Source organism: Notamacropus eugenii, chromosome 3 (assembly GCF_028372415.1).
Source record: "Notamacropus eugenii isolate mMacEug1 chromosome 3, mMacEug1.pri_v2, whole genome shotgun sequence".
In the NCBI taxonomy this organism is placed as follows: Eukaryota; Metazoa; Chordata; class Mammalia; order Diprotodontia; family Macropodidae; genus Notamacropus; species Notamacropus eugenii.
Genome location: NC_092874.1, coordinates 191,342,227 through 191,630,584, shown reverse-complemented (window position 1 = coordinate 191,630,584; position 288,358 = coordinate 191,342,227). Strand labels below are relative to the sequence as shown.

The window sequence follows — 288,358 nt, the reverse complement described above, 5'->3', positions numbered from 1 at the left end:
CACTGATAAATTGGATGGCATCCAAAAGTAGGCAACTAGGTTGTTGAACAGCCTCAAATTTCTTGCCATATAAGAATCATTTGAAGAAACTAAGGCTATTTACACTGGAGAAGGGACAATTCTGTCCCTGTTTCCAAACGTTTGAAAAGCTGTTATAGAAAGGTTTTGAGCTTTATATTTGGCCCTAGAGGACAGAACTAAAAAAAATGGGAGCAAGTTGTTAAGAGGCAAATTTAGGCTTGATATAACGGAAAATTTCCTAACAATTAGCATTGTTTCTGTGTAAAATGGGCTGTCTCTAAGGGTGTGGGCCCCCATCTCTCTTGAAGACATTTAAGGAAAAGCAGGATGAATGATTATTCTTTGAGTATGCTGTAAAGAATATTCTTATTCAGGTAAGGGTATTCAGGTATTCTAGACTGGGGCCTTGGAGGTCCTTTCCAACTCTGAGAATATGATTCTAAGATCCAAAAAAAGGCAGTTAAAAATGATCTCCATTTACTATTATTTTCTGAGGTGGGTCTTGTATAACATACCTTATCATTCTTAAAAATAATCACTACTACTTGATAATGAACATAAACCATCAAAAGGGTGGTTGGAGATGGGACACAGAATACCCAAAGGAGCTGAAGGTCTTCGCTAAAAGAAGGGTACCTTCTCACACAGGCAAAAGGCCTGGATTTTAGTTTTGACTCGCTACTAATTCAGTGTGTGACCCTAGAAAACTCTCTGGCCTTCAGTTTCCCCCTCTGCAAAAATAAGAGGGGAGAGGTCTGCAACAGATGACCTCCAAGATCCCTCCTAGCTCTAGGATTCTAAGTCATTGGATGATAAGCAAAGCAATGGATTTTGACAACTATGGGAGACGACTCCCAGATCAGATGACATGGTTCCTAGTGTCCCCCCTGTCATTTCCTTGCTCATGGCCCAACTGAGAAGGCCACCTTTCCTTCTTTCCTTTCCTGGAGGTCCTCCTTCTCAGCTCCCTAACCCTAACTCACCACAAATCCCTGGACCCTGACCTTGTCTTCTGGGATCATCTGGTAAGAGCTCTGAGGGGGTGAGTCCTCTTTGGAGGCCACTTAGGGCAGCAGGAGGAGGTAGGATGGGGTGGGGTCAAGCTCACTGGACAGGGGATTGATTCTGGAGGTGGAATTCTGCTCCACGTTGAGCTACTCATAAGCAAGGTGACCTTGAACGGGTCCTTTCAGCTTGAAGGTGGAATCACCAGGGGTGGGGAAGTGTGTGCGTGTGGGACCCTCTTTCCTTGCCCTGGAGCCGGGCACTAGCTAGCTGCCAACCCCGAGAAACCACAGCGAGCCCGGACCAGCAGTCGTACGGTCCTTTCAGCCCGTGGCTCTGTCGCTCCAAGCCGGGCGGAACCTAGTTCGAATTATCCATGATCTTGGTTCCTTTTGAATTTTATCCGTTCACCTGCTCGCCCCCAGGTGCAGAGCTACCTCTAACATGACCACCCAGCTCCATCTCTGTCCCCAGCCCCAGCCCCAGCCCCAGCCCCTCCCCATCCCTACTCCTATCGGATCAGCTTCAGCCCCGCCCTGTAGCATCCTCCTGGCCCCCGCCCCGCCCGGCCCCCGCAGCATCCTCCCGGCCCCCGCCCCGCCCGGCCCCCGCAGCATCCTCCCGGCCCCCGCCCCGCCCGGCCCCCGCAGCATCCTCCCGGTCCTCCCCAGCTCCAGCCCCGCCCGGCCCCCGCAGCATCCTCCCGGTCCTCCCCAGCTCCAGCCCCGCCCCGTCCCTCGGTCACTTACTCAGCCCGGGGCTGGCCTCCCTAGCTCTCCTAGCCGCAGTTTCCCCTCCAGGCTCAGCCTCGGGCGACGCTGGGCGGGTCAGCCTTCTCCGTGCTCGCCCTCCGGGTGAGGCTGTCCTCCCATTTCCCTTTCTAGAGCTGCCCGCCCGGCTCCCAGAGAGGTCCCTCCCGCCCCCCCGCCCCTGGGTCGCTGGGACAGCCTCTGGGGAGGAAGAGGATTGGGAGGACTTGGAGAAGGAGGAGAGCCGGGGCCGCCCCCGCTCCTCTGCGCGCCGCCCGGGAGGCCAACGGCTTTTTCCCCTCGGGCCCCTGGAAAAGGCCCGCTCGAGCCTTCGAGTGTCCACCCCCACACCGCTCCCCCGCCTCAGTGGTGTGGTCCTTAAGTGGGGCTTCTTCAGGCCGGAGCCAAACTGCGGCTGACTTCGGGCTCTGGGAGTTTTGTTTTATTTCTTCAGCACAGCCTTGAACAGTTTGGCCAGAAGGATCCCAGGAGCATACCTAGCACCTGGGTTTGAATTGGGGTTGGAAGGCTCCATCCTCCCTAGGGGCTTAGTTAGGAGCAGACCCAAACCCCTCCTTTGTTAAAGACGAAGAAATGTCTGTGGAGGCTGGGAGAGAGCTCGAGGGTCTTGCCGAGGGTTCCCACAGGTGGTCCTCATTTGAGGAGGGTTTGGAACCCAAGACTTCACAGCCAGTGTGCTTCTAACATCATGGGATCTTGGCCTGGAAGGGACATTATTAGTTGTCTAATAATAACAACTTGCACTTACATAGCACTTTTAAAATATAGTTTAAAAACAGCAAAATCTTGTAACACAATTATTTTGTAACCTAAGTCTACCACCTCTCTGTCAGGAGGTGGGTAGCATACTTCAACAAGGGTGGTCCGTGAAAAATTGTGCCTTTCAAAATCATTTGTCTTTTCACTGTTGTTAAGACATCACTTCATTCACTTCTCTCTACGATCAGTTCAATGCAGTCTTCCTAGGTTTTTCGGAAACAGTCCCTTTCAGGTCACTTCCTGCAGCAAAATTACATTCACATGCTCTCAGTTTTCAGCATTCTCTAACTGACAAGCAACCCCTTAAGTTGCCAGCTGTTTGCCAATACAAAAAGCTGCTATCAATGTTTTTGGATTCTCCCTTCTCTCTTTTTTTATCTCTTTGGGGTAAAGGTCTAGTAGTGGTATTACTGAGTCCAAAAAAGTGTTAGGGATCAAGAAAGGATTCGTGCAGAAGGTGGTGCATGAGTGAGCTTTGAAGGGAAACAAGCATTCTAAGAAGTCTAAGTGAGGAGTGAGTACATTTCAGGCTGTGGAAAAGGCACAGAGACTGGATTGTTGGACACCAATTGCCAAAGAAGGCTATTGCAATGGTTCAGGGAAGATGTTGGTTAGGAGAGCCTGAATGAGGGTAGTTGTTATGTGAGTGATGAGAAAGAGAGAGATTCTATGGGGATGAATGGACAAATAAAAAACTACCACCAAACCCTTCCCCCTTTCAGAAACAAACAAACGCGACCACTGATTTTATATTCAGGGTAAGTGTGAATAGGGAGCTGAAGACCGAGGTGGTGCATCTGGGAGACTGGAAAGATGGTGGTATTCTCAACAGAAATGGGGGAATTCAGAAGACTGATAGAGTTTTGGGAAAAGATAATGATTTCCATTTTGGATATGGAAGATCAGAGTCTAATGAGGGAGACAATATATAAACAACAATGTACAAACAAGATATATACAGCATAAATTGGCAGTAATTTCAGAGGGAAGGAATTAAAATTAAGGGGGATTGGAAAGGCTTCTTATGGAAGGTAGAATTTTAGCTGGAAGCCAGGAGATGGAGATGAGGAGACAGAAAATTCCATGCATGGAGGAAAGAGAATGAAAATGTCCAGAGTAAGGAGATGGAGTATCATTTCTGAGAATAGCAAGTATGTAAAGTTTAAAGTAGAAAAGTAGGAGGGGGACTTTGAAAGGGCTTTGAATGCCAAATCAGATTTCTAATTTGAAATGTCCAATAGGGAACTGGAGATACTTTACTGGAGCTCTGGAGAGAAGCTAGAGCTAGATTTATATGGAACTGGAAATCATCTCCATAGAGATGTTAACTAAACATGGGATTTGATGGAATCACCAAAAGAAAGCCTGCAGAGAAATAGAAGAAGGCCTAGGCCTTGGGGTTTATCCTCAGAGGGGAGGTTATCACTACTATGCCTATACCCCAAAAGATGACAGAAAGCAGAAAAGTTTAATATTTACACAAAACTATTTATAGAAGCTCCTTTTGTGGAATCAAAGAATTGAAAACTAAAGGAGTTCCATCAACTGGGGTAAGTCTGAATAAATTATGGTGTATGAATGTAATAAAATTATGTTGTAAGAAATGATGAAAAGGGACAGTTATTCTCCCAAAGAGAAATATAAGAAGACATTAATGAACTTGTATAGAGTGCAGTGAGCAGAAGCAATCCAACAATTTATAACAACATTGTAAAAATGAACAATTTACAAGACTTAACTGATTAATACAATGATCAACCATGACTGCGGAGGACTGATGATGAAGAATGCTACCTACCTCCTGATAGACAGTGGATGGACTATTAAATATACATTATGAAATGTACATTTTTGGACATGGCCAATATGAGAATTTATTTTGTTTGCCTATGAATATTTATTACAAAAGTTTTTTTCTTTTTCTTCAGTGGGGGTGGAGAAGGTAAGAGGAACAGAAAATAAACATTTATTCCTTTAAAAATAAAATTTAATTTTAAAAAATATGGGGAGATCTATCAAAGGAGCCTAAGGAGAGATTGGGCAAGCAGAAAGAGAACCAAGAGAGCAATATCACTAAAATGTTGAGAAAAAATATTCAGGGAGAGATTGTTGTACAGAGAAGTGAAGAAGGGAGAAGAGCCTGCTGGATTTGGCAATTAAGAACTCATTAAATCATTCTAATTTGAAAATTATAAGTCTTGTTTTTCTTCTAAAAAATCATTAGTAACTTTAGAGAGAGTGATTTCAGTACGTTGATCAGGTGGGAAGCCAGTTTGAAAGCAGTGAAATGAGAGAAGAGGAAGTAGAATCCATGGGTATAGGTGGCTTTGTATGGCTAGGAAAGAGAGGAGAAATATGGGACAATATGAGAGATGCAGTGTCTAGTGAAAGATTGGCTGCTGTTTTTGCTGATTGTGGGGTGGGGCAGGGCAAATCTGTTGGAGGGTACTGGAGGGAATGGGATCACGAGGATATGTAAAGGGATAGGTTTTGTCAGTGGAGGACCACTTTATCAGAGACTGAGTGAAGGAAGAAAGGATGGAGGATGATGCAAAAGGCTTTTCACATTTAGAAAGGGAGGAGCTCACAGTGAATGGCCTCATTTCTCCATAAATTCACCACCTCCAGGTTGTTCATGAACTCTGAAACTGCTGATCACAATTTATTGACTTTTCGCCTCTCTCTGCCTTCCAATACCAAATCCTGTTCTTTGTCTATGCCATGACCCTCCAACTCTCAAGTTCTCTCCTAGCCTTAGTCCCTGCACTAACTGCACTCTTTACCTTTCCTTATATTGATCCCTTGGTGAACCAGTTAAACTGTCCTCTTGAGTCCTTTGCCCTTTTATCATATCAGCATGTGCCCTGCCACACCTCAGTCTTGGAGCACTCTTACCATCCACTGCCTTCACTCATATACATGCTGTTGAACAACAGTGGAGAAAATCATGCAATCATTTTGACCAGGTCCACCATAAATTTATATTATATAACCTCAACTGGGCCCTCACTGCTGATAGACAATCCTTCTATACCTCCCTTATTAACTCACTATTCCACTGTCCCCAGTGGATCTTCCAAGTCTTTCCTTCCTTCCTCAAATTTCCCATGACTCCTTCCACCCTATCCTCTCAGCTAAGAACCTTTCCTCCTAATGTACTGAAAAACTGAGACCATTGATCAAGAACTCCCTCTTCTGTCTTCCTTCTCATCTCATATCACTCAAATGGCTTCTACTACTATTTCCTCCACACAAAAATCTCCTCCCACAGGCAAGTGATCCCATTTCATCTCAACTCCTCCAGCAGACTGTCCCTTCTGTCATCCCTACTGTCTCATTTATTTTTAACCTCTTCCTGTCTACTGGCTCGTTCCCTGCTGCATACCAATATTCCCATATCTCCCCCATTCTCAAAAAACAAAAACAAAAACAAAAACCTTACTCCATCCTCCCATCCCTGCTATTATCCCATTTCTGTTCTGCTGTTTGTGAACAAACTCCTTTAAATAGCTGTCTACATTAGGTACATCTACTTCCTTTCCACTTACTCCCTTTTTAACTCTGTAAAATCTGGCTTCTCACTTTATTATTCAACCAAAACTGTTGTCTTTAAATTTACTAATTATCTCTTTAATTGCCAAATCCAATGGGTTTTTCTCAATCCTCTTCCTTGACCTCTCTGCAGCTTTTGACACTCCTTTATACTCCCTTCTCTCTAGGTTTTCAGGATACCATTTCCTCCTGGTACTCCTGCTTCTCAGTCTCCTTTGTGGGATCATCATCCAGGTCACACCCACTTAAAATGGGTGTCCCGTAGACCTCTATCCTCTTTTCCCTTTATACTACTTCACTTAGAGATCTCATCACAGCTCCTAAGGATTTGATTATTATATCTAGTCTGATGATTCACAGATCTATTTATTTAGTAGTAACCTCTCCGCTGACCTCACTAACCTACTGTATATCTCTCACTGGAGGTCCTCTAGCCATCTGAAACTCAGTATGTCCAAAATGGAATTTATTATGTCTCTCCCCAAATCCTTCTCCCTTCCAAACTTTCCTACTACTATTGAGGGCACCACCATCCTTCAGTCTCTCAGGCTCACAACCTAGGGTGTAATCCTCAACTCCTTACTATCTCTCATCCCTCATATCCAATCTGTTGCCAACATCTCTCAAATACTCTTCTAATATTTCTACCACCTCATGTTTGCTGGTGGGTTTGTCTGCCTCATCTATCCCCAATCCAATCTAGCCTCTATTTAGCCACCAAAGTGATTTTCCTAAAGTACAACAGATCAATCCCCTAGTCAATAAACTCCAGTGGTTCCCTATCACCATCAGGATCAAAGTAAAAATCTCATTTGGAGTTCAAAGCCCTTTATAATCTAACCTCTCTTCCTCAACACATACTCTCAATCCAGGGAAACTGGCCTCCCCATTGTTTCACAAACAAGACTTGCTATCTCTCAGATTTGGACATTTTCTCTGAACCTTCCCAATCTTGGAATGTTCTCCCTTTTTATCTACCTCCTGCTTTATTAAATTCCATGCTAAAATCCTATCTTCCTTTTAAAATATTTTATTTTTTTAACTTTTAGTTTACAATACTCAGTTCCACAAGCTTTTGAGTTGCAAATTTTTCCCCCTCTCCCTTCCCCAAGACAGAGTGCAATCTGATATAGTCTCTACATATACATTCACATTAAACATATTTTCACATTAGTCATGTTGCAAAGAAGAATTAGAACCAATGGAATAAGCCACAAGAAAGAAGAAACAAAACAAAACATAAAAGAGAGAGAGAGCAAATAGTACGCTTCCATCTGCATTCAGACTCCATATTTCTTTCTCTGGATGTGGATAGCATTTTCCATCATGAGCCTTTTGGAGTTGTTTTAGAACCTTGCATTGCTGAGAAAAGTCAAATCTATCGAAGTTAGTCATGTTGCTGTAACTGTGTACAATGTTCTCCTGGTTCTGCTCCCCTCACTCAGCATCAATTCATATAAGTCTTTCCAGGTGTTTCTGAAGTCTGCCTGCTCATTATTTCTTATAGCACAATAATATTTCATTAAATTCATATACTACTTGTTTAGCCATTCCCCAATTGATGGGCATCCCCTCAATTTCCAGTTCTTTGTCACAATAAAAAGAGCTGCTATAAATATAAAATCCTGTCTTCTACAGTAAGCCTTTCCCAACTCTTCTTAATTCTAATACCTTCACTCTTTTAATCATTTCTTATTTATCCTGTATACAACTTGTTTGATGTATTTGTTTGATTATTGTCTCATCCATTTGATTGTGTGCTGATAGCAGATTGTCTTTTGCCTCTTTTTATATCCCCAGAGCTTAACTCAGTGCCTAGCATCTAATAGACATTTAATAAATGTTTATTGATTGATTGACGGATAGGTTATGGTTGGATAAAAAAATTTCAGGGCTCCCAATCATGGAATAAGAGTACCTTGTGGATGATGGTAAGATCAGGGCTGTATGAGGGTCCCTGTGTGTGGCTGTGGTGGAGTGAAAGAGTAAGCTATGGGAGTTGAGATTAAGGAACAAGGAAGCCAAAGTCAAAGTGTTTGCTGATAATGCATATGTTATATTATAAACATATATGATGAAATTTCCTAGTAAATGGATAGAATTTGGGGTGGGGAAGAACACCAGAGGGAGAATAACTTGGTGTCTAATAATCAATTGCCACAAAGATCTGAACTGGGTGATATATTTGAGTAAAGTGAATCTCAAAGGAGGAGAAGTTGTGGAAAAATAGTGGCAGAGAGTCTAGAAGTGGCAGTATGAAGCAAGGAGTTCACCAATTCCCATCTAGGACCAGCATATATTGAAAGAGATGGAGGAAAATATGGAACCAATAGTGGTCAGACAGTGTCTTCTGAGTATAACTGGGCCTCCTTGTGTACCAGAAGGTAGAAATAGCTTGAGAGGACACGTTCTAAAATGAAGGGAAATACCATAAAGATAAAATGAGAGTTCCAGAGGGCTCAATGGAAGGGTTGGGCAGAGCTGGACTGGGACACAGGAGAGATAGGGTTGATGTGAATAGGGGAGAAGGAATGTGAAGTAGGGATAGGAGGTAGCTAGAAGGACAATACCCATTTTGCAGATTAGCAGTTAAGAAGAAAAGTGCCAAGTCAAAGGACCCAGACTCAAACCCAGGTCTTTTGATTTCAAGTTCAGTGCCCTTTCTGTCTTAAGCTGTATCGTAAGAGATAACATACAAAGCAAAGCATACATAGGCATTTATTGAATTTTTTGTCAACAGTTTTCATATTTGATAATATGTCCATTTCAACAATTTCCTGCTCTCTAGCCATCACCATACTGCTGTTTCTGGTTCAGAAACCATTGATTTGAAAGGATATAGAGGAAGGAGAATCCATGGGAATATAGAAATACACTGATTATGCAAAAAATAAGATGCTCCAAGACTGTTTGCTCCAAGGCCTTTCATTCCCTTTGCCCTGATATTCTCTCTTTTCCATAAATGCCAAATGTAATCTGGTTCTTTCTAAGATGTTGTATTTACCTGCTGAGGCTTCCAGAGAAAAGAACTCTATGATTATCCTTGTTTTGCTAGGGGAAAGTTAGCTTAGCTTCAGGACATGTGGGTCCCATACCGTAAGCTGTACAATCTGACTAACTGACCTATTATTATTATTATCACTAACAAACATTAAACATCTCCTATATTCCAGGCACAGAGTTAGGCAAAGGGTATAAAATGATACAAAGATAAAACTGAGATATCCCTTGCTTCAAGGAGAATACTACTGGAGAATACATGATCACAAATAAGTAAATTAAATATCTACAAAATAAATACACAGTGATTTTATTAGTAGACACTAACAATTGGGAGAATCAGAAAAATTCTCTTACAGGACCTGGTAGCATTTAAGCTGAGCTTTGAAGGTAAGTAGAGAAGGGAATTCCACTAGACAGAGATGGATAGTAAGGTCATTCCAGAAGTTTGGGCATAATCTGCACATAGGCTCCAGAGAGGAGACAGAATGTCCTGTACTAGAGAATAACAAGTAGATCAGTTTGGCTAGAGTATAGTACCTAAAAGGGATAATGTGTAACCAGCCTAGAAAAATAGGCTTGAGTCAGATTGTAAAGGGTTTTAAAATGCCAAATAAAGAAGTCTGTATTTTATTGTACTCCCTTCACCTCCTCTTAAGTAAAAGCACCCTGAAAACAAACTTTTAGACCTGTGGCTCGGCTTTGGAATTTTCTAAGGACAATCAACGCTACTTCCCCCGAGCTGGAAGATTTTCTAGTTTTGTTAGGGTAAGGTGGAGAAGGGGTGTAGGGTAGGGTTCAGACACCCTGTTAGCAAAAGCATAGGAATAAATGACTCAAATATAATGCATGTTAATGTAATTTCCTTATTTGTTTGTGTGCTTTAATATTAACATAAACAAAAAATCTGCTCTTGTTCCATTAATTAAATGCAGTATCCCTAAAATTTCTAACCATTTTTTCCTTCTTCTCTCTGCACCTTATGGCCCAGTGAGGCAGAATAGTATAATGGAAATAGTGCTAGATTTGTAGTCAGAAGACTTAGCTTCACATCCTGATTCATATGCCTTAGCTTCAGTTTTCTTATCTGTAAAATAGGGATAATAGCACATAACACAGGACTGATATGAAGATCAAATGAAATAATACATATAAAGTTATATAAATATGAGCGACAGTCTTACAGTTTTAGCCTAGAAGTGGCAATATGTAAGTTACCTTGTCTCCCTGCTTTCTTCTGTACTTTATTATGCTATAGCCATAATGATGATGAAAGGTCAGAAGAGGAGTCTCACTATCATCAGTCATTCATGGACTGTTCTCAACCCTAGACCAATCCTCTTGGTCTTCCATCCTGGAAGATCCAAATAAAAGGTCCTTTTGGCTAAACAAAAGGTGTCCATAGAAAAATTTAATCTTGGGATGGGCAAGAGTAGGATATTACTGTGAGAAAGGGATTTCATTGTTCTGTTTCCATAGCACTATGGGGAGGAAACACCAGGACTTTGGCCTTCCCCTTACTCAATTTATGGATAGGGTTGGTTGGTTGGTTGTTGTCCTTTGACCGAAATGACGACACCATTATAAAGCGAAATTTCAGAGTGTCCAACTGTGGCTGATCAAACCAATATGAGCTCAGAATGCTCTACCAAAATTTGGGCACAGATAGTCTGTGTGAATATTTGGGGTGGATATCCCAAATTTGTGCATCCTGCATTTACTTTGTGCTGTCTCACTTCTGCTTTGCTCAAAGAGTACAGCATCTTTTCTTATATGGGCATGCCATGCTGATTGGTCCTGTGCTAGTGTCTCCCATGTTGCACAGTCAAATCCAAAGTTCTTGAGAGAGACCTTGAGAATGTCCTTGTATTGTTTCTTCTGGCCACCATGTGATCGCCTGCCCCATGCAAGTTCTTCATAAAATAGTCTTTTTGGCAAGCATACATTTTGCATTCGAACAAAGTGGCCGGCCCATCGGAGTTGCACTCTCTGAAGCATAATTTGAATATTGGCAGTTCAGCTCGAGCAAGAACTTCAGTGTCTGGTACCTTATCCTGCCAGGTGATCTTCAGAATTTTCCTAAGACAGTTCAAATGGAAGTGATTCAGTTTCTTGGCATGGTGCTGGTAGACTGTCCATGTTTCACAAGCATATAACAATGAGGTCAGCACAATGGCTCTGTAGACCTTCAGTTTGGTAGTCAGTCTAATACCTCTTCTCTCCGAAACCTTTCTTTGGAGCCTCCCAAACACTGAGCTAGCTCTGGCAATGCATGCATCAACCTCATTGTCAATGTGTCCATCCCTGGAAAGTATACTACCAAGGTAAGTGAACTTATCCACAGCATTCAAAACTTCTCCATTTGTTGTAACTGATGGTTCCACGTATGGATGGTGTGGTGGTGGCTGATGGAGTACCTGTGTTTTCTTGGTGTTAATTATTAGGCTAAAATTAGCACACGCAGCAGAGAATTGATCTATACTTTGTTGCATCTCAGCTTCAGAGGGTGCATTGAGTGCACAAACATCTGCAAACAGAAAACCATGCACCAACACTCCCTCTACTTTGGTTTTGGCTTGTAACCTTTTCAAATACTTATGGTGCATCACAAATACTCAGTGCTGATGGAGCCACATTGATTAGTGATAAGGACATGATCCTAGAGACATGGACTGAACATTTCCATAGTGTTCTCAACAGACCATCATCAATCAATGCTGAGGCCATTGACCATTTATCTTGGGTTGAAGTCAATCCCTCCTTATCTGAACTTCCAACTGAAGAAGAAGTTTTGAGGGTCATTAGGCTCCTTTCATGCAGCAAAACACCTGGTGTTGATTCTATTCCAGCTGAGGTAGGGGGTCCATTGCTCATACAAAAACTGACTGAAATTCTCCAGATTATATGGCAAGAGGAGGTTATCCCCCAAGAGTTCAAGGATGCCTCCATTGTCCATGTCTATAAGGGTAAAGGGAATAGATTGACCTGTGACAATCACAGGGGGATCTCTCTCTTTGTCATTGTTGGCAAAATTTTTGCTAGAGTCCTCCTTAATAAGTTGATCCTTCACCTGGAAGATGGGCATATACCTGAGAGCCAGTGTGGCTTCAGAAAGGGCCAGGAACAGTCGATATGGTGTTTGCTGCCCGATAACTCCAGGAGAAATGCCAGGATCAGAACAGAGGTCTGTACACAATGTCTGTGGATCTACCAATGCCTTTGACACTGTTAGTCATGAGGGTTTATGGAAAATTATGTCAAAATTTGGTTGCCTGGAGAAGTTCATCAATATTGTATGTCAATTTCATGATGGCATGTTTGCCTGGGTTTTGGATAATGGACAAAGTTCTTGTGCCTTCCCAGTCACCAATGGAGTGAAACAGGGCTGTGTGCTTGCTCCCATGCTTTTTAGCATGATGTTTTCAGCCATGTTGACAAATGCTTTCAATGAGGATGAACACGGCATCAAGGTCAATTACCGTAATGATGGTAAGTTCTTCAATTTGAAATATAGATAGGGTACATCCTGTCTGAAACAGGGGCTAGAAGCTGGGACAGGACAACCCCTCAAAACCTGAGAGTTCAAACAAAAGGCAGAATTCTCTTGCATCTGCACATGCCTAATAACTTTCATTCATATTAACTTATACACTCATGCATACATTATCCTTCTGTTTTCTGATTATGGGATCTATGTTGACATATGATCTAGGAGGGGAAAACTGCATATAATGGGAGTGTCAGGAAGATTGTAACCCTGAGAAGTCTGGACCAATCTTGAATGTGAGGGAGGGATGACCACCCTAACAGTATTTAAACTTGTTCATGCTTTTGTACTGTGTTCATTGTGAGCAGCACCCACATCCCAGGATGTGCAAATAAACATCTTCCTCTGTCCACTCTGTTTTGAGTTCTTTTCGTGAGAATGGTGTATTTATTACACTACCAACACTAATTTAGAATTTTCTGAGATCTCACATCACACTAGAATTAGAAAAAATAGGTAGGAATTTCTGCTGTCTGGCCATATATGGCCTAATTCAAAAGGCCAGTTTATAATCTTCATAAACTTGTAAGAAGGAACACATTCCACAATTGGTGGCTTATATGATCTTCTAACAGGTGCATGAAAGTTCATATTATTTGATTTCAACTCTTGCTGCAAATCACTTTTCATGTTTTCTTGTTCAGTGTACAAAAAAAAAAAAAAGCTGGTCAACATCCACATTCATGCTTTCTATCTTCTTCTGGAGAAAGATGAAAGAAAATTCTCCCCAACATTTATAGAAAGGCCATAGGCAAAGACTGCAATACAAGTACAGTATTGGGGACCAGTTTAATTAGATTCAGAGATTACATCACCAGATTAGTTGCAGGCTGATAGATTTTTTGGCCACAATAACTCCTGAAAACCATTTCATAGTCATAGAGAAGTTGAAATTTTACATTACTGGCGCCACTATCCAAATTGATAAAACCTCGGGTCCTAGTATCAAAGGATCCCCCATCATAATTTTGTGTATGTGCTTTTATCTGTTTATTAAACTAAACTTGTAAAACATCTTATTTAAATATTGTATCCCTCTCACTTTCAAAGTACAATGTTCTATACCCAATAGATACTTAATAAATGTTTGACTTAAAATTTTTTTTCTCCAATTACATAAAAACAATTTTTAATTTTTTAAAAAATTTTGAACTTTGCCCAACTATATACCCATAAATTTGACAATCTAAATGAGATGGATGATTATTTGAAAAAATATGAATTGCCCAGATTAACAGAAGAGAAAGTTGAGTACTTAAATAACCCCATCTCAGAAAAGGAAATTGAACAAGCCATTAATGAACTCCCTAGGAAAAAATCTGCAGGGCCAGATGGATTTACAAGTGAATTCTGTCAAACACTTAAAGAACAATACTATATAGACTATTTGGGAAAATTACTGAAGAAAGAGTCCTATCAAATTCTTTTTATGATACAAATATGGTTCTGATACCTAAACCAGGAAGAACCAAAACAGAAAATGAAAATTATAGACCAATTTCTCTAATGAATATAGATGCAAAAATTATAAATAAGATATCAGCAAAAAGAATACAGCAACTTATCACAAGAATAATACATTATGATCAGGTAGGATTTATACCAGGAATACAAGGCTGGTTCAATATTAGAAAAACTATTAGCATTATTGATCATATCAACAGAAACCACATGATTATCTCAATAGATGCAGAAAAAGCTTTTGACAAAATACAACACCCATTCCTGTTGAAAACACTGGAAAGCATAGGAATAAATGGAACTTTCCATAAAATAATAAACAGTATCTACCTAAAACTATCAGCAAGCATTATATGCAATGGGGAGAAGTCAGATGCATTTCCAATAAGATCAGGGGTGAAACAAGGATGTCTATTATCACCACTGTTATTCAATATGGTATTAGAAATGTTAGCTGTAGCAATAAGAGAAGAAAAAGAAATTGAAGGAATTAGAACAGGCAAAGAAGAAACTAAGTTATCACTCTTTGTAGATTATATGATGGTATACTTAGAGAATCACAGAGAATCAAGTAAAAAACTGCTTGAAATAATAAACAACTTTGGCAGAGTTGCAGGTTACAAAATAAACCCATATAAATCATCTGCATGTCTATATATTACTAACAAAGCCCAACAGCAAGAGATAGAAAAAGAAATCTTGTTTAAAGCTATGGTAGACACCATAAAATATCTGGGAGTCTACTTGCCAAAACAAACCCAGGCACTATATGAACACAATTACAAAATACTTTTCACACATATAAAGCCATATCTAAGTAAGTGGAAAAACATCAGTTGTTCGTGGGTAGGCCAAGCTAATGTAATAAAAATGATAACTCTACCTAAATTAATTTATTCAATGCCATACCAATTAAACTACCAGATAATTATTTTCTAGAGCAAAGAAAAATAACATCAAAACTCATCTGGAAGAACTAAAGGTCCAGAATATCAAGGGAACTAATGAAAAGAAAAGCTAGGGAAGGTGGCCTATCCCTACCAGATCTCAAATTGTATTATAAAGCAGCAATCATCAAAACCGCTAGGTACTGGGTAAGAAACAGAGGGGTAGAACAATGGAATATGTTAAGTACTCAAGATACAGTAGTTAATGAATATAGCAATCTACTATTTGATAAACCCAAGGGCCCAACTTCTGGGATAAGAACTCACTGTTTCACAAAAATTGCTGGGAAAACTGGATAACAGTGTGGCAGAAACTGGGCAGAGACAAATGCCTGAAAGTGTACACAAGAATAAAGGCCAAATGGATACATGATCTAGGTATAAAGATTGATGCTATAAACAAATTAGGGGAGCAAGGACTAGTGTATTTGTCAGATTTATGGAGAATGGAGAAATTTATGATCCAACAAAAGATAGAGAACATTATGAAGTGCAAAATGGATGATTTTGATTACATTAAATTGAAAAGTGTTTGCACAAACAAACCCAATGCAACCAAGATTAGAAGGGAAGCAGAAAACTGGCAAAGAATTTTTGCAAGTAATGTCTGTGATAAAGACCTCATTTCTAAAATATATAGTGAACTGAGTGAAATGTACAAGAATACAAGTCATTCCCCCACTGATAAATGGTCAAAGGATATGAACAGGGAATTCTCAGAGGAAGAAATTAAAGCTATCTATAATCACATGAAAAATTGCTCTAAATCACTATTGACTGGAGAGATGCAAATCAAAACAGCTCTGAGGTACCACATCACACCTATCAGATTGGTTAACATGACAAAACAGGAAGATGATAAATGTTGGAGATGTGGGAGAGTTGGAACACTAATTCATTGTTGGTGGAGCTGTAAGCTCATCCAACCATTCTGGAGAGCAATTTGGAACTATGGCCAAAGGGCTACAAAAATGTGCATACCCTTTGAGTCAGCAATATCGCTTCTGGGACTCTATCCCAAAGAGATCATAAAAATCGGAAACAGTCCCACATGTACAAAAATATTTATAGCAGCTCTCTTTGTGGTGACCAAAAATTGGAATTCAAGGGGATACCCATCAATTGGGAAATGGCTGAACAAGTTGTGGTGTATGAATGTAATGGAATACTATTGGGCTATGAGAAATTAAAGACTTCAGAGAAGCCTGGAAAGACTTACATGAACTGATGCTGAGTGAAAGGAGCAGAACTAGGAGAACTTTGTACACAGCAACAACCACAGTGTGTGAGGTATTTTTTGGTAGACTTAGTACTTTATTGAAATGCATGGACTTAAAAATTTCCAATGGACTCTTGAGGCAAAACAGCTTCCACATCCAGAGAAAGAACTATGGGATTGTATTACAGATAGAAACAGACCATTTTCTTTTGTATTATGCTTTGTTTTGTTTTATAGTTTCTCCCATTCATTTTAATTCTTCTACACAACATACATTTAATAGGAATGTACAACCTATATAATATTGAATGCTATCTCAGGGAGGGAGTGGAGAGGGAAGGGAGAATAAGGGGGAGGAAGTGGAAAAAATAAGATAAATGGAAACGAATGTCGAACACTGAAAATAAATAAAATAATTCGATTTAAAAAAATTTTGAGTTCCAAGTCATTTCTCTCACTCCTCCTCCTCACTACTCATTGAGAAGGCAGGCAATTTGATACAGGTTATACATTTGTAGTCATGCAAAACACTTCTATATTTTCATGTTGTGAGAAAGAACAGACCACTCTCCAAAAAAACAAAACACAACAAACCACAAGCAAAATAAAGTAAAAGTTGCATACTTTAATCTATATCCAGATTCCATTAGTTCTTTCTCTGGAGGTGGATAGCATTTTTCATCATAAGTCCTTTAGAATCACCTTGGATCTTTGTATTTCTGAGAATAGCTAAATCATTCACAATTGATCATCTTTACAATATTGCTCTCACTGTGTGAAATGTTCTCCTGGTTCTGCTCACTTCCCTTTGCATCAGTTCATGTAAGTTTTTCCAGGTTTTTCTGAAATCATCCTGCTCATCATTTCTTCCTTTTTCTTTTTTAAAAAAATATATAATTTATTAATTTTTTAGTTCTTAACATTCACTTCCACAAGAATTTGAATTCAAAATTTTCTCCCCATCTCTCCCCACCACCCCTACCCCAGGACAGCATGCACCTCATCCACCCCTTCCTCCAGTCTGTCCTCCCTTGTATTACCCACCCTTCTTCCATCCCCCTTCCCCTCTATTTTCCTGTAGGGTAAAATAGATATCTATACTCCATTGCCTGTATATACAGCAAGCAATCTAATATATATGTGCAATCATGTTAAACATATTTCCACATTAATCATGTGAAAGAAGAATCAGAACAAAAGGCAAAAATCATAAGAAAGAAAAACAACAAAAAAAGTGAAAATAGTAATGCTTCAATCTGCATTCAGATTCCATAGTTCTTTTTCTGGATGCAGATAGCATTTTCTGTTATGAGTATATTGGAACTGTCTTGGATCATTTTATTGCTGAGAAGAGTTAAGTGTATCATACTCCATCATCCCATAATGTTGCTGTTACTATGAACAATGTTCTCCTACTCATTTCTGCTCAGTTCACTCAGCATCAGTTCATGTAAATCCTTCTAGGTTTTTCTGAAAGTTGCCTGCTCATCATTTCTTATAACACAATAGTTATTCCATTACATTCATATACTAAAACTTGGTCAGCCATTCCCCACCTGATGGGCATTTCACAAAAAGAACTGTGATAAATATTGTTGTACATATAGCCCCCTCTTTTATCTCCAACATTTATCATTTTCCTTTTCTGTCATATTAGACAATTGGATGGATGTGATGTGTTACTTCAGAGTTGGTTTAAATTGCATTTTGCTAATCACTAATGATTGAAAGTGTTTTTTTATATGACCGCAGATAGTTTTGATTTCTTTATCTGAAAACTGCCTCTTCTTATCCTTTGACTATCAATTAGAGACTGACTTGAGTTCTTATAAATTTGACTCAGTTTCTCTTGAGAAATGAGGCCCTTATCAAAGAAACTTGTGGTAAAAGTGCTCCCCCAGTTTTCTGCTTTCCTTCAATCTTGGGTGCATTGGTTTTGTTTGTGCAAAAACTCTTGAAGTAATCACAATTATCCATTTTACTTCTCATAATGTTCTTTTTCTCTTGTTTTGTCATGAATTCTTCTCCTGTCCATAGATCTGACAGGTAAACTATTCCATGCTCCCCTAATTTGCTTATGGTATCACTCTTTATATCTAAATCATGTACCCATTTTGACCTTATCTTGGTATATGGTATGAGATGTTATTTTGTACTTAGTTTCTATCAAACGGCTTTCAAGTTTTCCCAGCAATTTTTGTCAAATAATGAGTTCTTGTTTCAAATAAAACACTATTTTTTTTTTTATATATAATGATCAAACACTATGGTCAATTACCTATTTTGTATCGTGTACCTAATCTATTTCATTGAATCCACCACTCTATCTCATAGCCAGTAACAGATTGTTTTGATGATTACCACTTTGTAATACAGTTTGAGATCTTGTACAGCTAGTATGCTTTCCTTCATATTTTTCCATTAATTCCCTTGATATTTTTGACTTCTATTCTCCCAAATTTGTTATTATTTTTTCCAGCTCTATAAAATCATTTTTGATAGTTTGATTGGTATGACACTAATTAATTAATTTAGGTAGAATTATCATTTTATTATATTGGGTTGGCCTACCCATGAGGATTAATATTTTCTCAATTTTTCGGATCTGACTTTATGTGAAAAGTGTTTTGTAATTATGTCCATATAGTTCCTTGATTTGTCTTGGCAGGTAGACTCTAAAGTATTTTTATATTGTCTACAATTATTCTAAATGGAATTTCTCTTTCTATCTCTTGCTGTTAGACTTTGTTGGCAATATATAGAAATGCTAATGATTTATATGAGTTTATTTTATATTCTGTAACTTTACCAAATTTGTTAATTTTTTCAACTAGTTTTTTAATTGATTCTTTAGCTCCAAGTATCCTAGTCCTATCACCTGCAAAGAGTGCAAGTTTTAATACCTCATTGACTATTTTAATTCTTTCAATTTTTCCTCTTCTTTTATTGCTACAGCTAGCATTTCTAATACAATATTGAATTATAATGGTGATAATGGGCATCCTTATTTCAATCCTAATCTGGATTGGCTTCTAACTTTTCCCCATTACAGATAATGTTTGCTGATGGTTTTTAGATAAATATTACTTATTATTTTGGAAAGCTCCATTTATTCCTATGTTTTCTAGTGTTTTTTTTTTTTTTAGTAAGACTGTGTTGTACTTTGTCAAAAGGTTTTTTCTGCATCTCTTGAGATAATTTGAATTTTTTTTGTTTTTGTTAACAATATGGCTGATTATGCTGAAGTTTTCCTAATATTGAACCAGCCCCACATTCCTGATATAAATCCCACCTGGTCATAGTGTATTATCTTGGTAATATCTTGCTGTAAAATCTTTGCTAGTACTTTCTTAATTTTTTTTTGTATCAATATTAGGGAAACTGGTCTATAGTTTTCGTGCTCTATTTTCACTCTTCCGGGTTTAGGTATTAGCACCATATTTGGTAAAAATCTTATTTTGCCTTTTTTTCCAAATAGTTTATATAGTATTGGAATTAATTGTTCTTTAAATGTTTGGTAGAATTCACTTGTGAATCAATCTGGTCTTGGGGATTATTTCTCAGGAAGCTCATTAATAGTTTGTTCAGTTTCTTTTTTAAAGATGGACTTATTTAGATATTCTATTTCCTTTTTTTGTTAATCTGAGCAATTTATATTTTTGTAAATATTCATCCACTTCACTTAGATGGTCAGACTTATTGGCATATAATTAGGCAAACTAGCTCTTAGTAACTACTTTAATTTCCTCTTCATTGGTGCTGAATTCACTATTTTCATTTTTGATATTGGTAACTTGGTTTTCTTTTTTTTTAAATCACCTTAACCTATGACTTATTTTATTGATTTTTTTCTTCATAAAACCAGTTCCTAGTTTTATTTGTTAGTTCAAAGGTTTTCTTACTTTTACTTTTGTTAATCTCTCCTTTGATTTTCAGGATTTCCTATTTGATATTTAATTGGGGATTTTTAATTTGTTCTTTTCTATTTTTTTACCTGCATGCCCAATTTCATTGATCTGCTTTTTCTCTATTTTATTGATATAAGTGTTTAGAGATATAAATTTTCCTGTAAGTACTGCTTTGGCTCCATCTCATAAATTTTGGTATATTGTCTCATTGTCATTCTTTTTAATGAATTTATTGTTTCTATGATTTATTCTTTGACCCCCTTAATTTTTTAGGATTAGTTTCCAATTGTAATTTTTATCTATCTTTCCATAGCCTTTCGTTGAATGTAATTTTTATTGGTTTATGATCTTAAAAGGGTGCATGTTTACTATCTCACCTTTTCTGCATTTGGTTGTGAGGTTTTTATGCCCTAATACATGGTCAATTTTTGTTTAGGTGCCATATACCACTGAGGAAAAGATATATTCATTCTTTTTTCCCCATTCAGTTTTCCCCAGACGTCTATCATATCTAAATTTTCTAAAATTCTATTTACCTCCTTAATTTCTTTCTTATTTTGTGATTAGATTTATCTAGTTCTGAGAGGGGAAAGTTGAAGTTTCCTACTAGGATAGTTTTGCTTTCTATTTCCTCCTGTAACTCATTTAACTTTTCCTTTAAGAATTTGGATGCTATACCATTTGGAGCATATGTTTAGTATTGTCTCCTTTTAGCAGGATATAATTTCCTTGCTTATCTCTTTTAATAAGATTTTTGTTTTTGTTTCATCTGAGATAAGGATTTCTACCTCAGCTCTTCCTACTTCTACTCTAGTCTACTCCCTTACTGTGTTTCCCTGTTTCAAGTGTGTTTCTTGTAAACAGATTGTTGCATTGTTTTATAATCCACTCTGCAATCTGCTTGTTTTATGGGTGAGTTCATCCCATTCACATTTGCAGTTATGATTACTGTGTATTTCCCTCCATCCTTCTTTCCCTGTTTATCTCTCTCTCTCCTTTCACCCTGTTCTTCCTCAAAAGTGTTTTGCTTCTGACCACTCCCTCCCCCAATCTGCCCTCCCTTCTATATCTGCCCAACCCCCTTTTCTTCTCCCTCTCTCTACTTCCCTGTAGGGTAAGATAAATTTCTATGCCCAACCAAGTGTATATATAATTTCCTCTTTCAGCCAGTTCTGATGAGAATAAGGTTCAAAAATTGCCGACCAACCTCTCCATCTTCCCCTTTATTGTAAAAACTCTTTAGAACCCTTTTTATGTGAGATAATTGACCCATTCTACCTTCCTCCTTCTCCCAGTGCATCCCTCTTTCTTACCTCTTAAATTTTTTGCATATCATTCCATCATAGTCAATTCACATCCCATGCCCTCTGTCTTTGCATACTCTTTTAAACTGTCCTAATCAATAGATAAAGGTATTAAAGTTACAAGTATCATCTTCCTGTGTAGGAATGTAAACAGTTTAACTTTATTGAATCCTTTATGATTTTTTTTTCCTGTCTACCTTTTTATGCTTCTCTTGAATCTCGCATTTGAAAATAAAATTTTCTGTTCATTTCTGGTCTTTTCATCAAGAATGTTTGAAAAATCCTCTCTCATTAAATATTGATTTTTTCCCCCTGAAGGATTATACTCAATTTTGCTGCATAGATGATTTTTGATTGTAATCCTAGCGCCTTTGCCCATCAGAATATCATATTCTAAGCCTTCCAATCTTTAATGTAGAAGCTGCTGAATGCTGTGTCATTCTGACTGTGGCTTCACAATATTTGATTTTTTTTTTCTTTCTGGCTGCTTGCAATATTTTCTCTTTGATCTGACAGCTTTGAAATTTGGCTATAATGTTCCTGGGAGTTTTCATTTCAGGATCAATTTTAGGAGGTGAATAGTGGATTCTTTAAATTTCTATTTCACTCTCTGGTTTTAGGACATTAGAGTAGTTTTTCTGAATAATTTTATTTGAAGATGATAACTAGGCTCTTTTTTATTATGATGGCTTTCAGTTAGTACAATAATTCTTAAATAATCTCTCCTCCATCTATTTTCCAGGTCAGTTGTTTTTCCAGTGAGATAGTTCACATTTTCTTCAATTTTTTTCATTCTTTTGATTTTGTTTGTTTCTTGATGTCTTATGAAATCATTAGTTTCCACTTGCCCAATTAAATTAAATTAAATTTTAATTTTTAAGGAATTATTTTCTTCAGCAAACTTTTGTATCTCCTTTTCCATTTGTCCAATTCTACTTTTTAAGTTGTTTCTTCAGTGAATTTTTGTACATATTTTTCTATTTTATTTTGCTTTCTTTACCAAGCTGTTGACTTTTTTCATGATTCTTTTGTATCATTTCTTTCCCCAAATTTTCCTCTACCTATATTTTTTTATTTTTAAAATCCTTTTTGAGCTCTTCTAGGAATTCTTTTTTTGGGAGGGACTGACACCAATTCACCTTTTTCTTTGAAGCTTTGTATGTAGCCATTTTGACATTTTTGTTCTGAATTTGTATATTGATCTTCCCTGTCACCATACTAATTTTCTATGGTCAGGTTCTTTTTATGTTGTTTGCTCATTTTCCCAGCCTATGTCTTGTCTTTTCACTCTATGTTAAAGTAGGACTCTGTTCCTTGGGTGGAGTGAGCATTGTTCCAACCTTTACATTTTTTGTGCTGCTGATTTTAGAGTTGCTTCTGCAGACCTGTAAGTTTTCAGTTATTTCAAGGTGGTATGATCTAAGGAGAGATTTGGTCACTGCTCTCTTGGCCTGTGCTTTGGTCTGTGAGTGACCACAAGCACTCTTTTGTGCCCTGGAACTCTGATCAGTGTCCCATTCCCCTGTGGTTTTGAGCTGTAGTGTGCTAGTGCCGATCCTCAACCTGGAACTACAAACTGGGTCTGCAACCTGGATCTTCATATGGGCAATAGAACAGAGTCCTGCACTTAGCGTAGTGTCACTTAGTGTAGTGCACTTAGTGCAGCAAAGTGTTCCTTTTAATTTCCTTCTGATGAGTTGTCCAGCCCCCTTACCATGGCTGGGTTAAGAATTCTTGGAAGTCATTGCTATTCATTCAGTGTGCTGGCTTTTCAGGGACCAGTTTGCTAATGGCTTGCTGCCTTTGCTGGACTTTGCTCAACTCTCACCCAAGTGAGACAGACCTTTTTTGTAGACCTTATAAGTTGTCTTGGGCTGGATAATTGTTTCATTCTTTCCTTTTGTCGGTTCTGTCACTCCAGAATTCATTTGGAAGCATTAAAGTGGTTTGGAGGGGAATTTGGAAAAGCTTAGGTGAGTCCCTGTCTTTACTCCACCATCTTGATTCTGCCTTAACAAACTGTTGAGTTGAACTATTAGAGACTGAGACTGCTAGTAAAGGGAGGACAGCTATCTATTTGTCTGCAAAGCTGCAATGGGGTGTATATCTGCACAATCTGTTATCCTACCACACCCATATTTGCTAAGTCTTCTCAGAAATACACTACTTATATTACACACAAAGTTGGGCTACCCCAAATTGAAATTCACATAATTTGACATTTATCATCTGTTATGAGCAGGGCAAACTGCAAGGCACTGGGAATACAAGTTTAGGTAAAACATAGGTCTTGCCATGGTGTAGTTTCTAATTTGGTAGAGTGATATAATACTACAATACAACAAAATGCAATAACTACAATTTAAGAAATAAAATACTAGACTTAAGAGTTGGAAGTGCTCTTATATAAATGCACCAGAAAAATATTAAACAAATTGTTGAGAGGTACATAAGAAGAAAAGGACATCAGGGAAGGCAATCAGGTAAACTTTTGCCACAGGTGGAAAGGTTTAGATTTGAAAACCTATCCAAGGGTTTGGCTTATTTGTTGTTTTTTTTTTGTAGACCTCCTGATGCCACATGCTAGCTCCCCACCTTCCTTCCACTCCATCTCCTACATGTAAAAGGGATGGGAAAACCACCTGGAAACCTACATTGGGCAGGATGGTGCTACGTGAGCCAGGGACCAGTCCTTGAGCTTTGCTATGCCTCAGTCTTCCGTCATCTCCAGGGACAGACGTGTGTTCTCCTTCCCTGCCTCCCTCCTTCTGTCCCTTTTAAGAGGCATGAGGTCATGTGTTAACAGGTGTGTCGGGAACAGAAGAGACGCAGAAGCAAGTGTCGCTTCTATTCCCGGTCACTAGGAAGTGTGCTGACTTTAATGGGTTAACAACGCACACACGAGACGCTGACTTTGGGTGAGAGTGGTACCCTGCTGAGCCCCACTAATTAATTACACTTTCTATCTTCTCATAAGCCCATCTTTTCCTATTTCCGGGTTCTCTTTCCCTTCCGTTCTTCGGTAAAATAATTGGGCTCTCCCCGTCCCGCCTCCAAACCTACAGCTAACCCGGCGAGAAGTGGGAAACCAATGGGAGCCTCATCCCTACTGCGTTTTGTTTATGCTTTTCCTTACGTCATTTCCAACGTTAACCAATCAGTAGGCTAAGGAGGCGGGGCCAATTTTTTTACCATTTCCTGCCCATGCAGTCACCTCTCTTTGCTAGTCTCCGACCTCATGACAGACTGTTAAATTAGCCAATTGAAAAGCTTGTTTGTGCCAAACCTACTCAGACTCTAACCCATCAGAGAGAGACAAAGAGCACCAGGGGAGGGGAATAGAAGCTTGACCCTTCTTTTGGAATGGGTTTGAGGAAGATTACAATTGGTTGAACTTCCAGTTAAAGCTGGGTGGTCGCAGCGTGGCATTTACTTCGAGGGTCGCAGCTTTCCTCTTCTTCCTCCACCCCATGCCAAGTTGTGCCCTGTACCCCACCTCCCTACCCCCTGATCGTTTCCAGCTTCCAGGAAAGAGGCCAGCCTTTGAGTGCTATGCTCTCACTCCCCTTCTCAGGCCACCCAGCCCTAGGTGCTCTTTTCGATTCCCCGCCCCCCAGCTCTGGTGTCAATCTCCCCTTTCTGCGCGTCTCTTTCTGCGACTCTCCTCCCATACACAGGTTCCTGAGTCCAAGCTGCAGGGGTGGAGGGGGGGACGAGGGAGGAGCTGGTTGCTGGGGAGTGACAGAACCATCTTAAGGTGGAGCGGGACAGTTGGGAGTGTCTGGATCTCAAAAGCGAGGCGAATGCCACTTTCTCTACAGTCTCTGCTTTTCCAATGTTGTGCTTTGCCCAGTACTGATTAAAGTAATCTCCCAATCCTGTAGGCCCCCGTGATGCCCCCCATGATCCTCCTGCCTCATCTCCAGACCAGTCTTTGCCCCCAAACTTTAGGTAGTCCCCCCAGAGATGACTTAAAGGACCCACAATGGTATTTAGAGGGTAAGTAGAAGAGGAGAGAAAAGGATTTTATTAGCCAGGGATAAATTTATAACCTTGCAATATGGCTTATCTGCCTCTTAGGGCTTCAATCAATCAACAAAACATGATCAAGCCCCTGCTTTGTGCCCTAAGCGCCGGCTTTACAAAGAAAAGTAACACAATTCCTACCCTCAAGTGGCTCACAATCAAATGAGAGACACAGCATACAAATATATTCAAACAAGCGATATGTAGGCTGAATCGACTCATATACATCATGGCTAGTGTTTTATTATCCTTGCTGGAGGAGGCGTTAGGGAGAGGAGAGAGAGCCAGGCTAGAGGGTAGATAGGAGATGTCCAAGGAGAGTGTAAGCTTGTGCAGTGGCGACCTGCATGAAGCGATGCTGAATAAACTGAGAACAGTTTATACTGTTACAACGTGACAAAGAAAAAAACAACTTTGAAAGAGTTGGGAACTCTGATCAGTTTCATGACCAACCATGACTTCAGAGGAATAATGCGAGGAAACCTTCTGAGAGGGAAGAATAAGAGACATTTTTGGACACAGTTGTTTTAACTATCCATATTTGTTACAAGGGCTTTATTAATCTTTTTCTAACGGGGAAGAAGGTTGAAGGGGGAGTAGGAATAGAGAAGCCAAAAAAAAAGGGGGAAAAAAGATTGTACAGTGGTGTTAATATTATCTAGGGGGAAAACAGGTTCTGAAGAGGGAGCTGAAGCTTGTCCTGTAAAGGGTCAGGAAGTTGTGAAGTTGTTAAAGGGATTGTAAAGTGAGTTGCAGGAGAGTTCTTAGTACCTTGCTTTTCTGTGGTGTGAAGAATCCCACCTTCTGCAAGAAGGTTTTTCTTATCCCTTTTAATGCGAGTGGCTTCCTTCTGGGATTACTCTGTTTATCTGGTATCCAGCGTGTTTGTACACCGTTATTTGCATGGAGGTCCGCCCCATTAGACTGTGAGCTCCTTGAGGTCTGGATACTTTTTGTCTTTATTTGTATCCCAGCGCTTCGAATAATAACAAAAGATAAAGGACAGGCGCTCAATAAAAGCTTGTTGACTTCATTTTAACAGTCCACAAGGGACTTTGGGATGCATATATATACATATATACACACATACATAGACATACATCCATATGTATAGATGCCAACTCCCTTGAGCCTGACAGGTCTGGTGGGGGTAGCCTCTCACTTTACAGACGAGGCTTAGAGGCTGCGATCTGCCCAAGGTCACAAGCTACAGGACCCCCAGGTTTCCGACACTTAGGCTCCGCGCCTCCAGCCCGAAGTGGACGGAGCATCTGGGACCATCCCGGGGCTGCTCGTCCCTCCGGGATGGGTGGGCGGAGGGGGTGACTATCTAGCCGGAGGGAAAGAGCCCGGGGCGGCCGCCCGGGCCAGCGGGAGGTGGGAGCCTGCGCACCTCCCCAAGCCTCCTTAACCTGGGCGGGGAGACGCCGGCCGTGACTGCCGGGCTGGGCCGGGGGGCGGGGACACGAGGGGAGGGGGGCGAGGAACCGCGCGGAGGCCGGGGAGGAGCCGGGGCCTGCAGCGGAGCGCAGCCGGAGCCCGAGCCGAGCCCGGGGACCGCGCGTATGTTCGCCAGCTGCCCCACTCTCGCGGAGTCCGGGTAGCGTGGCGTCCGGGGTGGCGGCGCGGGCAGCCCCGCGGGCCCCGGGGGACGAGGCGGCCGGCTTGCCGCCGCTGCTCCCCCGCGCCGAGCCCGCAGCCGCGGCCTCCGTGCCGGGCCAGCCGGGCAGCCCCCGCGGAGCGCCGAGGGAGGCGAGACGCCGCGCCCGGGGCGCTCGGCCGGCCTCTGTTGGACCGGAGACCCCTAGAGCCCGGGCCGTGCCCCGGGGGAGCGCGTCCCCCCCCGGGAAGCAGGGGCACCCTCCTTCCTCACCTCCTGCGTAGACACACTCACTTCTTAGTTCCAGACTTTCTGGGCAAAGGGGGAAAGGAGAAAGGCGCCCTCCTCCTCTCGTGCCCGCGCTCCTTTGGCGAGAGCCGAGAAGAGTGCCAGGACCAGGGCTGCGAGGGCACCGCAGGGATCCCTCCCGTACTCAGGAAAGGGCAGCGACATCCCCACCCCAAGTCCGCGGGCTTCTTCCTAGGACCTAAAAAGTGGAACCGGGCAGCGCCTCTCCCCCTCCTTCTCCAGCCCGCAGAAGTCCCTCGCCCCCGAAGGACTCCGTTTTGAGGGGAAGGGGACTCTCCCAAGGGGGAGGAGACAACCCCGGGTTGGGTGAGGCTCCTCCCCTTCTCCCCAGGATTACTGCCAAGGCGTGGGGGGTCTACCACCTCCCGCAGGTAGGACCTCCTTCCCCTCCTGCGGCTGCTCCACCTTCTCGGGGCACTCACCTCCCCACCCCAGCCTGGGGAACTCGGCAGAGCCCACGAAGAGCTACTGAGGATGGGGCCCTCGGTCTGCCCCTAAAGAGAAATACCCCTTCAGCCTCACACTCCGGTGCCAGGTGGTTCCCCTCCTTTGCCAGGAGAACCTCGGAGGCAGGTGAGTAATGCCTGTGGTCAACCTCTCCCTCCTCCCTCCCTTTCCTTCTCTGACTCCTTTTATGAACTAAGTGGATCAAAAGAGGGTGGAGGTCCAGAATTTGGTTTTGACATCTAGGAAGTGGATCTTTTTGGGCCAGGGAGTTGCAGAGGGATCAGAGTAATGAATACTTGGAGAATGGATCTTCTAGAGATGACAAATGGATCCTGGGAGGTGGAACTTCCGAAGCTTGTGGAGTATGGATCTTGTTGCCAAGACTCTGGAAAATGGGTTCTCTAGAGTTTGGGGAGAGGTGGGATTTCCTCCTCCTCCCCAAGGAAATCTTGCTGAGCATGCTGAGAAGCAAGGGGATGGGAGGCATCAGAAAAGTGTGCCAGCACCTTCTGATCTTTATATTTGTCATCCTCAGCCCACCTTGCTCCCAGGCCAGTGCAACTCTGGAATTGGCTTTCATTCACCAAGCACTTCTTAAGTGCCTTTCATATGCCAAATTCTGTGCTAGGCCCTGTGGCCTGACAGGGCAAGGGCTGGCACACTTGGACAGATCCTAGGACTCTGTGTCTGCTTCCTGATGTCTAGATCATAGACCAAAGAGTAGGTGGCCCCAAGCTTGAAAGGCTTGTAGTCACATGAAGTTTTAACTTTCCCTCTAGCCCCTTGTGTGTTTGGAGATTTTCTTTAGTGTAACAGAATCATGGAATGATCATCATGGGGTGTAGAATTAGAGAAGACCTCAGACATCATCTTATTCAACCTCTTCATTTTACAAATGAGGAAACAGAGGTCCAATGAGTGAAGAGATTTGCCTGGGATCTCACAGGTTTTAGAGGGGAGTTGGGATTTTAACTCAAGTCTTCAGATTCCAAACCCAGTCTTATCTTTGCACCTCATGCTGCCAGTTGCTTTAAGATTTGACACCATTGTCTAGGAGTCCTGTCAGAGTTACATCATGTCACAGCCAGCGCCTCCCTACCTATGTTAAGGAGGTTTGGCACCTGCAGGGACTCCCACCTACCCCTGGCCTGGGCAAGGGATGAGCAACCCCAGGATCAATCAAGATGCTGTATTCATGTATCCAAAGATATGTGTGTATCTCTCTGTAGTCATGAAGGTGGGGTCAGTGTCACAGAAAGCCCTCTTCCTCTGCATCTCTATCATGGGGTCATGGATGGTGTCATTTTGCTCTCATAGCTCATAGAAACTATTTGGAGTTGAGGTCTTAGATGCCATCTAGGCCAATTCCCTGATTTTGCAGATGAGGAGTCAGGACAAGAGAGGTTTTGTGACTTGCCTAAAGACACAAAGTTGATAGGGGGCTGGGTCTCCATTAAGCCCTAAAGAAGTATGGGAGAACTAGAATTTAGTAGACTGCACGACTTTGGGAGGACCAAAGCTGAAGCCTCTCCCTACAGAAAGATCTATACCACTGTGCTGTAGGGCTTCAGTTCTATTATGATTATACTTCAGGTGAGAGCAAGTGTGATTTAACCGGAAAGGGATGTGTGTAGTCAGCAGTAAGTCTTCTCAAAAGAATCTTTCCATCAAGGAGATCATGACATCTAAGAAATGTCTTAGATTATGGTTCGATTCCAGAAAAGCCTCGAATAGTTTCTTTCTAGTTCATGGCCTGGGGTGAATGCTCCCCAGCTTGTATATAAGCCTTTCTTAAGAGTGTTGAGGGAAGTCAAGGTTGCAGTAGAGAAGATACTGCTCCAAAATAGTGGGATACTGGGGACTCCCTCCTGTTAACCCTTAGACTGCCTCCAGGAGAACTATCCCTTCTGGAGATCTGTTAACCTCTCTCCTTTTTTTTTTTCCTTTTAACCTCAGGGGCAATGAGTTAGCTGTATGACTCCAAGCTTGTTAGACACCTTATCTTTTTCTGAACTATTCTAGCCTTTGCCCTCTACTTTATCCATTCCTACCCATCCCACAGCATAGCTGGGTGTGGAACTATGCTTGGGTTCTTACTTTTTCCTCCTGCTTCTCCAGCCTAACCCCAGGATGGGCTACCTAAGCTGCTGAAATTGCTTCCTGACTCAAAAGTAGCAGTCCATAGCATATATTTGGTGAGAGACAGGATCAGATCTGATGAATTGGAGCCTCTAGGCCAAGGGGCAGGATCTTCTCCAAAGGGGAATAGGATATTATGGAGTAGATTTAAGTATAAATACTCCTGAGGAGGCATGTTAGTACATTATATGACTGAATGATAATTCAAGTGTATGTCTCTACGTTTCTATGTTTGGAGTATCTATGTCTGGGTGTGATTGACTGCAAAGCTGAGAATACCAGGGTACCTAAAATCATGTTTCTGGTGCAGTCTGTACATGGGATGGACCCTTATGAGTCCTGGTGAAGTATAGACATACACAGAGTAAGGTGGGGGTAGGGAATACTTTTTGAAGCCTGACATCCTTGAATGATTATACAGCAATAATCATAAATATCAGAGTAGTCCAGGTTGGGTTCGACACCCTTGGAACTTTGGGAGTGATAGAAGATTCTCTAGGTTTGGAGGTTATCCAGAGATATTTGAGCCTTCACCCCAAGAACTTTTCATTCTGGCAAGATCCAGTTTTGCTATGACAGCTTCTCTCTTCTCCCAAAGCAGCTGACCATCTGGTCAGGAATAAAAATTATTCCAGCACCCCAGTTACATTGGGGAGCTTGATCACAGCCTAACCTAAAATGCTACCTTTCTGTCTGACCCCTAAGTGGGGTCAGGTGGAATGATGAGTTTGGTAAAGGACTATGGATTTAAAGATTGATCGATCTAATGTAGTCCCCTTATTTTACAAATGAGCAAACTGACTTCAAGTGGTTAAGTCCATTGCCTAAGGTCACATAGGTAGTAAGTGGAAATTCTGGGATTTGAACATATGTGCTCTAGGCTCAAGTTCATGAGTCCCTACAACTATGAGCACCAGAGCTTATACTTATATAAGCTCCTAGACCTGATTCTGTCTCTGAAAAAAAACAACAGCCAAAAACTAGGATGAACCCTAAGGACTTGGTAACAAAGCTGAACCAAGCAAATTTTAGGTTTTATATTTTATTCTGTCCCTGTTTTCTTCCTTCCTATTCTTTCTTCTTTCCTTCCTTCCATCTATCTATCAATCCTTCCTTTCCAAATTGGTGCTGTCAATGGGTTAGCCCTATGATCTGATAGAAAATATTTCCAGTCTCCGAAAGAGGTTATTTGAAATTGAGTGGAAGAAAATCTTGTCCTCTGGGAACTTTTATGACCTATTCAGTGTCTACCTTGGTTCAGTGGAAAGATCACTAATTCTGGAGTCAGAGGACTTGGTTTCAAATTCTGCATTTTATGATCACTGCCTGTGTGACCTTAAGCAAATCATTTAAACTGCCTAGGCCTCAATTTCTCATCTGTAAAATTAGGGGTGGTGGTGGCGGCTTAGGTTAGATGGTCTTCCAACTCCATGTCTATGCTCTTATGACAAGGGAGAGGATAAGCATTTATATAGTACCTACTGTCTACCAAGCACTCTGCTAGGTACTTTTACAAGTATTATCTCATTTGATCCTCACAACAAGCTTGGGAGGTAGGTACTGTTATTATTTCCATTTTATAGTTGAGGAAACTGAGGCAAAGAGAGCCTGTAGTCACATAGATAGTAAGTGTCTGAGGTCAGATTTGAACTCAGGTCTTCCAGATTGCAGACCAGACAACATACATCTGCCTATCTAAGTATGAAAGTGAGAGACAGCTTGGTTGTAGTGTAAAGAGCTTTGGATGTGAAGTTGAGGCCTGAGTCTGAATCCTAGCTCTGGCATTTAAGAGCAAGTAGATCGAGGGCAAGTTCCAGTCCCTCTGAGTCTGTTTCTTCTGAAAAATCAGGATAATAAATGCACAGGAGTAGAAGCAGGAATCCAATTGCAGACCATAAAGGGGTACAGAAATGTGAGTGATTAGAAATGCCATTTTATTTGAAAAGCAGTATTAGGGGTAAAAAGGGTAAAGAACTGATCATGACTCAGAAAGAACTTTCTATGACTCAGGCAGTGACCCTGGGCAAGTCCCTTAACCCAAGAATGTTATTCGAAAGAAGGTACTGATTTGCACAGGTGTGTGGGAGAAGTTCCTCCCCGGGAGGAGCTGACTCTCTATCTCAGTGATATCATAGAACTGGGGAGAAAACATTTATAATCGGCCCAGAATGGTGGAAGGGGGCTGAGGGTAAGGGAACAAGCATTTATTAACCACCTACTGTGTGCTAAGAGCTTTACAAAGGAGAGAGAGAAAGCTCGCCTTGGAGTCCGGAAGACTTGGGTTTAAGACTGGTCTCTTTCACATTCAGGCTGAATGACTGATGTAGGTCACGTAACCTAGCAGTGCCTCAGGCAATACTCTTAAAACCGCCGTTGGTCCAATTGATCTGCATTGGTAAAAAGTTTGTGTACTTAGAGCTTCCTACACTTTGAAGTTAGAGGTCCAGGCAGAAAAGCCGTAGTAGTAAAAATATTATGAGTCAATCTAAGTGTTTGTTTATTTAGCAATCTATCTAGTATTTATGAAAGGGAGAAATCACTTCTTTACTACCCTCTGCTCTTATCACTCTCAGAAAGCATATTTATATAGAGAAACCTGTCCCTTTAAAAAAATCAGTTTGTTTCAAGAAACAAAAATACATTTTTCTCTCTGTACTTCCCCCATATGGAGAAAAAAAAAGAAAAACAAAACCCTTGTAACAAATATGCATAGTCAAGCAAAACTGATTCCTCTAATGGCATGTTCAACAGATCTATGTCTCATTTTGCTTCTTGAATCCATCACTTCTCTGTCAGAGGTAGGTATCATGACTCTCCCATGATGACCTTTTACCAGCTCTGGATAAGTATTACTTTTCGATCTCCCAGACCAAAGACAAGATGATGTGACCTTGTTTAGGTTCTGTGGCACTGTAGTAGCATGAATCTCCCCTGGAAGAAAGAAAGGGCTAGACTAGTAGTGGGGGTTGAGAGGAGAGTGGAGAATGATAAGATGGAAACACCTTCTATTTTTTCCTTCTAATAATAACCCGATGATTAGTCTCAAGCCATTTTTTGGGGAGCATGACAAATATGAGCACAATAAGACTTAATTACTTATCTCAGTGGGAGAAGGGGTGAATTATGGGTAGGGATTATAGTCTGTATCTTTTTAGTGATTGGATTGGAAGGGTTGGTTAGGTGTATTTAGGGAGTTGATGGCAGTATTGGGAGTAGAATTGAGGTGATATGTTTGGGAATCATTTTTATGAGAAATAGGAGGGGTGGTAAGGGAAATAGGATGAGTTAAAGGAGAATGGGGATGGAACATCTCTGAGCTGTAGCCAGATGTGGTTCCAAGGGTCATTGCTGTAGGCTAGGGAAGGGCCTGACTCAACCAGGAGCAGGGGGGACCTCTTCCTCCAGGGCAACTCACAATCACCCTATCCTTGCTATGATGTGCACATACATGCAATGCTGAAGGAAAAGTTCCCCAGCACTTTGAATTCACCCTAATGCTCCTGCTCAAGCATAGGACAGTTTTTTAATGTGATTCTCTAGGACTTTCCATGTGCCATTTCCTTGACTCCTCCACAGAGATCAGAAATTTTGGTAGCAAATATTCACCTCCTGTAGCACCCAGTCAGGAAAAGCTGGGAGCCTGACCTCTTGAGAAGGGAGTTAGTTCTCCATTCTCCTTCTCCTCCCACTCCTCCAAGTATGGGGTTTTGCTTTGGCTGGCCAGAGGCCTGGCTTGGGCTCTGTCTGTGATGGCTGTCACAGCTGCCCACTCCCTCCTAGACGTGGCAGCTTTCTAATTCGGTTTGGTTTGGTGAGGTGTTGGAAGACCTGTTGGTGTCTGAAAAGACAGGTGACTCACCCTGTACATTTCTATGGTGTAGATCAGGTCCAGAGACCAGAGCATACAGGAGAAATCTCTTCCTGGTGCTATTTATAAACATGGCATATTTTTTTGGCTTGTCATTCGTCTCTTGGGTTGCAGTTCCGTCCTGGCTGCTTAGACCCCTAAGGCACTAAGGTGTTTCCTCCAGCTCTGGGGAGCTGGGCTTTCACTTTGCGTTGCAGCATGGGTGTGTTTGTTCATGTGAATGTCACTACTGGGTGCATGTACATACATGCATGGAAAGCTCAGGTGGGATACACCCTTGGTGGAAAAGGGCAAGAAGTTCTGGGGATTCCTGGGCCCTGGGGGAAAAATGGGGGCATTTGTTACGGGGGAAGAATGGTCATTTTTTAATAGGTGACTTAGGTTTAAAGGTAGATTGGAATTGTTAACAGCAGTCTGTTGTAGGAATATGTGTTTGTGGATCAGGAGGAGAGATTGCATTCATGAATGTGGCTCAGCCCAGAGTGACCCTGGAGACATTCCAGCTTAGGCTTTTCCCCAGGAGTGACCGTGGCCTCTCAGCAGGGGTGCCACAGGGAAGAGATTATACCAGCCAGAATTTAGCAGGCATAAACCTGTTAGGTGGCAAATCTTGAGGGGAATGGATGCTCTCCTCACCTTGAGGGGCATGCCTCTGGGGGATTTCTATCAGCCCCATCCAGATACCACTTCACAGGTGTCACCCATCTTTCTTAATTTTCTATCACCAAGGCTTCACACTCCAGGAGCCACCTCCCTGCCCTTCAAGAGTGCCCAGGCTGTGTGGGTGGCAGGAGGGTTTACCATCCCAGGCATGGGTGGCCTGGCAGTGATAGGAGTCTGCATGAGGGTTTTAGGCAGGGTGCGTGCCTGGCTGGGAGAGAAAGATAGAGAGGGAGAAAAGGAGCTCAGCTCATCACTCCAGAGGGACTATTTTTAGCCAGCCTGTCTGATTGTTACCGGTGCACACGCAGCTGGGTGTCTCCCTGGCTCAGTGGAGCCATCATGCTGGAGTGGTGGGAGGTGCCTCCCTTGGTCTCTTCCTTGTGTGCGCATGTATGTGTGCGTGGGTGTGTTTGTTCTGGGGAAACTGCTGAAGGTGTGTGGGGTATCTGTGTGCTCATGATTTGTTACCTTTATATGTGATTGCTTTATGGGTAATTTGTGATGGTTGTAACCTCTGTGAGTGTGACATATGGTACACTGTGATTATGTGTGTGTGTGTGTGTGTGTGTGTGTGTGAGTGCTTTTGTACCTAGTATCTTTTATTTATGGGTGTGTAGTATGTTCTCTCTGTTTATGTATGGTGTGTACAGTAAGTCTCGGTGTACATGGGAGCTGGATTAGAAAGGTGGATCCTTGGAATACCTCTTAAAAGTGCCTGTGCACACTGAATATAACTGTAGGGTCTCAATCTATACGTATTTTTATATACATATATATCCAGACTGAGTCAGGGTGCCTATGTAATTAATTCTAAGCATTATGGATCTGGAATTTGAGTCCTCACTTTGCAATTTACCTTTGGGTAAGCCTTTCCAGGCCTCAGTTTCTTCATTTGTAAAACAAGGGCTTTTATATTCTAACCTTTCTTCCACATCTAAACCAAACGATTCTGGGGGCCCTCACTGTTGGCTGTATGTATGCAAGTTTTCAACTTTGCTATACTATAAAGCTCCTGTTCTAAAACAGTGGTCTCTGGACCCCTGAAGTTCCCCAAGCCAAGACCCTTACAGGGGATTTGTGAGATCAAAACCATTTTTATGATAAACTAAGACATTATTTATGCACTAAAATACTCCCTTTTTCCCAGCTACTTATCTGTGAGGCCAGATTTTCTTGATATATTTCAACCAAAAGGACATATCACAACAAGGCTTAGTACAGAAGACAGAACAATTCATCTTGTCTTCTATTAAGCTAAACATTAAAGAGATTTGCAGAAATATGTAAAGCAATCCCACTTTTCTCACTGATTTTTTTTTAGTTTTAGAAAGTACTGTTATTTTTCATAAAGATATTGTGTTAATATATTATAGCTTTATTATTGTTTTGAATGAATTAATATTTAAATATTTTTAAAATTAATCATTTTTAATTTCTAACATGGTAGATAGCAGTAGCTATAACCCACATAAATAAAAGTTCCTTGGGGTCCTCAGTAATTTTTAAGAGTGTAAAGGGATCTTGAGGCCTAAAAGTTTTAAGAACCTCTGGTGTGAAACCATAAATGGAGAGAGTCAAGGGACTGGGCAGTTGTTCTCAGTTTGGAGAACAGTATAGACTCTCATTTAGCTTTTGCCTATGGGAAGAATTCTATCTACCTTGTTTCAGGGTAGGATGGGGAATGAGGAAAAGTTGCCGTGATCCTTTTCAATCATGGTCAGATAGGTGGAATATTGGGTCTTATGGGAATGAGGTGAGATGAGTAGGAGTTGTTCATAAGAGAAATCATTTAAGAAAGTGACAGCAGAATGAAAACTCTTTAAAGGGTGGAATTAGAATGTGGTCCTCAGGAGCTAGACACTATTTCAATTAATCATTTAGTGAACATTTAACAACCTCTGATGTACCAGACACCATGTACATTGTTCTGTATACACTGCACTCATTCATTTCCATTCTGTCCCTGTGTGTCCTCTTCTGCAGAAGCTGGTGGCACCATGGCTTCTGACCTGGAGAGCAGCCTCACCTCCATAGACTGGCTTCCGCAGCTGACCCTTCGGGCTACCATTGAGAAGCTGGGGGGAGCTTCACAAGCTGGGCCCCCTGGAGGTAGCCGCAAATGCCCACCCGGTTCACCCACGGATCCCAACGCTACCCTCAGCAAGGATGAAGCAGCCGCCCACCAGGATGGCAAACCTCGATACAGCTACGCCACACTGATTACCTATGCCATCAACTCTTCCCCAGCCAAGAAGATGACCCTCAGTGAGATTTATCGCTGGATCTGTGATAATTTCCCTTACTACAAGAATGCTGGCATTGGCTGGAAGGTAGGACTGGTCCTATAACCGGCCACACTTGTGTTCTCAACAACCATGCCTTCTTCCTCATCTCTTTCTTGTCCAGCTTTGATTTATTCTATTCTAGCACAGGAAGATAGGGACTTTTGAAAAATATCTTTTACTCTTATCTTCTGCCTTATTTTTAGGTGACTTGATCATGGCAACATTACTTCTGCAAGGTATGCCAGGCAAATTCCTTCAGTGACGGAGGCCTAGATAGAGTTTCTGGGCTATTACTACTTTCTCTACTATTCTAATTTCCTCTCCCCCAATAGACCGTTTTTTTGGTCTTACCACGTCTTGGGACAGGAGGACCATCAAATTTCTGTGTTTGTGTTTTATATGGCCATCCTGCCTTTTTAAAAACACATTTTTATTGATACATTGTGTTGTTAAGTCATATGCATTTCCTATTATATCCCTCCATCCCTCCAGAACCCTTTCTTATAACAAAGCATAAAAGGAGTGGGGGGAAAATTCAGCAAAACTAACTAATCTATAAAGTTTGGCATTATTTGCAGTGTCCCATACCTGTAGTTCCCTACCTCTGCGAAGAAGCAGGGAGATACCTTCTCACTTTTGTTTGTTGGGGCCAAGCTTGGCCATTATAATAAGTTCATAGGCTTCAGCCTTGGTAATTTTATTGTTACTGTTTTTTCCATTTACATCATTGTAGTTGTGTATTGTTTTATGGGTCCTGTTTATGTCCCTTTGTGTGGCTTACTTTCCTTCTCTTTATTCATTATATTGATTGTTTCTTACAGTACATAATATTCCATTATATTCATGAACTTTTTGTCTCCTTTCTCAAGCTGAGATATCTAGTTTATTTCTAGTTTTTTGCTACTATAAAAAAGTGTTCCTATATACATTTTAGAATATAAGGTCTTTCTTTTTATCACAGACTACCTTAGGATGTTTGGGTCAAAGTTTATGGATATTTAAGTCACCTTTTACCATAATTCCAGATTGCTTTCTAGAATGTTCACATCAATTTACAGCTTGCCAACAGTGCTAGTGTTCCTATCTGTCTGTAATCTCTTCACCATTGAATATGCCTAGTCTTGTATTATATTTGCCGTATCTTGAGCATATGGAAGCATATCTTAAGAAATATATCAGTCAAAGAAAACTGACAGTAATGAAACTACCCCTAACTATAGTCGCTTATTTTTCAAACAAGTTAGAAGTTGGTAAATAGTTTAGTTAGAGGTGAGAAAAAATGGTTGGCCTACCTCTTCTGGCAAGGAGAGGACCCTTTGTCCTCGCTAATCTTTGAAAAAAATAACCCATTTGTCAGTTGTTGAATCGGAATTGAATAGATGTATGTATAGTTCCTTCATTTTTTAATTTCAAAAAGCTTTTATTTAACAGCTGTTCAGTATAAGGCCCTGGAGATACGAGGAAGAGATGGAAAACAATCTGCTCTCAAGAAGCTTCCATTTTAGTAGAAGAAGGAGGATATAGTATTTATTTGTTTTGAACTTAAACACCAAAAAAAGAGCATTTTCATAGATGCAGCAGAACATAAACAGAGGATTCTCTGTGAAACTGTTGGTTTCCATTTCATACTTCTTGTTTTAAAAAAAGTGAATTATATGTTCTACATGTTACTTATACAGTTATCCTGATTTTCTGTGCTTCTTTCTGTATTTTCTTGTGTGCATTTAAAAAATTGTTCTAATGGGCCCAAGAGGAAAAAAAAATCCCTTGCAGCAAATGAAAAAAATTAAAACAAATCTACACAGTGGCCATGGCCAAAAATGTCCCTTTCTACACCTTCATTTCTCAGGAAGTGGGTAACATTGATCCTGTGGAGATATGATTAGTCATTTTAATGATCATAGTTCTTCAGTTCTTTCAGATTTATTTTTCTTTATAATGTTGTGGTTCTTAAGTAAATTGTTCTCCTGGTTCTACTCAGTTCACTCTGCATTTGTCCGTAACTCTCTAGGATTTTCTGAAAATGTCGTGTCATTTCTTACTGGTTAGTAATGTTCCCTTACTTTCCTATATCTTGACTTACTCATCTGTTACCCATTTATTGAAGATGCAGTATAAGGTGCCCCCTTATATTATTTTTCTTTTCTAACCCTTTTACTTTTTTACTTTCACTTCAGAATCAGGGAATTTCTTTTGTTTATAGGTAATAATTCCTTGGTATTATCTTTCTTCTTAAAACTCCTCCACACTCGACACACACATCCCTGATTTTTTTCCTGCTGTTGAGTTTCATGTATCTGTGTGTGTTCAACCCTCTCTTGTATCTTTCACATAAAATGAGGGTCTGCTGATGCCCACTCCCCCCTTTCCCTTCCTTCATGTTTGAAAATTCTTCTCAATGATGAGAAATTGCAAATTCCACCCTATTTTTCCTCCTTTCTATACTATGGTATTTCTTTTATCTTTCCTTCTCTTTCCCCATTTTAAACAATCACAACAGATTCAATCCACTTCCACAACTTTTGGTTTTCTTATTTAACTTCATCGCAGCCTTTTGAAGACATTAAATTTCTAAAGTGACATGTTTCTTCTTCACCCTCTTATTAATGTCAGCCTTATCCCATTATATAGCTCCTTCTAATTACTCTAATAATTTACCTTTTGAAGTTTCTCTGGACTCTTGTCCATTTCATAGTTTCTGTTGAACAGTTGTTTTTTCATCAGGAATGTTTCAAAATCCTCTATTCCATTAAAGATCCATTTTTTTTTTTATCCTGTAGGATTGTACTCAGCTTTGTAGGGTAAGTTATTCTTGGTTGTAAGCCTGTCTCTTTCACCTTTTGGAATATCATATTCCAGTATCTCTTCATGTTTATAGTAGAAGCTGCTAGCTCTTATATGATCCTGACTCTTATATCGCACTGTTTCTGAGTATTTGCCATAGTTTTCTTTAGTGTGGGAGCTCTGGATTCAGGCCATGACATTCCTGGGACTTATTTGTGGATTCATTCTGTCTTTACTTTGCCCTTGTTTCTAAGAAATCTGGGCAATTTTTACTTATGATTTTCTGAACTGTAGTGTCCAGCCTTTTTTTTTTTTTTAAATTATGATCTTCAAGGAACTAATGATTTGTAAATTATTTTTTCTTGATCTGTTATTGACGTCAGTTTTTTTGATGTCAGATACGTTTTTCAGCCTTTTGATTATATTTAAATATTTCTCACTTTCTCATGGAATCATTTTTTCTTTCTTTTTATTAAAATTTTTTTCAGTTAACATTTTTTTTCCCTTTCCCACATTTCTACTAGGAAAAAGAAAAAGGAAAAGAAAAACATGAAAAGCAAGACCCATGGTCATAAATGCTCAGTCAGACAAAACAAATTCCTGCATTGGCCATGTCCAAAAATGTGTCTCATTCTGCACATTTAACCCATTCCTTCTCTTTCAGCAAATAAATAAAATTCTTCAAGCTACTGCTTTCTGTTTTGTCTGCTCTTGTTTTTAGGGAGTCCATTACTTGACTTAGATTTACCGCTTTCTTTTCTAAACTATTTATTTTTCCAACTCTTCCAGAGTTTTTACTTCATTAAAAAAATCTTCTAGATATTCATGTGAAAAATCCATTTTTTCCCTTTTGGATATCTGATTGCAGTTGTTCCAGAGTTTCTTCTTTTGGGGGATCTCTAGATAGGCAATAATTTTTTACTGGGTTGTATTTTCTTTGATTTACTTATCTTTCCAGCTTTAGTTCTTGAATTGGTGCTTGATGCCTAGGCTATTTGTCCCTTGTCCTGTTGCTCTTTTGGATAGGTATAGTGGACCCTGCTTAGTCTTGACCTGGGCTCATATACTGAACTCCTCCTCCTGGGTTAGGCTCCCCTGGGTCTCTGAGGTTCACATCTTCAGGCCCCTTCTTGTTCCTCAGGATACAGTCTCAGGGTGTCTTGCTCTGAGTGCTGCCACAGCACTGATCTCCTGCTCCCAAGGCTTCCAGCTTCCAAGTTCCCCACCTTGAGACTTTCTTAGGAGAGCTCTCTATTCAGAACCTTGCAGGCTACGTATGGTCCTAAGTCCATCACTGGTCATACAGGGTACCTCTTGAAACTACCTTTGTGGTGGCCTCATCTCCTGTTGCCAGTAGGCTGCTCTTTAATCTCTTGTGAAATTCTGGGGCAGAAGAGTTCTCTTACTGAAGTTTCTCTTTGAATTTCTTGATCATTATTCTGTCGAATGTGGACTTCAGGGGTTTGCTGTGTAGTATTCAGGGATGTGCTAGATCCAATTTTTGTTAAAATTTTGATGTGAACATTTGCTCCTTGGCAATTGGCAAATACTATGAATCAGGGCTTGACTTATTGGTTTGTTGATTGTCTAGGCTTAGGTGAATGATGGCAGAAATGTTAATAATGTGTTTTCACAGAGATGGTCTTAAACATTGACCAGCATTGCCCTGGTAATACTTGGAGGCTGGTGGGCTTTACCACTTAGTAAGACAGCCACCTTGTCTGAGAGTTCTTTCTTTATTTCCTAGTTAGCAGTTGTCTTCCGAAAATATAAGTCAAAAATTAGGCGTGGAACTTTCTTTTTCTTTGGACCTATACCCCAGAGACCAGTTTTTGGATTCATTATCTAAGCATCCTTTCAGTTGCTTTTGAGAGGAGAAAATAGATTGGTTCTTTGTCCCTCTTAATTAATCCTTCATTGTTGAGATGCTTTTCAAAAGTATTTAATCATGTTTCCTGTATATGTCCTCATGTTCATAAATTTAACTCTGATAGGAGTTCTCCTGGCCCAGTTGCTGCTGCCATCAGACAGATAACTTTTAATAACATAAGTAAATTGGTCCTAATCCTATCTTACGTCTTGACTTGGATCTTTGTTTGTTTTAAAAGTCTTTATTGATTCTTTTAAAAAATTGCTATACATTTTCCACTTCCTCTAACTCATAGAACACTTTCTTATAACTAATAAGGACAGTTAACCAAACCAAATGAACATAGCAATCATGTCTGACAGTCTATCCCTCCTTCTGAATATGCAAGAGGGTAGTATGCTTCCTCATCAAAAGTCTGAAGACCAGATGGCTTGGTGCATTCCTTAACTTACGTTCTGCTATTATGCATTCATTTATCTATGTGGTTTTATGGATTTTTTTTTTTAAAACAATTATCACTTTCCTCTGACTGTCTCACCTCCTCAGTGGAGTCTTCCTTTGTAACAAATAAGGACAGTCGAGGGAAACAAATCTGTTACCTTTCAGGGTTATTAGTCTTTTTTTTTTTTTTTTTACCTTATTCTGCTTTATTCTGTGTTTGAGCTCTTTAACTTATATCTCCTTGTATCTTAAGAAACAATCTCTTGGCTCATGGAACCCTGAAGCCTGATTTTTTTTCTGTTTCCCTAGAACTCGATTCGTCACAATCTTTCTCTCAATAAATGTTTCCGGAAGGTGCCGAGACCTCGGGATGACCCCGGGAAGGTGAGTTGTTGCTAAAACCTGTGAGGAGAGAGCAAAGAACTAGAAGATGGTTGGTAACCAGGACCTTCTGTATATTTTAATGTCCCATAAGAGGAAATAATGTCACTCAGACGAGCATCTTCTTATGAGGTTCCTTTGTAATGAGTGATTAATCTTTAAGAACAGTGCCAACATTGGTAGTCCTCTATTTGGACTGATTTAGCCTCAGTTTTTCTTGGATTCTTGATATTTAGAAGCCCTTTATGGCTTCTGTGATTCTGTGTTGAAAGCTTTCTAAAATGATAATTTTATAGAAGGAAGAGTATATTATTTTGCTCATTTTATAAATAAGGATTAACGAGGCCCCGAGAAAGGTAGGGATTTGCCTGAGGGAGAAGAATTAGGTAAAAAAAAAAAAGCTTTTTAGCCATTTGTACTATTTCCAACTTATTCTACTAGTACTTTTAATAGCCCACATTGAGCTTACAAATTGGACCACTGGAGTACACCATCCTGCCTCTAGCCCATACTTGACATACTTAATTTTCCCTTTCAAGTTCTTCAACTTAACATTAAATAGTACCTTGGAGAGATGACTTGGACCTTTCCTTGGCTATTTGCTTCACTTTGGTACCATCTACATTGGAAACATGTCCCCTTGCTACTCCTTCAGAATGAATTTGCCTACTCCAATCTAATAATTCTTTCATCTTTTTATATGGAATATGCTTTCAGGGCTCTTATTGGACAATTGACACCTGTCCTGACATCTCTCGTAAGAGGCGGCACCCTCCAGATGATGAAGTAAGTTCTAATCTCACAGTTTAAGACCATGACTTGTCTCTTCAACCATTTCTCGTCTTTTTTGTAACCTAAGTTGGACAGAGTCTGAATGTAGATAGACATGAAACCAAGGGTATTGGGGCCATATTTTCTCTGCACTTTTCTGATAGTTTTCCAACTTCTTGTTCATTCGTACAGCTGTCCCAAGACTCCCCAGAACAGGAAGCAAGTAAAAGTCCACGAGGAGGTGTCCCAGGGAGTGGAGAAGCCTCATTGTCTCCTGAAGGAAATACTCAGATGTCACTGCAGAGCACCACGCCCATCACCAGCTTCAATCAGGTAGGTAGGAGAGATGGAAGGGACAAGGTAGAGGGAGCAGGAAGAAAGGAAGTAGGCAGAGAGGTTAAGAAAAAGAAAAAATAAAAATGATGGGAAAGGAAGTAAAGGAAAGTAGGAGAAAAGATGATAGAGAAGAGAAGTCAGACCATAAAGGGAATGTAGAATTGCAGAACAGAGAGAAAGACAGAAAAGTTTGTGAGAAAGAAAGAAAAGGGTCTTAGGAGCATGATAATAGAGGGTCATAAAGGAAATCGAGTGAGGAAGGAGAGAACATAGGAGAAAGTAACCAAGGAGAAAGAAGAAAAATAAGGAATAACTGAGGGGGAGAAAGGCTAGAGAGGGCAGGCAGGGCCTCTCAGGGATTGACTGAGAAAGGCTATGCTGGTTTTTCAGCTAGGGTACTGACCTCTGGTTTCAGGGTTCAGGACCGGTGGATGGCGCTGTAGTTGTGGCTGGTGCTCCAGGACGAGATGGCGCTGACGGGCCACCTCCATTGTATAATACCAATCATGACTTCAAATTTTCCTACTCGGAGATAAACTTTCAGGATCTGAGCTGGTCCTTTCGAAACCTCTACAAGTCCATGCTAGAGAAATCTTCCTCTTCCTCTTCCCCACATGGTGAGTCATTGGTTGGAATGGGCGTCATGTACCTATTCTTTCTTTGAGATGAAAGGATATCGCTTCTCTTTCTTCTTTGCTTCTGGAGCAGGTAGAACCTTATCACAAGCTGAAGATGTTTAGCACAGGGTTCTAGCTTCATTCTGATTAGTAATTTTTTTAAAAATCATTTTATTGGGGACTTTTTAGAAACACCTCAAGCATTCTTTCCTTTCCTGTCCCTTGTAAACCAATCAAACCAAACCCATATATTTAAACAAAAGCAACCAACTACCAAGTCTGAAAATGTACGTGATATTCCACATCTGTGGTCTACTTCTACTGATTTTGCAATGTCATTGTTAGTATAGTATAGAAATTGTTCTTATTCTGTTTTCTTCTCTCTGCATTAGTTCTACCAAATCTTCCCATATTTCTCTGAAACCATCTTTTTCATTGTTTCTTGTGGCACAATAATATTTTGTTACAGTTATATAATATTTTTATTATATATTATAATTTGTTCAGTCATCCTCTAATCTGTCCCCTTAGTGTCTGTTGTTTTTTTGTCACTACAAAAAGACTGGCTATAAATATTTGGGGGCTAATGATTCCTTTTCCTCTTTCTTTGATTGTGGTATCTCTGGGTCTAAGAGTATGATTAGTTTTGTAACTTTCTAGGCATAGTTCCAAATTGCTTTCCAGAGTGGCTAGACCAATTCACAACTCCACCTACAGTGTATTAATAACAGTACACCACTCTACTGAGAATTCCTTTTCAGTTTTCCAGGACTGAGATTATCCAATACATGAATACTGACTTCTCTCAGGATATTGTCCTTAAGTATTGAGTTGGAGGTGAACATAATCTGGTCGGTCACAGGATGACTTCTGCCAGTCATTTAGGAGATGACCACTAGAGGACAGTGTTGTCACTGGTATAGTACAGCACCATCTCCCCAGGCTCTGATTCCTTCTGGTAACGGTTTAAATTTCAAATAAAGGGGCTTTGAGGCATCTTTGGATTCAGGCATAATTCTTTGTACATTTCCTTTTTTATAGGAGAGACTTGAAGGTGAAATTAAGTCACTCGAGTCAATAAAATTTAACAAGCACCTATTCCACATGCCAGGCATTGTGCTAAGTCTTGGGGATACAAAGAGAGGCAAAACATACACAGTCCCTGCCTTCAAGGATCTCTCAGTCTAATGAGTGTGAGAACATGCAGATAACTATGTACATACAAGCTATATGTTCAGGATAAATCAGAAATAACCAGCAGAGAGAAGGCACTAGATTCAAGAGGGATAGTGCAAGTCTTCCTGTGGAAGGCAGGATCTAAGCTGTTTCTTGAAGAAAACCAGGGAAGGGAGGAAGCTGGGATGAGAAGAGGGAGCATTCCAGGCATAGGGGACTGCTAGAGACAGAGCCTGGAGCTGAAAAGAAGCAGCAGAGAGGTTTGAAGAGTTACATGGTGAGGTGTAAGTTGTAAGAAGACTGGAAAGTTAACTGGGAGCGAGGTTAGAAAGAGCTTTGAACACCAAACAGAATTACTTACTTGGACCTGGAGATGATGGAGAACCACCATAGTTTATTGAGTAGGGCCGGGGTGACTTGGTCAGACCTGTGCTGTAGGAAAATCACTTTGGTGACTAAATGGAGAGAATCATGGCAGGCCATCCATGGCACCACCTATTGCAACAGTCCAGGCATGAGGTGATGAAGGCCTGCACCAGGTGGTGGTAGTGTGAGAAGAGAGAAGGGGGCAATGCCAGAGATGCTGCCAAAGTGACATTAACAAGCCTTGGCATTAGATTGGAGATGGGGGATGGGAGATGAGAGAGAGTGAGGAGTACAAGATTACATGTGGATTATGAGTCTGAGAGGACAGCAGGACCCTGAACAGGAATAGGGATGTTTGGAAGGGGGTAGAGTTTAGGGGAAAAGATAATGAGTTCGGTTATGGGAATGTTGAGTTTAAGATGTTTTCCAGGCATCTGAATAATGATGTTTGATACGTAGTTCAAGATATTAGGGCAGAGAGCTTAGGGCTGGTTAAGTAGATTTGAGAGTCATCAGCCTAAAGATGACAATTGAATCTGTAGGAGCAGATGAGGTTCACAAGTGAAATAATATAGAGAGAGGAGAAAGGACCCAGGACAGGGTCTTGTAGGATACTCATGGTAAGTGAGAACAACTTGGATGAAAACCCAGCAAAGGAGACTGATAGGAACAGGAGAGAGAACTAGGAGAGTGAAGTGTCACAAAAACCTAGGAAGAAGATAGTATTAAAGAGAAAGTCAAAGGCTACAGAAAGGACAAGAAGGATGAGGACTGAGAAAAGTCCATTGAATTTGGAAATTAAGAGATCATGGATAACTTTGGAGAGTTTCAGTTTAATAACGTTGTCATTAAGACTGACGGTAGAGAGTTGGAGTCAGAGGAGAAGATGTGGAGGCATCTTTTGTAGATGGCCTTCTCAAGGATCAAAGAGTTTTTGTGTCTATGGGTACTGATGGCATCTGCTGGAGAAATTTTACTTTCTCTTTGCACATGGGGTGATGACATGAGTAACACACAAAGGCATAGAACAGCTATATATGGAATCAAAATAGGCCAAGGTACCAACTGAATTATCTCATAGGATATTGATTCTGATTTAATTTTGATCAGATTGCAAAAATAATCCAAATTCCCCTTCCATATCCTTTAAGAGTATTCATGGTATGGCTCCCATGGCAGTTAGTAGAGGTACAGTTGTGGAAGGGACAGAATGATGAAGAAAGAAGGGCCAAGCATGGGACAGAAAACCCAGGTCCCATAGTGCTACTTTTTACTCATTACTTGATATATCTCCAGATTAGTCCCTTTTGAACTTTTGAGCCTGAACTGATTTGTGGATCTAGGTTGACATTCTCAAAGATGGTATGATAATGGTTTTGTCCTACATGGGACTTTGCTGATGCCTCTGGTTATACTGTTGTTTTTTTTTTTTAAGAAAGGAAGCTCCTTGAGAAAAGAAACTGTTTTATTATTGCCTTTGTGTTACAAGCACCTAGCACAGTGCCTGACATGTGGTGGATACTTAAGTGTTTGTAGAATTGAATTGATCATCAGGTTCATGCCCAGCCTTTGTTGGGTAAACTTTAGCTGTGGCCTCATTGGCTGTGCACCTTAGTCCAACTCTGAGCTCTACGTTGTACCGCAGGAGGCTGCAAGATCTCTTCTACGGATACTGGCTATCCCAGGGGATCTTTCCCTTCTTACTTTGGGGTTTCTGTAGGACTCTCCCATCCAAACCCCAAACAACTTTGCACAGGTTGCCTGAGTCATTTATTTCTTCCTACCCTGCAGGTTTCTCGACTCTGCTGGGTGATATGCAGCCTTCTAATCACAACTACTACATGTACCAGCAACCACCACAGCCACCCCAGCAGCAGCAGCAGCCACCCCAGCAATCTCAGCAGCAGCCACCAGCACAGGGCCCTTCATCTGTAGGGGGTACCCCTTCACTCCATACTCCCAGCCCAGAGGGCTGCCCCCCACCGGGAGGGAAGCAGCCTGGGGCTGACAGCTATGGAACACCCTCTGTGATGGCCATGCATCCGCCCCCACTGCAGCATGTGGGCTATCATCCCCATCAGCACCACTCCCACCCGCATCCACCCCAGCAGCCTCCACCTCCACCCCAACAACAGGCACAGTCCCAGGCTCCTCTCAACAATACTGGCTTTGGTGAGTAAGAACAATAGGGAAAGCCCAAGAGGAAAATGAGGTTGGGCAAAGGCATGTTAAAGTGACTTGACCTTCGGCTACTCCTAATCCATGGCACTGGGAGTAGCTGGCTACCTTACAGCAAATCACTTAGCCTCTGAACTTCAGTTAATTCATCTGTAAAATGGAGCTAATACCTTACTGCATGTACTTCATTGGATTGTTAGAATCAAATATGATATTGTATGTAAAGCACTTTATAAACCTTAAAGCCTTATATAAATGAACCATTATTAGAATATTGAATCTGGGTCTCTTTAAAATTGGGTTTTATGTCATGGACCTCTTTGGCAGTATGATGAAGCCTATAGGACCCCTTCTCAGAATAATATTTTGTTCATAAAAAAAGAAAATGCTATATTTCAGTTAGAGATTAGTGAAAATAAAGATATATTAGTTCAGAGATCCTCAGTAATCTGACCACAGATCCTTTCAGAGGGACTTATTTACCCCAGATTAAGAACTCTTGCTTTGTAAGAGTCTTTTGGTAGCCTCTTTTCTGTTGCCCACCAAATCCAAAATGCCATGAGATCTGTACGATGGAGGGGAAGATACTGCTTAGAGATTATTATTCAGCATTATAGAACACTTCTGATTTCAGGCTCAATGGTGCCTAAAGCCTTTTTTTAAAGATTTCCAGGGAAGGAGATTCCATGACGTCATTTATGGATATGCTTAATAACCTGTAAGTGACTCTGGAATCAGGATTGTAGTAATTAGTCCTCTTGAAGTTATGTGCTCTCTCACATCTGACCATTGTTCCTTCCATCCCCAGCATTTCCCCCTGACTGGTGCTCCAACATTGACTCCCTGAAAGAAAGCTTCAAGATGGTTAATCGGCTTAACTGGTCCAGCATTGAGCAGTCCCATTTTTCAGGTTCGTGGCCACAGGGAGAAACCTGAGGGGAGAAGACACCATCATCCTTCTAATCCTCCCTGTTTGGACTTCAGGGTCATCATCATTTATCCCAAATACCTAATCAGTTTCCAAATCTTGCCATGCCTTCTTCTACCACATCTCTTGTTCTCCTTTCCTTCTCTTTCTCCTCAAAAATATCACTCTACCTCAGGCCCTCATTAACTCTCCTGGACTGTTACATTCTTAGACTCTTAGTCACACTTCAAGACTCAGGTGTCATTTCCTACGTGAGAGCTTTCCTGTTTCCTCCGACTAATAGTCCTCCCCCTATCCCCACCCTCACCCTCACAAAGGCCTAGTATCATTTTGTCTATATTTTGTAATATGTGCACACACGTGCACACACGCACTCTGTCTATCCTAATAGAATTTAATATAGATGATGTTTCGGTATTTTCTTTGTAATCTCAGCACTAAGTATAGTGCCTGGTGCACAGTAGACTCTTAGTAAATGCCTGTAGTTACTCTAACATCAAAGCAATTTATCATCATCCCTGGTGTTTGGTAGAGTAGAATGGTCAGATTCCTTCTGATCAGTAGGCGGAGGACTTAGGTCCTAGTCTTAGGTTCTTTTCTGGCTCTATGAATGTACAATCATGGACAAGTCTCTTCACCTTGTCAGAGGACAAAGGAGCCTCCAGCATCTCTTCCAGTTCTGAATCCATGATCCCATGATCCTTGGACCTCTCTGGGCTTCATGTTCTCACCCATATAATTAAAGTAATACTAGGTATTTTGTATCACCTCACAGTACTGTTGTGAGGATAGATGGAGAGATCATGAATATGAATGCAAATGCAACATAACATTATTGCTGTTCATTACTTTTTTGATAATGATGAATATTGCACTTGCATTTAGCGTTTTATTTGTAGTGTAAAGAGGAAAAAACATGAGAGGTAATGAGTAGGGAGGTGTACCTGGGAATGAGGAAAGCCTAGGACAGGTCTGTAAAACAGAGAAATAATAGGGAGGACTGGGGTTATCTTCCTTGTTTTACAGAACTAATGGAGAGCCTCCGGCAGGCAGAAAGAAAAAACTGGAGCTTGGACCAGCATCACATTGCCAATCTCTGTGACTCCCTCAACCAATTCCTTACCCAGACTGGTCAGCTGCCCCACCCAGGGGGTCCCCACCAGCCAGCACCTCCCACTAGAATTGCTGACACCTGTGCCCTGGCCAGCGGCAAGCAGGAGTCTGCAATAAACCAAGGTAAAAACCCTGAGGGCTGGCAGAAGCTGGGTAGCTGAACAAGTTAGGGAGTGGGGAGGTGGATGAATGGGCAGCAGTAGTGAAAGGGGATAGAAGGGCACACTGGGAATCTCCTAGCGTCCAGACACTTGTGCCTATAGATGTGGTAGAGGGAAAGTAACAGAGAATTCCTGCTTGTGTGGTACAAAAAAGACTGGATTTGGAATCAGAACACTTGTGTTCAGGGCCTGGCACTGCTGCATACTGCTTGTGTGACCTTGGGAAATCATTTCATTTCCCCAGACTTCATTTTTTAAAAAATATTTATTCATTTATTTTTAGTTTTCAACATTCTCTTCCATAAGATTTGGAGTTCTAAATTTTCTCCCCTTCCTTCCTCTCCCACCTTCCCAAAACAGCATGCAATCTGATATAGGCTCTACATATACATTCATATTAAACATATTTTCATGTTAGTCATGTTGTAAAGAAGAATTAGAACCAATGGGAGGAGCCTCAAGAAAGGAGAAACAAACAAAAAAAAGAGAGCGAATAGTCTGCTTCCATCTACATTCAGACTCCAAAGTTCTTTCTCTGGATGTGGATGGCATTTTCCATCATGAGTCTTTTGGTGTTGTCTTAGATCCTTCCTTTGATGAGAAGAGCTAAGTCTGTCAAAGTCAATCATCACACTGTGTTGCTGTTACTGTGTACAATGTTTTCCTCCAAGGCTTCCTCTTTCTTGTAAGATGAAGGAAGTGAATCCATGCCCTCTGAGATCCCTGCTCTCTGTAAATCTGTCTGCTCTCAAAGGCCTCGGTCTAGTTTGCAGAACAAAATTATTTGAGGCAGAGGAGGAGATGACTCAGGGCATATCTCCATTTTTCCCTTTCCAGTCTTCCCAACCTGTTTTATGTTTCCTTTACCCCAAAGGGGTTCAAGTGGCTTGGCAGTCCTAAGTTATTCATGATTCTTAAATGAAGAAAACGAGACAGTGGGCTCTTAATGTGATTCCTATGTGTATCTTCGTCCCAGTACTTCATACTCCAAGAATTTAGGTCTCCTTTTTACCCTTCTCCAGTAAATGAGGACTGAGGGCTTCTGGAGAAGCTGCTTGTGCCGGTCTCTACCAAGCTCCTGTGCTGTCCTAATTGGTGAAAGCCTCACGCCCACAACCCATGCAGTTCGCCTGCCTTGCCACTGTGCTCCCATGTCCTACCCCCTACTCCCACATTCTGCCCCTGTCATTGCTGCTGGAAAGAGTCTATCCTATATATCTGTTGTTCACCATTCCTGTGACTCCTTGGCTCAGAACACCCTTTTCGTAGCTTTAATTTCCCATAGAATTCTTGGATTGACTAGGCTCATCCCACACTTCTGATCTCAGGCTAAATAATGCCTAAAGCCTGCTGTGTGGCTCTCCTATTCTTTTAAAGATTTCCAGGGAAGGAGATTCCATGATGTCATTTATGACATGCCTAATAACCTGTAAGTGACTGGAATCAGGATCATAATAATGCTTCCTCTTGAAGTTGCATGCTGTCCCACATCTGACTTCACCAAATGTTGCCTGTTGTTCCTTCCATCCTCAGCATTTCCCCCTGACTGGTTCTCCATCGTTGACTCCCTGTAGGCAAGCTTCGCTTCTCTCCCCATAGGGCAGGAACTGGTCTGTCTTTTGTATTTGTATCCACAGTGTCCAGTATACAGTAAGTGCTTAACAAGTGATTTTTCACTCATTCCTTCAAGAAAGGGAGACATTATGGCAGCATCGGTCCACTGAGGTCAGAAGCTCTGCTCAAGTATCAATATGATCTTATTTGTCTCCTTCAGTGAACTCTTATGGACACCCGCAAGCACCCCATCTCTACTCTGGCCCATCACCCATGTACCCAATCCCCACCCAGGACTCTCCAGGATATAACCGTCCAGGTAAGTTGCTATTAACTCACTTGGTCACCAGGCCCAAGGGGAATCTCATTCTTTGGCCGGTGTCTTCCTTTTCTTCTCTTTGCTTTCTCTAATAGCTTTCAGAGGTCCTTTCAGTACCTCACTTGCTGTGTTGCACGAGGGCTTTGTAATAGGCTTGTAGAGATCCAAGAATGTTGTCCAGGCATTTTTAGGAGGAGGGACCATTTGCCTACAAAAGAGAATTGTATGCTTGAGATGGCTTGAAAAAAACCAGACAGATTTCTTTTAGAGTTAGATCTCTTTTTAGTGACTGAAAAGGGGACAAAGAATAGATAAAATGAAAGCAACAGAGAAATCTAAAACAATTTATATTAGGCTTTAGAATGTATTCAGAGAATAATCAGAAATAAACGCTGGTACCTGTTGGCAATGCCTTTGTGCCAAGGTCTGCTCTCTCTTCCCCATTCCTTGTCTTCTTCCCCTCCTGGTCAGTTCAGCACTGCTTTCAGCAACTTCAAGACCAGTTGGTTGGTAGAGGAGAGAAAGCCCCATGTTGCCCTGAGTGCACATACATAGTGGTGGATAGCTGAGTTGACTGAATTTTACCACCTGAGAATATCCCAAAATAATAAAAATTAATTAATTAGTTAATTAAACTAGCAAGTGTAGCAGTTTGTACTAGTTACAAGGTCTTCTCTTCAGTGTTTATTAGGCTAGCTAGAGGGAAATAATGACTTCCCAGTTTCTTTAACCTCTTCCTTTCCTTCCTGACAGCACATCACCTGGTCCCTCGGCCACCTGTCCCACCTCCTGGTTCCAACGAGGAGATCCCTGATGATTTCGACTGGGACTTGATCACTTAGTATATCACAGACTGAAGAATCCAGGGCCAGTGGTGGTGAACCCTGGCAAAGAATCTAGAAATAACCCCAGTCCAGTTTCCCTTCCCCAAGCCTGTACATAGATATATAGATATATAGATATATATCTATTTCCTCTTTTTCTTTTTTTCTCTTTGCCAGAGAAGCCACTGCAAGATGCTGCCGATGATAACCCTGCCTTCCCTGTCTTTCGCCCCATTCTTTTATCATTATTGTTATTATATTATTGTTATTACTAATAATATTATTGATTACTTTGCTGGCCCCAACCTCCAGCCCCCGGTGCCATTGGACCATTGCCATCCCCAGGTTGGGCGGCAGGGCTGTAACAACCAGGAAGCAGCAGGGACTGAACCTTCCACATCTTAGAGATTCAGTGCTATCCCACTTGTTAGCTCTGGATTGGTTACTGCCCCTATCAAACCTCAGTTCAGGGCTAGAGAGAGTGAGTAGATGGGCCTAAAGGGCTATGCTGGCATCATTGATCCCAAAGGAGTCTATGAGGTGGTGCTATTTCCTCCCCCATTCTGAAATAGTTCTTGCTCTGCCCCCCTTCCCCCACCCCCCACCAGTGCCCAGTAAGGCCAGGGCTTAAAACCCTAGTGAATAAGAAGCAGGACAAGGAAAAGGTGAGGTAGGTGGGGATTGGTGACTGAAATAGGAAGGCAGGATCTCAGGAAATAAGTAGGGTTTTGATTAGGTAAGCGAAATCCAGAGTGTTGCGAGACTCTTGCAGAGAGGTGGCGATCTATGGGTGTGTCTGGAATTGGATTGCACTGCCTTTGAAGTCAACCACTATCATGGCCCCCAGGAATTGGGATTGATTTTAACTAATGAACTCAACCCCTGCTCTTGGGGGGAGTGAATATAATCAACCCTAACTCGATTTCTAGGAGAGTTTCTATTTTACCTTTTTTTTCCATTTTAAATCACCTCTTTAAATCCACATCTCATTTATATATGGAAATTGCCACCTCCATCTCCCACCCAACAAATTTAATATTTTTGTCCAAATCTTCCCTTTGGTCCAGTCATCCCTTTGACCTTCCCAAAAGGGAGAGGATCCCTGATAAATATCAGCTGAATCAAATAAATGGCATTGTAATACAAAGGTTTGGACTGAGAGGAAAGAAGGTATCATTGGAAGTACAAGTGGGGAATGCAGAAGCAAACATTCATCTCTTGGGGTTGGAGGTTTTCCCATTGGGTTTTTGAAGAGCATAGAGGCTTAAGAGAAGAATACAGTGAAGGCGGCAAAAGAGAATAGGGTTTAGTGATAACTTACGTCCTTTAACAATTGGAAGTCAACATTTATTGACTAGCTCGGTGCTCTCTTTATGCTCAGTGGAAAGTTCATGTTGAGTGTTTAATTCTGGACTCCAGAGAGAAGAGCAAATTCACTTACATCTCCACCCCATATATTTTTACTTTTAAGTAGGAATGGGTGGAAATAGGGTGAGGCCCTTTTCCACTTCCTGAAACTCCCATGTGAGAATTCCTGTTCCTAATTCTCAGGATTTCCAAGACATCTGTTTCAACTCTGCTTTTTCCCTCCTTCCCTAGAAAGGACTTCAGTTGGGGTGCATTGTTGCACAATAGAAATAAAATGAGATTGAAGTACAGGGACAGGAAGAACTAGTCTGTGGGAAGAAGCATTTGCCAGAGGGAAATGGGGTGGAGGATCAATCCATCGTGGGGCAAGGCAGGAAAGCTAAGGTGCCACTGGCACAAGGTTCCTCATTCTGGAGGGAGAGTTTTCTCCTACAAGTGGGACAGTGTCTGTCTTCTAACTCCACTTCAGGCATCCAAGGAAGGGAACCTCCTCTTTTTTTGTACTCAGCATCTCCTACACAGATCTCAGTGAGGAGTCCTTACTGCCCATCACAGCCGCTGTCACTGTCAATTCTTTTCCCTTTTAGATAAATGCAGCCTTTATAAGAGTGGAGCTATTTGCACAAGCAAATGTGCCACCTTGACAGCAAATCATCTTTCAGGAAATAGGTGTACGTCAGGACCCTGAGCAATGAGAGGGAGTGGGACCTACTGATCATGACAGGAATTTGGGTGTCAACTTTCCTGGGTTCCCAGATCTCGTCTGCCAATTTCAGCCCTATTCAGTTGCATAGGACAAGTCTCTTTCTGTACCTCAACCCCATCCTACCTTCCCTAGCCCCTAGTGAAATGTTGTTTCAAAACTCCAATGTGTGCTGAAGAGGACTGTTTGCTGAATGTGAAATGTAGTTGTCATTGTATTGAGTGATGTGTGATAGCAGGAACTCACAGGTGGCAGAAAAAGATAATGGAAGCGGGGACTGGAAAGTGGTAAGGAGGGAGCAGGGGAGCAAGTCATTGGTGTAGATCCACCCTTCCTTGCCTATCTCCCTTTAACCCCTATGTATCTGGTTAGGTGATTCCCTCAAGACCCTCATGATGCTTTGCATCAGTGTGGGCTGGAAAGGGGTGGGGGAGGAGTTTGGCCTCACAATTTTTTTTTTGCATGCTTTCTTAATAAAACAAACAAACAAACAAGAATGTTGACCCTTCTTGTGCCAGTGTCAGACTTTGTTTGGTGAAACATTTGCTTGAATTCATCTTCAATCCTTGGGGACAGTGTGAGGGAAAACAGGAGGGAGGGATTGAGATTGATTGGAGTGGAAGTTTCTTGTAGGCTTGATGGCCTACCAAAATGTCAGAACTGAATGGACATGCCCTCTATGTTTTCAGTGTTACATTAGCCACAATGAAATTTTGCTTAGGTAGTCCACCATCCCCTGGGTGAGTGGTACTGGGGACACCTGACTTCTATTCTGAGTCACATGGAAGTTTGAAATAAGATTGGAGCAGTTGAATTCCAGAAAAATAAAGATTTTCAAAGGTTCCTTGGGTAGAGTACTCCCTCAGAGGTTTCTTTCAAAAGAATACCTTCCTAAGACAATCAGAACTTTTAAGACTTCTGCATCATGTTCTGGGCTCCTAAGACTTGGTCAGTTCTAGAAAAGCCTCCTTAAATCTATCCCAAAGAATTCCTAAAGTTGCTACAAGACTCTGAAAGTGGAGGCTAAGGTTTCTCGGAACATCACCCATTTACAGCTCTCTGTGAGTCATTCTCAGCCATAGGAGAAACAAAAAATTGTTTATTCAGATCAATGTTAATACAAAAGACACCAAAAAAGATAGCCCTGCAGATGTTTTGTCATCTAAGAAAGTCCTAACAAAAATGCAACTGAGAAAGAACCACAGCTGGAATTCTGCACTGTCCCTATATGAAACTCAAATATGAGCCATTGATGGAATTGTCCAAGTCCCTTTGCCTTCGCTGTCCAAATGATAGTGGTGTCTTGAGGTTTCATAATATATAATTTTCTGTTATTTTCCTTCAGAAGAATGTAAGTGCTTAGAAGGCAAGGGCTTTTTTTTTTTTTTTGGTCTTTATTCCCTGTTCCTGGAACATAATAGGCACTCACTAAATGCTTATAAAATTCAAATGAATTCTTAGCTATCTGGCAACAGGATTGGACCTCATGTCTTAAGTATGTATGATTTTGGTCATTTCTCATTCATCCTTGCATCTCTGTGTCCTATTCATGGTGGGTACTCAAAGTTTCTTTTTTTTCCAGTTATGAAATAAATGACTAGAAGGAAGTAGAAAGTTGGTGAACGGTTAGATAATGGTGGAGTGCGATGGTAGAAAGCAGGGAGGTGGTGGTTTTGATTTTTGGATAGGAGAGTTCTGTGGTTGGTTGAAAAGTGGATAGAAATGGATTTCCTGAGGTCCGCAGTAGAAAGTTGTTGCTGTTGAGTTGTTTTAGCTGTGTCTGACTCTCTGTGACTGTGATGGTTTGGTTTTTTTTTTTTGGCAAAGATACTGGAGTGGTTTGTATTTCCTTCTCTAGCTTATTTTACAGATGGGGAACTGAGGCAAACAGGGTTAAGAGACTTGCCCAGGATCACACAGCTAATAAGTATTTGAGATTCAATTTGAACTCAGGTCTTTCTGACTCCAGGGTGGGTGCTCTATCCACACCACCATCTAGCTACCACACAGTAGCATACTGGGAGTTAGCACATTAATAAATACTTATTAGCATATTTGATTTGCTAGGCTTTGCATAAAACAAAAGTTATGGTCATTTATGTTAATGTTGGTATAGAAGACATGTATATTAATCATATCTATGGGAATCCTGACACTTAAAACACATGTACACTATTAAACTTTTGAAGGAAATCATTTTTTTAAAAGCTTAATAGTATGCCTAGGTGTGTTGATGAATTTTGAAGTGGATGGCAGAATTTTTGCTATTTCTCCCTCTTTCTCCATTTCAGATGAGTTTCTTGGGAGAAGCACATTTGATATATGGGCAGGAATGCCATGAGGGATGTGAAGTTTGAAACTACTATAGGCATATGAGTCAATATGGATGGTTTAGAAGCAGGGAACAAAGAATTTAAAGGATACCAACAGAAATATACTAATTGGTATACAAGTAAAAGGAGAAGGAGAAGGTGGATTATCCAAACCACCACTTATTTTTACCACTGGTTATATCTGCTTGCCACTCACCTGGTTCTATATATCACTAAGGACTTGTTGCAGGGGAAGTTTGCACTCCTGAAAATTATGGACATGAGCTCATGGGTGAAAGTGTTGAACTACATAGTTTTCAGAGTCAATAGCCTTCTAAGAGCTGCTTCTCTTTGGGACAACCTCAACTTAATATCTTGTTCAGTTGTGTCTGACTCTTTGTGACCTGTGGAGCCTAGCATGCCAGGCCCTCTGGTCTCCCAAAGTCTGTCCAAATTCATGTTCATTGAATGTGTTGGACACATTTCGACCCGAGGGACTCATCTTCTAATATTATATCTTAGCATTTCAGTACTGTCTGTGGGGTTTTCTTGGCAAAGATACTGGAATGGTTTGCCATCTTCTTCTTCAGTGGTTCACACTTTGTTAGAACTCTCCACTATGACCTGTCCATCTTGGGTAACTCTGCATAGCTTATAGTTTTAAGCCCCATTTTCATGACAAGGCACTGATCTAGGGAGGTATGCAAATTAGTGTTTTACTCAATCAGAAGTCAGCTTTCCTGCCTACATCTATGCTGAATTCAGTCTCCTTGAACTACATTTATCACAGGGAGTCTTAGTCATGTAACTTTAGCATAATGGAGTTGACTTCTCACTGAATCAGACAAACAAGCTCAACTGCATAAAGTGCTTTTGCTCTTGGCATAGAATTGATAAAGAAATTAGTCATACATAATAACAATGAAACATCTTCCAAGTGGTTTCACATCCATGGTCTTTTCCAGATTCTCAACTGTATCTAGAGAGTACATAGAATAAATAAAACTCCAGGAAATTCACTATTTGAATTTGTTTGGTGCCCTAGCAACTCCCCTTTGAGTGAGCAAAGGAGTTTTCAAAAGAATTGTAAACTATAAAGGACCACATGAAAACATGCTGAGGACCACTGTGAGAAAAAAGGCATCAATGTGGAAGTGTAGAAGACAAGTGACAAAACTATCCACAACCTTTGACCCAGAAGTCCTATACTGGGTACATACCTCCAAGGAAGTCAAAGACTGAAGAAAAATCCAATCTGTGCCAATATATTCATAGTAGACTCTTCTATGGTAGCAAACACACACACACACAAAACTGGAAATTGTACTTAACCAAAATTGGAGAATGACCAGAAAAACTGTGATATATGAATCTGATGGGCAGTCTATTTCCTTGGTGAATTTGCACCTCGCACTGTACTGGCACATAATAGTAATTTAACACATACTTATGATTGATTGATTCAGGAAAAAATAGGAAGATATGTACAGGGTGTCCCAAAGGTCTTAGTATAGTTTTAAGCTTTAGTGGCTTAATAGTCTATATAGTTTATAAAAATTTATAAAATTTAGCAGTTTATACAAGGTGTCCCAAAAGTCTTCTTATAGTTAAGAAGCTGTAGCATGCACAGTAGCCAAACCCTGATAAAACTCTCTGCAGACAGGCTAATCCAGGTTGAGAGTAATTGACAGACCTCAAACCCATCAGTAAGTTAGGGGAATGCCTACTCCAAGCACATGAAGACTTCCCCCGGTAGAATGGGCAGATGACAGTGCCATGGAGTATTTAGAGTTTGGTCAGACAGCAGAGGCCAAGGTCATTTACTGTATCCTGGGCCATCACCAGTCATCTTGGACTTTTGTCCTTAAATCCAATTTGCAAGTCATCAAGTCATCACCTCATGATGCCATTGGTCCTCTCCAAAAAATGAAGGACAAACAACAATACTTAAGCTTAGTATATTTGAGGTTTTATTAAAATTAATTAATTATTTTGTTTTCAGTTTTCTACAATTACTTCCATATATCTTAGATTTTCTTCCCTTCCCTCCCCCACCTTTCCATTTCCCTCACCTCTCCCTCCCTCCCTGAGATGGTGTGCAATCTTATATATGTTCTACACCATACCTTCTTATTAAATACATTTTCACCTTAGTCATGTTGCATAGAAAAACTAAAATGAATGGGAAAAACCATGAAAAAAAACCAAAAAACAAAAAACAAAAAAAAAAGAGAGAAAATGGTCTGCTTCATTCTGTAATCCAGTTCCATAGTTGTTTCTCTGGATATGAAAGGCATTTTTTCTCAAAAGTCCACTGGGAATTTTTTAGGTCCTTGCATTGCTGTGAAGGGCTAAGTCTACCAGAAAAATTCCTCATACACTGTGATTGTTGCTGTGTACAAAGTTCTCCTGGTTCTACCCCTTTCACTCAGCATCAGTTCATGTTAGTCTTTCCAGGCCTCTTTGAAGTCTTCCTATTCATCATTTTTTTTGTCAGAAAGTCAATTTATTCTTTTTTAAAAATTACTTTGTTTTTAGTGCTCTACAATCATTTCCATACATCTTACATTTTTTCCCTCTCCTTTCCCCCTCCCTTCCCATTCCCTCCCTGAGACAGTGTCCCATCTTATATAAGTTCTACACATACATTCCTATTAAAATACATTTTCACCTTAGTCATGTTGAATACAAGAATTAAAATAAATGGGAGAAACCATACAAAACAAAACATAATACAAAAGTAAATAGTCCACTTCATTCTGCATTCCAGTTAGATGTAGTTTTTTCTTTGAATGTGGAAGACATTTGCCTCAAAAGTCCATTGGGAATTTTTTAGGTCCTTGCTTTGCTATGAAGGACTAAGTCTACCAGAAAAATTTGTCACACACTGTGGTTGTTGCTGTGTACAAAGTTCTCCTGGTTCTGCTCCTTTCACTCAGCATCAGTTCGTACAAGTCCTTCCAGGCCTCCCTGAAGTGTTCCTGTTCATCATTTCTTATAGCACAATAGTATTCCATTACATTCACATACCACAACTTGTTCAGCCATTCCCCAATTGATGGGCATCCCCTTGATTTCCAGTTCTTGGCCACCACAAAAAGAGCTGTTATAAATGTTTTGGTACATGTGGGACCCTTTCCCATTTTTATGATCTCTTTGGGATACAGTTCTAGAAGCGATATTGCTGGGTCAAAGGTTTTTTTTAAAATTAATTAATTTATTTGTTTTCAGTTTCCTACAATCACTCCCATATATCTTAAATTTTTTTATACTTGAGTTTTAGTAGCTTAAAACTAAGACTTTGGGGATATCCTATATATATTGATGCAGATCAAAATAAGTAGAACCAGTAAAAGGAGATTGAATTTTGAATAGTTGAAAACCCAGTGAAAATCCTGGAGAACTGATAATTAAACATAACTCCCCTTCATCTAACTCCTTGAAATAGAAAGGCAGGGGACTATTGGACAGAATATTGTCAGAATCAGTCACTACATCAATTGTTTTTCTTTGACATAAAGGAATATTCAATTATAGGTGTGGGAATTTGAAATGACTTCAATATAAAGGTAAAAGGTATCAATAAAATTTCTAACTTAAATAATATTTAAAGAATATTATTCGGAGATATGTCAATACTCTATATACACAATAAGTACTCAATAAATATTTACCATTTTACTAATTGGCTAAACTCTAGATAGCCTCTCATAGGACATATACACTATTCGCTGCCCCCTTGTATTCCATACATCAATCTTTATCTTCAAGGACTTCCAAAATTTCTTTTTTCATATTCTTTTTATGTAAGATATGAATACATTGACTATTCATTTTTACTAGAGCAGAATAAATGATATTAAATTGTAGCAGGGAGAGGATTTAGTTTAGAATGAAGGACTTCAGAATGGCAAGAGATTGCAGCCCTCAGGAGTTTAGGAATTTTCCTCTAGGCCAGAACTTGCAGCCAGCCCAGTATCAGTGTTTGGAGGAACAAAGAGTAACCAACATTCCAGCCCTTTAGCATGACATTTTGGACCCAACCCAGCAGTAAATGGACTCATCTGGCCTCCTTTGGCCAAAGGAGCCATACCTTCTTTTGACGTAAACTTGGTGGGATTAATGTTATGTAGAAACTGCTTTAAAAAAAATCTGTGCCAAATTGATGCCCTCAGAGTGAAGTATTGTGGTGAGAATGTGTCCCCAAAGTGTTGGAGGAAAGGATGGTTGTACTTCTGTTCTTGCTATATCTTTGAAAGATAAAAAAAAAAAGCTTCTGTAAAAGCTAAAAAAAATGACAAAACATTAAAATAAGTTTTTAAAAATCTGATTCTCATCTGTTTCAATTGGCCTATAGATCTTATCCTTCATCATCTCTTGCCAATAAACCTTTAGTTCTTGTGCATTGAATAAACCTAAGTTTCACATATACCAGAATTTTAGAGTTCAAAGTGAAATCTTCCAGTACAACTCTTTTATAGATGAGGAACCTGGGAGCTTAATTGACTTGTCCAATGTCATGCAATCCTGTTCAAACATAAGAATTACTATAGATCAGGTCTGACCAGGTTGGTCAGGTATCTCAGGTTCAGAATTGGAAGTAGACAAGATACCTGTGGCTTACAGAAATTGCTGTAGCTAGGGAAGGACATTCAGAGGGAAGAGATGTTCATCCAGGATATAACCTATATTCATATGAGCATAGCTCTGCTATGTTGGTGTTAGTAATGTTGCTGGTCTTTGGGCAGAAATCTGAAAGAGAGACTCCAGGCCTTTATGTTCTGGATGTTTTTGTGCTCAAGAAATTCTTGAATACTTATTGAGGAAGCTCCCTCAATAGCTAAAACTTGAGTTTCCTAAGCCAATTAAATTAAATTAAATTTCTATTACATTATCCTCTATAGGTTGGATCCTTAGAATGTTATCCCTAGCACCTAGAATGATTTTTCATGGTTCCCTCTAACCATTCAATTATATTCCAAATCTCCTAGACAGTATGACATCTTCCATTTTGAAACATGCCCTAGGACACCCTTACTGGGACCATGGAGTGCCACTAGCACATCTTCTCACACAGCAGTACTGACAATGTCTTGAGTCAGTGAGGTTTTGTTCTGGGGACAACTAGAAGATTGAATGGTATCTTCACTGAAGGCAGCCTCCAGAATGCCCTGTATGGACTGTTTTGCTTTTTGCCTAAAATCCTTCCCCATGAAGGCATAGAGCAGGGGATTAAGGCAGCTATTGGCAGATGCCAGTGCAATGGAGAGGTTGTCCAATGCTATCACTGCCTTCTCAAGTGGGGTATATGGAGATGCAAGCAATGACAGGACCCCAATAATATGGTATGGAGTCCAGCAAACAAAAAAGGTAACTACTACCACTATAGCCACTCTCAGGGTTTTGCTCCTAGATTTAGCAAAGTGACCTCTGTTTAAACGAAAAATGATGAGGGTGTAACAGATCACCATGATGATGAAGGGCAGAAGGAAGCCTACCACCAGTCTTGTGACTGTGATTGCTATGAAGGTTTTTGACAGTTGGTTCTCAGTGAAATTATAGTTATAAAAGAAATCCAAATAATTTTCTGTCCCTTCAGGTACCTCTAAAGGATTGCTAGAAGCCCTGGGTAAAGCTTGTTCATTGTCATAGGATACGATATCAGAATTTCTCAGGATGTCAGTATTGGAATCATTGGTGCTAAACTCAGGTAAAACAATAGGAATCCTTGATGATTCAACATGAGAAAGTTTCTCTGGCAGTTGTGACAAATCAGAAAAGGGGTGATGACCATATAAGTTAAATGAATCCATAGTGGATGCATCTCCAGAGTGAGCTCCAGGGACTTTAGTAGAGAAGAAAACATTAGAAGTTCTAGTGGTATCAGTGGTGGCAGAAGGCAAGGGATAAGTATATTTCCTGGAAGATGAAGGATGTAAGATGCCTTCTAGTGTCACAGTCAACTCAGATGCAGAAGGGTTCCAAAGTGAACTTTCTTTTTCAAAGCTAGAGCTAGAGTAAATATCATCTTGTAAATTGTGCTCTTCAAAGTTGTAGGCACATTTAGTATAGTCGTTGTCTGTAAAGGTTTCCCGGTACAAAAACACAGGCATGCACATCGCAAAAGCCAGGACCCAGATGCCGGCACAAAAGGCCAGAGCCATCCTCACAGTACGGTGATTCTGGCACCATATTGGTTGGAGCACTACTGCACAACGGTCAAGGCTGATGGCTGTCAGTAGGAAAACACTGGCAAACATATTGAGTATGATGATAGAAGGGATGAGCTTGCATAAGAGCCAGCCATAGGGCCAATGCCCCTGGAGGACCATGTGAATAAGGGAGAAGGGCACAGAAAGGCAGCAGAGGAGGTCAGCCACTGTGAGATGGAGGAACCATACTGTATTCACTGAACGCTTCATCTTCAATCCAGTCACCCAGAATACCAACGCATTGCCTGGCAGTCCCAGCAAGAAAGTGAGGCTGAAGATGACTATGGAAATTATCACTTGAGGTTCCCTCAAGGGCTGGTGAATCAAATCAGAAGAACTGGTATTGGTTAGAGTTGGAGGCATTCTGCAGGTTCTACAAAGGAAGCATAGGATGTGCAAATTTTACTCCTATTTCCTCACAGATTTCTGGCTCTTATCTAGACTTCTTGTCCTTTACAAATCATTGGTGGACTATCTTATCTTTTTTATGCTTTCTCTCTTAATGAGTTCACCTGCTCCTAGAGGTTCAGTTATCATTTTCAAATCTATATATCCAGCCTTCACCTCCCATCTTTCAGAAGGAATACAGAAGGGATCCTCTCAATCCATTCCCTGTTACCTAATTTGCAACTCTCCTAAAGTTTCATGACAAACCATCCCTTGACATCATTAGGCTAATGACAACTCATTATCCCAAATTTTTCTATCTTCTTAATCAAGAACTCTGAAATTTTTCTGATTACATCCTCCTATTCTTCCTCTCTTAAACCTCTACATGCCCATCGTGATCTCTGATGCATCCAACCTTCTTGTTCTCCAATCCAATCCGTTTACCCATTCTGTGGTTTCTTTTCCTTCCCTTTATAGCCTTGACCCAGATATTGACTACTTCAACTACATACAATCAATCAGAACTGAATCCTTCCTCCCTGTCTTATTGCCACCTTTCTAGAATCCAACCATCCACCTTCCTACACATGAACTACTGACTTTTCCTGGAGAATAAGTAGGGTTCACTATAAATTTGTCATTTAATGCCATCTGGGTCCTCACTGCTACATGGTGAACTTTTTATCCTTTCCTGATTGACTATCATACTCCCCACACCAGCTATTGTAAAACTTGCCTCTTTTCAGACCTCCTAAACCACTTCCTCTTGACTCCCTCTTGGCCAAGACTTCACTTCCACTGTACTGGAGATCACACCTCAAAATGCTTCTTCCTTTTTCTCTGTTCTCTTCTCTTTTAATCAAGGTTCTAATGAAGCCTTTTCCTTACTAAGGTTGTTCCTTTCACTTATGACCTTGATTTCATCCTTCCCTTTTTCTGTTAGAAGTTTACCCCTTTAATCATTTTATTTTTTTCTCATCTTCAATCTGTACTTGACTACTAGTTCTTTCCTAATTTCACATCTCTTCCATCCTTAAAAAAATCTTCAGTTAACCCTGTCAACCCCTCAAACTATTGTCCTAGTTCTTTTCTCTCTTTCAAATCCAAATTTCTAAGGAGGCTTTGTCTATACTCATTGAGGTCATTTCCTTAATTCTCACTTCTCAGTTCACCACTAACTTCTCCTACATAGTCTCCTACTTTAGCTTCTATGACACTGCTTTCTTGGTTCTCATCCTACCTGTCGAACTGCTCCTTAGTGTCCTTTGCTACATCATCATCATCTTCCATCTCACTAAGTGTAGAAGTCCATCAAGGCTCTATTTTGGGTCCCTTTCTCTTTTTTTCTCTAGAGGCATGGTCTCCTTTTGTCATTTTATCAGCTCTCATGGGTTCAGTGCTCACTTCTGTGGAGATGACTCTGGCATCTATATGTCCAACCTCAATTGTGTTTCTGAATTTCAGTCCTGTATTATCAATTGCTTGTTAGACATCTCCAAGTGGGTATCTCATAGGCATTTCAAACTCAATACGTTCAAAATTGATTTTCCCAAACCCATTTCCCTTCCATGTTTGTTGACAGTACTGCCTTTCTTCCAATTACCCATATTTATAACTTTGAAGTTATCCTTGACCCTTCCCTTTCCTCAACACTCACATCTCATCAGTTGCCAAGTTTTATGTATTCTATATCTTTAACATGGCTCTCATCCATTACTTTCTCTCTACTTATACCACAACCATCTTAGTCCAGACTCTCATCACCTCTTCCTTTGTACAGCTGCAAAACTGATGTTTCTAAAACCTAGATTTGACCCTGTTGCTCTTTTACTCAAAATTTCTCAATGATCCCTCATTACCTTAGTGAAAATACAAATTACTCATGCTTGATATGTCATCTCTTTACTTTGTGCCTTTGCACAAATGATCTCCCTTGTCTGAAAGGCTCATCTTTCTTATTTCTGCCTCTTGGAATTCCCACCTACCCTTAAAGAACAATTCAGGTACCATCTCCTAATGAGGTGTTTCTGAATTCTCCAGTTACTACTCCCTTCTCAAAGTATATTGTACAGTGGAATGCAAATAACTTGAGATAAGCAATTTGAAGGGGGTTAGGGGGGGCAATTTTTATTTTAGGAAAAGGGAGCAAATCACACTCTTAAGAATCTTAAATCTTAAAATCATCTATTTATTATTCTACATAGGATGAGCTTAAAATTTTATTATAAATGAGGATTCAACAATGACCAAACAGCTCTTCTTTTACCACTGAAAATGTACCTTAGCAGAAGAATGGGGTAAACAATTTTGATGTGGTTTAATTTTGTGACATCAGTGGTCTTGTGTACATGCTTCTACTGATAATAAGCTGGCTCAGAATGTCTGATCCTGACCAGCTGAAATTGATCTGAGCTAGTTTCCTTACTTTTCATAACTTTTCTGTTAGTTAAGCAAGGGATTTTGTGCCACAGTGTTTCATTGTTCTTTTATTCTGGTTTTTTTTTATTCCATAATTTAAAGAATAGACATTACTCTTGGGAAACATGCAAAAGTTATAGCTAATAAAGAGCACATTTCACTGACTGTTAGGGGTTTGCAGTGGCTATTGGTGTAGAGAAGACAAGTGTTTCAAGTATCAATCAAGACTACAGTGGGAACGGATTATTTTAATTGAAACTCAACAGACAATGTGGTTGAAAATTCAGAACTATACCAGTTCTTGATCAACTATTGCTGCAAAAGTAACCAAATTAATCCTCAGAAAATAAGTAGAGACCTTTAGAGAGACTTAATAGACAGAAGAACTGTTACTAATTTTTCTATGGTGTGGCATAGGTTTGTTGAAGTTGTATGTTTGTCCTTTGTTGCCAAAGAAGACCATGCCATCAGAGAAATGATAACATGACTTGCACTTGACTTTGTTTTGAGTGAGGGAGGGCTGTGCAGGTCACCAGCCTCACTTCTCCTCCAGAGTCATCTGTATCCAGTGACCAGATATTCATCTGGACTGGACTTGCCCAAGGTCACACAGCTGGTGAGTGTCAAATGTCTGAGGTGAGATTTGAACTCAGGTCCTCCTGACTCCTGCTTTATCCACAGCACCACATAGCTGCCTATATTGAAGTTGTAAGAAGAGAGCAAAGACCAGTTTTTTAAGAAGCTGCTAACAAGTGCCATGAAGAAAAAAAACCCTTGTTATGGAGAAGACAATAAAAAACTGGATTATTGACAACTGGATAAAGGTAATTTTTACTAATGAAACTCATTTTTTTCATTTAAGATTATGCCCAAAACCATTGATATAATTAGTGCTGTTGAGCCTGTAAGATCTGAGTATCTTCTTCAGGTTCTAAAATATCCTCCCAAAATATTTTGGAGATTTAAAAAGTTTTCATTGGGCCTAGATATCATTTCTCCATTTAAGGAATGACGAACTCTGATAAATATATTGATATCCTGAGAAGCAGAATTATTCTGGATGGAATACTGCAACACAAATTTACGTTATGAAAAGTTAAGAAATTTATATATCTAATATATGGAGCTAACTGTGCTTCAGTGGCCTGAGAACTTACTTGGCCTTAACCCCACTGCAATGAGTTACTGCAATTCCAGAGAACTGGTAAAGAAGCAAGCTACACTATCTCCTGACAGAATGATGATGTATTCAAGGTATAGAATGGGACACACATTTTTTTTTTTTAAACATGATCAATGTGTAGATTTGTTTTGCTTGACTGCTATTTGTTGCAAGAACTTGTTTTTGTTTTTTTCAGTTGGGGATGAGGATTCATGGGGGGAGGCAAGAGGCTAGTGGTAGTGTTGTTAAAAGAAAAGAGGATATTTTAAGTATATAAAAAAGAAAATGCGTAGAAGAGTACAGAAAGATGTTCAGAAGAAAAAATGTAAGCAGGACAGCTTTGAAGGTAAAATGTTGACATTTGCATCCTTGATTGGAAATAGTTAAACAAATTGTGGTACATGAATGTTTTTGAATATTACTAGAGCATAAAAAGATGAAAATTTCAACAATGACCAAATAACTTTTCTTTTACCATTGAAAATGTACCTTAGCAGAAGAATGGGATAAATAATTTTGATGTGGTTTAATTTTGTGACACGATAAATACAGAGAAGCATGGAAAGGCTTACGTGAACTGATTCAAAGTTAAGTAAGCAGAGTCAGAAAACAATACACACAACAGCTACGATAGTATGAATGACAATCACAAAACAACAAAAAATGCACAAAATAATAACAATAAAAGATGAATATTGTAAAATTATAAAAAATAAATTTGACCTCAAAAACAAGATATAAGAAGACACTGTCCTCTATTTCTTGTCAAGATGGGGGGAGGTTCTCAAATGTGGACTGTTTCATATAGTATTAAATATTTCAATGTATTAATAAGCTTTTTTGTTTTTTATCTTCTTTATCTTTTTTCTTTTTAGAAATTCTTTATTATAAGAAATGGTTCTCTAGGAGGCAGAAGGGAAAACAGGAAATCTAAGCAATGTAAACAAAAGATATCAATAAAATTTATTGAGAAAGTAATATGTTGTATACTTAAAAAAAAGCAGCCTATGTAATAAACATTCACAGTTTCCTATTGTAATCTATTTTTCTGTTCTATTTTGTAGATGGAATGTTCCTTTTGTGTGTGTTTGTTAAATGAAGAATAAAAAAAGAAAAAAACATGCCGGTTATAATCAAGGCTAGAGTTTGAAAAGTGGACTGTTAATTAAAGGTATACTTAGTCTATAATTTTATATGTTGTTTTATGATAAAGATTTAACAGATAAGTGTCAAAATCCTGTGAACTCAAGGTCAAATTTTACAAAACAAGCAACTGCAGCAAAAGGAGGTGTTGTTGCATATTAAGTTTTTAAAGATGTAAAACTTTGTAAGGTTTGTTGTACAAGCCAATACATTTAATTATTTTACTTTGTCCCATTTAGTTTGCACACTACAGCATATGCTTCATATTTATTTACTTGTGTGCATGAGTAGAAAGTAAATTCCTTGGGGGCAGTTAGTATTCTTAGTGCCTTGCACTTAGTAGGGACAAATATTTCTTGGATTGTATCAAATTAGTGGATTAAATCTCCTGACTATAGTCATATTTCTCCACATGTCTGCTGGACATTCAATTCACTTCAATCCACCAAGCATTTAAGTGCTTCTTACAAGCTAGGTATTATACTGGGAGCTGGGGGTACAAAAAGAAAAAGAAAACTACCTGCTCTCGAGGAGCTTACATTATCTTGGAGAGAAATAACATATATACAAATTCAAAGTAATTTGCGTGGTTGGGGGTGGATAAGAATTATTAATAATTGAGGAACATAGGAAAGACCTCTTATAGGAGGTGAACTACGATTGAACTAGACCTTGATGAGAGGTACGAGTTTTAATACACAGAGATAAGGAAAGAGAACTTTCCAGGCATGGGGAAGCACTTGCACAAAGACATAAAGAGAGTGGATAAAATGTCCCATATGGGCAACAGGTGTTACCTAGCCCACAATGCATCAATGTCTTCTTTTTCCCATATCCCCTCCAACATTTGTCATTTACCTTTTCTGTACTATTAGCCAATCTAATAGGTATGAGGTAGTACCTCAGAATTGTTTTAATTTGCATTTCTCTAATCAATAGTGAGTTAGAGTATTTTTTCATATGGCTATAGATTTTTTCATACGGTTATATATATATTTGATTACTTCATCTGAAAACTGATCACATCTTTTGATCATTTATCAGTTGGGTAATGGTACTTATTTATTTTTATAAATTTGACTCAGCTCTCTATATGTTTGAGAAATGAGGCCTTTGTCAGAGAAACTTTTTTTCACAGTTACTATTGCTAACTGTATTTCCCTCCATCCTATTCCACCCCCCACTGTTTATTCTATTCTCTTTCTCTTTTCATCCTGCCCATATTCAAAAATGTTTTGCTTCTGACTACTCCCTCTCCCAATCTGCTCTGTCTTCTATCATACCCCTCTTCTCTTATCCCTTTCCCTTCCTCCTTTCCTGTAGGGTAAGATAGATTTCTATACCCAGTCAAGTGTGTATGTTATTCCCTTTTTGAGTCAATTCTGATGAGAATAAGGTTCACTTACTACCCCTCACCTCCCGCCTCTTCCCCTCCACTTTCTTATGAGCTACAAATATCATCTTCTCATATAGAAATCTAAACAGCTTAAACTGATCAAGTCCATTATGATTTCCCTTTCCTGTTTATCTTTTTTATGCTTCTCCTGAGTCTTGTATTTGAAAGTCAAATTTTCTATTCTGTTCTGGTCTTTTCATCAAGAATACTTGAAAGTCTTCTCTCTTTGAATATCCATTTTTCCCCTGAAGGAGTATACTCAGTTTTGATGAGTAGATGATTCTCGGTTATAATTCTACCTCCTTTGCTTTCTGGAATATCATATTTGAAGCCCTCTGATCCTTTAATGTAGAAGCTGCTGCATCTTGTGTTATCCTGACTGTGGCTCCACCATATGTGAACTTTCTTTCTGACTACTTGCAGTATTTTCTCCTTGACTTGACAATAATATTCCTGGGAGTTTTCATTTTGGTATCTCTTTCAGGAGGTGATTGGTGGATTCTTTCAATTTCTATTTTACCCTCTGGTTTTAGAATATCAGGGCAGTTTTCCTTGATGATTTCTTGAAAGACGATGTTTAGGTTCTTTTTTGATCATGGCTTTCAGGTTGTTCAATAATTTTTAAACTATCTCTCCTGGATCTACTTTCCAGGTCAGTTGTTTTTTCAATGAGATGTTTCACATTGTCTTCTATTTTTTCATTCTTTTGGTTTTGTTTTGTCGTTTTTTGATTTCTCACAAAGTCATTTGCTTCCATTTGCTCCATTCTAAATTTTTTAATTAAACATATTTTCACATCAGTCATGTTGTATAGAAGAATTAGAATGAATGAAAGGAACCATGAGAAAGAAAAAACCAAAACAAAACAAAACAAAAGAGCAAATAGTATGCTTCAGTCTGCATTCAGACTCCATATTTGTTTCTCTGGATGTGGATGGCATTTTCCATCATGGGTCTTTTGGATTATTTTAGGTTCTTGCCTTGCTGATAAGAGCTAAGTCTATCAAAGTCAGTCATTGTATACTGTGGCTGTTACTGTGTACAATGTTCTCCTGGTTCTTACTTCATTCAGCATCAGTTCATATAAGTCTTTCCAGGATTTTCTGAAGTCTACCTATTCATCATTTCTTATAGCACAATAGTATTACATTACATTCATATACCACAACTTGTTCAGCCATTCCCCAATTGATGGGCCTCCCTTCAATTTCCAGTTCTTGGACACTACAAAAAGAGCTGCTATAAATATTTTTGTACATGTGGGTTCCATTCTAATTTTCAAGGAATTGTTTTCTTCAGTGAGCTTTTAAACCTCCTTTTCCATTTGGCCAATTCTGCTTTTGAAGACATTCTTTTCCTCATTGACTTTTTGGACCTCTTTTACCATTTGGCCTAAGTATGTTTTTTAAGGTGTTATTTTCTTCATTTTTTTGTGTGTGTCTCCTTTACCAAACTGTTGACTCATTTTTCATGATTTTCTTGCATCACTCTCATTTCTCTTCCCAGTTTTTCCTGTACCTCCCTTACTTGATTTTCAAAATCACTTTTGAGTTCTTCCATGGCCTGAGATCAAACCATATTTTTATTGGAGGCTTTGGATGGAGGAACTTTGACTTCGTTATCTTTTGAGCGTGTTTTGGTCTTCTTGGTCACTATAATAACTTTCTACAGTCAGAGTTATTTTTCCTCATTGTTTGTTCATTTCCCCAGCTTATTAGTTGAGTATTAGCTCTTTGTTAAGGTAGGACTCTGCTTCCAGAGTGGGAACTGGAATGTCCCAAGTTTCAGGGGTTTTGGGCAGCTGTTTTCAGAGATACTTCTAGGGACATGTATGTTTTCAGTTCTTCCAAGGTGGTATGATCTAAGGGGAGGTATTTATTACTCTCCTGGCCTGTGCTCTGGTCTTTGAGAGATGACAAGCACTCTTTTCTGCCCTGGAACTGTGAGGACAGTCCCCACTCTGCAATAGCTGCCAGCTCTGCTTTGCTAGTGCTCCCCCTCATCCTGGGACAAAGCAAGAGAACTTCAGTGCTACAAAAAAACCCCTGTAATCTCCTTCTGATCAGTTTTTCCAACCATCTTTGGGCTGAGAGCTCTGGCAGCAGCTGCTGCCACTGCTGATTCAATCACTCCCAAGGCCTGCTCCTGGTTTGCTGGGGTGAGACTGTGCTGGTATGATCTGTACTGGACTGTGCTCCTGTGTCACCCTGGTGCAACAGACTTTTCCTGCCAATCTTCCAAGTTGTCTTGGTCTGGAAATGTTTCACTCCCTCTTTTTGTGGGTTCTGCTGCTCTAGAATTTGTTTATGGTCATTTTTTAAAAGGTATTTGAAGGGGTTTGGGGGAAAGCTCAGGCAAGTCCCTGCCTTTACTCCACCATCTTGGCCTTGCCTCCAACAAGCATATATGTTAAACACTTACTTGGGTGGGGGGCAGCTAGATGGCTCAGTGAACAGAGTGCTGGGCCTGGAGTTAGGAAGTCCTGAATTCAAATCCAGCCTTGGACGCTTACTAGCTGTATGACCCTAGACAAATCACTTAGCCTGTTTTTGCCTTAAGCCACTGGAGAAGGAAATGGCAAATCACTCCAGCATCTTTGCTAAGAAAATCTCATACACACTATGATCCACAGATCACAAAGAGTCAGACATGACTCAACAACAACAAAACACTTACTATGTACATGGCAATGAGGTTCACTTAGACTATTGCAATAGTCTTCTTACCAATCAGTCTCCTGGTTTCTTGTCTCTTTCCTTTCTAGTCCTTCTTATGTATTGCCAAAATACTCTATTCACAGATCTGATCATGTTACTCCCTATCCAGAGAATCTTCAGTGCCTCCCTATTGCTTTTAAAATAAAATAAGAACTCTTTGGCCTAGCACTTAATATGCTCCCTAGTATGGTTTCAACCTATTTTTCCAAACTAATTTCATGGTATTTGATTCATTCGTTTGACATTACAGCCACATTATACTACCAGTTATTTTTTGAACTCAACATGCCACTCACCATATTGATGCATTTGTGTAACGCCTATGCCTGGAACAGACCTCTCCCTTCACCTATGTTTCTCATAATTCTCATGGCCCTTAAAGGCTCAGCTCAGAGCCTTTGTCCAGCCTTGTCTGATTCCAGTAGTTAAAAGGGTTCTCTCACTCTTCATTCTGGATCCTTCTTCTGCCACCTCTCACTCCCTATCTTGTATCATACTTACCCATATGCAATACCAGAATCCTTCTTCCCACTCCCCCTTAAATTCACCTTCTCCCCTCCTCCCATTGCAAGTTCCTGGAGAGTAAGGACCATTGTTTCTGACTTTGTACTCCTAAGATTTAGTGCAGTGCCTTCCACATAGTAGGCATTTAGGGAATACTTATTGAATTTAATTGTTTGGTGAATTATTCTTATCTCACCACAAATAGAACCAGAGATCTGAAAGGATCTCAAAAGTTCATTTTGTACCTCTGTAGAATAGCACTTAAATAATCCCTCAGATTTAAAAAATTTATTTAAAAAATTCTCCATCAATTGAAATGCATTAACCTTCTTTGGAAGGCCCCCTCTCTCCTGCATCTGCAAGCTTTCCTCATTGTATTCTTTCTCTACTTTCTAAGTATTCTCCAAGGCCCACTATGTAAGAACATTTTTCTTCATATTGCTATACTTTCATGTCCTATCTCTTTCTTTACCAGCATCAGATTTCTCAAGAGTATTTTATCCTCCTGACATCTGCTTCTTTACCAACCATTCATGCTTTAACCCCTTAAAGTTCGGTTTCTTCCCTACTACTATATTGAAATTTCTCTCTCACAGGTCACTAATGACCTCCTAGTCAACAAATTCAATGATGTTTTTCCTCCATCCTTGTCATTTTAACAACATGTGATACTGTTGCCCATCCTGTCTAAACTCCAAAATTTGGCTTCTGTTACTTTAGAATGTCTTGGTTCTTCCCTTACCCCATTGTTGGGACATTCTCCAAGGTTCTACTTTCAGTCTATTTTTTCTCTTTCTATATCCATGATCTTTTTTTTTTAAATTAAATTTATTTATTTAACTTTTAACATTCATTTTCACAAAATTTTGGGTTACAAATTTTCTCCCCTTTTATCCCCCCCCCCCCAAACACCAAGCATTCTAATTGCCCCTATGACCAATCTGCTCTCTCTTCTATCATCCCTCTCTGCCCTTGTCTCCATCTTCTCTTTTGTCCTGTAGGGCCAGATAGCTTTCTATACCCCTTTACCTGTATTTCCTATTTTCTAGTGGCAAGAACATTACTCGACAGTTGTTCCTAAAACTTTGAGTTCCAACTTCTTTACCTCCCTCCCTCTCCACCCCTTCCCTTTGGAAGGCAAGCAATTCAATATAGGCCAAATCTGTGTAGTTTTGCAAATGACTTCCATAATAGTTGTGTTGTATAGGACTAACTATATTTCCCTCCATCCTATCCTGTCCCCCATTACTTCTATTCTCTTTTGATCCTATCCCTCCCCATGAGTGTCAACCTCAAATTGCACTCTCCTCCCCATGGCCTCCCTTCTATCATCCCCCCAACCCTGCTTATCCCCTTATCCCCCACTTTCCTGTATTGTAAGATAGGTTTTCCTACCAAAATGAGTGTGCATTTTATTCTTTCCTTTAGTGGAATGTGATGAGAGTAGACTTCATGTTTTTCTCTCACCTCCCCTCTTTATCCCTCCACTAATGAGTCTTTTGCTTGCTTCTTTTATAAGAGACAATCTGCCCCATTCAATTTCTCCCTTTCTCCTCCCAATATCTTTCTCTCTCACTGCTTGATTTCATTTTTTTTTAAGATATGATCCCATCCTCTTCAATTCACTCTGTGCACTCTGTCTCTATGTATGTGTGCGTGTGTGCATGTGTGTGTGTGTAATCCCACCCAGTAACCAGATACTGAAATGTTTCAAGAGTTACAAATGTTGTCTTTCCATGTAGGAATGTAAACAGTTCAACTTTAGTAAGTCCCTTATGACTTCTCTTTGCTGTTCACCTTTTCATGATTCTCTTCATTCTTGTGTTTGAAAGTCAGATTTTCTTTTCAGCTTTGATCTTTTCATCAAGAATGCTTGAAAGTCCTCTATTTCATTGAAAGACCAATTTTTCACCTGAATATTATACTCAGTTTTGCTGGGTAGGTGATTCTTGGTTTTAGTCCTAGTTCCTTTGACTTCTGGAATATCCTATTCCACACCCTTCGATCCCTTAACGTAGAGGCTGCTAGATCTTGTGTTATCCTGATTGTATTAACACAATACTTGAATTGTTTCTTTCTAGCTGCTTGCAATATTTTCTCCTTGACCTGGGAACTCTGGAATTTGGCCACAATGTTCCTAGGAGTTTCTCTTTTTGGATCTCTTTCAGGTGGTGTTCTGTGGATTCCTTGAATATTTATTTTGCCCTCTGGTTCTAGAATCTCAGGGCAGTTTTCCTTGATAATTTCATGAAAGATGATGCCTAGGCTCTTCTTTTGATCATGGCTTTCAGGTAGTCCCATAATTTTTAAATTGTCTCTCCTGGATCTATTTTCCAGGTCTGTTGTTTTTCCAATGAGATATTTCACATTATCTTCCATTTTTCCATTCTTCTGGCTTTGTTCTGTGATTTCTTGCTTTCTGATAAAGTCCTTAGCCTCTATCTGTGCCATTCTAATTTTGAAAGAACTATTTTCTTCAGTGAGCTTTTGAATCTCCTTTTCCATTTGGCTAATTCTGCTTTTGAAAGCATTCTTCTCCTCATTGGCTTTTTGAACCTCTTTTGCCAATTGAGTTAGGCTAGTTTTCAAGGTGTTAATTTCTTCAACACTTTTTTGGGTCTCCTTTAGCAGGGAGCTGATCTGCTGTTCATGCTTTGACTTCATCTCTCTCATTTCTCTTCCCAGCTTTTCCTCTACCTCTCTAACTTGATTTTCAAAATTCTTTTTGAGCTCTTCCATGGCCTGAGCCCATTGGGTGGGCTGGGATCCAGAAGCCTTGATTTCTGTGTCTTTGTCTGATGGTAAGCATTGTTCTTCCTCATCAGAAAGGGAGGGAGGAAATGCCTGTTCACCAAGAAAGTAGCCTTCTATAGTCTTATTTCTTTTCCCTTTTCTGGGCATTTTCCCAGCCAGTGACTTGATCTCTGAATATTCTCCTCACACCCACCTCGCCTCCTGATCCTCCCAGCCAGCGTTTGGGGTCTGAGATTCAAATGCTGCTTCCAGCCTTAGGGCTTTTGGTGGGGGCAGGGCTGCTATTCAGTATGAGATTAAGTTTCAGTGCTGAGGTCGGGGCAGGGCGGCCTCTCAGGCTCAGTTCCCTCAGGGGGTTTATGCACAGACCTTCCACAATGGATTCAGGCTCCAGCCCGCTTGGGGAGCCCTGGTCTGCAGCCGCCTCTCAGCTTCTACCTCCCCCGGGGGGGCCTGAATTATGGGGGCACCCCACTCCCGTCTTGACCAGCCAAAGAGACTCTCTCACTGACCCCCGTCACCTGTGGGTGGAGGGACTTGTGCGGCCGCCAGAGATCCCGCCCTGAAGCCTACCCGGATCTGTATCTCTCGGTGCCGCGTCCGGGGCAGGTCTGGGCTGCAGTGAGACGGACCTTTTGCGAGAGGTTTGCAGGTCCCTCTGTGGGTGGAGGGACCTGCGTGGCCGCTGGAGATCCCGTCCCTGAAGCCTGCTCGGATCTTTTCCTCTTGGTGCCGCGGCCTGCGGCAGGGCTGCACCCAGCTCCCAGTCTATATCCATGATCTTATGTGATCCCACATATTCGACATCATTATGCAATTGATTATTGAATAGATATCTTCAGTCCTGACCTCTGAACCATGGTTCAGTCTTGCCTTTATAACTACTTACTGAATTTTGCAACTTCTGTCTCTTGCTGGCACCTCAAACTCAGCACATTTAAAACAAACTCATATTCCATCTTAAATTGACTAATACTGCTGGTCTTCCATTTTTTCTTAACATTACTACCATTTTTCTAATCAGTCAGATTTTAGACTTTGAAATAACTTTTATGACTTTTTTTCCTTCATCAACAATCCATATCTAATCCCTTTCCAAGTCCCATTCATTTTCATTTGTCAAATTTTTTTTTGATTTCCAAGACTATCACCCTAGCTCAAGCCACAGCCACCATTACTTAATATCTGGATCATCTCAATAACCTTCTAACTATTCCTTGAGTATTGCCTCCCTCTCCTATAAACAGTGGTGTACTGGTAAATGTTTAACAATCAGATATCTGAAAAAAAAGTACAAACAATACACTAAGTTTAATCTGCAATATTAACATTTCTCCATCACTTTCTAAAGTCTAGACAACCAACAACACAACAAATTGATTCTAAATTTGTAATGTATGACTGTTTATGATGTGTAGATGCCCGCACATAAAATTTAACAGTCAGCTCTAACAAGATAATTGGAGCTGGCTCCAGCACACCCTTGTCTATTAAACTACCCTGAACACTAATACCAGATTGGTCTTCCCACAGTCTTTTTGATCACATCATTCTCTCACTCAGAAAAATTTTGGTAATTCCCCATTGCTTGTCAGATAAAGTTCAAGCTCCTTTGACATTTAAGACACACCACAATTTGACTACAACCTGCTTTTCCAGACTTTCTCTACTATCTGGACACACTAGATAAATCATTATTCATTGTGTGTGTGTGTGTGTGTGTGTGTGTGTGTGTGTGTGTATATGTATATATATGTATGTATATATAATACACACACATATATATCTGTGAATCTATCTATACCTATACCTATATCTACATATCCATTTATCTATGTTTATGAACTGTGTATATCTATATATACCCCTATACCCCTATCTCTATCTGTATATATCTCTGTCTATTATCTACATTTATATCTATAACTAGATCTCTTTTTCCGTCTTTATCTCTACTTGTATCTCTTTCTTGTGCTTTCTAGTTCTCTCCCTTATTCTTATTTGAAAGAGGCAGTTATGTTTTAGTGGAAAGAGTCCAGTGGGTGTTTAATCAGAAGGGCTAGGTTGGAGTCATGATTCTCATTGAATAGCTGTATAACTTTGGGCAAGTCACTCAATCTCTCTAAGTCTCAGTTATTCTATCTGTAGAATAGGCATAATAATACACAGATTATCTATCCCACAGAATTATCATGATGAACAAATGAAAATTTATGTGAAAAGTATTTTGAAAATATTAAAGAAAAATCAGCTATTATAATTATTACTCATTTTTCAAGTAATGCATCAAATGCCAACTCTTCCAAGAAGCTATCCTTTACCTAGAAGTGATTGTTACCTACTTCAGCCTCCTATATTTCTTTATGCCACTCATAGGATCATAGATTTTAAGGGAAAGGGAACTTCATGATCAATTAGCTCAACTCTTTTATTTTCCAGTTGAGGAAATTGAGGCCTAGAGAGATAAAATGATTTTCTCAAAGTCACACAGGCAGTAAAAAGCAGAGTTAAGATTTGATTCCAAATCCTTGGACCCTTAAACTACCATTCTTTCCCCTATTTTATACTGTCTCTCTGGCACCAATCACATATTACTTAGTATTGTAATTATTTGTGTAGCTTCCTCCTTACTCCTTGATTTTAAGTCCTTTTGGAGTAATAACTATACCATTTATCTTTGTATTTCCATAGTTCTGGCATGATGTTATAAATGCAGTAGTTCCCAGTAAGTATTTGTTGAATAAATGCTTCAATTTTTTTAAAATTAAAAGACTTTTTCTTTTTGGCTCCTCAAAGTTCATTTTCATAGCCTTCATGCTGCCTCATCAAATTTCAAGAGGCTGTGTTGTCAAGTTTCTCTTTGCTCCTTTCTTCCCTTTTTTTAAGTTCCTTATTTTAATCTAGTATGTCAACAGTTTTCCTTTTTGAGATGTTCCAAAGATATTTTCATAAATTGAAAATATTTCTGCTGTGTTGACAAATGCTGACACCAGGGCGTTTGACCATTAGTAAACTGGGTGGGCTATACTGAGTCAAGAAGTTCATGGACAAAGAAACACAGAAGATCCCTTTCATTTAAAATCTAGAATCCTATGAGTGGCATGAAGAAAGATCCTTTCCCAATTCTGAAGATCAGTGATTCTCTATTTCTGTCTCATTGTTCTGCTAACTCAACTCTGAGTCTCACCAGTGTTTCTTCCACCCTAAAATACATGCACTCATAGACCAACAAAAAATTAAGGAAACAGTAGAATAGAAACATAAGAGCAGAAACAATTTTAGGATTTAGGAACTGGAAGGGATCCTAGGAGATCTCTAGTTTTATTTCCCCTTATTTTATAGATGAGGGGCCAGGGCCATAGGAGCCCAGCGAACTAAAAAAAAGAGGATGAACCCTGTCAGTGAAGGGTTATTAATTCCTTCAGGGCCTCAGCTATTAAGATTTTTGTTTCAGATATGGGGAGACATAAAGCGACTTGTCCAGGAAGATCAGCAGGATTCACAGATAAGCAGGACAGCTCTGAAAGTAAGATGTTTAATTTATTATACCACTAAGGAAAGCAAGGGTTACATGATAGAGACTTGTAGATGCATGTATGACCTCTACTGTCTATATGGTAGCACACATTTTAATCTATGTTAAGTTCAGAATTTTGTGAATGATGGGGGTGGAGAGGAAAAGAAGGGAAAGCAATTACCTGACTTTAGTCAAAGTGGAATGATAAGGACTGGAGAAGAAGTCTCTGAGTGATATGGAATGCAAACTGTCTTAAATAATATATATCTTCATTCCAGAAAAGAAATTTTTTTTTTTATGGATTAGGATTAAAATGACAAGTCTTTAAACATCAGACCCAATTTATTTGTAAATATCTATATTTTATTTTGGTGGGTAGAGAGAAGAGGTTAGAAATTGCTCTTATGGTAAAGTCCCTTTGAAGAATTTAGTAATTTTGCACATTTAAATTTTATTTTTTAATCTCATAAGTTAAAAATAAACAAAAACCTAAAACCCAATTCCTTCATTGTTTGGAAGAAGCAGTGGTGAGAGAAAAATAGTGTAAGGTTGATTGTATAAGGGAGGAAATAGGCAATGGAGAAAAGAACAGAAGACAAAAAAGAGGGAGATCTAACAAGAGAGGGGCAATGTCTAAAGGAAGAGTACAGATTAAGGAGTTGGGAGAAGATAGCAGCAAGGAAAATTTGAACATGAGAGAGAAGTAGTCTTGCCGGAGAGAGGCAGAGACATAAGAGATTCAGAGTTCCTCAGGATAAACTGATTAAGGAAAAAATACACCGCGGGAGTTCACACAAGAAAGTGATTGGTGTGATGGGAATCAAGAAAACAAAGGAAAGGAGAGATGGAGATGGAAAGAGAGAGATAAGGAAATGGAAAGACCCAAACAGGTGAATCAGTTACTTACCGAAGGACAGTAGCTTGTGTGTGGCTGGGAGCAGGATTCAGTCTAAATCGAGAAGTCCTTGCCACATCCTTCTCTGGCTCTCACCAGAGAGTATGTATTTGGTATATTTAGGAAATTTGTTTTTTTTTTTCCCTAGCAAACAATAGGTTTTTTTTCTTTTTAAAGGAGCCATCTCTGGCCTTGGCTGTTGCTTTGTGGTGTAATCTAACAGGAAGGGTCAAAATGAGTCATCTTCAAATTTAGCAATTTTGCTTAGATAAGAGGGAGGAGAAGTTGATAGAGAAAGCTTTATGTGTGGTTGTCCAAAAAAAAAAAATAAAGAAGCATGTTTTCAGATATGAATTTTACATATGTGTGATGCCTATATTCCAGGGGGACTATATACTGAAGTACATATACATGTAATAAAATTTTTGTATACAAACACATGGAATCATTTTTGGTTAGACTGGAAGGAACTAAACATTACTGATCCCAACCTAGTTTGCTGAACACATTGTGTAAGTTCTTTGATGTACCTAAGTCATGTTTTTTGACTTGTTTAGTCCCAATGGAACATTGTGAAGATTGGCAAAATAATTGCCAGTCTTTTCCTTTGATTCTTTTGGGATACAGCACCTAAAGAAATGTAGCACTCCAACCCAAATGTGGAACCTCTCTAGACAAGCTACCCCAGGTTCAAAGTACTCTGTGACTCCATATCCACTCAAAACCATAGCTCCAAGGTACCAGTGCATTTATTTTTAAAACTAGTCAGTCAGAGGACACAATTGGCTCAAAACCGATGAAAAGGCCTAATAGAGAAGAATTTTGATATTGACAATATTTTCCTTTCCAAAAAGTGGGTGTTCTTTTGGAACCTGGAACAGCTACAACCCACTTGTGATTTCCTGAAAGAACTCCCAAATGAAAAATCCCAGGAACACTAAAACTGAAATCTAGATTTTCCAGGTCAAAGAAAAATTACTGTAGGCAGCTGGAAAGAAAGAATTCAAGTACTGAGGAACCGCAGTCAAGATCCCACATGATTTAGCAGTCACCTCTATAAAATAATGGGGAGCTTAGAATGTCATATTTCAGGATGCAAAGGATATAGGCTTGCAAACCAAGAATAACTTAACCAGCAAAACTGAGTGTAATTCTATGGAAAAAAAATTGACTTTTAATAAAATAAATGACTTGTAATCATTCTTGATGAAAAGACCAGAGATATGAAATGTTTAATTACAAACACAGGTATCAAGAAAAACATAAAAATGTTACATAAATAATCACAAGGGACTAAACAACTAAACAGTTTCTATGCTAATTTGGGAAATTAATGCATGCTTCCACTCAGAACCCTATTAACATCAAGAAATCTAATTAGAGACTGGTCCTGGGAGTGGTTTTGTTATGTTTGATGATCTTAAAAGAAGAATAGATAAGGAGGGGAAGAGAAATACACTGGGTGGAGAGGAAAAGGTAGGTTAAGGAAAATTGTCTCGCATAATAGGGCTCTGCAAATAGAAGTCTATACAAAAAAGGAGGAAGGAGTGAGGGGAGCAGGTGATACAAACCTCACTCTCACCTGAACTGGTCCTAGGAAGGAAGGACAGATACACAGGGCTGGGTATAAAAATACTAATTGGGGAAACAGGAGAGAAAGGGGAGGCTACCAAGTTACCAATGATCTCTTTGTTGTTAAATCCAATGCCTTTTCCCCAATCTTCTTTCTCCTTGACTTCTCTACAGCCTTTGGCATTATTGATTATGATCTCTTCCTTAGTAGTCTCTTCTCTCTAGGTTTTCAGATATCACTCTCTCCTGGTTCTCCTCCTATCTATCTGACTGCTCCTTCTCAGTCTCTTCATTCAGATCACATCCTCTATTCCTAAGTGTCCTTCAAAGTTCTGTCCTGGGCCCTCTTCTCACTTTATACTACTTCACTTGGTGATCTCATCAGCTCCCATAGATTTAATTACTACTCTAGGCTGATGATTCTTAAGTCTACCCATCCTCCTCCAACCTCTTTACTGTCCTCCAATCTCATATGCAATTGCCTTTCAGACATCTCATATTGAATGTCCAGTAGACCTCTTAAACTAAATGTGTACAAAACAGAACTCATTCTCTTCCCCCTAAATCCTTAACCCCCTTCCCTATTACTGTAGAGGGCAACACCATCCTCTCAGTCCTTCAGATTCACTTCCTCAACTCACTCTCACACACACCACAAATGTTGCCAAGGCCTGATTTCATCTTTGCAACATCTCTTGAATATGTCTCCTTTTCTCCTCTGACACTACCATCACTCTATCTCTCATCTCAGGCTCTTATCACTTCATGCCTGGAGTATTTCGATGACTTGCTGGTGGGTCTACCTGCTTCAAGTCTTTCCTCACTCCAATCCAGTCTCAAAGCTCAGGTCTAACCATGTCATTCCCTTCCAGCCTGCCCCGTATTCAATAAATTCCAGTGTCTCCTTATTGCTTCTGGGATCTAATACAAAATGCTTTATTTGGCATTCAAAGTCCTTCATATCCTAACCCCTTTCTACCTCTCCAGTGTTCTTATACCTTACTTCTTACCATGTACTCTGTGACACTGACATCTTGGTTGTTCTAGGAACAAGATACTCCATCTCTTGGCTCCTGGCAGTTTCTCTGGCTGTCTCCAATGCTTGGAACACTCTTCCTCCTCTACTCTGACTACTGACTTCCCAGGCTTCCTCTCCATCCCAACTAAACTCCCACCTTCTACAGGAAGCCTTTCCCAATCCCTCTTAATTCTAGTACCTTCTCTCTGCTAAAAATTTCCTATTTATTCTGTATATAAACTGTTTTGTATATACTTGTTTGCATTTGTCTCCCCCATTGGATCGTAACCTGCTTGTGGGATTACCTTTTGCCTCTTTTTGTATCCTGAGTGCTTAGCATAGTGCCTGGAACATAATAGATACTTAATAAATCTTGATTGCTCGATTGACAAGGAAAAGGGGAAAATTAGAGGAAAGGCAGGTTAAGGGAGGGAATAGTCTTAAGCAAATATACTCTTAAGATTGTACAAAAATATTTAGAGCAGCTCTTTTTTTGTGATGGCAAAGAACTGGAAACCGTATGAACACACAGGCACACACCTACGTGATGGAATACTATTCCTGCCACTGACTATTCTTCTACTGGTGTCTGCTGTACGTAAAATACTGGCAAGTTCCAGGCTTAACTGTATCCATAGGCACAAAGTGCTGAGCTCTTCTGAGGCCATCCAGGATGACTAATATCAGCCTACCACAAATTTTCAGGGTTCCACAGTGACTAGGGGCAGAGCCTCAGACAAAGGTATGGCTTGGCTACAAAGTCCCTCTGAAGGCCTAGAAGAGAGGAAACAAGAGATAGAAATGATATAAATGAAAGAGGAGAACCAAAGGAGAGAATTGGAAAGAGAATAAGCAGCTTAGTCTGGAGGCCATAAAATCTTACTTAATCATACACTCCCCGAAAAATAGAATAGACTAAATAGAAATCTGTGTAATTAGAATTAGAGGAAAATGTAAGGTAAAAAAAACAACTGACCTACAAACAGAAAAAAGACAGATAATCTAAGAATCTTCAGACTACTCAAAATCATGAATAATTTTTAAAAAGTAGATATTATGTTTCAAGAAATCCTAAATGAATACTGCCCAGACTTATTAGAATGAGAGAACAAAGTGAAAATACAAAGAATTCACTAGTCACTTCCTAAATGAAACCCAAACATGAAAACTTCCACAAATTTTCATTGCTTAAATCCAGATCTTCCAGGTTAAAAAGCCTGGTTAAATATCCAGAAAGAATTCAAGTACCAAAAATCACACAAAACGGAGCAGCTAAGTCTATAAAGTATGAAAGAACATGTATAATTAATATGATATTGCTTAGATTCTAAATGGGTGAGGGAAAGGTTAGAGGGAAGAGAATTTGGAACTCAAATTTAAAAAAATAAATGTCAAAAAAGAATAAATTTAAAAATGCAATTGGGAAATATTTAACAAAATAAAAACATAATAAAAAATTAAAATAAAATATTTGGAAGTCTAACTACCAAAACATATAAAACTTATGAATATAGCTATAAAGTACTCTTTACAGAAATAAAGACAGGTTTAAAAATTGGAAAAATACTCACTACTCATAATTAGGCCATGCCAGCATAATAAAAATGACAATGCCATCTAAATCAATTTACTTATTGAATACCATGCCAATCAAAATTCCAAAGGCTTACTTTTAGAGTTAGAAAAAAAAAGGCATCTGGAAAAAGAAAAGGTCAAGAATCTCAAGGAAAATAATGAAAAAAAGATTGGGAAGAAAGGCAACACCAGATCTCCAATTATACCACAATGCAGCAATAATTCAAATTTAGTACAATTTTAAAAAATAGATATTATTGATCAGTGGGACAAATTAGGTACTCAATGTACAGAAACAAATTAGCATAGTGGTATTGTTTTTAATGAACACAAAGGCCTTAGCTACTGAGGGCTCACTATTTGATAAAAACTATTGATAAAACTGGAAACCAGTCTGGCAGTCATAGGTTAAGATTAACACCTCAAACCCTATACCAAGATTGACTCTAAATGGATATATGACTTAGATATAAAAAACCATACCATTTAACAAATTGGAGGAATAGGGGAAGATATATTTTTTCAAAACAATGGATTGGGAAGAAATTCAAACAAGGGATAAAGAGAATCACAAAAAATAAATTGGACAATTTTGATTTAAACAATTAAAAAGTTTTTGTGTAAACAAAATCAAATTTGAATGGAAACAATTAACTTTAAAAATCTTTGCAGCATATTCCTCTTCTAAAGGACTGATGTCAAACATAAATCTAAAAAACAGATTCAAATATACAAGAATAAAAGCCATTCCTTAAAAGATAAATGATCAAGGAATATGATAAATAATCTGCAAAGGAAGAAATTAAAGCTATCAAAGCCACATGAAAAATTTTCCAAATCAAGAAAAAGAAAAGAATGTCATTGAAACATTATTTTCAAATATACAGACATGAACAGAAGGATGGAGACAGAGATGAGTAAGACTACTTTGAAGATATAGCGATGGTAGAAATCTCCTAAATTTGAAGGTCAAGTTTCTGAGTTGGGGGCAAGCTTCCTAGAAGATGGCGATTTCCAAAATGGTGCCACTACTCAGAGGTGAAGCAGCTATATATGAATATGCTATAGCTGAAAGGACTAAAAGCAGCTTGACCCATGCCCTGGCTGGTCAGGAGATTTGTACCTTATAAATTGCTCAGCCAAGGCAGGTCTGAGATGAAGTGATTAGTTATTTCAGCATTACCACAAAGTTACCTTTATTTTGAGGGGAGGAGTATAATGTGTGTGATGAGTTATGAGTTTATGTTTTGATATTGTTAATGAATACTTAATGAGTCTTTTGTGTTTAAAGCATTGTCCCTGATGGAGGTATAAACCGTTGTCTTTTAACTGACACTTAGGTTGGTCCTTGAGTACTTTACTAGAAGGTTATCACTCAATCTGTTTTGGGTAGCCTCCAGACATGAGCCAAACCTAAGATTGTTTTTAAGATTTCATTGAAGTTACTCTGAGGTAGAGGCAAGGAGCCAGAGAGGCAAAGAGAAGCACGACTCTGATTTTTTTTTAAAATTAATTAATTAATTTAACTTTTAACATTCATTTTCACAAAATTTTGGGTTACAAATTTTCTCCCATTTGTCCCCTCTGCCCACCCCAGAACACCAAGCATTCTAATTGCCCCTATCACCAATCTGCCCTCTCTTCTATCATCCCTCCCTTCCCTTGTCCCCATCTTCTCTTTTGTCCTGTAGGGCCAGGTAACTTTCTATACCCCATTGCCTGTATTTCTTATTTCCTAGTTGTATGCAAGAACAATACTCAACAGTTGTTCCTAAAACTTTGAGTTCCAACTTCTCTTCATCCCTCCCTCCCCACCCATTCCCTTTGGAAGGCAAGCAATTCAATATAGGCCATATCTGTGTAGTTTTGCAAATAACTTCCATAATAGTCGTGTTCTGTAAGACTAACTATATTTCCCTCCAACCTATCCTGCCCCCCATTGCTTCTATTCTCTCTTTGGATCCTGTCCCTCCCCAAGTGTTGACTCCAAATTGCTCCCTCCTCCCATTGCCCTCCCTTCCATCATCCCCCCCACCCTGCTTAAGCCCTCTCCCCCACTTTCCTGTATTGTAAGATAGGTTTTCATAACAAAATGAGTGTGCATTTTATTCCTTCCTTTAGTCGAATGTGATGAGAGTAAACTTCATGTTTTTCTCTCACCTCCCCTCTTTATCCCTCCACTAAAAAGTCTTATGCTTGCCTCTTTTATGAGAGATAATTTGCCCCATTCCATTTCTCCCTTTCTCCTCCCAATATATTTCTCTCTCACCGTTTAATTTCATTTTTTTAAGATATGATCTCATCCTATTCAATTCACTCTGTGCTGTGTGTGTGTGTGTGTGTGTGTGTGCGTGTGTGTGTGTGTGTAATCCCACCCACTACTCAGATACTGAAAAGTTTCAAGAGTTACAAATATTGTCTTTCCATGTAGGAATGTAAACAGTTCAATTTTAGTAAAGTCCCTTATGACTTCTCTTTGCTGTTTACCTTTTCATGCTTCTCTTCATTCTTGTGTTTGAAAGTCAAATTTTCTTTTCAGCTCTGGTCTTTTCATCAAGAATGCTTGAAAGTCCTCTATTTCATTGAAAGACCATTTTTTCCCCTGAAGTATTATACTCAGTTTTGCTGGGTAGGTGATTCTTGGTTTTAGTCCTAGTTCCTTTGACTTCTGGAATATCCTATTCCACACCCTTCGATCCCTTAATGTAGAAGCTGCTAGATCTTGTGTTATCCTGATTGTATTTCCACAATACTTGAATTGTTTCTTTCTAGCTGCTTGCAATATTTTCTCCTTGACCAGGGAACTCTGGAATTTGGCCACAATGTTCCTAGAAGTTTCTCTTTTTGGATCTCTTTAAGGTGGTGATCAGTGGATTCCTTGAATACTTATTTTGCCCTCTGGTTCTAGAATCTCAGGGCAGTTTTCCTTGATAATTTCATGAAAGATGATGCCTAGGCTCTTCTTTTGATCATGGCTTTCAGGTAGTCCCGTAATTTTTAAATTGTCTCTCCTGGACCTATTTTCCACGTCAGTTGTTTTTCCAGTGAGATATTTCACATTTTCTTCTATTTTTTCATTCTTTTGGTTTTGTTTTGTGATTTCTTGGTTTCTCATAAAGACATTAGCCTCCATCTGTTCCATTCTAATTTTGAAAGAACTATTTTCTTCAGTGAGCTTTTGAATCTCCTTTTCCATTTGGCTAATCCTGCTTTTGAAAGCATTCTTTTCCTCATTGGCTTTTTGAACCTCTTTTGCCAATTGAGTTAGGCTAGTTTTCAAGGTGTTATTTTCTTTAGCATTTTTTTGGGTCTCCTTTAGCAAGTTATTGACCTGCTTTTCACATTTTTTTTGCATCCCTCTCATTTCTCTTCCCAGCTTTTCCTCCACCTCTCTAACTTGATTTTCAAAATTCTTTTTGAGCTCTTCCATGGCCTGAGCCCATGGAATATTTCTTTTGGATGTTTGGGATACAGAAGCCTTGATTTCTACATCTTTCCCTGATAGTAAGCATTGTTCTTCCTCATCAGAAAGGAAGGGAGGAGATATCTGTTCACCAAGAAAGTAACCTTCTATGGTCTTACCTTTTTTCCCTTTTCTGGGCATTTTGCCAGCCAGTGACTTGACTTCTGAGCTTCCTCTTCACATCCACCTTGCCTCCAGATCTGCTCAGCCAGTGCTTGGGGTCTGAGATTCAAATGCTGCTTCCCAGCCTCAGGGCTTTGGGCGGGGGCAGGGCTGCTATTCAGTGTGAGATTAAGTTCAGGTGCTCAGGTGGGGGCAGGGCAGCCACATGGGGCTCAGTTTCCTCAGGGGGTTTATGTGAAGACCTTTAACAATGGATCCAAGCTCCTGCCTGCTTTGGGAGCCCCTGTCTGCTGCTGCCCCCACTGCTGTCTCCCGAGGGGGCCCAAGCCACGGGCACACCCCACTCCCCTCTCAGCCACCCAAAAAGACTCTCACCGACCCTTGTCACCTGTGGGTGGAGGGACCTGCACGGCTGCTGGAGATTCTGTCCCTGAAGCCTGCTGGGATCCGCTCCTCTTGGTGTGGTGCAGCCAAGGCAGGGCTGGGTTCTGCTCCAGGTCCAGGGCGTGACAGACCTTTCGTGTCAGGTTTTCAGGGCTCTCTGGAACAGTAATCTCCTCCACTCCGTTGTTCTGTGGCTTCTGCTGCTCCGGATTTTGTTGGGAGTTCTTCTTTACACGTAATTTATGGGCTGTGGGTTTGGAGCTAGCATATGTGCAGCTTTGTACTCCGCCATCTTGGCTCCTCCCCCCACGACTCTATCTGCTTTGGGATCATGTGCCTCCAGTTTAAATCTAGGCCATGTAAACCCACTGTCAAAGTCCCTTGTGAGAGGACCTCCTGGTCCTCAAGTCACAAATATCACTTGAGGAATCATGGGTAGAGGAAAAGTTCTATTCTCTCCTGGACACCCCATTATACTTAGTGACTAGAATTCAGAGGTGGGGAATCTGTGGTCTCCAAGACACATAATAGCCTTCTAGGTCATTGGGTGCGGTCTTTTGACTGAGTTCACATTTTACAGAATAAATCCTTTTATTAAGGGGATTTGTTCTGTGAAGTTTAGATTTCAGTTAAAAGGCCGCACTTAAGGACCTAGAGGGCCACATGTGGCCTTGAAGCTGCAGGCTCTCCACCCCTGGAGATTTATACTTTATAACTTGCTGCCTAGTTTATATGTCCGAGACCCAGTAATCTTTTGTGTATAGGATATAACTTAGATCTTATTCCATTATAATATATACCATGATTTACTCAGCCATTCTGCTTAGATTCTAATTTTTTGCTTTTGTTTTTAATCTTTTAATTCCATTTTCAATATCCAAGTAATTTGTTTTGGTTGTGGCTATTTTTCCTTGGTATTATTGTCTCTCTGAACCATCATTCCCTGCTACCTCAATGTCCCTACTCTGCTGCTTGTTTCTCTGATGAATTTGATATATTTCTATGCCAAAATCTCTTTCCGTGCATGTGTAGTCAAATTTACTTTAGTTCAGATAAGAGTGAGGTTCTTTTGAAGCCTATTTTCTCCACTCTACCCTTCCCTCAATTTTTGTCTACTCTTCCTCTCATTATCAATTATGATAAATAGTTCTATCCCTTCTTCCTCCTTTCTACACACTAATACATTACTTTTATGTTCCCTTCTCTTTCCCTTCTTAAAAACCTCAGAACTGAATCAACCTAGTTTTAGAAACTGTGTGTTTTTTTTTTTTTTAAACTCTATCAATACTCTTGGAAAACATTAAGGTTTTGAAGAGATTCTTGTTTCTTCTTTTTCTGCCACCATGCCATCATATAACCCTTTTCAGCTGCTCAAATAAACTTAGCTTTCTAGGATTCTTGTGTTTGCATTTCAAAGTTCCTACTTAGCTATGATCTTTTCATCAGAAAAACCTTTATTCTATTAAAGATCCATTTCCTTTTCTTGTAGGATTATGGTCAACTTTGCTGGGTAAAATATTTTTTGAGTAAGTCTATATCTTTTATTTTTGGACTCAAAACTCCTTTTGTTAATACTAGAAGCTGCCAGCTCTCTTTTGTTATACTCATGTCATTGTTTGGTCCTTGAACTCCTTTCTATATGTATGAGGTGTTCAGGGAGGACTAGCACCTTTGGTTTGAGTGTTTGCAAAGCCCTTTCCAGGGTTACTTATTCACCTTTGCCAACCAGCTCTTACCTGTGGCCCTAAGAAGCTGTAGCTGATGGAGTGGCCACATCCCAGTAAAACCATCTCAGGTAGATGGGCTAAACCAGGTTGAGGGTAATTGACAGGCCTCAAGACAATTGGTAAGTTAGGGGAAGACTATTGCAAGCATGTAAAGACTTCCCCTAGTGGAATGGGGTGGATGAGAACAATTTGTTCCAACAGCTATAAAGGTGGCTGAAGTAGGTTCTGAGGAGGGCTTAGAGCCTGGTCAAACATTAAAGATGGTAAGTCATGCATTGCATCGTGGGCAAGTACAGGTTACCTTGACTTTTGTGTTGCCACTGGACTTTGATGACTCTGGGAGAAAGGGTGAGGATAATAACTTTTTGCAACTCTGTCTCACAAATCCAGTTCTCATGCGAATCCAGACATTACTCTGTGATACCACTGGCTCTCTTCAAAAATGAAGGATGAACAACTATAGATGCTTGCAGTGTGTGTTCGTCCTTTGTTGCTGAAGAAGACCATGACATCAGAAAAATAATGACATGACTTGCACTTGACTTTGTTTTGAGTGAGGGAGGACTATACAGGTCACCAGCCTCACTTCTCCTCTGGAGCCATTTGAATCCAATGACCAGATGTTCATCAGGATGACTGGAGATGACCTAGGATGAGGCAGTTGGGGTTAAGTGACTTGCCCAAGGTCATACAGCTACTGAGTGTCAAGTGTCTGAGGTGAGATTTGAACTCAGGTCCTCTTGCACTGGTGCTCTACCCACTCCACTACCTAGCTGCCCTCGATGCAGTATTTTTTCCTTGGATGTGAAAACTCTGACATTTCTGAAACTTTTTCTTTGAGGATTTCTTTCAAGAGGAGATTGGTGAAATCTTTCTATCTTCTCTTTGCCCTTTGCTTCTAATAGATTTGTGCAGTTTTCATTTATGAATTTTTGAAATACTGTTCAGATTTTTAAAAAATCATAGTTTCAGAGTCCAGTGATTTTTTATCTCTCCATGACTTGTTTTGACTTACGTTTTCTTCTATTTTTTCAAATTTTCAATTTTGTTCTAAAATTTCTTATTGCCTCATGGAGTAATTGATTTCTATTTGGTCTAATCCTTTTTGGGGAGTCCGTTACTTGGGTTAGGTTTACTACTTTCTGTTCTAAGTTATTTATTCTACTTCCAATTCTTTTCTCCAGAGCTTTTATTTCATTGTTTATCTTATGCTTTATTTCTTCTAGGTATTCACACAGTCCTTATGAAAAAATACGTTTTTTTTTCCTTCAAGTCTCAACTTGAAAATTACTCTTTTTTAAATCTCTAGATTTTCAATAATTTTTGATACTGGCTGATGTTTTCTTTGACTTGCTTGTCTGTTCAGCTTTAGTTTGTGATCTGAAGTTTTGTGCTGCTGCACTTTTAGGTGAAGTGGTAGGCATTGCTTGGTTATGCCCTGGCTCTCCTGGTTTCTTATACTGTTCTCTACCTCTCCAGGTAGAGACCTCTTGGACTTTTCAAGTTCAAAGGACAAGATTTTCTATGTCCTCCCTGGTGTCTCAAGATAGAATAAAAAGGAACTCAAAGGCACTGTACCTGGGTTGTCCTTACTCAAGTTGTTATGCTATTGTGCTCCTTAGTGCTCCTTGGGGCATTGAAGATCAGCATCCTGGGTTTTTCTAATCTTCCTGCATCTTTCTCAGTGGTCCCTCTGCCTTTTTTTTCTTCTGGGCACAGAGATTTGCAGGTTATATTTTTGGCCTATCTGCCATTTTTGCCTGTGCTGGCACCGACTTTGCTGGCAGCCCCCTTTCTCCTTGCCTGTGGGAATCTGGCTGACTTGGTGCAATTCTTGGGTAGAAGAAGTGACTTATTGTAGTTTTTCATTGGATTTTTTTTTTTTATCATTATGAAGTATGGAGCAAATTTCAAGTATTTACCAGAATAATTTTGTGGGCATTAGATGGTGCATCTCTGTTTCCATCCTGGCCATCCTCACTGCCCTCATTCTGGTACATAGTTCCAGTGCTTCATTTCTTGGTACTAGAGGCAGATATCTTTTTGATTTTTCATGGATAGTTCTGCAGATCTACTTTGTTTCCCTTGTATTTTTTTATTCCAACCTCACATATTTGTTGTGAGGCTAAACTGTCATAATTTATGTAAGTAAACACAAGACTTTTGCTTTTATACAATAATGCAATAATATTGCATTACATCAATAACTATTCTCCACTTGATGGACGCTCACTTTGTTTCCTGTTTTTGCTACCACAAAAGTGCTACTATAAATATTTTGATATATATGGGACCTTTCTGTCTTTGCCCTTCTGCCAAAACTCCCAAGTATTATAGGGTTCTGAAAATGCCTAATAGCTAGCAGATGTACATTTATCTAAAAATGTACATCTCCTTCCCTCCTACCCCTACTCTACCTCCAATTCATCAGACCTTCTCTTGTATAACAAAGATTAAAAAACAAAACAAGAAATAGTTGGCTTTAGCAAAGCCATTCAACATGCTATGTCTGACTTTATATGTTACATTATATGCTGGGAGACCTCTATTTCATCAGTGATAGGAGAAAAGTGCATTTTCTCACTTCTTCAAGGCTAAGTTTGGACATTATAATCACACAATATTTATTTTCTTTTAATTGTTAGCTAGGTAGCTAGATAAGAGTAATGAAAAATTAATCACTTATGTGCCAGGCATAGTGTAAGCATTAGAGATGCAAATACAAGCAAGTGTGATGCTCTGTCTCCTTAAGAAGCTTATACTCTATTGGTTATAGACATAGACACCACACATAAAGGGGTGTTGAAAAGGGGGAAACACTTGAAGCAGCCTGGTGAACGAATGGTGTTTTAAGTAGATTGAATGTCAGGATCCTTACCAAGATAAGTGGAAAACTTACTTATCAAAGTCAGGGACTTCAAATACAGAATGTAAATTTCTAGTGAGAAGATGAGAATGATGGCCTCAAACCAGAAGGCATGGTACCTTCAGCTGGGAGATGGAGGGAAGTTTTATAGTTCTTTCTTCCATTTACATCATTGTAGTTGTTATGTATATTGTTTTCCTGATTCTACTAATTTTACTCTGTATCAGCTCATAGAAATATCTACATGTTTCTCTGAATTTCTAATATTTTTTGTTCCTTACAGTTCAATAATATTGCATTACATTCAATAGGTATTCCCCATTTGTTGGATGCTCATTTTGTTTCCATTTTTTTTTGCTACTACAAAAGTACTACTATAAATATTTTGGTGTATATGAGACATTTCTCTCTTTGCCTTTTGGTCAAAGCTTCCAAGTATTTTAAGGTTCTGAAAATGCTCAATAGCCCACAGGATTATATCTGGGTCAATATTTTGTAATCTTTTCCCAATAATTTCTTTTCCGGAATAATTTATATTATATAAAGCATTTTGTAAAACTTACATTTCTGCATAAATTTATTATTATAATTATAATAATTTATGAATATGCCCTCAGATGCAATAGAGGGATATACTCTAATATTCTAATGCTTCACTAGATCTGTGATTGGACTATCAGAGACTATTTCTCTAATGTAACTGAATATATGAACAAAAACATAATAATTATTGATATTTAAATAGTTTTATGGTTTTCAAAGTGCTTTATGCAACCCTTGAAGAAACATATGTATTTAGAATATTTCCTATAGATTCTCCAAAAGTCTTCCTTTGATGACTCATCATGACATGTAGGTTACTCCATTGTTTTCAATATCTCTGCTACTAGAATCTTACCCAGTAAATACAGGAATCTAAAGCTAGGAGAATGTCCCTTCTCCCTGCAATTATTTGATATAATTCTGGAAAGTGTAGCAGTAGCAATTAGAAGTTAGAAAGAAATCAAAGACATGAATACAAGTACAGAGGAGATAAATTTAACCCTATTTGATGATAACATGATGGTTTACTTAGAAAATTATAAGGAATTAGTAGAGATACTAATCAAAACCATTATCTTCAACAAAATTTAAGGCTAGAAAATAAACCCATGAAAATCAGAAGCATTTCTTTATAATAACAAAATTCAAGAGGCAATAATAGAAAATAAAATCCCATCCAAAATAACTATAAAATATATACGGTATCTAAGGATTGGCTTACCAAAGCACACAAAATGCTTTTATAGTTTCAATTATAAATTAAGTGGAATATGCAGTGCTCATGATTGGCTCATATCAATATGATAACTATCAAAGTTAATGTATAGTTTTAATGGTATACCAATCAAACTTTCAAAGGGATATTTACAGAACTTAATAGGATAAAAACAAAAATCATTTGGAGAAACAAAATATCTAGAATATCAAGGGAATTAATGAAAAAGGTAGTAAGGGAGAGTGAATAGCATTTTCAGACCTCAAACTATATTATAAAGCAACAGTCATCAAAACCATTTGTTATTGATTACAAAATAGAGAAATAAATCAGTGGAAGAGACTAAACATAGGAAGAATGAGAAATGATGAAATTCAACAACCTAGTGTTTGATAAACCCCCAAACATAAATTACTCAGGCAAGAACATCCTATTTGATAAGAACTCTTGGAAAACTAGAAAATAGTCTGGCAGAAATAAACCTTAGACCAACAACTTATGACATTCCACAAGAAATATAAAATGGATATATGACCTTAATATTAAAGATCACATCACAAAAAATTCAAAGAGAAGTAGATTATATACAGCTAGGTCCCAATTAATGTGAACAATGAATCCCATGAAGTGGTTACACTATTCAAATTTACAAAGCATACTTTGAATGGACTGAAAACCAGTGATCATATTTATATATAATTATAACTTTGAATAGTAGGAATTTAAATAATGTGACCACTTCAGATTTGTTATTTGAACTAATCAGAACTTAAGTGTTCCAATTTCATAGGTCTGAGCAGGAGATATATTCTTATTCAAACAAAGGGTAAAGTCAATTACAAAAGAAAAAATAGATAATTTTGGTTACATGAAATGGAAAAACTCCTGCACAAATAAAATGCATCTGGAAAAAGAAGTGGTCTTATGCTGAAAAAACCTTGTCAAATTTCTCACATAAAGGTATGTTATCTAAGACATATAGATAACTTATATACACATTTACGTAAATCTATGTGGGTCTGTATACAAGCAATTGTGTGGGTTTTAAGACAGAAACCCATTTCAAAGGGAGCCCAGCATAGTTTTCTCCCCATTTCCCACCAGGCACACTGCTTTTGAATTTTTACATTTTTACAATTGAAATTAAGGTAAACCAAGGCACAAAATTTCAAACATAGTCAATTTATTGACAAAACACTAATTTGTCAATAGACAGGGTCTCAGCCGCCTCAGAAAAGCTAAGATTCCAAATGAGGGAAACAGCTGTGTTTTATAGACAAAGGGGGATGATCCAGGATAGAAGGAGGCATCAAAGATGGGGAAAGCAGTGTGATTGGTTACAAAACTTAAAGTATCAAAGAAGGGAAAAACAATACAATTGGTTACAAAGTCTGTAGAATAGGGGTGAGGAACAATGTGATTGACTGGAAATTGGTAATGAGGCGCTAGCAACAAACCCTACTTCCATCCTGTCACTAAGAAATCTTCATTATTTGAGTCCACCTAAAGGAAAGTTTAGCAATAGTGAACCCGAGTACCTTGAATAACAGACCAGACCCCTTGGCATCTACCTTTATCCTTCAAGGATAACCTATTTCCTTGAGGAATAAAGAAAAAAATGAAGGATAGAAAAGAAAGAAGAAAAGAAAGGAAGGAAAGGAAAGGAAGAAGAAAGGAAAGAAAGAAACCCATGTTACCCACCTAGAAGTTTGGTCCCTAGTGGACAGTTCCTTCTCCATTCGCTTCCAGCTCTACATTGGCCTTCAGCTCTGTATTTAGGGTATAAATAAAGTACTGGATTTATGGCTCAAAGGGTATGGTACACCAGGATGGACATAGTACGAAGTATTATGTGCATTTCTAAGCACCTCATTTTGATAATTGATAAATGGGAGAGAACATTAGAATAGGGCAACCAAGATAATGGAGGGACTTGATTTCATATGGGCTTTGGTTGAAATAACAAGAGATGTTTAACCTGGAGAAGAGGTGTCTTATAGGAGTTGGGGTAGTGGCGGGGCAGGACACACAACAGTTATTTTCAAGTATATGAAAGGCTGTTATGTAGAAAAAGGAATAGACCTATTCTATTTGGTCCTGGAAGGTAGAACTAGGAGCAAAGGATGGAATTTTCAAAGAGGCAACTTTAGGCTTGAGTTAAGGAAATACTCCCTAACAAGTAAAGTTTTGCAAAAGTGGAATGGACTGTATTTTTCTTTAATGGAAGAATAAGAATTGGGAAACCTCATCATCTTAGAAGATTGAATTAGCCTTGGTACTCACACCTCATTAGCACCCTCAGTTGAGGGTAGAGCCATGACCTCCAAAACCTCCATTTAAGAAGGGAGCTCAGGACAGACTTCTTATTTTCCACCTGGCTGCACTACTTTGGGACTTTGATGTCTGTATCATGCCCCTACACTGGGTACCTCCTCCCTACCTTTTAAGCTTTCTTTAGTTTGATATCTTCCCCCATTACATTGCAAGGTCCTTGAGGGTAGAGACTGGATTTTTTTTTTGGTATCTATAGCACTTAGCACAGTGCCTGGTATATAGAAGGCACTTAATATTGACTACTGACTATTCATTGGATATCTTTAAGCACATGCTGGATAACAATTCATTGGTTGCAGAATAGAGGAGATTCTCTTGTTCAGCTATGGGTTGATCTCTGAGATCCTTTCCAAAACTGAGATTTTATTATTCTCATTGCTTTCCTTATAGATCTAAAGGCTTTCTTTATATTTCCAAAATGTTTTCAAAACAATCGAACCATTTCAAAAGTCCACCAGTAATTTTACCACAAATTCCCCAATATTGATCTTTCCCCCCTCTCATAACATTTGCAAATTTGATGAGTATGTTAGGTTTGCTATCAGTTGCATCTCTCTGATTATTCATTATTTTTCAGATGATTATTGATAATCTGATTTTTCTTTTGAAAACTGTTCATTTATACCTTATGATTGCTTAACACTGACTCCAGAGGACCAAATCCTGTATCTCTGACACTTACTATGTGGGTGGCAGTGGGCAAGTCATTTAACTTCCCTTGGACTGATTGTCCTCAAATATAAAATAAGATTAGGCTAGATGGCCTCTGAGGCATCTTCGACCTTTATTCTGGAACTCTGTTTTAGGCTTGATTTTTCCTCCCCATATGTATAGTTCTCAGAGAGTGAGAATTTTCTAATTCTTAGCAGCTCCCTAGGAGGGCAGTGTGGATTAGTACTTCACCCTATCAAATTCCACATCCCCATCCTACATCAAAACATCTTCTCCCTGAACTTGGCCATATTTCACTGAGCCCTAGTCATATGACCTCAGGATAACTGAGTTCTCTTTCTACAGGAATAGAAAAAAAATACTTAGTTGGTCAATGAGTCAGTCAATAAACATTAAGTGCCTACTATGTGCCAGATACTTTGCTAAGAAAAGATGATAAAAGCTAATAAAAAGATAGTCCCTTCTTTCAAGTAGTTTACAGTCTAATGGTGGTAGACAACACACAAAAGGGAGCTGAAAAGGAGGAGTTAAAGATAGGAATAGGGAAGGTACTTGGGGGTGTGTGGTGTGGGGTTGGGAGGATGGAGAAATCCAAAGGAATGCAGCTGGGTGAGAAATGAAAAGATGGCTGTTGTGGGTGAAGTTTGGGGAAGAGCTCTGTCAGTCCACTTTCAATCAGAGGGGTCCTGAGGTAGAGGGTACTGATGAGATGTGAATACCAAGGTCGATAGCTATCTTGCAGGATGATGAGGTTTCTAGGGACATGATGGAGAAGTGCAAAGGAGTACAGTCAGGTAGGAAATGCTTAGATACTGTTTAGTATTTTATTCTTGGCATAGAATCAATAATAGTAATAACATGATACATAATAAAACACCTTCTGATGAACTGTGAGCAGACACCGTTGGCAGTTCTAGGAAATGCACAGCTTAATTTGCTTAGCCCCCATGGCAATGTTCTTTTCAAACACACAAAATAATACAAGTAATACAACAGAGTCTGGAACGGTTGTTTGCCTTACTCATCTAGTAAGGCAAGTCATTAGATGAATTCTCAGAAACTCTGAACTGAGGACCTTGACTCCTCTACAGCATATGAGACTCAGTACATGAGGATAACTTAGGATGCAGGAAGAACTGAAACTGTTTATTTCTGTTTTGTATCCTGCAAGTGAGAAGAACTTTCAACTTTTATTTCTCGCTATGGCTAACCCATTATATTTGTAGTGGATATAGACTGTAATTCACAAGAACACCAAAACCTGAAATAGTTTTAGAAAGAAATCTATTAGGTCATGTGGCAGAGAGAAAGCCAGAAGGAAGTGTGACTTCCTAATCTAAGATTCTAGAAAGTTTACATTATGTAGGATTTTGACAAAGGTTTCCACACACAAGTTACACATGAATCACATGAAAGGAACTTAGAACACAAACTTAGGTGTACCCTAAACAAGTCCTGGGTGTGATAGCCCTAAACAAAAATGCTTTGGGTAGTTCCAGGACATGGGGGAACCCAAAATGCCTTTTAGTCATTTCCAGCATTCCTAGAGAGTTACTGGAGTCAGGAAACTTTCTGATTGCAGACAACCTCTAATCACATAAAAGATGGATTTAAATAGCATAATAATTTTCCCAGACAAAATAAATCATTGTTTCCCACAAGAATTAGCAAGCATTCTTAGAAAGTAAAGCCTTCCTGTCTTGTCATGTTAGCCAACCTGATAGGTGTGATGTGGCACCACAAAACAACTCTGAGGTACCACATCACACCTATCAGATTGGCTAACGTGACAAAACAGGAAGATGATAAATATAGGAGAAGATGTGGGAGAGTTGGAACACTAATTCACTGTAAATGGAGCTGTGAACTGATCTAATCATTCAGGAGAGTAATTTGGAACTATGCCCAAAGGATTATAAAAATGCGCATACCCTTTGACCCAGCAATATCGCTTCTAGGTATATAACAAAGAGACCATAAAAATGGAAAAAAGTCCCACATGAACCAAAACATTTGTAGCAGCTCTTTTTGTGGTGACCAAGAACTGGAAATTGAGGGAACGTCCATCAATTGGGGAATGGTTGAACAAGTTGTGGTATATGAATGTAATGGAATACTATTGTGCCATAAGAAATGATGAACAGGCAGACTTCAGAAAAACCTGGAAAGACTTGTATGAACTGATGCTGAGTGAAGTGAGAAGAACCAGAAGAACATTATACACAGTAACAGTCACCATGTGGAAGGACTGTTTTTGACAGACTTAACCCTTCACAACAATGCAAGAACCTAAAACATTCCCAAAGGACTCTTGAGGCAAAATGCCATCCAAATCCAGAGAAAGAATCATGGAATAGGAATGCAGAATGAAGAGACTATTTTCTCTTGTGTCATGTTATGTCATGTTTTGTTTTGTTTTTTTCTCATGGTTTCTTCCATTCATTTTGATTCTTCTATGCAACATGACTAATGTGAAAATGTGTTTAATAAGAATGTATGTGTAGAACCCATATAAGGGGAGAGGACGAGAGAGAAAAATTAAAACTTATGGAAGTAACTGTTGAAAACTGAAAACAAATTAAATTTTAAAAAAGGAAGTGAAGCCTTCCACTATTCCATTCTCATATTCCTCCCTGACCATCAGATCTTTAGTCCATGGTATCTCTGTTATACTGCTGAATGACATCATTTCCCCTATGGCAGAAGGACAGTCAGAGTGAAAGGGATCACTATGGATGGACGGGTGCAAGTGTACAGAGTTAGCTGAGTCAAATTGATCAAGCTGCTTCACCCTGCTTAAAGTAAATGATAAGATTCCCTGAATTCTCTGGCATTCAAAGCCCTTCATAACTTGATCCCTTCCTACCACTCCAATATGCATATATTATTTCCCCCTTCATTCCCCTTCCCTTTCTCCTGTTCCCCACTCCACACTCTTTGATCCAACGTCATTATCCTTCTCGCTTGATGCTCCATCTCCAGATTCTGGACATTTCTTTGGCTGTTTGCCATGACTGGAAAGCTCTCCCTCATCATCTCTGCTGCTGGAGTCCCTGGCTTCCTTCAAGTCCCAGCTTAGATCCTACCTTCTCAGGAAGCCTTTCCTGATCCCTTTTAATGCTAGTGACTTCCTTCTGTTCATCTCCAATATATCCTGCAGTGTTTATTGTGTTGTCTTCCTCATTAGATTGTGAGTTCTTTGAGGGCACGGACTGTCTTTTGCCTCTTTTTATATCCTCAGCACTTAGCACATAGTAGAAGCTTAATGTTTGTTGAATGAATGAATGATCCTTTAAACAGGTGAAGAAAAGTCTCAATCAATGATCAATCTCAATTGTAGACTTTAATGTTAATATAGACGTAAGTGTTCAAAATTCTTGGAACTGGTGTGGCAGTTACATGGGAACCATGACTGTGAAAGCTTTGTCATACCCTGGAGGATATCTTCAAAATATTAAATTAGATTAGAACTGAGATTATTCAAGGGATTTAAGCAAGTGTGATGGTTCCAGCAAAACCCCTGAGGAAGAATGACTTGGGTAGGAAGAGGAGGGGAGAGGATGAGGTCTTGTCTTTGACCTTGGCCAGAGGAGAACCTTTCAAGTTTCTATGAGTACAAAGGATTTGGGACTTCCCATATTTACATGTGTCCTAGTGGTGGCCCCTGGTGGTTTGCCCAGACAGAGCACCCAGAATAGCCTGCTCCTTGTCATGCTTGAGGCCAGACTAGCCACACATATAGCATCAGTTCTGTGACCTCATTCCTTGAGGGCAAAGGAAGGGCTGTTAAAAATTTTGAGTGTGATGCCCCAGCTTTGAGTCTTGGTTTCCCTATCACTTAGGAAAACCCAACTTGGTAAATTTACCAAGGCAAAGGACAGACTAACAATATCCTAAAACAGCCTTATTAACATCCATTCACTTGGGCAAAGTAGGCATATTTATATAATCTACACATGCAACTATGTATGTGTTGGCAACAGAGGTTTTGAAACAGAGAGAAATATACTCTCTGTCTGATTTTAGTCTTTGGAGCAGACATGGATATCTTTTGCCTGCTTCTAATTTAGCCATGTGTGGAGACTTGGAGTTTCAGCCATGAGTGACGGTAGGGCTGATGCTTTGTGGTCATGATGAGTATTGGGTGCACATGTGTCCCTCTACTGGCCCTCTTTGTTCTTTTCTGAAGATGAATGAGGAAAGAACTGCTGAGTCTGGCTGGGTGCAGGAGTAGTAGGAAGGCTGAATTCTCCTTCTTGGTCATCATGTGTTAGTGACTACATGGTGCCTCTTTTTCTTTTGTATTCATTCTTCCCTGATCTTAAGTGAATGTGCATCTGGAGACAGAGTTGACCAGGTTGTGACTTTGGGAACTTTGAAAGATCAGGAGAGATATCAGAGGTCACACAAGCAAACATGTTGGTAGTAGAGTCGGCCAGAGGGGTAACAATGGCTGGTAATGGAGAATGTCCTGGCAGATGGAAATGGAAAACTGGTCACCCAAGGATGGTGGTGCCTGCAGGGAATGTGACCTCTGAAGGGCAGAGCCAGCTACATAATGCACCAATACTCCAAACCCAGCAAAAAAACTATACTTAAGGGGAACTTCCTCAGGACTTCACAAAGGAATAGAAGGACTTCCAGGACCAGTAGAACTCTTTGAGTACTCTTCAAGTCAACATGTACTCTACACACGTGCCTCACTTCTCTATACCGACCCTGTTTGTCTAAGGGGACAATAGGTCCCTGGAATTTGGAGAGGAATGCTTTGTAACATTTTTCCTTACATCACTTTAGCAAACATCCTTTTTCTAAAAGCTAACAGAGTTCTAGCGGCTGATTAACAATGAGGAGTACACCGAATGGGGGGGGGGGCTCTGGCACTACATTGTTAGGCACTAAAGCTGGTAATAGTTGCCCTTGGGTGGCCCAATTTGCCAGAGCAAGGAGGAGCTGGGCAAGCGAGCCCAGAGATGCATGCATGCCCACGCCGGCGTGTCCAGCCTTCGTCTCCCTCCTGATGTTTACCAACTACAAATGCTTGCTCTACGTATGGCTACTGCCAATTCAGAATGTTCAACGTGGAAGTCTCTCTTCTCTCCCTGACCCACCTCCAAGCTTTCGGGTTCATAACCTCGGCTTCCACTTCCACTCCTCACTCTCCTTGGGTCCTCGGGTCCCACCACCACCCGCAGCACCCGCACCCCATCCACTTCCACGACCTCCCTTCCCTAATGCACCCCCCACACAAGTCCCGCCCCTCCTCCACGGAAGAAGGCCCGACCTCCAAGTTCAAGGGCGGACCCCCAGTTTGGCCTTTAGCCTTCCAGGCCCAGCATGTCTGTGTGGATGGATGTAGTTCCAAACCCTCCTCTTCGTGCTTGCCGTGTTCCAGGGAACGGCTCGCTTACGACTCTTCCTTCCTCCGTCCCTCGGGGTCGTTTCTCCCTGAAGCCTCGGCTCGAGCCCTTCCTCCTACACCATTTCCTCCCCATCCCTGAAGAGCCAAACCAGCGCTCGAGCATTCATGGATCACCCACAACGGGCTGGTCTAAACCCTCACCAAGAAGGGCTAAACCAGCCCCTGCGCTCCGGGAGCTCACAATGGAAGAGACAACGGCGAAGGGCGTGGGGTCAACAATAGGGCCGCGAGGAGTCCCGGGGGTGGAGCGCGGGGCTGGGGAGGAGGAAGGCTCATCTTCACCAGTTCCGTGGGACTGCAGGCACCTTCTACCTGGTGGTCCTGTACAAGTCACAGCCATTTAGCTTGGTTTGCCTCCAGGAAATGGCAAACCACGGCCGTATCCTCGCCCAAAAAGTTCCAAATGGGGTCACAAGAGGTGGACACGAATGAGCACCAACATGGCCCGCCACGAGCGCTGCCAGTATTCAAGATGGCTACCTCGGCGGAGAAGCGCCAACGCTTTGCCGAAAAGCAATACGGCCCCTCCGTTTGGAGGCCGCTTCCACGGACGTCCGAGCGAATAGCAAAGGCGGATTTGCCAGTGCCCAAGATGGCCGCCGAGAACGGGCAGCTGCGCCCTCGCAGGCTTCGCCACAGCGGGCCTGCTTTGCGACACCGACGCCTGTCGCGGCGCGGAAATGGCGCAGCCTGACGTGATCAGTGACGTCACTCCCGGTCCCTCTCTCCCCGCCCCTGTCCCCGCCCCTGCTCAGGTCTCTGTACTCCCTTCTCCCAAAGACTCGGAGAGCGGATCCAAGATGGCGGCTGAGGCGGAGTACGAGTCCATCCTGTGTGTGAAGCCCGAGATCAGCGTCTATCGCATCCCGCCGCGTACCTCCAACCGCGGATACAGGTAGAGCCGCCCTGGCCCGCGCCTGTCGCCCTCTGCCCCGGCGGCCGCTTCTCCGAGCTGTCATCCCGCCGTCCCCGTCGCCGCCCCCTGCCGAGCCCCCTCCCCGGACCTCACCACCCCCCCGGACATCGCGGTCTCTCCGACCAGCTCCGGACGCCACCCCCATCCCGCCTCCCGATCCGCCTGCACGGCCCTGTTCCCCGCCCCCGCGAACCTCGGTCTAGATCCCCGCTCCTATTGTCATAGCCCATCCCACCTTCGGACCACTCGGATCCCGCCCTGGGTTCCCCTGCCCCCCCATCCCACCTTCGGACCACTCGGATCCCGCCCTGGGTTCCCCTGCCCCCCCATCCCACCTTCGGACCACTCGGATCCCGCCCTGGGTTCCCCTGCCCCCCCATCCCACCTTCGGACCACTCGGATCCCGCCCTGGGTTCCCCTGCCCCCCCATCCCACCTTCGGACCACTCGGATCCCGCCCTGGGTTCCCCTGCCCCCCATCCCACCTTCGGACCACTCGGATCCCGCCCTGGGTTCCCCTGCCCCCCCATCCCACCTTCGGACCACTCGGATCCCGCCCTGGGTTCCCCTGCCCCCCCATCCCACCTTCGGACCACTCGGATCCCGCCCTGGGTTCCCCTGCCCCCCCATCCCACCTTCGGACCACTCGGATCCCGCCCTGGGTTCCCCTGCCCCCCCATCCCACCTTCGGACCACTCGGATCCCGCTCTGGGTTCCCCCGCCCCCCCCTCGCCCAGGAGGATGACCATTCCCCCCCGCTTTAGACTGCCCCGTCCTGCCTCCAGTTAGCCCCGGAGGAAGGGCCACCTGTCGGCAGGTGCCTGCGCTGTCTCAGAGGAGATAGCCTGCGGAACAGCACCGGCCGACTCCAGAGCTGATGTTACTCTTAATCCGCGTTCTTTCAGGCGGTCCACCATCCAGGTGGTTCTTGCTGGGAGCCGCTTCCTCCCCGCCCCCCGGCCTTTCGCGTGCTACCTCTGGGACCCGCACCCCCCTTTTGGATCCGCCTTGTATCCCCAGGCGGACTGCTGTTAGAACCCCCCCGGTCTCCCTTCCTCTCCGCATTCCTCCGTAGGAGCGCTGCCCGCCCCACCGCTGGCTTCTCCCTCGGTGCCACTGCCATCTCCCACCTCCTGCCTCCCTCGATCCCCCGAGTCAGGCAGTGAGCATCTGTGCAGCCCCCAGTGCCGGACCCCACCCCTGAAGTGCTGGTTTCCCATTCCATCGGTTTTTTAACATTATTCTTCTGTCCCTTTGCCTTCAGTCTGTTCTTCCCTCTTAACACCTCCCCTCCCCCTCAGTAACTCCAGTGCTTTCAATAAATCAACAAGTATTTGTCCAGCACCTACTACGTGCCCGCTGCCTCAGGCTCTGGGGATACAAGTGTGAAATTGAGATCTGCTCCCAGTGAATCCCCTGTGCTATACTCCCCAATCTCCTCACCATCTTCCCTGCTTCCTTCAGGTTACTTCCCCCCCTCCTCCTTTCCTCCCATTTTCCATTGTTGTCACCCCTTTCCTAATGATCCTTATCTAGCCCCCAAACGTTGCCATTAGTCTTCTGAACCCAGCAATCACTATCCCGTTTCTCCCCCTTCCTGATTTCTAATAATCAAAAATCATGATTCTTGTTCCATTGGTTAGAAGGAAGGGCTCTTTTTCTCTTCTGCCAGTCCTGATTTCTTCTTCCTTCATTATCCATTTTTTCTTTGTATGAGGGAGCTACCCAGGCTCTTCTTTCTTTCTGACCAAAATTAGCCTTGAGTTTTTCTCCCATGTCATTTCCCAGTTCAATTTTTTCTATTCATTGTTGTCATCCTGTCTTTTCTCCTCTCCCCTCCATCATTATCATAACCATTGACTTACTTTTTTATACAGCCTGTGAAGTAGGTTGTACAAGTATTGTTATCTACATTTTACATATGAGAAAACTGAGGGTCAGAAAAGTTGCCTATGATCATACATCTAGTAAGAGTCAAAGCCTAGGTTCAAACACGCTTTCTCATTCCGTTTTCACTCTACCATGCTACTTCTCTTAATTGATAATTCCCAAATATATACGGACCCTGGAAGAGATCTAGGAGATTCATATAGTGTTGACAAAAACTGACTCTGCCTTCCTTAAATTATGTATAGACAGAGGAATCTAACATGAGCATGAATAGGCTTGTAAATAGTTTTTATAGACAGAAAAATGGAAATAATAAATATGGGTGAGGGTAGCTTGGCTACGTGGGCATGGTTTAGGACTTCTGGAGAAGAGGAGGTGTTAGGTTCTTATCTTTCTTCTACTTGAAGACTTGACTGTCATCTTGACCCATCTGCATTCTTTATCTTATTCCTTTGTGTTAACCACACTACTTTTCCCTACACCACTTTAAAAAAGTATTCTTTAATACTGTCTTTCTTCTTGTCATTACCTCTCATTGTTCTGTTGTCTTATCATTACTCTGCCCTGGCAGCTTTCAGCTTAGGGGAGTCACTTCATTATATAGGAGGGATTTTGTCATTAGTTACTGTTTTCTTTATTTAACTTTTCTGCATTTTTCCTTTTATTTCATTTTTTTCCCAAGCATAACATTCCTTTATTACAGGAGAAAAACATTTTCTTGAACCCATTACTTTAAGAATATGATTTTGCTTTAAGATGTCAAAGGAGAAGATAGATTTTTCACAAATATATATGTATTATCTATAATCTGCACAAAAAGAAGTTGAGTCATTTTCCTACTTGTTTTAACAAGTAGGAAAGGTTTTCACCTGAATGACTGATACCTTACCAGCCTTTACTTAAAGTTCAGGCCATCACTGAATGGGCTTGGTGCACTTTCCTACTCTTGAAGAGGACGAAAGGAAGAGTAGGAGTAGGAAGAAACTTAGAATTAATTGGCTGATGTATGTGGGCTGATAGACATTTTTCTATCCTTTTAATTTTCCCAGGCTTTCTGAAAAGGAGGGTGCTATTTGAAGAAAGTAAGATTTCCTAGTGCCTGGCGTGTAAGTGCCAAATAGATGCTTGGTGATTGATTGGTTTTATACCTCAAACTCTGCCCTTATGGTTAGGATTCCTCTGTTCACACTATTTTTCCATCAAACACCTGCCTCTCAGTTTGTCAACCTTTTGAATTCACATGATCAAATCTCCACTTTATCTCAACATCTCACAGAGGTGGTCAGGCATAAACCACCATCCAAGACTATTTGTAATGTTATCTCTGTTGTCTTAAACTCTGAAATTACCTTTTCTGATCACAGTCTGCTTTACTTGCACATCTCTTTCTCATTCCTCTTAAATCTATTCTGTTTTCATCCTGATCTCTGTTCCTCCTTCTTCTTTCAGTCAGTTATCCCCATTCTTGCCTTTCTTCTTTTCACAGCATTGAATTCTATGGAGAACCAGATCAACAGCGGACTGCAACCTTGACTCTTGTGCCTCCTTGTTTTTCCCCCATACACATCCTGCCAAGTCTCCAAATCTCTGTCATCCCACCATCTGTCCACCTTTTCTGCTCCTCTGCTGACATTCACTGCTAGAGGAAGTTAGACTACTATGTCGGATGGGTCCCCAACAAATGTTATCTAAGCTGAATTGTCCCTCTCTGTTACATAGCAACATTCATTTTAGAGTCCTCACATTGGCTGTTCCAGACATTTTCCTATCTCTTCAAGACCTTAATACTACCTCTTTCTTAGGAGATGACCTTGTCTCCTTAACTGAAAGAAAATGGAGACTGAACCTTGTCCTTTTCTGCCTCCTTTATTCCAAACCTAATTATCTGCTCCTTTGGTCCAGTCTCAGAGGATGAGGTAGCCTTTCTTTTTGCTAAGGTTAACCGCTTTTCTTATTTACCATATCCTATGCCCTCTAAGAGGTTTTCTCAGGAATCATTCCTTCACTTCCTCTTGTTTTTAGTTTCTCTATTGACTGGTACTCTCCCTGCTGCCTACAAACCTGCTGAGCTTTAACCCGTTTTAAAGAAATCTTAACTTTTGTCATCCCTTAAGGTACCTTTCCATATGTCTCCTCCCTTTCATTGATTATCTGTATTCTCTTTGCCAGATTATTTATCACCTGTAATTTGACTTTTGACCTCAGTGAATGTTCTGAAATGAACTGAACATGTTCTCTCTAAAATTACCAATGATCTGTTAACTGCTAAATCTCATGACCTTTCCTTTGCCCTCACCTCCATGAACTCTGAACTGTTGACATTATACCTTATCTTCCTATACAGCTTTCAGGATGCCCGTGTCTCCTCATCCTTTTTTCTCTTTAGGGAGATCAGTGGAGATGTTGAGGTTGAGATAAGTCAATAAAGCCCCTGTTTATTTACATGGGTAGTCAAAAGGATGGAGTAGGGGACAGAGCTGGCCATGGGGGAGGAGGAGAGAGTAAGGTCTAAATGCAGGCTGTAGGGGAGAAAGCTGGAGGCAGTTTTTAGACCTGCTCTAGGGTGGGAAGGAACAAGGGAAGTGCTTTTATCTTGCTTGCCAGAAGTAACAGTCCCCACCTGTCCCATATTGTACCGATATATCAGCATTAGCGTCTCCCAAAGTAGCCATTCCAATGCTGATGCTTCTGGAAAGCATAGGGGCCCAATCACTGCAGTGTCTTTGCCAAGAAAACCCTCAGTGGGGTCTTGAAGAGTTGGGCAAGACTGAACAGCAGTAAACAACTTCTCCTTATACACCCTTTATTCCATCCTAACTGAACTACTCACCTTTCCCCAAATTTGACCTGTTTTTTCTATGTCCAGGCAATTGTTTGAGCTTTAATAACTGGAATTTAGCCCTACCCCTGCACCCCCAATATTCCCTCTTTCAGAATTTCAGTTTTAATTTAGATATATATTTATTAAGTGCCTACTAGGTTCAAGGCACTGTGCTTGGTAATGCTTTGTCCTTAGAGTCTTCCTTCTCAGAACTATTAGTATTTTCTTCCTCACTCTTTCCTGAGATATTCCTAGAACATTTTGAGCTTTTGGTTGACCCATTAATACCCTACCTTATATCTATATATTTTAAAATTTCCGTTTCCTGGGGAGGAACATAAAATCTTTATACCCACAGTGTCAGTAATATTGTCTTGCACATAGAAGATACTTAATATTTGTTGTTGATATTTGTTGACTTGTTGAATGTTCCGATCTTGTTTCGAATCCTACTAGCTATGTGATCTTGGGCAAACCAGTCCCTCGTTTCTTTATGTATAAATGGAAGTAATATTTATTGCACTCCTAGATTTGCAGAGTTGTTGTGGGAAAAGGACTTTGTAATACATAAAACACTTTATGTGAACTATTATTATTAAGGTATTTGAGAAGGTTTTTAAACTAATGAAATTATTTTGGGGAGGCAGTGTAATACAATGAAAATACCAATGAATTCAGAGTTCTAAGGAACTGGGTTTAAATGCTGCCTTTACTAGTTGTGAGACCCAGGACACATCATTCTTTGGGCTTTCTTCAGTATTCTGCTCTGTAAAGTGAGGGGGTTGAACTGGGTGACTTCTGAGGGCCCTTGCAGGTCTTACTGGTTGATTCTATTATGCCTTCTACTTTTACTCAGACACTTAGTAGTTGTGGTTTCTAGGAAAGAGTTTCACTTTGGAGGAATGATGATGATAACACTAACAGCTAGCATTGCAGTAGTACTTTGAGGTTTTCAAAGGCCCTTATATATATTACATAGTGATTCTCACAAGGTAAGTGCTATTATTATCCCTATTTTAAAGAGAGCCCAGAGTCACATGGCTAATAAGTATCTCAGAATGTAATGGAACCTACGCCTTTCTTACTTCAAGTTCACCACTATTCTGTGTTGCTTCCCTCTGTAAAGTAATTGCTATTGACTGAATTATGAAGTAGGCAGAATAGAGAGGGATACAGATATTTGGAATCTAGTACTCAGGAGTGGAAATGAAATGTTAGATGTAGAAGAACATTGCTATGGACCTGAACCTCCCCTTTTTCCTGTCCTAGGGCATCTGACTGGAAACTGGATCAGCCTGATTGGACTGGTCGTCTCCGAATCACTTCTAAAGGGAAGATTGCCTACATCAAACTTGAAGACAAAGTATCAGGTAATGTAGTCAGTTGGTCCTTTAACAGAGTTGCTTCTTTAGGTTTTAAACTCAGGGAAGCAATCTATATTATGGGCTGTCTTATGTATGAATGCTAGGCTTTTCTTCTGCTCAAAAGATACCTCTCCTTTCTTCCTCCTTTTTAATACCTTAGGGGAGCTATTTGCTCAGGCACCAGTGGACCAATATCCTGGCATTGCTGTGGAAACAGTGACAGATTCTAGCCGATACTTTGTGATCCGGATTCAAGATGGCACTGGTAAGGGAGACACCATTGGTGTTTGGGTGGGATTAAGGGAGAACTCGTTATCAGTCTCAGTCTTGGCTCAGGTACCTTTGTGTCTGTCTCACCCAGACTTTCTTGGCTCCTTATTAACTCATTCAAGATACTGAAAGGGGGATTATCCTTTGTATCATTTTTTCTTCTGTTGGTAGTGGAATCTTGTTAAGTCATAGAAATGAGCACAGTGACCAAGACAAGCTTCATAAGTAGGCTTGAATCAGCCATCTAACAAAAATGAACAACTCTTTTAGTTCCTTTTCTCTGTGTGTTTAGTGTTTGTGGAAATCTCTGAATGTATTTCCTGGAACACATGTTTAGTAGAGTTAGATTATTAGATCAAAGGTAATAGTAATAAATGTGAGTTAGGCTTATGTATAGTTTGTAGAGGACAGATGGGAAATTTATTTTGTTATTTTGCTGAGTTTTTTGATTCATATGTAAGGGAATTCTCTTTCTTTGTGCATAAGATGGAGACTTAGTACAATTTTCCAGACCAAGTGAGGGATCTGTTGCTTATGCAGAGAGTGAGGTTTGATGTGACCTTATCCTGTTGGAATACCTTTTGTGGTACAAGACTGTCTTTAGTAGGTAAACAATCAATAATTTAATTGGTGTGGGTACTCCCTTCACTGGTGCTAATTACAACTTCACTCTGACTTAGGAATATTCTTCAAGAGCTACTCTAACTGAATAATTAATCATCATTCTTCAAACCTGATAATGAGTCTTTGGAACTTAAGTAGTTGATCATTGGACAATAGATACACAGTCAACCAGAAAACTGGTCCTCAAAACCTTTATTAATCAGGTCATCTCCATGTTATGATGAGGCATTTGAGGAGAACTTTAGTGGAGTAGCTTCAAGTGTGTATTAGAAATCTGAACCAGGGACTTGGTCATTGCGTTGGCAGCTGACATGGGTATAGCAGGGGCTAGTGGAAAGATTCAGCAGTTTGCTAACTGCTTTCCATGTAGCAGGGTCTCTCCTACAAGACATGCTCTGAATGTTGTCCTCCTTTCTACAGGACGTAGTGCTTTTATTGGTATCGGCTTCACAGATCGGGGTGATGCCTTTGACTTCAATGTTTCTCTACAAGATCACTTCAAGTGAGTGTGACCTGCCTCTTAAATCAGGGAGAATAGCCTTCTGTTTTCTTTTCTTCTATTGCCTTGAATTCTTTGCATGAATTGCCCTGTTGTGAATCTAGAGTCCTCCTTTTTCACTCACTGCCCATGACATTCTAAATTTCCATCCCCTATTTCTGTAAATCTGGGTATAGAATGCTTGTTTGAAGTTTTGGGTTTGTGTTCTTATCCATGTAGTATTTATTTAATTTTGATGAGAAAGAGAAAGCTCTGTTAGGGTCATTTGTGAACTGTGGGTGGGAGGTTATCTACTATTATCCCTTTAGCCACATTTTCCTTCCCTTGAAGATGGGTAAAACAGGAATCTGAGATCACCAAAGAATCTCAGGAAATGGACAGTCGCCCTAAGTTGGATCTAGGCTTTAAGGAAGGACAAACTATCAAATTGAGTATTGGGGTAAGTTTTTATATATTCTTTTGACCCAACCCTACCAATATCCTTGTTTTTTTCTTCCTGTGTCTCCATCTGTTTGTGCAACTCTCTCTCTTTTAGAATATTACAACAAAGAAAGCAGGAACCTCTAAGCCTCGACCTGCAGGAGTTGGGAGCTTGAGCCTACTGCCACCTCCACCCGGGGGCAAAGTGACTATTCCTCCACCTTCATCTTCAGTACCCATCGCTAATCATGTCACCCCACCTCCCATCCAGAAATCCATTCAAGGTGGCAATGATGCAGGTAAATTCCTCTTTGCCTTTCACATTGATAACTGGCCTCTTCCGTTTTATTTGAGTCATGCTAGTATGGCTTTGGAGTTAGTTGTATGGTTGTGGACTTTTCTGTCTGATCTAAAGGAACTTAAATTGTTCCTGGAAATGTGCATTATGAAGTAGAACTTGTCAGCTTCAGGTTTTCAGGGTGATTCCACCAAAGCAAAGGAATCAGAGCCTTTTTGAGTTCAGGAACAAGGTACCCAGCAGGTTCATTGGCATGGAATAGGCAATAGTAAAAGGACAGATTCCAGTTACATTTTCAGAGGCTTTAGGGTTGGTTTCATTATCATTTTATTTCATGATTTGGGGGATTGGAGTAAACATTCTCATCCTTTCTCATGGCCCTATTAAAAAGTAGCTAAGAGACAAGGGATGTTTTCCTTCCCTTCTTCCCTATTCTGTTTTGTTAAATGAGGGTGTTGAAATAAGGAATGAAAAGGAGTTAACAATCCAAGAATCCTAGGTTTCCTAGACCATGCTTTCCCCTACTTTGGCTGTAAGAGTATTGTCCAACTTATCATCCCAGCTCTGCCACTTCATTACCTCTGTATACTCTCAGAGCTTTAGTGTCCTCATCTGACAGATGGGATAATGATACTTATCCTGTTTATCTCCCAGGGCTATTGTGAATTATTAATATACCAAATAAGATTGAGTTTTTATTACTAATGGAGTATGTAGGATGATTCCTTTTTTATGTGTAGGAGAGAGGTCAGGAGAAAAAGGGTGGTTTGGGTGTTTGGACTTTTTGAGGACACTGAAATGGACTAGATAAGTTCTACAATTTCTTTCAACTTTAATAATTCTGTCTTTTGCTTTTTCCTCTTCCTTCTCCTGTTCTATGCTCAGATATCCTGTTAGACTTTGATTCTCCTGTTCCTGTCTCAAAGACACCAGCTCCTGCTCCTGTTACTGCTCCTGCTCCTGCTTCTGCGGTGACTGATCTGTGGGGAGACTTCAGTACTGCATCCAGGTAATGGTCAGGGAGAAGAAGCTTATTCATAAGCAGGGGCTGAGGACTGGGTAGAAATTTTGGAGTGGAATATATGTAGTCGTATGAAAGCTCTAAGCAGGGAGATAGGATTAACCTGACTATCCTTAGGTTAGATGTCCTTGGAAAAGAGGCATTGGCAGAGTTAGAGAGGATCAGGAGGATGTTATACATAGCAGATTAAGGAATCTACATGTAAGGTGTGAGTAGTTTTTCTCCACAGAAGGGACCATTGAATTGATTCATTAATTTCCATGGAACACTTAGTTGAGATTTTTTGGGAATTGCTCTGAGTAAATAATTGGGCAGCTTTTTTCTTACTGTTACTTTCCTGGCTTTCTTTCTTTTGTCTCCTGGAATGCAGCTCTGCTCCGAACCAGACACCACAGCCGTCCAACTGGGTCCAATTCTGAGCAACAGGGGGAAACTTGAAGACCAAGAGAATTCAAGGGCACCAATTGGAGGGGGGGAATTGGGAAACTCCACTTTCTCCAGAACTGAAATTCCTGGACAGTCTTTTAAAAAGCTTTCCTATTGCAAACAAGAGCTGGTTTAGGTACCTCACTTGCTGTACAGCCCAGGGAGCATCTCCTGCTGTCTAACAAGGCTGAGAGGTGGGTGTGAGCCCACTTGTGACTGAGCATACAGTGCTTGTAGGGCCACAGTCTCTATTTCAAGGGGAATTTACCTATACTCCCAGTTGCTCAGCTCTCCCTTTTTAATTCCTTACCCTTCTCCAAGGCCATCTGGTGGCCCATTGCCCTTTTTTGGTGGCATTGTGGCAGGGTAGACTTGAATGGCCTTTCTCTCAAGTAACATAGTAGGTAAGTGTAAACCTTTTTGCAGCTCTGTTTGGTTTCTGCAATTGAAGGGACTTAATTTTTTGGGAATAGATGTTAGGAGGAAAGGAGACACTGACTATCACTATATTCTTTATCCCAGGGCTTCAAGTTGGGATAGAGTTGTCTGAGATTAATTTCAGGCCTGTGTGTTTACAAAATGAGTGGTGAAAGGTGAGTGTAAGGCTATGTAGATAGATGAGTGAAGCTCTTGCTACCCACTTTCTGCCATATTCTCTTCTTACTAATCTCAGTTGGGAAATGGCAGTGCTGGGAGTAACTCCATTGCCCTCTTCTATGTTTACATGTCTCTCCCTTTGAGAAGAGGGTTGTGTTGGTGCCATTTGCTCTATCACTTCGTGTTTCTTCACCAGGGCAATGTCTCTAATGAGGGTAAGATTTTTGAGTGCCCATTAGGTAGGTGTTAGGTTCCTGTAGCCCCATCTAGTTGCTTCATTTGAGGCAACACCTTTTCCTTCTTTTATCTTTTGTGTGACCTAGAGTTGAGGGAGTCAGGATCTGATCTGTGCATTGGGGAAGTACAGAACACTTTAGTCCTCTTGTGGGTGATAGTATAATGTGCCCTTCCTTCCTTGGTACCTGGTGTCTGACCTGGATTGTTTGGTGGGACCATGTATGTCTTCTCTGTCCGTTTCCCATAAAGCCTGACCCTTTTAACCAGAGAAACCATCTACTGTACCCAGCTCTTCAGGTGAGAACTGCTGCTATGCCTCTACCTGCCATTCATAGAGACAACTTAGGAGAACCATGGCTGTAGCGCTTTGACAAGTTATGAAAAGTGAAGGCTCTGATAACCTTTGCTCAGAGGAATATCAAAACAAAGTTTGAGGGTTTTTTGGTTTGGTTTGGTTTTTCATCTTTTCATCATTTCATTTTTCCTCCTCACAATGCTGTGAAGAGACTTTCCTTTCCCATAGGAAAGGACATTCTCATTTGTTTCTGTTAAGGAGCTAATTATGATGAGGGGAGGATTTATTGTGATAAATAAGTATCATTCCCTTTTTTTTGCCATCAGTCTGTTCTTTTATTCTGGATGAAGAGCCTTTGAGTCCAACCTGGAGATGCATATTGTCTTTTCTATCCTTGAAATCTTTTCTTGTCCTTCTTGTGGACTTGTGGGTTCGTGTTTGTTTTTGTCTTCTTTTTTTTTTGTGCTATAGATCAAGCAGTTCTGCACTTGCTGAGCTCTGGAAGGTCCTTTTTAATTTCAAATGGAAAACACTAAAGGAAAATATGGAGAATCACTAGTGGTTAACCATTGGGAGTCTCTTTTCTCATCTTCCTTCACCTGTTCTTACTTTGTATTCCCCAAGATGATAATATATTATGTATTTGAACTGCTGCAAAACTGAAAAAAAGATATATATGTATATAAAGCATAAGTTGTATTGGTGCAATAATGGTAATTAAAATATAGAAAAGGGTGGTGTCTGTTTCAGCTTTGATTTGCGTTATTGATTCCTCTGTTGACTCATTGATTAGTTCTTTCTAAGCCCTCCAATAGACAATGTGGGAGTACTTCAGAATTGTGTTTATTTCTCAAGAAACTCACTGAACTTTTCAGATGTCTGGACTAGGTTTATGTAAAATAGTAATGCTTTGCCTTGGCCTCTGAAGCCCCACATATTTGATTTTATCAGCTATGGATAATTCTTTGTTTCTCTTAGTATAGTCTGGGCTACTCCTTACCGCATCTCAGCTACTGCTCTCTATACTCCCTATAGAAGGGTGCAAGATGTAACTATAAATAAATATAAGTTTAAATGTAAGTTAAATGTAAGTTTATTTACATAAGATCTGTAGAGTTCACCTACTATAACCCCCTTCACTTTACAGATGAGGAATTTGAAGCCTAGACAAATTGCGATTTGTTGTCGGAGTGAAATCCAGCTTTCCTGATATCTAATTCTTTTTCTAAGGTACCACCACATCAATTATATATAATTTTTAAAATAAAAAGCCAAGTAAACATTTCTCCTTTTCAAACCTTGAGAGGCTGCTATCAGTACTTAAAACATTTTTTGAATTCTTGGAGTTGTCTTTAGAACCTGAGGCACCTGAGCAGTCTTTGTTTTGGGGGTTGGAGGAGGCAGTCGGGGTTAAGTACCTTGCCCAGAGTCACACAACTAGTAAGTGTCTGAGGCCAGATTTGAACTCAGATCCTCCTGACTCCAGGGCCAGTGATCTATCCTACCTAGTTGCCGCCTGAGTAGTCTTAATGGTGGCAAATCATTCTTCATCTTTTGAGGGTGGCTAAAAAACTTTTCCCTTTCTAATTCACTTATGATAAATTAATATTGCTGTTATTTCCTTAGCATCAGTCTCCCTACTTGAGAGGTAGCATGGCATCAAGAATTGGCCTTGGAATCAGGGCAACCTTGGTTTTCTGATACATACCAACTCTGTGAACTAGGATAAGTCACTTAACTTGTCTGTGCTCCAGGCAGTTCTATAGGACCGAATTGCAGAACAGTTATTGATCTTCATTGGGAGAGGGGAGTTAACTGTTATAGTGAAAGCATGGATCTAGACAAGAACAAATTCCTTCTTGGAGATGGGCAAAGGAAACAAAAATGATTTGACCTGAGCCAGGAATAAAACTCAGGGAACCAGATGCCAAGTCTGTTTGATGCTTTCTCTGTTAGCCCTACTCCCATTTTTTATTTCTAAGTTGTATATGATATAAACATGTGTATGTATTAACTATCACTAAAAAACCAAATGCACAATAACAGTAAAAAGTAGGCATAGAGAGCAAATTTATAATTTGTGTAAAGAACAAGAAGGCAGTATAGTGTGTATAGAGCCAATCTTGGCACCAGGAACATCTCCGTTCAAGACTAGCCTCTGCCATACTGACTGTGGTCCTAGGCAAACACTTAATACACCACATGGTCAGCCATGGGGGAGGCAGAATGATAAGATACTTTTCAGCTTCCCCTAAACTGATGTATGTTTAGGTGCAATAGAAGAGAAAAAGAGAGATGAAAGGTTTCCCCTCAACTGTTTGGCTTTGCAGCCTAGTGGGAGCAGGTAGAAAGTGGATAGATTCAGTAGATCCCAATGTGAGGCAGGCACATTTAGGCAAACAGAAGTTCTGTTCAGGAACATCACTCTTAACTGGATCATTGAGCCAGAGAAAGTGCCAGCTGCCATGATTATATTCACTTCGGGGTAGTAGAATCCTTCATTTGCAATTTCTTACCACTGTCTTATATCTCCCTGGGCTGGACCAGCTCGAAAATTCTTGCTTCCCATAATTCTTCAGTCCATCCTTCGAGCTGGGAGTAAACAACCTTACCCATCAGCCCTTCTGTTGATAAAAGATTATACTAATATATACATATATTGTCCCCTCTATTAGTATCAGAACTTGAGGGCAGGGACCATTTCACTTTAACCTTTGTATCCCCAGCATTTCCATGTTCAGTAGATAAGAGTATTGAACTTGGTATCAAAAAGACCTGAGTTCTAATCAACCTCAAAAACACTCTGTGTGACTCTGGGCAAGTCAGTTAACCTCTTTCTGCTTCAGTTTCCTCATCTGTAAAATGGGAATAATTTCTCCTGATCCCAGGATTGTTATGAGATAAAATGAGACACTTGTAAAGTGATTTACAAACTTAAAGATGCTCCATTAATCCTAGCTATTACTGTCTTTAGCATTTGACTCTTGACCACCTCCTCTTTGTGGATATTGTTCTCCTCTTGGTTTTTGTGGTGCTCCTCTCTCTTGGACTTCTTGCCTGTCTGACCAGTCCTTCTCACCTTCAGATCCTCATTTATGACCTACCCCCTAATTGTGTGTGTAGCCTAAGTCAGTATTCTAGCCCTTCTCCATCAAGGAACTCACATTCTAATGGACAGACTTGTTACACATTACTTCCCTTCACCTACCACGTGTGTTGTAGCCAAACTGGTCTGCTCCCTTTCCTTTCCCTTTCCTTTACATGGGCTTCGTCCTATACCTATACCTGGTATTCTCTCCCTCCTCACCTCCAACTCTTAGAATTATGTTTTCCTTTGCTTTCCTTGATGGCCCCAGCTTATTTAGAGCTTTAATATTCCTGAGACTATTCTTACAGAACTCTGTCATACTTTTGTATTTATCCGTTGTTACCTGCTCTTGTTTCCGTTCTCACTATATATCTTTTAACACATCTAGATTGCTTGGTAGTTCTCTGTGCATCCACACTGTGCTCTTTTAAATGACTCTTATTTTAACAGCTTTGAAAGACTTAAGATCTCTGATCAACACTATCAAGAACTATGATTCCAGAGGACAAATGTTGAAAAATGATTCTCACCTGACAGAGAAGAAGACTCGATGCAGAAATGAGGCATATGTTTTTGGATATGACTATTGTGGGAGTTTGTATTGCTTGACTATGTGTATTTGTTACAATATTTTTTCTCTGCCTAATTGGGAGGGAGGAGGTCAAAGGGAAAGAAAATAAATACTTGCTAATGACTTGCATTTTTTTTCATTAGGATTTTTTCTCTGTGTTTTCAGAATTTCATTATTGAGATTTTTAATCGTCCTGTCTATCCTCTCTCTGAAACCTTTGAAATTTGCCCTCATTAAGTTTTTAAAAATAAAGTCTAAAAATGCAAAGAAGGAAAAGGGGAAAAAAAGCTCTCTGCTCTTCTAAATTCTAGAATGTGTGTTTGGCATTTCTGTCACAAAATCTAGGAAGAAATGATCACTTTCTTCCAATGTTCTCACCATTTTCATCCTATAAGGAATGCAGTATCCTCATAGTTCACTTAAAAAAGTCCAGGGGAAGCTCAAAAAACACTTGAGAGGGAAGCTAAATCATTCTGTTAGAGTAAGAACAATGATATTGGGGAAAGGGTACCCCAAGTCTTTTGGATCCCCAGTGGGTACCCAATTCTACCTTGGGGCCCAAAGGATTTATTTCTATCTTTCTGATAGCCCTTCATTTTGTGACTATGACTCCTCAGTAAAGTTGACTAGCTTTACTGTCTTGTGAGCTCCATGTTTCCTTGTACTGGTCTTTGGTATTTCCCAAACCTTGAATTTCTTTTGTCGCACCATAGCAATCACTTCCTATTGATGGGAATCAGATCCAGAGCAGAATTTCCCCTTATTTGGTTCCTCCACTTTTGGGAGGATGAAATTATCATTCAGGCAAATCAAGAAGTTTTTAGCTGCTCTGCTTTGAGTAGAGAGTGTGATCCCACAGGTGGTCTGGATAAATGATCTATCTTCCCCACTGCTCTCATGATCTCCTTTAGACTTCTCGTCTATTATCTTTCTCTGTCCAGGTGGTTGGAAGTAGACTCTGGTGTCAGAATTCCTTCTCTTTCTGCCTCCTTGATCCTTACATAAAAGCTCTTGGGAGTTCTTTTCTTTGTTCCTGATTGTTCACATGAATATACCTATTTTATTTCTTTTGCATAAGGTTCAGACCCAGATTTCAGTCCTACGCCTCATCTTACCAAGTCTTCATGATGGTCATGAGGTCAGATTTGCTTCTTTGCGTTATACTCTCTAGTTCATTGTCTTTATTGCCTACGCTTTGTGCTTTTGTGTATAGACATTTGAGGCCATGGATTTTTACTACTGGTTCCATTTTTGGGTTTTTTTCTCTTCAGAGTTTATAGGTATTTTAACAGCTATTCTTTCTACAGTGAGTCTTTTCTCTACATTAAAATGATAACTGATCCCTCTTTCAATTTCTTTGTTTCCTTCTTCTTGAACCTGTCAGGTCAAAAGGTCCATTAGATTGTAGGTTCCTTTATCACTTGAACTGTTTATTTGTTTCTTGCCTAGCTTTGTATATTTAGTGTTTAGTACAGTGCCTGGTACATAGTACGTGCTTAATATAGTTATTTGACTGAGCAAGGATTGGTGTGTGCTGCAGGTTGGCACAAGGTCACTAGAGGGGGCTGTAAGCATCTACACTAATTTAAAAAGTTGACCGATTGATTTGGTGATCTTTTGCCTCTAACAAGGTTTTGCTACTCTGCTGTTCTGTCCCCTTTTTGTTGTTCTCTACCTAAGGGAACTGTCAGACAAGGTCGGAGTTGGAATACTTCTGAGACGTTTAACTATTTCTGTTTCTTTTACTCAGGCCCTATAGACATTTTCAACCAAAGGTTCTCCATTCTCACTCCTGATTGTGTTCACCTCTTCCCTTCCTTGTGCTAAGTCAGAATACTTCCTGCTCAGGTAGCTTTCTAACCTTAACTCTCCTTACCCCCCTCCCCCAAAGTCATTTTGGGATAGGAAAAGCACTGGTCTCCCTTTCCATTTCTCATCCTCTTCCTGGGTTAATAGAGTTACACCATACAAATTACCTTGACACTCAGAAACCTCAAAAAAGCACTAGGATTTGAAATCATTCATGACAGTTTACCAAATTGTCTACAACCTTTGATCCTTCTCCCTCCTTCCATCTGTCTTCTCTGTCTCTCCTTCCCCCCTCCCCATCTCCCTCTGACTCTTGTCTGTCTGTCTCTCACCAGTATTGGCTCTCCTATGGAGGTGGGATGCAGGGACATGCCTGTTCCAACTCCTACCAGCCCGGGCTGATTGTTCAATTTTCAGTGTGAGCGTGAACACTTTGGAAATCTGCAAGCACTACAAATCAGGGTTTTATTTGTTCTTTTGGTGGTTATCTGAATGGACTTAAGAAAGTGATGGAGAAAATGTTAATAATGCAGGCTAAACTTAAAAGTGTGTTACATATACATTTCTTTTTTCAGAGAACTAGTTGTTAAAGCTTTACCAGCATTCTCCATAGCTGACAGTTTGGGACTTGTAGTGCCAATGAGATATTCACAGAATCTATGGAAGCTATGAATGCGCCATCACAGTTCTGAATTGCAAAATACAAGAGACTCTCCACATGGAAGACAGAACCACAACATTTACTCAAATACCAGAAAGCCAAATCCAACCAAGAAGTCAATACACATTATCAGGCCTCCCCACAAATGAACACCCTCAAGCAAAATGCCCCACTCTCACTCACAACCAGTTGCTACCTGCTTTATCTCTCTCTCTCAGATCTGACTGGTCTTTCTCACTTTCTCTCAGCTCTGCTTCACCCTTCCTGCTGCACGTCTTCCTGTTCCACCTGTTCAGCAAGCTCCTTCCACCACAGAATCTTGTGACTCAGGCTTCCATGTGATCAGGCAGGTCTCATGGGCCTATTAATGGATGGGAAAGATCTTCCCATTATACAAAAATACATTAAAATACATTAACAATCCAGACTTCTATCAGACACATGGCAAATGCATATGGAAGTTTTGTTTTATTGAACCAAAATTTTTTTTTTGGTTATGTCAGTTGTCTGTGGATGACTGTGAGTGAGAAAAGAAGTACAAACATTTTCCCCCCAACACCTAGGGCATGCTCTCACCTATACCACCTCAGTTTCTGGTTCAAGCATAGGTCTGAGTAGGTTAAGAATTCAGCATAAGTGTTAGACAAATTGGCATCTTGTGCATTGCTGATCTGGGTCAAGCAGATCACTCTTAGAGGGACACTGCTTCTCCTGTGCTTGGCCTCAGGAAATTCTAGTCTGGAGTCTAGTTCCTGGACTTCTAGAGCTAGTTATGAATATATCTTGAAGTTTTCAAGGTCATAACTATCTGCAATACTCCTTTACCTAATGGGAGTCATTAGCAGGAAAAAATAAACACAGAGGCATAGAACAGAAGCCCATATATATGGATCACATTTTGGTCCTGGAGCAGGAAGGCTCACGGCCTGTCCCTGTCCAGAGGCTTTAATATACCTCACTCACTCAAAAACAGCCAGGTGGGAAAGAGAAAGCTCACTTTGGTTAATTAATACATTTTGAATGCACCCCAGTTTCTGGCTCAGCATCCAGTTTTCACCAAAGGTTAGCAGACTGGAACCAGTCCCCTAATGTCTACATGTGCTTCCATTACACATAATCTTGCCTTTCTAAAAGCAGGGTCTCCAGCCTCTTCTCCATGGCCTGGGGGCAGGCAGAATGGGACTCCGTCAGAGAGGACTCCATTACATTGGCAAAGGGGAGCTCTGAAAATGGTTGTGAGGAACAGTGACTGTGCTGATTCTTATTCTCCATCTTTGTCTAGTATATTGGGGATATGAGAGGAGCCCCCAGTACTGGGTGGCCAGGGATGCCAAGGTGTCTAGAGCATACCCCATCAGTAAAAATTTTTGAGTATGCACTCTGAATATATTTAAAATACATACACATATGTATGTATATATTCATTTATTTTTGTTTGCTTATAAAATATATAATCTGTACTACTGCATGCTACTATACTTAGTAATATTATTACAGTATAAACATAGATAAAATGTAAATTTAAAAAGGATGATAAAAAGACTCAGAAAGTTACAGATTATTATGGGGATGGTATTGAAGTCAGTGGGGAAAAATAAAAAAGCAAAAAGGGTATGGGGGTGGGTTATTTTCACTAGAACTAGAATTCTGTATCCCAAAGATGGAGAAATTTAAGAGAGAGTAAGAATTTGTTAACTATTCCAGGCAGAACAATGGTGATTGGGAAAGTTCTATTGATGAAGACAGGTGATTATGATGTTCTCCATTTTCCCTCATCTCATGGTCTCCCTGTACTGATGCCTGTTGTAGAAATCAGGGGTGTAGACCTTGGTGGGGGACACGTTGTGCTATCTGTATGCCCTTGCTAGCAGGAAGAACAGCAGAACTATGGACCAGGTCAGCAAAATGGTATGGGGCCCTTCGAGGGATATATGCCTAGATACACCTACCAGCTTGTCTCCTTCCTCATGGGCCACCCCTCATCCCTACCTCCACCCCACCATTGGCTTGTTTGTATTTCAAATGGCCAGTCCTGGAAAGGGACACTACCACCCTTATTTTGTCATCACTAGTCTGGAAGGTTGGGAGACTTCAGTCAACACATTCTTCTTCCAGTCCCCTATCAGTCTAATAAATAAGCTTTTAGCTCTGCTCCTGCTCTAACTGTCCCTGGGATTCTAAGTCATCCATCCCTGAGAAAAAATCATATAAGATGTCTGTATCTTACTCTGCCTTCCTATTCTACTGTGCTTTTTTGCACCCCTTACTCTATTAACAATGCTACTTCATCCTATCTTGTTTCACTTCCCACTTTTTTCTTTTTGTTCCTGATACTAATATACACATAACTTCCTCTAGACCAATGGTAAGACTCCAAGGGGTGTGTGATTAGCCAGACAGAGGGTGAGAACAATTAAAAAAATATATTCACAACACACTTTTAAGTTTAACCAGTATTATTAACATTTTTTCCATCACATTCTTAATTCTAGACAATAAACAAAACCATAAATCAAGCTCTGATTTGTGGTGTTTGCTGAGTTCTGAGTTATAAATGCTCACACTGAAAATGTCACAGTCAGCTTAGGCTGATAGGAGTTGGCTTACCCCTGCATCCCACCCTCCATAAGAGAACTAATCACCTGTGCCTGTCATGAACACAACCATACTTACCAGTCCCTCAGGGTAGTTATAACGTAAGCATGACTTGGGCAACCATAGCAGCAACTGTATTGGTGCTATTGGGAAAATTCCTACTCTCCACTCTTCCCAAGCAACCCTATCTGCTGTTTTCAGATCATCTCACGTGTGCATCAGGTGATCTTTGGGAAGTGGACTCTAAGCTCCAGAGAGTGACCAATAAGAGCCTTTTTGGAAGGGACAATGATTGGAATAGGACCAGCAGATGTGGATCCGTTGTGATCTACATCATCAATCTTGTTAAAAAATGGTAAATAATATTTTATTTTTTCCAATTACGTGTTAAGATAGTTTTCAACATTCATTTTTTATAAGATTTTGAGTTCCAAATTTTTCTCCCTTCTGTTCCCCCTTTCCCAAGATGACAAGCAATCCGATACAGGTTATACATGTGCAATGAAGTTAGACATATTGGTCACATCATTAATCTTAATAAGAGGTAGCCCCCTATCCTAGGGGATGAATAAGTAAACTGTTTTTGGACATTTGACAGCTAGAGATAGATGTGAACTGCTCTCCAGATTTACAAGCCCTGCCTTAAAAAGGATGTGATGTGTCCTTTTAGTGCTTCTTTTATCAATGCTAGATGATCTACAAGGGTCTTATTTTATTTCAGTCTCAAACCCACATCCCTAGCCTGTACTCCAGCAGCATCTTGGGAGCTGGGACGTTAGACCAGAAGGGGATATCACACACACACACACACACACACACACACACACACACACACACGTGCATGTTTATCCCATTAGAATATAAGCTCTTTTAAGGCAGGAAACTGTTTCTTTTTTTGTATCCCCGGATCATAGTAAAGTGTCTGGCACAGAGTAAGTACTTGATTGGATTTGCTTATTGATTGACTGATCAGTAACTGTTATTTAGGTTCTCCAGACCAGACAATGGATATCCACTGGCTTATATCCCTGTAGGCTAAAAGATAGAAAGGATTGAGGCAACCCATCTATGTGGATCAAGCACTCAACTCCCAATCTCCTTAGTCCCTGAAAAGAGGGACCTTCTATCTTTGGGGTTCTGAGGCTCAGTTCTTTGGAAGATGTAGGTTCTTTTGGTGCAGACTCTCTACACAAATAATATTCATATAGTTATCAACAGAAAAAAGAGTTAAGTGGAGAAAATTAAGAATAGTATTTTTATGTATTTATACATAATATTTACATATAAATATTATGTAATCAATGATATACCATAATTATATATTGTTATAATATATGAGATATAATTATACAATCAACATAATGATATAAAATATAATTATCATATTATATAGTTAATATAAAATAATAAGCTATATAATTAAAATATTTATTTTTTAACTAGTAAGCAAATAAGTGGACATGGGAGGGGGAGGAAGGAAAGAGCAAGTAATCTTAAAAGTCACACTCCTATCTAGGAACAGTGAGAGGCTGGGTGGGAGTGAATACTTTAAAATTATAATCTACCTCCCCCCCCAGAAAACCCTCCTCAAATACATAAACACATTTACAAAGTTTATTGAATTAATCTAGAAACTAGAAAGAGTATCATGGGTAGTTACTGGGGAATCTTTGCAGACAAAGAGTGAGGGAGAGAAAGGAAAAATAATTAAACTAATAGAGAAACTCTGGTTAAGGTTGTGGTTATACACGGAAGTCAGTGGTTGAATGTATTTGTAAAGACTGGGATTTCTGTACCGACACACACTCTAACTTATAACCCTAGAGACAATTAAAATCTCAGTGATCCTCTCCAGTGAGAGTGTAAGCATGCCCGTTGGTGCCTTGATAAGAGGACATAGACAATTCCTAATTGTTTTTTCAGTAACCGGGCCTGCTGCTAAGATATTTGGCTGACTGAAAAAAGGAGGAAAGAGTCTGAATTATTCCTTTGTGCTGGCCATAAAATTGAACAGCTGATCACTCTTGGTCCCCTCCATAATTCTCATTTCTCTTTACTTCCTGAGTATGATGGCAAGGAAGGAAAGGGAATCGACTTCTGCACGACTGTCCTCATGAGCAGTGTGAACAATGGAGGGAAACTTGTAGCAGAAGCACATGACAGCGTGCTTATACATAACCTAAGCAGAGAGTGCCTAAGAGCAGACTTTCGCACAGTAAATGGCAGCTTCTAGGGCACTGTCAGAGTCTTCTGAAGTACCAGGTAGAAGTAAACTTATATTCCTACTTAGCCCAAGAGAGTAGCTTGACAACATTCTGGAACCTAAGCTTCCTGTATGAGATGTTGAAATTTTGGTCTCCTAGGCCACATGATCCTTGAATCCTCTCATTCTTACAAGGGCTATAGGATATTTGTGGTTTAAAAAAAGAGTTTAATTTAGCTAAATTCTTATGTATTTTCTGTTTAAAGATGTTAAATGACTTGCCTAAAGTCATAAATCACAAGTTGGGAGTCAAATACAAGTTTTTAGACTTCAGCCTCTCAGTCAGATCCAGTCTGTGTGAAACCACAAGAAGGTCTTTGGGAGTGTGTGGGTGGTTTAAGTTAGCATGATTTAACACTAATTAACATTAGCATCACTTCCATGTCAACCTTTGAAGCTTGGAGCTGGAGCATTTTTTAGCTTTTTAGTAGTATAGATCAGTATTCTCCCATCTGTTTCTTAATAATGAATTTTTTCTCTCCCCCACCCCCGCCCCCCAAATCCATTTAAGCCTGTTTCGCTGTTGTCTCTCTCACTAGAAAATCAAGGCAGACCTAGATTCTGGGGTATTGCTTAGAATCTCTATAATTTCTGAAAGATCCTACTTAGAGACCTGTAGTCCTACCAGGTTTCTTGGTAGAAATTCTTCTCACCCTCTTCATTAATTCTTCCCCAATACCATCCCAATGCTCCGGAAAAGACAGGTTGTAATTTCTGTTAAGTGGTTGCTCAAATTGAAATAGCTCGTTTGTTATTCAGCATCTGGACAGCTCAGTTGTCAGTGCTACCTTTAGTGAGCAGCTTTTAACAGTGACCCTCAAGAGCCCTCTAGTGGCAATCACTTTACAAAACAGCTTTTTTAAGGACCTTGTACAAAAGAAATTTGAAACCAGGCTAGGGAAATTAATTCTCCCTTGATTTTCAAATCTGATCTAGTAGAGGGAGTGGATATTTTTGTGGGAAAAAATGGACATGTTTATTAGGAAATTATATTAGAGTCATTCCCATAGTCTTTTCTCTTGTTCTCCATTTCTGAAGTGGACTTTCTGAGAAAAAGAAGCACGTGTCCTTATTTACTGACTGATTAGTTAAAATTTCCTTTGTTATCCTTCCTACTTATTAACATGAAGATTAAGCATAACTTCTTGGGTGGGTAGAAGGCAAGATGACTTCCCCATTGGTCTAGGAGTAGACAAGTTACACTTATTTCTCAGTTTATGCTGTTAAGACCTCATGGTATAATTACTTAACTGATCCCTATTGAAGGAAGAGAATCCCCACAAGCCCTTGAGGTAAACATGTCCTTAAAGCTTACCTGTGATTTTCCAAGATTAGCTTTGAGAAGAAGGAGGTAAGAGTCCAGAATTTTCTCTCAGACTGGGCAGGGCTACAGAATATTTATAGTGGAAATTACAGCATAGTATAATCCATTATTCTCATGCATTTTCTGAAATTCAGAGAGGTTAAATAACATACCTAAAGCCATTCAGTGTTGAGAGTTAAACTCAGGTCTTTGGACTTGAAAATTCAGTGCTCTTTTTATTGCCCCATAACTGTTTAACTATCCTTAGGTTAGCAAGGTGAAGGCAACTAAATAGAAGAAGACTCTTCTGAGTAGCAGGAATTGTTCTAATATGTGGAGGGTTATATTAGATTATGAAATGACTAAATTGGTAGTGGAATTATAAAAGGAAATTATTACCTTAGACTGTCAATTAATTTTCAAGTATTTGCAGATTAATGTGATAAACTGATACAAATATGAAATTTGAAAAGAAAGATGTTAGTTAAAAAAGAAACCTCAATTAATGATTATTTAAGATATTATGATTAAGGAAGAGAAATTATAATGTGCTCACTATGTCTACTATCTTCAAAAGTTTCTCAGAAGTTTCAGAATACATTCCTTTGCTGTTGTACATCAGTATGTTTTGTGGAAACCATATAAATGGTAGAATAGTTTCCTGTATCTGTTGCATCTGAGAGATACTGTATGTCCTGAATATGAGGAGTTTTATCATGGGCATTTTAAGTAAATTTTATTTCTCATTCTCTTCAAAGCAGAATAAAGGGGAATAAGCGTTTCTTTTTCAGCTGATTGCACAAATGGTAGTTTCAATGGCTTCTGGTGGGTTTTATAAAATTATTGTTAAAGAAAGACTAAGAAGATGTCACATGTTCTCCTCTGAATCAACTACTGGTCACATAAAAATAATAAAGTTTAGCTCTTACTGTTATAGCATTTTCAGAGCAATAGTGGATACTTTTAATTTTCAGACTTTAAATTAATTTTTTTTTGTACTGAATTACAATACAGCATTTTCCAGTGTTCTTGCTTCGTCTCCCAATCTCTGGTTTAGCTATAAGTCAGTGTCAGGCCAGAAAATGAAGGCATCACCACCAATTAAGACATTCACTCATTGGTTCTAAGTTGACTGAAAGTTCAGTCAGTTAATAACATTAATGGAAAGAAGGACAAAGCATGGTCTTCTTACCCTGTGTGCCTTCTGGGGTCCCATCAGAATAAAATTGCATTCAGTATAAGAAAACTTGTAAAGAAAGAATTGATAGGACCTGATCACTTATCAGATGTGGAGGGTCATGGAAAAGGAAGATTTATGGATGACTCTGAGTTTTAAGCCTGTTTGCCTAGGAGAACTGATGGTACTGTTGATGGAAATGGGGAAGTCAGGAGGAATTGAGTGGTTTTTTTTGAGTTCATTTTTAGATATGTTGAGTTTGAAGTAAATGTGATATAACCCAATAAAAATATACAGTAGTTAGTTGGAAGCAAAATCCCTCAAACTTGTAACTTTGGGGAGAGGTAAAGCCTGAAGCTATAAATTGTGTGGTCATTCATATGACACTAACTTTCTACGAGGGTAGGGACTTTATATAAACTTTGTGTCTTCTGTTGTGCAAATAGTAGGTGTTTAAAGTTGATTGAACTGAGTTCAGTTATTAAGTTGTAAAGTCAGAGTTGAAATTTTGAGAGAAACAAGGTCATCTAGGGAAAAAATCTTCAAGTTTAATCACATCAATATCAGGCAGGATTAGGAATAAGATTACCATTAGGAATCAAGCAGATTACCATAATGATGGTAATCTAAGTGGACCAAAACTGACTCAGGCTAGTTGCATGGTTCAGGTCTGGGACTGGAAAATGAGTCACATGTACACCATCTACCATTTAACATAAGGAAGCTTACTCAACAGTAGCATGGAAAAGAAATTCAGCAAAAATACAATGATGTTTCAGATAAGTGCAGCTTGTTTTGTCTTTGTATTTGCCCATGGGGCACATCTGGTCAGAAGAGTATTTGACTTACATGGCAGTGGGGAAGTCTGTCAAACCTGACAGACTACTCATTGATTGAACTTTTATACCTCTGGTGATCAGGAAGGTACATCAATAGTTTGAGCATTAATTCTCTCAACCACGGAAGGTTTCATTGATATTTTGGGGGAAAGCTGTTTTATGTGGAAGAGATGTTCTAGTCTTAGGCATGTGCAATAAATTTCTCTCTATGCAATGGAGCTTACTGCCATGGTTCCCAATCAGATTATTAGTAGGGTAGCTTCTACTCCATGTAAGGAATGATAATGAGTTTCAAGGAAGCTAAGCCCAACTAATAAGCAGGAACTATCATCTAACCACAGGGCAGCATTACATATTAGAGTGCTGAATTTCAAATTAGGAACAAGTAGGTTCAAACTACATCTCTGACACCTGTGTGGCTATTGTGAAATCATTCCATGTCTATGAACCTTGGGCAACTTGCTAAGACTGCAGATTATAAATAGGTTGCGATCTACATAGATGGAGTTAACATATCCAAGGAAATTATGGGACATAATTGACATATTGAAGAGTTATATGACTATTGGGAGACTGTTTGGTAAATAGGTAGTAATAATAATAGTTGACATTTAAATCATTCTTTAAAGATCACATAATGCTCTATATAAACAGTCTTATTTGGTTCTTAATAGCCTTATGAGAGGGAAGTGTTACTATTATCTGCATTTTACAGTTCAGGCAATTGAGGCTCAGAGAAGTTGAGTGACTAGTTTGGGATCACACAGCTACCAAGTATCTGAGGTGAGATTTTAATTCAGATCTTCCAGAGTCAGAGTCTATTTTTATGCCAGGCTGTCCAGGCAAGAATACTGGTGTAGGATTCAGGGGTCATCTTCTTAGGTAAACTCTAAGTGAATCACTTAACCTCTGTGGGCCTATAGGAACTATGAACCTTCCTCATCTGTAAAAGTGAATTCCACAAATGTTTGCAGTTCCCAGGGGATGCTGCTAAGTAGGATTACAAAGGCTGATGATGATCTCACTTGCAGTAGGGTCAATTTCTGCTTAGGTTTTTCCATTGCTAGGTGACTATTAATGTGCATTAAAAGTGAATGCTAGTGTTCCTCTTAGAAGAGAAGGTAAAGGGTTTGGAAAGGAAACGTTTCCAGGGAAAATTAAGTATTCTTTTTAAAAAGTGGAAGAAAGAAAAGAAGAAAAAGGGTTTGAAGAGGCAGAGAGAACCTCACATAAGAGAAAGGGAAGGAGGAATCGCTCAACACTTGAAACCAAAAAATACATTTGAGTCTTTTCTCAGAGTTAGATGCTATGATGAACAAGCTTCTTGTCCTTCAAGATAAAGTTACATACATCCATAGGTACTGTCAAATGAAAGATCATTTTCTAAGATCCAGACACCTTAAGATGGTTAGCTAAGTGGTGGGTGGTTGGTGACTCTCTATTAGTAGTGTCTTAATGCTGCCCTACCTTGACCTGAGAACAACAAGGAAGTCTGATCTATTCCAGAAGCATGTATCCAAGATATCACAGAGTGCCTCACAAGACTTGGTGATTCAAATGAGCAGTGCCAGAAGGAATCTAGAATTTGCTAAAGATTACAGAGCCTTCATCAAGAAACTGAAGAACTTAGGAGAATGGGCAGTATCTTCATCTTTCCTTAAATTAGCAAGTATTTATGAAAACCAGCTATGATCCCATTCTCTCACTGATTCTTCAGCAGATTGAAACCATAAACATTCCTCATCTTCTCCCTCTCACTTTCTTTCATTTTTCTCTCTCTTCTTCAACTTGTTTCCTATCTATTGCTTTTTTTCCTATTGGCTTCAAACATGCCAAAGTCTCCCCCATCCTTAAAGAAACTTTAGTTGGACTCTGGAATCCTCTCAAGTCACTGACCTATACCTTGGGATGTGCTGGTAAATGTTTAACAACTGGTTCTTCGGAAAAAAATTAGTCAGGATATACTTTTAAAGTTTATTCTGCATCATTAACATTTGCTCCATCATTTTCTTAAGTCTAGAAGTCAACAAAATAATAAATAAAGCCCTGATTTGTAGCATTTGCTAATTTGAGAAATATGAATGCTCACACTGAGCATTTAATAATCAGTTCTCTCAGGCGCCTGAATGAGCCAGCTCCAATACAGCACTACCTAGATCTTTCCTTACTTTATTAGCCCAAATCCTGGAAAAACCTATCTGCACTCATTTTGTCTACTTTCTTTCCTCTCATTCTTCAACTCTTTGTAACCTAGTTTCTATAGTTTGTAATCTAGTTTATATACTTAGATCAAAGTTACCAATGGATCTACTAATTGCCAAAGCTGATGCTATTTTTCTCTTTTCTCATCTTTCTTGATCTCTCTGCTGCATATGTTCATTCCTGGATTTGGTGTCTTCTCTGGGTTTTCATGACATTACTGTCTCTTAGTTCTTCTATCTGTTTGCTGCTCCTGCTCAGTCTCCTTTTCTGGTTCATCATCCATCTCACAATCCCTAATTGTGGGTTCTCCCTAAGGGTCTGTCTTGTGCCCTCTTCTTCTCTTCTTAGTCAATCAACAAGCATTTATTTAGCTCTTACCATATGGCAGGTAGGGCAACTAGGTGGCTCAGTGGAGAGAATGCTGAACCTGGAGTCAGCAAGACTCATCTTTGTGAGTTCAGATCCGGTTTCAGACACTTACTAGCTGTGTGACCCTGGGTAAATCACTTAACCCTATTTACCTCTGTTTCCTCATCTATAAAATGAGCTGGAAAAGAAAATGGCAAACCACTCCAGTATCTTTGCCAAGAAAACCTCAAATAGGGTCACAAAGAGTCAGAGAAGATTGAACTATGAAATATGGCAGGTATTGCATAAAACGCTGGGTATAGAATGAAAGGCATAAAATGATACCTGCCCTCCAGGAGAGGGAAAGACACTTTGCAAACAACTATGAACATACAAGACATACACAGGGTAGATGGAAAGTAATCTCAGAGGGAAAATGCTAGCATTAAGGAGAGTCTGGAAAGCCTTCTTGTAGAAGATGAGATTTTAACTGAGACCTGAAGGAAGCCAGAAAAGCCAGGATGTAGAGCCAAGGAGGGAGAGCATTCCAGTCATGGGGGATAGACTAGGAAGATGTTGGGAAATGGAGTGTCTTGTGTGAGGAACAGCAGGGAGGCCAGTGCCATTGAGTAGAAGCATACATGGAAGGGAGCGAAATACAAGAAGCCTGGAAAGATAGGATGGGGCTAAGTCATTATTATTTCTATGCAGATGGCTACCAGATATTCATAACCAGTTCCAGCCTCTCTCCTGAGCTTCAGTCCTACATAACTGGCTATTGGATATTTCAAACTAGGTGTTTTGGAGACATCCAAAATTCAATGTGTCCAAAATAAAACACTGTCTTTCTCCCCAAATACACTCTTCTTTCAAGCTTTCCTGTTTTTGTCAAAGTTTTCATCATTCTTCCAGCATTCCAGGTTTATAACCCTAGTGTTATTCTCAAACCCTCTTTATTCCTCACTGCACACATCCAAGGAGTTGCCAAACTTTGCCATTTCTACCTCCACATCTTTCACACCTGATTCCTTCATGCACACAGTTCACACTTAGTTCAGACCCTTATTACTTGCCTAGATTATAGTAGTACTCTCCTACTTGATCTCCCAGCTTCAAGTCTTTCTCTACTCCAGTCCGTCTTATATTTGGCTGCCAAAATGATAGTGAAGATCTGACCATATGATATCCTTAATCAACTCTAGTGGGTTCCCATTGCTTCTAGGATAAAATAGAAACTCCTCTCTATTTAGCTTTGAAAATCCTTCACAGCCAGACCACAACCAATCTTTCTGGTTTTATTGGATGTGCTCTTCTCTCTTGTACTCTACATTCCAGTCAAACTGGCCTTCTCTCCGTTCCTCACACATAACCCTTCATCTCTTATCTCTGAGTCTTTACACTGGCCATCACTCATGCTTGGAATGCAATCATTCACCTCTACCTCACAGAATGTCTCTGGTCTTTCAAGATACAGTTCAAGCACTTCCATCTACAATTCACACAGGGAACAAAAGGTCAAGAATCCTAAGGGTAATAATGAAAAAAAAAAAAGAGAAATTAAGGGTGTCTTTTACTACCACCTTTAAAACTATCCTTCAAAGTAGTAATCATTAAAATGACTGTATTTGTTTAAAAAAAGAGGTCAATCAGTGGAACAGATTAGGTATGCAACATACAGAAGCAAATAGACAACAGTAGCATACTTTTTGATAAACCTAAATTCTGGAAAGCCATTTGGAACTATATCCAAAGAGTTACTAAACTGTGCATACCATGCCCTTTGATTTAGCTGTATCACTGCTAGGCCTATATCCACCAAGAAATCAAAGAAAGAGGAAAAGTATCTATATATGCAGAAGTATTTTAGCAGCTCTTTTTGTAGTAGCCAAAATGGGAGATTTAGGACATATCCCATTATGGGGGGGTGGCTAAATAGATTATGTTATATGTCAATAATGGAATATAGTTTTGCCATAAGAAGTGAAATGGGCAATTTTAGAGGAAACTGGGAAGACCCTGATGAATTGATGCAGAGCTAAGTGAGCAGACTTAGAAGAACAATTTATATGCTAATAACATTATAGGGAAAAACAACTTTGAAAGATTTTAGAACTCTGATTACTGCAAAAGGTAAGCCACAAATGTGAAAAAATAAAGATGAAATGCTCCACTTACCTCCAATAGAGAAGTGATGAACTTAAAATGCAGAAAAAGACATAGTTTTGGATATGGCCAAATGTGGACATTTGTTTTGCCAGATTCCACGTCTATATATTGAACACTTTCTTTTTTGAGTTTTCCTTTTAATTTCCTCAACTGTGGTAGGAGAAGCAGTGGGAGGGACAGGTTAAGGAAAACAAGCATTTCTATAGAGCTTTTTTGCAAAGCACTACATGTTCTATCTCATTTTATCCTTATAATAACCTTGGCGGGGGGTAGGGGTTATTATTTATCCCCATTTTACAGAGGAGGAAATTGAGGCTGAAAGAAATTATGTGGGGGGGTGGAGCCAAGATGGCAGAGTAGAAAGACACACATACACATAGCTCCGAACCCACAACCCATAAAACATCTGTAAAAAGGAACTCACGGTGAGTTCTGGAGTAGCAGAGGCCACAGAACAGTGGAGTGAAGGAGATTTCTGTTCCAGAGGGACCTGCAAACCTCTCGCAAAAGGTCCTTCTCGCTGTGGACAGAGCCCAGCCCAGGCCTGCCGTGGCCGCGGCACCGAGAGGAGCAGATCCTAGCAGGCTTCAGGGATGGGATCTCCAGCAGCTGCGCGGCTCCCTCCACCCACAGGTGACAGGGGTCGGTGAGAGGGTCTCTTTGGCGGGTTGAGAGGGGAATGGGGTGCCCCCATAACTCAGGCCCCCTCGGGAGGCAACAGAGGAGGCGGGAGCAGACCAGGGCTCCCTAAGTGGGCAGGAGCCCAGATCCATCGTTGAAGGTCTGTGCATAAACCCCCTGAGGGAACTGAGCCCGTGAGGCGGCCCTGCCCCCACCTGAGCACCTGAACTTAATCTCACACTGAATGGCAGCCCTGCCCCCGCCCAAAGCCCTGAGGCTGGGAAGCAGCATTTGAATCTCAGACCCCAAGCACTGGCTGGGAGGATCAGGAGGCGAGGTGGGTGTGAGGAGAATATTCAGAGGTCAAGTCACTGGCTGGGAAAATGCCCAGAAAAGGGAAAAAAACCAAGACTATAGAGGGTTACTTTCTTGGTGAACAGGTTTCTCCTCCCCTCCTTTCTGATGAGGAAGAGCAGTGCTCACCATCAGGGAAAGACACGGAAGTCAGGACTTCTGCATCCCAGCCCACTCAATGGGCTCAGACCACGGAAAAGCTCAAAAAGGGCTCAGAAAATTTTGAAAATTATGTTAGAGAACTACAGGAAAAACTGGAAAGAGCAATCAAAGACATGCAAGCAAAGTATGAACAGCAGATCAGCACCCTGCTAAAGGAGACCCAAAAAAATGCTGAAGAAAATAAAACCCTGAAAAATAGGCTAACTCAATTGGCAAAAAAGGTTCAAGAAGCCAATGAGGAGAAGAATGCTTTCAAAAGCAGAATTAGCCAAATGGAAAAGGAAATTCAAAAGCTCACTGAAGAAAATAGTTCCTTCAAAATTAGAATGGAACAGATGGAGGCCAATGACTTTATGAGAAACCAAGAAATCACAAAACAAAACCAAAAGAATGAAAAAATGGAAGAGAATGTGAAATATCTCATTGAAAAAACAACTGACCTGGAAAATAGATCCAGGAGAGACAATTTAAAAATTATGGGCCTACCTGAAAGCCATGATCAAAAAAAGAGCCTACACATCATCTTTCATGAAATTATCAAGGAAAACTGCCCTGAGATTCTAGAACCAGAGGGCAAAATAAGTATTCAAGGAATCCACAGATCACTGCCTGAAAGAGATCCAAAAAGAGAAACTCCTAGGAACATTGTGGCCAAATTCCAGAGTTCCCAGGTCAAGGAGAAAATATTGCAAGCAGCTAGAAAGAAACAATTCAAGTATTGTGGAAATACAATCAGGATAACACAAGATCTATCAGCTTCTACATTAAGGGATCAAAGGGCATGGAATAGGATATTCCAGAAGTCAAAGGAACTAGGACTACAAACCAAGAATCACCTACCCAGCAAAACTGAATATAATACTTCAGGGGAAAAACTGGTCTTTCAATGAAACAGAGGACTTTCAAGCATTCTTGATGAAAAGACAAGAGCTGAAGAGAAAATTTGACTTTCAAACACAAGAATCAAGAGAAACATGAAAAGGTGAACAGCAAAGAGAAGTCATAAGGGACTTACTAAAGTTGAACTGTTTACATTCCTACACGGAAAGACAATATTTGTAACTCTTGAAACTTTTCAGTATCTGGGTACTGGGTGGGATTACACACACACACATGCACATGCACACGCACACACACATAGAGACAGAATGCACAGAGTGAATTGAAGAGGATGGGATCATATCTTAAAAAAATGAAATCAAGCAGTGAGAGAGAAATATATTGGGAGGAGAAAGGGAGAAATGGAATGGGGCAAATTATCTCTCATAAAAGAGGCAAGCAAAAGACTTATTAGTGGAGGGATAAAGAGGGGAGGTGAGAGAAAAACATGAAGTTTACTCTCATCACATTCGACTAAAGGAAGGAATAAAATGCACACTCATTTTGGTATGAAAACCTATCTTACAATACAGGAAAGTGGGGGATAAGGGGATAAGCAGGGTGGGGGGGATGATGGAAGGGAGGGCATGGGGAGGAGGGAGCAATCTGAGGTCGACACTCATGGGGAGGGATAGGATCAAAAGAGAATAGAAGTAATGGGGGACAGGATAGGATGGAGGGAAATATAGTTAGTCTTACACAACACAACTATTATGGAAGTCATTTGCAAAACTACACAGATTTGGCCTATATTGAATTGCTTGCCTTCCAAAGGGAAGGGGTGGGGAGGGAGGGAGGTAAGGAAGTTGGAACTCAGAGTTTTAGGAACAACTGTTGAGTAATGTTTTTGCCATTAGGAAATAAGAAATACAGGTAAAGGGGTATAGAAAGTTATCTTGCCCTACAGGACAAAAGAGAAGATGGAGACAAGGGCAGAGAGAGATGATAGAAGAGAGAGCAGATTGGTCATAGGGGCAATTAGAATGCTTGGTGTTTGGGGGGGGAAGGGGACAAAAGGGGAGAAAATTTGGAACCCAAAATTTTGTGAAAATGAATGTTAAAAGTTAAATAAATAAATTAAAATAAATAAATAAGTAAATAAAAGAAATTATGTGACTTTCCCAAATTTACACAGCTAGTAAATGTCTGAGGTCACATTTGAACTTGGGTCTCCCTGAGTGCAGCTCTGTTGCTTTCTATCCTCTGTAGCACCTAGTTGTTAATAGAATTGATTTCTGTGCTGTGGTATTGACCTGAATTATGACTCAGACACTGACCCACACTGCCAAAGAAGAAAGATGAAAATAAATTGCATCTTTTTTCTATTAAAATATTTCCATATGTTGCCTTAATGAGGCAGGACTGTGATCAGTATTACTGTTATTGGGAATGAATGGGAAGTATTTATTTAAAAAATATGTTAAGTGAAGATAATTTAAAAAGGACTCCCTTTGTATTTTTCGTTATATGGTTAAGGTGCATATAATTGTTTTTCAAAAAAGAAAGGAGAATATACAAAATACGGATGAGATAATGAGTCACAAGTCTTAACCTAAGGCAACAAACTTGCTTTCAGAGTTATCACTGAGGCTTGGCAGAGGAAGACACATGATTGTATTATGTATGACTCTGGAAGGCTATATCTTATTCAAAATAGCTTGGATGCGTGAGAAATGGAAAGAGACAGCAATACTGTCTATGAAGAAGATATAGTCACGTGAAGAAATCCAAGATGTTCTCTAGACTTGGTCCCATGCTTCAGTGGTCTTCTTTATCTGCCCCCGTGGCTCCCTTCTCCTATTGGTGAATTCTTCTTGGAGCCTCCATTTTGAGGAAGGGCCAAGACTAGTTGGGCTTTACTTTGTGGACTTTCCAGGGTTCTCTTATGCTGCTGCTTCCACTGGTTTACCCCTACCTGCCCCAACCTTTTCAACTCCCTTTTGTATGTTGTCTTCCCTTGTTAGCATGTAAGGGCCCCGGTTGACTTTCTTTTTGTTTGCATTTGTACCCCACCACTCTACCACCACATAACACAGTGTCAGGCACACACTAAGAGCTTAATAAAGGCTTCTTATTGTTGATCTAGCATGGGGAAATATAATGGAGAGCCCTTTGCGGTGGTCCCTGGAAACAGAAACAGAAGTGATAGCAGGTGAATGCAGGCACAGACTAGAGCACCTGGAGAGAAAGAGGAGATGGGTAAGGAAATGGCTCTTAAGCCTGGCACAAAAGGATGATACAGGAGCAAAAGGGAATTTCAATTATATGGATATCTACTCTGTTCTCTCTCCTAAAAGGAGAGATGCTAATACTTTCATCAATAATAGGAAGAGAAATGAATTCTGGAGGATTTTTTTTTTGATTTGTTTTTTACTTACAAGGAAGAACTCTTTGAAGGTGGAAGTACTGGCCCCTAGGGGTGAAGTGATCACTCTTTCTTATAACTTGTGATAGACACAGCAAGAAAATCCAGGAATGGTCTAGCATGTACCCTAGATTTTGGGAGAACAGATTTCAAAAGGTTCAGAGAAAGGCTGGGTGGGCTCTCATGGACCTACTTCAACCAATTCAGATTCTTTAAAATGATGCAGAAGTGGTAAGCAGGGATAGGTTAAGAGAGGTGGTATATAAAAGCTTGACATGAAATTGTAAGATTGGTGTATGGAGTACTAAAACCCAAAGATATAACTAGTGAGGAAAGCTAAGGACAACAAGGCATAAAGTCTAACATATTTACAGTTTATTAAGGGGACAGAGAATAATTCAATTTGTCTGGAGAGTGTGTGGAGATCAGTAATATGAGTTAAAAGTGGAATGGAGAGAGTAAATAGTGGTGGGCTTTTAATGATGCAAAAAGGAGTTGGAATATCATTTAGCACATTCAACAGACATTTGAATGGGAGTTCTGTGACTAAAATGAAGGAAAGATGAGATGACCTCTGCAGGGGTGTGCTGACAATGTCTAACAACTGGTTCTCCAAAAAATAGGTTTCTCGGATGCAACTTTTAATTTGATCTGCATTGTTAATATTTTCTCCATTACTTTCTTAGGTCTAGACAATGAATAAAACAATAAATCACACACTGATTTATATTTTGCCAACCAGAGGAATAAATGCTCAAACTGAAAAATGAGAATTAGCTCTCATGAGACTGTGAAAGTTGTCTGTACCATTCCCCTCCCTATTGATCTTTATCATTGTTATAGTCTATATGAATAAATACATTAATAATCATAGTTAAAATACAATTGGATTAAACTAGGCATGTAAGCATGTTTAAAACAATTATTTTGATTCCTATTTTTATATTCTACTATAGTAATATTATATATTATATACAATTCTACCATTAATTATTACTTCCTGTGAGATAAACTGATAGCACAGGTGTTATGCCCTTAATGCTTCATTTTAGATTCCTATATTTTTCTACCCTTCCACATTCTACTACCAGAAATATCTGGAAGTGGAGCACCTGATGTACATAGGAAATAATGGCAGCTACAACATGGGAGTTTATGGGATCATAGGATTTAGGGAAAGGACATTAGAGTCATTTTATCCAGTTCCCTCAAGAATAAAGAAAAATTTCTAGCAGTTTTCATAGATGGTAGAATTTAAAACTGTATGGCTCATGTAATTATTGAAAAAACAACTGAAATAATTCAGAGCAATATCTGGAAGAAAGGGGGCTTGGAGATTTGACCAATGTCATCAGGTCACACAGCTGGGAAGGATTGAAGTTGGAATCTTTTAGTTAAAAATCCCAAGCCCCTTCCATTATGCCTTTTACTTAGTAACTTGGAATCAGCTTCTACAAGATGAAAAAGTAACATAGGATTTTAGAGTTGGGAAAGTCACATAGAGAGGCATCCAGAGGAAGAGAGAGGAAGATACCAAAGGAAAGATACATAGAGAAAGTGTGAGAGACCAAAAAGTAGAGACCATTGGAACATAGGTTGGATGACAGAGGGAAAGTTGAAGTTAGGTAAAGAGGATGTGTTTGCCCATAAAATAATTTTCTAAAGTACAATTAACTAATGAGTGAAAGAGAGAGCAAAAGGGCTCTATCCAATGGTGGGTAAAGAATTCCCTTTAAGAGGGAGGTAGGGTATCAGTCAGTCAACAAATATTTATTAAGTGCTCACTCTGTTTGAGGCACTGTGCTAAGTGTTAGTTTATTAAGAGAAGATAGTGAATTATCATTAACCATAGACTGAGCCATTAGGGGCATGATACCATGGTCACTGTCCAGGAAAGGTTGAAGAAGGATTTAATGGCTTTGGGGCATGTGGGGTTTACAATTGATTGCCCAAAGGAAAGGGTGGTATGTGCACGTATTGAGAAATGCCCATATCCACAACAATGCAAAATTAAACATCTGATTGTATTAAAAAAGAGATTTTATTGAGTTTAAATTACAGATGAACAGAAATAAAAGTTGGCCATCTAAATAAGTGTCCTTACAGAAAAATACATTCCCTTGAAACCCATTTTCTTAAAACCTTATAAAATCACAATCAAGACTTCAAGTTAGTTCTCATTTTGGAGGCATACATATATCAAACAGCATGATATCTGGAAGGTAGGAGGAAAGGTAAGCATACTTTAAGATTCATGGAATTTCATCATAGCAAAGGACTTTATGGATGATAGAGTGAACCATTACCCCAAATCTAGAAAGGATTTCCTACAAATAGATGACAAGCCATTATCTTTCTATCCTTTGCTTTAAGACCTAAGGTAGGTGGCTACTTCCTCAAGTAGTCTTTTCCCTTTCTAAAATTTCCTTTCACTATTTGGGAGTTTTTCCTGATATCAAGCCTGATTTTACATTTTTTTCCAACTTTGCTTGATTGCTTCTAAATCTTTTCTTTGGAGCTAAGCAGAACTAAGACAATAGCTCTTCCACATGATAGCTCAAATGCATGAAGATATTTAATGATATCTGCTTGAGGTCTTCGCCAAAATTAAAAAAAAATTTCTTCAGCTTAGTTTCATTCAGCATGAACTTTAAGTTTTCAACAATGTTTTGCCCAATTCATATTTTTCCTTCCTCAGAGCCATCTCTGATTTGCATAAATTATGAACTAAAGGTTTACAAATTGAAAGAAAAAATTTTTTGTAAAAGAATAGATGAACATGTTTTAACTAATTAAAAAGGCAAGCATTCAAACACTATTTTAGTGACAAATGATCTATAGCCATTGATTAAAATAGGTGGGAATGTATAACTCTGGCAAAATGCTGTTAACCATTAACAAAAATAAATTGATTCCTATGTTTATTTAAATATTAAGTAATTAACAAATATAATTTGGTATTTTTACTAATTTAGTGAGTATTCCTCCAACTAGATTGAATGATACACTGAAGAAAGAAGTAAAATTTATAGTGTGCACACGATAAAGAAACATCATACATCAATAATGCAGATTATTGCCTTACATGGACATATTGAGGTTATTAACCTTTTACAACTGGGTCAAGAGAAAGGCCCAAATGAGTCTTCTGTGGGAAGCTCTATCCCTTTATTCCAACAATGCTGCCATTGCTAATCCAATGGATATGATTTCATTATAAAAAATTGATCCCTTTCAGGTGATTCTTTCATAATTTTGAATTTCTTATCAAAGAATTTTTTGGTGATTATGACATAATGAATCTCTTTTTGTAAATTAATTTATTTGTTTTTAGTTTTCAACAATCACTTCCATAAATTTTAAATTTTTTCTCCCTCCTTCCTCCCTCCCTCCCCAAGACAACATGTGATCTTATGTGAGTTCTACACATATATTTTTATTAAACACATTTTAACAATAGTCATATTGCAGAGAAAAATTAAAACGAATGGGAGAAACCATGAGAAAAGACAAAGCATAATAAAAGATAGAACAGTCTGCTTCATTCTGCCTTCCAACTCTATGAGTCTTGTTTTTTAAACATTCTATCACAACTCCCTCTTCTGTGCTATGTGACATGTATTTTTAGGAATTTACAGAGATAAATGATACCTCCTAATCACATTGTTTAAAGTTGAGCATCTGTTATCCGTTCTTGAGAAAGTTACACTCTTAGATGTAGGCACCAGGAGAAAAAGGAAGAGATTTCCCCTGTGTGGCTCCTTTGTAATTGTGTTTTAATCAGAAGACTTGATAAATTTTTCTTCATCACAAAGGAAAAGAGAGAAAAAAATTGTGGTGTTTTTAACCTGAAAGTTATAATATTTTAGTTAATGATAAAAATACCATTTTATACAATAATAAGAGAGTTTGATAGGTTTTTTCCCTTCATTTGGCAATGATTCCCCCAACCATACTCTCCAACACATCCTCACACACATTCTCTCTCCTCCTCCCTCTCCTCCTTCCCTTCCTCTCCCCTTTTGTCTTCCTCCCCCCTCCCCATCTCTCTCTCCGTATTTTTCCTTCTCCCTCCCCTTCTTCCCCACACACTCTCTCCTCTTCCTCTCCTATCTCTTCTCCTCTCCCTCTGCTGTTCTCTCTCCTCCTCTCCCTCTTTCCATTCTTCTCCCCTCTCCTCTTCATTAAATATACTTACCAGATTTGATGACTTGTTTACCAAACACCTCTACTTCACAAAGACTGAGAAACTCTTTCACTTCTGGCATAGTAACAGTTATAAAACGTCCTTTTATTCCATCACATTTAAAAATATGTTTCTGCCCTGGACTAATTCTGGCTTTATCTCCACACCTAAAAATGACCATATAGAGATAAGATTATCTTTCTTAAATAGGAATTATTTGAAAGTCCACACACAAAGTAGATAGCTTGTGGTACAATATAAATGCTTTGGGGACCATGACAATATTATCTCAGAAGTTAACATTTCTAAAGAGTGCTAATGTTTAGATTGAGCTGAGGCTGGTGAAGAAAGCTAAGGATAACCAAAAAGTTTTTATTTTATTTTTTAAAGCAGTATTGGGGAAATAAGGATCAGAGAGGGAACACTGCCATTGCTTGGGGGTATACAGGACAAGGCTAACCAAAGATATAGAGAGATTCAACTCCTATTTTCCTTTCTTGCCAAGAAAAGTGATATTTGGACTGGAAAGCATAGAACAAAAATAGATAATAGAAATCAATAAGAGATGAACCACATTGCAGAGTACTACTAATCTGGAAGATGTAATTGCTGAGTTGCCAGTGATCTTTGAAAGACCTATTGAGAATGGAAAAGTTTCTGTAGGATTGGAAAATGATAAATATTGTCTCAGGCAGCTAGGTGGCACAATGGATAGAGTGCTGGGCCTGGAGGCAAGAAGACCTGAGCTTAAATCCAGCCTCAGACATTTACTAGCTGCGTGACTCTGGGCAAGTCACTTAACCTTATTTGTCTCAGTTCATTTTCTATAAAATAAACTGGAGAAGGAAATGTCAAACCACTCTGGTATCTTTGCCAAGAAAACCCTCAATAGGGTCATGAAGAGTTGGACACGACTGAGCAACAAAAAAATATTGCCTCAGTTTTCAAAGTTTGAATTTTGTTCCCTGCAAAATTCTAGAACATATTATTAAAAGGACAGTGGCCCATTTAGAAAACTGAACAATTAATCATAAGAAGCCAACATAACTTCACCCAAACCAGCTCATCCCAGACTAAGCTGATTTCCTTTTTTGACAGGATTACTAAACTGAGGAAGGGAATGTTGTGTATCTAGATTTTAGCAACATATTTGATAAAAATCTCTCGTGCTATCTCTGCCGATAAGATGGAGAAATGCAGCCTACACTAATGTTGGTTTGGAATTGTTTGAATGTCTAGACTCAAAAAGAAACAATGGATTTTTCAAATTTAGAAAGAGGTCTCAGCCCTGGGGCCTCTATGCTCAACTCTGTGCTGTTGGACATTTTTATCAGTGACTTGGACAAAGGCATAGATGGCAGGCTTATAAAATTTTCAGATGACACAAACGTGTGCGGAAAGCTGATAAGCTGGATGAAAGTTAGGATTCAGAAGGATTATGATAGGCTAGAACATTGGTCTAAATCTCTTAAGATGTCATTGCTTCTTACTAATTGTGTCCTCTCTTTCTGAACAGGAGGAAAAAAGTAAATGTATCAATGGGGGCTCATGAATTGTGATTTTGAGTGGATGTAGTAGCCTGGACATGAGGTAGTTATCTTGCGGTTCCATGTGTGAGAAGCAAGTGCTCCCGCACTACATCAATAATTACTGACTTTTTATGCCTACATTTCCATCTTTTAATCAATGTTTTTGAGATAATCTACATACGAATGACATCACTGATGAGGTTTGTAGAAGGGAACAGTCAGGCTTCCATAAGTGATATTCCATAGCAGACCAAATATAGATGTGTATGTAGCTATATGTGTATGTATGTATACTTGTTAATCAGTCGTATTGGACTTGACGTGGCCCCATTTGGGGTTTTCTTGGCAAAGATACCAGAGTGGTTTGCCATTTCCTTCTCCAGCTCATTTATAGATGAGTAAACTGAGGTAAACGGTGATTTGCCCATGGTCACACAGCTGGCAAGTGTCCGAGGCCAGATTTGAACACAGTTCTTCCTAATTCTAGCCCCAGCACAATATCCACCTACTTACCCCTGAGACCAAATATTTGCTCTTATGTAATTGGCTGAAAGACACAGAGAATGCAAGGTCTTGCATAAAAATATATTGATTCCATAGAGCAAAACACCTTAAATACTTTCCTCTAATAAAATGTTTCCCATCATTTACCAAAATTATACAAGATTCATTGAAAAATATAACATCATGCCTCTGATCAGTAATGTGGAAGCATAAAACAGTAATGCTCACTGAAGGTGTTTGTCATTGTCATGGAGGAGGTCCAAAACAGATTCCATGTCAAGAGGAATACCCTAAAGATGATGAAGTTCTCTAGATGCTCCTACTTATGGATGGCATTATACTTAATGCATTAGTACTAAAACACTGCAGAGTCTTTTAAATGAGATCCATAATCATTCTAAAGAATACGGCCTGAGTATAAATGGAAAAAACCAAGTAGATGAAGAATGACAATTATTTAGACTATGATATACAGTTGAATGGATAACCTACAGCACTTCTCCATACGTATATGTATATGTATATGTATATGTATATGTATATGTATATGTATATGTATATATATACACACAGAGAGATATATATGTATATATATACATATATATAACAGATATAAAATAGTAATTATATAATATATTATTGCGTTATATATTACCTAATGTAATTAATTACATACTTACATGTTTGTGAAATTACAAATGGGTCACAAATTGGGCTCAGAAATGTACAGTAGGAGAAAATAGGTTAAATTGTCTTTGAGAAGTTGCAAAGTTCTTTTAATGACCTCCCCCTCCCCCCAAGCTTATCACTGAAACAAAGATCCATCTTTTCAATACCAATATGCTTCTCTTCTGGTATTGTCGCATTACTGCAAATGATGGAATATTAAAATCTCTGAATAACTGAAAACTGAAGAACACTTGAAGGACAATGGAGAAACCTGTGATTGGTTGATAATGTTGTGCAACACATTGCCAGAGAGAGACTGAAAAGTTGAAGTGGTGTAAAAGAAACATAACTAAAGATAAGTTGATCATGTGATGAGAGTAAGATATCACCAGAATTCAGCCTAGGTGTTCCACTGGTTTTCTAATGATTTTAGGAGAAAGTGAAGAAAGACCCTGGTATTTTATATGGAATTCCTGTCTCAAATTTATGAGAATACAAGAACAAGGTTGGAGGGAGTACCCAAATCCATTTGACAACTTGAGTAATATTTTTTAGCTATATTTTAGATATTTTTCTCTATGTATGTCATATGTAAGCTTATATAAGAAATGTAAGCTTCACAGGATCAAAGATTTTTATCATTTTAAAATAATTTTTAAACTTTAAAATAATTTCATCTGAAGTTCATACTACAATGCCTTGTATACTTGCACAATTAATACAGAAGGAGAACACAGAAGGAGAGGAGAGAAGGTTTCCTGATATACATCAGTCTTCAAATTTCACCATTACTTTTTGAGGGTGAGACTGGGGGAGGAATAGTAATGTGTCATTCCAAGAGAGGAAAGGAAGAAGAATAATCACCTATGCACTATTTTCAAATTATCTGATATAGCCAGAGGGCCCAGGAAAGTTGTTTGACCACTGCTTCTGAAAGTTAGCACAGAGGAAAACTGGCTTTGAAGCATCAAGGGGTCTAGAATACACAAATGTATTAGAAATATTTTGTATCTGAATTTACAATGAATCTTGGTCTCAAGATTGTCCTGAAGATTAGCTCAAGGAGAGAATTCAGAGGATGGGGAAGGAAGGCTTTAATTTTTATATATATATATATAAAATAAGGCTTTAATTATATACATACATAATTATCTTATATATGTAATTATATATCATATTAATTATATAATATGTATTATATTGATTATGTATAATACATATAATATATAATAAATTATATATATGTATGTTTGGTACTGGGAAAGGCCCTATATTGTATTGGGAGAATAGCATGAAACATTTCTTGAGAAGTTACAGTGAAAACAAAAACTATTAATTTACTTTGTAGAGTGAAGTAATACCTGGAATTTGATTTGCCCCCATTCTCTTTTGAATCTCCAATCCTAATTTCATATTTTGCAGTCATGCCCATGCAACGGTCTCCTCTAGGGATGATCATAATATTATCCACGATGAATTCTGCAGTTAGGTCTACCATCCACCAGGGTTCAAAATCATCATTTGTGTGAGTACAAGAGTTTTTGTAGAAATCACTGGCTTCATTACCATCAATGGCTTTGTCAGATGAGCCAAGGGGATGGAAAGTACTGGATTGGTAAGAAATTTTCCCTAATGCTATATTGACACCTGAAATATGCAGTAAAAATTTCAAATTATTATTTTTTATGAAAAAGAAAAATTACTCATAGAAAAATGCCATCAAACCCTAAGCAAACATATTTAAATAAGATACACCTTATCATTTCTATATCTGATAAGTATATGTTTCTAATGTATACATTTACAATGCATGTGTCTTCAGGAATATACACATACATAGTTACCAAATTTTTTTTTTAAGTCTATGAGACTCAGGAACTTAAAACATACATTTTGTCATACTAACACTGTAATGTTATATAGAATATTGGTTTTTTAGGTCAACCCAATAAATAACCCATAATACAGTCCTGTAACTTCTAATACTAGAACCAAACCACCATGTATAACAAAGTCTCTACGGGAAAATACATATTTCAGCCCTTTGACTGAATCCAAACTTCACAGAACAAAGAGAGCCACATGTGGCCTCAAAGCTGAAGGTTCTCCATCTCTGGCTGGGATTAGATACATGAGCACAGTGAAACTATTATGTACCATCTCCCTGGAGTAAGATGGTGTATTTTTGGTTCATAATGCTGAAGTTTTACATGAAGCTGAAATGCAGATTAACTTACTTGTTCCTGTACTTGAGGTAATGTTAAAAAGCCTTCTTCAAGTCCAGTTAATGGGGGCTGACCCCATAGTCTCCCTGTGACTACTTTCCAGTTCTGTTTCTCTGTGGTCCTTTAATAAAGTTTCTACTAATTGGCTTAAAATGGAGACAAGCAGTCACTTTACCATGACAGTTTTTGGTGTGACTTGCACATGAATCTGAGCAAGGAGGATGGAGACCTGTTTCCCTTCAAATCCCAGGACCCAATGTGAAGGTAAAAGAGAATCTTTAAAAATTTTTTTTTGTAGTTTCAGAGGATAGGTGCTTAAAGGTTCCCTAGTCAAGCTTTTTTCCTCCTCTAACAAGTCGGTAAGAACTTGAATATCTTATTTTTTCCCCTTCGGCTTGTGCTAATTAATTCCTGAGAGGAATCTTCTGGTTTGTTTTGGGCTTTTTTGCCAGTTCTTGGCAGACTGAGAAATTCTTACTTTAGTAGACCCTTTTTTGAGGGGCAGACCACATCCCCTTTGGAGGAGTAATTGCAGACTGAAACAAGGTCTCATTTCCTCAGGAGCCCCCTTTTGTGGATTTGTATCTCCCTCTGTGAGGTAATTCTTTAGTCTCTGAGAGAGACTCTCACTCTGGAGGCGACCTGGGCAGTGGAAGTTGTCTTTCATAGCGTACTTAAGAAAAAGAATAACATACTAAAACTCAATTGGAAAATTTTCCCTCTAAATTAATTCCCTCTTCCCTAACTTTTCACTTAAATTAAACAGTTGAGATTCACTTCACAATAACTGGGAAAGATATTCTTTCAGTAAATTGAAACAGTAAATGTTTCCTAGAAACAGGGTAAAAAGATAAAATCTCAAAACCTGGTATGGATCCTAGGAAAGAAATGCTTTTGAGTGAATAAATTTGCAGGCAAAAACATCTGTTCTGTTGTCTTATATCTGTACTTATAAACTTTTTGCACTCAATTTAAGTGAGACTGGTAAACAACGTTTGACTTACCTATAGTAATTTGAAAGAGCAAAAGTTTTCAGTAAGTGCTTATGCTCAATTTTGAGCAGTGTTTTTACCTTCTTCCCTTGCTCTGAGCTGACCAGTTGAAGTGAGAGAAGGAAACAGATAAATTGGAGGAAAAGCTTTTCTTCTTTCAACATTTATTGCATATAATAATATTTAAGATATAATAAAATATATAATACACAATAACATTGCGTATAATAATTGATCCATCCAAAAAATTAGTTGGAATCAGTTTTAAAGAAATGGGAACAATACCGGATAAGTGTTATACGGAATTTCAGAATGATTTTCCTGTGAGCTGTCAGATTGGCAATTAAGAATTTGAATGTTTTTAATCAGTACCAGAATGGATTTAGCTCTAGGAAGGAAAGAATGCCTCCATTGTCTCTTGTTTATTTCTCCCTATTATGCTTCTCTTTGAAAATTTTTTTTTTTTTTAAATCCCAAAGGTGGTTCTCAAGGCAAAATGCCTTCCACACTCAGAGAAAGAAATATGGAAGTCATTCACAAAATGTAGCAGATCATGTTTGTGTATGTGTATGTGTTTGTGTATCATGTTCTGATTTGTTATACGATTTCTTTCATTTATTTTAGTCTGACTACATAGCATGACTATAGTGAAAATATACTCAATAAGAAAGTATATGTAGAACCTATACAGAATTGTATGCAGTCGTGGGGAGGGAGGGGGGTAGTGGGGGGTAGGTGTGGGGGGGATAAAATCTCAATTGTTATGGCAGTGATTGTTAAACATTAAAAAATAATAAAAAAAAAATTAAAAAAAAAGAAAGAAAATTTTTTTTACTAACATAACCAATGTATATTTTATTTTTTTTAAAACTTTGTAATATGTCATCTAAAGGGAAATGTAAATTATTGATAGAACTTGGAAAATTTCAGATGCTTAAGGTACGTATGACTTTGGAAGTGGGAGGTGAAACAATAGGTTAGGATAACTTGGAATCTTAATATTGCCTATAAGTGGCTTATCTAGAATGAATCTTCAAGAGATAAGGAAAGCAAAGTAAATACCTGAAATGCCTCCTCTAACTCTCAGAGCTTTTAAAGAGTAAAAGACTTTTTTGACCCTAAGAATTCAACTTCCACAAACAAGGTATGCACAAATGTCTTGCACCCTTAGGACTTGTAGCAATATCATTTTAGACATTCGTTGATTTGGGGAAATATCCTCTCCCTTTGGAAAATGATTGCCTAATATTTAAGTGTATGAAATCTTAGAAAGTGGACGGTTAATTTAGATTTTGATAAGCAGCATAAGGAAGAAAAGAAAAAAAAGGAAAAATAATGGCTTCATTGAACACTTATGATCTTGTAAAATATAGTGTTTAGAAAATTGATTTTAGATTCTAATGTTTCAGATTTTAAGCAAAGGCCCTAGTGAATTTTATAATAAATATGAGTCTTTCTGAACAATTTTCCCCTTTATAGAAAAGCTAAGATGCCTGAGCACCCTCCATTCTGCCTCCAGCAGAGATACTTTGGTTAACTGAAGCATTTTTACTTTCTCAGGACAAACAGCTGTTACTCCATACTAGTCTCCTTTCTTCCCCAGGCTCCACTACTAGCACCCACCAAAGCTTTATTGTAGCATGTCTGTATTGTTATATGTTTTATTCAACTATGACAGAGTTGGATGTTCAAAAATATTTAAGGAAAAAATTCAATTACATGACCACTAGACTATATTTATTGTCATATATTATTTAGAATTTAAACATTATGACTTGAACTATAATTTGCTGCTTCAATGTGAGAATAACTGTACAGAAATAAATTGTCCCTTGCAACTAAATACACCATAGAATAAGACCAGAATTCTTATCATTAATGCAGTAAACATTACTGAAATATGTAGTGATAAAGTGTGACTGAATTTTGAATTTTTCTAGCTTTTATAGCTAGCTAGAAGTTGGAAAATGTATTTTTTAATTTAAATGCAATATTGTTCTTCTAAAACTTAAGATGAGAAAACTTAAAGCTATATTGGGTCATGTAGGAGTTAAATTCACATTTTGCATGTAACTTTATTAGTGAGAAGTCATGTACTTACATCCCCAACCAATTGGAAAGTATGTTATTTAATCTGACAAAACATATTAGAAAAAGGTAAGCTTACTTTACAGGGTTAGTCAGAAGAGATTTTAGATCTTGACCTAAGTTAATTTATTTCTTTTTATATCCCTGATTTCTCTTTTATACATGAAATGACCATACTACTCTATATAATATTGGAAATTTCTATATTAATGACAACTGTACTTGCTTTCTTAAAGACAAAGAATGTGAGGAAACAGAAATAAGGAACCTGATACATATTGAAGTTTGAAACAAATCATAGTGTCTTAGCTTCTTTTAAACCTTGTAACATGAAAATCCATCTAAGAACTCTCTAGGTGTCTGCCAGTTGACCAACTTACTTAACGTGTTATTTAATTAGGCACATAATCAAAGAAAGGATTATTGATATTTTGAATGATTGTTGAGTTGTTGAGCTCTTTTCAGTCATTTTTGACTCCTTGTGATCCCATTTGAGGTTTTCCTGGTTAGTTCCACTAGTATGACCATCTATTTCTTTTGACTCAGGGTTTCTTTTCTTCTGAAGCAAAAACATAACACTTTTGGGGATTTCTAAAGGTTTTTGTGGCTAACAACAATAGGGAAAGACTACTGCAAGGGAGGTGACCTATATTTACGTAACTGATTCTGAAAGAGAACTCCTACTGGACTTGGGAAACAAGAAAGGAATGTAAAATCTAATGTATGCTTGGAGAAAGGCAGTATGGTATAGTAGATAGACTGTGTAACTTAGAGTCAGGATTGACCTGGATTTAAATTCTCACTTTGACACTTAAGATTCTGAATGAGTCACTTAATGTCTGAGCCACAGTTTTCTCTTTTGTAAAATAGATATGATAGATAATACCCATAGTGACTACCTCACAGAGCTGTTGTGTAGCTTGAATGGAATAGCATATAAAAGTGCTTTGCAAATTATATAAATACTTTGCAATATATAAGCTTCATCTATTATTATTGTATTCTAATGTTTTGTAAAATTATTTTGGGGAAATTTCAGAAGTGAATCCAATAAGATATTTGAACATAAAAATTTGCTACTTCTCTCATAGTTTGTTGTGAGGATCAAATAATATAATATATGAAGTTCTTTGCAAACCTTAAAGTTCTATGGTACTATACTCACCAATGGATCTGTGAAGGTCATTCAGGGTTTTTGGCAAGATATGAGGAAGAAGAGGAGTCAATTTACCGAAGACTTGTACTTCACAGAAAGTTAGAAATTTCTTTTTCCCTGGAATGGTGACAGTCACATATCTCCCATTCATTGACCCACAGAAGAAAGACTCTGTTCTTCCAGGATCCAAGGAAGAAATTGTAGCACAGCTAAATAGAAAATATATTGTTATTTTGGAAGATTTTAGTTTGCTCAAATAAATTACCTTGAATATAACATAAGTAAAAGATGGAAAAGTTTTCAACTCCTTATTTTAAAACATTTTCTTTAGGTCTGAGGGCTTTTTTTTTTAAACTTAGTGATATCCAATTCATGCCACTATCATATTTCCATAAAGCAATAAGTCAAACTGGAGCTGTAGTGATATCTGAGTCACACTGATGTCAACTTGACTACTCTGATGGTGTTAAATGTATTTTCTGGAGTGAGATGACCTTTGACATGTTATCCTTCTTGCTTCTATTTTCTTGCCATAAATTCTTTGGGTCTATATTGTCCCCATGAGAACAATTTTCACTCTCATTAATTTCCTCTACCTGTTCATTTTTCTCATATTTTGGACTTTTTCCATCCATTTGACAATGAGGACTCCTGCTTGAAGACTCATAATATTGACATAGAATTCATAGGTGGAAAGGACCTTAGAGATAATCTAGTCCTATGTTCTCATTTTACAGACATAAAACTGAAGCTTAGAGGAATTAAATGACTTGTACAAAATTACATAAGTAGGGTGTAGCTGAGCCAAGATGTGAACCTAAGTCATCTGATACTAAATATAGTGCTGTTCCCTCAAAAGTTCTTGAAAGTTTCTCTGACTTTCTTCAGCTTTTCTCCATCCTATGTTCCCTGATTTTCTCACACTGTTACATATCTCTTTTTCAAAAATCTCTTCTTTTTTCTCACTACTAAGAATCTCCCTATATGTTGTTGTTCAGTTGCTTTAGTTGTGTCCAACTCTCCATGACCCCATTTGGGATTTTCTTGGCAAAGATACTGGAGTACTTTGCCATTTCCTTCTCAGACTCTCTCTATGCTCCCCTCCTCGACGTGCCTCCCCCCAATCAGCAGCTAGCCCTCCGTTTCAGCTGTTCAGTCAGTGTTGACAGGTTATGACACCATGTTAATGTTGTTCTAAGGCTGCCATTTGAATGGGCAGAGGTGACTAAGTTTGCACAGATCTGATTTGATAGGGTACTAGGTTGGATTTCTTCATTTTAAAGTATTCCAAGATCCTCCATAAAATATAAAAACCTATCCATGAAAGGTGTAAAACCTTCAAAAATCACTTTATATACCATTTAAAAGTCTTATTAAATTCTACTTTAAAATAACTTTATATATGCACACATATATGTGTGTATACATACATGCATATATGTATATATGTACATATACATATGTTATTATTATTATGTTTGGAAAGGGGAGATGGCACTTTAAAAAGAACTACATCTTTTTTTTTTCCAGAGGGCACTCAGTATAGCAAAAGTATGTGTGTTGAAAGCCTATTATAGACTTAGAAATAAGAACTTGTTTTTAAGTAGATGTCAATTTACAAAGTAGTGTTAGATATCTTGTGGGAAGGAGACAACTTTCTCCTTTTAAGGAAGGAAAAACCTTTCCTTTTTGATTCAAAGATTGACAATCCATCACTGGGAAATAGGGTAAATGTAGGACTTAGGAGTGTGTGAACTTTATCTTTTGCCTACAGATGTAATTGATATAGGTAATGGCATCACCCAGATTGCTGAACCAGTGGTGCAAGAAGGCTATTGATAACTATTTATAGGATTGGAAGAAGTTCCCATCCATCTTATTTAGCCCCTATTTGTGAAGGAACTTTGACTGAAACCAGACCCACACTTAATAAGATAGGAGCAGAAGAGCCAGAGGGAATAGCCAGGTCAACCTTTTAATTTGGATAATGATACTTGAAAGGGTATGCTGAGTTTATGCCCTGTGGCATAAACAGTAGGCACAAAGATTCCCATGGAGTGAGGGAGCAAAGTCAGAACTAGACTTTCTGACAAGCAACGAGCAGTAATGACAAAGACATTTTGTTTAGGTGCACTAATAGTTTAGACACCTTTCACTAAAATACATCACACTCAAATAATAAGCTTGAATATGCTTAAAGCTGAGCTAAGATTTTTGGGACACCTTGTATAGTGTTCTTTAATGTAGAAGTGTAGTTTTTTCAATAGAGTTTAAAAAATGCATACATAGTTACTAGTTCTGGACTAGATGTGATTTCACTGGTATGGGGTGAAGAAATGCCTTTGATCAAGTATTTCTTAATGAATTGTCTAGGACAGAGGTGTCCAACACTCAGATCACAGGAGCAATATTTCTTGAGTGCTGTCTGAACCAGACTAAAATGTAATTGGAAAATATTTAACAAAATAAATAAAAATGTAATAAAACATGGATAACCTTCTATTTTAAAGCTAAGTCAATATGTGGCCCACAGGGATCCTTATGTGTGGATTAGTGCCCTTTCTTCTATTCTTCCTTACAAATATCTCATTTTATTCTCACAAGAACCCTGGGAGGTTAGTGCTATCATTATCCCCATTTTACAGATGAGGAAATTGAGGCAGAAATAAGTTAAGTGATTTGTTCAAGTAAGTGTCTGAAGGCAGGTTTGAATTTAGGTCTTCCTGACTACAAGTGCAGTGATCTAGCCACTGTGTCATCTAATTGCCAGTTAATCATTGTTATAATACCTTTGGACTATGGAACCATCGTCCAGGAACCACCAATTTACTGCTTATCCAAACTGTTGGCATGAGACCTGGAAAGAAATAACCTCTGCACTGCCACTGAACACACCTGAACTCATCCTTTGACAACAAACATTACAAAATTTATTTGTTAGCATTTTAGTCATTAACTAAATCTAAGTGGGTATTACTGAGAAAGACCTGCAGTGATGAGACCATAGATAAATACCTGGAGAAAGGGAGGGGTCCCAGAGCAGAGGCAGAAGAAGAGACCCAGAGACAAAGTTTATCTAGTTCATACTTAGGCTTAGAGATATCCTTCCTTCACAATCACTATGTGTCAGGATAAGAGATTAGCACATTCTCTTCACTCTTCTCATGTCTCATTTTATGTACATTCTCTGGGTACTTTGTTGACTCTTTTTGCATTTATTAACTCAGAGCTTTCTGGAGCTCAGTACCGTGTGCATGGAAAAGCTTATCTGCCAAGTAACACTGGAGAAGCCCTGGACCTGAAGCCAGGAAAAACAGACTTCATATCTGCCGTCAGACACTAACTGTGTGACCCAAGGCAACTCACTTAACCTTTGTCTGCCTCAATTTCCTCATCTGTAAAATAGGGTTAATAATGGCACCTACCTGTTAAGGTTATGAGGATAAAATGAATTAATATTTGTAAAGCACTTTGCCAATCTTCAGAGCTACACAAATGCCAGCTACTTAAATGCTATTACAGTTTTCCCTCATTACCATAAGTTTCTCACCCATACGACTTGTACCACCTCCAAAGGCTGGCTGCCTTGAATAACTGTTACAGGCTCTAATTATTACTATCATTTAAACAATCATTAACTACATATTGTCCGACTCCTGCCTTTCACACAAGTTATGTAACCAAGTGAAAGTTATAACCTCTATGAGCCTCAGTTTCATTATCTATAAAATGGGTCTCATAATTATTTGACCTACTTTTTCACAGGTCTGTTTTGGAGAAAGAACTTTGTAAGCCGAATAGTTCTATGTAAATGTGAGTTGTAATGATGAAGACAAAAATAGCTTCAGATGCTACTGATGTTGTTGGGTGATTGTTAATGTGACTGTTTTTTTCCCCTCTTGATTTCAATTTGCATTTTCCCATCTTCTTGGTTAGATTGTTAAGATTCCTCAAGGAAAGAGATGTTTTCTATTTCTTTTGTAACTTTAAATGATGGTATATGTAATACTTATACACGCAACAGGTGTGTCAGCCCTTGTGATGTCAGCCCTTCACTCTCCCTCATGTTTTACTTGTGATACCACTGTGCTTGAATTTGGTTTGTCTGCCTTTGATTTTTGGAGAATGACATTCGGTCATTCATTGTGTCTACATGTACACTAAATGAAGTAGAGAATTGAGGTACAACATTATCAAGATTTGAGTAGACACTTTCATTTGGAAGATTAACATATATTTGAGAGAATAATGTGTTTGAAATTATATATGTACATATATATGTACATACACAATATTTATCACAATTCTCCATTTCAATTTTTCCTCAAAGACAATATCACAGATCACATGGGAATGGATCTATCTACTACGTATATATATGGCTATCAAACTATCCATCTATATATCTATTGATAAATTCAAGCAAAGGATTCATACCTGGGATTAAATCTGCCACCACTAGCTGATGAATCTCCAACAAGAATCACAGCTCCATTTATCTGTTCATGGCAACAGTCTTTTCTATTGGTAATTGCAACATAATCCACAACATATGATGAACCCAAGTCTACCATCCACCAGGGTTCATACTCAGATAATGTCTGAATACAAGATCCTTCACTGAAGTCACTTGCCAAGGATCCATCAATGGCTCTCTCAGGAGATCCAAAGAGACTACTCGTACTTGACTGAAAAACACTCATTCCTTGTGACAGCAGTGGAGCTGAAATGATGAGATAGGTAATGGTAGAAATGAGTTAATTTAGAAAATCTGATTTGATCAACAAGATTAATAGAAAAAAAGATCAACATCAAATCAAAATCAGAAATGAGAAGGGAGGGATCATGAGTATAAATAAAGAAATTTGTCTTAGACCATTAATGTAATACCCCCACCCTAGAAGGATTGGTTGGTTCTTTAAAGGATTGTCCCGTGCTATACATAGGGAAGTGTGAGAGGCCTCTAGGCTTGTGGATTCAGTGTACAGCATAGGTAAGGGAGAGAGACTGAGGAGAGAATTGAAAAAGCAGAAGCTTAAGAGATGAAGGGAGAAGGTGTGAACTTTTGAATAGCTAATTGGAAAACCCAAAGCCACAAGTATGTGTGGAAAGACTCCCTCTCTCCTTCCCACCATTTCCCTTCATTCTCAGCACTGGAGCCTCCAGAAAATGAGAGGACTTTTCTGGTGAAATGATTCTTTCATTGAGTGAACTTGAATTTTATGTTGCTCTTGAGTTGAAGAACTTATTTACTTTTGTGTGTTCTATCCTTTGCCCCAAAATGTATCACTTCTTGATTTATGTTTTACAGCTTGCTTGGAAAAATATGTTTGCTTGCTAGACATGATGGGCTTTTGTATAATAAGTTTTTGGTGGAAGGAAAGCTAAGCTGTCTGTCTGAGAGTATAAGCTAATAGCTATCCTCTCCTTAAAAGTGACCTTGGAAAGTAAATTTTATTATGAACCTCTAAATACGGCATCATTATCCTTAGACTGTAAATATCTGATGTGTAGTAAGTAGATATGTCCTTCTTAGAAACAGAGGAGTGGAAGAGTGAGCACTTAGGTATCACTGCCTTGCTCTGCACAAAATTAGAAATTGCAGTCTTCCTTATGGAATAGGATATTCTGGACTAGCTCATATCTATCTAAGGAAACACCTGTAACATAGGTTACTCCAGGGTCCTTGTGACCCTAGTATAATTCCATTGTATACACATGCTAATAAATTTGAGAGACTGAAAGAAATAGATTATCTACAAGCAGATAAAATACTCAGGTTAACAAAAAAAGAGTGGACAATTTAAATAGATCAATTTCAGAAGGAGAAGTCAGACAGGTAACTGCAAGCACCTCCTATACTATATAGACTATTTCAAAACGTTGAGAAAGATGGTGATGGTCCTTCTGTAAAATATATATGGCATTGGTCCTTTAATTGAATGGAGATAAAACTGAGAAAGAAAACTATGGAAAAATACATAAATATATTTTGCTTTTATATGGTTATTTGTATTAATATATTAATGTTTATTGACTTTAAAATATTAATCCAAATATAGCAGGGCATTGATCTGTTATGATTAAGTACAATATTTAGAATTCAAAGGTGTTTTAATATCAGGAAAACAATCAATATACTAAATTATAACAACAGAAAAAGGAAAAACTACACGATCATACCATTGAATACAGGGAAAGCTTCTGATAATATACAGTATCCGTCTTAATACTAAAACACAGAAATATTTTCTTACTATGATTAAAAAGTATACATATTCAAAACGATGAGCTAATATTATATATGCTGGAGAAACATTAAGAGGACTCCAATATTTAAAAAGTATGAAACAGTGAAATACTTTCTCCACTACAACTGGTAGAACTTTTGAAAGCCAGTAATAGCATTAAGGCATGAAAGAGAAACTTAAGGAACAAGCATGTCACTGAAGGAGTAAAACAAAACTATATTTGTAGAGAATTTAGTTAACAATAGTAATAACTAGCATTTATAATATCCCATCTTGAGTTTTATATATGTAATATATTATTTCATTTGATCCTTATAACAGCTCTGTGAGTGAGGTGCTATTATTAATCTCCTTTTGCAGATGAGGAAACTGTGAGACAGACTGAGTGACAAGGGTACCTCAAACCGCTAGGGATTACACAGCTAATTAAGTGGTTGAGGCAGGATTTGAACTGACCAGTACTCTAGAAGTTCTGGGAATACCTAAGATGGCCAACAACTGCAACAAAACTAATAGGAGTAATAAAGGACCTTGGCAAAGTAATAGATGAGAGATAAACCCACAGAAAGAATCTGTATTTTCATGTACTACTAACAAGAATAAAGGAAAACTAATAAATAAAAATATCATTCAGAATAATATCAAAACATATCAGCTACTTGGAGAACATTAACTCATCAAAGTATATGAGAGCCCTTTAAAAAGACAAACTTCAAAATGATTTTTGATAAATATCAAGGAAAAGCTGAACAAATGGGAGGCCATTGTGCTTGGTTAGTCTGACCGAAGCCAATTGAGTGAAATATTAATACTATTCCAAATCATTGAGAGATTTAATGCAATGCCAATCACAATACGGAGAGATAGTATGGCATAGCAGACAGAAGGCTCCCTCTAGGGTCAGAACAACATGGGTTCAAGTTTTGCCTCTGATACCTGACTTACCCTGGGCAAGTAATTATATATTTCTTTCAACTGGTCTTAGCAGAAAAAAATTCATCCAGCAGGTAATAGTCTGGAAAATATATACTTCTTTCTCTCAAATTTTCATTTGAAAAGTCCACATGATTTTTTTCGTGAAGTATATGTGTGTGTGTGCATATATGTGTGTGTGTGAATTTTTAAATCATAGTATGAGAATAAGGTAGACTGGCATATAATCAAGAGAGCTATACCACTATTTTTAGAGCTTAATATTAACCAAGCTTAATATGTTTCTTCCTTTCAACAAGACAATGAAGTGAGACCTAGTTGACAGGGAACTATCAACCATAATAAAATTACACAAATGGAAGAAGGGAAAGGTTAAGAATTCTTAGACAAGGCTATTGGCTGTTTAGAAATAAAGACCCTAATCCCTGACTTAGTTTCAACAATGAATGTCCTAAGAAACCTGACTAAAAAAGCAAAAAAGAGTAGAGAACCAAGAAGAACTTGAGAAAAATATTTAATATAGTGGGAGCTAAGGAAGTAAGGGCAAAGAGTAAGAATTATATGGGAGGAAAGAAAAAGCAGAGGGTGATGAAGAGAAGAGGGAAAATTGAAGTCAAGTAAATGGAAAGTAGAAAGAGATGCTTCACAGGGCATCAATTTTCATTCCATTTGTTATTAAGAACTGCCTTGGATGTTGAATAATTTTGGTTAATGGTTTGTTGAAAATATACTCACCACAAGGTCTGATGTTTTTTCTGCCATCAGATGTTGGTAAGGCACCACTGCCAAGAGGGGCTGATATAGCTTTGTTAGATGTGGGTGGCAATTTACGAAGGGTATTAGGATATGATGGCTGAATGCCAGGTAATGGCTGTGTCATTTTGATAAAGACTTGCACTTCACAAAAGGTTAGTAACTTTCTTCTTCCTGGAATGGTGATGGTCACATATCTTCCCCTTAAAGACCCACAATTGAAAGATTCTGTCTTGCCAGGACCCAAGGAAAAAATTGTAGCACATCTGCATAACAAAGAGGTATGTTATTTGTTATTTGTGAAGCTACTTGTGCAGAGAATTAAAATAGGCTAAACTAGAGCCCAGCGGGAAATGATGTTACCCACTCCCCCCACCCCCAATCCCATTTGAAAGCAATTCTTGAAGCCAATATTGCTATTTTTTTATTTTTTTTAATTACCTGAGAATTTAAAAAATAACCTAACACTTTGATGTCAATAAGGTCAATTATTTAAGAATGGTTTCATGAAAATTTGTTCCCAGTTTTCAGAAACAGCATCAGCATCCTACCTGTGTTCCAAGCACATAAAAATTGAGTTTCCTTGGATTCTTCTTACTCTTTCCTTTTTCCATCTGGCCCTTATTTCATCCTACCTAATAAATCACCAAATAATCCTCATCCTTTTGTAGCATTTCTTTGGTCTGATCTTTTCTATCCAGGCACTATCAGTTCTTCATCACCTCAGTCAAGTTAATGTCTTTTCCTCCAGGTTTTACTCTCTCCAGCTCATTTGGAACACGGGTCACAGGAATTTTTTTCCTTGAGTACTTTGCATTAAATGTTCCCTTGTTCAAGAATGGTACAGTAAATCTCTACTGTTGGTTACATCCACTTGAAATCCTGTCTATTATTCAAGGCCTTTGCTCCTTCTCTCTTGCTTATATAATACTAAACTTCAATGTCTACTTACTAGCAAGGGTCTCATCTCCACTGTATTCTTCTTGGTAATTTAATTTCTTTCTTCTGGTATTTACTCATACTAGGCTTCATGTCATTAATGTCCTTCCTTTACAAAAATCCAGGCTTATGTTCTTCAAAAATTGGTTGAAAAGTTATCTTCTCCTAGAGGACTTCCTTGGTGATTGGTTCATGCTCAAAACCCCTTTAGTCACGGTTATCACAGCACTTATTAATAAACATTATCCTTTATTTTTGTGTATTTGCTGTTGTTGCTTTCTATTATTTCCTGAACTTCTGTTTAGTTTGCTTAAGCTGTTTATAAGCATCAGAAAACTAAAATGTCATGGGGCTGAGATGCAGGGAGGAAAGAAATAAACATGTATATAATGCCTACTATGTGCCAGGTACTATGCTAAATATTTTATAAATAAGTCATTTGATCCTTACGGCAATCCTGAGAGAAGTAGGCACTATTATTATCCCCATTTTACAGCTGAGGAAACTGAAACAAACATAGGTTAAGTGACTTGCCCAGGATCATACAGCTAGTAAATAAATCTGAGGCTATATTTAAACTCAGGTCTTCCTGAATCTAGGTCCAGCACTCTATCCACTGAACCCCCAAAGGAGGGAGAAATGTAGGTTCTATTGTTAGCCTGGAAAGATTCCCTTCTCACCTGTAAACTTCTTGGGGTGCTCAGTTCTAATTGTGAGTCTTTACCTCATTACCCTAAGATATGTTTAGAATGCCCACACATAAGACTGATGTATATATTTATGTATAGGGATGATATCCTGATTGTTTGTGCCCTCAGTCCAGTGTATACTAGTATAGAGGAAGCAATTACGGGAGTTGTAAAATCAAATTGCTATTCGTACAGTTCATGTGAATTATGAACACAGCTGGAACTTGGTTGCCAGTTTTTATGGCTGAAGAACATTGCCTGGGGGAGAAGGACCAAGTGGTCCTCTCGCCAATGAGTTGCTCGGAACCTTACTGTTTACTATTTTTGTATCTATGAGAATGTCTTGCATAATGTAAGACGAACAGTAGACATTTGATCAATACCACTTGAGAAACTGATGAGATAACACTAGGGATTGTTAATCATGTGGGAAAAAGGGAGGTAAAACAACTTCTTTTGGTGATAGTTAAGAAAAAAATAGGGGAACAAATATATTTGATGAGTTAGCTCTTAACCAATTGCCATTTAAACATTATTTGAACATTCGCTTTTGTTACATGGAGGAGATAAAGGAGCAAAACCTGGGATTACCATGCTAAAATCCACTTCAATTATTTGGTTTCATAAACAATGGATAGGAATGTACTTGGTCTTGAGATAGCCAGGAAACTGAAGAGAGAATGATAGCATGATTAATTTTTACAGATTATTGCCTCATCTCCAATTGTTACATGTAATTAAAACCTCAAATCCCATGAAAGTGAACAGTGATAACTAAGTCCTTTACTTTCTCATCACCTTTCAAAGGTCATAGCTTGGATTCATACCTAGGATTTGACTTGCCACCATGATCAGATGAGTCTCCAATTAAAATTGCAGCCCCATTTATCTGCTCATGGCAACAATCTCTTCGGTTGGTGATTGCCACATATTCCACAGATTGGGTGGACTCCAAATCTATCATCCACCAGGGATCAGTTTCTTGGTGTGTTTGAATGCAAGAGCCTCTTCGAAAGTCAGTTTCTAAAGAATCATCCACAGCTCTTTCAGGAGACCCAGAGGGATTAGAGATGCTGGATTGGGAGACTGGTTTTTGCTTTAATGATATTTGAGCTGAAAAGAAAAAGATACGCATGTTAAAGTGAGTCAGTTGCTAAATGAGTTAGGAAGGTTAGCTCTTTTCTACAAGGGAGTAAGAATGATTCACTTCTTAAATACATGACTTACAAATGAATCTTAGGAAACAACTCTGTTGGTAACTGACACAAATTTCACACTTAGTGTCCAATTTAAATCCATCATCCACCAAAATTCAATTAAAAAAATACTGTTCTAAAGATATGTGCTCCACATTAAAATGGTTACTGTTCACATCTCTTTCCATAGCTAAGACTATTTCTGGGACTTTATTCATTACCTTGGTTAATAGTATCTTTTTCATCTGCTACAATCACATAAAACTCTTGATGTTGCCTTATTCCCCTTCCCTCAATAGCTCCCACTATTTTCCTTTCTATTTGTAAACTTGGCAGCAGCAAAGCACATGTGGAAAATTGTGCCCAAGCAGTTTATCCCAAGGAGCCTATTCCATAAGAACTGCTGAGGAAACTGGAAAGCACTTTGCAAAAAATAGTTGTAGACTAGCATCTTATATCATTTTGTTGTTCAGTAGTTTTCAGTTGTGTCCAACTCTTCATGACCCAGTTTGGGGTTTTCTTGGCGAAGATACTGGAATGGTTTACCATTTCCTTCTCCAACTCATTTTACAATGAGGAAACTGAGACAAATAGAGTTAGGTGACTTGTCCAGGGTCACACAGCTAGGAAGTGTTTTGAGGCCAGACTTGAACTCATGAACATTAGTCTTCCCCACTCCAGGCCTGGCACTCTATCCACCACATCACCTCTTGCCCCTGTCTTATACCATATACCTTAGTAAATTCCAAATGGGCAAATGTAGCTAAAAGGTCAAATCCTAAAGAATTTGTACTTATTTTTCACTACTGTGGCTAAGGGGAGAATTCTAAACCAAGCAAGGGATAGAGGAGATTTCAAAATATAAAAAGATAATTTTTACTACAGGAAACTGAAAAGATTTTATATAAACAAAATCAGCTAGATTGAGCAGGGAAACTGTCAGTTGAGAAAGTCATTATATCACCTATCTCTGATAGTGATTTGATATCCAGTAGGGAATTAATGCCATTATAAAGAGCCATTCCTTAAAAGATAAATTGTCTAAGGATATGAATAAACAGTTCTCACAAAGTTGCAAACTATTAATAATTACAAGAATAGTAAGAAAAATAGTAAATAGTAAGAAATAGTAAGAAAAATAGTAAGAAAAATGCCAAAGCAAATTGTCCTGAAATTTCATCTAATACCTAGAAAACTGGCAAAGAGTACAAAAGGTAGAAATAATAAATGTTACAGGGTCTGAGGGGAAGGAAAGCACTAGTGTCCTGGCACTGGCCTTAGCTGAGCTTCTAAGTCACTTAGCTTCTCATTATGTGGGGTAAGTCTCTAATGCTCTTAGATGGAAGAGCAGGTGTGAATTTGTAGAAGGATTTTCTTCATCAAGAATTTTCTATGATAAATGAAATAAAGATTGAATCAAAAATAAAACAATGATAGTATTTATGGACTTATCTTGTATGTTGCTATTTTGTTACTACTGGGATTATGAATGATATCAATTGATTTGTTTGTTCACAATCTACCGTTTTTGAAGAAAATTTTTAGTGTTTACATAGCTTTTTAGAGTTTGTAAAACATTCTACACAGATATTTTATCTCATTTGTGTCTCACAACAGTCCTGAGAGACAGGTGCTATTTGTCTCCTTTTGCCAGTGTTTCTGGCTTTCACTTATTTCTCTTGGTTTTGTTATAGCTATACTGTTATTGCAGCTAAGGAATGACCCAACACCATTGGAAAGTGATTTGAAGTTATGCTGACAAAGGGATGAAAGTGTTCATATCCTTTGACCCAGAATCCTATTTCTAGTCATATACTCCAAGGAAATTAATGACAGATTTTAATATCCTCTTTTTACACTAAAATATACATAGCAGAGCCTTTTGTGTTAGCAAAGACTCAGAAACAAAATAGGTACCAGTGGATTGAGGAGTTGCTAAATTCTGATATATTCATCTAATTTAATCTCATGGAACATTAAGAATGAACATACATGAAGAATACAGACTCATGGGTAACTTATTGAATTATATGAGGAAACTTATATAGTTGAGTGAAGAACCAGGAAAACAATATACACAATGGCTAAAACAATATAAATAGAACAACATAAAATCAACAAAAAGAGAATCAATGCTGTGCAACTATAATGACCAAAGTTGGCCCCAGAGAAGAGAAGAGGAAATACACCCTCCTCCTTCCATCAGAAATGAAGGAGACTGAGTGTGGCATGTTCTGCAAACTGTCAGGAAAGGCGTGGTTAATGTTTTGATTGATTTTGCTGAATTGTTTTTCTTCAATCTTTGCTAGAAGGGAAGTTTTGCTGAATAGGCTTCCCCGCCCCCAAATTAATGTAAAAACATAAGTTATCAATAAAACAAAAACTAAAACAAAGAAAAGATTTGAAAAAGGAGCACAAGATGAATTAGGACATGAGGTCAGAGGAAAAACGAAATGGAATCCAGGAGAATGAAAGCAAATAGAAAATGGTTTCATAGGGTAAGAGCAGCATTAGGAGACATTTCAAGTCTCCAACCACTTGTCCTGAATTATGCTATCTCTGTCTACCACTGGTTCAAAAGGCAATTGGGGATCATTACTGCATTCACTTACACAAAGAAATGTACTCACCCAAAGAATTCTGACGAGGATTAGAAGCGAACATTATCTCTGGGAAGCTAGAACTCAGAGAAAGCCAATCCATTTGAGGAGGTATGAATTGTTGGCTGTCATTGGAACCAAAGATTTCTACTTTACACAAAGTTAGCACCTTTTCTCTGCCTGGAATGATGATCGTCACATATCTTCCTGTCATTGCCCCACAGCTGAAAAATGCTGTCTTTCTTGGAGGCATCGAAGAAATTATGGCACATCTAAGAAGAAAGCAGATCATTTATGAAGCTATTGTGATTTTATTTTGGTAAAAAAAAAAATTCAATACATATACTGGATTGTCAGATAGTTGTAAAGGACTTTCTCCAGTCATTATTCCTATTTTATTTAGTCCCTGGTAATAAAGAGTTGTCAGGATTGTTGTCAACAGAATCATTAATTTCACAATCATACCATAAACAGCTCCCCCCCCATTATTACCAGAAGCAATCTTTCTCTGATTTCCAAGTACATATACATGTGTATATAATGTGTTTGTAATAGTATACATGTAATTTATTTATTTATATGGTAAAATATCAAATATGCTGGTCTGAATGTATATGTGTATGTATTCATATATATAATATGAATATATATAATGTATGAATACATATGTATATATAATGCATGTATAATATACATGTAATATATTTATTTATATGGTAAAATATCAGATATGGCAGTCTGAATGCATATATATGTATAATACATATCTGATATTTTACCTTTTAAGAATGAAGGATAGTAAATGGACTATTGGAATGCTGTATTGATGCCTCCAGAATGTTTAAAGGTGTAGAGTAAGTCCTCTAGAACATTGGGTATATCTTCTATGTAAAATTTATGGAAGAACATGGCCAAGACAGGGGTGGGGAGCTTGCAGACTTGAGGCCACGTGTAGCCCTCTAGATCCTCAAGTGTGGTCCTTTGACAGTTCATGTGAAATTTGCATTCAGTCAAAGGGCCACACTTGAGGACCTACAAGGCCACATGTGGCCTCAAGGTCACAGATTCCCCACCCCTGGCCAAGAATGAGAAGGTGTGAATGGGTTGTGATTTGTACTATTGTAGCCATATCAATTCAATCACACATTCATTAAAGTTTTGGAACAGCTAGTTGATGTTTAAAACAACCAACTAAGGCAGCTACTGTCAATATTGTTATCTCCATTTTAAAAACAGTGGAACTGAGGTATTGTGGTAGAATGAACACTAGACAAAATCTGCTCCAAACCTTGGCTCCGCAATTCATTTTTTGAACCTTGGGCAAGCTAATCAGTCTACCTGGGCCTCAGTTTCTTCACTTCTAAAAAGGGGATAATAATACCTATATTACCTACTTCATAGCATTATTATGAGATAAAATTTCATTAAAACTTTTGGGATACTCTGTATAAATATATTATTAAAGAGGCAGCATGGGGCAGTGGAAAGAAAATTGAATTTAGAATCAGAGGACCTGGGTTTGAATCTTGATGTCACCTACATGACCTTGTCAGGTCACAATCTTCCTGTGCCACAGTTTCCTCATGTGCAAAATAAGGAGGCTGTGCCACATGACTAAGATCTTTTCTAGCTTTCTACAACTCTGTAATTTTCTTATTGACCAGCCTGAGACCATATAGCTGGAAAATGAGGGAGCTCAATAAGAGCTGGGCTTTGTTTTCTCTGTTTTGGGTGAGGATTTTGGAATGCCACATTTCGAAGCCCTGATTGTCTACTGAACTTCCACACTTGAATGAAAACCCGAATGCTACCTGATCCATAAAATATTACTCAGTTTCCCTAACTGAGAGTGGTCCTTCATAACCCTTTATACATTTCCTATGAATGTATGATGCTCTATGTGATTTTAATTATTTATGTACATGTTTCTTCTTTTTTTTTTTTAAATTTATTTATTTAACTTTTAACATTCATTTTCACAAAATTTTGGGTTCCAATTTTTCTCCCCATTTCTCCCCTCCCTCCATCCCAAAAGGCCAAGCATTCTAATTGCCACTATCACCAATCTGTCCTCTCTTCTAACATCCCTCCCTTCCCTTATCCCCATCTTCTCTTTTGTCCTGTAGGGCAAGATAACTTTCTATACCCCATTACCTTTATTTCTTATTTCCTAGAAGCAAGAACGGTACTCAACAGTTGTTCCTAAAACTTTGAGTTCCAACTTCTCTTCATCCCTCCCTCCCTACCCATTCCCTTTGGGAAGGCAAGTAATTCAATATAGGCCATATCTGTGTAGTGTTGCAAATGACTTCCATTATAGTCATGTTGTGTAAGACTAACTATATTTCCCTCTATCCTATCCTGCCCCCCATTGCTTCTATTCTCTCTTTTGATCCTGTCCCTTCCCAAAAGTGTTGACTTCAAATTGCTCCCTCCTCCCATTGCCCTCCCTTCCAGCATCCCCCCACCCTGCTTGTCCCCTTCTCCCCCACTTTTCTGTATTGAAAGGTAGGTTTTCATACCAAAATGAGTGTGCATTTTATTCCTTCCTTTAGTTGAATGTGATGAGAGTAAACTTCATGTTTTTCTCTCACCTCCCCTCTTTTTCCCTCCATGAAAAAATCTTTTGTTTGCCTCTTTTATGAGAGATAATTTGCCCCATTCCAGTTCTCCCTTTCTCCTCCCAATGTATTTCTCTCTCACCACTTAATTTCATTTTTTAAAGATATGATCCCATCCTATTTCATTCACTCTGTGCTGTGTGTGTGTGTGTGTGTGTGTGTGTGTATGTGTGTGTGTATGTAATCCCACCAGCTACCCAGATACTGAAAAGTTTCAAGAGTTACAAATATTGTCTTTCCATGTAGGAATGTAAACAGTTCAATTTTAGTAAAGTCCCTTATGACTTCTCTTTGCTGTTTACCTTTTCATGCTTCTCTTCATTCTTGTGTTTGAAAGTCAAATTTTCTTTTCAGCTCTGGTCTTTTCATCAAGAATGCTTGAAAGTCCTCTATTTCATTGAAAGACCATTTTTTCCCCTGAAGTATTGTACTCAGTGTTGCTGGGTAGGTGATTCTTGGTTTTAGTCCTAGTTCCTTTGACTTCTGGAATATCCTATTCCATGCCCTTTGATCCCTTAATGTAGAAGCTGCTAGATCTTGTGTTATCCGGATTGTATTTCCACAATACTTGAATTGTTTCTTTCTAGCTGCTTACAATATTTTCTCCTTGACCAGGGAACTCTGGAATTTAGCCACAGTGTTCCTAGGAGTTTCTCTTTTTGGATCTCTTTCAGGTGGTGATCAGTGGATTCCTTGAATACTTATTTTGCCCTCTGGTTCTAGAATCTCAGGGCAGTTTTCCTTGATAATTTCATGAAAGATGATGTCTAGGCTCTTTTTTTGATCATGGCTTTCAGGTAGTCCCATAATTTTTAAATTGTCTCTCCTGGATCTATTTTCCAGGTCAGTTGTTTTTTCAATGAGATATTTCACATTATCTTCTATTTTTTCATTCTTTTGGTTTTGTTTTGTGATTTCTTGGTTTCTCATAAAGTCATTAGCCTCCATCTGTTCCATTCTAATTTTGAAAGAACTATTTTCTTCAGTGAGCTTTTGAACCTCCTTTTCCACTTGGCTAATTCTGCTTTTGAAAGCATTCTTCTCCTCATTGGCTTTTTGAACCTCTTTTGCCAGTTGAGTTAGCCTATTTTTCAAGGTGTTATTTTCTTCAGCATTTTTTTGGGTCTCCTTTAGCAGGGTGTTGACCTGATTTTCATGCTTTTCTTGCATCTCTCTTATTTCTCTTCCCAGTTTTTCCTCCACCTCTCTAACTTGATTTTCAAAATCCTTTTTGAGCTCTTCCATGGTCTGAACCTATTGAATATTTATTTTGGATGTTTGGGATACAGTAGCCTTGATTTCTATGTCTTTCTCTGATGGTAAGCATTGTTCTTCCTCATATGAAAGGATGAGAGGAGATATCTGTTCACCAAGAAAGTAACCTTCTATGGTCTTATCTTTTTTCCCTTTTCTGGGCATTTTCCCAGCCAGTGACTTGACTTCTGAGCTTCCTCTTCATACCCACCTTGCCTCCAGATCTGCCCAGGCAGTGCTTGGGGTCTGAGATTCAAATGCTGCTTCCCAGCCTCAGGGCTTTGGGCAGGGGTGGGGCTGCTATTCTGTGGGAGGTTAAGTTCAGGTGCTCAGGTGGGGGCAGGGTGGCCACACAGGGCTCAGTTCCCTCAGGGTGTTTATGCTGAGACCTTCAACAATGGATCTGAGCTCCTGCTTGCCCTGGGAGCCCCTATCTGCTGCTGCCGCCTCTGCTGCCTCCTGAGGGGGCCCAAGCCTTGGAGACACCCTGCTCCCCTCTTGGCAAGCTGGAAAGACCCTCTCACTGACCTTTGGCACCTGTGGGTGGAGGGACCTGCGCTGCTGCTAGAGATTCCGTCCCTGAAGCCTGCTAGGCTCTGCTCTGGGTCTGGTGCACAATGGACATTTTGTGTCTGTTTTTCAGGTCTCTCTGGAACAGATATCTCCTCCCATCCGTTGTTCTGTGGCTTCTGCTGCTCCCAATTTGTTGGGAGTTCTTTAGAGGTATTTTATGGGCTGTGGGTTCAGAGCTAGCATATGTGTATCTTTCTACTCTGCCATCTTGGCTCCTCCCCCACATGTTTCTTCTTCTAAGAGCCTTGGGGACAGTCATGTCAGTTCTCTTCAGATATGTCCAGTTCCAATCCCAGTTCCTTATATATAGCAAACACTTTGAAAGTTTGTCAAATGAATGACTGGGTATATTCTAGGGGAATGAAGTTTGGGGATGTACACTTCAATTTGTGACCTCAAATGGAAACAGCTTTAATGATTTAAATTCACAAGAGTTGATCCATTAAGGCAAGAATATGCTTACCTTTAGGATAGTAGAAAATAAAGGGAAAAGATTTCTCTGATTGTATTTTCCTGATAATAGGCACGAATCTTCACTTACAAATGTTATGCACAGATTAAGTTTTAGGAGAGAATATTTTGAGTGAATCACTTACTTTGGATTGAAATTGCCACCTTGATGAGGCGAATCTCCAACTAGAATCATAGCTCCATTGACTTGTTCTTGGCAACAATCATCTCGATTGGTCAGTGACACAAAGACAACAGAATATGTAGAACCAAGATCTACCATCCACCAAGGATTGGTCTCTTGGAGTGTCTGAATACAAGAACTTTTGCCAAAGTCACTTTGGAAAGACATAGCCAATGCTCTTTCAGGTGATGCAGAGAGATAGGACACACTGGATTGGAACGCTGTCTTTCCTCTTGACAGTAATATAACTGAAATTAAGAGAGATTTGTAATGTCAGTAGATAGTCACCAACTGAGGAGTGGAAATTCTCTTTGGTAGAATGAGGTATTATTTTCTACACATAAGATAGTCTCAATTCTTAAATAATTGATTTATAAAATAAATACATCAACCACTGCTTTGGTTGCCATGTCACTTTCATCTACTAGAATTCAAATGACTATTCAATGAGTTACCCCCTCCTCAGACTCCCAGAATTTTTTGCCAGTAAGTAAAACTTCAGGGTAGCAATAACAAAAACAAAAAAACTTAGCGATGACTGTCTCAGCTCCTCTAAATCTTTAATTTTAAAGGTAATGATTTAATCTTTATGTCAGTCATAATTTTAAGTTCGTTTTAACTTTATATTAAAGGCAGCATTGTTTAGTGGCAACAGAGTAGTCCTCAAAGTCAAGAAGATTTGAGTTCAATCTCTTCTGCTACACACACACACACACACACACACACACACACACACACACATACACACACATATACATAGTGTACATATACAATACACATACACACAGACCTGATGACCCTGTGTAAGTCATTTAACCATTCTGTGCCCTAGACAATTCTCTAAGACTTCTCAGCAAATTCAGAAAAGTTGCCAATGTGCAGTAGTTGAGTTTCCTCATCCAGGAGGTCAGTGAGATCATGGGTCTAGTCCCTATCTTTTCAATTTGTAGTTTTGAACATCCTGAAATTAATTCTAAATAATGATGATGATGATGATGATAAAATAATAACATTAATATCTAACATTTATATAGTGCTAGGGGCAGCTAGGTGCCGCAGTGGATAGAGTGCTGAGTTTGGAGTCAAGAAGACTCATCTTCCCCAGTGCAAATCTGGCCCCAGATACTTACCAGCTGTGTGGCCCCAGGCAAGTCACTTAACCCAGTTTGCCTCAGTTTTTTCATCTCTAAGATGAGCTGGAGAAGGAAATGGCAGGCTACTCTAGTATCTTTGCCCAAAAAACTCCCAAATGGGATCATGAAGAGTAGGGCACAATTGAACCTAGACAACAAATATGTGCTAGTTAATGTGCTTTACCAATTATTATCTCATTTGATTCCCACAACTATCCTGGGAGTTATGTTATTATCTCCATTGTATAGATGAATAAACTGAGGCAAATAGAGGTTGAAAGATTTGCCTTAGGTCACATAGCTAGTAACTGCTGGAAGTCAAATCTGAACTCAGGTCTTCTTTGTGCACTATGGTGCCATTTAGCTGCCTCTGAACATTATAAAATTAATGTAGGCCAACAGTATATTTCAAGGAGGTCTCAGATGAAATCTATCACAGATTGTTCAATTGTGCAGAGTCTACTAAGTCTACTTGTGGCATCTTTTGTGGTTCTGCCTTTCAAATGAAATTTGCAGATATTTAGTAAAGAAAACAACCTTCAATATGTATATAAGGGTTAGACTTGAGTGACTAGTATATAATGGAAGATGGAAAGAGAAAGACTTGATCTGAGGAAGAGGGATGCATAATTATAATGGTAATTTGGAGAGCTTTAAAGTTAGGAAGAAAATAGATTAAATTTGGGAAGGAGACATTTGGGAAGCCTTGAGGAGAAGGAAAGGGAGAAGGACTCAGTCTGAAGAGAGATGAGGACTCAAATAAGGAACAGAGGGATTTGGAAGGAAGGAGCACTTGAGCAGGAGGATCTATAGAAGGAAAGAAGTTTAATATGAAGGATTTAAGTTGAAGAAAAAAAAGACTTGAAGAGGAGGACAGAATTGAAAGAAGAAAAGACTCAGAAAGATGGCAGATGATAAGAAGACAAACCAGACAAGTTGGTAAGACAAGTCAGTTAGAGAAGTAAAAGGAAATTGGTTCTGGAAATTGGAGTTGTTGATGAGATAAACAGCATAAAAAATGCAGTTGGAAACAAAACAACCTCACGAACTGTTAGTCAGCCTGGTTGTCTAAAAAGAACTCACTGTCTGAAGTCTTTTACTATTCTCACCTATCTGACGCTGCTGTCAAGGAATTTCCTTAAGCTTAGACCTGACCATGTCATTCCCCTCCTTAACCAACCCCATTGGTTTCTGCTCATTTCTGGGATAAAATCAAAACTCCATTTAACTTTGATTTTTTCAGCTCTGTTGGACTCTGCTCCCCTTCCTGCATTGTACAGCTGACCTGGCTTTCTTTCTGTTCTTTACATAGGACATTCCATCTTTCATCTCTGTGACTTTGTACCAGCTGTTGCTTATGCCTGGAATGCACTCCTTCCTAACCTCTGCCTCATAGAATGACTCTTTTCCTTTAAGATGAAACTCAAGGCACTATCTTCTACACAAAGCCTTTCTTGATCCTTAGAACTGCTAATGACATAAGCTGTTTTGTATTTGACTACTTTTCATTCATTTCTATTTATTCTTTTTTTAAATTTATCTTGTGTATATTTGCAGATGTACTTGCTATCACTCCTATCAGAATCCAAGCATATTGTGAGTAGGGATTGTTTTTTTTTTTTTAATACTTCTATCTCCAGGGCCTAGCATAGTGCCTGGAACATAGCAGATGCTTAGGGAATACTTGATTAATTTATTGATTGACTGAAAGACAAGAACTGAGGATCTCACTTCCAAGAATTGAAATGTAGGTGAAATTTTTCAGTGACCCGCAAAGAGCATGCAATTTTTCTATTTCTCCTATGGTCAAATGATTGCAATCTATACTCAAACTGCAGGTTGGTCTTCCTGTGAAGGTGAAAAGGATTAAGGAGTATGACTTTTCACTTGAGGATTTTAGAGATGGTGGGGAAAAAAAAGGGAAGGGAAGACTTCAATCTGAAAATCAAAAAAGGAAAACAGATTTAAAGATGCAGAGGGAGAGGTCTGATGTATATGTCAAAAGGTTACAGGGAAGAAGAAAGGCACAAAGAAGAGAAACAGAAGGTACAATGAATGCTTGGAGTTAAGGAAGTTAAGGAAGAAGAGGAGGGAGGTGTACAGTCTGAAAAGCAATAATGACTTTCCTCTGAAGAATGACATGGATCCATAAGTGTTGTTACCCATAGGTGCAGTCAATTAAGAGATCATCCAGTAAGATTACAAAGAAGAAAGGAGAAAATGATGGTGGTTGGTGACTTCCCACTTGAGAGCATTGAACTAATTATGTTTCAACTTTATAATAATAATAGGGCGATCTGGTGTCCTCCTGGGAGGTGTATGCAAGATATGACAGAGAATCCCCCAAGACTTGACAAAATGAATGATGTAGGCATACATAATACTGGCAGAAGGTAGCTAGATAGCCTTACTAATGATTACAAATTGATGGGGAAGAAATTGAAGACTGTAAGGCTGCAGGAAGTTTTTTCTTCTTTTAAATTACTACTGTACATTGAAGGCTTGGGATTTAGGAAATAGAAGTAGATTTAGCTAGTTAAGAAGATGGCATCTGGGAATAAAGGAGTTAGTAACAAAATCTATTCCTTCAAATGTCTACTCATAAACAGTGAAGTTTGGGTAACTAGTAAAGTGAACGAGACATCATAAGATAAGGAAGCAAATTTGACCTTATAAATGTCATTGATATATGGTAGGATATAATTGTGTGATGGGAACATGTCTTCAGAAAGGTATACCTTATTCAGAACAAATGTAATAGATTAAAAATGTGGCTGGGTAGATAGAGTAGTACTGTGTATTAAGAGTAGAGAACTTAGAATTCCACCCTGAGAGACGAACTCTTTCTGAGAGATATAGTCTCTTTCTTGCCCATTAGTTTAGTTATGGAGACTCTCAGGAAGTAGAAGATATCCACAGAGCCTGGAGTCTGTGGCAGTCTCACTTGACCTGGTTGGACTGCTCAAGGGACTGGTAGAAGTATTAGGCCTATTCATCCGGGAAAATAGGGAATGTTCTACTCATGTAGTTACACAATACCCATCGCTGGAGAGCATATGATGTATGCTTTGTATGTAACTTTGGTATATGTTGTTGTGTATAGTACATTACTTGAAGGTTTTTCTATATTCATTGATATAGTCAGCATTGCAAGATAGCCAAAAAGGCTAATGTGATCTTGGGCTACATTAAGAGAGGTACAGCTTTCAGGAATAAGGGGGTGATAATCCCATTATACTTTGCTCTTATCAGATTTCATCTAGAGGTAACTATCTCCTTTGTTCTCAGCACCGTGACATTGATAAGCTGGAGAATGTATAGACCATAACAATTAGGAGGATGAAGGGCTTTTCTTGACTTTATGCCATATGGGGATTGGTGAAAGGAAGTGAGGGTATTTAGCTTGGAGAAGAGAAAACTCAGGGAGGATATGACTGGGTTAGGATGGATTATATTTCTTCTGTTTGTCCCCAAAGTTTCAAACATACTGTAACAGCAAACACCCTACCACACCCAGGATGATCTGCTTGTACAGGTTCTTGAATCTGCTTTTCTTAAAGGAAAGCAACTTTCAAGGTGTCAAAAATCACTTTAATTAAACATATATGTCATTCACTTAGTTCAACGGAAGAGTCAGCAACCTTAACTGCAGAGAAAGTACAAACAGAAATTATAAACAGAGAAAATAGAAAAAAGACCAATAGATAGACCTTCTAACTGTCTGACCATAAACAATACATACATCACAGATCAACAGACAGATCCAATTGTCTGACCATTACATATATACACAGTTACCAAGAGAGAAGCACCAACATCTGGGTTTTCAAAGCCAGGGGGCTCCTTCACATTTACCCAGAAATCACATGAACATTCTTCCAATGAGAGAGCCCCAAAACAAAACCTCATCACAGAGTACATGTAGAGCCAGAAGACGTTACAACCCACTTGCCTCAGTGCCTAATTACCAAAAGGTGTGAAAGCCTTCAAGCAAACAAACCTCCTCTAAGCAAACTTCCCTTAAAGGGCTCCATGTAAGGCCTATTAATAGGTGGGGAACATCTTAAATCCCATAAACATTGCACATGCACAATTAAGCTTGATGTCAACTAATATCAAACTAACTAATCAAGTCATACAAAAGTAGAATTGTCTGTTTCAAGATGTGGTGGATTCCACTTGGAGGACTTTAAGCAGAGGCTGGACAGCTACTTGCCAGGTGTGTTACAATGAGGATTCCTTTCAGACTTAGAGAGATGCTGAGGTCCCTTCTAAAATTCTCAGTTTCTGTGATTCTGTGATGTTTGTCCTTTGTTTCAAAGAGGACCAGTGGAATCAGGGGGTGATGTCTTGACTTGCATGTGAATTGGATTTAAGTGAGGTAGAGTTGCCCAATGTCATCAACCTCACTCTCTGTTTCAGAGTCACTGAAGTCCAGTGGCAAGACATAAGTCAAGCTGACTGGCAATGGCCTGGGATGCAATGGATGACCTTGGCATCTTTGATGTCTGATCAAGCTCTATGTACTCCACAGTGCTTGTCTGAGCTGCCTTTATGTCCACGGGAACACACTGTTCTCATCTGCCCATCAAACTGCTCATCCTTCAAGGGGACATCTTCCCATGCTTGGGATAGACATCTTCCTAACTCCCTGACAGGTTTGAGTCTTTTGGTTACTCTCAACCAGGTTTAGTACTGTCTGCTGAGACAGTGTGGGCGCTGAGAATGCTAAAGCTTCTTGGAGCCACAGGTGAGAGCTGAGTACCAGGTGGACACCAAAGGTGGATGAGCAGCCCTGAAAAGGGCTCAGCAGGCCCTCCTACCAGAGGTGCTAGGTCCGGTTCTGTGATACATATATATTAGTGGTATATATTCTAGTATGAGATTTTATGTGTTGTGGCTATGTATACTTTGTTGCGATGTGTAATAATATACAATATACAATATTATGGTTGTATTATTGTTATATGCACACTGCTATGTTTTTGCACACAATGTACATTTGGTTACAATTACTTGTGCTATGTTATGTATTTCATGAGACATATTCTTGAGCTCATATATATATTATATTATCACATATGTTGCAGCAAATGCCATTTATTACTTTGTTGCATGAACTATGGCTAACTGCATGCTATTGTAATGTGCATAGCACAGAGGCAGCATGGGATAGCAGATGGAAGGCTGACCTTGGATCAAGAAAGGCTTTCTTTCAAGTTGACACTCCAGCACATCCTGGCTGTGTGATGCTGGGAAAGTCACGTGAGAGATGCAGAGAAGGTGTTGGTCTGCATTGTTGGAGGAACTTCTCATCTGAAAGTTCTCTACGCTGAGGAAATCACAGGTATGGTTAAAAAAATGCATTCTACCAGGGTTACAATAAGATAAAGTAATGAAAGGAAATCCAGGAAGGGGGAAAGGGGTTATATAGGAAGCACTTAGGTGAAGGTCAAAGGAGACAGAAATAGAAGTAATTTTGTCATTGAAGTAAAATACAGATCACTTTGGCAGAAAAAGGAAAAAATGAGATCAAGATATAGATAACAAATTTTGTAGGGAGACAAGACAGAGAAGGGAAATTTCAATTATCCATATATTTTGATGGAAATCTCTCTGCCAAAAAAATCCTAATAATTTCTTTTCTTGGCTAGGCAATTGGGGTAAAGTGACTTGCCCAGGATCACACAGCTAGTAAGTGTCACATGTCTGAGACTAGATTTGAACGGATGTCCTACTGATTCCAGGGCCATTGCTCTATCCACTGCATCACCTAGCTGCCCCTGCTGCTAATAATTTCTTGATTTGACTCAAGGATAATTGCATCCTTCAAAAGGTAGAACAAGAAATGAGGAAATTCTATTATATTGAATGATTCTCATCCACAGGGAGAGATTTGTTATAGAAATGGAAATGACAGGAAACTTTGTGAGAAAGAAACCATTCCATGTTAGAAAGTGCATGATATGAGAGGCAAGCTGGGAATATAGGAATAGTCTGCCATTGTCTTTCTTTCTGCTTGTATTTGTACTGCCCAAACTTAGCATAGTGCCTGGCATGCAGTAAAAGCTTAACAAATGTTTGTTGACTGACACTAAGGAGTTCACAGGAAGGATAGCTAGGCTCCCATGGCCTAAGAGTCTTCAGGGGAAGTCAGTCCTTAAAGGTGTGGAAAGATTTCATTCAACCAATGAATGAACAAGTATTTATTATGTATCTAAAGTAAAGAGGGAAAATTCTGATGGGAAGGGAAAAGGGCAGGTGTTTAAATAATATGGCTGCAAATGGAACTAAATGATCAACTTGGGGTTAAAAAATACAGAAAATAAAAGCAAGGTCAAGTAACAAGATGAATAAAAGTGCCTAGCCCGGTACCAAAAAAAGGTATCAAAAGAGCTAATGCTCACAAGAAGTGGGTTGGTGAGAAAAACTCAGGTTATCACATTTTTTTAAAAGCAGGTTACAGTGGGGAAAAGAGGAGAATTGAAGAAGGGATAGTGTTGCTGTTTGGGGGAGACGATGACTCTAGCAACTAAAATCAGGAAATGCAGGGAAACTTCTATTTTATAGGTTTTTTTTTTTCCATTATGAGTATGACCTATGAACTTGAAAATGAAGAACAAAATTAGCCAGTAAGGAATTTATCCCCAAATTAAGAAAGGAATTACTAAAGGAACATTTATTTACCTTTGATTAATTCAGATAACCCTGTCCAGATGAACTATCTTTCAGAACTGAAAGAATTGAATAATGTGATCACTGAGCTAGTTTGTTAGCATTTACAAACTGTGGTGAATCAGAGAGGGAGCAGTACAGGATTAAAGAAGGGTAAAGATTTTTCAGATTTTTCTAAAAAGGGAAGAGGATAATGCCTGAAAATGGTAGGTCAACAAATGGTTTCAGTTGTTGACAAAATTCTTAACTATATTATTAAGTGATGGCTAGTGAGTATCTTGAAAAGGCAGCAATAAGCACACACAAAAAAAACCAACCAAACTTGTTTCAGTAAGAACAAGTCAGTAATACCATTTCCTTTTTTTTGTTTTTTTTTGATAGCGGACATGGCAGGAGGTAGGAATAAAGACTAGAAATTCCCTGACTTGCAAATGAAGCTAGTTTTCTCTTGAAAAGCCAGTTCAAGATTTAACCGGTCCAAGGAACTAAGGTTTGAAATCTTGATGTCGCCAATCACCAGTGCATAAAAAGTGATAAGGAGCCCAGTTTCATCAATCTTGATGATATCCTGCTCTTGTGCAAATCTACACATCCTTCTGGGCAGCCTACCACTGTGGCTAATGAATTTGCACCCAAATGAATCAGTACTGTATCTTTGCTGAATATGCTTTCTACAAAGAAAACATTTTTATTAGATGCTATGCAGTCTACGAGTGTCTTATTTCATTCTGATCCTAATCATGAACAACTGGATTGGCTTGAATCAGGCTTGACCCATACTATTGTACACATAAGTTGCTTACATTTCACATGTAGGTGGACAAGTCCATCTGAAAGAAACCAAATGTTGGTACAGAAGGATGTTGGAAGGTTGTTACCATTCTACTCTACCAAGACAACTAGAGAACTGAAACAATAGGACCTGAAATATTTAGTTTAGAGGGTTAGTTGTGTTTCAGTGTTGTTCTGTAGCCAGCTCACACCAGCTTCCTAGAACCAATCGTCAGAGGGAACATTTACCCTTTGGAAATAAGCAAATGTTATTAATTTATTTGTTTTCAGTTTTCTACAATCACTTCCATGTCTTAGATTTTCTTCTCCTCCCTTTCTCCTCCCTCCTTGAGATGTCATGCAATCTTATATGGGTTCTACATATACATTCTTAGCAAATGTTATAAAACCAGGGCTATATTTATTGTTTTGTCAATTGTCTAGACTTGAGAAAATGATAGAGAAAATATTAATAATGCAAATTAAGCTTAAAAATATGTTGTATATATTTTTTAAGAGTCATTTGTTACACATTTACCAGCATGCCCCTGGGAGTACCCTAACTGGTAATGCCCAAATGTCACTGCCCTCAGCATCAGAAAGCCCAGGGTTTAAGTATCACCTCTGATAAACAATGGCACTGGGATGCTGGACCATTCACATTATGTCCCTCTCAGTATCCTGGTAAAATCTACTGCACATCAGGCAATGAGATGCAGTAGTGGAGAGTGTTTGGTCATCTGGAGATTTCTATACCAACAGAACCACAGGACCAGTCTGGCAAAAATGGCCGTTGGTATATGATTAAGGCAGCACAACTAGGCATTTTGAGCCTGAGCCTTGTCCCAAACTCTGCCGTCAAATTGCATTGACCAGTTAAAAATGCTTTTGATTGAAAACTGTTTAACATCATGAAGCTGGACTGGACTGGAATAAGGATGGAGTCAGCACTCCTGAGTTGGCCAAAAATGAAGCCTTCTCAGATACAGATACCAAATTCCCATCTGCCCGAGGGCAATGTAATAAAGATGACTAGCAACTGAGCATCTTTGGTGTAGTGATATTAAAAACCACAAAAGAAGAATGATGAACTGAAAAAAATGGGAGGAGGGAAGAGGAAGGGGTGATGAAGGAGAAAGAAAGGTGGAAGGTAGAGACAAAGACAGGTTAGAAGGGATAAAACTCAAAGGGATGATTTTCCGATAGGAAAAGAAATAATATTGGGAAAAATATAGATTTTTATAACATGTCTTATGAATATTTCCTTGAACCATTAAAGATTCATCGGAAAAACTTTGCAGTACCATTAACCTTATTTCCACAAATAAATCTACTCACAAGAGGGTGTCATTTGGGAAATACTACCCATAGCACATTGTTGGAGAACCAATAGGTGCTAGGTGTGTCCATCAGAGTGCCCACATGCAACCACATACCTGAGTCAGTAATTTGTTCCCAAGGGTCTCGAACAGTAGGGTTATGACTTTTCAGTGCTTTCCCAAAGACTTGTACCTCGCACATAGTTAAGATCTTTCCTGTGCCAGGAATGGTGACGATCACAAATCTTCCTTTCATTGACCCACAAGAGAAAAACTCAGTTTTTCCAGGTCCCATGGCAGGAACCACAGCACATCTGAATAGAAAAAATATTTTTATTTGTGAAGTTATTGCAGTGAAAGAAAGCAGAGTATACACGAGATCATAAGGAGAGACTTGTATAGATAGTAACTACTCATTCATTTTAATGAGATTCTTTGGCTAAGACTTCTGCTCTATTTATCCCCTGGGAATACTGAAAAGAACTGATTTTAATAAGGTCAGTTATTGAACAGTGACATAATGAACAGCCTGTCCTCCTCCCTGATTATGGTACGTTCCCCAACATGCATCAGTGATTGAGATGGACCCAGGATTTGAAAAATGACCTCCTTCAATATGATGCTACATTCTCCCAATTTTCTCATTGTCTCTGGGTTTTATACTATATATTCTCTCAAGTTGTTGCATATGCCTTCAATGCTGTCCCTCCATTTCTATCCCTCTCTGTGTTTTCCTCCTCTCTTGCATCCTTATACTTCTCAAGTTTGAAAATTGTGTTTAAGAAAGAATTAGCTTAAATGTCATTTTGTCCAATGAAGTATTCCCTAATCTCTCCAGTTGGAATTAATTTTTCATAAGATTGAAGATTTAGAGCTAAAAGGGATCCCCAAAGCCCTCAAATCAACTCCCTCACACAGAGGGACAGAGAGAGAATAATGTCAGGGTTCACATAGTTAACTCTTCTAGTGCCTTGTTTATACTTCTCTTACACACTGGCAATACTGTTTTGTATTATAGTTCTTGGTGTATTTGTCAGATAGATTATAGGACCAGAAATCTAGAACTGGAAGGAGTCTCAGAGGCTGGCTAGTATAACTCCCTCATTTTAGAAGAAACTGAGGTTGCGGTAGTTTAAGTTACTTCTTTCCCTATTAGAGCATAAATGTGTCAATTGTGAGATCTTGTAATCACAGAAGGGACTATATTTGATTTTATTGCTAGATGGCCCCCTAAGTGTAGAACAGTGCTTTATACTTAAATATTTGTGGAAGGAATAAATATATTCAAGTGGAGGAGGGGAAGGAAAGGGAAATGTATCCTGAGGTAATGATAAATTTAATATCAATGGCATCATACTTACATTAAATTTGTTGTCTTGGATTTATGGAATGTGGAGAATTCAGCAAAACATACCCTTCTACTTGAGGTATTTGGTACATGAGGAAAAAGGGTTAGATTTTTGATTTATATAGTAAATCGATTTAATTCTTTATTCCAGTTGTTGCATTAAAATCTCAGGTTTCCTGGGATTTAAAAGTGGTTAGTAGATCATTTACCTGGGATTCAATCTGCCACCCAGATATTGGGAGTCTCCAACCAGGATCATGGCTCCATTCATCAGTTCAGAGCAACAATCTCTTCGGCTGGTGATTGACACGGATTCTACAGTGTATACAGAACCCAGATCTACCATCCACCAGGGATCATTCTCTGGGTAAGTTTGCATACAAGAACTTTTGTTAAAGTCACTAAATAAAAACCCATCCACAGCTCTCTCAGGAGATCCTAAAGGATTGAAGATGCTGGACTGAAAAGCTGGTTTCCCCCTTGATACCAACGGAGCTGAAAGGAAAGAAGAGATTGGCATTGATGGCTGTGAATTATCTGTGAGTCAGTAAGAAATACAGATTCTTTTGAGCAGAACTGCAGTATTGAATTCTTCACACAAGGGGAAACTGCTTCACAAAATATTCACATGCGCTCCCAGCTAGTAGCTGTTCTATTTGTCTAAAATGGAACTTGATAAAGAAGTCCATCCCTTCTCCACTCCCACTAGAACCATCCCTTCCTTTGAGGGCCCAGCTGCTCAGGATGTCCTTTTTAAAGCATTTCCTGATCCCCTAGCCACGACTTATCTTTCATTACTTGAATGTCTCAGACCCCTTTGGGGGGCTTGATGTATTTATGATACATGCATAATACAATTTTTGCTTTTGTCTCATTTCCCTTACTGTATTATAAACTCCTTGAGGATAGGAAATATCTTACTTTTTCATCTTCATATCCCAGAGTATAGAGATTTTGAAGAACTAGAATAAAGGATGTCATCAGAGAAATGTGTAATTAAAAAAGGTGAGGGGGCTAGTTATGTGGTGAGGGCAATAGATTACAGATCAATAGCCTGGGAGCTTCATTCATGTCTTTGCCACATTAGAAGATGGGAAAATCTCATAAGATTGAATATTTAGAGTTAGAAGATAACTTGATGGCCCTCAAATCAACTCTCTCACAAAGAGGGGCACAGAGAGGATAATGTCAATGTTCTTGTAATTGGTTAAGTATCTGAGATAGGGTTTCAGCCCAGGTCTTCCTGATGCCAAATTCAGTGCCCTCTACTCCACACCATATGCCTTTATTATATCATGCTGGTTTACAACACATTGGGTTGAGCAGATCGACTATGATGAACAGGACAACGTGGACATGAGTTTCCTAGGAGAGCCAAGCATGGATAGGTTGATTTGTATTGTTGGAAGGAGCAGCTCAGCCAATGAGCTCATGGACCCATTAGAGTATTTGAGTGTCCCCCAGAGAATAGTACCCTACATACTTATTATTTGTGTCAAGTGCACGAAAGCAAAGGGCATGGATCAAAGAATGCCCAGAAAAAGTAAATGACCTTCCCACAGTCAAAAAGAGAACAGCTTGAAGAACCCAGATTAAAATTCCAGTGCACTATCCAGCATATTTTACTGTTCCCTGAAAACATAAATCAATGTAGGGCTTGGCATAGTGCACTCAGTTCTCTAGTTCATTTTTGTTGGTGGCAAACCGGTCTATATGCCAACTGTAATTCTCTGGGTTTCTTAAAATGTTAGAGTTTTGGATGTTGTGATAGAGTTAAACAGGTCAATATTATGTATGGAGAATGTTTACTGGAACTCTGGAATGTGCTGTCAGGTTGGGCAGGATAGACTGTGTACCTGGATTCAATACCAACTTGGATATGCTTTTGTTATTTCTGGCAAGGTGTAGTAAATGACAAACCAACAATATGGTTAGATGGGATGGTCAGTTCACTCAAACAACCAGAAAATTCTCTAAAATGATCATTTCTAAACAATGTTTAGTCTCAATGGAAAAGCTTTCTGCTTTATTGAACTGGAGACACAACTCAATATATTCTGAAGACTTGTGGGAATATAAATTATTCCCTACAGCCAGTCATGTGAAATTACCAAAAGGAACTAACAAAATGTAGAGAAAATGTTCAGGAGACTCTTTAAAAATTGTAAGTACAAAAGCAAAAGGGGAAAATCGGTGGTATGACAACATGCTACATGTGTGATCCTGGGGAAGTCACTTAACTTTTTTCTGTGAGACAAGACATAGAGAACCAGATAACAATCCTCCCTTGATCCTCACTTCCCAATGCATACCTAGTGGTCTTCTACCTTCTCAGGGACTTATATAATCCTAAGTACTAATTTGGATGGGGACACCCTACCCCACCTTGTCCTTTCCTCAAAGAGAAGAATTTGGAATCAAGAAGCCTATGTCTTGATGGGGCAACCTTTCCCAGGAATTTGTACAATCTATGTGACTGCCTTGGATGAGGTCCAAATTAGTTGTTCTAGACAGTGACCCTGTGTCTTATTGCTCCTTAATTGTCCACTCATAGATACTCCAGGTCATCACTGCCTGGGCTCCCTTTCATACAGCTTCCCACCCCTAACCCTCTTCTCTGTCTCTCTCCTTCCCTCTCGCTGCCTTGCTCTCCTCCTTGCCTCTCTCTCCTCCCTCTCTCTTTGTCTTTCTGTCTCTTTTTCTCTGTCTCCTCTCTTTCTCTTTCTCTGTTTCTGTCTCTCCTCTTTTCTTTTTCTGTCTTTCTCTCTCTTTTTTCTGTCTCTCTTTCTTCCTATTTCTCTCCCTCCATCTCACTCTCTTTTCTCTCTCTGTCTCTTTCTTTCTCTATTGCTTTCTCCTTCCATCAGATTTTTCATAACACTGGATCCCCAGTATTTTTATTACATTTCTGTCAGATAGAGATTGGTCAAGTCAGAAGCCCATCCATTTACTATTTGGATTTAGTGTAACTTTGTGACAACAGCTTCAGTTCAAGATTTCAAACTGAACTGTGTACAGTTAGGAAGAATAACCAAATATAATGGTGAAATACCATCCCCATTTATCAGATGCTAATACATAATAACAAGTGATCAACTTCTCCTCAATAATCAACAACAGCATTGGTGTAGTTCTTTATATATCTTGCTAGAGAAGGTTGGCAACACTCCATGGGACCAATGCTCTCTCTTCACAATGTGTTATTCCTATTGCAAGCAGTGAGTTCTCATCTTTCAAGGTAAGAGCCTCTTGCTTTTGAATTTATATCTGTAGTAGGCATGCCCTCACATGGCTTAGAAAGAGTAGGATAAACCCTTCTTCCTTCTTTGGTCTCCCTGAAAAGGAATGAATTCTCTAGGCAAAATAAGACTCAATAGGTTTTCTTACCTCCTACCCTAGTCTCAGCTATGAGGCCTTTGTTTTAGCATGGATTAAATTAATGCATTAGTTCATGTATGTGAGATAGGTTTTTGAAGGATAAGACATACTCCTTCCTGAGTAGTGCCAATTTATTTCATCCAATGGCACTGTTCTAATGTTGGACAAAATATAATATATTAAACCTAAGAATATCACAGAGGAAAAATGAATGAAAGACAGATAGATAGACAGATAGACACATACACACACAGACAGAAAACAGGGATGGAGAGATATGAGGATGATAAAAATGATGATTGATGATGATAATAAAGATGGGGGGGCATTTAGTACTATGAGAAGAGAGAATAGGAATAAGGGGAGGAAAAAATTCAAGAGATGGAAGACAGGGGAGTGTGAGTAAGGAAAAGATAGGAAAGAAATAAGAGAGGGGAAATTCATAACAAGATTCATATGGAAAAGTAGATGGGGAAGAAAATCAAAGAGCACTAGGAAAAAATGGATGAAATTAGTTTAGCACTGCTAAATTTCAAAATGAGCTGTACAAAGTTAAGGATAACAGATTAACATAAAGGCAAAAACAGATAGTTGCTCTAGTCTGCAGGTTTGAGGAGTCACATTGTGACCATGTTGCCCTAGACCTTCCCACATTGTCAATCAACTTCTGTCCAGAATAGTGGTCTCTGTTAGGTCATTTTGATAGTGGTGACCTGGTATTGATAACATCCTGAGTTGTCTACAGCATTGCAGTATTAAATGTTCTGAAAGATCAAAACATATCAATTTTATATTTGGAGATTAGAAGATGATATCTTTGGGAGAATGCTATAAGGGGGAAAGATGGTTTTTATGGCCCCTTCTAAGATTCTTCCCTTATATCTGAAGTTCTTAACATTTTTTTATGTCATGGTCCCTCTTGGTAGTCTGGAGAAGTCTATGGACATCTTCTCAAGATAATGTTTTTAAATGCATAAAATAAAATGTATGGAATTACAAAGGAGACCAGTTACACTGAAATACAGTTATCAAAATACTATAAAAACAAATTCACAGACCCCAAGTTAAGAACACTGGCTTTATACAAATTATATTTTCAATCATGAATGTTTTACAGAGGGAATTATAGATAATGTTACTTAAATTCCCCTTATTAAGAAAATATACTCACCAGTTGAACCCATGGCATTACCAGCCTGGGATGATAAAGGGCGAGATTTAGAACTGAATGACATGTGACCAGGGAGAAGAGAATCTGATGTTTTTCCAAATACTCGTACTTCACACAGAGATATCATTTTTTCTCTTCCTGGGTTGAAAATACTCACATATCTTCCTCGAATCATCCCACATGTGAAAGTCTCTGATTTTTCATGACTCAAGAAGCCAATGACTGCACATCTGAAGGCAAACCATATTTGTATTTGTAAGGATGCTCTTGTGTTTTTTGAAAACATCTTCCTTAGAAGATAATTAGTTTCTAGTTCCACTTTAGGATGGTTTCTCAGACCAACATTCAAATCTATTTATTGACTTGAAATAATAAAAAGGCTTGTCAAAAAGATATGACAGAAATTGTCCCCATAATTGGAAACAACATTAGTATCTGCCATCTCCTAGGAATGCATATGTTCATAGAAATAGTTTACTTCCCCCCCTCTATTCTTAATTACCCTATCTTTTCTTTTGTTGTTACGGTTGCTAAGTATTATTCATTTTTTTCTCTGTGACATGTCTTGGTTTTAATATTTTGTCTTCTGTTCAATACCTAGCATAGTGATATTGGATGAAATAAAATGAATCTATTCAGTAAATGGATTTGGACTGATTAAAGAGACTCATTCATGTACTGCGGGTCATGGATTGAAATAGCAAGGCAGTTTTTGAAACCCAGGCATTCCCGTGCCAAGCATGCTCAATGGTAGAAATCATTACAAGTCAAGACCTGCAGAGGCAATCATTATGGGAGATGGGGAAAGCTTCTGTCTCTACTCCAACCCCCCTGCTTGATCAAAGCATGACCTGTGAACTTCAAAAAGTTGGAAGATTTGGGTTTCTCACTAGCATCCTCCGAATGTCTCTGAAACTCTTAATGGCAGTGTCTGCCTTGGGAGTTGAGAAAATACCAGAAACATTAAGGAAAAGTAGCTTCAGAGCTCTACAGGGTGTTCATTGGAAAGCTACATTACACCTAAGGGGAACTTCATGAGCACCCTATGAAGGAGAGAAAAGGGCTTCCATAAATCAGATTTGGGGAGCTATCCCTTTGCTACATGTGCTTTCTAAGCTTTCCCCTAGACTCTGTATGTGTTTGTGGGAGTGTACCCTCAAGTCTATACTTTCTTAGTGAATACTTGTTTTCTTAAAAACTAAGTCTGACTGGCTGATACATATCAGCTAATAATGAATGGAGTGACATACCAATTATTGCTTTCAATACATGAGAGTGATCCCTAGAACCTTGAGGGTAACTGTGGCTAGATATGCAGTGGAATCTGGCTGCATAGTGCTAACAGGGGTTGGGAGAGACAGACAGAGTCCAGAGCCTGTGTTATAGAAATGCAACTACAAAAGACTTTTTACAAAAATAAAAGAAAATAGAAGTACTGTAAATCTTTTTTAAAAAACCAACCTGGGATGGTCATAAGCCAAAACAATAAAACTTACAATACTACATAAATTTATAGATTTAATGCTGAACCTATGAAATCATGAAGGTAATGCTTTGTGGAAATAGAAAAAACAGTAGCAAAATTCATTTGAGAGGGTAACAATTCTGGGATCTCAAGAGTAATAATGAGGAAAAATATAAATGAAAGGAGCAAGGTATTTAGACTTCAAATTGCATGATAAATGAATAATCATAAGAATAATTGGATGAAAAACATATCAGCAGAATGAACTAGTTAGGTAAGAAACTGACAATAGAAAATAACATTCCAGTATTGGTTAAAACCAAAGACATAAATTACTTGAGGAAGGACTCCCTATGTTACATGAACTGCTAGGAAAACTTGAAGGCATTTTGGTAGAAAAATTAGATTTAGACCCAGAGTTTACATGATGCATCATAATGAGGTTCAAAGGCCTACCTGAATATAAAAGGTCACACCATTAAAAAATTAAAGGAGAATGAGGGAGGATACTTTTTACTTTGAGAATTAAGGAGAGAATTATTAAGAGATTAACAATTTAAATAAGAGATGAAAAAGACAATTATGGTTACATAGAACTAAAACTTTTTTGCCTAAGTAACATCTTTATCAATTATGTGAATGAGGTTATAGATAAAATGTTTATCAAATTACCAAAAGAGTAAGCCAAATCTAAGAAAATGAAATTTAATAGATGAACACTTAAAGCCCTACATTTTGGCTCTAAATAATCAACTGTACAGACACAGAATGGAGGAAGCAAGCTTGGTTTATGTGTAAAAAGATTCAGAGTTTTTAGTGTTCTGTTAAGTTCCATATGAATCTATAGTATGCCATTACAACCTCCACAACCCATCCCTCCAAATCTCTAATTTTAGAAAAATAAGTTTATAGAATGAGTGCTCAAGAATCTCAGTCAATGGCTATTATCTTTAGGATGAAATATAAACTCATCAGCTCAGCATTTAAAGATTTTCCTAGACTGAATTCAGCCTGCATCCACAGACTTGTTCCAAATGACTACTCCCTACTGTGTACTTGACAGTGTAGCTCAGCAGGTGTATTTCCTGTTCCACGAACTTGATATTCCATCTCCTCTCTCTGAGGCTTTGCACAAGGTGTCCTGTGTGCCAGGAATGCTGTCCCTGCTCACCTCCACCTCTTAAGAACCTTAGCTTCTCAGGTTCTTAGCTCAGGTGACACCCTGGATAACATTCCCTGACTTCCCTGGTCTTTAGTCTTCTCTACCTCCTTGTTCTTTGTTACCAGTTTAGGTTGCATACCCCCAGGAGAATGTGTAGGCCCCCCAATCCCTTCCTCTGTGACTCCTCCCCTCCTGTATGGAGGAGTGGGGTGGGAAAGTTGTTGTGTTTGTCCTTCGTTCTCAAAGAGGACCATGACATCAAGATGATGACATGACTTGCACTTGACTTTGTTTTGAGTGAGGGAGGGCTGTGCAGGTCACCAGCCTCACTTCTCCTCCAGAGCCATCTGAATCCAGTGACCAGATGTTCATCAGGATGACTGGAGATGACCCAGGATGAGGCAGTTGGGGTCAAGTGACTTGCCCAAGGTACAGAGCTAGTGAGTGTCAAGTGTCTGAGGTGAGATTTGAACTCAGGTCCTTCTGACTCCTGTACTGGTGCTCTATCCACTGCACCACTTAGCTGCCCCTATACTTTCAGGAGAGAGAGAGAGATGAGACCCTAGACCTTTCAGGTGAAGGTTTTATAACATTCTCACTTTGAGTGAGATACACCCATTCAATGAATAGGCTTATTTAAGTAGTTACTCAAGGGATGGCCCTTTTAATAAAAACAAACAAACAGATTGGAAGGGGAAGACCCTCAGGGTTCCTGGGTCGAAGAAAAACAATTAATACTTAGTGGGGTGGGGAAGTAGTTTGGTGCCAAGATATATCACAAGTGAGATGCCCCATGCAGTGGGAGACCTTGGCCTTTTTAAGTGAAAGTCCTTCCCAGGTCTTAGTTTGACTGAGGCAATGCCCATTAAGGCTAGGTAAGAAATGAGGCAATGGCTTCTTTTACCTAGTCAAAAAACAACACAAAACAAAAACAAAACCAATTTGGGAGGGGAAGACTCTCAGCGCTTCTGGTCAAAACAGAAACAATTGTTATTTACAGATGACTCAGGAGGAGAAAGTGAGGCTGGTGACTTTGCACAGCCCTCCCTCACTTAAATCCAATTCATGTGCAAGTCATGGCATCACCTTCCTGATATCATGGTCCTCTTTGAGAACAAAGGACAAATAACAACCTGAGAAGTCGCAAAATGAATGAACAGGATTTAGCTGCAGGACAGAGTAGTCTCAAGGTAACAGGTAAGGTGCTTAGGCAGCCCAGGGGATAGAGTGTTGGAACTGGAATCAGAAAGACCTGAGTGTGAATTCTACTTAAAGATACTTCCTAGTTCTATGGCCCTGGAGAAGCAATTTATTCTCTCTCAATCTGTTTCTTTACCTATAAAATGGGGATGATAATAATAGCACTTATCTACAGGGCTACGAAGCTAAAAGAAGAAAAAAATACATAAAAACACTGTAAACCCAAACACACTATATAAACGCTAGCTTTTATTATAAAAATGTCGAGGTCAGAGAGATGCAGAGACAACACAGGACAGCAGTTTTCTCCTTTGCAGGACCAGGACCAGCCTGCACTCACACTACACTATGTCTGAGTTGAATATCAGCTGGTAAATGTATCATGTCTGGGACTCCTGGGTTCACAACAGCCCATGCAGTGTCCAGAGTTATCTGAATCTGGAAGAGGCTGCAGGAACGCAGTAGTACATGATTGCTATGCAGCGTTTAATTGTCATTACTGAGTCAATGCTGAGAGCAAATCAGTCTGTAGAGTTAAGCATGCTCTGTTTGTCCTGTGGGGAATGACCCCGTTGTATAATGGATACACACAAGCTCTCAGTGAAGTACCACATGTACAGGAACAAGTGGGGTTTGCCAGACGTGGGCAGCTCAAGAACGGGTTTGCATTGAATTGAGAGGGCGTGGATACTCATGGAGAAGTAGAGCTGCTTCGCTTTCTGGGATCCCTGGGGTCCAGTTTAGGCTAAACACTTCCAGCTGATGGACGAAGTGCGCTAAACACCAAGGTGAGCTGCAACTCGCTCAACTGGGAGCTTTTCTTATCAGAATAATGTTAGTAGCAAAAGATGGTCTAGTTTGCTTTCAGTGAAGAACCAATCTGGGATGGGAGGTAATCACAGTTTGCTTCAATTCTTACCTAACTTTTAATTATCGAAGGGGCTTTGCTTCAGGCAAACTGAGACCTGGGAAAGACCTTAACTTAAACAGGCCATGATCTCCTAGGACATCCTGGGCCATCACCAGTCATCTATGTCTTGCCACTGGACTTTGATGGCTCTGGAGGATAAAGTGAGGCTGATGACTTCATACAGCTCTGCCTCACTCAAATCCAATTCACTTGAAAGTTAAGACATCACCCTCCTGATAGCATTGGTCTTGAGGACAAAACACATGTTAGCAGCACCACCTGGTGGTTTAAAATAGAAGGTTTTTTTTTTTTGCCTTATATCCTGCATCTATCTTAAGACCATGCACATTTTATGCATGTATTAAATGCTTTTTAAATTGAGGTGAAGTAGAAATAATATTCCCATTATGACCTTCCCAGAGTCAATTTGGGATCAGTTCTTCACCCCTTGGCCTTCTCCAGTGTTTTTAAGCCATGTACAAACCAGACCCATTTCTTGCCACCACTTCCTATCTCCTGACCTAACCCTCTTGGGACCTACCTTCATCTAATACTACCTCTTTAAAGTAGGCCTTCTGGGCCTTACGGGACACAATGTCACTACCTGCCATGAGTTTTATTCTTAAGGGAGGATCTTGAACAGTCTAATCACCCACGTCTTTCAAAGGAGTCCTTTCCAAGGAGTCCTTTCCATCCACTAATACTCTAGGTCTAGATTCACTCAATTGTTAGCATAACTCATCCCTCTCACTACTGTAGTCCCAGTGATTCTGAATCTTCGACTGTCAATGGACAAACTCTTTTTTCCATTCCTAGCTGCCTTGCTTTCTTATTCTCATTCCCCATCATTATTTTTCCCTCAGTTTCTCACTTCAGATCTATCTCTTCCTTTTATTATTCTCTCTCAAATGCTGGCCATGTCATAAGGATGGAGTTACCTTGTTCATTTCTGACTCCTTTTCTCTTCTGCTGTCCAATGAAAACCTAGGTCCATCCTTATGACCTTACTTCTCTGGTCACTCTTACCAGTACCAGTTACACTTTCACTCATACCCTACAACTTTCTGGTTGTAGTAAGGAAATTAGGATGCTCCTTGCTCCTCATTTCTACTTCCAGAATCTTCTACCACTATCACGCATCAGCTTCTTGTTTGAAGTACTTATCTGAGGTACATGCTATTCAAGGTTATCACTCAATCCAGATATTGGTGGCCATTATTTTTCAACACATTCTCTTCTTTCCTCAGTGAGTTCAGTGCCTGGGTCTTTTATTCCACCAAAACACAAGTCCTCATACTAGGTAACTTTAATATTCTCAAATATACTAACCTCCCAATTTCCTAATCTGTCCAGTTCTCAGGACCTGCTCATCTACTCAACCTTAGCCATAGAGAGATATGAGCATACCCACATATTCACCTACATGTATATCAGTACCAACTTAATGAACTTCAGATCCCATTATAAGATTGATTTCTTATCATTTCATCTTTCCTCATGGCTTATGACTTCTAATCACATTCTTACCCATCCCCATGACCTCCAGTCCTGCTGACATTCAGTTCATGCACAGGCATCCTGCCTTCTCACCAGTACCAGCTACATTGTTTTCTCTTCTGTTTCTCAACCCTTTGGTGAATCAGTTTAATTTTGTATTATCCTTCATATTCAAATCTCTTGCCCCTTGATCTATCACAACTGGCCAAATCACAACCCTGGATTCCTCCCACCATTCACTTCCTTTGCTCTTATTCATATGTTGTTAAACAAAGTTCGAAAAAATCACAAAACCATGCTGACTGGATTCATTAGAAATTTATGTTATAAAATGTCCAATGAGCCATCACAGCAGCCAGGAAATCCTTTTCTACCTCCCTAATAAAACTTCTATCTTATTAATCACAGAGACTATTCTTTCTTCATCTTTTCTCATCTTTCTTCAAGCCCTTGATAGCACTCTTCACCTTCTCATCTGAGGACCTCACCTCATTCTTCACTGAAAAACTGGGATCATATACCAAGAGAAACTTCTTTGTCCTTAATCCTAATCTCACCTCATTCACACATCTTGTCCCACTCTTTGCTCCTTCACCTTTGTCTCACATGAAGGGCTGTCCCTTTTCTTTGCCCAGGAAGATCCTTCTACATAAATCTTTGATCACATCCCATAATCCCAACCCTTTTCTCCAGGATGGACTTTATATCACACTATCATGCAATCTATCTAGACTATAACATGGATGAATACTTCATGAAAATATAGGAAATCATTAAGGAAAATGGCAGAATGGTTTTCAGGTCAGATAAGAAAGTGGGAGGAGGAAAATTTTTCTTTATTTGGGTCAAATATGGTATAGCATTCCTTTAGGGGTTAGCTCCTATTTTGGTCTCAAACTGGACTATTAGCCAAATCCAATGAGGTTCCCCCCCCCCCCATTTTGGTTGAATACATCCTCTCATTTTAAAAATACCATGACAACTTGACTGCAAAAATAGCCTTGCACAGAAATACTTGGAATAACCAAGTTCAAATCCATGATATCAATTTCACTGCTTTGATTTCATGGAATGTAGAGTCAAGGACAAATTCTTACATGGGGCACTAAGGGATTATCAACTGAGAAAAGACTGTATGATTGAATTATGAAAAAAATCCTAATTTTGTCCATTTATTATATGTGGTCATAACGTCATGTCTAAAGAAACCAAAAATGTACATTTTGTTATAATATCAGTTTTTAATTGTATTATATAAGATATAACATTTATATATTGCTTAAAAGTTTGCAAAACACTTTAAAATATTATTTCATGTTATTTTCAAGAGATAAAACTTGGATTCATACCTGGCATTCAATGTGCCACCTTGAATAGGTGAGTCCCCTACAAGGATCAGTGCTCCACCTAATTCTTCAGTACAGCAATCTTTTCGGGGGGTGATTGCCACAGATTTCACAGTTTGTGTTGAACCCAAATCCACTACCCACCAAGGGTTATCCTCTTGGTGTGTTTGAATACAAGTGCCTTTTTCAAAATCACCTAGTAAAGATCCATCAACAGCTCTTTCAGGAGATCCAGAGGGAGTGGAGATGCTAGACTGGAAGGCAGGTTTCCCCTTTGATAGCACTGGAGCTGAAATGATGAGATGTTTGAAGGTAGAACTTGATCAGTTGTCACATCAAAGTGCAAACTCCATCACTAGAATGAAGAGTTGTCCTCTCCACTCAAGGACAAAAGAAGTACTGCTACCTAAAAGAGGTGATATAGAACACCTAGCCATTATCTACTGATGTTGCTAATACATGTCATTCTCATTTTTATGAGTTTTTAATAGAATTCTATAAATATGCCATATTTGTATACCTTCCTCTTCTAAGTATTATCTTGTTCAGTCGTTTTGATTCTTCACGACCCCTTTGGGGTTTTCTTGGCAAAGATACTAGACTGGTTGGCCATTTCCTTCTCCAGCTCATTTTACATATGAGGAAACTGAGGCAAACAGGGTTAAATTACTTGCCTAGGTTACACAGCTAGTAGGTATCTGAGGCCAGATTTGAACTCAGGTCTTCCTGACTCCATGTTTATGCTCTGTGCCATCTAGCTGCTCCTCTTCTAAGTAGGTATGAGGAAAGGAGAAAATTAAGCCCACATGATGGTTTGCACAGTGATCTCAGTTCTCATTTTACTTAGCTTGTAGATATTTGGCTTATAGGTCAAATATCATTTTCTGTTCCTTTCATCCTGATACGCACAATTTCTGAAATATAGTAACAAGCTAACAGTGCGCACATAGGAGGTTAGGGATGATGTTAAGGTGAGCTGCAAAGTGGTGTAAGAGATTGGGGAGCTTGTCTATGAGATATGTCTGTTGGCTATTATAAGCATTGATTTAATGTTCCTGGTAATTGCAATCTAAGTAATAAGGAAAAATGAGAAAAAATTTTGGACAGAATGGACTGAACTGGGTAGTTATTTCTAACCAATTGACACATCCTATATATGTACATTTTAAACTCATTCTTCTGCTAAATAGAACCTGGGTCCTTTTCTAGAAAACTTATAGGCTAAAGGAGTCAATTAATTCCAACCAGTCTTATGTATTGCAACCCAGATCAAATATCCAGAAAAGGCTAAAAATCTTGAGATCATATTTAGAGATGTCTAAAAATATCTAATTTCTAAAAATATAACAGAATTTGATAAAATAAAATACAAATATAAAAGGTTCCAGTAAATGCTGTATGCTTCTGGTAGTAGTTCTTAGACTATAGGTCCTCCTCACAGTCTATCATAATTCACAGAACTCTTTTTCAGATGTAACTTGAAAAATAGGACTTATATACAGCATATAAGCTGGATGTAAATATTGACAAGTATTGGAAAAGAGAATATAGGTATAAGTAAAGAAATGGAAAGTGCAGAGGAAGGTGAGTGAGGATTGAAAATAATTTTTAAAGAAGAAAATTTGAGGAAGTAGAATTAGAAGGCAACGTATTTAAAGAAAGAAACCTTTTAAGGAATGTTACCTTAATGATAAGAATATTATAAAATTGTCACTGATTCACTGTGGTGAAGAAAATATACTCACAAAAGTTGTTATCTGTGTTATCAAAGTTATATGATGTAACTGAAGATCCAGCACTTCTGGTTTTCTGTTGGTCCTTGTTAGCAAAGGAAAACAAACCCCAAGTTTTTCCAAAGATTTTCATGTCACAAAATGATAAAACCTTTTGTTTCCCTAGATGGGTGATTGTCACATATCTTCCTTTCATTTTTCCACAATTGAAAATGTGTGTCACCCCTTGATCCAGTGAAGGAACCATTATACATCTGGAGAGAAACAATATTGACATTTGTGAGATTTTATGGTGATTGGATATAGGCTTCTCAGGAGGACTACTAAAGATGAATAATTTATCCCCTTGTATTACCATATTTGGCTCTATTTATTCCTCAATAATTAAAAAAGATTTCTTGCTAATATGATCAGTTGATAAAGATTGACATAGAAAGTTTATTCATATTATAGAAAATGGTGCCATAATCCTTTGTCCGCCCCACTCACACAGATGTACAAAAATAATAGATTTGACAAAGATTAGAAGGAAAGCATAAAGCTGGGAAACAATCTTTATATCAAATGTCTCTGATAAAGGCCTCATTTCTCAAATACATAGAGAACTGAATTTATAAGAATACAAACCACTCCCCCGTTGACAAATGGTCAAAGGATATGAACAGGCAGTTTTCAGATGAAGAAATCAAAGCTATCATTTTTGATTAGAGAAATACAAACTAAAACTACTCTGAGGTGCCACCTCATATCTATCAGGTTAACCAATACGACAAAAAAGGAAAATGATAAATATTGGATGGAATGTGGGAAAATTAGAACACTAGTGCACTGTTGGTGGAGTTGTGAACTGATCCAACCATTCTGGAGAGCAGTTCCAAACTTTGCTCAAAGGGCAACCAATTGGGTATACCTTTTGATCAAGCAATATCACTACTAGGTCTGCATCCCAAAGAGATCATAAAAAGGGGAAAGGACCTACATGTGCAAAAATACTTATAGCAGCCCTTTGTGCAGTGGCAAAATATTGGCAACCGAGAGGTTGCCCATCAACTGGGGGAATGACTGAACAAGCTGTTGTACATAAATAGTATAATGAAATACTACTGTACAATAAGAAATGATGAACAGGAAGATTTCAGAGAATCCTGGAAAGACTTGTATGAACTGATGAAAAGTGAAATGAACAGAAACAGGAAAACATTGTATACAGTATCAGCAACATTATGTGATGATCAGCTATGAATGATGCAACTTTTCTCAGCAACGCAATGATCCAAGACAAGTACAAGGACTCACGAGGGAAAAAGCTATCCATATCCAGGTAAAGAATTGATGGACTCTGAATGCAGATCAAAGCTTACTTTTTCACTTAACTTTATTGTTTTTCATGTTTTTTTTCTTTTTGATCTATTACTTCTCACACAACTGTGACTAATATGGACATATGTTTTTCATGATAGCACATGTATAATCTATATCAAATTGCCTACCATTTTAGGAAGAGTGATAGAGAGGGAATGAGGGAGAAAAATTCGGAATTCAAAATCTTGTAAAAATGAATGCTAAAATTTATCTTGACATGTAATTAGAAAAATAAAATACTACTAAAATAATAGATTTGAAAAGTTATAAAGAAATGCATTACCATCCCACCAGCTTTCAAAAGATAAATCTTAATTCCATACCTTGCATTGAATTTTCCACCCTGATCAGGTGAGTCGCCCACCAAAATTATGGTTCCATTTATCTGCTCCTTACAACAATCTTTTCGATTGGTGATTGACACAGAATCTATAGTTTGTGTTGAACCCAAATCTACCATCCACCAAGGGTCATTCTCTTGCAATGTTTGCACACAATAGTCACTTTGAATAGACCCATCCATCAGTTTATCTGGAAATTGATGGGGAATGAAGATACTGGACTGAAATGTTTGTGCTCCTTTTGGCTGTTTCAAACCTATTATGAGGACAAATGTGGGGCAGATGTTAGATCTCCGGTGAAAAGTAAAGTCTGGAAGGCAACTCTGGGGGTTAGCATAGTGTAATGAAAAGATGCCTGGCTCTAAAGTCAGAAGAACTGAGTTCATCTCATTTCTAATATTATGTACGTGATCTTGAGTAAGGCCCTTTGCTTCTCTCAGTTTCACTTTCTTTGTCCTCAAAGTAAGGGAGTTGCAGTGACAGTATATTCTCTGAGGCTTTTTAAGGCTCTATATCTCAGTTCCTATGACTTTATGATCAGAATGACTCCATGGACAAAAGGAATATTTGTAACTTAAACCATTCATCTACAATCAGAGTCCCTCTCATATGTCCTTCTTAGGCTTAAATTGTCATATTATGTATAGCTTAAAGATACCATGGCATTGCTATTCATCTATTTCCAAAAGATTTATCAAAAAATAGAAACATGTCTGCTCAACACTTGGCCCAGGGACCTCAGTTCTGCAAACTCTTCAGCTTTTGGAGATCTGGAGGTCAATTGTTAGTTTTCAATGTTTCAACCTGAAGAGAAGATTTTCAAACTTGATTTAGGCATCTGCCCTATTCACTATCTCATCTTTGTGTTATCTATAAATTTGACCCCCAGCTTTGTACTATGGACAAATCTGCTTTCTATGTTTTCTTTCAAGTCACTGGTAAAAAATAATGAATTAAATAGGAATGAGGATGGAGGCCTCATCTGGATATACCCTTCAAATGAACATTTATTCATTAATAATAATAATAGCTAACATTTATATAGGACCTACTATGTGCTAGACACTCTGCCAAGCACTTTACAATTATTATCTGAATTGATTCTCATAACAACCCGGGAAGGTAGGTTCTACTTTTACCCCCATTTTACAGATGAGAAAACTGAGGTAGGCAGAGGCTGAGTTGCCCAAAGTCACACAAGCTAGTAGGTATCTGAGACTGAGTTTGAACTCAGATCTTCCTGACTCCGGGCTTTGTTCTCTCTCCACTGTACCACTTAACTGTCTGATTAATTGAGCAATTAACCATTACTCTTTTCAGATAACTAAATTTTCTACAATTGTAATTTATTGTGCTATCATCTAGCTCACATTTCACATCTTCTACACTTCCTAAAAATCCTAATGATCTTCCTTTATGTATCTACTTAGGTATTTAGTCTAATTCAGTGAAAGGATAGAAATCATGATTGAACTTTTGATTTCATTGCTGAGGTAAAATTCCCAGGAGAGGAACCTCCCTCAATTAATGCAGGCTAATGCTTCTCTGCAACATAGAGTCTTAGAGAATTTCCTGGGGGCACCGAGAGGTAAGTGACTCACCCAGAGTCATACAGCCAGTATGTGTCAGAGGTGAGACTGGCATTCTCGACTTTCAAGCTGACTCTCAACTCAATCAAGAGTCTCTGATTTCCCCCAAAGAGGAGAATTTCTCCAAAATCTCTAATGTAGCCAACTAGGAATAGGGACATGATGGAGACTGTCAGCTCCTCTCATGTTGACTTCTTCCCAGAGTCTTTTTATCCATTCCAAACCTGAAGTGGGGTCAGCATTGTCCATCTTCTCTCTTGAAGTCAGAATACCCAAGGCAACAGAAGAGCCTAAAGAAATCATATCTTTCTTCTCTCTTGCTTTTCGTGACTACCTGGTCCCTCATGGTGTTAGTTTCCACAAAGAAGAAAGAGCCCCACATCAATGGGCTTTGGAATTTGGGTTACATAAAGTAGGCCAAATTTGTTTCTTACTTATCTCCTACCTTTTTATCTCTACTCAAATCCCAACACCGACAAAATGTTCATTCAAGTCCCACATCACAATTATATCATCGTTAATATTCTTGAAGAGAAGAAATTGAACCAGGATATATGAAAAATAATAAGCCTGAGTTAAAAGTGTCAGGTTCCAATTGTTTGGGAGATTGGAGGTTCATGAAGGTCGGTGTGTTAGATACATAAGTAATGTCTCAGGCCTGCCTTGGACTTTATCTCAGGACCTCTTCTGACTGTCCACCACATCTTTCCCAGGACTCTGTCTGACAGGAGCAACCTGTGGAATGTTGTGTAAGCACATGGTGGACCTCCTCCAAATTATCCTCAGAGGCTCTGAATTTTTCCTCAAAATTTCTGTATTTTGCATGTGTCACTGAGGTAAATATTTAAACTCTTCTTGAATCTGCTTATATTTTCAGCATGTGCTCCCTTTTAGGGGAACAAATAACTCTAATAGGCACCATTATTTCCATGTGATCTTTGCCTGATATGTAGTTTGGACTTTCACTTATTCCCAAATTAACTACTCTAGATGGCAAAAGAGATACCTTAGCCTCAGTAGCTGGGTTTAGGAGTGTTAGAACCAGCATTTTTTGCATCTGATGTGACTTAAGGGGTGCTCTTAAACTCCAAGTAGTTTCTTGAATGATCTATAGAAGAGCCATATAAGAGGCATAAGGTCCTGTGATGGTATCTAAAATAGTCATCATTGCTTTTCATGCTTTCTGAAATCTTATAGGTACTGTAAAGTCATTCTCATGATTGGGGTAGGACAAAGGGCATGGCTAAATTAAAAGGGACCCTTGTATTTATCTTCAGACTCAGAAAGACTCAGAGTGAGGCATTGATTCTGTGAAGAAGGAAGACCCACATCCATCCTGATCCAGGGAAGATGAAAGAAATTTAATCATTTTCATACAATTAGGAGCTAGCTGGGACCTTGCTTTGGGAGTCTGCATCATGGAAATTTTACAGCTACCTCAAAAACCCTTTGGTGCATCAATTATACAGAAATGACTGGACTTTTAATGGTTGAAGTGAAGACAGATAGACAAGCTTAAGATACGGAGGTCAAGGAATCTCACTCTAAAGATTAGTAACAATTTTTTTTTTAAGCAACGGGGAACAGGAGCTGGACAGCATAGTCAAGAAGCCTGAAGAGTAATGACAAAGTGTCAATGAAAGGAGGAGTTTGAATGATAACAAAGGACAAAGAGGTGGTGGATGACAGCTATGATGAAGCAGTTCAGCATTCTCGTGGCAGGCTTCCCGGCTTCACAGGGAGCAGGAGAAGTCTGGACAACGTATAGACCTTTTCTCAGAGTAATGTTTTTAAATGAATAAAATCATAACAGATAGAATTTCAAAGCTAGCCAAATATATTGATATGGAACTTTCAAAATATCTTTAAAAACACCTCCACTCTAGATTAAGAACTCTGGCTTTATATGAATCATAAAACCATAACTATAGATGTTTTACAAAAGGAATTATAGATTATGCCATTGAAGTTTCTATTACAAGGAAAGAATGCTCACCAGTTAAGTCCATGTCATCACTAGCCTTGGGTGACAAAGGCCAAGACTCAGGACCAGCTGACCGACCAGGAGGAAGAGAATCTGCTGCTTTCCCCAAAACTTGGACTTCACATAGAGATATCATTTTTTCTCTTCCTGGGTTGAAAATACTCACATATCTTCCATGCAGTGTCCCACACTTGAAAAACTCTGTTTTCCCGTGACCTAAGAAACCAATGACTGCACATCTGGAGGCAAACCACATTTTTATTTGTAAGGATGCTCATGAACTGATTGAAAATAACTACACAGACGTAAGTCAAAGATGCTTAATTCCATCAAAAAGACATTACAGAAATTTGTCCTCATGGCTGCAAATGACATTAGCATCCGTTGCTTCCTACTGAAACACATGATCAATGTGGCATTTTCCTCTTCCTTCTCTTTCCTCAAAGTTAATCCTCATACCACATCTCCTGTTATAGTTACTAAATCTTATTCATTCTTCTTTTTCTGTGACAAGTCTGTGTTTATTTTTTTTTATCTTTCATCTTCTCGCCCACACCTAACACAGAGTCCCTCGCACTGAGAATGGTGTTGATTCATAGAAGGCACTAAAAGTTGCTTGTTGAATGCAATATAATTGAATTGAAGATTTTGGTTCTTATGTGCCATATGCCCAAATTACCTCCTGGGTGAATGATCATAAATGGCCTTCTGGCTAGTCTCTTTACCTCTAGGCTCTTCCCCTTTCAATTCACCCAGGGCAAAACTACTGGAGTCATCCTTTCTCAAACACAGCAATCACCAAGAGAGGCCCACTCAGTAGACTATGATTTTCCAAATCATGCCAGAACATCTGGTGTATTGGTCACGTACTTCTTGTCTACCCTATTTTATAGAACAAGAATAGAAAAAGTTCCTGTCGCAGGCCAGGGGGCTTGCATACATTCTATAATAGCACATATTTTTCCAGGAACCAAATGAAGGCAGTTTTCATGATTGGTCACTTGGGTGGAGACATTCTAATAATAAAAGAAGAGTCACTTCCTGGGCATTATAGGAAGATGAGTGTTGGGTGTGTCTAAATGTTTCTATATCCTCACTGATGAACATATACTTCTACCATTACTTTAGGACTCCTGAAATGTAATAAGGACCTGATGGCATTTGTAACTGACTTAAGGGAATGGAGGGTGATTCTCAGGTCTTATAGGAAAGGGTTTTCCTCTCCTAAACATCACTATGTGAGTAAAGTATTTGATAAAAAGAGGCTGAATCACCTCACATTTCAATATCCATATGGTTACCAATCAAGTGAAATTCTAGAACAACTCCCTGATACTGAGAGATTTGTGAATGAAATAGAAAACATTGGGTGAATATTTAGTAAGAATATATTTCATTCATCCCTCTTGGTCTCCAGCCAGGGTGTCTGGGTTTTTTTTGTGTATAGATTCCTGGGGCCTATTTAGTATAGGGATAGGGACAGAGATAGGAAAGTTTCATAAACAGAGGAAACTCTCAGTTGAAGAAACTCCCTCTACCAATGCTGGTCAGTCCCTTCTCTACAACTTAAACTCTTAGAACATTACCTAGAGCAAAGAGGCCCTAAGTGACTTGCCCAAGATTTCTCATTCAATCTGTGTCAGAGGTAGGACTTGAGTATTGGTCTTCTTGGCTGAGTCCAACTCTCCATTGCCTCACAAACTCTACCTGGTCTTCCCATTTTTAGTTAGCCACCAAAATAATTTTCCTAATACAGAGCTCTGATCATGTCACATTTCCGCTCAAGAAACTTCACTGGGTGGTTACTTGTCTTTAGCATGAAATATAAACTCCTCAGCTCAGTATTTAAAGCTCTTCCCAGGCTGAATTCAGCCTGTTTCTCCAGAGCTATTTCATATTACTACTCCCTGTTATGTACCTGATGCTCCAGCTCAGCAGGTCTATTTGTTGTTTCATGAAGCTGGCTTTCTATCTCCTCTCTCTGAGGTTGTCATGCGTCTGGAAATGTTGGTCCTGCTCACCTCCACCTCTAAGAATCCTTTGCTTCTCTTAAGGCTCAACTCAGGTGATACCTTCTATGGGAAGCATTCTCTGACTTCCGCAGTGCTCTCTATCTCCTCAAACTGTCCTATTCTTTCTCATCAGTTTAAATGTTGTACGGCCCTAGTGGAATCTTTAATCTCTGTCTCCTCCCTTACTATATGGAGGATATAGGTTTCAGTATCTGAGTAGGGAAGTAGAAAAATAAAATAAGATTTAGCAACAGGACAAAGTACCCTCAAAGCTTAATTAAGAACATCATGTCTAAAAGAAGCTGAAATACATATTTTCTTACAATATCAGTTTTTAAACATATTAGTAGCTAACATTTATATGTTGCTTTAAAGCTTGCAAATCACTTTACAAATATTATCTTGTTTTGTTTTTCAAGAAATGAAGCTTTGCTTCATACCTGGAATTGAATGCACCACCATTATCAAGGGAGTCCCCCACCAGGATCAGTGCTCCATGTAATTCTTCAGCACAACAATCTTTTCGGGTGGTGATTGCCACAGATTCCACAGTTTGTGTAGACCCCAAATCTACCATCCACCAGGGATTATTCTCTCGGAGTGTTTGAATACAAGAACCTTTTTCAAAATCACTAACTAGAGACCCATCCACAGCTCTTTCAGGAGACCCAAAGGGAGTGGAGATGCTGGACTGGAAGGCAGATTTTCCCCTTGATAACAATGGAGCTGAAATGATGAGATATGTAAGGGTAGAGGTCAGTCAGCCATCAGATACAAAGTGTAGACTCCATTACTAGGATGAAGAGCCCTCATTAGGGCAGTATTCGTTACCAAAGAAATGATTTATAACAAATACCAATCATTCACTGATATTAATATGTGTCATTCTCACTTTTAAGAGTTCACAGTATAATTCAATAAATATTCTATACTAATATACCTTCCTCTTCCAAGCAGGAATGTGGAAAGGAAAAATCAAGCTCACATGGTAGTGTGCATAGCATTCACTTTTCTCTGTTTTACTTGGTTTTACCTGACAATTTTACACCATTATCATCTTGATATTTATATTTTCTAACAGCATACATTTTGATAGTCAGAAATTATGTATAAGATGAACTGTAAAATGCTACAGGGTTTGGGAGTCTTATGGAGATGACATTTGCAGGTTATCATAAGCATTTATTTAATACTCTTGAGAACTATAGTCTAAAAAACATGGCACCACAAATTGTTGCGTGGTTAATTCTTTAACCCAATTGATACATTCTGTAAATGAATATTTTATCTCATTCTTTAACTGCTTCTCTCTCTTTCTTTCTCTCTCCCTCTCTTGCTAAAAATGACCTGAGTTCTCTCTAGAAACTTTAATGCATAAGTGAGTCAATTAATTGCAGTCTATTCTACATAAAACATCCCAGCTGAAATTTCTAAGAACTAAAAAATATTAAGAATACACTTCAGGATATTTAGAACATCTAGTTATTAAAAATCTAAAAGGATTCATGTGAGAACAGAAGGATTCATTAAATACTTTGTGGTTCTCCTAATAGTTCTTAGAGTATTAATTTTCATCATCTTTATCACAATTCACAGAGCTCTATCTGAAAGATAACTTGCAATATAGGATGCATGAATATTTTGTGAGCTGTATATGAATGCTGAGAGAAGTCAGAAAAGGGATTACGGGAAGAAGGGATAAGCAAAGAAACAGAAAGTGGAGTGAAGATTGGAAGTATTTTTAAAAGGAAGAAAGTTTAAGAGAATAGCATATAAGATGTGCACTGTCATGCCAACATGATACCAACACCAGACACTATGCATATGCATGTGTATTTCCAGGGTAAATTCACAAAATATAAACTCTCTTCCTCAAAGACAAAACCAAAATATTTATTCAGATACCAGAAAGCCAATTCCACTATAGTAACAATAAAGTTTGTGCACATTACCAATAAAAGGAGCACCACCATCCTCAAGCCTTCCTTCCATTAGGGCTCCCCACAAACAAGCTCCCCTAGGCAAAATCCCTACCTCTCTCACTCACACTAGCTGCTCTCACCCAGTTCTGCCTCACTGTCTCTCACCTCCACCCTTCCTGCTCCACCCATTTGGCAAGCTCCTTGCACCATTGGCTCCCTGTGACTCAGGCTGTGGGTTGGACCAAAGCTCAAAGCAGGTCATGTGGGCCTATTAAGGGGCAGGGAAGATCTTCACTTTTCACAAAGCTTTTTAAGAATTATATTACAGCAACCAAATCCTTAGTGAAGAAAGAATGTCAAAAAAAATGTTGTTGATACATGGTGGTGAAGAAAATATACTCACTAAAATTGTTCTTGATTTCATAAGCATATGGTCTTTTGGGAGATTTATGATTCCTGCTTATCTCTTGGTCATCAACAGAAGCTGGTAACAAAGTATAAGAGGTATCACTGAAAGCCTTATTTTCTGAATTCCAGGTTTTAACAAAGACTTTCACATCACAAAATGATAAAACCTTTTCTCTCCCTGGATGAATGATTGTTACATATCTTCCATTCATCGCTCCACAACTGAAAACACGCTTTGCTCCTAGACCCAAGTGGATAATGATTGCACATCTGTAAAGAAATAACATTGTTATGTGTGAGAATTTTGTGATGACTGTATATGGGCTATACAGAAGGAAAACGTAAGAGGAATTATTTATCGCTTTGTGTTATCATGACTCAGCAGCCTAATAGTTTAGCTCCATTTATTCCCTAATATTAAAAAAGGCCAACATGATCAATTGCTCAATATTGAAATTGTAGAAAGCTATCCACATTTCTGGAAATGGTACCAGTATCTATCCTGTATCTCATTCACAAAGATGTGGACACAGTGACCTTTGACTCTTCCATATCTCACTCCATGCTTTCCTCCCAAACTAGGCAGCCAGCCCTTCCTATTGAAACCTCTTAGCCTGCAACATCTCTTAGGTTACCACCCCCCACCCCCAGGTATCAGTTTGTAAATGGATGTTGTCAATCAAGACTAATTGTAACTTGTGATGTTCTCCAAAGCCCTCCTGTCCCTGAGTGATAATTCTTTGGCCACTCTTTTCCTTCTTGACCTGCTTGCCTTGACAACATCACATCTAGGGGCATGTATTGTAGAAATCATATGCTTCTTTTCTTATAGAAAAAGAAACTTGAGAAATAGTCTGACAAGTATGTTAAATTTTGAGAATAGTTTTTCAAAGTATTCAGAGAACGGCTTAGTTGGATTGCGCAAAGTAAAACTGTAAAGGGAAAATTAGCCCAGGGAAGATGGGATATATTGAAATTATGAAGACATATAAGGAAACAGTTCTAATGAGAAAAACAAGAATAATTTTCTATTGAGACTGACATATACTTGGATGCATGGGGAAATCATCAACTAATTTAGTTAGAAAAATGATTGAATGTTTTATTTCCCTGTGTCATGACTCTGTAGTCTCATAGTTTACTTCTATTTATTCCTGCCAACATCATCAATTGCTAAATACTGAAAATGTAGGAAGTTTACCCATATTCCTGGAAATGGTATCAACATCTACCCGATATCTAATTAACTACTCTAGTTAGAACAAAAAAGATATATGGACAGAAAGGAGTAAAAGAAGGTAATAGATGAATACTGTAAAAGCAGATTAATTGTACCAGAAAGAAGAATGTCATGAATGTCGAGCACATAGTGTGGCATACTTGAATTATTCTTGTACACACACTTATAATCTTTAGCCTTCCTCACTAAACTGTACACTACTTGAGAGCAGAGGAACTTTCTTCTACTTAATATATCAAATATAACAAAGACCTTACCTAAAGATGTTCTGCATAAGGAATTTTGATGGCTGAAAGCTACCTAGTTAACTTGGGGTTTACTGGGTAGATTTCTTTCTCAAAGACCAAGCCTTAAACCCAATTCACTCTGGATCTCTTCCATTGGACGACAATAGGTTCCTCCTCCAAACACCACTTAATGATTATTTTTTAGGCCTTCCTGGCTTTTAGTGAATATAAATAGTAACTGTTTCTCTTTTGGCCAGCAACTCTGAGGGTCTTCCACTCCCAGTTTGATTTTTTTTTTAATTAATGGGGCCATCTTTTGACTCACTTCTTAAAGAGGCTTATTCACTGATGGGTATTGCCTCACTCAAAGTGATAACCTGGAAAGACCTTTGCTTAAAAGGGCCAAGGTCTCCCACTACATCCTAGGCCATCTCCAGTCATCCTGATCAATGTCTGGCCACTGGAATCAGATGACTCTGGAGGAGCAAGTGAGGCTGGTGACTTTGCACAGCCCTCCCTCACTTAAATCAAAGTCATTTGCAAGTCAATTTCAAGCTCCCTGATGTCATGGTCCTCTTCAAGAATGAAGAACAAATCACAAGAAGTACAATGTTAAGCATACATCAGACACACAATAAATGCTTCCTCAATTAGGGAATGAGTGAGCAAATAAATAGATTAAATGAATGTTTCTTGGAGATCATGGTTGAATGGTTATAAATAGAGAAAACAGTGCTGATTGTCTCTCATCCTTTTTGAAATGGTATGGAGAAAAGGCCCATAGAAAAACCTGCACAGTGAGAAACCTATAACCTTGAGGCAATCTATGTCCCTCTAGGTCCTCAAGTGAGGCCCTTTGACTGAATCCAAACTTCACAGAACAAATTCCCTTAATAAATAGATTTGTTCTGTAAAACTTGGACCCAGTCCAAAGGCTGTACCCAAGGACCTAGAAGGCCTCAAGGCTGTAGGTTTCCCACCCCTGCCCTAGGGGTTACCTTCTTGGGAACCACAGTCTAAGGACTATCTTAAATGGACTATTTCCACCTTCCAGTTTCAAGCATCGTTTTTTACTCAAATATAGCACCTTTGAATGTTATTTTCAGCCCAGAGATCCTATTTTAGCCCTGCCTCCCCCTCCCAAATGCTCTGACTTCATAAAGGTCCCAAATATATCTAAAAGAAGGAAAGGAGGAAGTAGAGGAGAAAAGACTGTGGGTATCAAGAAATGAACATGCTCAAAATCATGCTAGAATCAATTTTGTTGCCCTAAAATTTCGTTTCAACTCTATGCAAAATCATCCTAAAAATAACAGATTTGAAAAGCTATAAAGAAATGCATTACCATCTGACCAGCTTTCAAAAGATTAATCTTAATTCCGTACCTTGCATTGAACTTCCCACCCTGATCAGGTGAGTCTCCCACCAAAATCATGGCTCCATTTATCTGTTCCTTACAACAATCTTTTCTATTGGTAATTGACACAGAGTCTACAGTTTGTGTTGAACCCAAATCTGTCATCCACCAGGGGTCATTCTCTTGCAAGGTCTGAATACAATGGCCACTTTGAATAGACTCATCCATCAGTTTATCAGGAAACTGATGGGGAATGAAGATACTGGACTGAAATGTTTGTAATCCTTTTATCTGGAGTAGACCTAAAAAGAGACAAATGTGGGGCAGATGTTAAATCAGGTGAAAAATGCGATCGTGAGACAGTTATACAAGATGGCTTAGTAGAGTGGAAAGATGGCTGGCTATGGAATTGGAAGAACTCATTTCAGTTCCATTTTGACAGCATATGTGTGACTTTGGGCAAGATTTTTTACTTCTGGGGCCTCAATTTCCTCCTCTATCAAATGAGAAAGTCATACTACTTGCAACTAAAAACACCATACCATTTCCATTTACCTATTTCCAGAAGATTTATCAAAGAATAGAAATATGCTCGTTCAACTGTTGGCCAGGGACCTCAATTTTATAACTTATTGAACTTTCAGATAACTAAAAGTAGAAAGTCAATTCCTACTTTCCAAAGCTCCAACCTGAGGAGACTTTCAAACTTGATTTAGTCACCTGCTATACTGACTATCCCTCCTAACATTCTGTTATTTGCAAATGTGATCAAGAAGCTTTCTTTACTTTCTTTCAAATCACTGAGAAAAATCATGAACTGAATAGGGATGAGATGGGAGGTCTCCCATAGACATGTCCCTCCAGATAAACATTGATCTTTTTTTAATGGGTATTAAATCATCTGTTTTTATAATTTATTGTACTATAACCTAGCTTACATTTCAATTCGTCTACATTTCCTAAATACCAAGTTAACTTTCTTTGTATATCTTCACTAAAAGGTTTAGTTTAGTTTAGAGATTGGGCCTTTGATTTAAAAAGTTAAAGGGAACTATCAGGGGAGGGAACTCACTCTATTAACACAGGCTGGCACTTCTCTGCTACCTCTGAGTTTTAGAGTATCTAGGGCACTGAGAGATGAAATGATTTGCCTAGGGTCACACAGCACACACACAAACACACATTTATACATACACATATATATGTAGGGTATACATCTATATGAGATAGATATAGATAGATATCTCTATATATCCATATACACATGTGTATATATGTATATATATATACATATTCACATATATACATATATGCACAAACACACTATCTATTAATCTATCTGAGACTTGAACCCAGGTCTTGGCTTTGTGAAGACTGATTCTTTATCTGCTAAGCCAAACTGCATCACACAAGACAATGTAGGCACAACGTTTCTCCCCTCCCAACTTTTTATCACTACTCCAACCACAGCACTCTACAAAAATGCTAATTTAAGTATATCATGTGATCCTTTATAATTGGCATTCTTCCTAAAAAGATGACATTTAACAGAGATGAATGAAAATCAATGAGTTTTGGGTTTAAATGAACAAGTTCTAATTAAATATTTGGGAAATAGAAGGTTCATGTGAAGGAAGGTTAGTGTGTTTGATATAGAAGTAAGAGCTCAGGTTTGTCTTGGGCCTGTTCTCAGGACCTCTTCTGACTGTCATTCTTATCCCTCACAGAGCTCTGTTCCTCACAATGGGAACAGTCAGAGAGTTGTGGAAGCACATAGATGACCTTCTGCAAATCACCCTTAGAGACTCTGGCTGTTCTCCCAAACCTTCCTGAGCTTAACTTCATAACCCCTTTTGCATTTGTTACTAAGGAATCTATTGGAACTCTCTTGAACCTGTTCATTTTCTTGTACCCCTTATTGATGTCACTAGCTCCATGTGATCCTTGTCTGATGCGTAGTTTTGGCTTTCACTTACTCCAAAGCTAGCTATTTTAGATGACAAAAGAGATTCCATAGTGTCACAGACCTGGGTTTAGGAGTGGTTGGAATTGGTGTTTTCCCTTCCTGATGTGATTTGAGGGGTGCCCTTACGACTCAAAGTGCTTTTCTGATTGCTCAGCAGAAGAGTCACATAAGGGGTACAAGAACCCTTAATAGTAATTTCAGCATCCACCAGTGTATTTTATGCCTTCTGAAATCTTATAGGTACTTTAGAGCCATTCTCATGGTTGGTAGGGTAATTACTGGGGAGGATAAAGGGGCATGACAAATTAAGAAGCATCCTTGTATATATCCCCAAACTCAGAAAGACTCATAGTGAAGTATTAACTCTGTGAAAAGGGGAAGCCTCCATCTAGCCTGACTCATGGAAGATGAAAGGATTTCAATCACTCTAACACAACCAGGAGAGAGTAGGGACCTTGCTTTGGGTGGATGAGTCATGCAAGTTTAATCAACACCTCAACGACCCTTTTGTACCTCAAGTAGACAGAGACTGCGGGCTGAATGTGAATGGCTGAAGTGGACATATCAAGTGGCCTGGGACATGGAGATCAAGGAGTCTCACTCTAAATATTAGTAACTTTTTACAGCAATGAGGAATAAGAGCTGGGCAGAGCTCAGAAGATTATTGTTAAGAAGCCTAAAGAGTAAAGACAAAGTGCCAGTGAAGGATAGAAAAGGATATCAAAGAACAAAGCTGTACTGGATGACAGCTCTGGTAAGGCTGTTCAGCATTCCAGGGGCAGGCTTCCTGGCTTCACAGGGAGTAGGAAAAGTCTGGACAATCTATGCATCTCTTCTCAGAGTAATCTTCTTAAATGCATAATATAAAATAAAAATACATATTTTTATATATTTTGTATGTTTTATATATTTATATACATAAATATAAAATAAAATAGAAGTTCAAGGCTAGCCAAATATATTGATTTACAAATTTGAAAACAGCTAAAAACAAGTTCCTGGACCCTAGATGAAAAACCCTGGCTTATATGAATCATGTTCTCAACTGCAACTCTTTCATAGAAGAAATTATAGATTATGTTACTGAAATCCCTGTCAGGAGGAAAGAATACTCACCATGTAAGCTAGTGTCATCGCTTGCCTTGGGTGAGGAAAGCCAAGATTCAGGATTGGCTAATGGGACACCAGCAGAGATAGAATCTGGTGCTTTTCCAAAGACTCGTACTTCACAGAAAGATAGAAATGTTCCTCTCTTTGGGTTGACAATGCTCACATATCTTCCTCTCATCATCCCACAACTGGAAAACTCTGTTTTTCCGTGGTCCAAGGAACCAATGACTGCACATCTGTAGGTAGACCATATTTTAATTTGGAAAGATTCAAATGTGCTGATTGAAGACATCTACATAGAGGTCAGTCAAAGATGACTGCCTCACTTGTTTCAGGGTGTGTTCTCAGATCAATGTTAAACCTAATTCGTACACTGGGAACACTTCCTAAGACACTTACTAGCTGTGTGACCATGGAAAAGCAATTTATTCTCTCTCCTGTTCAGTTTCTTCACCTATAAAATGGTGTAAAGGATAGCACTTATCTAACAGAACAAAAAATAAAACACATTGTAAACTCTAAAATACTAAAAGAATGTTAGCTTTAATTACAAAAAATGTCCAGCTCAGCATGATGTTGACCCAACATGTGGCAGCAGGTTTCACTCTGTAGGTCCAGCCTGAAGGAAGGTCTCTCATCCTGCCCCCTGATGCTAGCTAGAGGAAGAAGGAGTTGGAGGTCCCTCCTAAAGGTAAGATACCAAATAGGAAGACATTTACTCTTGAAAAGCAGCTTCTTTCTCTTCCTAAGTTCATTGGATCCCATGTCTTTTTATATCCTATGCTGTGAGAAGTCCCAGGTCCAAAGTCCCTGAGTCTTCACCCAATGACTGCATGTCTGAGTTGAATACCAGTGGATAACCATGTTACCCTGTGACTCCTGGGCTCACTATAGTCCATGTACTGTCAAAAGTTTTTTGAATTTGTAAATAGGCTTGGAAGCACAGTAGGAGATACTTATTATGCAGTGTTTTGTTGTCTTTATAGAGTTAATGCAACTTTACAGAGTTGTCTTTAATAGAATTTATAGAGTAAAGCAATTTACAGTTAAGTGTGTTCTGTTTGCACTGTGGGAAATTACTCCATCACATAATGGGTAAACACAAGGATTCAGTGAAAAATAACATATGCAGGAGGAAGTGGGGTTTGCCAGACATGGCAACTCAAGAGCTAGTTGCAGATTGAATAATTCACGTAGATATTGAATTGCTTTGCATACCTAGGGAGAAAGTTGGAGGAGAGGGCTAGGAGAGTAGTTCCTTTATTGGATCCACAAGCAGGTTGGTACTGGCCAAGCCCTTCCAGATGATTGATGAATTGCACCAACAACATTTTGAACACAGAATTTGCCCAACTGAGATCCTTGCTTATTGGGTTTGTGCTACTGGTGCCAACTGGTGGTTAAAATGATAAATTCCTTCCTTGAGGTCAGGGATTGTTTTTTTTTTTTTGTCCTTGTATCACTCACACTAGGTTCTGGGCCTAGCATAGATTATACGTGTACAAAATGCCTTTGAATTGAATTGGAATGGAAATTTCCCTGTGTCAGGCCTAGAGGCCTAAGGGCTACCCAAGTCTTACCTTACCTATCGCAGGTCTTCGGCTGGCCAAACCGGATAAATGTATGAGAGAAAAGACTTTCCAGAGTCGAACAAGGGTTAGGCTTTATTCAGGGTCTTGGTTACATGTGCAGGGGGAATTCTTCCTGAGGAGAGAGGAATCTCCCAAGGAGGCAAAGATCTTACAGTAAGAGAATGGAAGCGGGAGAGAGAGAGGGGGGAGGGAAGAGAGAAGAGAGGAGAGAGGGAAGAGGGGCCTTCTTTCCTCTAAGGGCCCCTCAGCCCTAAGAGCACCTTCAGGCTTTCCTGACCCTACTTAAGCTCTCTCGACGCATAGTTTGCACGTGAATACCGGGCGTGCTCTCAGCCTTTTGTTAGTCAACAACAGGTGTGCTCAGACCCTGGGGCCAATCTCGAGGGCGGGATGCTCTCCCCAGCACGTATCCCACGGAGAAGAGGCGGAGACGGAGACGCAGGAGATAGCCCGTGTCTCACTCCTCAATTCCCAGCTGTTCCCTGGGGGGCCTCATGAGAACTCTGAGGTTAGAAGTCCTCACTTTTACCTGCCCGAGACTGTCCACATGGAACTGAGCTTACACCCCGAACATCGCTGAACTTGGAATTACAGGATATAGATTTGTTTCCTGGTCTGCCATGTAATACATGGGTAACTTAGGGCAATTCATTGAACTTTTTTGGTTTGGTTTCTACATCTTGCAAAAGAGGAAACTAGATAACTTCAAGTGTCTGGGCCACCTCTAAATCTGTGGTACTAGGAGTCCATGACCTATGACTCCTTAAGTTTGTTTCAGACATGACAGACATTCATATTCTTGGACATAGCTGTCATCTCTCTCCTTGTTTTTCATTCTGCAGACTAAACATCTTCATTTCCTTCACATTATCATTCATGGCATGAACTCAAGCTTTTAAAATCCAAGCTTATTGCTCTGGGTCTTCTTCCTTGCAGAGAGACCATCCTACCACTTTTGGTCTCAGACTACTTGGCTGTGGCCTCAGCATTCCTCTTAGGGTCATCCCAACATTAGCTTGAGACATGTTCTTTACCACTGAACTTTTTCTGGTGCACTGGCTACAAATACCCACAGGCTACAAACACATCCCACTGCCACCTCCTACCTCTTATCCTGTCTGTACTGGGACAACCCTTTATCTGGTCCTACCTGCTATGGGGTAGAATATCTGGGCCTCACTGGATACTGCTTCATTGTCTACTATAAGCTCAGGTTTTGAGGGAGGGCAGTGGAAAGTCTAATCATCTACTTCCCTCAATGGATCTCATTCTATCCACAGATACACCTCTTGAATTCACTTCAATGGGTGGCATATTCTCCCCCCTTTCTAGTGATTTTAAAGTCTCAAATATCAGTAGAAAAGCTCAATTCTTAATCTCCAACTGCCTCCTTCTTTCCTATGATCACTTTCAACCCTGTCCCCTCAACCACTTACTCTAAATTTGCTTCTTCCACTGTGTCTCTTTGGAGTTGAGATGCCTCTTTCCTTCCATTGCCTCTTCCAGACTCTCTTAGCACCATCATTCAACAGACTTACCTTTGAGGTCCATGCTATTCAAATTTATCACTCAGTCTGGGTCTTCATGGCTCTTATTTATAGATCTCCAGAACATTCCCCTTCTTTTCTTGATGAGGTCAGTGCCCAGCTCACACTCTTTATCTTTACTACAACTCCTGCCCTCATAGTAGAGGACTTTAACATTCATATTAACGCTCCTTAAAATACCCCAACCTCAAAGTCTAATAATCTAATATGTTCTCATGACCTCTTTCTCTGCTTCCAATCAGACCCACATTATAGGATCATACCCTTGATCTTGCATCCACCTGCATGGCCCACTCCTATGTTCATGAGCTACAAAATTATTTTACCTGATCATCTTTTGTCATTCCATGCTTTCCTAGACTTTATGCGTACTTTCTTTGTCCTCATCCTGATCTCCAATCTTCCAAACCACTGACTCTTTCACAGTCCATCAGCCTAGCACTGGCTACATTGTCTTCTTTTCCCTATCCCTATCTATTGATGAATCAGTTCAGATCTATGTCTTCTACAGCCTAATCCCTTGCCCCATTTTACTATCAATGATAATGCCTTACCAAAATCCAACCTTGAATTCCTTTCATCATCTGCCTTCTTTGCCCCTATGTGTGTGAACACTGTCAAACAAAGTTGAAGAACGTCGGTGGCAGAGTCCACTACAAATTTATGTCGTATGAAAGCTACTGGACTGTCACTATAGCCAGAAAATCCTTTCTACTACCTTAATCAAATTGCTATTCAGCTCTCCACATAGACAGTTCCAAAATATTCTCTTCCCCAGTCAGACCACTCATCATCCTTCCCAAAGAGTCAGCTCGGGACCATACCTCATACTTCACTGAAAAATTTGTGGCCATTTGCTAAGAGTTCCAGTCCTCTTCTTTATTCTTCCTCATCTTATTTCCCTCACATATTTTACCCTATTATTTACTCCTCCACCTTTATCTCACATGAAGAGTGAGACAAGGCAAATCCTCCTACATACACTCTTTATTCTACCTTGGTCCCCTCATACTCCACTAAAGCCTCTAGGACGGACTTCCTACTACACTATCCTGAAATTTACTCAGAATATAGTAAGAATGAATGTTCCATGATAATATGTTATCAACAATTGAATGTCAGAAAGATTATCAATTTAGATAAGAAAGTGGGAGGAGGGGAATCTTGTCTTCATTCGGAATTCATCATATCCATAGCATATAGCATTCCTTTCAGGGTTGGTTCTATTTAGGTCACACCTGGACTATTGGCCAAATCTAGAGTCTTTCCTGTTTTTTCTTGAATATGTCATCTCATTTTAAAAAATGGCTTTAATACATCATAGGACTTTTTCTGACCAAGAATTCTTGGAACAATGAGCAAGTATACATCTATGTCATCAATTTTACTGCTTTGGTATTCTAGAATGGGTGGAAATAAGTCAAACAAAATTCTTACATGAGATTCTATGGGATTATTTAGGGGAAATGGTTATATGATTGAATTAACAGAAAAATTCTCAATTATAGCTAATCATTGCCTGTAATGAAAAAATCATATATCAAGGGGCCCCAAACACATATTTTGCTACAATATCAGCTTTCAAATATATTAGCTAATAGCTAATATTCATATTAACTTTATGAAGTTAATATAATGTTTATAAAGGGCTTTACAAATATTTCACGTTCAAGAGATAAAGGTTAGATTCATACCTGGCATTGAATAAGCCACCAATTATAGGGGAGTCCCCCACCAGGATCAATGCTCCATGTAATTCTTCAGTACAACAATCTTTTCGAGGGGTGATCGCCACAGATTTCACAGTTTCTGTTGACCCCAAATCAACCATCCACCAGGGATTGATCTCTCGTTGTGTATGAATACAAGTGCCTTTTTCAAAATCATCAAGTAGAGACCCATCTACAGCTCTCTCAGGAGACCCAAAGGGACTAGCGATGCTAGACTGGAAGGCATATTTTCCCTTTGATAGCACTGGAGCTGAATGATGAGATATGTGAGGGTAGAAATCAATCAACCATCAGATGCAAAGTGAAGACTCCATTACTAGAATGAAGAGTTGTCATCACCACCCAGTGACAAAAAAATACTAATGCTTTTAAGAAGTAATATAGAACACTTAGTCATCATTCACTGACATTGCTAATATGTCACTTTCACTTTCATGAGTTCACAATACACTCCAACAAAACATGCTAAACTAGTATACTTTTCTCTTGTAAGCAGAAATGTGGAAATGAAAAATCAAGCCTACATGATGGTTTGCATAGAATTTACAATTCTTTATTTTACTTGACTTGTGAAGATCTGACTTAAGACCAAAAGCAATTTTCTCATTCTTTCATTCTCGTATTTATTTACTTTAATCACACACAATTAGAAGGTCAAAAATGTTTAAGGTGAACAGCAGAATGATGTAGGCCATTGTGGATATTGTTTCCATGTTGTTTCCATCTGTTGGTTTTCATAACCAATTATTTAATTTTTCTGGCAACTGCAGTCTAAATATAATGTCAACAATAATCTTTTGTGTGGTAAATTCTTTAAACTAATGGGCCCATTCTGCAAATAAGCATTATAACTCATTCTTTTGCTGTAAAGGAGCTGGATCCCTTCTAGAAATTTTAAGGGAAAAATAAGTCAATTAGCTCCAGCCAATTTTCCATAAAACATTCCAGTTGAAATTTCCAAGAAGAAAAAATACTGAAAATATATTTAGTGATGTTTCAAATGTCTATTTATTAAACACATAAAAGGGTCCATAGGAGAACAGAAGAACTCACTAAATATTTTATAGCTCCAGTGGTGGTTCTTATTGTAGCAATCCTTTTCACCATACTAACACAATCCCTAGAGCCCTTTCTCAAAGGTAACTTGGAATACAGGATGCATTCATAGTTTGTAAGCTGGATGTGAATGGTGAGGTGAATAGTTAAAGAAATTAGAGGAAAGAATAAACAAACAAATTGAAAGAGGAGAAGAAGCAGACTAAAAGTTGGAAATATCTTTAAAAGTAAAAATGTTTGAGGAAGTAGCATCAGAAGAGTACACGTTTCACAAAACTTTTTAAGAATTATGCTACCTAAACAGTATCTGATTTGAGCAAAGAAAGTAGCCAAATATGACTAATGCATTATGGTGAAAAAAATTTACTTACCAAAGTTGTTCTCTGTGAGATCAAAATTATAGTAAGAGCCATAAGAACCATGACTGGTTGTCTGTTGATCATCACCAGAAGTTGATAAGGAAGAATCTTGGAATACATTGTTCTCTGATTTCCAGGTTTTTCCAAAGACTTTCACATCACAAAATGATAAAACTTTTTCTCTCCCTGGTTTTGTGATGGTCACATATCTTCCAGACATTTCATCACAACTGAAAGCATGTTTTATTCCTAGATCCAAGGAAGGAATGATTGCACATCTGGAGAGAAACAATATTGTTATTTGTGAGAATTTTGTGGTGATTATACTTTGGCTGTATAGAGGGAAAAGAAAAAATGAATTATTTATCCCTTTGTGTTGCTATGACTCTGCCCCCCAATGGTTTAGATCTATTTATTCCATAATAATTAAAAAGCTCCCCAAAAGTATGATTTTAAAAATTCAAATATAACATGTTTGGGCACAATTTTTGGCTATTAGGTCCTAGTTTAGTAAAAAAAGTAAATTCGTTGACTTTATGGTTCCAAACATATCTAAAGGAGAAAGTGGAGAAGTGGAGCACAGAGTGCAGTAACCAATAAGTGAACATGCTGAAGAGTATGCTAGAATTGACTTCATTGGCCTCAAATTTTCATTTCTGCTCTATGTAAATTTACCTTCAGAAATGTCAATCCATTACCAACCTACCAGCTTTTAAATGACAAAGCTTAGGTTAATACCTGAAATTCCACTTTCCTCCCTGATCAGGTGAGTCTCCTACCAAAATCAGGCTTCCTTGTATTTGTTCAGCACAACAATCTTTTCGATTGGTGATTGACACAGATCCTAGAGTTTGTGTTGAACCCAAATCTATCATCCACCAAGGGTCATTCTCTTGTAGGGTTCGAACACAATAGCCACTGTGAACAGACCCATCCATGGATTTCTCAGGAAACTGGGAAGGAATGAAGACACTGGACTGAAAGGTTGGTCTTTGTTTTGACAGTACTGGACCTGAAGTGATGAGAAAAGTGAGGTTAGATGTTAGAGACCAGGTAACAAGCACTTCTTAGGGAGTAATTTGTATACAGTGTGGCTTAGTATAGTGGAAAAATGTCTGGCTTTGAATTCAGAAGATCTGGGTTCAAGTTCCAGTTCTGACAAATACTATATGTGAGACCTTGGGCAAGTCCTTTCATCATTGTGTACTTGCGTTTCCTCATCTACAAAATAAGAAGGCTGAATTGACTTTAAGTCAATCTGAGGATTCAAGTCTGCTGAGGATTTTTTAAGCTTTGTTGCAGATACTGTGGCTTCACGTTTAGAAAGAAGTCATTCCAGAGACAAAAGGAACATTTGTAACATGGATCAATCACTTGAAGTCATAGTCAATATATGTCACTCAACTTTTTTATCTACTACTATTTATAATTTAAAAATATCATGTATTATATGCCATTGATCTTACTCTTCTCTACAGATTTGTAGGAAAGTAGAAACATATTCATGCACAAGTTGCCCTGGGGAGCTCAGTTCTGCTAAGTATTTAGCCCTTGGAAACATAGAGGTCAATTTCTAGTTTCAAGTGCTCTAGCCTGAGGGAAAGATGTTCAACCTTGATTTTGTCATCTGCTATATTAACTACTCCTCTCACTTTTTTGTCATATACAAATATGACCAACGTGATTTTTCTCTCTTTCTTTCACCCCCCCATTTGTCTCTGTCTTTTCTCCCCCATGTCTGTAATTACATATATATATTCAAAATCACTGATTAAAAAACAGAACTAAATAGGGATGAGGAGACAAGCCTCACCCAGGCAATTCCCTCCAGAAGAACATTAATTCATTAATCATTACTATTTGTAATTCATTATTTATTTACCCATCTGTCTCAAATTTCAACTGTTCTCTGCTTTCTGAAAATAAAAATGGCCTTCCTTCATGTATCTGCACTAAATGTTTAGTCTAAGTCATAATGAATGGAAAGGCATATTGAATGGACATTTCATGTTTTTGGTTAAAGGGAACTCTGTGGAGAGAAAACTCCCTCCACTACCATGGGTTGGTCCTTCGCTGCAACTGAAGAGCTTTCATAGAATTTCTTGGACCATTGAGAGATCAAGTGATTTGCCCAGGGCCACACAACCAATATATGTTAGAAGTGAGACTTAAATTCAGGACTTCTTGGCTTTGTGGAAACTAACTTCCTATCCACTAAGCCAAATTGCCTTCCAATGTAGCAGGCACACATGGCAAAGCAGGCACAACTTGTTTCTTACCTCCTAACATTTTATCTCTTCTCCTGTCCCAACACTCTCTACTAAAATGTTCATCAGAGTCCAACATATGAGCCTTTATCATTGGCACTCTTCATAAAATGATGAAATTTAATAGGGGTGGATGAAAATTACAGTTAAGTTCCAGTTAAATGCTTCAAGATAGAAGGTTCATGTGAAGGAAGGTTGGTGTGTTAAATATAGAAGGAAGGTCTCAGGCCTGTCTTGGCTTGTTCTCAGGACCTCTTCTGCCTTTCCTTCTCTTTCTCCCAGGTCTCTGTTCCTGACAATGGGAACAGTCAGAGTGTTGTGGAAGCACATGGATGACCTTCTGCAAATCACCCTCGGAGCCTCTGGCTGTTCTCCAAACTTTCTTTCTTTCATAATCATTTTGCATGTGTTACTGAGAAATTTTTTTGAATTCTTCTTGAACTTTTTTGTGCTCAGCTTGTGCTTCTTCTTGGGGTCTCTAGTTCCATGTGGTCCTTGCCTGATGCATTGCTTTGTCTTTTACTTATTTCAAAGCAACTAGTTATAGATGTCAAAAGAGATGCCATAGCCTCAAATACCTGGTTTTGTTTTTTTAGTAGTTAGAATTGGTATTATCCCTTCCTGACATGATTTGAGAGATGTCCTTAGGCCTCAAAGTATTTTGCTGAGTTATCCACAGAAAGACCATATAATTTACCTTTAATGGTAAATAGACTGTCCAGCAGTGGGAAATAATCACCAGTGTCTTCTGAAATCTTAGAGGTACTTTAAGGCCAGTTTTATAGTTAGGACTAATTACTAAGGAGGATAAGGGGGCATGACTGGAGATGAAAGGACAAATAAAGAGACCTTTTTGCATATTCTCATACTCAGAAAGACTCATAGCTAAGTGTTAACTCTGTGAAGAGGGGAAGCCTACATCCATCCTGACCCATGGAAGATGAAAGGATTTCAATCACTCTAACACAATCAGGAGATAGTAGGGACCTTGCTTTGGGTGGATGAATCATGGAAGTCTACCCGCTACCTCAACCATCTCTTTGTGTCTCAAGTAGACAGAGACTGTAGGACTTCAAATGGCTGAAATGAAGATATATTGACAACTATGGTGGATAGAGATAAAAAAATCTCACTTTAAAGATTAATAAAAATTTTCAGCATTGGGGAGAAGCTGGATGGAGCTCAGCAGGTTTTGGCAGTTAAGAAGTCTGAAGACTGATGACAAATTGCCAATGAAAGATGAGAAATGAATCAAAGGACAAAGCTGTAGTGAGTGACAGCTATGGCGATGGAGTTCAAGAATGGTAGCTTCTGGGCTTCACAAGGAGTAGGAGAAGATTGGACATCCTATGGACTTCTCGGAGTAATCTTTTTAAATACATAATATCAAATACATACAAATTCAAAGTCCAATATGTTGACATACAAAATCTAAAAATACTTTTAAAACAAATTCCTGAACCCTGTATTAAAGGTCTGACTTTATATGAATTATATTTTCAACTATGAATCTTTCACCGAAGGACTTATAGATTATGTTACTGAAGTCTCTATTATGAGAAAAGTATACTCACCAAGGAAGCTAGTGTCATCACTATCTTTGGGTAATAAAGGCCAAGATTCAGGTCTGGCTAATGGGACACCAGGAGATATTGAACTTGATGCTTTCCCAAAGACTCGTACTTCACAGAAAGATAGAAATGTTCCTCTCTTTGGGTTGACAACACTCACATATCTTCCTCTTATCATCCCACATCTGAAAAACTCTGCTTTTCCATAGCCCAAGGAACCAATGACTGCGCATCTGTAGGTAGACAATATTTTAACTTGGAAAGAATCAAATATGCTTGTTGGAAATACTTACATAAAGCTGTGCAGCTTTGAAAACAATGTATAGTATTTATTGGTTTTCTTGAAATGGACATTTATTTTTTTATTTTGAATCCTCTCTTATCGTCTGCTGTACACATGACAATGTTCTTTTCTCTTTTTCTTATTTTGAATTTAAGTTTAAATAAAAAATTACAAACAAGCAAACAGAAAATATTTACATAGACGTTAGTCGAAGATGATTCTTTGCCTTACTTATTTTATAGGTAGGTTCTCATGCTAACATTCAACCTGGTTTATACAGTATATATAATAAAAGTCTCATCAAGATGACCTGACAAAAAGTTGTCCCAGGTCTGCAAGTGACATCATCATCCGCCATCTCCTTGGAACACCCACGATAGGAACGATCATTTCCCCTTCTTCCATATACTCACACTTGACTTTCATGCCATCTCTGCCGTTAGTCACTAAATCTTGTTCGTTCTTTCTCTTCTGTGATGTCCTTTGTAATCTTCTCTTCTACTCCTAGCTTAGTGTCTCCAGTCCTGAGCACATAACTGGCATATAGTAGGCACTTAAAGATGACTGTTGCTTGGAATATAATTAAATTAAAGCTTTTTGTTCTTATGTTGTCCATGCCTACTTCACCTCCTGGGTGAAAATGGTCTTCCAACTAGTCTCTCCAGCTCCATAATATTCCTCTTTCAGTTCACCCAAGGCACAGCTACAAAGGTCTTCCTTTCTCAAACATAGCTTTTGCCTGTTCATTTTTCTAACCCTAATTACTTCAATTGCCTCTTCTAAATTATATTTCCATCCTCACTCAGCAGTTTTTCCTTTGAGGTCCATGCTATTTATCATTCAATTTGGATCTTCACAGTCTTTATTTTTGGATCCAAAACATTTCCCTTCTTTCCTTGATGAGTTCAATGTCTAACTCATAATCTTTCTCTCCACTACAGCTCCTGGTCTCATACTATAGGAATTCAACATCTATATTGATGTTCCTTCAGATACCCTAACTTCTATGTCCCATAGTCCGATATATTCTTATGGCCTACTATTCAACTTCACATCAGAGACACAATATATGTTAATAGGCTTGATTATGTATTACCCTACCTAGTCCACTTCTATGTTCATATGCTACAAAATAATTTTGTATCATAATTTTTATTATATCATCTTTTCCTAAACTTTATTATCCCCACCTACTTTCTTTGTCCTCATTGTGACCTACAATCTTTGAACCATTAGTTCTTTCATAGGCCATCATCCCAGCACTGACAAATTTTTCTTCTCTTCCCTATCTGTACTTATTGGTGAATCAGTTCAAATCTATATTATCTTCTACAATCAAATCCCTTTTCCCATTTTACTATCAGATAATGCCTTGCCAGTCCTTAACTTTGGATTCTGCCCACCATCTACCTCCTTTCCTCTGTTCACACAAGGTTAAACAGAACAGGAGAACATAAAAAACCCCATACTGACAACTACATACATGACAGGGTATATGACAAATATATGTTATATGATATCCACTTGATAAAATGCTATGTCTGGAGTCAAGAAGTTGTTGTTGTTCAGTCATTCAACTCTTTGTGATCCCATGGTGTAATGGTAATTTAAAAGGGAAGCTTTCCCATTCATTAATAGATCCATGTGACCTGCTTAAATAACATGGAAGCCTAAGTCAGATGTGATGGGGGGAGCTCATTGAACAGGTAGAACAGGAAGAGTGTAGCAGAACTGGGAGGAAGTTGGTGAGAGCAGTGAGGGTGGAGGAGAGAGAGTGCACAGGCAGGCAGGCAGGCAGATACAGCTAGGCTTATGAATGTTTGTTTGTGGGAAGACACCAGCAGCAAAGGAGTGGGGGGAAGACTTGGGAATGGCTTTGTTCCCTGCAATGCTAATGTGTATTGACTTCTTCATTACTATGACAGATTTGACTTTCTGATGTTGGGATTTGACTCTCTGGAGTCTGAATAAATGTCTTTTTTTCTGCCTTCTATGTGGAGAATCTGTTATACTTTGCAATTCAGAACTATGCAGGCATATTAATAGTCACCCTTGGGGCTGTGAATATTGCCTGGGCGGTACACATGGACCACAGCACACCACACTCTCCTCTACTATGTCTTGAAGTAAGTCCAAGTTCACATTTGTCATTTCCATGACACTATTTATTCATCTCATCCTCTGTCATCCTCTTTTCCTTTAGCCTTCAGCCTTTTCCAACATCAGTGTCTTTTCCAGTGAGTCCTCTTTTCTTTATATGGCCAAAGAATTTAAGTTTCAGCTTCAGTTTTGATCTTCCAATGAATAGCTTGAATTCATTTCCTTAAGTACTGATGATTTGATCTTCTTGTGTCCAAGCGACTCAAAAGTCTTCAGCAGCACTACAATTTAAAAGCATCAATTCTGCAGCATTCAGCTTTCCTTGTAGTTCAACTCTCATAGCCACTCATTGCTACTGGAAAAATCATAGCTTTGACTTTATGGATCTTTGTTGGTAAGATAATACTTCTGTTTTTTAGTATACTGTCCATATTTGCCATAGCTTTCCTTCCAAGAACAAGCATATTTTGATTTCATGGCTACAATCACCATCTGCAGCAATCTTTGAGCCCAAGAATATAAAATCTGACATTGTTTCCCTCTATTTGCTGGGAAATAATAGGATTAGTTACAAAGATCTTTGTCTTTTAAAAATATTTAGCTTCAAGCCAGCTTTTATACTCTCCTCTTTCATCCTCATCAAGAGGTTTCTTAATTCTTCTTCACTTTCTGCCATTGGAGTGGTACCATCTGCATTTCTGTGATTGTTGATATTTTTCTGGTAACCTTATTTCTGGCTTTTGATTCATTTGGCCTAGCATTTTGCATGAAGTACTTTGCATATATGTTAAATAAATAAGGCGACAGCAAAGAAACTTATCATACTTCTTTTCTGATATTAAACTAATAACTTGTTCCATGTTAGATTCTTATTGTTGCTTTTTGACCCACATATAGGAGACAAGTAAGATGCTCTGGTACTCTCATCTCTTGGAGGATTTGACACATTTTGCTATGATCCACACAATCAAAGACTTTCGTATAGTCAATGAAGCAGAAGTAGATGCTTTTCTGAAACTCCCTTGCTTGCTTCATAATTTAAAGAATGTTGGCTGTTTGGTCTCTAGCTTTTGAAAACCAGTCTACACTTTTGGTAATTCTAGGTTCACATATTGGTAAAGCCTAACTTGCAGAAACTTAAACATAACCTTGCCAGTGTATGAAATAAGAACAATGTTCAGCAATTGGAATAGCCCTTGGCATTGCCTTCTTCAAGACTGGGACATAAACTAATCTTTTATAATCCACTGGTTACTGCTGAATTTTCCAAATTTGTGGGTATATTGAGTACAGCATTTTAACAGCATCATCTTTTAGGATTTTTAAATAGCTCAGTTGGCATTCCATGGCCTCTACTAGTAATGCTTCCTAAGGCCCACTGACTTCATTCTCCAGGACTTCTAACTCTTGATCAGTAACCATACCACTGTGGTTATCACTGATGTTAAGATCTTTCTTGTATAAGTCTTTGGTATATTCGTGCCGACTCTTCTTAATCTCTTCTGCTTCTGTTAAGGTCTCATCATTTTTATTTTTTTATTATGCCTAATTTTGCATTCAACATTCCCTTGATATCTCTAATTATCTTGAAGAAATATCTTGTCTTTCCCATTCTATTGTTTTTTCCCTATTTCTTTGCATTGCCCATTTAAGAAATTTTTTAGTTTCTCCTTGCCGTTCTCTGGAATTCTGCATTTGGTTGGGTATACCTTTCCCTTTCTCCTTTTCCCTTCACTTTCCTTCTTTCCTCAGCTATTTGTAAAGCCTTGTTAGAAGCTGTTTTGCTTTCTTGCTCTTATTTTTCTTTGAGATGTTTTTTGTTACTGTCTCTTGTACAATATGGTAAACCCCTATCCATATTTCTTCAGGCCCTCTCCCGATTGGATCCCTTATCTCCATTCATCACTTTCACTCCACACTTGTAAGAAATGTTACTTGGGTCATACTTATGTGATATGATGGTTTTTCTTAACTTTCTTCAATTTAATTTGAATTTTGCAATAAGAAGCCACACTGTGCTTCAGATCTTGTTTTAACTGATTGTATAAAACTTCTGAACCTTTGGCTACAAAGTATTTCATCAACCTGACTTCTATACTGACCATCTGGTAATGTCCATGTGTCGAGTTGCATGTTGTATCATTGAAAACAAGTGTTTGCTATGACCAGTGAGTCATCTTGACAAAACTCTAGTAGTCTTTTCCCCATTTCATTTTGTATTCCAAAGCCAAACTCGGAAGACCTGAGTTCAAATGTCAAATGTCTCATGCACTTATTAGCTCTGTGACCCTGGGCAAGCTCTTAATGTTTTCTGCCCAAGTTTCCTCATCTGCAAAATGAACTGGAGAAGGAAATGTCAAGCCATTCCAGTATCTTTGCCAAGAGGATGCCAAAGGAGGTCAGGAAGAGTTGGTCCAGACAAACACTACTAAACAACAACAATATTCACTGGGGTCTCACTCTAGTCTACTTCCCTAATCAAATTGTTATGCAACTCACCATAGAGGCAGCTCCAAAATATTTCTTCCTCCCTCAAGCTACTCCCATCACCCTTCCCAAAGAGTCAACTGAGGACCTCATCTTATTCTTTAGTGAAAAAATTGTGGCTATGTACTAAGAGCTCTAATCTTCCTATCTGTTCTTTCTCATCTCACTTCACTCACACATCTTGTCCCATTTAAGTTCTTCACTCTTTCTCACATGAAGAATATGAGACTTTCTCTTTGCCAAGACAAATCCTTCTGCATACTCTCTTGCTTCTGCCCTGGTCCCCTCACATATCCCCAAACCCCATTCTCCAAGATGGACTTCATAATATACTATCATGCAATCTATTCAGAATATAACAGGAATGAATGCTTCATGAAAATGGGAGAAATCAATAAAGTCATATGACAGAACGGTTGTCCATTCAAACAAGAAAGTGGGAGGAGAGGAATTTTTTTCTTAACATGAAATTATTCTAATCAAATATAATGTAGCATTCCTTCAGAGGCTGGCTCCCATTTAGGTCTCAAACTGGATGATTAGCTGAATTTAGAGTCCTCCCTACATTTCTTGAAAATGTCATCTCATTAAAAAAAAATGGTTTGACCACATGACAGCAAAAGTAATTTTGGGTAGCAACACTTGGAATAACCAGGAAATTCATACCCATGACATGAATTTCACTGCTTTGATTTCATAGAATGTATACAACTTAGTCAAGGATAAAGTCTCACATGAGATATTGAGGAATTGTTGAGTGGGAAAGGCTAGTGTGCTTAAATTATCAAGTGAATATTTTCATTTCTTGCTTTTTCTTGCTTATATTCAAAACATCACATATAATGGGAGTAAAAACACATATTTTGCTACAATATCAGGTTTTAATTATAATATTAAATAGCTATTATTTATATTCATTTTATAAGCTGAATATAAAATTTATAAAGTCCTTTAGAAATAATATCTCATTTTATTTTCAAGAGATAATACCTGGCATTTAAAGTGCCACCATCATAAGGGGAGTCCCCCACCAGGATCAATGCTCCACGTAATTCTTCAGTACAACAATCCTTTCGAGGGGTGATTGCCACAGATTTCACAATTTCTGTCGAACCCAAATCTACCATCCACCAGGGATTAATCTCTCGGAGTGTTTGAATACAAGTGTCTTTTTCAAAATCACTTAATAAAGATCCATCTACAGCTCTCTTGGGAGACCCAGAGGGACTGGAGATGCTGGACTGGAAGGCAGGTTTTCCTTTTGATAGCACTGGAGCTGAAATGATGAGATATGTGAGGATAGAAGTCAATCAACCATCAGATACAAAGTGAAGACCCCATTATGAGAATGAAGAGTTATTCCCTATATCCAGGGACAAAAAAAAATTACAATTACCTTAAAGAAGTGATATAGAACACCTAGTTGTCATCCATTGACATTGCTAATATATGTCATTGTCTTTTATGAGTTCACAGTATGATCCAATAAAATGTACTATACAAGTATATATTTCTCTTCTAAGCAGGAATGTGGGAAGGAAATATTAAGCCTACATGATAGCTTTCTCGCATTTCTCTGTTTTACTTGACTTATGGAGACACGTTGTGTAGATCAAAAGCAATTTTCTGCTTCTTACATCCTGATATATTTCAATCACAGCAATAAGAAGGTTAGAAGTGATGTTTAAGATGGTTCAGACCATTATGGATCTTGTTTCCATGTTACGTCTGGTGGTTTCCATAAGCATTTATTTAACTTTCCTGGTAACTGCAGTCTAAATACCATGGCAACCACAAAATTTTCTGTGATAAATTCATTTAACCAAGGGACCCATTCTGCAAACAAATATTTTAACTCATTCTTTCGCTATAAAGGAGATGAATCCTGTCTGGAAACTTTAAGGGGAAAATAAGTGAATTAGCTCCAGCCAATTCTACATAAAACATTTCAGGTGAAATTTTTAAGAACTAAAAAAATAAGGAAAATATATTTAGTAGTTTCAAATATCTACCTATTAAAAATATAAAAGGGTCCATAGGAGAACAGAAATCACCAAATATTTTGTAGTTCTAATGATGGTTCTTAGATAATCCTCCTCATTATACCTAATACAATCCCCAGAGCTCATTCTGAAAGGTAACTTGTAACACAGGATGCATTCAGACTTTTTAAGCAGGATATGAATACTGAGGGGAATAGTTAAATAGTTAGAGGAAGGAGTAAACAAAAAAATAGAAAAGAGAAGATGTGGACCAAAATATTGGAAATATTTTTTAAAGTAAAAATGTTTGAGAGAGTATATGCGAAGAATACACATTTTACAAAACTTTTTAGGAATTATGCCACCTAAACAATATCTGTCTTGAGCAAAGAAAGTAACCAAATGTAGTTGATACATTGTGGTAAAAAAAATATACTCACAGAAGTTGTTCTCTGTGAGATCAAAATTGTAGTAAGAACCATAGAAACTATGACTGTTTATCTGTTGGTCATCACCAGAAGTAGATAAAGAAGAATAGTGGAACACACTGTTCTCTGAATTCCAGGTTTTTCCAAAGACTTTCACATCACAAAATGATAAAACCTTTTCTCTCCCTGGTTTTGTGATGGTCACATATCTTCCATTCATTTCTTCACAACTGAAAACATGTTTTATCCCTAGTCCCAAGGAAGGAATTGTTGCACATCTGGAGAGAAATAATGTTGTTATTTATGAGAATTTTGTGGTTATTGTACTTTGATTGTATAGAGAGAAAAGAAAAGATGAATTATTTATCCTTTTGTGTTATTGTGGCTGTACTGCCCAATAGTTTAGCTCTATTTGTTCCTCAATAATTTTTTCCAAAAGCTTCCTGGTAACATGAGTTTTTAAAAAATCAAATGTGGCACCTTTGGATAAAACTTTTGGACATCAAGTCCTAGTTTAGCAAAGAAAAAAAATGCTTTCATTTTATAATCCTGTACATATCTAAAGGAAGGGGAGGAAAAAGTGCAGTAAAATTGTGGCTACCAAAAAGTGAATACGCTGAAGATTATGCTAGAATCAACTTGAAGTGCCTAAAATTTTCACTTCTGCTGCATATAAATTTACCTTCAGAAATGTCATATTTAGAACATGATTTTTCCATTATCAACTCATCAGCTTTTAAATGTCAACCCTTAAGTCAGTACCTGAAATTCCATTTTCCTCCCTGATCAGGTGAGTCTCCCACCAAAATCAGGCTTCCTTGTATTTGTTCAGGACAACAATCTTTTCGATTGGTGATTGACACAGATCCTAGAGTTTGTGTTGAACCCAAATCTACCATCCACCAAGGGTCATTCTCTTGTAGGGTTCGAACACAATAGCCACTGTGAACAGACCCATCCATGGGTTTCTCAGGAAACTGGGAAGGAATGAAGACACTGGACTGAAAGGTTGGTCTTTGTTTTGACAGCACTGGACCTGAAGTGATGAGAAAAGTGAGGTTAGATGTTAGAGACTAAGTGACAAGTGCATCCTAGGGGGCAATTTGTGTGGAGAATAGCTTAGTATAGTGGAAAGATTGCTGACTTTGAGTTCAGAAGACCTGGGTTCAATTTTCAGTTCTGACATACTATATGTGAGACCTTGGACAAGATATTTCATCCCTCTGGGTTTCTCTTTCCTCGTTCACAAAGTGAGGTGGTTGGATTGACTCTGGATTCTTTGATGACTTTGTAAGCTCTATATCTCACATCATGTGACTTCCTGCTGAGAAGGAAGTGTTACTCCAGGGACAAAAGGAACATTTTAAAAATGAATCAATCACTTGTAGTTATAGTCAGTATGTATCACTCAACTTTATGATCTATTACTATCTACAATGGCTATATACCATGTAGTATGTGCCATTGACCTGACTCTTCTCTACAAATTTCTAGAAAAGAAGAAACACACCATGCACAAGTTTTCCTAGGGGACTCAATTATGCAAAGTATCTATCTCTTGTAGATCTGGAGGTCAACCTCTAATTTCCAGTGGTCCAGCTTGAAGGGAAGATTTTCAATTTTGATTTAGTCACCTAACATACTGACTACACCCCAACTTTTTGTCATCTGCAAATCAGACTGAGACTTTTTTATGCATACATGTATACATACGTATGTATGTACATCTTTCTCTCTCTATATATATATTTAAAACCCTGATTAAATAAATGAACTGAATACAGATGAAGAAAGAGACCTTACTTAGACAATTCCTCCAGAGGAACATTTATTCACTAATCATTAGTATATTCAGATAGTTATTAAATAATCAACAATTTTAATTTATTTAACCATCTATCTCAGATTTCACCTTTTCTCCATTTTTTAAACAAAACAAATGACATTCCTTCATCTGCACTAAATGTTTAGTTTAACTTAGTGAAGGGAAAGGGATAAGGATTGGAACTTAAATTTCATTGGTTAAAGGGAACTCTTTGGAAAGAAAACTCCCTCCATTAATGTGGGTTGGTACTTCTCTGTGACTGAAGAGTTTTCATAGAATTTCCTGGGCCATTGAAAGATCAAATGATTTGTCCAGGGCCACAGCCAATACATGTCAGAGGTGAGACTTAAATCTAGGACTTCTTGGCTTTGCAGAGACTGGCTTTCTATCCACTGTCAAATTACCTCCCAGTGTAGCAGGCATACCTGGCAAAGTAGGCACAACTTGTTTCTCACTTCCTAACTTTTTCTCTCTACTACAACCCCAACACTTTCTATGAAAATAATCCAAGTACATCATGTGATCCTTGATCATTGGCACTCTTCCTAAAAAGGGGAAATTTAATAGGGGTGGCTGAAAATCAATGAGCCTTGGGTTCAAATGATAAAGTTCCAATTAAATGCTTGGGAAATAGAAGGCTCATGTGAAGGAAGGTTGATGTGCTTGATACAGAAGTAAGTCCTCAGGCCTGTCTTGTGCCTGTTTTTAGGATCTCTTCTGAATTTCCTTCTTATCCTTCTCAGGGTTCTGTTTTTGACAATGGGAACAGTCAGAGTGTTGTGGAAGCACACGGATGACCTTCTGCAAATCACCCTCAGAGACTCTGGGTGTTCCCCCAAAGCTTCTCAAACTTAACTTCATAACCCATTTTGCATGTGTTACTGAGGAATCTGTTGGAAGTCTCTTGAACCCGTTCATTTTCAGTCTGTATCCCTTGTTTGGTGTCACTAGTTCCATGTGATCTTTGTCTGATGTATAATTTTGGTTTTTACCTATTCCATAGCAAGTAATTTTAGATAAAAAAAGAGATACCACAACTCCACATACCTGTCATTTTTTAGCAGTTGGAATTTTGCTTCCTGACGTGATTTTTAGGGGTGCCCTTGGGGTTTAAACTATTTTCCTGAGTGATCTACAGAAGAGCCATGTAAGGGATACAGGGACCTTTGAGGGTAATTAGAATATTCACCATTGTATTTAATGCCTTCTGAAATCTTATAGGTACTTCAGGGTCATTTTTTATGGTGGGGACTAGTTAAAGGGGAAAACAAAGAGGGATGACTCAGAGATGAAAGGATAAATTAGAAGGGATCCTTGTGTATATCTCCAGTATCAGAAAGACTCATAACGAGGAGCTGACTGTGTGAGGAGGGAGGCCCACATCCATCCTGACATGGCAGAGGGAAGGAATTCAGTCACTCGGATACAACTAGAAGCTAGTAGGGTTATTGTTTTGGAGGAGTGAGTCAGCAATATTACTGTCACCTCAACCACTCTTTTGCACACGAAGTAGATTTTTAATGACTGAACTGAAGACATATTGAATACCTTGGGGTATGGAGGTCAAGAAGTCTCACTTGAAAGATTAAAAACATTTTTCAGCAATGGGGAATAGTACATGGGTAGAGATCAGTAGATCATAATGAAGAAACCTGAAGAATAAGTTGGAAGTGCCAATGAAGAGACCTTACTTATAGACCAAAGGGAATTTTCTGCATCTTTCATCCTGATATTTACATTTGTTAGTGAGACACAATTAGAAGCTCATAAATGATCATTTAAGGTGAACTGCAAAGTGGTGCAGGCAGTTGTGGATCTTTTATCCATGATGCATGTGTTGACTTTCATAAACATTTGTTTAATTTTCCTGGTAACAGTAGTCTAAGTGTCATGTCAACCACAGATTTTGTGTGGTAAATTCTTCAAACCAATGGACCCATTCTGCAAATGAGCATTTATTTCATTCTTTAATTCATTCTTTTGCTAAAAAAAGGACCTGGATTCTCTATAAACATTAAGGGGGAAATGAGTCAATTGATGCCAGCCAATTTTACATAAAACATTCCAGGTGAAATTGCCAAGAACTAAAAAAATTGAGAATATATTAAAAGATGTATAAAATATTTAGTTATTAAAAATAGAAAGGGGTCAATAGGAGAAAAAGACTACCTAAATATTTTATGGTTCTGATAGTTCCGTTCAACATACTTATCATAATCCCTAAGCTCTTTCTGAAAGATAACCTGAAATAAAAAATGCATTCATATTTTGTGAGTTGGATATGAATGCTAAGAGAAGCAGGAAAAAGAATTAGAGGAAGAAGAAATAAACAAAGAAATAGAAAATAGAGAGGAAGCTGAGTGAAAATTGGAAATATTTTTTAAAAGGAAGAAAGTTTAAGGGAGTAGATTTAGAAGAGTGAACATTTCATAAAACTTTCTAGTAATTGTGCTACCTAAACAACATCTGATATAAAGAATGAAAGTCACAAAAAAGTGGCTGATGTACTGTGATAAAAAAATCCTCACCCAAATTGTTCTCTGTGTGGTCAAAGTTATTGTAAGAACCATAAGAACTATGACTGATTTTCTGTTGGTCATCACTAGAAGTAGATAAGGAAGAATTATGGAACACATTGTCCTCTGATTTCCAGGTTTTTCCAAAGACTTTCACATCACAAAATGATAAAACCTTTTTTCTTCCTGGTTTTGTGATGGTCACATATCTTCCATACATTTTTTCACAACTGAAAACATATTTTATCCCTGGATCCAAGGAAGGAATGGTTGCACATCTGGAGAGAAATGACACTGTTATTTGCAAGAGTAGTAATTAAATTTGGGTTCCTCAGGATGAAAAGTAAATATGAATTATTTATTCCTTTGTGTTATCATGACTCTACTGCCCAATAGTTTAGGTCCATCTATTCCCTATTTATTAAAGTAAAGCTTAATGCCAACATTAGTGTTTTTATTCAGATGTAGCCCTTTTGTCTTTCAGATGTTAGTTTAGCAAAAAAAATCCTGTGACTTTATGCTCCCAAAGATATCTAAGGGGAGGAAGACTAGCAGGTGGAGGAGAAGAGCGTTTCAGACTGTGCCTAGAAAGAAGTTAACATGTTAAAGATTATGCTAGAATCAACTTCATTGGCCTAAATTTTTCACTTCACTTGCATGGAAATTTACCTTCAGAAATACCATATTTGGAAAGCAATTCATCACTTCATTATCAATCCACCAGCTTTTAAATGACAAGACTTAGGTCAATACCTGGAATTGAGCTTTCCTCCCTGATCAGGTGAGTCTCCCACCAAAATCAGGCTTCCTTGTATTTGTTCAGGACAACAATCTTTTTGAATGGTGATTGACACAGATCCTAGAGTTTGAGTTGAACCCAAATCTATCATCCACCAAGGGTCATTCTCTTGTAGGGTTCGAACACAATAGCCACTGTGAACAGACCCATCCATAGGTGTCTCAGTCTCAGGAAACTGGGAAGTAATGAAGACACTGGACTGGAAGGTTGGTCTTTGTTTAGACAGTACTGGACCTGAAGTGATGAGAAAAGTGAGATCAGATGTTAGAGACAAGGTGACAAGTGCATCCTAGGGGGCAATTTGTATGAAGAAAAGTTTAGTATAGTAGAAGGATGTCTGGTTTTGAATTCAGAAGACCTGGGCTCAAATTCCAGTACTGACACATACTATGTGTGAGACCTTGGACAAGACCTTTTATCACTCTGGGGTTCTCTTTCCTCATCCACAAAATAAGGAAGTTGGATTGACTCTAAATCCTTTGAGGACTTTTTAAGCTTTTCATCTGAGATCCTATGACTTCATACTGAGAACAAAGAATTGTTCCAGGGACAAAAGGAACACTTCTACAATGGATCAATCACTTGAAGTCATACTCAATATATGTCACTCTTAACTTTAGGATCTATTACTGTGTATGATGACCACAAACTATGTAGCATATGCTATTGATCTGACTCGTCTCAACAAATTTGTAGAAAAGAAGAAACACATCTATGCACAAGTTGTCTTATGGACCTAAATTCTGTGAAGAAACTAACTCTTGGAGACCTAGAGATCAACTTCTAAGTTTCTAGTGCTGCAGCCTAAGGGGAAGATTTTCAACCTTGGTTTAGTCATCTGCTCTATTCACTACCCCTTCCAACTTTTTGTCATTTGCAAATCTGACCAAGTTGACTTCTATATATTTTTTAAAATCACTGACCAAAAAGAAAATAAACAAAAACCAAAAAAACCTCGATACGGATGAGCAGAGAGGCTGCACCTAGAAGAACATTTATTTGTTGATCATTACTCTTTGCAGATAGTTATTTATCCATAATTGTATTTCATTGTTTACCCATCTATCACAAATTTAACTTTGTTACTTTCTAAAAAAAAACAACACAGCTTCATGTATCTGCTCTTAATGTTTAGTCTAAGTCAGTGAAGAGAAAAGGATATTGATTGGTTCCTTAATTTCTTTGGTTAAAGGGAACTCTGTGGCAAGAACTCCTCGCACTAATGTGGGTTGGTAGTTTTCTGCACCTTAAGAGTTTTCATAGAGTTTCCTGGGCCATTGAGAGATCAAGTGATTTGCCCAGGTTCATACAGGTAGTATACATCAGAGGCGAGAATTGAATCCAGGTCATCTTGCCTTTGTGGAGACTGATTTTCTATCCATTGAGCTAAATTGCTTTTCAGTTTTGCAGGCACACATGGCAAAGTGGGTAAAACTTGTTTCTCATCTCCCAATTTTTTATCTTTTCTCCTACCCCAACACACTCTACCAAAATGTTCATCAAGTTCAATATATTATTATTTATTATTGGCAGTCTTCCTAAAAAAGATGAAATTTATCAGGGATGGATAAAAATCAATGACTTCTGAGTTCAAATGATCAAATTCAAGTTAAATATTTGGGAGAGAGAAGCTTCATGTGAAGGAAGGTTGGTGTGTTATATATAGAAATAAGATCTCAGGCCTGTCTTGCTTCTCTTCTCAGGACTTCTTTTAACTGTTCTTGTTATCTCTCTCAAGTCTCTGTTCCTTACAGTAGCAATAAAAAAGTGTTGTGGAAGCACATGAATGACCTTCTGCAAATCATCCTCAGAAACTCCAGACGGTCCCCAAAACTTTCTTGAACTTAATTTTGTCATGATAAAAATCTGTGATAAAGAGAAACTGAGACGCAAAGTTCTTTATTCCAAGTTCAGCAATTGCCAACAAAAGGATCCAGGACAAATCAAGGATGCATCTGACAGACAGAGCAACTCTTTTATATAGTTGGTTACATAAGTTACTAGTGATGCAAACTAAATTAAGACTGTGATTGGTTTGTCATAGATATAGAGAGTGGGCAAGCATCTGATGACAAGATTGACTTATGTTCTTTCCCTCCTCCCCATCATCCCTTCCACAGTTAGCAAAAAGCTCACAGATTTTGAGTCTTTGTTATCAGGCCTTAGTCAATAGGAACAGGGAGGTTAAACTATTACAAATTTTACCACTGAAGTCTACACAGGTAAGTCTAATTTTGATCTGTAAATACTGACAAATTGATTTGGTACAATTCTCAGTCAATAATTAATGAATAATGTAAAATAAAATGTAGGGTATCAATATTCAATTTCACAACCCCTCCTTTGATTCAGTGAAGATCTCTTCAATGAATCATCATTTGCAAACCAAACTGATACAATCAGGCATGATCAGAATCCATTGGCATTAAATTAGCAGTGGGGCAATAGAATGCAATAATTACATTATATAATTATATACAATTACATTAATTATATAATTACATTATACAAGGCCAGCCATGAGAGGTTTGATTATCTCTGTTGCTGGTTGACTTTTAAAAATGTTGCAGCCAAGTGTCTCATGCCTTTTCCATCTGCACATTTTAGTAGATGAAGACAGATAGTCTCCCATGACTCAGGAGTGCTTTGGTGCTATAGACTAAAGCCTTGCTACTTATGGTTGGCACATTGACAAAATCCATTGCGGGCAGTCTGCTTGGGTAAGTTAGCTTTACAGAGAAAATGGCACAATGGAAACGTAGAATTTACATGTCTTTCAGGTAATACAATGATCACATGCCTTTGTACCCTATATTAGCCCACACTATTGGAGATTAAATATTTCCAGTTCAGTTTCAAATGTCTCAGGTATTTGTGTGGTCCCTGGATTCATTCTAGAGTAGGTCTCAGTTGATGGCAGCTCTGAAAATGAGTCTTCATAGAAGTACTGTTTGTCTGGTTCAAGGACACTAGCAGAGGTCCCTAGATGTTCTTACTATAACCTTGACCTTCGCAAGGGCTTCTCCTTAACTTTTCCAGAGACAGAACTCACCTGTAGCAGTCTTCAGACTGTAGCAACACATGGCATTTCCCTTGAATGATGGACTAGCAGTCTTATGAGAGATCAGACATTTATATCTGCAACCAAAACTTAGAATAGCAGCATATTAAAATCTCAAGAGACTCTTCCTCGAACAGAAAAAATTTCACTAATTATAGCTTAGGCCTAGGTTATTGCTATCACGTCATCAGTACTTAAATGTGTGTCTTCGTCAGTACTTAAATAACTCCATAAAGAACTTCTATAACTGGCAAATGTTTGCATTACTTACTAACTCTCAAAGGGAAAACAAAATCTCTAAAATTAAAGCCTGTTGTTAGCAGGTAGGCTTAAAGATATCACTTCATCATACATTACTTGCAGTAGGTCCAATAATTTTCAGAAACAATGGGCAAAGAGCTTCCCAGGTGAAATAGGTGTTTAAACATAAGTTCTCCCACTTTGGTTTAGTTTCTTAGATTTCAGTTTTACTTTAGCAACAGGAATGATAAGGTTTCATGACCTTAGACAAGTAGAAAGTCTAAGTAACTTAAAGGTTGTATGTAACTTGTATTTCCCATAGTAAATCACTGTTATTAGCCATTTTAAAGAGTAAATACCTTATTTAATAATTAACACAACTTGTTAGAAAACTGGACTGCCCAATGCATGTGAAGGGAAGTTGCCTTTCTAATAGTATTGGTCAATAGTTTAGAAAAATCTAACATAATCTCATGTATTATAAAACATGAAACAAAACTTCTTACATTTTGAGTGACAACTCATTTGAATACATTTCCATCTAGTTTTACATAAAATTCATTCATTTTAGAATCTAAAGTAGCTCAATAATAATAGGTAACAATTAGATAATGTTCAACACATGAAAGACACTGTGATAAGCACTTTATAATAAAAAGAAGAGGAAAACTCTGTCTATTTTATTCCTTTTTAAAAATTTTAACAAAAACTTCCACAGTCTAATGTTTTTATAAAGAGGCAGATGCTAAAAGACCTTGAGAATTATTTCCACAAAGTGTAGTAGTGGAAAATGTAAGTGTTTTCTCCTCCTTTTGGAAGGAACTGTTGGAAATCCTCCCAATTCCTCATTGTAGAGTGTCACATATTTCAGTAGGCAGGATGACTTTGGACAAGAAGTCTTCTAACTCCTTCTCAAAGTTAAACTCTTCTGTGGCTAGAAAAGCATTCATCCATCTATTTTACAAAGGAGTTTACTTGGCAATGACCAGGTGGATAGGCCAGAGTCCAGCTATGGAACAGGAACCTTATAGATATTGGTACTTTAAAGGGTCTCTGCTGTTCTTTGTATAACAGTAAATTTTTACTATATACAGTTTTTTCCTATTTAAACTGTTTTCTTTTTCTCAGTTTGTAGCATATTACATAAAAGCAACTTCCATTTTGTTGCTGGAATTTTTTACCCTTAAATGTGTAAAGAAACTTGTAAATATTCTTTCTTTAACTATGAAAGATTTGTCTCCTTTTACAAAGTTTGTGATATTTTCCAGTACTGTAGGTTATTAAATTTTTGTACCTAATTAAGCATTTAGGAATTTTAGGTTTGTCTCTCATCAAAAGAGGAGTTAATTTTCTAATTATTTTAAATGAACAGAAATCCTTGTCCCACTAATTTAATTTTTGGATTCAACTAAACCAAATATAGCTGTATAAGAATTTAATGTTAAGAATGTTAAGAATTTAAAATCTCAATTTTTCACAAGGTCCCTTCACTGCCAGAATTTCAAATTTTAGGGCCCACTGTTATCAATTAGCTCACACAATAATTTTAAAAATTAACTCACATTGAAAAGTGATAGTGAGATTACAATTATTGGAATATAATTGTGAACATCACATTGTTTCTAGTTAAAACAATTAAATATAAATTAAACTAGTAATTTTTCAAATTCTTCCATGTTTAAGGAGACTGATATTGTCTTGATAAAGCCTTCCCTAATGACTTTTTATCACTGTCACTAACTCTTTGATAATAAAACAGATTATCATCATTTTTGATCTATAGTTAAATTTACCTTATTGTCAAATGGTCAACAATGATTCACATTTGAAAGATACTTTGGTTTTTACCAAAATATTTTCTTGATTTAAAACATATGTTTCTATTAAAAATTTTTTTGCTTCATTTGTTAATTAGAGTTAACAAGGAATTGAATTCCTGGGGGAAAAAGTTTCGGATGGAAACTGCAATTTTCTGAAGGACTCAAAGTTTAACTTCTCTATTTCCTTCAAATCACTCAAAGGCTAAGTCCATATCTTCTGTTTTCTAATCTTAACTTATTTTAGCCTTCATAGAAAAAACATGGAATTGTATTTCCTTCTCAGTTGCTTCCTGATTTTAAAACAAGTCAGGAGCATTTTGGAATTTACCCTCTTGTCCAAAATAGGTGAGATCTCTTACCATAGTGGAAGAGGAATAAGGTGGAGAAGCAAAAAAGGAGCACACCGTCAGGACAGAATAGTCAGAAGCAGAAGCTTTAAGTGGTGACCATATCCCATCAGACAGAGATGCTCACACCAAGTATACACATAGTTAATTTGTTTGAGTGAATATTCAATGGCCATTCTTGGTTTCTCTAAAATGTGATAATCAAAAGTGTCAAAGTTAGGCCCAAATAGTTCATCAGCTGAATCTCTAGCAATCTTAGATTAAAGGTCACTCAACAGAACAGCTCATGCTTTTGTCATTCCCAGCTGAAGTGGCAGCTTGTCTTAACTCCAGAAGTTATTACTGGTTGCACAAGTGATCCTACGGTGGTGCCCTAGTGGAAGAGGATAATGATTAGTGGGTCATTCCCCACTCATTCTATGCCAGGTCCATAATATGAAGATTTCCCATAAGCCTTCCTCCTTTATGACTGAGCCAGTTTAGAAAAGCTAATTAACATAATGAATTTAAAGTAGTCAATTATTTTATTGGCTAAATAGATATTTTACTTTCGTCACTACCACTTAAAAGAAAGGGGAAGTTACAGTGGAAGAACTGTCTAGCTTTGATCAGCTGCCACTATATAAAGTGGAAGTTGTTGTATTAAAAATCTTCCTTCAATTCTTCCCTTTTGTTTGTGAATTTTGTTTTTTTCTGAAATTTTTGCTACAATTCTAGTGCACACAATCAATTTTAAGAACTTTTTTAAAAAAAAAGTCAATTTCAATTCTACTTATACAATAGCTGTCTGGGTGCCCTAGAGACTTTCCTGGTTGGTTCTGTTGATAAGGATTTCCCAGTCAGGAGTTTACCTTGGTTTGGAGAAAATTTGGTTCAAAACCAAGGAAGATGTCCAACCTCCAAGGTATCCTCAAAGATGAGGGAGTTAGAGGACTTCCTGGGGTGGTCTTATCACTCAGCTCCTACCTGGATCCCCTATTGCCATGATAAAAAACTCTTAGATAGAGAAACCAAGGCAAAAATTTCCAAGCATGATCAATTCATTCACAAGGTTAGCAGTTGCCAGTAGAAAGGATTGAAGACTTTCCAAGAAGAACAGCTCTTTTATCCAATTGGTTACATAAGGCACAAGTGATACAAACTAAACTAAGACTGTGATTGGTTTGACACAGAGATAGAGGGTGGACAAGTATCCCATGGTCAGGTTGACTCATCTTCCTTTTTCCCACTCTTCCCTTTTATAACTTGCAAAAACCTCACAGTGTTTGAGTCTTTGTGGGCAGATGTTAGTCTATAAGAATAAAGAGGTTAAATTCTTACAAATTTTACCACTTATACAATTAGGTCTAAGTTTGATCCATAAATATTGATTCTATTGATTAGACACATTAATTAGATACAATTCTTAATGAATAATTAACACATAATAAAGAGTAATTTTTGATTTCACAACTTTGTAATCCATTTTGCAAACATTACTGAGGCATATATGAAACTTCTTGAACCTGTTGATTTTCAGCCTGTACCCTTTGCTGGTGTCACTAGTTCTACATAATCCTTGTCTGATGTTTAATTTTGGCTTTCACTTGTCCCAAAATTAGCTAGTTTAAATCGCAAAAGAGATATCAAAACATACCTGGATTTAGGAGTGGTTGGAATTGGCATGCTCCCTGCCTGATGTGACTTGAGTTGTGATCTTAGACCTCAAAAATATTTTCTTGAGTGGCCCCCAGAAGAGCCATATAAGAGGTACAAGGATCTTTAATAGTAACTAGACTACTCACCAGTGTTTTTATACCTTCTGAAATTTTAGAGGTACTTTTTAGGTACCTGTAAGTGTCCTTTACTTGGGACTAATTACTGGGGAGGATAAAGTGATATGACTGAAGATGAAAGGATAAATTAAAATACATCCTTGTATATATCCCCAGATGCAGAAGACTCAGAGGAAGGTGTTGAATCTGTGAAGAAGGGAGCCCCACATCCGTTCTGACATGGAAAATGAAAGGAATTCAGTTACCTTCATACAACTAGGAACTAGTAGGGACCTTGTTTTAGAGGAGTGAATCATAGAAATCTCACTTTTACCTCAACCACCTTTTTGTACACAAAATAGACAGAAAACGTAGGACTTTTAATGGCTGTCCTGAAGATATATCAACTAGCCTGGGGTGTGGAGATCAAGGAGTAATATTTTTCAGCAAAGGGAAGTTCAGGAGCTGGGCAGAACTCAGCAAACGAGTTAAGAATCCTGAAAAACAACAACAAATACCAGAGAAGAGGGGGGCATGATATCAAAGGACAAAGCTGGCAAGGCACATTAGCAGACCAGTGGCAGGCTTCCTGGCTTCACATGAAGCAGAGAAATATGGATAATCTCTGCAGCTCTTGTCAGAGGAATGTTTCAAAATGAATACTATAGAATACATAGAAGTTCAAAGTCAGACAAATATATTGACAAATAAATTTCAAAACACCTTTAAAAACAAATTCCTAGATCCCAGATTAAAAGCTCTGAATCTATGAATCATATTCTCAACTATGAATCTTTCATAGAAGGAATTATAGATAATATTACTGAAGTCCCTATTATGAGGAAAGAACGCTGTTATCATTAGGTCACTTTCACTTATGTCTAACTCTTTGTGATACCTTTTTGGGGTTTTCTTTGCAAAGATACTCGAGTGGTTTGACACTTCCTTCTCTAGTTCATTTTATAGATGAGGAAATAGAGGCAAACAGAGTTAAGTGACTTGCCCAAGATTACACAGATAGTAAATGTCTATGACTGGATTTGAACTCAGGTTCTAGGACAGACACTATTCACTGTGTCTCCTAGAATACTCACCAGTTAAGTCTGTGCCATCACCAGCATTGGGTGATGAAGGCCAAGATTCAGGACTGGGTGATGGGAGACCAGGAGAGATTGATTCTGATGTTTTCCCAAAGACTCTTACTTCACAGAAAGATAGAAATGTCCTTCTCTTTGGGTTGACGACACTCACATATCTTCCTCTCATCATCCCACATCTGAAAAATTCTGTTTTTTCATGGCCCAAGGAACCAATAACTGCACATCTGAAGGCAGATCATGTTTTAGTTAGTAAAGAATGAAAATATGCTGATTGAAAACATCTGTACAGAGGTCAGTCAAAGATGATTAATCCCTTGCCTTGCTTATTTTAAGATGGGTTCTCAGACCAACATTAAACCTGATTTATATCCTGGGAATAGTCAAGAAGGACATCCCAGAAGGTTGTCCCCAAGGCTGCAACTGACATCATAGTCCACCATCTTCTCATCCCTCATCCCTTCTCATTACCTCACCCCTTATCCTCACACTTAACTTCCATACAGCCTCTGCTGCTAATCACTAAATCATCTGTGACATGCCCTGGGTTTAACTTCTTTATCTTCCCTTCAATACCTAGCTCCGGTGCTCACCTGAGCACATGGCTGGCACATAGTAGACACTTCAAAATTACTGTTGATTGGAACATGATTGAATTAAAGCTTTTGGTTCTTCTATGGTCTATGCCCGCTTCACCTCCTGGACGGATAATCATAAATGGTTTTCCAACAAGTCTCTCCACCTTTAGACTCTGCCTCTTTCAGTTTGCACCGGGTACAGTCACCAGGATGTTTCTTTCTCAAACATAGCTTTTGGCTGATCTTTTCCCTATCCATGATCATATAGTTACAATAAGACTGCCAAATAAGTCTAATACTAGCTTTTCTTCCTGACATTCAAAACTTGGAAACAATGATGAGTACCTCTTGAGCACAATGTCTACTCTTCACCTTCCAAGTTACTCACTAGCATATTTTGCTAGCTATATGCAAGAGTCTGGTTGTGCCAATCATCAAGTCCATACAAAAAAGACTAGTAGGCATTAGATAAGAAGAATATGAAGGGAGTCAAATGCCAGAACACGTTGCATTTCAATGAATCAACGAACCTTGTTTCAGCACCTCCCATGTGCCCAACGCTGTGGTAGGCAATGGAGTTATGAAGGTAAAGAAGAGACAGCCCCTATCCTCAAAGATCTTACCTTCTCTCAGAGGGGATAATACATGCACATACTTAAGCATCTACAGGACAACTACAAGATCATTTTTGGAGAAAGATCCTCAAACCTGAGGAGATCTATAAAGGTTTCATATAGAAGGTGGTGCTTGATCTCAGTCAATCAATAAACATTCCTTAAACATACTATATATTAAGTGTTAGGGATACAATAAGAGGCAAAAAACACAGTCCCAATACTAAAGGAGCCCACAATCTGATTGGGAGAAAGCATGAAAACAATTATGTACAAAGAAGTTATATACAGGATAAATCAGAAAAATTTATAAAAGGGAAGACATTGGAATTTAGAGGGAGTCTAAAAGGCTTTCTATAGAAGATGGATTTTTAGTTGAGATTTATGGGAAATCTCATTGGAGATGAGGTGGGAGAACACTCCACGCATGGAGGGGGACAGCCATCCAGAGAGTTGAGATGGAATGTTTGTTTGTTGAATAGCAATGAGACCAGTGTCACTGGATCAAATAGTACATAGCAGGAGTACAGTATAAGAAGTCTACCATCCAGGTTTATCATCTATTCCTGACTGGTGATCATCATCAACCCCTAGGGCTTGATTTCATTTCATTTCCTTATTAAATTCAGGGCCTGATCATATTCTTTCTCTCCACCACAAATCTTGCCCTCATAAGTAGGGGACTTCAACACATATTGATGTTTCTTCAAATAATCTAACATCTTATTTCTAGAATCTACATAGTTCTCATGACTTACATTTCCACTCCATCACAGCTACATACAGAGATGTTCATACCCTTGGTCATGAATATTATCCTACGTATTTCACTACTATGTTCATGAACTCCAAAATTCCTCTATCTTTTATCATTCAACTTTTTCCTATGCTTTATGAGACCAGTCTGCTTTCTTCGCCCTCACCATGACCTCCAATTCTGCCAACTGTCACTTCTTTTACAGGCCATCACCTCTGCATCGCTATACCATTTTCCCTTCCCTAGCTTTACTCATTGCTGGATCAGTTCAATTCTATATCTATTGTTCCATTATGTTGTCAATGATCATACCTTGTCAAATCCCAGCCTTGGATTCCCCTTGCCATCCATCTCCTTTGTTCTCATTCACATATTGTTAAACAAAATCAGAGAAAATTGTGAAATGATGCTGCTGGTGTCTACTACAAATTTATGATACACATGGACTGCAGTCTGAGGTGTCTACTAAGATGGGATGTCTGGATGGGGGCATATTTGTAAAGAGGGACAGCTCTAAGTTCAGGGGTGACTATAGAAGGTTTAGAAGATAAATTTTACATAGCAGAGCCCCTTCCTTACCACTTACTGAGGTGTAGTAGGAGAATACAAATTAAAAGCTTTAGCATTACTGGCTGGCGCCAGGTGGCAGAGTGTTGGGCATGACCCAGACTGGCAACTCCAGGTTTAATCTGTATTATTTGATTAGAAGCATAATAAGGAGATCTATTCTGAGTCTGGGGCACTGCTCACATGAAGTGTCCTCTCTCTCCCCCCCCTTCCCTCCCTAGGAATTGGCTGAAAATGATTAATGATTATGTTGGCAAGAAGGGTTTTCCTTCTTGCAATATGCTGTATATACTGATTAATAAGAAAGGCTTTTCTTTCTTCTATCCCTTTGTGCCAGTGCAACATAAAACGGCTCAGAGACCACAATGCATCCATTAATTTCTGTTACTGCTTTGGTAGCCTCATCAAGTGAAGAAAATCAGACAAAGTCAAACCCTTTACTTTGCCCATCTTCAAGCATCACCTTTGGCACTGGCAATTGATCCAAATGGAGAAAATTCCTTCTTTAACTTTTTATCATCAGTGGTGTCATCCAGGTTCTCAATGTAGAAATTCGTTCCCTGGTAGTGGCTAATTCTCTTCTGTTCTAGTGGCTAAAATTTCCATTTTCATTCAGCCTGGTGTTCAGCTTTTTCTTCTGTGCCTGACTTCCAAACACCATTTTCCCATTGATGTCTTTTCCATTCATTTCTTCAACCACCTTATTAATACCTTCATGTTTCTCAAACTCACAAAACCAAAGCCTTTGTATTTTCCACTAGGGACAGTCATCAATTTTACATTCAGAGTTTTAATGTATTTCCTGAAAAATTTCTTCAATCCTTTGTCATCCATGTCTTCACAAAAGTATTTGATATAAACATGAGTGAATTCCTTTCTTTTGGCTCCCAGCTCAGCATCCTGTTCTTTCTTTGGCTTGAATCTACCTACAAACACTGTAATTGTCATCTTCTTGATGGCCCTATCTGTATCATCCTGGATCTCAAGACTTACAAATGTGTAGCCTTTAGAATCATTCTCATCACACACTATCTTGTAGGACAAGATGTTCCCAAATGCTAAAAAGGTGTCATAAAGTGCCTTGTTGTCTATGGATTTATTCAGGCATTCAGTAAAAACATTCCCAACTCCTGATACCCTCAATGAGGGATCCCATTGAGATGACATGATATAGATTCGTTTGTCTTTAATTTCATCAAAGTTCATGGTATTTTAGTGCTTGTTCAGCATCTGGTACACCCCAGGGACCACCTGATAATCATGTCCCTGCAGAGCTGGATAGAGATTTCAGGTCCAGCAGAATTGAATTTCTCACAGAACGTGGCTTCCATGACATCTGACTGCAAGTTACTCACATAAAGGGAGGCCATGAAGTAACTACTGGCAGCAGTGTTCATCTTTCCACCCCACAATACCCCAGGACCCACCAGGAGTAATTTTCTGTAACCAAAGCAAGAAGGGAAAGAATGAGGACAAAATTTAGTGATGAGGAGAGAGGAAGGCTAAGTCAATCAGGGAAGGTTGTGGAACCTTAAGAAAATGTAGCTATGATTTCCTAGGTATCTCACCAACATGTTAAGAGAAATTATACTGACAAAACACAACCAAGTGGGGCTGCTTCTCCTTCCTTTCCTAGGAAATGCCCAGGATTCCACATTTCTGGTTCAAATTCTGAATCTCCAAATAGAATGGACCTGTCTCCCCTTAGGGGGCTCCCAAGTTCTTTCTAATTAAAGGGCTTTTTAAAAAAAAAATCACACCCTTCCCTCCTCAGCCTCCCCCCCCCTCCCCCTGCCCCCAGGAGGACTGTTTTTCTAGAAAGGCATATCTCTGGCTGAGAAGTGGGATTTAAAACAAGGTCCTCAACCCTGGGAAGCTGCAACCTCTCAGGCTGTAGGCAGTGGCAGCCATCACCTTTCTTGAGGGGAGGGGGCAAGAACAGAGTGCAGGGACTGGGAACAGCAGCCCTAACGGTGACATGTAGGGGAAGAAGTCACGTGGCAGAGTGTTGTGGGCCAGAGGACTTGGGCAAGGAAAGGAGGGAGGAAGGCGACTATCGGCACAGGGCTCAAGGACATGTAGGGGCTTGGGACAGAGAAGCAGGAGTAAGAGGACCATGTTGGGGCTGGACACAGATGAGACAAGTGATGGCCGGGGACAGACAGTGAGTGGATGGCTTTTTCTCAGTCTTTCTGTTTTTCTGCTTCCACTTGAAAGTTTTTTCTTTTAAGGTTCTTTTTTTGAGGGGAAAGTTGGGGTTTTAGAGTATTGTGCCTCTACCCCCACTTTTCCCATAAGAACCATGGTTTTTTTTATGCAGTTCTGCCTAGTGTGGTGCTTTTTGGGAATGCATATTGTAGAACTGACTATTTGTATACTGTCCTCTTTCACTTATAATAATAGCCAAGACTCCCATAGTATTGTAAAGGCTGAGAAGCACTTTTCATGTCATTTCTTTTGATCTTTAAGATTGGCTTTAAAGAGATAAAGTTGAGATTCATACCTGGTATTGGACATGCCTCCTTCATCAGGGGAGTCCCCCACCAGGATCAATGCTCCACGTAATTCTTCAGTACAACAATCTTTTCGGGTGGTGATTGCCACAGATTTCACAGTTTCTGTTGAACCCAAATCTACCATCCACCAGGGATTAATCTCTTGCTTTGTTTGAATACAAGTGCCTTTTTCAAAATCACTGAGTAGAGAACCATCTACAGCTCTCTCAGGAGACCCAGAGGGAGTGGAAATGCTGGACTGAAAGGCAGATTTCCCTTTTGATAGCACTGGAGCTGAAATGATATGTGAGGGTAGAAGTCAGTCAGCCATCAGATGAAAACTACAAACTCCATTACTAGAAAAAAGAGTTGTCCCTATACCCAGGAGCAAAAGAATAACTCCTATCTTAAAGAAGTGATATAGAATATCTAACCATCATTCACTGACCTTGCTAATATATATCATTCTCAGTTTTATTCATAATTTAATTCAATAAATGTACTATACTAACATACCATCCTCTTCTAAGCAGTTACGTGGAAAGGAAAAATAAAGACCACATTTCTTGTGGATTACTGGCTTATTGGTCAAATGCCATTCCCCTCATACGTTTGTCCTCATATATACAATTTCCGAAAAATAGTGACAAGCTAAGAGTATGCACATTGGAGGTCAGAAATGACATTAAGGTCAATTGCAAAATGATGAAAGGGGTTGGAAGGCTTGTCTACAAGGCATATTTGCTGGCTTTCATAAGCATTTATTCAAGTTGATGGTAACTGCAGTCTAAATAGCATGGCAACATAAAAAAACTTTTGAACATATTGGACTACGATATTTATTTGAGTCCAACCAATACTATATTGTGCAAATGAGCACTATAACTCCTTTTTTTTTTTTTTGCTAAATACAATATGGCTTCTTCTCTAGAAACTTTACAGGATAAATGAGGCAATTATTTTCAACCAATTATAAATAGAGGATCCCAGGTGAAATTTCCAGAAATATTTAAAAATATTGAGAAAAATGAGATGTTTAAAAATACCTAGTTACTAAATATGTAAATGGGTTCACTGAGAACAGAAGGGCTCACTAAAAACTTTGTACTTTTGATAGTGGTTTTAGGATAGTGATCCTACTGGGCATCTTCATCACAGTCCAAAGAGCACTTTCTGAAAGCTGTTTTGCAACACAAAATGAATGTATACTTTGTGGGCTAGATATGAATACTGAGAGAAATAGGGAAAGAATTAGAGGGAGGAGGAATAAACAAAGATATAGAAAGTGGAAAGAAAGTTGAGTGAAGATTGGAAATATTTTTAAAAGGTAGAAAGTTTCGGGGAATAGCATTATAAGAGAGGGCACTTTTCATAGAACTTCTGAGGAATTATTTTACTTCCATCATTTGTGTTTTGAACAAAAATTGTTACAATATTACTGATTCACTATATTGAAGAAAATTTACTCACCAAAGTTGTTCTCTGAGAGATCAAAATTATAAGATATAGCTGAAGAATTATCATTCCTGGGTGTTTCTGGGACATCACCAGAGAGAGATAACAAAGGATAAAAATCACCACTGGAAGTTGCCAAATTGCTGCTGTTTGAATCCCAGGGTTTTCCAAAGATTTGCACATTACAAAATGATAAAACCTTTATTCTTCCTGGATTGGTGATGGTCACATATCTTCCTTTCATTCTTCCACACTTGAAAACCCAAGTCATCCCTGGACCCAAGGAAGGAACAGTCGCGCATCTGACAAGAAACCACATTGTCATTTGGTGAGAATGTTGTGGTGATTGAATGCAGGCTGCATAAGAGGGAGACTGTACATGAATAATTTATTCCCTTTTGTTATCACAACTGTGCAACCTAGTAGCTCTATTTATTCCCTAATAATTAAAAAAGGCTTTGGGTCAAAATGATCAGTTCTTGAAGGCTGAAATTGTGGAAAGCCTATCCACATTACTTGATGAGATATGAACGTCCTCTCTGAAATCTTATTTACATAGATGTGGAGAGAGTGATCTCTGACTCTTTCACATCTCACTCTATGCTTTGCCAGTGTTCCACTACATATTGAGACTTCTTCCCATGCAACATCTCTCGTTAGATTTTTTTTCCTCCAGGAACAATTTTGGCATTAGACATTGTTAGTCAAGTTTAATTGAAACCTTATGCTGGTACCCAAAACCCTGTTGTCACTTAGTGGTTATCCCTTGCCTACCCACCGCACCCCATTTTTTTTTATCAAGTAGCATTCCCTATGAGTTAATTGTGTGACATGGCAGCTGTAAAAGCCAACGTGTTTTGGCCTGCATTAGAATGGGCATAGTGTCCAAGACTTAGAGAGTTGACAGTACTGCTGTGCGCTTCCTGTTCAGTCCACATTTAGGGTTATGAGGAACTATCATATTTTAGGAGGGATACTGGTAAGATGAAGATCATCCAGGAGAAGGAATTCATAAAGTAAAAGACCTTGAGATACTATTTGAGGGTCAATGGAAAGAACTAGGTATTTTTGACCTGAAAGAAATTTGAGGGAACGTGTTGGAAACACAAATAAAAAAAATAAAACAAAGATATTACAGGGCAAAACCAGGACCAATGGGTCCATTAAGTAAAGTGACCATTTTAAGCTTGTTTTCAGGAACACCTCAACAAATAGCCATTCTATTGAAGTGGCCTTGGAAGTTAGTGGGCTCCCACACACTGGAAGTCTTCACACAAAGGCTAGATGATTTTTCTTCTAATGATGACTTTCTTCTAAATATTATATCTATAACAATGATTAGCAAATTCACTGCTAAGCAACAGGCACACAATAAGTATGTCCACAACTAAGGAATGAGTGAGCAAATAAATGAACAGAAGATTAAACGAATATTTCTTGTATATCATGCATGAATGGTTATAAACAGGAAAGAAATTGGGTTAATAGTATCTCATCTTTTTAGTACAAGTTTGGATGAAGAATACCCTTGGTGTTAAGTTCTTGGTAGCCTCACTTCTGATCCACCATCCTAACTGGATCTGTTCAATCTTTTGGTTTCAACTTGTTTTTTTTTTCCTTTTCTCAAATATAACATTTTTGGACATTGCTTTTGGCTCCAAGATATTTTTTTTAAATAAATGAAAAATCCTTTTGCTTTATGGTCTCAAATATACCTATGGGAGAGAGAGGAGGAAGTGGAGAAGGGGAACACAGACTGTGGCTCCCAAAAAGTATTATGCTAGAATCAACTTCATTGCCTTAAAATTTTCATTTCATTTCAGTATGAGAAAATTTACTTTCACAAACAATAGGTTTAAAAAGTGACAAGGAAGTCCATTACCATTCCACCAACTTTTAAAGGTAAAGCTTAGATCCATACCTGGCATTCAATTTTCCATTCTGATCAGGTAAGTCTCCTACCAAAATGATAACTCCATTTATCTGTTCATGACAGCAATCTTTTCGATTGGTTATTGATACAGAGTCTACAATTTGTGTTGAATGCAAATCTGCCATCCACCAGGGGGCATTCTCTTGCAATGTTTGAACACAATGGCCACTTTGAGAAGACCCATCCATAGGTTTATCAGGAAATCGGGAAGGAATGAAGACTGTAGACTGAGAGGTTTGTACTTTTTGTGTCTCTCCTGGACCTGAAATGAGGATAAAGGTGGGGTTTTATGTTTTAGACATCAGGCGAAAAGCACAGCTGGAGATGTAGCAATTGTAGGGAGTAGTTTAGATCAGTGGAACGATGGCTGGCTCTGGAGTCAGAACTGGGTTCAAGTCCCACTTCTGACACTGTGTATGCGACCTTGGTCAAGGCATTTTCTTCAGTGCCCTGGGCCTCACTTTCCTCATCTTCAAAATGAGAGTTGGACTGACTGCTTGTGCTCTGAAGTCTTTCAAAGCTCTGCATCTCAGATCTTATGACACTGACTAGAATGAAGAGCTACTCCATGAACAAAAGGAATATTGATAATTTAAACCATTCACCTGCCATCACAAGCAGTATGTCATTCTTATCTTTATAACCTATTGTTACCTATAATTATAACATCCAATGTCTTGCCATTTACCTATTTCTAAAAGATTTGTAAAAGAGTAGAAGTTTGCTTGTTCAACATTTGTCTTAATGGTCTCAATTCTATAACCTATTTAGCTTTCGGAAACCTGGAGGTCAGCTCCTAGTTTCCAATGCTCCAACAAGAAAAGATTTTTAACCTTGATTTAATCATCTATCGTACTGACTGTTCCTCCTAACTTTGTACTATTGGCAAATCTAATCAGAATGCCTTCTATATTTTCTTTCAAATCACTGATAAAAATAATGAGCTAAAAAGGGATAAAGATGGGTGAGAACCTAGGCATTTCCCTTCAGATGAACATTGATCCATTAACCATTGTACTTTGCACATAGCTGTTAATTCATCCTAACTTATAATTTATTGTACTATTATCTAGTTCACATTTCACCTCTTCTATACTTCCTAAAATCCCAGGTGCACATGCTTTATGTATCTGTATTAAGATGCTAAGTATAAATCAGTGAAAGAATAAAGATAAGGAATGGACTTTGTTTTCATTGGAGGGAATTCGGGGGAGGGGAGAATCCCTCTATTTAAGGCATGCTGGCACTTCTCTACAACTTAAAAGTCTTAAAGAGTTTCCTGTGGCATGAGAGGTGAGGCAATTTGCTCAGGGCCACACAGACAATGTGGCAGAGATGCTACTTGAACCCAAGTCTTGGCTTTGAGGAGACTGGCTCTCTATCCAGTAAAATGAACTGTCTCCCAGTACAGTAGAGACAAAAGGCAAAATAGGGTCCTCACCTAACTTTTTATCTCTACTCCAACTCCAGCACTATCTACTAAGATTTCTATCCAAGTACAACATGTTCTCCTTTATTATGGAAACTCTTCATGCAAAAGATGAAATTTATCCAGGATGGATTAAAAATTAATGAGCCCTGAGTTAAAAGTATCAAGTTCCAATTAAATGTTTGGGAGCTGGGAGGTTCATGTGAAGGAAGGTTGGTGTCTTAGATACAGAAGGCCTCAGACTTGTCTTGGGCCTGTTCTCAGGACCTCTTCTGACTATTCACATCTTTCCCAGTGCCTGACAGGGGGAACCAGCAGAGTCTTGTGGAAGCACATGGATGACCTCCTGTAATTCACTTCCAGAGACTCTGGATGTTCCCCAAATTTTCTGAACTTAACCCCATAATTTATTCTGCATGTTACTGAGGACTATATTTGAATTCTTCTTAAATCTGGTCATTGTCAGCCTGTACCTCCCATTGGGGTCACTACTTCCATGTGATCCCCACCTGTTGTGTATTTTTCCCCTTTACTTTTTTTAATCAAGATTTTCCTTCTTACTTTCCCACCCTTTCCTGTCTCTCCCATTGAGACCCCAAGGAAAACCAAACATGTGTATAATTAATCAAAAATAAATGTCCACATTGGCCATGTCCTAAAAAAATATTTGTCTTGTTCTGAATTCTCCTTCCCTCATTTCACTATAAAGAGATGGATATCATATTTTACCAGTCCTTTATTTTCCCCTTCCCAGTTTCTTTTTTCTCTCTCCTATTTCATTGCTGAGTGAAATGTATTTCTGTACCCAGCTCTGTCTGTGTGTATATGTCTTCTTCTTTCTTTTGACCAGTTCTGATGAAAGTGAGGTTCAAGAATCGGTGGATCCTGCCCACTCCATTCCTCCTTGTTTGTATTGAAATCTGTTTGTGCACCCTCATTATGTGTGATAATTTTCACTAACCTTCCTTCCCCTTCTCTCTTTAACAGAAGAACCACTCCCATGCTTTGCCCAACTGGACTCTATGAACCCTGATGGTGACAGGGATCAGAGGGGACATGTGTACCATCTCTCTATATTTGAATGTAAGCAGTTTATCCTTCTTTGGTCAATTATCATTTTTTTTCATGTTTATCTTTGTATGCTTTATGTGAAGAATGAAGACATGAAAGATAGAATGCCAAACTGGACGACCACACAACCAAAGTTGTACTCTGTACTTTTTCATTTTAATATTCCTAACAAAACTTGGAAGATAATGTAGCTGTGTTTATAAGCATGGACAAATTTTACTCTGATGGATATATATTTTCAGAAGCAATAAACACAACATTTTCTTGGTTTGATTAATTCTTTCAATGAATTGACAAATGAATTAAAATTGCTGGACCAATCAATGCATATATGTAGCTAACTGATCTTGCAGATACAACCTAAGACAACCAGAGAGAAAAGAGAAATGCAGGCTCTTGCTGATCATTCTTTGCCACCTACTACTCAGCTGAATACTAGGAAATGAAAAGATTGGTGAAAGTGTACATATTCACACATCACACACATACACAACAGAAGGAAGAGAGTAAATAAGATCACAATGTATTTACTAATCTACAAATTTAATAAACATTTGTAGGAATCAATTTTATAAACTATAATTTATGCTTTGTCTAGTCTCCTAAAATAAAATAAATCAAATAAGTGAGGTAATTATTTGATATTTTAGTGTAGTTTTCCTTTAAGATCACCAGATCCATGACAAAAACAAGCAAACAGCTCAACCTGATTGGGTTTTTCATGGAGGAGTACATTCAAACTGTTCACATCTTTACTTTATGTTGTAAAACTCAATAGAGACAATTAAGAGACAAGTGAGATGCCTGAAACATGAGAACATGCTGAAAACATATGCAAAAGCTCTAAGTCAATACAATCAAATACTATTCTGTGCTAAGTACTGCCAAGGATACAGTCTGAAAACTAATTCTTACATTATAAGTATCTCGCAGTGATTTTGTTTAATTCTATTTTGTTCAGTTTGGGATAGAAAAAAAAACAATTTTAGGGTACATTGAGTTTCCTTTGCAATTTTTATAAACAGTTTTATTCTAAATTTTGTATTATATGGGAAAACCATTTCTCAAAAGGCATTTGATTCACCTTAATATAGAAAATATACCTACCAGCGGGCTGGTGTTGGGTAGTATTTTCAGTCATATTCAATTGGTTTTTGAGCTCAGCATCTGACATTTTAGCAAACACTTGTACCTCACACATTGTTAAAGTCTTTCTTAATCCTGGAACAGTGAGGGTCACAAATTGTCCTTTCATTCCCTTACATTGGAAAAATTGTTTTTTCCCCGGAGCCAAGGTAGGAATCACAGCACATCTAGACATAAATCATATTGTCATTCTTTGGAAGACTGCTTAGGCTGCTTAAAGAATCTTAAGGCAGAAAAATGTCACTAAATTATGTATACTCAGTAATAATAATAATTCTACTAGGTATATACTCCAAGGATATCAAAGACAGAAGGAAAAAATTCACTCATATAAAAAATTTATAGCAGAAATTCTTGTAGTAGCAAAGAGCTGGAAAGAATGTGGTGTCCATCTGTTGGGAAGTAACTCAGTCTTATACTATAAGAAATACAGATATGAAGAATTCAGAGAAATTTGGGACTTGTATGAGCCAAAGCACTTAATAATTGCTTGTTGACTGAGTGATTTATGCCAAGAGAAATAAGTAGAACAAGGAAAACCTTTTATATGACACCCTCAAAAATTTAAAGAAAACAATGCTGAATGACATCAGAACTCTGATAGATGCCATGTCTGGTTGTGACTTAAGAGGAGTGAGAGTCAAGTATGCCGCTTTCTTCTCAGTAGAAAGGAAGTAGAATATAGATGAAGAATGAGACATACATTTTCAGACATGGACAACATGTGACTTATTTTCCTTTATTGAATGTATTGGTTACAAGGGAAGGCTTTCTCTTGGGTAAAGGCAAAGGGGTGTCATTGGAGGTGACAGTGGAATTTAATAAAAAAATAAAATTTTCTTTAAAGAGAAAGGAAACAAATAAAGTATCTATCCTGAATAAAATAGTAAAAAAAAATATGAAGCCTTTTATTTTAAAGCTATGCCTCTGGGGTAATAGTAAAAAAATACAAAAGGGCCAATCACCCTAAAAAATTCAGGTGGTGGTCCTATCAGGCAGAAGAATACAAATCATGCTGATGCTAGTCTATGGACTTTCATGGCACAAAGTCCTCCGCTGCCTTCCCCGAACATGGCACTCTAGTGCAAACACTATTATCATGCTATCCTAATTATAGCTCCTGGTGTTCCAACTTATTGACATGGATAAGCCTTTCATTTGTGGTTTTAATCCAATCAACTTTGGTCTCCACTGGAATATTGTTCTGTCAAACATTCCTTTGCTCTTGTCTTCATTGTCTCCCTCCCTACTAGTTCCTTCCTTTTTGCCAACAAACTTGCTTAAGGCTCTCTTAGTCTAAGAAGTTTCCCCTTGACATTGTCATTCTCTTAAGTTATTGCCCCATTGTCCTTTTGACTGCTAGATTTCTAGAAAATGTTTATATTTGCTCCCACCTTGTTTTTTTTTTTCCACCAACACACTCCTCAACCCCATGAAAATGTTTTCTCTGACAAAAAACCACTTAGTTATGAAATCCAATGGCTTTTTTCTCAGTCCTTACTGTCTTTGAACCTTCTCTAGTATTTTAAATTTTTTTATCTTGGGCACTCAGGTAAGCAGTTCAAACGCTATAACTATTCTGAAGCCAAATCATCGCAAATGTAAGTTGGCATTCTCCACTACAACATGTCATACCTACTCCTCCCCATACCACATTCACTTCCTCCTGACCCTGAGCTTTTAGCTTTTTTAAAAACGTGATTTTTTAATTAATGCATTTTGTTTTTATGTTGCCTACATTTCCCCCTGTATCCTTCCTTTCTCTTTTCCCAGTGAGCCTTCTCATATAACGAAGAATATCTTTGAGTCTTTTCAAAGATGCCTTTCTCCCTTTGAATGCCTTCATTCCTTTTAGAACATCACATTTTTCTTTCTTTCTTCAAATTACCCTTCAAGCCTCTGCACTGTCCCCAAACCAGTTTATTCCTGGTGTGAAGAGATCACATCTCTGTTTGGCTACAATTTTACAATATACATACTTCATATTTCCTGTAACTGAAGCATGGGCACTTTATTTTTAACCTTTCTCTATGATTAGATGGTCAATTCTTCAATAATATAAATTATGTTTTCTATTTCTATTGAAACTCTGTATTGAGGTTAGAACAAACAGAAAGAAAAATGCACAGCTGCCAACCAAATGAATCAGCATGCATATTTCACTTCCCTCATTGATATGGGAGAATATCCTCTGGTGACAAGTATTTGTGCTTAAATACACAAAATGATGTGGAAAAATTGAAATAATCATCAATATCACCCACATTTAATGAAACATCCATTTCTAATAAGTACAGAGAATTGACCGAGGGGTTTTTGTCCATATATTTGAGCTATTTTTGAAGACCGTGTGGCGTGGTGGATGGAAAGTCAGCCTGGAAAGCCAGAAAGATCTGAGTTCAAATCACAGCTTGTTAGTGTGCCAACAACTCTCTAAGACTATAGGATTCAGAGAAGGGGCTATCCTGAATTGGAGGAGGGAGTTTACTCGTGAATGTTTAGATCAATGAAATTACAGGTCTAATAATGTCTCCCTAATTAATAAGCAAAGATAAAACTTCATATATTATGAAAATGAAAAGGAATCCATTTGTCTTTTCAAATCTCATTCTCCTTCCACAATTAAATCTTAGTCCATTCATTTCCTCAACAAGTATTTATTAAGTGCCTATCACATGCAAGACACCATGCTGGGCATTGAGCATGCAAAATCAAAAATGAAATAGTCCCTGCTGTCAAGGATCTCACATTTTATTTGGAGGAAGCATGCACACAGATGAGAAAATACAAAATAAATGAAAGCAATTGAATAAATCAGGATGGCAGTAACAATTTTGTGGTATGTCTCTGTTTCCAGGATTCTTCAAAGATCACAGATAGTGGGTGAACAATCACATCTGCCAGGTCTTTCACTAAATTACTAATAGCATTAAATTGCTAAATTAAATCATTATATAGCACAGGTAAAATTAAAAAAAAATCTTTTAGAGAGATTGATTGACTAAAAAATTTTACATGTGTATCTAGGAGATAAAGGAATTATTGTTATAGTCTAAATATGTTAAATAGATAGAAATAGGGCAACTAGGTTGTACAGGGGATATAGTGCCAGGCCAGGAGTCAGGATGATTCTTCTGGAGTTCAAATCCAGCCTTAAACACTTAATAGCTGTGTAACTTTGGGCAAGTCACAAAACCCTGTTGGCCTCAATTTCCTCACATGTCAAATGAGCTGGAGAAGGAAATGGCAAATCACTCTAGCATCTGTGCTAAGGAAATCCCAAACAGGATCACAAAGAGTCAGACACAACTGAAATAACTGAACAACAAATGACTTTCAGGGAAATGGAAAAGTTACTAAGTCTTCTACCACCGACAGGAGGCAAATAAATACTGCACTTACTGAACTATACTGAGTACTGTAAAAATAAAAAGGCACATTCTTTGTAAATGATTTGCAAAATGTCAACTTAGTTGAAGTGATACAAATACTGAAAAATAAGTATTAATAATAAATAAAACTTAACTTGAACTATTTTAATACTTCAGATAAAATATAAAATTATTCTCCATGAATAGTTTCATATTTAACACAGATCAAAGCTCAAATTGCCCAAATATCAGTACCTCATATTTGATTTACCACCATTTTCTTGTGAATTTCCAACCAGAATAAGAGCTCTGTCCATCTCATATCGGCAACAATCTCTCCGGCCAGTAACAGAAACATATTCTATTGGGTATGTTGATTGCAAATCCACCATCCACCAAGGATCTTTCTCTTTTTGTGTCTCAATACAAGACTCCAATTTTAAATCATTTGTCAAACTCTTGTTATAAATTTCTCCAGGAACTCCAAATTTATTTAAGGTACTGGATTGGAAGGTTTTTTTATTTTTTGACACTTCAACTGAAATGAAGATACATAAATTAAGTCACTTATCACAAAGGAAAAACAAAAATGGGCACCCCTTAACAAAAGAAATTCATTAATTAAACAAGTAGAAGTAAATACTCTTCATAGTTAAAGAACTACAACTTTCATCTAAGGACTGATAAATATATATTGATCCAACTATTTATCTTAATTTAATGTTACTTAAACAAAATATACACAGACTTTGAAAGGAAACAGCATAGAGGACAGAGAATTGACTTCAGAGACAAGGAATTCAAGGACTGGGTACAAGTACAGTGCCACAGAGTGTCTACATAACTGTGGGCAAGTCATTTTTATTAATTAGTGCTGTTGGCAAATCACTAACACTAGAAGTTGCAAAGAGGGAGTTATTTTGGCGATTCCCTGCAACAGTGGAATCACACCAGTCCCTATCTCCTATAAATAGACTTTAATTCTTGATAAATCTATTTTGAAATTCTAGGACAATCTTTGACTCCATTAAGAAAAATAGAGAGTGGGGCAGAGCCAAGATGGTAGAGTAGAAGGACTGACCTGCGCTAGCTCTCCCCCCATAGCCCATAAAATTCCTGTAAAAAATGACTCTAAACAAATTCTAGAGCAGTAGAAGCCACAAAATGACAGAGTGGAAGAGATTTCCAGCCCAAGACAGCCTGGAAGGCCAACAGGAAAGGTCTATCACACTGGGTTCAGAGCAGAACCCAGCCTAGCCTTGGCCACCTGCATGGCAGGGAAAGTACTGGAGCAGGCTTTAGGGCATGGAATCGTGGGTAACAGCTGCAGTTCCCAGATTTCTCAACTCACAAACGCCAAAGACAACTTCAAAGGTCAGTAAAAACACTGTTTCACCTGGGTGAGAGGGGAGCATGATCTGGCCCCACCCCGGGCCCCAGGGCATCCACTTTTGGAGCCCTAGGTCTAAAGACCTTGGGGGAATAAGAGCAGCTGATCTCGGTCTCAGTTCTGAGTGGTGGTCCTTGGATGAAGAGGAGTGCTGGCATGGTGGATCTGGTGGTGACCATGGAGAAGGAATCTTACTCATAGATCCAGGGCAGAAAAGAGTGCTTGAGGTTGCTCACAGAAGAGAGTGCAGGTCCTTGATTGTGCCATCTTGGAGGAACTGAGAATGTACAGGTCCTTAGAGTATACCCTTCACTTGACAAAGGACTCAAAAGTCAAGTACTGGCTGCAGAAATGCCCAAAAAAGGGAAAAAAAATAAGACTATAGAACAGGTGAACTAGACTATAGAACTAGTGAACAGGTATTTTCTTCCATCCTTTCAGATGAGGAAGAACAAAGCATACCATCAGAGGAAGACATAAAAGTCAAAGCTTCTACATCCAAAATCTCCAAAAAAATATGCAATGGTCTCAGGTCATGGAAGAGCTCAAAAAGGATTGTGAAAATCAAGTAAGAGAGGTAAAGGAAAAATTGGGAAGAGAAATGAGAGTTATGCCAGAAAATCATGAAAAGTGAGTCAACAGTTTGCTAAAGGAGACCCAAAAAATTGCTGAAAAAAATAGCACCTTTAAAAATAAACTAACCCAAATGACAAAAGAAGTCCAGAAAGTCAATGAGGAGAAGAATGCTTTAAAAAGCAGAATTCTCCAAATGGAAAAGGAGGTTCAAAAGCTCACTGAAGAAAATATTTCTTTAAAAATTAGAACGGAGCAGATGGAATTTAATGACTTTATGAGAAATCAAGAAATTACCAAAACATTCCCCCCAAAATGAAAAAAATATAAGACAATGTGAAATATCTCATTGGAAAAACAACTGACCTGGAAAATAGATCCAGGAGAGATAAATTAACAATTATTGGTCTACCTGATGAAAAAAAAAAAAAAAGAACCTAGACATCATATTTCATGAAATTATCAAGGAAAACTGCCCTGATATTCTAGAATCAGAGGGTAAAATAGAAATGGAAAGAATTCACCAATCAGCTCCTGAAAGAGATCCCCAAAGGAAAACTCCTAGGAATATTGTAGCCAAATTCCAGAGTTCCCAGGTCAAGGACAAAATATTATAGGCAGGCAGAAAGAAACAATTCAAGTATTCTGGAAATACAATCAGGATAACACAGGATTTAGTAGCTTCTACACTAAAGGACTGAAGGGCTTAGAATATGATATTCCAGAGGTCAAAGGAGATAGGATTAAAACCAAGAATTTTTTCCCCTGAAGGACTGGGTAGGTGTACCCAGCAAAACTGAGTATAATACTTAAGAGGAAAAAATGGAATTTCAATGAAATAGAGGACTTCCAAGCATTCTTTTTGAAAAGACCAGAGCTGAATAGAGAATTTGACTTTCAAATACAAGAATCAAGAGAAACATGAAAAGGTAAACAGGATAGAGGAGCCTTAAAGAACTCATTAAAGTTGAACTGTTTACATTCCTACATAGAAAGATGTTATTTGTAACTCATGAGATCTTTTTCAGTATTAGGGTAGTTAGAGGGAATATATATATATGTAGGTGTGTATAGATATGTATTTATGTTTATATTATATATGGGTAGGTATGTATATGTACATGGGTGCATGTACATATATATATATATATATATATCGATATATTGACAGAGGGCACAAGGTAAGCTAAATATGAAGGGAGAATACCTAAAAAAATAAAATTTACTGTTGAATGGAATGTACTAGGAGTAAGAGAAAGGGAGAGGTAGAATGTAGCAAATCATCTCACATAAAACAGGAAAGAAACAGCTTTTACAATGGAAGGGAAGAGAGGGGAGATGAAAGGAAATAATTGAGCCTTACTCTCATGGGATTTGGCTTAAGGAGGGAATAACACACACTCAATTGGACTTGGAAATCTATTTTACCCTGCTGGAAGGCAAGGGGGAAGGGGATAGGTGAGGGAAAAAAATAGAAGGGACAGCAAATTGGGGAAAGTAGTAATCAGAAGGAAAGACTGTTGTGGGAGGACAGATCAAGGGAGAGAATGGAATAAATGAAGGGCAGGATAAGACAGAGGGAAATGTGGTTAGTCTTTTACAACATAACTATTATGGAAGTGCTTTGCATTGTTACACATGTATGACCTATATTGAATTTCTTGTTTTCTCAATGAGGTGGGGAGGGAGGGAGGGAGAGAACATGTAACTCAAAGCTTTAGGAATGAATGTTAAAAATTGCTTTACATGCAACTAGAAATTAAGCTATACAGGCAATGGAGTATAGAAATCTATTTTGCCCTACAGGAAAATAGAGGGGAAGGAGGATTGAAGAAGGGTGGGTAATAGAAGGGAGGACAGACTGGAGGAAGGAGTGGATGGGATGCATGCTGTCCTGGGGTAGGGGGGTGGGGAGAGATGGGGAGAAAATTTTGAATTCATATTCTTGTGGAAATGAATGTTAAGAAATGAACAATAAATAAATTATATATTAAAAAAATAGAGGGTACAGAAGTAACAACCTCATTGTACTTTGCATTCATTGGGCCACATCTATAGTTATGGGTACAAATGTGGGTGTCGAATTTTAAGAAAGATATTAACAAACTAGAGAGTTTGTGTGGAGTGACCAGTACATGTCATATGAACACAAGCAGAGTGAACTAATGATGCATATTCTGGGCAAGAGACAATTTGGAGGATAAATGAGAGCTGTCTTCAATTATTTGTAGGTCTGTGTACTGGCAGAAACAGCAGATGACTTACTTTGTTCTCCCAGATAGAGCAGATACTAAATATAAGGAAGTTACAGGGAGTTAGATCTCAGCTCTATCATAAAGAATGGTTTTCTAAAGTTGCTGAATAGGCTCTCTCATAAAGTAATGAATAGCATTGAAATAGGGAAGCTAGGTGGTGCAGTGGTTAGAGTGCAGGGCCTAAAATCAGGAAAACTCATCTACTTGAGTTCAAATCTGACCTCATTCATTTACTAGCTGTCTGACTCTGGGCATGTTACTTAATCATGTTTACCTCAGTTTCCTCATTTGTCAAATGAGCTGGAAAAGGACATGGCAAACCATTCCAGTATCTTTGCCAAGAAAACCCCAAATGGGGTCATGTAGACATGACTGAAATGACTCAACAACAACTACAAAAGAACCATGGGAAATATTCAAATAGAGACCTGGATGACATTTTCTCAAAGGTATTTTAAAAAGTCTACCTACATTAGGACTTTGAACTACATGATCCTGAGGGTCCCTTATACCTCTAAAATTTTGTGATTCTATGAAAATTACAAAGTCTATATACAATAGGTACCTTAGGGAATTAAATGTTCAATCTAATTAAACAAATTTATTTCAACAAATATATCTGTTCAACACCTACCTGTGACAGGTCACTATTTTGGGGGACGTACAGAGCTCAGATAAGATTTTCACATGGAAATTCCAAGGACAAAACACGCACATAGACAACTAGGGTGATACGTAGTATTAATTAAGATAGAAAGAACCAGAGGCCATGAGGTAACAAGCAAAAGGAAAAGGAGAAGGTAGAACTAAACTGTGGCAGAGAAAGGACATATCGAGGAAGTCCATTAGCCCTACAAGCCTCTCTGGCCAGAATACTGGAACTAATACCACCAATTGTACCCATCTACTCAAGAATTTTAAGAAGAAGGTTTACTTTTTTCTTCCACCTTCCTCTTTGGGTGCCTGTCTATCCACAGACACTGTTATGTTACCCAAATGTTTCCAGCCTATTGCCCTAAACCTGCCTCAACCACAAAGGGGCCAGGAGTTAAATGTCAATTAAGGTAAAGAGCTCAACCTCCACTTAAAAGTTGGGAATTTTCCTCACCGAGGGTTCATTGCTCCACATATATTTGTGTGTTTGTGTTTGTGTGTGTGTGTTTTATTTAATCTAATAGAATGTAAACTGCCTGAGGATTTAGACTGTTTCATTTCTGATGCTGTTTCTCCTAGCCCAGTGACTAGTACTTAGCATGCTTTTTATTGAACTTTCTCCTTGCTAGCTTGATTACATTGTGCTATCTAGCTTGAACCTATGCTACCACAAAAATCAGGAAATGATTACATGTGTTGCTAGCTTATTTCTTCAATGTCTGTTTTCCGGTAACACTTAAAAATTAGTTGCTGCATGTTTGATTCAACTCTGACATTTTCAATTGCTACTTATTTTTTTTACTCACAGTTAAATTATGACATCTATAACTCTAACCTTGAGCTTACTACCTTTCTATCTACATTTTAAAATGTCTAATGAACATTCAATTAATCTACATACTTAACCAAGACATCTTTTATGTATATTTGATTGTGTTCATATATACACACATGAACATACATATAAGGAGTTTCCATTAAATATGTAGATTGAAAATATGCATTTAAACACATACACATATATACAAATACATATATAATGTGGGTATACATACATATTTATATGTGTGCACATATATACATACATACATATACATATACACATGCATATATATATATACATATATACTATGATCAGGGCAGAGTGCAGAAGAACTATCTTCTCCCTCATTCGGGGCAGAATGTTTTGTAAATGCAGCTTAAGATCACATTAACCCTTATGGCTTTTGAATAATATTGAGCTTAAAGTCTTTGAGGGGCCCTAGATGTTTTTCAGACATATTGATCTCTCCTCATTTTGTCCTCATAATACCACTGATTTTTTTTTAAATCCACGTTTAAAGTTTTAGACTTATCCTTACTAATTTTTTAAAAAAATTCATCTTATTAGATCTGGACCAACATTCTAGTCTGTTAAGATCTTTTGGTACTCTGACTTGTTAGCTAGAGGAACAAATACATCTCCTAGCTTTTGAGTGATATTCAGATATGATGAGCTTGCCATCTATGTCTTTATTCAAGTCATGGATAAAAAATATGTTCAGTTCACTGAGTTGACCAGTGACTACTTTTTTCCCAGCTATTCAATGAGTTTTTAATTATCCTTCCCATATTGTTTTATCCTTTTCACAAGAATATCATGGAAGAATTTTTCAGATGTTTCCTGATATCTAGGCAAATTATATACATATATATATAAAAGATTTGTGTGTATGTGTATGTATGTATATATATGTGTATATATATATAAAAGATACACACACACACACATATATATATATGTATACACCATTCCCTCTGATCAACTATTTTAGTAAACATGTCAAAAAAAAGGAAACGAGGTTAGTCTGGCGTGACACATCCTACAAGAAGCCATTCAGACTCTGTAATCATTCAATCAATAGATATTCACTAATCATTTTTAAAAAAATAATACATTGCAGAATTTTGTCAGAATTTGATGTCAAGTTCACTAGATTATAATGTAAAGGCTCTCTACTCTTATCTCTCTTTCTGAAAGAGTAATTGCCCTTCCCCAGTCCTGTAATATGTATTCTGTTCTCCACAATCTTTCAAAGATAACAGATTATGGCTCAGAAATAATATCTTTCAGTACTCTAGGATGTAAGTTATCTGATGTTATTGACTGAACTGATCAAGGGTAGCTATGTGTTTATTACTATAGCTCCACTTATTTGGGGTATCAATTACTCATTATTCATGTTTATTTTATCTTTCCCAATAAGACTAGAATTTTCCTTGCCAGAGGAAACAAAAAGAAATTAGAGTTGATCATCTCTGCTTTTCACTAATCATTATCCTATCTACTTCTATATATAGACAATGAAATATAAATATTATTACCAATATGGACAAAAAGTTAACATAAACATGAAATTGGAATTACAAATTCCTCCTAAAAATCATGTCTGGCTAATTCTATTTGCATAGTTTGGAAAGAAGAAAAGGCAAATTTGGTTAACATCCTATTTTGAATATTGATTTTCACAAATGATTTTATTCTAAACTATGTATGTCATCCAGAGAAATTTTCCTAGAAGTTCATCTGAGGTTAGGAAATAAACTTACCAATGTATGTTCCTTTAGAATTAGACTCAGTGGATGAATTGGAAGCATTAGATGACCTAAGCTGGTGTCCAAACACTTGCACTTCACATAAACTTAGGACTCTGTTAAATCCAGGAATAGTAATGGTAACATATCGTCCTTTCATCATCCCACATGAGAAAGATTTTGTTTCTCCAGGACCCAAAGAAGAAATTGTTTTACAGCTAGATAGAAACCACATTGTTAATTTTGAGAACACTCTTTGAATCATCTAAGAATAGTTTTCAGTTAGTAGAAAATGAACAATGAGGATTTGGTCAATTACTTCAAGACATTCCTTTTAAGCAAACTTTTCACATTGTCAAGGAGCCAATCTATCCTTAAAATAATGAAAAGAAAAATTTTGATCCTACTGTCCCCTTCAAAATTACAACTCTAGCACCTTATCATTTAAAGCCAGTTTAGGAATTTCACTGTCATGAACAATCAATCAAGAAACTTCTATTAAACACCTATTATGTGCTAGACACTGTGCTTGGTGTGGGGAGACAAAGGAACAAATGAAAAGTTCTTAATGCCATGCCGATAATTATTGAGCAAGCACAGATAATGCAATGTAATAAATTGCAATGTGTTATATTTTAGCTCTCAGAAAACATGTAGTATTAAAATCAGCCTCATAACAGAAATGCAACTGGATCTGTTTCTGACAGCCCTTCTGATTATAGCCTCAGTTCTTACTGGAATAATAACACCTTTCCACGTGGAGATGGCATCGAGTGCCATCTTCTGTAATTGTCAAGGTACAGGGACACATGCTGAAGGGGGTATGCACATACTGAGAAAACTACATAAGGGAAGTTTCCAAAAGTCCTTAATGTAGGAGCCTTTCTTCTTCACGTGATCTCAGTAAATCCACCTCTACAGGCAATGAACAGACTAGGACAATGCCACTCAGCTGAAATCAGTTTGGTATTATTTGCGGCAGGCACAGGTCTTTCCCATCTTTAAAAACTTCTGCTTAACCATATAATTTCTTCAGGCTCTTTTTCTCATTCCTTTCCCATTCAAACCCTAAGAAAAAGTCATCTTCATTCATTGCCACCATATATTTTCCTTCTATTCACAGAATCTCAGAGTTGGTAGCGATCTCAGAAAGACTCCTTAATGTAAACACACATGACTTCTGAAATTCCCTTTGCTTGAAGATACAGGGAGTGATAACTCACTTTCTTCCAAAACAGTCCATTTCACTTTGGATAACTTTAACTGTGATGAAGTTTTTTTCTTGGGATCAAATCTAACTTTTCCTCTTTGCCAAGTTTCTTTGTTTCTACTTCTACTCTGGAACCAAGCAAAAACACTTTTAATTGCTTTTCTGCTAGAAAGGCATTCAAGTACTTGGATATAGCTTTCTGGTTCACTTGAGGTTTATTTTCTCCAGGCTAAGTATCCTAGTTTCTTCAACTAACCCTCATAATGCATGCACTTGAAAACATTCACCATGCTTGTCATCCTTATCTTGTCATTCTCCAGTTTACCAATATCCTTCCTAAATTGTGGTGCTAAACATAATATTTCAAATGAGGCCTAAGCAGGGCAGAATACAGAGGATCTGTACCCTCCTTATTCTTAGAAGCTATGTCTCTTGACACATCCTAAGATTGCATCAGCTTTATTTTATTACCCTGATGATCATTAAACCTTCCAGTCCTCTGAAAGTCTCTGATTTCTTAAAAAGACAAGTAACTAACAAAACAGGATATTCCAATCATATACTTTAGAAATTTAGATTTTGAACCCAAATGCAAAATTACATATTTATCCATATTTCATTGATCTTCTTTAAATTTGGCCAATAATCTAAAACAGGTGTCAACAAAGCAAAGTCTGCAGGACAAATCCAGTTTGCTGCTTATTTGTGTGTGAACTTTATCTAAAAATTTAAAAACCATGCAGAGCTCACAGGCTATAAAAAACAGGCCAACCCCTGTTCTATCCTGTCAAGATCTTCTTGAGCTCCTACACCCATTGTATTCTCATTCCTAGCTTTGTATCATTTATAAATTGGATAAGTGCCATCTCTGCTTTTATCCAAGTGATTGATTAAAAAGGGTCAAATTGATAGACTAGGGTCAAATACTTATTCCTAGGACACTCCACTGTAGAAGTCCTTCCAAGTTGAAATAGAACCATTAGTAGATCTGGCCACTCAATCAGGTCTAAATTCATATAATCATACTGTCATTTAGCCAGTCTAGCTTCTGACCTTACCACTCAAATCTCTTTCTGAAAGGTTCCTGTTAGCCTTTTCTCAATCTTCATCCTTTTTGACTTGTTTGCTGACCATGCTCTCCTCTTGGAGACTCTTTCTTTTCTTGATTTTCACAATACTTCTCTCTTGGATCTCCTCCTACCTGTTTAAATATTTTCTCCTTTGTCTCTTTTACTTCTTCTTCATCTATATTCTTCTTTCTAGCTGTGGGTGTACCCAAAGTTTCTGTCCTAGACCCTTATTCTTCCGACTCTGTGCCCACCATTGATGATCCTATCAGTTTCCAGAGATTCAATATGATTCTCTGATCTATCCAGTGCAACTCATTCTCTTGAGGTACATTCCTGGTTGCTTTGAAATTTGGTTATAATATTCCTCGGAGTTTTTATTTTGGGATCCCTTTCAGGAGGTGGTCAGTGGAGCCTTTCAATTACTGTTTTACTCTCTGTATCTAAGATATAAGGGGAATTTTCCTTGATAATTTCTTGAAAGATGATGTCTAGGCTCTTTTTAAAAATCATTTTTCAGGTAGTCCAATAATTTTAAAGTTCTCTCTCCTCAATCTGTCTTACAGGTCAGTTGTTTTTCCAATGAGACATCTTACATTTTCTATTTTTTCATTATTTTGATTTTGTTTTATTGCTTCTTGATGTTTCATGGAGTCATTAGCTTCCATTTGCCCAATTCTGATTCTTCATTGAGCTTTTGTAGCTTCTTTTTCATTTGGTCAATTCTACTTTTTAAGTTCTTTTCTTCAATGAATTTTTGTATATCTTTTTCCATTTACCCAATTCTGCTTTTTAAGGTACTTTTCTATTTGTTGGATTTTTGTGCCTCTCTTACCATTCAACCTATTCTGTTTTTTAAGGTGTTACTTTCTCTAGTATTTTTTTGTTCCTCTACCAAGGTGTTGACTTTTTTTTCATAATTTTTTGTGTGTGTCACTCTCACTTATTTTCCCAATTTTTTCTCTACCTCAATTGTTTCATTTTTAAAAATAATTTTTCAGTTTCATGGTTTGAGACCAATTCACATTTTTCTTTGAGGCCTTAGATGTAGCAGTTTTGACTTTGTTGTCTTATTTTGTATTCATTTGTATTTTGATCTTCCCTGTCACTATGGTAACTTTTTATGGTCAGGATCTGTTTTTGGCTTATTTCTTGACCTTTATCTTTATATTAAAGTTGAGTTCTACTCCCAGGGTGGAGGGAGCACTGTTACAAGCTTCAGATTCTTTTGTGCAGCTGTTTTCAGAGCTAGTTCTGTAGGTTTGTAAACTTTCAGTGCTTCCAAGATGTTATGATCTCAGTAGAGGTGTATTTACTACTCTTCTGGCCTGTGGTCTGCTCTATTAGCCACCACAAGCACTCTTTTCTGCCTTGGAACTGTGACTAGGATCCCCAATCTTCTGCAGCCCTAAGTTTTGGTATGCTAGGGCTCCTTCTTGCCCTTGGACAGTACTGCGACCTGGATCTGAGTATAGCCAATGAAACAGATTCCTGTGCCCAGTTCCAGCAAAGAGACCCTGGTAATCTCTTTCTGAGCAGTCATTGATCCCTTTACTCTCTGTGGGCTGAGAGCTGTAAAATTTGTTGCTACTGACTCTGCTGATTCAGTGTCCCCCAAGGCCTGTTCCTTGTTTGCTGGGGCACCACCAGCACTGGCATAACCTGCACTCCATTCTTCCTTTGTGGGATAGACCTTTCCTGCTAACCTTTCAAGTTGTCTTGGGTTGGAAAATCATTTCACCCCATCTTTTTGTGGGTTCTGTAGCTCCAGAATTGATTTTAAGGTGTTATTTTAAGTTGTTTGGAGGGAAATGTGGGACAGACAAGTCCCTGCCTTTTCTCCACCATCTTGGCTTCACCCCTACATTTTCTGTTTCAGAGAAACTGACCTAATTACTATTCACTGAGTTCAGCATTCCTTCTCCTCTTACCTCTTTGTCTTTGCACAGGATAACTACTATGCCAAGGTTGCACTCTCAGATGATTATAATTTTAAGCTTTCATCGAGGTTCAGTTCATGTACCATTACTTATGGGAAAATGTTCCTGGCCTCTTATTTTTTCATATTGCCTCTACTTTACATGAATAAATGTTGTAACTCTTCAGGCAAATACAAACTTCTTGAGTCCAGTAACTATTTTTCATTTTTAAAAATTTTAAAAAACCTCTAGCATTTATCACAGTGCTTATTTGTTGGATTAGATTGCCTCAGTACTGCACCATGCAGCTGTTGTCATCTCCACCACAACCGCTGGTTATGGTCCTTCCAAGAACATCTTTCATTGTCTTCCCCCTTATTGCAAGTGATTCTATTACTCTCTAAAGCAGTGGTGCCAAACTCAAATAAAAACAGAGGCCACTAATCTATACATAAGGATTCCTGAGAGTCACATGTTGATTTAGTTTTAAAATGTAATATCTGTTTTATGGTATTTTAAAATTTTATTTTGTTAAATATTTCCCAATTATAATTTAATTTGATTCAGGCTTCACTTGAGGGTGTTGTGGACTGCATGTGGCCTGCAGGAAACATATTGGACATTTGGCCTCTAAAGCTCCCTGGCTTCAAATCTTGAAGTCTTCTTTGACTTCTTCATACCAACTAATAATAGATAGAAAACAAAGAAATTGTTTCAATCATGGTAAAAATCAAAATGGTATAAATATTCCTATTCAAGAGCAGTAGAACTCAACTTTAAATAGAAATTTATGGCTTGTAAAATGATATGATTAATTAAATATAATTATAATGATATATAAATTATAAATAATATAATTAATTAAAGAATAGGTTATTTCTGCATGTATCAAGTGGAATATCAAATGGAAAACATGGTACAATTATCAGTATTTATCTACAATGTTTAGATGACTGACCAAAAGCATTTTAAAAGATTTAATTATCAAGACATTGCCCTCAATTCCCCCTAACAAATCTCCGTGTCTAGAAAAACTTTAAATCTTATAGAAATTAAAAGAAAAAAAATAAGTTTTTTCATTCATATGCTCTGTCCAAAGTTTAAAACTTTTATCAGTACCTGGGATTTGATATGCCTCCACCAAATCGTGAATCTCCAATCAGAATTAAAGCTCCATTTATTTCTTCATGGCAACAATCTTCCCGATTAGTGACAACAACAGACCCCACAAGACATATTGATCCCAAATCCACCATCCACCAAGGATTAGACTCTTTTAGTGTCTGAATGCAAGAGCCTTTACTGAAGTTACTTTTCAAAGACCCATCAATAGCATGATCAGCTGATCCTAAGGGACTGGCAGTGCTGGACTGGAAGGCTCTTTTTCTTATTGATAATATCACTGAAATGATAAGAGAGAAAAGATTGAATTAAATTACTCCCCAATGGAGGAAAAAAAAAAGAAGTGCTCTTTAATGAAGGAAGCTGTTTTAAAATTATTGCTAGAAGTCTTTAACCAAATAGAAGGGATAGAATTGAGCAAATAAAAAGCATCAAAAGCAGTTAACTGCTCAGAACATAGAATGAAGGAAACAAGCATTTCTTAAACACCTACTATGTGCCAGGAACTGTACTAAGTGCTTTACAAACACATTTGATCCTCACAACAACCCTGAGAGATAGGTACCCATTTTATAGCTGAGAAAATTGAGGTAGAGAGAGCTTAAGTGATTTGCCCAGGGTCAAACATTTATTAACTGTCTGAGACTGGATTTTAACTTAGATTTTTCCTGAATTCAGGCCCAGGATTCTATCCACCTTACCATTGAAATGCTGTCCATAGACAGTCTGCTACTACTATCAACATTTAAAGATTTAAAAAATTAATATTTTAGTGAGATGAAAAGGATTTTGTGCCATTAATAAATATAATAAAATGTTTTTAAATGTTTTATTTTACCTTTATCTTTTCATTGATGCCTATTTTTGTGTATGTTACATAATGTAGCATGTTTGCACACTGAGAGTTTAAGTGACTTGCCCAGAGCCATAGAGCTAGCTAGGGTCAGGGGCCAGCCTTCTCAAGTCAAGCCAAGCCAAGCCAAGCTCTTTCCACTGAGCTGCTTCTTGCACATTATATTCATTACTTGCATATTGTATTATTATTATTAATTCATTATATTATTTGCACATTATATTCACCCTCCAAAGCAACAGAGAATAAAAAAAGATGTGATTCCAAATTAAAATTTGGAAAATTTTTAAATTTTAAAAAATTTTAAATTTTAAAAAACCATTTTCAGGATTTCACAGGTAGTGATAATATGTCTAGGATAAAAGATGCAGTAGAGCCAGTGTCCAGGACATCTAAGTTTGAATTCTGCTTCAGACACTAATTGTGTTTTTGTTGTTAACATATTCCAAGGAATCTTGAATAACTTTGATATATGGAGGGGAAATACCTAGATGTAGAAGAACCTGAAAAGCAGAGTTCTGTTCTATGAAATCAAATAGTTTTTAATAGCCAACAAATGACATGTTACATGGAATCTTATATTCCCCACATCTTTTGGTTAATTGTGAGACAATAAAGATATAGCCCATTGTAGAACAGTGCTTGCAAAGCCTGGCTTATTCTCTACTAATATCTTCATTGAGGATGTTCTCAATTCATGTATAGGAGAAGCTTATCAAGATTGTGTATAGATGAGAGAGGAAGGATATGCATCAGTAGTTATTGATAATCTTCCAGTGGCTCTTTTCAGCATTAATTAGACCTGAGATTTTTTCTCTTGTACCTTTGGTATCTTTCCATCTTTCAGATGCCTTCTGTATCTGTCCTTCAATGATGTCAAAAGTGTATCATCTCTAATACAGATCTCTACATATACTTGGCTCAATCTATTTGCTTTTCCTATTTTAAGTTTTTGGGTACATTTCTACCTCTTCTATAAGCTATCTAGAACTGTGATGTTAGGGTCTAAATATGTTGATTCCACAATGCTTGATGGAGAAGAAAATTTGATTAAATATTTTTTGCAGATTTTTAACATTCTTTCTTTCATTTTTGTCTTTGAATGCCCCTGGTATGATTCTGAATCTTTTGACAAAGTTTCTTTCAATTAGTTTTGCCCTACACTGCTTTTCTCTCCTTTATGGCATCATATTGTTGATAATTATCCATTATCCTTCTTTGTAAGGTTTTACAAACAAGTTTATATTCTAGCCAGTATTTTCTTTGGCAACTTTCTTTGGCAGCTAGATGGTATAGTGGATAGAAGGTCTGGAGTCTGAGTTCAAAACCATTCTCAGAAATTTACTAGCTGTGTGAACCTGGGCAAGTCGCTTAATCTCTGTTTGCCTAAGGTTCCTCATGAAATGAGGATAATAATAGCAACCTCAATAATAGCAATAGTTGTGAATATCAAATGAAATAATATTTGTAAAGTGCTTAGCACAGTGCTTGACACATAGCAGGCATTTAATAAATGTTCATATCTTTCCTTCTTTCCTAAATTAGGTATTTGCTGACAGGGGCAGCTAGGCTTTTTTGGTCTTCTTGGTATGAGAATTAGTTTATATCAGTTAAATTTCTGGATACAATTAGTATAATGGGTATCAATGTCATTCTTACTGACTAGTTTCCATTAAAAAATGAACAACTTATTTAAATAATTTGGGATTAAATTGTTTCCATTACATGCCTTATCCTTTTCTCATTCTTCTTGATGTGTTTTTGTTTGTTTTTGCTATCTCAAATCTCATGGCTCTCAACTGACTCAAGAATAACTGCCATATCAGAAACAAATCTTCTCCTGTCTATTAAAATATCATCTGCTTCAAATAATATGCTGTGTCAAAAGTGGTCATGAAGTCCAAAGTAGATTGTAGCATATGGATGGCTACCCAACTTTTATTATCTCTCCCTTAGATTTACCTTTCATTTTTCCTGCTTAAGTTATGACATGCTTGCTTGAGTTACTTCTACATGTGCAAAGAAGAAAAACAATGATTTAAACATATGGGCATGTACCATAATATTTTTTTTAAATTAGGACAATTATGAAGCTTCTTGGTATCCAGAAGGCTAGTTAGGATAGTGGATAGAATGTTGGAAATTAGGAAGACCTGAGTTCAAATTTGTCCTCAAACACTGTGTGACTCTGGGTAAGTCACTTAACTTCTATCAGCTTCAGTTCCCTATATACAACATGGAGATAATAATAGCACCTCCCTCTAATGGTTGTTGTGAGGATACAATGAGACAACATGTAAAGCATTTTGTAAACCTTAAAGTGCCATGCAAAGATAGTCATTACTAATACTATTTTAATTTTTAATATAAAGGGCTCATTGTGTTAAATGAACTGATATTGACCAGTATAATATCAATTATGGTTAGTTACTGTAATATCATAGATAGTTATTATTAAATAGAAATGTAATAACAAAAATGAAATGGGAATTTAAATAACAGTCACTGCCTTCAAGAAGCTTAAAATCATTTGCATATCTACAATTTGATTGATAGCTTTTATAATAAGAGTAATAACTAAAAATGTCTAAAAATGAAAGGTCATATTCTTTTTTTTGTTTGTTTCATTGCTTTCCCTCAGTTTGCTTTGGGAAAATCTCCAAATAAAACTCACGAACAACTCAAGTCTTTGTGTTTTCACAAATTTGGGTTACAGGGTCCCCAGAAAGCACTCAGGCTTACAAATGCCTTTCTTTCACCTTGCAGAAAATACAGAAGATAGAAGGTACTCACAGAAGCCCATAAACAAATACAAAAAAACTCATGAAAGCATTCACACTAGATCATAAATGATTAACATAATTCTCCTCTCTCTTGTTGTTTCCACTTTTTTCAATAGAAGTCACAAAGTCATTTGAATTCAGTGTTACTATCTGACTTGGACTCCCCTTATAAGAAAAATGAATTTGGGGCTTCCTATAGGGACACACTCTAATAATCCTCTGGAATCCCTCTCTTCCACAGAGTTCTTCCTACATAGTCTTTCAAAAGCAAACTTTTCATAAAGCAAACAAACTTCAGGGCCACTAGACATGCAATCGACTATATTTTCAGCCAACCCACATTGTCTGAATAAGTCATAGTTAAGAGGGAAGAAGAAAGTACTCTCATGCCATAAGACTTTATTAATCCTCTAGCTATAGAAGTCAGGTGGATATTACTCTTTTCTCTCCACTCTCTTTTCTCTGCTGCCCAGAAATTTCTCTACTTTCTCTAGAAGATCAGATTGATGAAATTTTGGATTTAATATTATACTCAAGTAAAACACAGAGGCTGATAAGTCCCCAAGAAATCTCTTTTCTCTCACTAGAAGGCTAGATTTGGGGATTAGACAGCCTAGAAAATTCTCCTCTTAGGAGATTCAGGTTCTGGAATACTGTTTGTCCATGGACTCATCTCAGTCATGTAGCTTCCAAGTGTCTTTCCAATATACTCCATTACTGTGCCAGATACAGTCATCTCTTGAGTTGAAAAGTCTATTCTCTGGTCTCTGACCTGTGATCAGAAAGCTGTAACCAAGCACATCACCTCCCACCTGCTTCTGTCCTAAGGCAGCATGAGTTCACTTCTCATCCAATCAAGACCTGGGTTTTGCTCTTAGTCTGTCTGGCAGGTGAAGGAAGTAAAAAAGCCAGAGGGGCAGGTAACCGTATGATACCACTCAAAAAGTAGATTCAGATATAACTGAATTTATTTAAGTCTCAATTTAAGTGAATATGTCTCTCTTAGAATTTAAGAAAGGTGGTAGAATTAGAATTAAGGGGAGTGGTAGTTAGGAATTTGTTTATAGTATAAGATTAGTGTGAATTCTGAAACTATACCTAGAGTGGTCTATACTGAAATTATATTCTAAGCAACTTGGTCTTAACAAACTCCAGATTTATTTTTGCTTTAAGGGCTGAATAAGAGAGAAATATTTACCAGTCTAGAAGTTTATAGCTATCATATATTCACTCTCTATTGAATTTACAGAATGCTATTACATCATTAGATCCCAATGACTGCCTTTTTATGGATGAGATAAAGCTGTTTTTGGGAAAGAGAAATAATAAGAGAAAGAAATGTTAAATAAAAATCTTTTGTGTGATTTTTTTAGAAGGCCTGATAAATTTTTATTGGCTAGTTATTTTCTTTTTGCAACAATTTGAGAGTATTGATAACAAGTGTGCCCAGCTCTGTTGTGATTTGTGAGACTTTGCTTTTTGAAATGAAACCTTTAGGGACACTGAATGTTCTTTTTGAGCTCCATTTTTAGTTTTGTTGTTTTTAGGTTATCTTCATTAAAAATGCCAGCGCCTTAAAGGGAGTGGTATTTGAGATCTAAGGTCAGTAGATATCTGTCCCTGGGAATTAAAGTTGGGAGGATGACATTGAGAAGGCTAGGATTGAACTCTCTTAATTCATTTTCTGATAAAAGAAATCTGCCCACCTGGTTAATTTTGAGTCTGGCTATGATATCTTTCCATATAGTTGGCAGCTTATACTCATTCTGAACCTTAGGTCTGGAAGTCTGGAGAACCACTGTTGATACTGCTATATTCATGCCCTTGTTTCTCCCTCTCATAGAAAATCTTTTTAACCAGGCCAAGTCAAACTGTGATTTTTAAAAAATGATGAATCTCATTCTGTTTCCAGTTTGAGACTATAGTCAATACTTATTCCCAGCAATATGTGAATATTGCTTAATATTAATAACTGAATCCACCCAAAGTTATGATTATTGGAGGTTGCTGTTTAAGGTTAGATTTTAAGGGACTGTAATTGATATTATTCTGAATCTGGTTCCAGACATGATCATCAAAAAATGCTATTGAGCCAATGATACCAGTAATCCTATGGGACTGACATCTATGAACAACTCTTGGTATGGGCTGAGGTAAGATTTTATTGCTGCAACATCCCCAGTGTTAACATTTCCCTTTGAATGGAAAGTATACAACTTGGTTGACTTTAAGCCTGACTATGGCAGTTTTTTCAATACATTTGCCTGTCTATGTGATTTTTACCTGGGATTGACACCAAGTTAGGGGAATATTTCCTCCTTACTATAGCTATGTCTCCGTTTTCCTTTTACAGCAAATTTCTATAATCATGGCAAGTGATCAGTAAACATAATATTGATTTTTTATCTCATAAACTAGTACTGTGGTAATGCTGATGCAGGTATTAGAATCAGTCCTTTCTATATCCTAAACAACTAAGTAGGTGAGTACTTGGGCTTGTCATTTGCCTGTCACTAGTTACTTATAATTATGTACAAAATAAAGTCCTTAAATATTTCAAAATGTTATAGGAATCATTGGGTATTGATGTGACAGTTTATGGGACCAAGCTATTGTTCTGTTTCTTATTAACACTAAATCAGAAACATCTTCAGTTTTGTTTTGAAAAAAATGATTTTAGTGCAATCAATTTCTTTAGAGTAGAGAAATTTCTAGACTATCTTGTGTTACCTAAATGAGAAAAGTCAATTTTGTTCAGGGTTATTATTTAATTTGGAATTATCACCTGAGTATTGAGCATGTTTTAAGTACAAATGTTACAAAGAACTTATTTGAAATGGACTGTTTTGAAATTGATTACTTAATATTTTTATACATCCCATCCCAGAATCTTTTGCTACAATTGAAGTTAATTTGGTGACTTGTAAGAGAACTAATTTTTGTAGTAGAGATCATCTTCTTATAAAAAGTCTTCTATTATTCGTTTTTTTTAGCAGACTCTCATCCTTTTAAGGGGGGGAATGAGCAGCTAAAAATAAATAACTAGAGTAAACAAAATAAAGAGCTAAAGTGAAAATTTCATTTAAAATAATAATAGTAATAATACATAGTAATAAGAATAAATACTAATAAGTTGCCAAATATAAAATTAAGTTCATAGTTTTCTAATTTTTCAGTTATCATTTGAATTTCTTAAATATATCAACACAACAATTTGCTAACTTCCATCACAAGACAATTATAAGTAATAAACTAAAGCTCCTTCCCTTTCTGGGACTTGAATTCAAGGTAAGGAATGAAATAGATGAACAGCAGAGTTTAAATGATGACAGAGTCAACGCCAGTTTAAAAGTTACTTTTTAGGCTACATAGCTATATTGGAAAACATCAATTCATAACCAAGAGGGCTCATTCTACAAGTCAGATCCTCATAGATTCTTTCAGACACTCCCTTTAACCTGATGCTGGCAGGTTGATACAAGGATACAAGCAACAAGGAGTATGAAAAAATGTAAATCCTCTGGTTAAGAGATTTCTAATTTGATGTTCTTATTAGAGTTATAATAACCTGATCTGGTTTTTAGCAAAACAAACTGGAATTGTATTAAGATCTAATCTGGGGGTGGAGTAGAAGTAGGGACTTCTAGAGCTCTCCCCACAAGCCCAGACAAATACCTGCAAAAACTCTAAACAAGATCTATTTTGCAAGAGATTTTAACAGGGAAAAGGATCTCTGCAAGTGACCCGAACCAGAGAAGTAAATCTGCTAGAAGCTGCCCTGGAAGCCCACCCATGTCAGAAAGTCTAAGAGAAGAGATCTCCAGACGACTAAAGGACTACATCAAGAGATGTTGCAGAAACCAGATAATAGTGCGAGTTGAGTCCTGATGAAATGGACAGTGGGAATGGATTACTGAGAAAGAGATTTTGCCGTTAAGGCATTCTTGGCAAAGAGGACTGCCTCAAATGGCTTCTGTCAATGTGTTGGTCAATCTCTTTCCCTCTCCCTCTCTCACTATTTCCCATCATAAACCCGATGGTTTAAATAATAAAGCATTTGTCATAGCAGTTAGTGATCCACTTGGGAGACTCTGTCTCTCAAGTGAATCAAAGGGAGAATAAGAGAAATTAATATTATACTATTGTAGTAAAAACTAATTATTAATTGTAGTCTATGCTCTTTCTTTCTGTTTTATATAAAGGCTCAGGGCAGCTAGGTGGTGCAGTGAGATAGAGCACCAGGAGTCAGGAGGACCTGAGTTCAAATCTCCCCTCAGACACTGCACACTCACTAGCTGTGTGACGGTGGGCAAGTCACTTAATCCAAATTGCCTCATCCTGGGTCATCTCTAGTCATCCTGATGAATAGCTGGTCACTGGATTCAAAGAAGACTCTGCAGGAGAAGTGAGGTTGGTGACGTGCACAGCCCTCCCTCACTCAAAAACAGTCAAGTGCAAGTGATGTCATTATTTCTCTGATGGCATGGTCTTCTTCAACAATGAAGGACGAACACACAAAGACTCAAATTCTGTCAAGGTCAGTCAGTCTCATGGCTGATTGAGAAGATTGCATCTAGCCCTCAAGGAATGTGCTCCTCAATTTTGGGTGGCATCCTACACAACTAGGAGACCTAATTTTTGGTTAGAGTATAAATAGAATCCAGTCTGAGAAAGCCCTTACCCTGAGGGAAAGAACCCCTGTCCTTGCTCTCCTTCATTCGAGTTTAGGGTGATCTAGCTTATGAAGGAGAAAACCAGGCAGAGGGGTCCAGATGGAGACAGCTTCCCCTGCCTAGATTGCTGGAGGCAAGCCAGATTCTTAGCAAAAGAACTTTTAGCCCAATTTCTCATTAAAAGTTCACCAATCAAGGTTGCTTTTTGTCAGAGGAATTCCCTTTCAGACAGGATTTAAGGCATTTCAGGGTTTCCCTTGGTTATCAAAATCACTGATGATCATTTTATTGATCGCTGACTAGCCCAACTAATAAATTTATTATTAATTACCCAGTAATTCTACCTCTTGGGGTTTTCATTCATCTCAGTTATAACAATTATTTTATTTGAAAATGCATAAAATGAGAAAAATATATTTCTCAATTTTTCAATTTCGTGAACTTGAATGCAAAAATATACTCACTCATCTGTTCATGTTTTATAGTCTTAGGAAAACTGAGTAACTTTCCATTTTCAAAATTTATGGATTGAAATTCCTTAGGAGATTCTATTTTAATGAAGTTGGTCCTTTCCCCCATTAATGGTTCTGCACCTGAAAATACAAGATAAGAAAGATTTGGCTTCAAATCCTTTCTCTGACACAGTCAACTCTGCCATAACACTTGTTTTGAAAATGCAAATTTCTTCCAATGTTATTGATGTAATACAATTTGAATATGACTTGAATTTTGGTTTACTTATGTGAGATTTTGTCAGGGAGAAAAAGAAAGCTACACCCAGCTGAACTGAACTCAAAACAGACACACATACGCACCAAACATCTATCAGCTACCTCAGTTCACTGAATGTTATTCTGCAAGGGTGGATAGCCACATTTCACAATAATTTACCACCTTCCCATGTCCACCTCCACAAACAAACTTCAGGTCATTTTCAAGGTAAAGTACTGTATTTACTGTGTGTCTTCATGTGTGATAGGAGCTGAGGACAGAGGAAGGCTGTTCCGCAACTCTGATCCACTCCCTATCCCCACTTTCCATCCCGGGGCCCGCTCTCAGGTGGGTCAATTGATGCTGACCAAGTCTGCCCTGTCACCTTCAACCATCAACTTTGTTAACACAGCCCTATCCAAGCAGTAGCCAGAGGTCAGGGACACTGCTGCTATTTTTTGTATTATTTATAGATTTTTAAACTATTTACTATGTATAAAACTGTTCTCCTGTTTTTATTAGGTTCTCATCATTTTTATGTGTGTGTCAATAATGAAGCTTTTGACTGTTGTATCCCTGATGCCATTTTCCCCATAAGCCCTATAGTTTTTATTTCATGACTTTTTGCTTAGCACAGTGCTTTTTGGGAACAACGGTTCCATGTTATAGCAGAACTGACTATTAGCCGTGTGGCCCTCAAAAAGTAATTTAATGTCTCAGTGCTCCAGGCATCTCTCTAAGTCTTTAATCTATCGATGCACTGTTAATGATCAGTGGAGGGAGGAAGAGTTTTTATACTAGTAGTTATTCTGATGGATGGATGAATGAATGAATCATTTATTAAAAACTTACTAGATGTATAACATTGTGCTTGGGATGCAAATAAAAAAGTAAGACAATTTCTGCTCTCTAGGAACTCCATTCTAGTAGGAGAGACAACACATAAGTAACATTTCAGCTGTGCGTCAGATGGATAGTCCCATGATTCTTAGAGTTTAGAGTCAAAGCAGATGATAATGTCTCTTCTTTAGAGTCATTATTGATTTCTAATAATGAACATTCTTTTCTGGATTTTTCACAGATGTGCCTAGAGTACCTTATGCGAGTAGTTACTAGTTTGCATCTCCACAGAAGTAGAAATGATGAAAACACATGTCCCAAGCAAGAAAAGAGGCAGGTAGGTGGTGGAATACTGAGGCTGGAATCCGGAAGATCTGAGGTCATATCCAACAGCAGACATTGACTAGCTGAGTCACCATGGACAAGCCATCTAACCTCTTTGCCTCAGTGTTGTCATTTATAAAATGGGAATGAAAATAGCACCTACTTTTCAAGGTTGATGTGAGGACAAAATCAGATAATGTTTCTAAAGTTCTTTGCAAAAGCTGTTACTATTAAGGGAAAAAAATGCAAGGTGCTGTTCAAAAATACAAACAAAATTTTCCTTGAAGTGTTTTTTATTCTATAGGGAGGAATTTCTCTATTTTGCTTATCTGAACAAATGCAATAATTTCCTAACTGGTCTCTCTACCTCCTGTGTCTCCCCTTTCCAATCTTCCCCAAGGGATTGATTATCCTGTCTTATAGAACTGACTTTCTCATTACCCTCTTTCTTCCCATTAGATTGTAGGTAAGATCCTTGAGGGTAAAGACTGTATTTTGTCTCTTTTTTTGTATCCCCAGAATTACCACAGTGCCTGGTACATGGTATGTACTTAATAAATGTTTATTGATTGATTAATAAGCCCTACTGGCTGTCTATTACAAGTTCCTTTAGCATCTGAAGCTCTTCACTACCTCAGTTCATCCTATCTTTTGAGCTTTATTAAACTTCATTCCCCTTCACACACTCTACAGTGAAACAAACTGACCTTTCTTCATGCTCTTCATACATCTTCTTTCTCCTTGTGCTGGCTGTTCCCCTCTCAGAATCCCTAGTTTCCTTCAAAGTGCACTTCAGGCACCATCTTTTATATCAATTTTTTCCTGCTTCCCCCATTTGCTGATGCCTGCTCCTCCAAATGGCATTATGTATGCATGTATGCATATGTCTGTGTACATGTGTGTATATATGCATGCATACACACATACATGTGTAGCTAGGTGGCACAGTGGATAGAGGGCTGGGTCTGGAATCAGAAGGACTCATCTTCATGAATTCAAATCTACCCTTGGGCACTGTTTGCCTCAGTTCCTCTTCTGTAAAATGAGCTGGAGAAGGAAATGGCAAACCGATCCAGTATCTTTGCCAAGAAAATCCCAAATGGGGTCACAAAGAGTCAAACAGGACTAAGATTACTGAACAACTACCTATACACACGTGTGTGTATATGTGTATATCTAGTTGTATACATACTACTATGTATACTGTATGTGTTATATGTATTTATAGTATGTATTATACATGCTAATTATATATTATATATGCATATGTACATGTGTGTATACATATGTATATGTATATGTGAACTTACACTTCAAACTTCTACTAGCTAACATCTACCAGTGTACCCTTACCAGTTCACTGGATGTGTTATATAACCAAGTCATTATCTAAAATTGTCATTATTTTCATCTCCATTTTATAAATGAGGAAATTGAGGCAAGCAGAGATTAAGTAGCTTGCCCATAGTCACACAGCTGAGGCTGGATTTAGACTCAGCTCTCTCTCTCTCTCTCTCTCTGTCACACACACACACACACACACACACACACACACACACATACACAAAATGAAAATACATGTCCCAAGTTATCTTCCTTCCTTCCTTCCTTCCTTCCTTCCTTCCTTCCTTCCTTCCTTCCTTCCTTCCTTCCTTCCTTCCTTCCATCTGTATATCTATACACATACATATATATATACATATTGATGTATAATACATGTATATGTATTTTATATATGTATATATGTATTGTATATGTATATATTACCATTACAAACTCTAGCACTCTACTATGCTAAGTAGCTATCTCCCTCTATATGCATAATATATAGATAACAGATATATGATATCTATATATCTATATAATATATATTACATCATATAGGATATATAACCTCCACTGATAGAAGGTAACCTCCTCAAGGGTAGGGATTCTCATTTTTGTCTTCGTGGCTCTGACCCCCTAGTAGAGGTTGGTGTTTAACAAGTGCATAATCAATAATTATTATTATATATATATTATATTAACTGATTGAGTTACTGTGAAAAGGAATCATTTGTCATCTTATACAAGACAATCTACTTTGACAGAAATATTAACTGGTACTTAGCCACTGATTAAAAAAATCCAAAAAAAAATTTAAAAATACAACACAGTTGTAGAAATTCACTGACAGGTACTAGTTGGTAGTAAGTATGAAATAGTGAGAACTATATGGGCTATGAATGAGGGGATATATTTTTTAGATCTAACACTTTCTAGCTATGTGACCTTGGGTCACACACTTAATCTCCCTGGGCTCCTGTTTCCTCACTTGTAACATGAAGAATTTTGAATAGATGACCCTAATGTTTCTCTCGGGTCTAAGAATCTAAATCTGTGTTTTTTTGTTTTTGTTTTCTTAAATAATTAATTAATTTGTAGTTTTCAACATTCACTTTCATAAGACCTTTAGTTTAAATTTCTTCCCTCTCCCCACCCCAAGACAGTCTATAATCTAATATAGAGTATACATATACAATTATATTACACATATTTCTATGTAAGTCATGTTGTGAAAGAAGAATCAGAACAAAAGGGAAAAACTACAAGAAAGAAAAAATAAATAAAAGAGAAAATAGTATATTTTGATGTGCATTCAGACTCCATGGTTCTTTCTCTGGATGTGAATAGCATTCTTCATCTCGAGTCCCCTGGAACTGCCTTAGATCATTGCATTGCAAAGTTTGTCATTGCACAGTGTTGCTGTTACTGTGTACCATGTTCTCCTGGTTCTGCTCACGTCACTCAGCATCAGTAAATCTTTCCAGGTTTTTCTGAAATTCATCAGCTCTTATGGGACAATAGTATTCCGTACCACATACCACAACTTGTTCACTCATTCCCCAGTTGATGGGCATCTACTCAGTTTCTAGTTCTTGGCCACCACAAAAAGAGTTGCTATAAATATTTTTGTATATGTGGGTCCTTTTCCCTTTTTTTGTGATCTCTTTGGGATACAGAACTAGTATTGGCATTTCTGGATCAAAAGGTATATATAGTTTTATAGTCCTTTGGGTATAGTTCCTATATAGGGTGGTTGGATCAATTCACAACTCTACCAATAGTGCATTAGTGCAATTTTCCTACATCTTCCCCAAAATTTATCATTTTCCTGTTTTGTCATGTTAGCCAATCTGATGGTTGTGAAGTGGTATCTCAGAGTTATTTTAATTTGCATTTCTCTAATGAATAGCAATTAGGCATTTTTTACGTATGACTATAGATAGTTTTAATTTCTTCATCTGAAAACTGCCTGTTTATATCCTTTAACCATTTAGCAATTGGGGAATGACTTATACTCTTATAAATTTGACTAAGTTTTCTCTCTATATTTTAGAAATGAGGCCTTTATCAGAGGTACTGGCTATAAAAATTGTTCCCCAACTTTCTGCTTCCCTTTTAATCTTGATTGCATTGACTTTGTGCAAAACCTTTTCAATTTAATATAATCAAAATGATCCATTTTGTATTTCATAATGTTCTCTATCTCTTGTTTGGTCATAAATTCTTCTGTTCTCCATAGATCTGACAGGTAAACTATTCCTTACTATCCTAATTTGCTTATAGTATCACCCTTTATGTCTAAATCATGTACCCATTTTAACCTTATCTTGGTATGTAGTGTAAGATGCTGGTCTATGCCTAGTTTCTGCCATACTATTTTCTAGTTTTCCCAACAGTTTTTGTCAAATATTCCAGAAACTGGAGCCTTTGGCTTTGTCAAACAGTATATTACTATTGTCATTAACTACTATGACTTGGGTACCTAAATTATTCCACTGATCCATCACTCTGTTTCTTAGCTGGTATCAAGTAGTTTTGATGATCACTACTTTATAATATAATATAATATGTTTTACATCTGGCACAGCTAGGTCATATTCCCTTGCATTTCTTTAAATTAATTACCTTGATATTCTGAACCTATTGTTCTTCCAGATGAATTTTGTTATTATTTTTTCTACCTCTATAAAGAACTTTTTGGTAGTTTAATTGATATGGCACTGAATAAATAAATTAATTTAGGTAGAACTGTCATTTTTATTATGTTAGCTCAGCCTACCCATAAGCAACTGATATTTTCCCAATTATTTAGATCCAACTTTATTTGTGTGAAAAGTGCTTTGTAATTGTGTTCATATAGTTTCTGGGTTTGTCTTGGCTGGTAGACTCCCAACTATTTTATATTAAATTTATGTTTCTGACGATTGAAATATTGAGAAATTAGCTTAATTTAATCAACCAGTTAATTCTCCCTTAGAAATCCACCTATCATGTGTACCATAAGTACACTGTGGCAAAACTCCTTAGTACACCAGTATTCTCCTCACATAAGACTATATAACTGCAATTCATATATCACCATGTTCTCAGAAGAATCAAAATGTTAAGGAACCTAACAGTTAATAATGGAAAAGACTAAAATAGGTGTAAGTAGGCTATAGCAGAGTTATTAAAAATCAACCAGTAGAAATGTAATTAGAAAATATTTAACAAAATATATAAAAATACAATAGAACCTACATAACATTAATATGTAGTTTTCTAAGTCAGTCTACAGCTGTAAGAATCCTAACACATGGTTTAGTTGCCCCCATTTCTATTTGAGAGTACAGTGTACTACTATTGATGACCTGAATACAGGAAGTTACACAACATATTTCATCAAAGATACATATGGCTGGTCATTTAGTAAAAATTAAGAATAAGAACTGGACAGTCCAAGTGTTATAAAGACATCTTTCAGCACATTAAGAATGGAGAACTGATATCATGGACAAGAAACATAGCTAGGTTGTGATCTGTATTGATGGAGAGAGCCACTGTGCAGATGTCTTGGGTTCACCAAAGTATCAAGGAAAGATTTAAGGTGAGGCTTCTTAGGGGCAGCCTGGACATTTGAGTTTTCTGAGTTGTCAGGTAGACACTGGAAATGGAATTGGGAAAAGCTAAGGAAAGATTCAAAAGGGATCAAGAAAAGAATGGAAAGATAAGGTAGAAACTGGCAGTAGAGGCCAGAAAATCTAGAATTCAGACTCTGGTAAAAAAAAAAAAAACTTGCAAGAAGGACCCAAAAGCAAATGGGTGAAAGAGGAGCCAAAGACAACCATGGATTCCTGCAGGACAGTGCCAAGGAAATTTAAGGTGAGTTGGTGAGGAAAATGAAAAAAAGTCCTTCAGAACCAAAAAGCCCTATTTTTTGACTAATGACTGTAATTAAGTCCTTAAAAGAAAGGTAGAAGAAGAGTAGGCAGAAGAAATTTAAAGGACTCACTGGAGAGTCATCAATCAAGCATTCATTAAGCAGCTACTCCTTGAGTTCTTGGCCACACAAGGACTAGGTAAGCCATGGTTTCTATTCTTGTTTAGATTTAGTATGTATTTAGTAATTTTTTTAGTATTTAGTAATAATCTAATAGTATTTAGTAGCTTAGTAAATTTAGTAAGTCAGTAGTTTAGTAATAATTTAGTAACTAGTATTTAGTAATAATTAAACATACGACTGTACTTTGTATAGTCGTAGGCTTCTAAGAATAATATTCTAATGGGGGGGAGGCTGTAAAGGAGGAGGAATGAGAGAGAGCATATGCATATAAGAGATTAGAAAAAGCATAAAAGGTGAAAAGAGATTATTGTTCTTTCATATATTTCATGTCCATTATTACTAAGCACCACCATGTGCACAGCACAGTGCTAGCCACAGGGCTGGGGGTGGGGATGACCCTGGACAAGTCACTTACCCTCTTAGTCTCTGATTCCTCCTAGGTAAAATGGTGATAATAATAACCAATGGCCTCAGTCAGGCCCTTAATTAAAGGTAGAAGTAAGTATATATAGAAGAAATTCAAGGGTTCATGCCTAAAGCAATCTTCAGATCAAGTGCCTTGTAAACCTAAAAAAACCCATATAAATGCAAGCTAGTACAATTTCTACTTTGTGATAGTGAACAAGTTATCTCGTATTCTTGTGAAAGGCAGCTAGGTGGCACAGTGGATAGAGTGCTGGACCTGGAGTCAGGATCATCCTCCTGAGTACAAATCTGGCCTCAGGCACTTACTAGCTGTGTGACCCTGGGCAAGTCACTTAACTCTGTTTGCCTCAGTTTCCTCATCTTTAAAAATGGGGATAATAATAGCATCTCCCTCCAAGGGTTGTTGTGAGGATCAAATATGATAATATTTGTAAAGCAATAGTGATACCATCTAAATGTTAGCTAACATTATTATATTTAACCACACCTACTCCTTCCTACAGTTTGGATTGATTTTTAAAATTCAGGTGTAAGAAAACCTCTCCCACATCATGTGCTTACATTTTACTTTGGATTTGATTTTATGTAAGTGCTGGCATCAATATTTTACTAAAGCTTCTCTAAGAATGGAGAACCAGCAGGAGCCATGTACTTGAACTTGAAAATCTTGTGAGTGTGCCTTCTCTCTTACCTTCATGAGTCTTAGTGCATTCAGTTTCACAGAATTCCATGAATTGGGGAAAAGCATTTACCTAAATGTTCTATTTAATGATCTATGAAAAATCTAGTCTGGTCAGTATTTTTTAAAAATACATAAAATTGTCTAAGCTGAATCTGTCTACAAAATAAAGTCTCCATTCCATTGTACTTACCGGCCTCTGTGGGCTGCAAAATTAGGGTGACTGTGAGGAGTAGAAAGTAGTCCCAGTACATAGTTGGCTTGTTGTCTAGCAGCATCCCAGACCGTCCACTCTGTTTACTACGTTGTTAAAGACTGTTAAACCCAAATGAAGTGAACACCGGGGATTTTGAGGATTATTCTAGCAACTCATGCAATCAGATCTCCTCATCAGAATTATTGGGAAGAAGAACAGTGTCTGACCATATGATCTTATCACTGCTTCTTAATTGTTTTTTATCTACAAACCATTTGACTGGAGCAAAATATTCCATGGAGTCCTGCCAAAATTCCCTCAGTAGAATTAATTAGAAGAATGGTTCTGCTTTGGATAAGTACTGAGGAATATCACAAGGAACTACTGCCAGAAATAAAAGAAGAGATAGCGTATTGTCAATATCGGAAGGGTAAGATGTGGACCAAAGTGAATAAGATAAACCAAATTTTACAGTCCTGTCTGCTTCATTCATATTCATGTACGCAAACTATGCCTCTTCAGTGGAACAATATTATCATTGTAAATGAAATATGCTAATTTAACCATGGCCTTTTTTACACTAAAAGTAGAAATCACATCAAATTACATTATTTACTAATTAATTGCCATGAGCATCAACTGTGCTCAACATTCTGTACGTGAAAACCACTCTGCTCTCCAATGTACTTTGAGGAGACTGATTAAGAAACATGATTATATGAACAGTATTTGAAGCAACTTGCCCTAGTTAAATGTTGATAATGTCGACATTTTGTCAACCTCAAAGGTCACAAAATGTCACTGAAAAGGTTAATTTTGCTTCTCCTTGTAAGTTTAGTTTCTTTTTGTAAGTAACAAATACCACTCTTTGAAAGTTGTCATGTAACATTTCTGTAGAACAGAGGAAGTATGAAGAAAATTAAATCCAGGACAGTTCTGAGAAACCACACATCTCTAAGCCTTCCCAAGGCTCTTCTCGTTCTATAGAAATAATAGTGCACTTTGCAGAGATGCAAAGGAGAGAAATTCCTCCATTTCTCTCTCTGTCCTACATTACTACTCTGAAAACTACCAAAAAAAAACTATTATAGTTTATTACAGGAATGTAAGGGAAAGGAGAATTCCATACCTCTGTCCCTGTACTCATGGTGGTGGTTAGCCTATGTGTCCTATTATGGGTCCAACCCAAGATCCTAAGATATGCCCCACAGTGGAAAACTTAACTCTGTAATGCTCATCTTCTCATCTTTGGTATCAGTTTTAGCCTGACACGACCCCAGCCACACAAAATCATCACTTGCTACTATCATTCTATAAATGAAAATAAAAAAATTTTAATCTTTTGATTGACTTAGAACTGAAGAAGGCCATTCCACAAACATGGATTTTTCTAATAAATATGAATTAGTAATCCATACTAAGAATTTTAGTCAACAATAGAAGCCCTTTTAATTGATTAACAATGAATGTGTGTTACATGTGTGAACATGCTAATTTCTTTATTTTACAATTAATGATCAATTAGCATTCAAAAACATTCATTTAAAATTACATAGATGATGAATAAGCATTATTCAAACCTTTGCCAGCCAATTGGACAAAATTAGTATTTCTGTTAAAACTGTATATTAAATTTCTTAAAGCAATATTTTACTGTAGCACTTATGGGTTGGCATCTTCATTTCCAATTGTAGGGTTAACTTTAATCATCACCCTCACTATAGTACACCTCCCCTATTCTTTGATATCCTCTGTATTGTTACTTCCTTTGAAACTTTTGACTTCTGAACACTTTTCTCTAAAGCACACTGCTGTTGATCCTCCTGGTTCTCTGCTGAATGATAGTGATGTTATCAGAATTATTGTTCAGATAAGGCTAACATTTCAAAGAAAGATGTCAAGTGGCAGAACTTCAAGGAAATTCTATCATAGTAATTTTGCTTGAAAATTTTTTATCTGTGTCACAATATATAGCCTATGTAGCAGGGGTTTTTAAGCTGGGGTCCATGAATTATTTTAAAATATTTCGATAGCTTTTAAAAAATACAAACTGATTTCCTTTGTAATCCCATACATTTAATTTTATGATTTAAAAATAATATTCTGGTGAGTTAAAAGAAATGGACTTTTAAAAACCAAATTTAAGCTTTGAAAGAGCTGATTATCTACTTGGAGAGATAAGGCAAACTCACACAAAATCATCTGAAAATAATGCCCATTTTAAAAAATTTGCTTTTTGAACAAGTTTGTTGTTGCGGTGGTGATGGTCACACCACCTAATTTGGTTCTGTGCTCATTTCATCCTCAGGGTGGGTATGGCCCCACCAGTCTTAGTAAGAGAGTCTTCACTAGGTTCTGATCCATTCATTTAAGAGGATTGGAACAGATTGGGCAGGATGAGAGTGACCTCCC

The 288,358-nt window shown here is 38.4% G+C and overlaps 4 protein-coding genes and 1 pseudogene across 4 annotated transcripts; 2 read left to right on the top strand and 3 right to left on the bottom strand.

The window, feature by feature from the left end:
• Positions 1-27,500: 27,500 nt before the first annotated feature.
• Positions 27,501-55,223, top strand: FOXJ2 (forkhead box J2). Its single transcript, XM_072653676.1, has 11 exons — positions 27,501-28,001; positions 36,529-36,875; positions 42,235-42,309; positions 43,024-43,092; positions 43,270-43,410; positions 43,829-44,030; positions 47,364-47,744; positions 48,559-48,660; positions 49,705-49,914; positions 51,727-51,825; positions 52,579-55,223. Exons 2-11 carry the CDS (start codon positions 36,543-36,545, stop codon positions 52,665-52,667), a joined length of 1,701 nt encoding a protein of 566 aa, XP_072509777.1. The 5' UTR covers positions 27,501-28,001; positions 36,529-36,542; the 3' UTR covers positions 52,668-55,223.
• A 6,738-nt stretch (positions 55,224-61,961) lies between these two features.
• Positions 61,962-80,265, bottom strand: C3AR1 (complement C3a receptor 1). Its single transcript, XM_072653677.1, has 2 exons — positions 80,153-80,265; positions 61,962-63,617 (listed from the first exon to the last, which is right to left on the bottom strand). The coding sequence occupies exon 2, from the start codon at positions 63,605-63,607 to the stop codon at positions 62,102-62,104; it is 1,506 nt and encodes a 501-aa protein (XP_072509778.1). The 5' UTR covers positions 63,608-63,617; positions 80,153-80,265; the 3' UTR covers positions 61,962-62,101.
• Positions 80,266-102,828: 22,563 nt separating this feature from the next.
• Positions 102,829-114,966, top strand: NECAP1 (NECAP endocytosis associated 1). The gene is made up of 8 exons (XM_072653675.1): positions 102,829-103,449; positions 109,450-109,550; positions 109,705-109,809; positions 110,859-110,940; positions 111,268-111,376; positions 111,473-111,656; positions 112,541-112,664; positions 113,047-114,966. Exons 1-8 carry the CDS (start codon positions 103,235-103,237, stop codon positions 113,093-113,095), a joined length of 969 nt encoding a protein of 322 aa, XP_072509776.1. The 5' UTR covers positions 102,829-103,234; the 3' UTR covers positions 113,096-114,966.
• Positions 114,967-139,656: 24,690 nt separating this feature from the next.
• Positions 139,657-286,100, bottom strand: LOC140533653 (uncharacterized). The gene is made up of 39 exons (XM_072653674.1): positions 285,944-286,100; positions 277,867-277,995; positions 269,091-269,373; positions 263,791-263,993; positions 256,585-256,867; positions 252,920-253,125; positions 249,301-249,574; positions 247,395-247,681; positions 245,933-246,218; positions 240,911-241,140; positions 232,549-232,828; positions 231,808-232,073; positions 228,217-228,490; positions 227,467-227,732; positions 226,035-226,320; positions 220,178-220,407; positions 217,075-217,348; positions 216,349-216,614; positions 214,886-215,171; positions 210,059-210,288; positions 207,005-207,278; positions 204,148-204,422; positions 202,263-202,548; positions 199,823-200,049; positions 196,220-196,493; positions 194,547-194,788; positions 192,805-193,090; positions 185,222-185,451; positions 180,882-181,167; positions 179,442-179,638; positions 169,389-169,674; positions 164,375-164,616; positions 161,376-161,661; positions 158,903-159,186; positions 155,421-155,706; positions 150,993-151,192; positions 145,884-146,169; positions 141,833-141,987; positions 139,657-141,482 (listed from the first exon to the last, which is right to left on the bottom strand). The coding sequence occupies exons 1-39, from the start codon at positions 286,026-286,028 to the stop codon at positions 141,478-141,480; spliced, it is 9,531 nt and encodes a 3,176-aa protein (XP_072509775.1). The 5' UTR covers positions 286,029-286,100; the 3' UTR covers positions 139,657-141,477.
• On the bottom strand, positions 243,333-244,940 carry LOC140531331 (polyadenylate-binding protein 4 pseudogene; annotated as a pseudogene).
• Positions 286,101-288,358: the final 2,258 nt, after the last annotated feature.

What these genes read in the sequence shown, in the direction of transcription:
- FOXJ2 (XM_072653676.1), top strand. Translation starts at nt 36,543, where the DNA reads ATGGCTTCTGACCTGGAGAGCAGCCTCACCTCCATAGACTGGCTTCCG. An exon ending in CTCTTCCTCTTCCCCACATG is followed by an intron (nt 44,031 to 47,363) that starts GTGAGTCATTGG and finishes CCTACCCTGCAG; the next exon opens with GTTTCTCGACTCTGCTGGGT. An exon ending in GGAGTCTGCAATAAACCAAG is followed by an intron (nt 49,915 to 51,726) that starts GTAAAAACCCTG and finishes TGTCTCCTTCAG; the next exon opens with TGAACTCTTATGGACACCCG.
- C3AR1 (XM_072653677.1), bottom strand. Translation starts at nt 63,607, where the DNA reads ATGCCTCCAACTCTAACCAATACCAGTTCTTCTGATTTGATTCACCAG.
- NECAP1 (XM_072653675.1), top strand. Translation starts at nt 103,235, where the DNA reads ATGGCGCAGCCTGACGTGATCAGTGACGTCACTCCCGGTCCCTCTCTC. An exon ending in ACTTGAAGACAAAGTATCAG is followed by an intron (nt 109,551 to 109,704) that starts GTAATGTAGTCA and finishes TTAATACCTTAG; the next exon opens with GGGAGCTATTTGCTCAGGCA. An exon ending in CTATCAAATTGAGTATTGGG is followed by an intron (nt 111,377 to 111,472) that starts GTAAGTTTTTAT and finishes TCTCTCTTTTAG; the next exon opens with AATATTACAACAAAGAAAGC.
- LOC140533653 (XM_072653674.1), bottom strand. Translation starts at nt 286,028, where the DNA reads ATGCTGCTAGACAACAAGCCAACTATGTACTGGGACTACTTTCTACTC. An exon ending in GGAGGAAAATGGAATTTCAG is followed by an intron (nt 227,733 to 228,216) that starts GTACTGACTTAA and finishes ATTTCTCTCCAG; the next exon opens with ATGTGCAACAATTCCTTCCT. An exon ending in GGTGGCAGATTGAATCCCAG is followed by an intron (nt 179,639 to 180,881) that starts GTAAATGATCTA and finishes TTTTCTATTCAG; the next exon opens with ATGTGCTGTGGTTCCTGCCA.